The following is a 288,358-nucleotide window of genomic DNA, read 5'->3' on the forward strand; positions in this document are numbered from 1 at the left end:
GACCTAGAGATAGAGCCCTAGGAAGTATATGGACTAAGAACTAGAAAGGGCTTGGTTCCCTGGAGGAAAATCAGAGAACTACTAATAGGGAATGGTAGCTGGGTGGTAAAAACAACAAGGGTCCAAACACCAGGTTTGAAAAAGGATCAATGAAGAATAAAGGCCTGGCACAGAAGGGAGGGATGCAGTCAAGAGATGGATGGAATTGACTTCAAACGAGGAAGCATCTTCATTTCTCTGATGGAAGAGAAGGAGAAGATAATAAAAGATGACACACAAACCATTTGACCATGTAGGTGGAGGTAGTTAAAAATGCATATGTTGGAGACCTTCAATATGGTGGAAGAGTAAGATGTGGAAAGCACCTTCCTCCCCACAAATATATCAGAAATACATCTACATGTGGAACGACTCCTACAGAACACCTACTGAATGCTGGCAGAAGACCTCAGACTTCCCCAAATGCAAGAAACTCCCCACGTACCTGGGTAGGGCAAAAGAAAAAACAGAGACAAAAGAATAGGGACGGGACCTGCACCTCGGGGAGGGAGCTGTGAAGGAGGAAAAGTTTCCATACACTAGGAAGCCCCTTCACTGGTGGAGACGGGGGGGTGGCGGCGGGGGGGGAAGCTTCGGAGCCACGGAGGACGGCGCAGCAACAGGGGTGCGGAGGACAAAGCGGAGAGATTCCCGTACAGACGATCAGTGCCGACCAGCACTCACCAGCCCGAGGGGCTTGTCTGCTCACCCGCTGGGGTGGGCGGGGGCTGGGAGCTGAGGCTCGGGCTTCGGAGGTCAGACCCCAGGGAGAGGACTGGGGTTGGCTGTGTGAACACAGCCTGAAAGGGCTAGTGCACAACAGCTAGCCGGGAGGGAGTACAGGAAAAAGTCTGGAGCTGCCTAAGAGGCAAGAGACCAGTGTGCCTGAGGAGAGGGGATTCAGAGCACCGCTTAAAGGAGCTCCAGAGACGGGTATGAGCCACGGCTATCAGCACAGACCCCAGAGACGGGCATGAGATGCTAAGGCTGCTGCAGCAGCCACCAAGAAGCCTGTGTGCAGCACAGGTCACCATCCACACCTCCCCTCCCAGGAGCCTGTGCAGCCCGCCACTGCCAGGGTCCCGTGATCCAGGGACAACTTCCCTGGGACAACACACGGCGCCTCAGGCTGTTGCAACGTCATGCTGGTCTCTGCTGCCACAGGCTCGCCCCACACTCCGTACCCCTCCCTCCCCCCAGCCTGAGTGAGCCAGAGCCCCTGAATCAGCTGCTCCTTTAACCCCGTCTTGTCTGAGCAAAGAACAGACGCACTCAGGGGACCTACACGCAGAGGCGGGGTCAAATCCAGTGCTGGACCCCAGGAGCTGTGCAAACAGAAGAGAAAGGGAAATCTCTCCCAGCAGCCTCAGGAGCAGCGGATTAAATCTCCACAATCAACGTGATGTACCCTGCATCTCTGGAATATCTGAATAGACAACGAATCATCCCAAATTGATGCAGTGGACTTTGGGAGCAATGATATAGATATATTTTTCCTTTTTCTCTTTTTGTGAGGGTGTATGTGTATGCTTCTTTGTGTGATTTTGCCTGTATAGCTTTGCTTTTACCATTTGTCCTAGGGTTCTGTCTGCCAGTTTTTTGTTTTTCTTTAGTATAGTTTTTAGTGCTTGTTATCATTGGTGGATTTGTTTTTGGTTTGGTTGCTCTCTCTTTCCTTTTTTTCTTCTTTTTTTATTACTTTTTAACTGTTTATTTTTAATAATTATTTTTTCTTTTAATAACTTTATTTTATTTTATTATTTTCTTTCTTTCTTTTTTTCCCCTTTCTTCTGAACCCTGTGGCTGACAGGGTCTTGGTGCTCCAGCCGGGTGTCAGGCCTGTGCCTCTGAGGTGGGAGAGCCGAGTTCAGGACACTGATGCACCAGAGACCTCCCAGTTCCACGTAACATCAAGTGGCGAAAGCTCTCCCAGAGATCTCTATCTCAATGCTAAGACCCAGCTCCACTCAACGACCAGCAAGCTACAGTGTTGGACACCCCATGCCAAATAACTAGCAAGATAGGAACACAACCCCACCTATTAGCAGAGAGGCTGCCTAAAATCATAATAAGGTCACAGGCACCCCAAAACACACCACCAGACATGGACCTGCCAACCAGAAAGACAAGATCCAGCCTCATCCACCAGAACACAGGCACTAGTCCCCTCTACCAGGAAGCCTACACAACCCACTGAAACAACCTTAGCCACTGGGGGCAGACACCAAAAACAAAGGAAATATGAACGTGCAGCCTACCAAAAGGAGACCCCAAACACAGTAAGGTAAGCAAAATGAGAAGACAGAGAAACACACAGCAGATGAAGGAGCAAGGTAAAAACCCACCAGACCAAACAAATGAAGAGGAAATAGGCAGTCTACCTGAAAAAGAATTCAGAGGAATGACAGTAAAGATGATCCATAATCTTGGAAATAGATGGAGACAATACAAGAAACGTTTAACAAGGACCTAGAAGAACTAACGAGCAAACAAACAATGATGAACAACACAATAAATGAAATTAAAAGTTCTCTAGAAGGAATCGATAGCGGAATAACTGAGGCAGAGAACAGACAAGTGACCCGGAGGATAAAATAGTGGAAATAACTACTGCAGAGGAGAATAAAGAAAAAGGAATGAAAAGAATTGAGGACAGTCTCAGAGACCTCTGGGACAACATTAAATGCACCAACATGCAAATTATAGGGATCCCAGAAGAAGAAGAGAAAAAAAAGGGACTGAGAAAATATTTGAAGAGATTTCAGTTCAAAACTTCCCTAATATGGGAAAGGAAATAGTTAATCAAGTCCAGGAAGTGCAGAGAGTCTGATACAGGATAAACCCAAGGAGAAGCACGCCAAGACACGTATTAATCAAACTATCAAAAATTAAATACAAAGAGAAAATATTAAAAGCAGCAAGGGAAAAACAACAAATAACACACAAGGGAATCCCCATAAGGTTAACAGTTGATCTTTCAGCAGAAACTCTGCAAGCCACAAGGGAGTGGCAGGACATATTTAAAGTGATGAAAGGGAAAAGCCTACAACAAGATTACTCTACTCAGCAAGGATCTCATTCAGATTTGACAGAGAAATTAAAACCTTTACAGACAAGCAAAAGCTAAGAGAATTCAGCACCAGCAAACCAGCTTTACAACAAATGCTAAAGGAACTTTACTAGGCAGGAAACACAAGAGAAGGAAAAGACCTACAATAACAAACCCCAAACAATTAAGAAAATGGTAATAGGAACATACATATCGATAACTACCTTAAATGTAAATGGCTTAAATGCTCCAACCAAGAGACATAGACTGGCTGAATGGATGCAAAAACAAGACCCGTATATATGCTGTCTACAAGAGACCCATTTCAGACCTAGGGACACATACAGACTGAAAGTGAGGGGATGGAAAAAGATATTCCATGCAAATGGAAATCAAAAGAAAGCTGGAGTAGCAATTCTCATACCAGAGAAAATAGATTTTAAATAAAGACTATTACAAGAGGTAAAGAAGGACACTACATAATAATCAAGGGATCAATCCAAGAAGAAGATATAACAATGGTAAACATTTATGCACCCAAAAAAGGAGCACCTCAATACATAAGGCAAATGCTAACAGCCATAAAGGGGGAAATCGACAGTGACACAATCATAGTAGGGGACTTTAACACCCCACTTTCACCAATGGACAGATCATCCATAATGAAAATAAATAAGGAAACACAAGCTTTAAATGACAATAAGATGGACTTAATTGATATTTATAGGACATTCCACCTAAAAACAACAGAATACACTTTCTTCTCAAGTGCTCATGGTACATTCTCCAGGATACATCATATCTTGGGTCACAAATCAAGCCTTGGGAAGTTTACAAGAATTGAAGTCATATCAAGTATCTTTTCTGACCACAATGCTATGAGACTAGATATAAATTACAGGAAAAAAATCTGTAAAAATTACAAGCACATGGAGGCTAAACAATATGCTACTGAATAACCAAGAGATCACTGAAGAAATCAAAAATTTCCTAGAAACAAATGACAACGAAAACACAACGACCCAAAACCTATGGGTTGCAGCAAAAGCAGTTCTAAGGGGGAAGTTTACAGCAATACAATCCTACCTTAAGAAACAAGAAACATCTCTAATAAACAACCTAACAATTAGAGAAAGAACAAAAAAACCCCGAAGTTAGCAGAAGGAAAGAAATCATAAAGATCAGATCAGAAATAAATGAAAATGAAATGAAGGAAATGATAACAAAGATCAATAAAAGTAAAATCTGGTTCTTTGAGAAGATAAACAAAATTAATAAACGATTAGCCAGACTCATCAAGAAAAAAAGGGAGAAGACTCAAATCAACAGAATTAGAAATGAAAAAGGAGAAGTAACAACTGACACTGCAGAAATACAAAGGATCATGAGTGATTACTAGAAGCAACTACATGCCAATAAAATGGACAACCTGGAAGAAATGGACAAATTCTCTGCAAAGCACAACCTTCCGAGACTGAACAAGGAAGAAACAGAAAATATAAACAGACCAATCGCACGCACTGAAATTGAGACTGTGATTAAAAATCTTCCAACAAACAAAAGCCCAGGGCCAGATGGCTTCACTGGAGATTTCTATCAAACATTCAGAGAGGAGCTAACACCTATACTTCTCAAACTCTTCCAAAATATAGCAGAAGGAGGAACACTCCCAAACTCATTCTATGAGGCCACCATCACCCTGATACCAAAACCAGACAAACATGTCACAAAGAAAGAAAACTATAGGTCAATATCACTGATGAACATAGATGCAAAAATCCTCAACAAAATACTAGCCAACAGAATCCAACAGCACATTAAAAGGATCATACACCATGATCAAGTGGGGTTTGTCCCAGGAATGCAAGGATTCTTCAATAAATGCATATCAGTCAATGTGATACACCATATTAAGAAACTGAAGGATAAAAGCCATATGATCATCTCAATAGATGCAGAAAAAGCTTCTGACAAAATTCAACACCCATTTATGATAAAACCCTCCAGAAAGTAGGCATAGAGGGAAATTACCTCAACATAATAAAGGCCATATATGACAAACCCACAGCCAACATCATTCTCAATGGTGAAAAACTGAAACCACTTCCACTAAGATCAGCAACAAGACAAGGTTGCCCACTTTCACCATTATTATTCAACATAGTTTTGGAAGTTTTAGCCACAGCAATCAGAGAAGAAAAAGAAATAAAAGGAATCCAAATCGGAAAAGAAGAAGTAAAGCTGTCACTGTTTGCATATGACATGATACTATACATAGAGAATCCTAAAGACGTTACCAGAAAACTACTAGACCTAATCAATGAATTCGGTAAAGTAGCAGGATACGAAATGAATGCACAGAAATCTCTTACATTCCTATACATTAATGATAAAAAATCTGAAAGAGAAATTAAGGAAAAACTCCCATGTACCATTGCAACAAAAAGAATAAAAGACCTAGGAATAAACCTACCTAAGGAGACAAAAGACCTATATGCAAAAATCTATAAGACACTGATGAAAGAAACTAAAGATGATACCAACAGATGGAGAGATATACCATGTTCTTGGATTGGAAGAATCAACATTGTGAAAATGACTATACTACCCAAAGCAATCTACAGATTCAATGCAATCCCTATCAAACTACCAATGGCATTTTTCACAGAACAAGAACAAAAAATTTCACAATTTGTATGGAAACACAAAAGACCCCAAATAGCCAAAGTAATCTTGAGCAAGAAAAATGGAGCTGGAGGAAACAGGCTCCTGACTTCAGACTGTACTACAAAGCTACAGTAATCAAGACGGTATGGTACTGGCACAAAAACAGAAATATAGATCAATGGAACAGGATAGATAGCACAGAGATAACCCACGCACATATCGTCACCTTATCTTTGATAAAGGAGGCAAGAATATACAATGGAAATATGACAGCCTCTTCAATAAGTGGTGCTGGGAAAACTGGACAGCTACATGTAAAAGAATGAAATTAGAACACTCCCTAACACCATACACAAAAGTAAACTCAAAATAGATTAAAGACCTAAATGTAGGGCCAGACACTATAAAACTCTTAGAGGAAAACATATGCAGAACACTCTATGACATAAAACACAGCATGATCCTTTTTGATCCACCTCCTAGAGAAATGGAAATAAAAACAAATGGGACCTAATGAAACTTAAAAGCTTTTGCACAGCAAAGGAAACCATACACAAGATGAAAGGACAATGCTCAGAATGGGAGAAAATATTTGCAAATGAAGCAACTGACAAAGGATTAATCTCCAAAATTTATAAGCAGGTCATGCAGCTCGATATTCAAAAAAACAAACAACCCAATCCAAAAATGGGCAGAAGATCTAAACAGACATTTCTCCAAAGAAGATATACAGATTGCCAAGAAACACATGAAAGAATGCTCAACATCACTAATCATTAGAGAAATGCAAATCAAAACAAAAATGAGGTATCACCTCACACCAGTCAGAATGGCCATCATCAAAAAATCTACAAACAATAAATGCTGGAGAGGGTATGGAGAAAAGGGAAGCCTCTTGCACTGTTGGTGGGAAAGTAAATTGATAGAGCCACTATGGAGAACAGTACGGAGGTTCCTTAAAAAACGAAAAATAGAACTACCATACGACCCAGCAATCCCACTACTGGGCATATACCCTGAGAAAACCATAATTCAAAAAGAGTCATATACCACAATGTTCACTGCAGCTCTATTTACAATAACCAGCACATGGAAACAGCCTAAGTGTCCGTCGACAGATGAATGGATAAAGAAGATGTGGCACATATATACAATGGAATATTACTCAGCCATAAAAAGAAACGAAATTGAGTTATTTGTAGTGAGGTGGATGGATCTAGAGTCTGTCATACAGAGTGAAGTAAGTCAGAAAGAGAATAACAAATACCGTATGCTAACACATATACATGGAATCTAAAAAAAAAAAAAAAGAGAGAGAGAATGGATTTGAGGACACGGGGACGAGAAAGGGTATGCTGGGACAAAGTGAGAGAGTGGCGTGGACTTATATATACTACCAAATGTAAAATAGATAGCTAGTGGGAAGCAGCTGCATAGCACAGGGGGATCAGCTGGGTGCTTTGTGACCACCTAGAAGGGTGGGATAGGGAGGGTGGGAGGGAGATGTAAGAGGGTGGAGATATGGGGATATATGTATATGTATAGTTGATTCACTTTGTTATAAAGCAGAAAATAACACAGCATTGTAAAGCAATTATACTGCAATAAAGTTGTTTAAAAAAAAAGAATGTACACATTAAACGGTTTCAATTTTCAAGTAAAACCTCAAGAGAGGAAATAGGTAGTGTCATTTTTTTGGGGAAAAATTATTTAAATCTATTGCTTTGGGACTTCCATGGTGGCACAGTGGTTAAGAATCCACCTGCCAATGCAGGGGACACGGGTTTGATTCCTGGTCCGGGAAGATGCCACATGCCACGGAGCAATTAAGCCCGTGCGCCACAACTACTGAGACTGCGTTCTAGAGCCCACGAGCCACAACTACTGAGCCCACATGCCACAACTACTGAAGTCCGCGTGCCTAGAGCCCGTGCTCCGCAACAAGAGAAACCACCACGATGAGAGGCCACGCAACGCAACAGAGTAGCCCCCGCTCACTGCAACTAGAGAAAGCCCGCGTGCAGCAACAAAGACCCAACGCAGCCAAAAAAAAATCTATTGCTTCAATTATGTTACAGCAAATACACACAAATAGAAAACGAAGATAAAATTCTACAGCTAGCATATCAAATGCTCTCATTCTCTGTACTGCAGACGTAATCTTTACAAAGTTTAAGTATGAATTTTTTTTACTTTACATATATTCTTCATAACTCTTTTTATTTATTTATTTAATCTTTTAGCTCAATCATTTAAAACAATTAAAAACATTTTTTACAATTTTGAAAGGTTACTTTCCATTTATAATTATTACACAATATTGGCTATATTCCCCATGTTGTACAATACATCCTTGAGCCTGTCACAACCAATAGTTTGTACCTCCCACTCCCCCACCCCTATACTGCTTCCCCCACCACCAGTAGTTTGTTTTCTGTATCTGTGAATCTGCTTCTTTTCTGTCCATAACCCTTTTTAATTGCATACTGTTTCATAGACTAGATGTATCATAAATCACTTAGCCACTCTACTAAAAAAAACATTTACCTTGCTTCCATATTTTGTTAGAAATAATGCTACAATTACTATGCACTTAGCCATTTATTTTTCCATGAGGTATTTCATTAGCAAAAATTCCCAAGAATGGGATAATGTGTGAAAGGGAATGAACAGTTTGTTCGTCTTAAGTGTGTTGCAAAATCACCTTTCAAAAGGTACACACAAGTGTCCGTGCTCCCAGCCATATATGTAATTACTAGTTTCATCACACACCAAGTATTTGAGGCATTCCATTCCATTAATATCTTCGAGGTAATTAACATAACATACTCATGTGTGTCAGGATGGGTCTAAAAAGTTTAGTCATGTTAATTCATTTCATTTTCACTAAGGAGGGGGAAACTTTTTACGATCCATGTTTTTACAGATAGGCAAACTAAGATACCAAGAGGTTATTAAGTGAACTGCTGGGAAGTGGAAGAACTGGCTTTTGAACCAAAGAAATCTGAGCCCAGAACCTGCCTGGTCAACCACTAGGCTATTTAACCTTGTAATAGCTTTTGATTGATGTTTGCCCAAGTGTGAAAAACGTGTATATATTTGTGAGAGAATTTCATCATGCCCCTTGTTATAAGGTTCTTTTTTGATGGTTCTGCCCCAGAGAGGGATAATAGTGGGGTATTTCATATGGATTGGGACACCTCAAATGGTCTGAATGGGGAGATTTATCACAATTCATGCTTTTTTTTTTACCCCTTGCCAATATGTAAAGTTCAGAAACTAAGAATTACATTGCTAAGATTGAAAATAAATACAGTTGTTTCGTCCATCCAGGACACCCCAGGCCTTTTTTTTTTTAAGACTCTGATGGCTCTATAATCTATTTCAATCTGCCAGTTACCATAGAAACATACCTTCTGGGCTTGCTTGAACATCTGAAATGTGGGCATTGCTTTGATGTGATAAATTTGGGCCAACTCCTGGAAAATGAAAGAAGTAGCATGAAGTCACAGTTTTGGTATCCTCTCTCTGGACCAACAGTGGTACTTGGTGACGTCTCAGGAGGCATGTCTGAGAGCCCAGGGACAGCTGATACATTACAGATTCTCTTGCCAAGAACTTTTCTAATATATCCTCAAAGCTTCCAGGAATGTTACAGTAGAAAAAATGACTGTTTCCAGCATTCCTGAGCTTTCTCATTCAAGAGCTCTAGGAGACGGGTGAGAGATGGGGGCCAAAACAGAATGGACTGAAGGATAAAATGAGCTCTATTTAAAAGAGCTTGTGAAAGATGGCAGAAGGGAGTCAGTGGAATCCAATATGGAAAGAGCATATTGTAAAAAATAAGAACGGGTAAAGGTCTCTTTATAACTCACGCTTGAGACATGGGGTGATATAATGTCTTGCATTTTAAGTAAAGCTTGCATATTTCTTTCTTTTAAGCCTTATGCCTCTTCACTGCCCATCTTTGTGAAAGATTTGGAGCCAAGAGACAAGAAAATATGTTAGCACTCCAATTGCTCTAATCCATTACAATCTGATTTCAAATACCACTTTCCGTTTATTTTGTTTGAGTCAAAAGAAAATTAGCCACCCACAGGATCAAAACCTCTCCCCTGCCACCCCCACTACATTATCATTTTCATGACCACAGCAATGACAACAATGAATACCTTACTATTAGAAAAGAAAATTGTGCATTTTGTTTCACCTTAAGAGACAAAGAGCTGTAATCAAAAAAGAAAATAACACATGTTGCTGAGGGTATGGAGAAATCAGAACCCTCATACATCGCTGGTGGGAATGTAAAATAGTGCAGCTGTTTTGAAGACAATTTGTCAGTTCCTCGATAAGTTAAATAGAGAGTTACCATATGACCCAACAATCCATGTCTAGATATATAGCCAAAAGAAACGAAAATGTATACATAAATGTTTATGCCAGTATTACACATAATAGCGAAAAGTTGCAAACAACCCGAATGTCCATCGTAGGATGAATGGATAAAAAAAGGTAATATATTATTCAGCAATAAAAGGGAATGGAGTACTGATACATGCCCCATCATGGATGAACCCTGCAAGCGTATGTTAAGTGAAAGAAGCCCATCACAAAAGAACACATATTCTATAATTCCATGTATATGAAATGGCTAGAATAAGCAAATCTAGAGACAATGTAGACTTATGGTTGCTTAGGGTTGAGGTGCTGGATGGAGGGATCGGGGCAGGGAGGTGACTGCTAAAGGGAACAGTGTTTCTTTCTGGAGTTGTGAACACTTTCTAAAATTGACTGTAGTGACAGGTGCACAACTCTGTGAATATGAAAAAGACAAAGAGATAATAACCCTAGCTGTGTATTCTGAATGCATAGTATATGATTCATCTTAAAGGACAATCACACACTGTCATACTTTAATGGAAGTTGAAGGAGATGGAAACATGGAACTTTTTTTATGTTCTGGGTAGTATGTCATATATTTTGTGCCTTTTATCTTATCATATTCCGTTAATTATTACCTTGTTTTACATACAGAGAAAGTGAAGTTTATAGAGGTTAACTGATAAGAGGTCACAAAACTATTAAAGGGCAGGATGGGTGAATAGTAGATTTTTAAAATTCTAAAGCTCAAATTCAATCCAATGTATGCATAGGCCACTTGTTATCGGTACTTTTCCTCATTATAAGTGAACAAATGTTAGGAAGAAAAATTTTGTAGACACATTGTGTGTATCAGTAAGCACATTTTGATTGAGGACACGGGCTGATTATATTTGCGGGGGGGTGAGGAAGAAAGGCTCTAGGGAGGTAAGGGAAGGATTTCCTGGAATTCCTTGTGGTGTTTAAAAAACCCCACAAAAAGCATAAGCTATAGCAAGGGGAAAGCAAGTTATGTTAAAATGTCTGTAATGCATTGAGTTAGGTTTTAGAAATTGAATAATAATCTATTATAGGGGTGAAAATCAGTTTTCACTCTGAGCTCAACTTCAACCAACTGGTATTGTCTGTCTAGAGCAACTCTACTGAGCAGGATTGTGGGGCAGAGTCCAGAGCAAGTGGTGAAGAATATTAGGCTTGATTAGTGAATTCTGCCATAGTATGGGAAGGCAGGGGGCAGCAGGAGAGCCACATATCTATTGTCTTTTTAAAAAAAATACAAAATATACAAGAACGTTATGAGGGAGTTTACTACAGTTCATCACACTTATATATATATATATTTTTGTTTGTTTGTTTTTGCGGTATGCGGGCCTCTCACTGTTGTGGCCTCTCCCGTTGCGGAGCACAGGCTCCGGACGCGCAGGTTCAGCGGCCATGGCTCACGGGCCCAGCCGCTCCGCGGCATGTGGGATCCTCCCGGACCGGGACACGAACCCGTGTCCCCTGCACCGGCAGGCAGACTCTCAACCACTGCACCACCAGGGAAGCCTGTTCATCACACTTTAAATTGCTTATATAATCACTGAGACAGCACTCTCAATGACATTGCGTTGGATTTTACATATCTACAAGGAAGGATTTAAGATTCTTACCCGAGCATCGTCCACATCCACACTAGCAAACAGGACGTTTCGGTATTGCACAGACATTTCCTTCAAAGTAAAAGAGTAAAAAATTCCTCATTAGCTTAATGTTAATATTAAATCACACACTAGCAATGTCTTTTAGCAAAAACAAAACCGAACAAAAAGGTTGATCAAGAGAGCTAAGCATCATTCTGGCATTGCACTACTGCCTAGAACCTCAAGCATGAAAGTCAAAGTTGGATGCTGCCAAGGTCAAGCAAAGATCAACGGCAGAACCAGAGTCTAAAGTCTGTGTCCTGCTATGTATCAAAACTAGATTTTCCAGAATCCTCTGCCAGCTGTCTTCCTGTTCGGTTCTGCCAGTGGGAAGCATTTGCAGGAAAATGGAAAATGGGAGGAGGGAAAAACAACACTCCTGCTTCTGTTCCAGATGTTCTGGAAGCATCTTTGACAGCGGTGGTGACAGTGGTGTTGGTAATGGTTGCTCTGCAGCATGTGGGATCTTCCCAGACCAGGGCTCGAACCCCTGTCCCCTGCATTGGCAGGTGGATTCTTAACCACTGTGCCACCAGGGAAGCCCCTGAAAATGTCTTGAACTCTTCCCCACCTAGAGTAATGGTATAGCCGGCTCACTTCCATTCCACCTTCCTGCAGAACCTGGAAAAGGGAAAAGGTAAAGTTTCCTTGGATTCCCTTGCAGCTAGAGTTCTGGATGCAAATTGGTTTCACCAGTGAGATACATGAAGGCAAGACTTGGAAGGCAGAAGTGAGACAGGGCTACTTTCTTTTCATCTTTGGATGTCCTGCTGGAAAGCACGACTGGGGTGTGGGAGGGTAATCGTGCTGGAGGCAGCAGCTATGCTGAGGGATCCAGTGCCCCGACATCAGCTTCCGGATTCTGATTCTAATTCCCCGACTGCTGTTTTTCTGTTTGTTTCTTTTCTCCCAGTAGTGGCTTCCCACCTCTTCTCACATCTGATATTGGTAAAGTTAGGATCCCCTCAAGTGGGTCTGTTGTGCTTTTGAGTCATTCATGGGGTTCCCGTCTGGAGCCCATTCATCCAGTCTTGTAATGATTTTATGAGCATTTAACTCCTCGTATTAAAATCCTTTTCAGTCTAATTTGGTTTCTGTTTCTACTTTGATCTCCAACAAAGTGCCCTAGAGTAAGAAAAGCGTTTCCTCCAACTCCATTATGTACAATGAGTTTTTAATAAATGACACATGATGAATACCTTCTCTTGAAAAAGTTCAAACATTACAAGAAAAATAAAGCAAAGCATGGACTTTTCCCATTCTCAATCCTCCCCCAATTTTCACTCCCTCTCACAGAAAAAAAAAACAAACTTGTTTGATATGCATCTTCTGCTCCCTTGTCTACATATAATATATAATGTATATATGTTGATATATACATACACACATATATATGTATATATGTTGATATATACATACACACATATGTGTATGTATCTCTGTTTTACATAAATGGGACCGTACTGTATACATTTTCCTATACTGTTCTCTTTTTACTTAATTCTATTGTTGTCTTGGAGGTAATTCCTTCATTATGTGTGGGTCTACTGGATTCTTTTTTTTCATCTGAATAGTATTTCACAGTGTGGATACACCCAAATTTAAAAACTGTGTGTGCGTTAGTCTGGATCCCAACAGAAAACAGATGGCACATTCAAATTAGGATAACTTAGGGACATTCATCACCAAAGGGCTAACTATAAATAACTGTAAAGTTAGGGATGGGTGTTGAGGAGCTGTGAGAGTCTGCACACAACAGTAGCAGGGCCCTTACCACCCTCAGGGCCCGAAGGTATGAAGGGAGAAAGGGGTTACCAAGCCCAAGATTAAAATGCCTCATGGGCCATTGAAATTTGATCAGCTTTGACTTTGTGGCAGGTGAGGTAGTTATACTCCTGAAGCTAAACTTTGGAGACTCTAAGTTTAAGTGTCTGAATAGAGGGGCCTGCCAGATATGAAAATGTTCCCTGTGGATATTCTAAGAATTTTAGGCAGAGAATAGATGTTGAGATGTCATGTAGCCAATTTCTCTATTTGAATATGTTTCTTTTAAAATTAAATATCAAAGGTTGTGATTGTGGTTAGAATGAATTCAGGTAGATTGAAGAGTGTAAGTCAAAAAAGTTGAAATGTTAGAAATCTTGCTGAAAATAAACCAGAGTATTTTCAGTTGTGTAGAGAAATCCAAATCTTATACTTGAAGGAATAGATTTCATAAAATGGTCCATAAATGTGAAACATCTGTGCAATAAGGAGAAATGAAAAGAAAATGCCCTGAGTTTCTTTCTGCCGCACGTTATACACCTCCCTCCCCATCCTCAATGGTGAAAACTCTTAAATGGGGTAATAGGAAAATTAACTAGATGAAACATTGTATAGACATGAAAATTATAATCTGGAAACTTGATAAAAACATGAACAAATGTGTATATGGAAAAAGATCTGAATATAAGTATATGATTACAACTCAGTGGAATATTTTACTAAGATATTTTATAAAGGAGTTCAGATATGAAAGGAATATGTGAGACAGAGGATTTGTTCTGATAATAGGGTGGAAGGATTGGGAGCAGTTTATTCTTTTATATTATAGTTAAAAACAAGTATCATGTTCATCTGTAATCTATTCCAATATTTGGAAGTTCTGGAACTTAGGTAAAATGTCATTATTATGAATAATCCATTGCTTTGTACAATTGTACTCTTTCGCACCTTTTGATGATCCTTGCAGAATTATCCATAGACAAGTAACATTAATTTTCTGGTGTGTATACTAATGATCTAATTAGATCTCACTATATTATATTCAGGTTAACCAGGATGCTTCAAAAAACTATGATTCTGTGCAAAATATTTTAAGTTTAATTAGGTCCCATTTGTTTATTTTTGTTTTTATTTCCATTACTTTAGGAGACGGATCTAAAAAGATACTGCTGTGATTTATGTCAAAGAGTGTTCTGCCTATGTTTTCCTCTAGAAGTTTTATAATATCCGGTCTTACATTTAGGTCTTTAATCCATTCTGAGTTTATTTTTGTATATGGTGCTAGTGAATGTTCTAATTTCATTCTTTTAAATGTGGCTGTCCAGTTTTCCCAGCACCATTTACTAAAAGGACGGTCTTTTCTCCGTTGTATATTCTTGCCTCCTTTGTCATAGATTAATTGACCATAGGGGCGTGGGTTTATTTCTGGGCTTTCTATCTTGTTCGATTGATCTTCATATGTCTGTTTTTGTGCCAGTACCATACTGCTTTGATTACTGTGGCTTTGTTAGTGAGGTCTGAAATCAGGGAGCCTGATTCCTCCAACTCTGTTTTTCTTTCTCAAGATTGCTATTGGTTAGTTGTGTTTCCTTACAAATGAAAAAAAATTTTTTTTCTGGTTCTGTGAAAAAAGCCATTAGTAATTTGATGAGGATTGCACTGAATCTATAGATTGCCTTGGATAGTACAGTCATTTTAAAACAAACTTATGGTTACTAAAGGGGAAAGGGGGGTAGGGGTAAATTAGGAGGTTGCTATTAACACATACACACTGCTATACATAAAACAGTTAACCAACAAGGACCTACTGTGTAGCATAGGGAACTATACTCAATATTTTGTAACTTGTAAGGGAAAAGAATCTGAAAAAGAATATCTCTATCCCTATCAATCTATCTATCTATCTATCCGTCCAAATCATTGTGCTGTATGCCTGAAACTAACACAACATTGTAAATCAACTATACTTAAATAAAATTGAAAAATTTTAAAAATAATAATAAAAAAAGAAGTAGGCACCAAGTGGGGGGGGGGGGAAGCTGTGATTCCATAATGGCTCATAAAGGCAAAACTTTTAAGATTTATTGGGAAAACTATTTAAGAACTTTAAATTCCTTCTAAAATTGTGAAATAGACACTGATGATACTTACATGAAAAAGAGGATAAATTCTTTTGCAAGGACCACACCATTTTGCTGAAAATTCAATTACTACAAGTTTGTTTTCGGCAGATTTCAAAAGTGCTTTTAATTCATCCTGAGACCAGAGCATAAATGAGGAAATGTGCACAATCACTGAATCTCATAATGTCTTGCAGGGAATAAAATGACAGCTTAGTTATGGTGCCCCACCCCATTGTTCTCCAGGGGATCCAACCTTTCCTAAATGTCCCTGAGGGCATATATATACATTTATCTTTCTAAGTATACATAACTGATGATAAACCCACACAAAAAGGTTAGGATTCTATTTACCAGATGGGTTGGTAATGGTGGTTGATAATGGTTGGATACCTCTGGGGAGAGACTGAGATTGGATAGTGAGAGATGAGGGGTGGAAGGCGGGGATGAATGGGTGTTCAAGGTGGACATCTATATTTGATTTTTTAAACAAGGACCTAAACATGCATTAACAGAGAAATCTAAAGGAGAGCTAACCTAATACCTTGAATCATTTCTTGATTTTGTTTTGTTTGGTTTTGGGAGGGGGTGGGCTGATCATTATTAAAGATATAGTTAAAACCATATATTTAAGGATTAGACATGCTTCTTGCTGAATGTCTTAAGTGAATTTTTTCTACCAACTGTCTGTATCATCTAAGTAAAGTAAGATTTTCCCTCCTGGGACCTCAGATCATGGTATCTATGCTTGATTGCTTTGCGAACAATGTCCTACACTAGTTATTTCATGCACGGCTTGTCTTTCCAACAAGTCCCTGCAGAACTCAATCCTGACTCACTTCTGTGCCTCCATGGCCCCTAACTGGCACCTGGTAAGTGCTCATGGAGCATTTAGTTGATGAATGAATGATCTGCTAATACACAGTGCTCTGTTCAAGATTTACTTTTCCTTTTCTCACTGGAATTCTACCAAGAGTATCTAATTTACTCTGCGCTTGGTATTCTCTTCCTTAATCTCTACAACCACCCTATGCAGTGGATATTATTATTATTATCCCAATTTCACAGATGAAAAAACTAACATTTATTAACTTTCTCATAGTCAACCAGCTGGTGAGTGGTGTAGTTGGGATTGCTAACCTAGTAAGCTTGACCCCAGAGTCCATTTCCTTAACCACTAGACAAAATCGTCTCCTGAGTTCTTTACAGTAACGGGGCTCACTCTTCCTCTCTCTGGCCCAAATGCCATCATGCGCTTATACCTGGACCACTAATTAATACGGAGGGATGGGATCACTAATTGAGTTAAATCAATCAGGGCCTATCACTGGAAATAGGGATGGGGTTAATTCCATACAGATGGCATATACTTCATAATAGGGGAGTCTTGACAATTAACATTGCCATTTGATTTACTTTCAAGAAGTGAAACGGATGACTCAAAGAAGACATGCTCTTCCTTTACCAATATTCCTCCAAGAGAGGGGTGACTAACTTTTCAAAAAGCCACGCCAAGCCTCCACTTCTCAGTTGCTTCTGAAGTTATAAGGTAGATGCCATCCTCAAAAGCATACATGTCTTCTCTTCTCAGTAGTTGTTAGGGTGTAAAATGGACTACCTGGTCCAATGAATTTGACTTGGCTAAGTTCTCTGAAGGTAATATTCCCATGGTATGCATAGTGATCCCACATGTACCTACTGAGGCTGACTCTATGCCAGCTACTGGACACGCTGCTAGGATATAGCATAGACAAAAAACAAAACATTCCACCCACGGCCTTCATGGAGCTTACATTTGGTGGGGAAGCCAATGGTAAGATTAATAAGTAAAATATATAGTAAATTTGTGATCATTGCTAATAAAGAAAAAAGGAGAGGAATAAAACAGGAGGGAAAGATGGGCACTGGATGACAATCACAGTTGGGGTGGCCAAGGTCCACCTCGATGTGACATTTGAATAAAGACATAAAGGAGACAGTAGGCCCTCAGAATAGGTCTCTGAGGAGGAGATGGAGAGGGCTTCTCAGAGGATGACTGAGACTCCAAGCTACTCTATGAGAGTCCCAGAAAACCAAAAAAAGAAGAATTACCAAAATCATTAGCAAGTGTGTGCTATTTCTAAAACATTTTTTTATGTCAAAGGTACATGGCAATGCCTTCTTTCAATCTGGTCGCTCTCATATTTGTGATCTTACATGCAGGCACATTTGGGGAAAGTGTCAAAAGTCTAATTCTGAGGGTGCTAGTGGAGGGAAGACCCAGTCCCTATGTGTCCCTCTTCCCTCCAGCTCCTGGTCCTCCTGTAATGTGGTCACATCAGAATGTCTGGATGCTAAATGCCTGCTCTACCTCTAAATGATGTAGGCCCTTAACCACTCTTTTAGAGGCAATTTTCTTTACATAAAGAATTATCCCTGGCCCATATATGTATTGAGATTTGTTGTGGCAGTACCATTGGACAATGGATAGAAAGTGATTTTATGAAATACCACCTAAACACTTGTTAATGCCCCTGGTCCATTCTATAGGCATGTCTAGGGGTTCTGTTCTCTTTCCTGGGATAAAAGAAATATGTGGACTATTTTACTTCCATAAAATTTTCCAGGTACAACTAAGGTAAAATTGGTGGGATCAGGTACAGGATGGGCTATGTTAGGAGCTGGCCTGGATCCAGCTAGAGTCAGAGCAAGAAATGAGATGGAGGAAGGGATAAAACTCTTTTTGATCAATTTTTCTCTTGGCTACTCTCTAGAGAGTGCCATCCCTCAAGAAACAACATGAAGAACAAGCATTAAAAAAGAAAAATCTCCTCTTGCTACAGAGCAATGAAGGAGTACTGGATGGAGGAAATATTCCTTAAAGTTGATCAAATCTGCTCTCAAGGTGTCTCTTTTGAAATACTCCTTGAAGCCACATAAATACTTGCCATGTCTCTAATATTCTGCACCATGACTTACACCTGGGAATTGCGGACAAAGCTCTCCTGTTGGTTCAGTTGGCTGACTGTAGCTGTCTCCTATCAACTATAGGATCCTAGCTGGAATATAAGGGTGCCTTCTCTATGACATCATTGAACATGATATCTTAGAATCTGGAACTTTGGCAGACATGGAGCTAATTTCATTTGGATGCTATGACTAGTTAGTCAGTGTGTGGTCAGCCAAAAATCAGCCAACTGCTGGCCTTGTGGGCCGAGTCAAAAACGTGTCTGTCTCTTGTTAACCTTCTACTACCTATTTCCATGCACCGCCTCCCTTCCCCAGCCCTGGCAACCACCAAATGAGAAATAAGCAAAGTAATATTAAATAGATGAAAGTTATTTTCATTTAGGATTTTGAAGGGAGTAGTTTGCAGTTGAGAAAGATACTAAAGCCTAATCCTATAATAATGTTTCTTGTACATTTGGTTTTATGAGTCACAGATTCCCTAAACTTTGTTATTTTTGCTCTACTTATTTAGGAAGTAATGAAACTTCACTTTCATGGACTGGTCCAGGGTTTGGCCAACTTTTTCTACCAAGAACCAGATAATATTGGGGGCTTTGTGGACCACATGCAGTCTTTGGTTCATATTCTTTGTTTTTAAATCTTTTAAAAAAGTAAACATTTTTAGCTGCTGGGCCTTACAAAGATAGCAGCAGCTTGCCAAACTCTGCACAGGATGATTTGTTATTTTTCAGAATTTAAGGTCAGAAGAAAACCCAAACATGGCCAGGACCAATGTTCCTCAGACCTTCCTCAGAGCAACAACACCAGCCATCACCACAAAGTAAGAAACTGCAGAATTCTACAATAAAACAAAACCAGCAAAATCATTCTTTCGGTTTTTTCCACTCCTCCATTCAGGTCTCTCAGGAACGAATTATCTGCCTTTCTTTTTAGTGTGTGTTAGATGAAGAGCTATGAATATTTCTTGTACAGCCTCGGCCAAGTTGTTTTTTGTTGCTTCCCAGCACCCATTTCTTCCACTTTCTACCAAAAATACACGGATTTTTCTGTGGGTGAATTTATCCCTCCTCCATTTTACAGCAGCTATGCGGTTTGTATGGGATTCATCTAAGTCCAGGGCTCCACCCTGATGATCTTAATCCAACCAACAATCCTATCTTTAGGCCAAGGGTTAAGCACGAGAGAACGAGAAAGCAAGAGAAAGCAATTCCTAGCCCTTGTGACAGTTACTGAAATTTCCTCTTTCTTCATCTGAATGTAAACGAGATGCTGGCTGGCAGCTGTTATAAAACACACAGGAACCCAGTCTTTAAGACCAATGTTTCAGAAAGCAGTGAGGCGACAGAGAGGAAACCTGGGTTTTTGGTTTGGTCCACTGGATGAAATGTTGCTGGAAGTGCTATCTAAGCCTGACATTTGTTTCCACAGACAGCAAATTCCTTTACAGTTGAAACTGAATTAAGCTGGAATTTCTAAGACTTACCTGGTAAACACTCAGATACAGTATTACAGAAATTTCTCCACTTGGGTCAAACCGCAAGAACTATGACTCAGCATGGTCACTGGTGTTTAAAAATCTCTCAAACAAGGCACACAATAGTAGAGCAAAATCTAACTTCAGGATTGAGGAATCTAATTTCTGGCCTGCAATGTGTCCAGACTCAATAGCCATTAATGCTCTGAAATAACTATTTACCAACTGGCATTCCAGTCATCTAAGTTCCTTTCTGAGCCTCCCTAACTGCTTAATATTTATCAAGGGAGAAGGTGGAAGGAAAATGAGCTTTAGACTCAGACAAATGTTATTATGCCACTTTACGGTATAGGAGAGGCACTAAACTTGGATAAAACAACTTGGTGTCAAACCTGAGTGCTGCTACTGTGAGCTCTTGAGCAAATTACTGCTTATCTAATCTTCTATTTCCTCATCTGTGAAATGGAGATAGCGCTCACCTCTTAGGGATATGATGATAGTTAACAGATATAAAGAAGTCTAGTGAAGTGTGTACAGCTCCTAGCTGAAGCCAGTAAAGGCATGCACCATTCTGGCTTTCCAAGTTTCTACTTCTGAAAGGGTTTTCTTACCTCTTAGCGAACAGAAAGCAAACCGCAACCCAATGTGCTCCCGTCTGAGCTGACAGAGCTCTAAAAAGGAGAAGTGACATAGGTTGTAACCTAATGTCCACAAGCCTCTGATGGCCCACTATGTTGATCATACCATAGGGTTGGCCAACATTGGTTAAATGGAATATTTTAGGAATCAACAGAGCCTCTTACTTATCTTGCAAAGAGTCCTAAGACCTGGCAATGCTGGGCCTTTCATTTTGTGTCACATGATGACTGTCAGGTGGAGAGCAGTGGCTGCCCCTCTGGAGGGGGCATTGCCCTTTCCAGCTGAGTCCCGTCCCCATCATCTTCCATTGCTTCAAGAACCCAAGGTGGAGTGGCAAGAAGCCATTTTTCTTGTGGGTGTGCAGCTATGTGTCTTCTACCACGATAATAGATATTTGAAGCATTTCTATTGTCTTGCCACTGTCTGTTGTATTCTTTTTTCTTTGTCCCTGGGGCGCTTTGCTTATTAATATTACTTGCCCGGCTTCTACTGGCATTTGAGTTTGAGACTGCTGATTTTGATGCTTCTACCATCACAGCCAGGAATTTTATTCATGGTTATCCACTGAAGATCCTATCATTGCCTCTCCTTCTTCTTTTCTGTCTTTTTCATTCAAGAAGGAAAGGCAGATGTTGATGCATATTGAACATCTTCCAAGCCCTAGGTTGAGAACCAGTTTTGAAGTGTGGGCTCCATTCTTGGCATCAATGTCATTTATGTTATTTTGCAAATACCCTGTTAGTTAAGGTGACTGTGTTCACTCTACAGATGAGATAATCGAGGTGCAGCCAGCTTAGATAACTTATCCTAGCCGTAATCAATTTAGAATTCAAGTCTGGGTCATCTGTCAGATAGGGAGGAACACAGGGTCAGCTGGAATCTGCAGGTCCCTTAGAAAGCTACTTAGTACTGGATGAACTGAATGCAGTGCATTCCTTTTTTTCCTCTGCATCAGAAGCTATCCATCATCTCTACTATTCTTTTCCTTATGGAATATAGATCTTCTTGAACTTCTCTCCACTGCATTTGGAAAGGAGATGGTACAGAATTAACTCTCAGGCACAGCTACTTAACCAACAAACTCCTGCCATGTCCCTGGGTTCCCAGAAGTGGAGCAAGCCTGGGCCAGGATTTCTGCCTTCCGACACTAGGGCTTGTAGACTTTTCCACAGAATTAGCTGCTAAGCAGCTTGCCCAGCCCACGGGCAGGGAGGGTACAAGCCGATGGATCACAGAAGTCTGTTTATATCCAACTGGAATCAAGTGCTATTAAAGTCCAGGAAAAGCGTTATTAAAGTCCAGGAAATGACCAAGTTCATAAAAACAGACTTCTTTTTTATGTTTTGCAGAGAAAGTGCTTAGTTGGTAAGCAGGGCAATTTCTAGTCCTGGATAAAAGCTCCTAGTCAAGTATTTTCTAGAAAAGCGCACTCGAGCCTTTCCTTTTACACTTGACTGCTTTCTTTGTTTCCCCGACACGCACTCACACGTAATTTTCCTAGACTCATTTCTGATCTCATTGTTGGAATCATGAAGCTCCAAAACAGTCCGGGTGGAGTCTCTTTTTGAGAAGTCAGGGTTGCATTAAAAAAAACAATTATTCAGGGGTGGAATCCGGAGAGTGGGTTGGGAATTTGAAATCTTGAAGACATTGGCAAGAAAAAAACAGAGAGTGGGAAGAAAAGTAAAGAGAGAAAGGGAGAAAACAAAGCGGGAGAGAGGACGAGCAAAAGAGGCCAAGTGAAAACCATTTTTAAAAGAATAACTAAAAAATAAGAATAAAGAGATAAATCATTCACACACATGACTTGTAATCCACCTCAGAACTTACAGAGACACGCCAAAATGTGAAGGACCATAGAAGCAGCTAGAGAACTATTTAGTACAAAACACAGATCATTATTAGTCTTATCCTAAAGAAAAAAAGCCAGTTTATTCTCTCTTACCAAAGACTCCGGTGGGTGATATCTTCCTCTTCGTGTCACTTTAGGCTTTAGTTGAGTGGTGAGAGGGGGAAGTTCGAGGATTCGTATGAGAGGAAGAAGGGGCTGTTCTGAAGTGCTCTGCAACCGAGGTCTAGAATTACAGCCGCTATGAGGTGTTACTACTTAGTATGCTCACAGACTAACAGTATCAGCACCACCTGTGAATTCGTTAAAAGAAAAAAAATGAAAGAAGCTACAGGAACTACAACAACAGCAAAGAATAAGAAAGGAAAGAAGGAGGTCGAGAAGGGAATTGTATACAGAGAGAATAAAGGATTTATAAGGAAGACTTACATTATGTGGATGAGAAGCACGAATTCCCTTTAGAAGACCTTGTTATTCAAGGTCATAGGTAGTGGAATCACCTGGGGGCTTGAGAGAAAAGCAGAATTTCAGGCTCTATCCCAGAATTTCAGGCTCTATCCCAGATGCACTGAATAAGAATATGTATTACAAGACTCCCCAGGTGATTCTTATGCATACGGGTGTTTGAGAAGTGCTGCTCTAGAGATCGTTTCTATCAGGGAGCTGCCTGTGGAACAGAGGACTGGGCTCTTCAGCTTCAGCCTCGCCTGGGAATTGTGAGAAACGCAAATTCTCAGGCCCCATCCTGGACCTCCTGAATCAGAATCTCTGAGGGCGGGGCCCAGAGGTGCGCGTTTAAACTAGCCCTCCAGGTGATTCTGCTGGGCGTTCACGTTAGAGAACCGCAAGGCAAGAAGTTTTTTGCTAACAAGCGGCTTGATCTACGTCGGATTGATTTATGTCAGTCTGGTGTATCACGCCTTCAACACCATAATGATGCAGGAGGATCAATCAAAATATCTCCCACACTGGGAATTCCCTGGCGGTCCAGTAGTTAGGACTCTGCGCTTTCACTGCTGAGGGCCCTGGTTCAATCCCTGGTCGGGGAACTAACATCCCACAAGCCGTGTGGTGAAAAACCAAAAAACCCAAAACCAACTCACACCCTGAGTGACTTGGGCACTGATCAGTCCAAATGGACAGCAGCTGTGCATCAGCTCAGCGGGGTGCCTGGCCCGGTATTAACCCTTTCAGTTGCTAGATTGGGGGAGATCCAGGGTGTCCAAGGGGAAGGACCGGGACAGCCTCAATGAGGTGGGACATGAGGGCAGAGGCTACGTATCAGCCATTATACATTCCCATAATTTAACAGCTGGTTCAACTGGCCACACCTGCACGTATCGGCTGAAGATCAGCCTTGTGATATTGATGAAAAATGCAAAAACTGCTCTTCCCAGACATCAAGGGCAACTGCAACATTCAGAAGTGAGTCATTTACCAGGAAAAATGCTTATTCAAAATAAACAAGCACATCTGCTTGGCATTTCAGCATTGAGATGGGAATATAACCTTCAGTGATCCCTTTACTAGTAGGAAGCAAAACTCTGCTAGGTCCCTGGGTCGACGGCTAGTCTATGGGACAGAGCAGGAAGGAGCTCTACTATTTGAAAGGCACTTGGCACTGGCTCAAGGTTATGGGGGAGGAGTCACAACGGCGTGTAGTATGAATAGTACACAGCTCAGATAGTGGGGAGAAAAAGAAAGGCAAGAGGCCAAGGACTCACAGAAAGACCAAAAGAGAAAAGGGCCATCCTCAAGCATCACCCAATCCCTACATCGCGCCTTCAGGGAAGTGAATGAAACTGTATGTATCAAAAACTGTGCCAAGGGCAAAGTGTTTACAAAAGGTAAATTATCTAGTATTATGGCAATTATAACCATCATGGGGCAATTTCTGCCAGCCTGGGGCAAACTCATGCCTCTGGCTTTTGTGGGCTGTGGCTGCAGTGAGATACGTATGCACTGGGGTAATAGTAAGGAAAAGTACGTCGCGTTCATCGTTACCCCAAACTTCTTAGATTCGGATCCTAAAAGTCCTTGGATTTTCCTTCAGGCATGGAAAGAGCTGGAACACAGACTGAGGTCAGGGAAATGCCTGTCACTTGGAGTGAGGGAGATGTTACATGTGAGTCAGTTTAGAAAACCATCTGCTTGAATCAGCAAACATTCTGTAAACACAGAAAAAGGACAGGGAAGCACCAAGAATTGACTAAATTCCTACTGAAAGGTCCCTTTGTTTTCTTTATATTAGAAAACACTTGAGTCTTCATTTACTTCTCTCATGGCCACAGGTGGCTTACAGTCCCCCCAAAGCCTCCAAGGCTTCTTGTAAAAAATCTATAGTTAATTGTGTCTTCCTGATTGCTTTTATTATAAAAACATTTCAAAATACTGAGAACAGGAACGTAGAAAAATAATTAACTGAGATACTATTTCCAAGACTGTATTATCACCACTGTTTATATTTTGATGTTATACACACACAGATGTAATTTAGTTTAAGCAAATCACCATTTTATTACTACATGATTTTGCATTTTGCTCCCTCCCTTAATGTTATGCCAGGGGCATTTTCCCATTATCTAATGAACTCAGACCCACGTGATTTGTAATTGTTGCATAGCATTCTATCATTTGGGTGCATTGTGTTTTAACTGGCTTTTTTCTCATGCTCTTTACAAACGTAGTCACAAAACAACATCACAGAAAACTGATGCGTGTCTCTCCAATAAGTAATTGTGGAAACTCTTATTTTCTGAGAGTAACTTCCTAGGAATTTACTCTTTTTAGTGATCTTGATGCAAACTTCCTTCTTGAGTGCTTGTGCCAACTTACAGACACCAGCACATCCTTGAACTTGCTCACCTTGCCATACCATCACCAGCGTTAGCACTGATTTTTATGACTTTAATTATTCTTTGTTAAATTGATAGGAAAGCTGTTATATTATTATAGTTTTAATTTGTATTTCCTTGATTACTAATATGGTTGAACATATTTGTATTTTTTATAAAATTACTTAGTATTTAATTTTTTATTAGGAGGTCTGATTTTCTTTTTTTGCGATACGCGGGCCTCTCACTGCTGTGGTCTCTCCCGTCGCGGAGCACAGGCTCCGGTCGCGCAGGCCCAGCAGTCATGGCCCATGGGCCCAGCTGCTACGCGGCATGTGGGATCCTCCCGGACCGGGGCACGAACCTGCGTCCCCTGCATTGTCAGGCGGACTCTCAACCACTGCGCCACCAGGGAAGCCCAGGAGGTCTGATTTTCAATTTGTGAGAGTCTCTTTATATTTTAAGTTTTTTGGTAATTAATAGTTTTTTAGGCACAGAAATTAATTTTTTAGTCAAATCTGTTGATCATGTCTTTTGTCATTTTTCCATTGATTGCATACTTGAAAAGATCCTCTCCTTTTATGGTTATTAGTGTATAGTCATATGTTTCCTAATAACAAAAAGTAACTTTACTTTTTAAACCTTTTCTGTAATGATCAAAACACATTATAAAAACCTAGGACAATCAAAATACAGAAAGGATAAAGGATGTACGCCCCCCAACAAATAAAATATTATATATATTCCTCCCCCATTGTATCCATGAACATTTTACTCTTTAATATTTTCACTATTTATTTTATTGTTGAGGGAAGAGATGAGGGTATACGTACATTTTCCTCGATTCAGTTTATGGGACATCAATCTATCTCTGTTGCTTTGTGATGTTTCCTATACAACCTGTTGAGATAATATCTGACATGGCAATGTTTAAGCATTTCTGTTTTTCACCCAGTGATTTGTGTTTTTATTCTTGCACCAGACCCACTTTTGTTTATTACACATTTAATTAAAATATAAAAGCTAATATTACTTGTCCACTGGAAACTTTTCTTAGGTATGAAAAAAAGGGGGGGCAGGGATAGATTAGGAATTTGGGATTAACAGATACATACTACTATATATGAAATAGATAAAGGACTTACTGTATAGAACAGGGAACTATATTCAATATCTTATAATAACCTATAATGGAAAAGAATCCGAAAAAGAATATATATACATACATATATACACATATATATCAATGAATCACTTTGCTGTTCACTTGAAACTAACACAACATTGTAAATCAACTATACTTCAATAAGAAAAAGAAAAAAAAGTCTGGAAAAAATCAATGCTGTTAAGTTATATAAAAAACAGCTCCTTAAAAAACTAAAAATAGAGCTACCATATGACCCAGCAATCCCACTCCTGGGCATATATCCAAAGAAAACCATAATTTGAAAGGATACATCCATCCCAATATTCACTGCAGCACTATTTACCACAGCCAAGACATGGAAGCAACCTAAATGTCCATCAACAGATGAATGGATAAAGAAGATGTGGTACATATATATATGATGGAATATTACTCAGCCATAAAAAGAATGAAATAATGCCATCTGTAGCAACATGGATGGATCTAGAGATTATCATACTCATTTTTTTAAGACTTTTAAAAAATAAATTTATAAATTTATTTTTGGCTGCATTGAGTCTTCGTTGCTGCGTGCGGGCTTTCTCTAGTTGCAGTGAGTGGGTGCTACTCTTTGTTATGGTGTGCAGGCTTCTCATTCGGTGGCTTCTCTTGCTGCAGAGCATGGGCTCTAGGCATGTGGTCTTCAGTAGTTGTGGCACGCGGGCTCAGTACTTGTGGCTCATGGGCTCTAGAGTGCAGGCTCAGTAGTTGTGGTGCACGGGCTTTGTTGCTCCGTGGCATGTGGGATCTTTCCAGACCAGGGGTTGAACCTGTGTCCCCTGCACTGGCAGGCGGATTCTTAGCCACTGTGCCCCCAGGGAAGTCCAAGATTATCATACTTAGTGAAGTTACCCAGACAGAGAAAGAGAAATATCATATTGTTATGGAGTACTAGCTCACTCAGCTTGCTGCACGACAGGCCAATAAATTGGAGACGAGGTGTCAAGCAAGGAATACGACTGCATTTGGAAAGCCAGCAGACTGAGAAGAAGGCACACTAAAGTCTCAAAATAACCATCTTATCGGGGTTTGGATGCCAGTTTCTTTTATAGCACAGAGATGGGGAGGAGATGAGGAAGTGAAGTAAAAAGGCCATAAGTTTGGCAAATATCACCTGGAATGGCCAGCCTCGGGGAGGGGATGGGTTAATTTCTTCTTTCTTGTAGCCATCCACAGGTGGACAGCGTCTGGATGTTTCCCTGAACAAAGGCACTCTGGTTTAACATTCAGGCAGAGGGGCAGGGTTCCCCAAGGTAGGCCATTATGTATAGACAGTAGTATCCTCTGAGTGAACAAAAGCAGTGGAAAGCAAACGTTAAAGTAAAAGAAACAGGTCCAACATGTAGTCAGATTTGGCTCTTCCCTGTTACAACACGATATCACTTACATGTGAACTATAAAGCAAAAATGATACAAATGAACTCATATACGAAAGAGAAATAGACCCACAAACATAACAAATTTTGGTTACCAAAGGGGAAAGGGGTGGGGGAGAGATAAATTAGGAGTTCGGGATTAACATAAACACACTACTATATATAAAATAGGTAACAGAGAACCTCAGACCCCAGGGAATATTAATCAGAGTGAGGCTTCCTGGAGGTCCTAATCTCAGCATCAAGACCCGGCTCTATCCAACTGCTTGCAAACTCCAGTGCTGGATGTCAAAGGGCAACAACCAGTAAGACAGGAATACAGCCCAACCCATCAAAAAAAAAAAAAAAAAAAAAAGAAACGACAAAAAAAATGTTAGAGACGAAGAAGCAAGGTACAAACCTAACAGACCAAAATAAATGGAGACGAAATAGGCAAATTACCTGAAAAAGAATTCAGAGTAATGAGAGTAAAGATGACCCAAAATCTCGAAAAAAGAATGGAGAAAACCCAAGAAACATTTAACAAGGATCTAGAAGAACTAAAGAGCAAACAAACAGTGATGAACAACACAATAACTGAAATTAAAAATACTCTAGAAGGAATCAACAGCAGAATAACTGAGGCAGAAGAATGAAGCGAGCTGGAAGATAAAATGGTGGAAATAACTGCTAGGGAGCAGAATAAAGAAAAAAGAATGAAAAGAATTGAGGACAGTCTCAGAAACCTCTGGGACAACATTAAACGCACCAGCATTCGAATTATAGGGGTCCCAGAAGAAGAAGAGAAAAAGAAAGGGATTGAGAAAATATTTGAAGAGATTATAGTTGAAAACTTCCCTAATATGGGAAAGGAAATAGCTAATCAAGTCCAGGAAGCACAGAGTCCCATACAGGATAAATCCAGGGAGAAGCACACCAAGACACATATTAATCAAACTATCAAAAATTAACTACAAAGAAAAAATATCAAAAGCAGCAAGGGAAAAACAACAAATAACATACAAGGGAATCCCCATAAGGTTAACAGCTGATCTTTCAGCAGAAACTCTGCAAGCCAGAAGGGAGTGGCAGGACATATTTAAAGTGATGAAGGAGAAAAACCTACAACCAAGATTACTCTACACAGCAAGGATCTCATTCAGATTTGGCGGAGAAATTAACACCTTTACAGACAAGCAAAAGCTAAGAGAATTCAGTACCACCAAACCAGCTTTACAACAAATGCTAAAGGAACTTCTCTAGGCAGGAAACAGAAGAGCAGGAAAAGACCTACAATAACGACATAAATCACAGCAGGATCCTTTTAGACCCACCTCCTAGAGAAATGGAAATAAAAGCAAAAACAAACAAATGGGACCTAATGAAACTTCAAAGCTTTTGCACAGCAAAGGAGACGATAAACAAGACCAAAAGATACAACCCTCAGAATGGGAGAAAATATTTGCAAATGAAGCAACTGACAAAGGATTAATCTCCAAAATTTATAAGCAGCTCATGCAGCTCAATAACAAAAAAACAAACAACCCAATCCACAAATGGGCGGAAGACCTAAATAGACATTTCTCCAAAGAAGATATACAGATTGCCAACAAACACATGAAAGAATGCTCAACATCAATAATCATTAGAGATATGCAAATCAAAACTACCATGAGGTATCACCTCACACCGGTCAAAATGGCCATCATCAAAATATCTACAAACGATAAATGCTGGAGCGGGTGTGGACAAAAGGGAACACTCTTGCACTGTTGGCGAGAGTGTAAACTGATAGAGCCACTATGGAGAACAGTATGGAGGTTTCTTAAAAACCAAAAATAGAACCACCATATGACGCAGCAATCCCACTACTGGGCATATACCCTGAGAAAACCATAATTCAAAAAGAATCATGTACCACAATGTTCATTGCAGCACTATTTACAATAGCCAGGTCATGGAAACAACCTAAGTGTCCATCGACCGATGAATGGATAAAGAAGATGTGGCACATATATACAATGGAATATTACTCAGCCATAAAAAGAAACGAAATTGAGTTATTTGTAGTGAGGTGGATGGACCTAGAGTCTGTCATACAGAGTGAAGTAAGTCAGAAAGAGAAAAACAAATACCCTATGCTAACACATATATATGGAATCTAAAAAAAAAAAAAAAGTTTCTGATGAACCTAGGGCCAGGACAGGAATAAAGATGCAGACATAGAGAATGGACTTGAGGACACAGGGAGGGGGAAGAGTAAGCTGGGATGAAGTGAGAGAGTGGCATGGACATATATACACTACCAAATGTAAAATAGCTAGTGGGAAGCAGCCGCATAGCACAGCGAGATCAGCTCGGTGCTTTGTGACCACCTAGAGGGTGGGATAGGGAGGGTGGGAGGGAGATGCAAGAGGGAGGGGATATGGGATATATGTATACGTATAGCTGATTCACTTTGTTATACAGCAGAAACTAACAGAACATTGTAAAGCAATTATACTCCAATAAAGATGTCAAAAAAAAATGAAAGAGTAAATGGAAACAAAAAAAGATAACCAACAAGTGTATAGCACAGGGAACTATACTCAATATCTTATAATAACTTATAATGGAAAAGAATGTGAAAAAAAATATAACTGAATCACTTTGTTGTATACCTGAAAGTAACACAATATTGTAAATCAATTTTACTTCAATTAAAAAAAAAAGCAAAAAAAAATAGCCTTTGCACATGGAGGACAATAGAGTGTTAATATATGACATGTGGAAATGTGAGTTGTATGAAAGTTGAATGTTGAACATTGAATCCCCCCTATGTAGAGCAGGTTGGAGACGAGGTGTAAGAAAACTAAGATTGGATAAGTAGACTGTGGTCAGATTATGGAGGGACTTTAAAGAGAGGAGTTTGAGGTCAATAAGCAACTTAGAAGAAACATTAAGGGCTCTTGAGCAGGGACAGTGATGGGGGAAAGACATGCTTTAGGATGGATTGGCAACAAACGCTGTACAGGCTAGTGGCAGACACTGATTCAGAGAAGCATGTTGGGAATTGCAGAAAATCATCCATGATAGAATGAGGAGTTTTACAAGAGTGGCAACAGAGCAGAAGGCAACAGTTTCTCCATATGTAAAATCGACAAGATGGCACTGGCCCAATAGATATTTGTCATTTCTATACACTCTAGGTCTATAAGGGACAAGAAAGAGTAAGAGAATGCTACCGTTGTGAGCCTTATACCAAAAGAAATAGTAATACCACTGATCAAAATGGGAACATTTTCTCGTACTGTGTGGACTGCAGGATAACCTTTTTCCACTCAACTCACCATAACTAACCCCCAAGAGACTCTGTCCTCATCATTTTTCTCTATGATAACTCCCAAGGGGAATCCAAGCATTGTTGTTGTTGTTGTTGTTTTCAGTCCATCAATCCTTGGATGGGGAGTCCAGTTGTGACTATCGTTCACGCGCTCTGACTTACAGGTGGTCTTAGCTTCCTTCCACTCTCCCCGAGTTCCGTGCAGGACAAACTCTAATAGGGGCTCTTCACATGGGAGGTCCCTAAGATCAGTTTATGTAAAAGGAGGAAAAGGGTCAAACCTCCCTTTCCCTTCATCTAGGTCTCAGGGAAGAGCCCTCCAGCGTGATTCAGCCCATCTCATCAGAGTATAAGGTGACTTTGGTTTTGGTTCTCTGTTTGAACATCACGAAACCAACAGGAACCCATGTTTTCATGCCTGTAACTCTGAACCTCTTGCATTGCTTAGCTTAGGTTCCTCATCTTTCTCCTTGAATTTATCCCTAAAAAGCCTTCAGATCACCTTAGTAGAAAAGTCCTTGCTTTTGCCTTCCAGAACCATTCTGCTTCCCCCCACCCCTGCACCTACTCCACCAACAGCCCACATGGCTTCTGCCTGGCCTATAGTCCGACGTTGCTGCCCAGAATCTACAATTAGTTACTATGTAATTTAAAATGTCAGTAGCTCACATGATTCCTCAGAGGGCACCATGACCTCTGATTGTTCCAAACCTACACAAGTTTGAGAACTGCCGATCTCTAAAATGAGGCTAAGACAACTTGGTCTGCCTGCCGTACTGAGTTGTTGTGAGGATCCAATGAGATTATATGTGGAATCTGGCTTTGAAAGCTATGAATTGCTCCACAAATCCATGAGATTGTTATTGCCATACATTTAACACTGAGCAAACATTACTGGGCACCTATACTGGGGCAAAAAGCATGTTTGTTTTGGCTTTCAAACCATGCTTTTGTACCGGGAGTAAAAGGAGTATGTGGGAGGCCTAGAAGAGGTAGATTTCAGTGTACGTGAGTCCATTTTTCTAGAAGCTATTGGATGATCAGGTATATAGTTCAATCACCTGTGACTCCTTAGACCTTTCCCACTGTCATTCTTTTCGTTGATGCTTATTCGACATATGCCCATGATCTAATTTGAGAACTCTACCACAAGGTGCTACACCGTCTGCAGGATTTAGGAAAGGCACATGGTCTGCAATTTCTAGCTTGCCCAAGATGAACAATTCTGGGACAAAAACACCTTGTAAGAGGCTTCCATCGCTACTAAATTTAGGCAGTCACCCAGCCTTGTCACGTGAAAACAGTTTGGTGTTTGAGCCACACCGATTGCCCTATCCCTGGACGCCTTCCTTTCTTCCCTCCATCCTCCTCCCCTGAGAGATAAAGACAAGACACAGAGAAAAGCCAATGCAGCCAGGCCTAGGAGATTATAGTACCAGTTTCAAAAATTTGAAACTAGATAAATTGAAGGTTTCAAAATAGAACACAAGGCTTTATGTAATTGGGCTAATTGGAGGAAGGCTTGGGAGCAGGTTAGGAGTAACTGGGAGTAGAAAGACAGGAGGATTTGGGGGGCAGAGTCTCAGAGAATGGTCCTCTGACCTACCCTGGGGAATTTCGTCACAAAAGAACGGGATTTCACACAGAATTTTCATAAGATGTTGGCAATGTGAGCAGTGCTATCTGGCAATCATCATGTTAGATTATTGCAACAATGGGTGTGTGGGAAAAGGAATCTTTCCTCTTTAGTAGAGTATTATAAGCCAGTGTGATGGGCGCAGGTCAACCTTGGGGGCCATGGATACCTGGTGATGGGAAGGAAAAAGGCAGCAACTTTCCAAAGGAATTTCACAATGTACATTCCAGAGATGTCTCATTTTAAGGAATCAGAGCCCAAGAGAAAAAGAATGACAGATGTTACTAATTTGGAAAAACTGTAAGGTAGTTTCAGGACCCCCAGAAATGGTTGAGAACACATTAGGGAGGGGTGAGCTAGAGGTTTTACAACAGCAATAGATGCTCAGTAGAAAAAACATCTACAATATACAAGTAGAGTGTTTTCATGAGCTTCCAAAAAACAAAAGCTGGACCCAGCACACCCTCAGAGGAGGCTTTCTTGCTGAATGCCACCAGGTTAAATTAGTTCTTTTATGTTGGCTGGATAGAGTGAGATCAGATTTATCAGCTTTTCTCCAAGTCAGTGCTTGGAGAAATTAGGCTTTTAGTCAAGATGTCCTCCTTCCCTACTTGGAAGCTGAAAACTGCTCCTACTGCTATAGCCAGCACTTTCAAAAGATGAAGGAGAAAACAGCTTAGCTGGCGATTGTGAATGTTCACAGTACACATGAAGAGTCTTAGGACTTTACACCTTCTGGAGAAGCGACAGTGTCTGGCAATGGGGACAGAGAGGTGGGACTTCTGGAGGAAAAAAATGATAAAAGGAGAGAAGGGAAGGTTTAGATTGGGCCTCTCTCCACCATGTGAGGGAACATCTAAGAGGGGAGCTCATGAAGGTCTGGGCGGGGAGGCCTCACACTTCTCTAGATAAGGGGACCAGATAGTTAGACTAAGAGACACAAATACCTGATTCTTTTTACCCCTATCTCCTGTCACTAAGTCTGTTAAGTTTTGATTTTATCACCTGTATTTGAGACGAAAGTACTGAATCTTCTTGGATCGCACACGTGCACGCGTGTGTGTGTGTGTGTGTGTGTGTGTGTGTGTGTGTGTGTTCTTGCGTATTTTTGCTCAGGAAGGAATGTAGCCAAGATCTTCAACAGCACGGGGAGGAGAATACATTCCCAAGTTCATGTTATATAATTTTACTGTAATGAAAGAATGTTGATGAACGAATCCAGCCAGGGAAGATCCTCAAATGGCAAAGGCATTTAAGGGGCCAAAGATTAGGGACCTATTGCCTGGTTGAGGTAAGGGTGCCGAGGTGATAGTGTGGGACTTGCTTTAACCCTTTCCACACACCCTCCACTCTTTGATGTGGACAATCGATTCGTTCTTGATCTAACATAAAGTCAAACGCGAGCCAAGCTCCATTTTCCAATCACATTGCTGCATCTATTAAGTCACCACGGTCTGGGTGATAATAGCGATGTCCACTGCATTCTCACACCCTTTTACTGTAATCCAGGAAGATTATGAAGAGGATGACAGCTCTCCAGTTCTGCAATCCACCTGCTCTTCTTAAGACTGCAGTTGGAGCCTCATAGCTCCAGCTAATATTTTTATCTTCAATCTCTGTTTATTTAACAGGTTAAACAAATACTCACCTTGTTGTTTTAATTAACTTTAGTACGGCTAATTTGTTAATTGGCCAGTTGTATTTACTCTTCAGTGAATTTCTCACTGCGTTCACTAGAGTTTTAGGGTTTTCTTATTGATTAGTGTGAACATTTTTATATATCAAGTGTATGAATCCTTTACCATATTACTATAAATATTTTTCTAATTTCACACACACATACACAAAAAGACTGCAGTTGGAGAGGGAATTCCCTGGCTGTCCAGTGGTTAGGACTCTGTTTTCACTGCTGAGGGCCAGGGTTCAATCCCAGGTCGGGGAAGTAAGATCCCTCAAGCTGCATGGCACAGCCAAAAAAACTTCAAAAAAATTAAAAAAAAAAAAAAAAGACTGCAGTTGTAGAGAATCTAAACAGAGGGCAGAAGTACATACTCCCTAGTGGCAGTGGCCAAGATTCTATTCTTCACTCTATTGCCAATGATGACGTCACTCTGGGTAAGTCCCTCAGCCCTGAGCTTCCTCTTTTTTTTTTTTTTTTTTTTTTTTGCGGTACGCGGGCCTCTCACTGTTGTGGCCTCTCCCGTTGCGGAGCACAGGCTCCGGACGCGCAGGCTCAGTGGCCATGGCTCACGGGCCCAGCCGCTCTGCGGCATGTGGGATCTTCCCGGACCGGGGCACGAACCCGTGTCCCCTGCAACGGCAGGCGGACTCCCAACCACTGCGCCACCAGGGAAGCCCTGAGCTTCATTTTTAAAATCTAAAGATAAAGAGATCCCCTAAGGACCTTAAGAACTTCACTAAGGTCCTTATCCCTTCCAGTGACAACAACCTTGTGGGGAGTTGTGCTGTTAAGAGGACAGATTGGTTGTGATTGTTACTGCAGAAGCTGATTTAAGGAAAGGCACTTTTTCTGGGAAAGAGGAATATGAAGTCGAAGGTCAGCACACCAAGAGAAAAGGGGAAAATGATCGTATCAGCAATAGGAAGACCAAGTGTTCCTATTCAGGGTAGAGGGGTGTAGTCCAGGTACTGCTGCCTAACAGACAAGCCCTCCAGTGCATGCTTATGTGAATCACGCAGGAACTTGGTGACCAGGCTGACACTGGGCGGAGAAGGTACTCCAAGTATGTGAAAGGGAATGACTTTGTAAGTGGCATCTTAGGGGGAAAGATGGTGGATTTAGCCAACTAGTTTTCCCCATAGACTCCACTCAGCTGTTGGGAAAACCGACAGAAATTGTTGGGGGAGGGTGCCAGGGCGGGGAGCGGTCAGGACCTAGAGAGACCTTCCACGATGACTCATACAAACAATGGTGCTTAGGAAAGAGCCTCTCTCAAATCAAAGTTCAGGGTTTCAAAGAGCTCACATGTGTTCCTTCTATCCTGATGTTTATTTCTTGTTACAAATACCAGGGTTTAGAGAACACAGAGACTCAATAAGAAATTTCATAGACTCAGAAAATACCTCTAGAGCTTTGGGCAGTAATTCACCTAAGCCTGTAAGTTTCCATATGTCAAACGTTATATTGATACAATGCCAGGAGCTGAAGATTTCATTTGATCATGAATCTAAGATACGATGATGGCAAGGTACACTACTAAACTGCCAACTGTATCATGCAATGCCATTGTTAAGAGGCATTCCTATTTTGGAGATATTAAAAAATATATATTTTGAATGAATGAAGCATGTTTAATATCCTAGCTGTTGAATACTGTGGTTTCTATGTAAGTCTAACTTTAACTGCTACCCAAACACTGTTATCCTATCCGGGGATGTGGTAAGGCAACTCTGGCCAAGAGTTTATTAATTCTCAGGGCCTTGTTATGATACCTGGCTCAGAATCCTGAACACCAAGCTGGTAGAATTAAGTGGGGAGGGTCACTGGTGGTATGTCGGTAGCAGGGGTGCCGGGTGGTAATAGGAAAACTGATTCTCTTGGCAAATTGATAGCATAGCACAAGAGACCAAGGATAACAGTGCTTTTTTTTTTTTTAAGTTTTAAATTTTATTTTATTTATAAGCTTTTCAACTCCACTTCCAAGTGCTGACAGTGCCCTTATCTTAGTATTGTCCCTTCTTTTTTTAAAAAAAATTATTTCACTGAAGTATAGTTGATTTACGTTGTATTAATTTCTGCTGTACAGCAAAGTGATTCAGTTACACACACACATACACACACACACATATATATATACACACATCTACATATATATACATCCTAATATTGTCCTTTCTTTAGTGGGAGAGATTTGGGGCCATCTAGGCATCAAATCCATAAGGTCCACAGCATGTCTCATGCACCTGTCTAAAGCATCAGCAATGTTGCATTGGGGTTAACGTTGCCTGCACTTTCCTCTGAAGGGCCCGGCTTTCAGTATTGTTGTGAGGTTTCCTCTAGTCTAGCCCAGTTGCCTGGAGAGAATATGGGATTAGGAGATAAAAGAGCCTGGATTACAGTCTCACGGACTATAGCGTTGTAATGAAACTCACAAGGAAATGTACTTGATTGAGAAAAATGGACTCAGTAAATTGTGTGAGTACCTACTTGTTGGTGAGACTCAGTCTTCACAACAACTGGAGTAGGTCTTATCCTTTTCATTATGCAGATGAGGACAGGAGGCACCTTGTCCAACTCACGTGGCTCATAAGGGAAGGGACGAGCATTTGAACGTGGGCAGTTGAATTCCAGAGCTTGTGCTTTTCATCACTGCACCCATAAATAAGAACTAAATCTTGCCATTAAGGAGAGTCAGACATAAATTAGCCATGATATAAAGATAAAAGTGCTTTAATAGACATGTTTACAAAGTGCTACACAGCCCAGAGGATGAAGCAATTAAGTTCATGCATCTTACATATTAATAAGGAAACTGAGCCTGAGAATTAGTCAGCTACATTATTTTTTTAAAGAAGGGACACATCTTACTCTATAATTTCAGATCATGGGTTTCTAAAATACCATGCATTTGTTTGTTTGTGGATCGAACAGCAATGCATTTACTACAAGACTCCTGAATATCAAACACAAGATTCGTCAGAGAATAGCCAATAAATGTGATATAAACACATTTTTTGACTGTGGAAAATTTTAAACACACACAAAAGTAGAGAGGAGAGTATAATGAGTATAATGAACTCCCAAGTACCCCTAACTCAGCTTCAGCTATTAGCAACATTCTGCTGTTCTTGCCTTAGCTATACCTACCTCTCCTCCCCCTCCCCACTTTTTTTTTTGTTTTCTGGAGTACTTGAAAGCAAATCCAAGCATGCATATAATTTATTGGTAAATACTTTGGTGGGGCTATATAAACTACCAAGCCTTAAAAAATAATTAAAACGTCATTATGCCAACCAATGAAATTAATAATTCCAAATATTCACCTAATACCTAGTTTATGTCTAATTTTTTCCTGATTAATAAACATGCTTTTAATGGAAGAACTTTTGTCACTATCAAATGTCTTCCGAAACCTCATCAGGACACCAACTGTTCAGGATGCTGGGTCCCTCTCGGCATGCTCTGAATCAGTCCAGCATTCAAGGTAACTATCATCATTTTCACCTTTTAGATTTCTTTTGTCTTTGACTTTGGAAAGGCAGATTATGAAAACAGGATTGAGAAATTTGGTTGTTTGCCTCTGAGGAAAAATTATATATGTGTGTGTATATATGTAGATATATATATATACACACACAGACACATACACACACATTATCTAAAATATTATATCCCCCTAAATACTTTGTTTCTTCCCCACGAGTACTTACTATTGCATTCTTTCCTTAGTATTTATTGAGCACCTACTATATGGCAAATATCACCAAGGATATATTGATAAATAAGATATAACTTCTGTCTTCACAGAGGGAGGGAGGCAGACAAATGATAACTAAGCGCTACGGGCTAACCTCAGAACCACAGTGGGGGGCAACTATTGGTCATGGGAAAAATAAGAAGGGGAATCTACTCCACAGGAGGGAGAAAAAGCGTCAAGTTTAGCAGTATACAGAAAAGGAGCTGAGTTAGTAGATTAAAGTGTGCTCTAGATCAGAGGTGAAATGAGGAGAGAACACACAAGGACTGGTTCTGTTTCTTAGGGACCAGGATGATTGTGACTGTGAGTTGGCTAGATTTGTTTTCCTTCAGTTTACTGTAAAACTAGCCAAATATTCATATAATGATGTACATGAGAGCAAGAATACAGATGAGTGGGTGGGCCTTCCAGTTGCCCCCCTCAATCCACTTGTTGCGGTTATCAGAGTTTGATCATCTCGGCAGCCTGTGCAGTGAGGAATCAACTGGAGCTCAGTGCCTGTTCTATTTTTAGTTTGATAGGAGATACCTTAGCAGGCAAGAGTCTACACTGTTAAAGTGTATGCATGTTCCTGTGACACCATGCTTACAGGCTTCTGGGGTCCATTTCTGAATTTTGGGGTCTACTCAAGGTTCAAGTGTAGCAAGCTGGGCAGTGACTTAAGACCAAGATCATGAACTATTTTGATAGGGATAAAAAGGTCTGTGGGGTGTGTGTATGTGTGTGTGTAATACAGCTTCCAGATATATCTCACCTGTTGCTTCTCCTTCTGAATCTTAACACTTCTTTCACACCCACACCCACAAACACCCTGTCTGTTCTACTCATTGGCATTGCTGACTAGAAGGAATCTTGGAATGAGAAAGGGCAGAGCTCGTTCTCCTCATGTCCTATATAAGTTGACCTTGGGGCGGAGGCAGAGGGGTTTAGAACAAAGTCAACAGCATCTGAGGGCTCAGAACAAGTGGTGATGATGATGGCGGGGTGAGGGGAGAACAAGGAGTAGAGGAAAGTGACTCAGATAAAGGAAATGGCTTGTGCAAAGGCTTCACGATGAGCCCGTGGATATTCAGAGAGCTGAAAGCCATTCGTCATGAGGTCCTCTCAATGTTGCAATTATGACTTATGGAACACAAACACTGCCTGGAGTTACTTGATGGGACACTTACAAAAACAAAGGCTGCTTTGTGATTAGGAACACTTCCTTTTGCAAACCTCAGAAACGTAGGCTGTAATAATAAAGGACCACAGTCAATAAAGCTTACTGAGGGTTGAGAATGCCAGCCATATTCTAGCTAAGGTTTGTTTTCTAGAAAGTGTGCTGTGGTTGGTTACTCTGAACCTTAGCCTTGGACTTAGGTGTTAGGCAGTAATTTCTAGATCTTGTAGGCATTGCTTCCCTACCTCAGTTTTCTTAAGTGTAAAGAGGGAGCTTTGCAGAATCAGCTGAGATGGGCTGCGGAGGGGCTGAGAAGAGGAGGGACCTGATATTTATCCAGCCATTGCTAAATACTAGGCACCCACATGACTTTCAATTCTCACAACTTTATGAGACAATGTAGGAGAAAATACATTTTAAATGACAAAGCACAATACAAACTATAAGGTGTGCAAAAACAGTTTGGAAATATTTCCCCTTTGACTGTATATTTCATAGATTCTCAATAAAGGATTCAGATTCTTTTGAAGAATGTGATGTAACTGAGAAATGCATATGGGTGGTTTTTGCTACTTTTTTTGTGGTCCTCACTTTGCTCTGTTCTTTCAGGTTTTTCTAGTTTGTCAGTTAGTCTTTATTACCCTTGCTGACTGAATACACTTTGACTTAGAGAAGTATAAACAATCTTGAACACTGCTGGGAAAGTAAAAGAGTCAGTGGACATAATGAAAGGAAGAATCTTAATGATTTAGGAGGGCGAGGATCAGGTGTGTAATTAGACCGGTCAGGAATCATGCGGGTGGAGCGAATACACTAGAAAGTGGTTTCTATGAGGAGTGGGTGTAATCAGCATTTCCTCTGAAGAGAAGGGGACAGCAGTCTGTACCTCAACGCTTACAGACATCCCAACGGCCTTGGTCTATGTGTGCGTCTTTTTTTTTTTTTTTTTGCGGTACGCGGGCCTCTCACCGCCGCGGCCCCTCCCGTTGCAGAGCACAGGCTCCGGACGCGCAGGCTCAGCGGCCATGGCTCACGGGCCCAGCCGCTCCACGGCATGCGGGATCCTCCCGGACCGGGGCACGAACCCGTGTCCCCTGCATCGGCAGGCGGACTCTCAACCACTGCGCCACCAGGGAAGCCCTATGTGTGTCTCTTTAAAGCAGCTTGGCTGCGTGCACAAAATTTAACAGCCCAGAAGTATTCCACCAAGGATCATATATCTTAAGTGATTTTGCCTGCTGATTACTGTGGCTGGAATATGTAGCTGTAGACCAGCTGAAGACATGTGGACCTTACAATATGTGTGTGGCTTTTTTATTATTTTCAAAACAGTGCGTTTCTTTCAGGCTCCATCCAACGCGACACTTTGAGCCCAGGTGACCTTTAATGGCTGGTTGGTAAGATAATTAGGGGAAAAAGGTCTGAAGTTACTGTCACTGCTTTTAGGTCAGCGTTAGGAGAGAATCATGAGTAATTAGGTATAATCCCTTCAAACAAAAAATACTGCTGCTGCTAGGTTGGTTGTTAAGGAAGCATAACAAAGTAATTCTGATGTAACCTGGCTGGTAAATTTCAGGTATTCTAAGCGTCCGGCTCTTATGTTCACTGGAGCATAAAGCACAAGGATATACTGTATAAATACACTGAGAGTTTCAATAATTAATTTCGGTTCCTTAATTTGATCATCAGCAAATATTTTCCTTTGGTGTATACAAGTAGCTCATGATTCATATCTCCTCTTGGTAACAGTTTCCACTTTTATGTTAAACTATTAATCATCTTGATCTGAACTCTTCTCTAAAGACTCCTGAAGGAGTGTTTAAACAAAATTATGTGGAGGCACAATCTTTAAACTTATACATGCCAATGCATATGCCAGATTAATTAGGGTAAACGGAAAGATGATATACTCATTCACGTGGGGCTTTCACTTCAACTCATTTTTACAAATTTAAGATTATTTTGTATGAATATGAAAGTATATTTATGAATGTAAAACTAATATATTTTCATTGAAAATTGTCAGAAATAAAGGGAAAATTTGGATGAGATAAAAATCACCCATAGTTCCATGTCTTAGGGAAAATCATTATTAACAAAGTTAGGTTAAATCTCTTTCTATGCATACTGCGTATGCATTTCTAGGCAATTAAGAGCACATTATAAATACATTTTATATACTGTTTTCCACTGAACATTATGCCATGATTTTTTCTGTTATTAAAACTCTGTAAATGTAACATTTAATGGCTTCGTAATATTTAACCCTATGAATTCCATAACCAATACCATGAATTCCATAACGAATTCCAGGATTTTTCATCATATAATTTGTTGCTGATTTTTAATATTAAAAATGCTGTGATGGGCTTCCCTGGTGGTGCAGTGGTTGGGAGTCCGCCTGCCGATGCAGGGGACACGGGTTCGTGCCCGGATCCGGGAGGATCCCACATGCCGCGCAGCGGCTGGGCCCGTGGGCCATGGCCTCTGGGCCTGCGCGTCCGGAGCCTGTTGCTCCGCGACGGGAGAGGCCGCAACAGTGAGAGGCCCGCGTACCACAAAAAACCAAAACCAAAAACAAAAAATGCTGTGATAATTATCTTTGTGCATAAATATTTGTCCCTAGGTTAGATTTTTTTTTTTTTTAATGAGATTGTGTTTCGGGCAAGGAATCACTGAAGTAAAAGGCATGCGTTCACATTAAAAAATTTTTCGATTCAGGTTGCCAGTTGTTTGGAAGAAAGGTTGTACTAGTTTGTACTCCCTACAAATGTTCAAGAAAATGATTTTATCTAGTAGCCAGCTGCATATAGTCATTAAAACAAACACTACCATCACTGCTACCACCACTACCAAAACCCCTGCCAAGTGGGTAGGTGAAAAATTTTCATCATTTCTTTTATCATTAGTGAAACTGCTCATTTTCTACCCATATTTCTTCTCTAGTGAGTTGCCTGTTCGTATCTCTGCCCAAAACAAAATGTTTTCTTATGGCTATCTGTTAAATCATGATATTTTAGAATATTACTATTTTGTCATGCATGTTTCTGCTTGGTTTTACAATGCAGTTTGTGTTAAATTTTTTTAAAAATAAATTTATTTATTTATGGGTCTTTGTTGCTGCACGCGGGCTTTCTCTAGTTGCAGCGAGTGGGGGCTACTCTTCGTTGCGGTGCGCGGGCTTCTCACTGGGTGGCTTTTCTTGTTGTGGAGCACGGGCTCTAGGTGCGCAGGCTTCAGTAGTTGTGGCTTGCAGGCTCTGGAGCATAGGCTCAGTATTTGTGGCGCACGGGCTTAGTTGCTCTGCGGTATGTGGGATCTTCCTGGACCAGCGCTCGAATCGGTGTCCCCTGCATTGGCAGGCAGATCCTTAACACTGTGCCACCACGGAAGCCCTGTGTTAAATTTCAACTTGTGAGAGAAGCTTCCACATTTTTGTAGTTAAATATATTTCTTTTGTGGGTCCTTTAAAATTTTATTTAAAAAATTTAAAGTGTATACGTCAGTGGTTTTTAGCATACTATTTATAAAGTTGTGCAACTATCACCACTAACAAATTGTAGAATACTTCATCAGTCCTGTACCTATTAGCAATTACTCTCCATCCTCTCCTCCCTCCTCTTCTGTCTCTATAGATTTGCCTATTCCGGGCATTTCATATAGATGGAAGCCTATAATACATGGCTTTTTGTGTCTGGCTTCTTTCACTGAGCATAATGTTTTCAAGGTTCCCAAGCTTCATGTCAGTCTTTGTTTTTTTTTGTCTCCTTTTGACCCTGTTTGGTTTTGCTACATCCTTTGTCTTTTTTGAGGAACCACAGGAACTTAAAATCTATTTGGCCATAGTCCACCTTAACCCACTGGCTTTAGTTAATTTGCCATTCAGCTTCTACTGCTTCTTACATCAGAGCATTAAGCGTGATGGGTATTTGTTTGAAAAGGAAAAGCTTTACTACAGTAGAGAAGTATCCTTCTAGTCTGAGTTTTAGAGATTTTATTAAGAATAGATACTAAATTTTTCTGAAAGCTTTTCCTACATCTACTGAAATGATCAAATGGCTTCTAGTACTTGACATTCCTATGATATACAGTAGGAGTAACTTTACTACAGTTGGACAATTTTTTGATTCTTGTGGTAAAAAAACATGGATTGTCATGGATTGTTGAATTTGTTTGTATCTGTTATCATTAACTATTTTATGTTTGCCACGTGGATATTCCAAAGTTGAGAATAAGTGTTTGAATACAGTGAAAACACGGATATTTGGGGCCAGCATATCTGAGTTTTAATTTAAGTTCCAATACTCATAATCCTGTGACCTTGGGCATTTTCCTCCTCATCCTCACTTTGTATAATTTTTGTAGATTTTCAATCATAGGAGTATGGAAAATTTTATATCCTGCTTTTTTCCTCACTTAACTTTACACCACATACATTTTCCATGTTACTGCATTATCTTTTTGAAGGCTGGTATAATATATGATTTAGAAATGTGCTTGAGGTAGCATAGTTTAGAGTTCTTCATTGTTGGGCCTTTCATCCATGTCCACATTTTCAGCAATAATAACGTTGTGATGAAATTTATTATGTCTAAAACTTGTGTATATTAGCTCAAAGCATATAAAAATACTTTTAGGCATATAGATCATCATAGTGCTTCCTAAATTATACCAATTTACACTCTCACGGACGATATATAAAATTTCCTATTTTACTGCACAGTTGCCAGCATTGTTTATTAACATTAAAAAAAGTCACTGCTAATCTGGTAAACAAAATGTTTTCTCCATATTTGTGAGGTTGTACTTTTTCTCACACAAATATGAATATATGGCATTTCTTTGGTGAGTTGTCTGTGTTCTGGAGTTCTGTAAGTTTTTTTTTCCAATTTATATAATAAAGGCATTATAATAAAATGTTCGTACTTGGTCTGTCATAAAAAATTTTCTTTCCATTTTGTTTATCTTTTTTTTTTTTGGCTGCATGGCTTGTGGGATCTTAGCTCCTCATTGATCAAACCCACACTCTTGGCAGTGAAAGTGCAGAGTCCTAACCACTGGTCCACCAGGGAATTCCATCTTTCCATTTTGATTATCATCCTCTGAATGACAGCCCAAACTTTCTATTTATGCTATCAAATCTGTTTATTATTCCTACTGTAATTTTTCTGTAACTTCTAGGTTTCGAAGGTTCTTTTTTAAATTTTTTGATACATTTATTTATTTATTTATTTATGGTTGCATTGGGGTCTTTGTTGCTGCACGCGGGCTTTCCCTAGTTGCGGCGAGCGTGTGCTACTCTTCGTTGAGGTGCGCGGGCCTCTCATTGCAGTGGCCTCTCTTGTTGTGGAGCACGGGCTCTAGGCGGGCGGGCTTCAGCAGTTGTGGCACGTGGGCTCAGCAGTTGTGGCTCACGGGCTCTAGAGCGCAGGCTCAGTAGTTGTGGTGCACAGGCTTAGCTGTTCTGTGGCATGTGGGATCCTCCCAGACCAGGGCTCAAACCCGTGTCCCCTGCATTGGCAGGCAGATTCCCAACCACTGCACCACCAGGGAAGTCCTTAGAAGGTTCTTTTAAGCCTTTAAATTTTTGAGAAAAATTAATTCTAAAAACTATCTTATGGTTTTAATATCAATATTTAACTCCCCAATCCACCTTGAATTTATTTTTATGTGGTGAGAATACAAATTAAAAGATTTTCAAATTTTTACCAATTGTCTAATGCCAGTCACTCTCTTACTTTCTAATATTTTACAACAAAAATTCCACTGGTTGTTGATGTTTTCTTCATGACTTCCGAGTTTTTAAATAGAATATTTAAATTAGTAGGTACAGTTTTTCATATTGATGCTTTCCCGTTTCTTGATCCAGCATGCACTATTTTAATTACTGCAGCTTTTTATTATGCTTTGATTTTTAGTAAAGATGGTCCTTTTCATTATTTTTCTTTAAAATATTTTAATTTTCCATTTTTTTTCTTCTTAATGAACATTAGAGTAAATAATCTGGTCATGTTCCCCCCCCAAATCCAATATATTAAGCGTGATTGGAATTACATTACGACTATAATTTTATTTGGGAAAAATCAACATCTTTCAGACATGTTGTTCTCTCATCCAGGAGATGGCATGCTTCTCATTATTTTAGTATTTATAAATGTTTATAGATACAATTTTATAATATTCTTCCTTGAGGTCACATAGATTTCTTACTTATATATGTATATATATTGTGAATAGGATCTTTCTCACTGTACTTTCTATTTATAAATGACAAGCAGGAAAACTATTTTTCTATTTTGTAACCATCCAGTTTACGGGACTGAGTGTTTCTAACAGATTTTCATGCCTTTGGTTTTTATCTTAGAAGGTATATCTTCGTGTTTTCTGCCAAAACAAAAATTGTGACTCTTAATTTTCTCATTTTCATACCCTTTATTTATAAATTTATGTATTATTACTTTGGCTAGAACTCACAGAATAATGTTCAAGATCAGTGGGGATAGCCTTTCTGCTTTGTTTCTGGTTTAAAGGGAAGCATTTAATGGTTCACTACAGAACTGGTTATAGTTGGTTTGAAACAGATATGCTTTAAGTAATGCTGGACAAACACCCTTATTTCTTCTTTAAGAAATTTAAGAATTCACTATGAATATATTTAGTACTGGAGATTTAAAAAATAATATTGTTCTGTAAATTAGTACAGCCACTATGGAAAACAGTACGGAGGTTCCTCAAAAAACTAAAAACAGAGTTACCGTCTGATCCAGCAATCCCATTCCTGGGCATATATCTGGAAAAAACTACAATTCGAAAAGATACATGCACCCCTATGATCATAGCAGCCTATTTACAATAGCCAAGACCTGGGAACAACCTAAGTGTCCATCGACAGATGAATGGATAAAGAAGATGTGGTATATGTACAATGGAATACTACTCAGCCATAAAAATGAAATAATGCCCTTGCAGCAACATGGATGAACCTAGAGATTATCATACTTATCATACTAATTGAAGTCAGACAAAGAAAGACAAATATCACATATCACTTATATGCAAAATCTAAAATATGACACAAATGAACAGAAACAGACTCACTGACATAGCGAACAGACTTGTGGTTGCCAAAGGGGAGGGGGTGTGGGGGAGGGATGGATTGGGAGTTTGGGGTAACAGATGCAAACTATTATATATAGAATGGATAAACGACAAGGTCCTACTGTATAGCACAGGGAACTATATTCAATATCCTGTAATAACCCATAATGGAAAAGAATATGAAAAAATATATACATATATATGTATATATATATAAAACTGAATCACTTTGCTGTGCAGCAGAAATTTGCACAAGATTGTAAATCAACTATACTTCAATAAAATTAAAAAAAATTCTTCAACTACTTTTAGTATTATTTCCCTGTGAATCACATTTCTAGATATGTAGAACCTCATATCATTTGCAAACCTCACTCGTATGGTGCTTTACTTCCTTATTCTGTCTGCATAATGCAACTAATTTGACTTACTGTGCAGTATAGATCTTTTAATCTATTCAGAGTAACCCAATACAAATTCTACATAGTAGGTACACTTTCAGAACTGTGTTTTGTTTTCAACTGCAGTAGCTCTTCCTAGCTAAAAATTTCTGGTACCATCTTTTTTTATTATTTAGATTTTGAGCTTTATTTTATAGTTTTATGATTATAAATGACAAAAATCAATATAATTTGGAAGTTGATGGGGTATAAATTAAATAAAAGGAATACTCATAAGCATGGAAGATTGGTCAAAAGAGTGAATGCCAGAAGAAAGAAGGAAGCGGACTCAATGGCTGAGGGAAGTGAAGGCGGTGAAGAGAACCACTCGGACAATCAAGATCTTTTTCATTGTTCCTGTGTTTCTTCAGAGTGCTATAGTGTGCCCCCGTGCCCTATGTGGAAGCAGTTCTCCCAGAGGATGGAGGTGAGTTGATTGGGATTTTCCTACTTGAAACAAAATCTAGTATTCTGGCTTTTTTTCCCCCCCAGAAGCCTGAGGAGGTCTTTATCCTGGTAGAAGGATAGTGATGGAGTTAGGGGAAGCAGCGGAGTCTGAGAAGCAGCTCAGCTCTGCCTTGGGCAAACTCAATTCTTTCTTTGCAGGTGGAGCCAGGAGCACAGGTCTGGGAATTTTCCTCATTTGCCTTTTTCCTTCCCTTTCCCTGTTCTTTTATTCCAATCTCCTTTCTCCCAAAGCAGTGATCTTCCAGTACTTGCATTTCTTATTCCAGCTGTGAGAAGGAAGGGGAGCACTTTATCTTGTGAACCATGGTCATTATGCTTTTTTCCCCCATCCACTAAGTTGATGCCTATAGCTTTCCAAATGTTGCTGAAGGAATTAGCCAGGCTGCCCTCAGCACTAGGACAGCGTTTTGTGTGGAGGGTAGTAGGTCCAATAGTTACTTTCCGATTAAATAAAAGGAAACCTTTACTGTTACACATATGGTAGAGAAGATGGAAATAGCATGAAGGGGTCTCCTTTATTGTAATTTCTCAGTACACTGCGTGGAATCCCATAATATGCTAGTGGCATAGATCATGAATCCTCTTCATTATTCCCGGGCCACCTCACAAAATGGCACTATCCAGCAAAACATTATTTAGTAGCAAAATATATTTTAATTGAAAAATCATTTTAAGTAACTGAATAAAAATGTGTATCAGGGACTTTCCCCATAGGCAGGAGAATATGTACATTTTGTGAGAGTGGAGCAGCATCTATTTAATATATTTTTATATAGAAAATACAGGCATATTTAAAAAAAGAAAGTATGTCACAAGAAATAACAAAATATAACACAAAATAAAAAGGTAAACCAAAAGTAACAAGTTGATTAAAACAAGACAAGACCCAGCACCGTGTTGGAATGTCTTTGTGTAAGTTCTGGGATGTCCAGGACTGCCAGGAAGAGATGATCCTGCATTTTAGGAGAGCTGGTTGGTTGTGCAGTGGTTAAAAGCCAGTCCTCCTTTTCCTGGAACAACAACAAAAAAAAGAGATTCAACAGAAAAGACTGAATTGAAGGGGGAACAGCTATTTGGGGGCTGATTAAAACGCAAATGAAAGTCTCAGATACCTGGGCATCATCTGTGATGTTGTTTGGATGGATGGGGGCCATTCCTTGAGAAAACAAAGGGACACGGAGGAAAAGCGCTAACATATGAAAAGATGTGAGAATCAGCACACTGGAGTTTTAGTCCTGGCTCTGTCACTAGTTTCCTGTTTGATAATCTGCTCATCTGTACAATGAGGGGTTTGGACTTGGTGAATCTGAAGGTCTCTTACAGCGTGAACCGTCTGTGGGTGTTATTATTATTTTTTTTTATAAAATTTTAAATTTATTTTTGGTTGCGTTGGGTCTTCATTGCTGTGTGTGGGCTTTCTCTAGTTGTGGCGAGCGAGGTCTACTCTTTGTTGTGGTGCGCGGGCTTCTCATTGTGGTGGCTTCTCTTGTTGCAGAACATGGGCTCTAGGTGCGCGGGCTTCAGTTGTTGTGGTGTGCGGGCTTCAGTAGTTGTGGCACGCGGGCTCAGTAGTTGTGGCTCGTGGGCTCTAGAGCGCAGGCTCAGTAGTTGCGGCGCACGGGCTTAGTTGCTCCGCGGCATGTGGGATCTTCCCGGACCAGGGCTCGAACCCATGTCCCCTGAATTGGCAGGTGGATTCTTAACCACTGCGCGACCAGGGAAGCCCCCGTCTATGGTTTTTATTTATGGCATCTGTTTAGGATTCATTTTCTGCATACAGAGATCAGAGGAAACAGTCTCTTCCTTAAGGATTGAGCTATCTAGGAAGAATACTGGGTCAGTCTTATTCATCATCAGAGAAGGATGCAGGTTGAGGGATTTAATGAATGCCACAGGGTGTTTCTCCACCAGCTGTCACAGATGCCCAGAAACTGCTCTGTCAACCAGCACTGATTGAGCATCAATTTTTGTTCCTATACTAAGTATGAGGGAGACAATCTTTAAGGCACTCAATCTCGTGGGAGAGAAGGAAATAAATATTATTTGTAAACATTTATTATTTTGATTTCTCAGAAAAGCTTTCTCCCCGTCCCATTTCAGGGAATTATACTCCACTTTTCTTTCTTCAGTGACTTGCCAGTCTCTTCTGCCCTTTACCCAAAGGTATGGTAAAAGTTTTAGCAAAATGACTTTTCACGTTAGTATAACATGACCTAACCTAGGATCACCATTGATTGATCGATCTATGGTGGGCCCTTGAATCAATCTGGACTCATGAGTTCTTCTCCTGGATTTTTAAACTGGGTGAGCACACTATTTCTGTAGATGCTGGAGTGTGACAGGTAAAATGTGGGCTCTATAAGCAGTTCTGTCCTTCCATGCAAACTGAACAGCAGAGGAAAGCACTCTGCAGCAAGAGAGTCATGGAGAAGATGCTGGAGAGAGGAGGTGAGACGGGAGGTGAGAGACTTCAGATGGCTTTCAAGAACTCAGTCTGGTCGTCCTGATGCTGAGCCAACCCACGTCTTTGGGTTCCATACACGATCCCATTGTTGTGATAACAGATTCCTTTCTTTGCTTAAGCCAGTTAGAGTTGCAGTAAGAGAGTCCTAGCTAATTCAGGTCTCCTAGAAAAACCCATCACAGCATAAGGAGGGGCAGGGGGGCTACTGAGGCCTCTGGGTTGACCTTTCCTTGAATGTGGGAAATGCCTCTGAGGTGAATTTGCCATCATTTTTTTGGATTCCTTTATCAACCTTTTGCGTAAAAAAATCTAGAAGATTGTGTTATCTTTATTAATAGACAGTATTTTAACATAAGCTGATAACTACCCTTCCCCTGGTCAAGAAAAAGCTCCTTTGACCCTTGAACAATGTCGGGGTTAGGGGCGCTGACCCTGTCAGCAGTCAAAAATTGGTGTACAACTTTACATTTGGTCAGTCCTCTGCTGTTGTGGCTCTGTATCCACAGAGTCAACCAGATCGTGTGCACTGTACTGTGGATATATTGCAAAAAGTCTGCATTCAGGTAAACAAATCCACGTTGTTCAAGGGTCAACTGTATTTTGATATTAGGGAATCACGCAAACTCTGAGTTTCCTTTTCTTATCTGTAAAATGAAGTAGTTGAAACATAAAGTCTAAAATTATAAGAATGTTACAAATACTTCCTGTTCCTTCTTGAGTCACTGTCATTCTTACTCCTTTTATTTTCTCTCTCTCTCTCTCTTCTATTCTTTGCTCTCTTTTTTCCCAGCAATTCTTTCCAGTTTGACTTCCAAGTTCTTTCAACTCTGCTCTCAGGTAAAATGATCATCTTTACCTTGGAAACTTCTAAATATACTTGTACAATCCAAATTTGTCCTTTTGGGTTCAGTTTTTTTTCCTCTCTGCAGAGATGGCATATGTTTGAGGTGATATGAAGAAATTCATGGGCATGAGACAGATTTTTTTGTTAATTAAGTTTGTATTTAGATAGATTTTTGTCTTTGCAAGTTGACTTTGATATTCCAATCGAAATGAAATAAAAGGACATGGAAAAATAAAAGCTCTTTTCAGTTAACTTTTAAAAATCAATATGGAAATACCCATTTGTTTTTAATGATTCCTATAAGATGGAAGTAAATATACAAAATACAAATCTAAGTGATATACAATGATGTCTATTAAAAGTTTTAAAATAGAGCTGGTGATGTTCCAACATTGCAATATTTGTGAGGACAATGTTTTAATATTGAAAATATTTTGTCAATGGTATGATGCAATATGTAATCAGAATGGTACGTTACTGGCATAAAAACAGATGCATAGATCAATGAAACAGAATAGAGAACCCAGAAATAAATCCACACGTATATGGTCAGGTAACTTACAACAAAAGAGCCAAGAATATACAACAGGGAAAGGACAGTCTCTTCGATAAATGGTACTGGGAAAACTGGACAGCCACGTGCAAAAGGATGAAAGTAGACCATTATCTTACACCATACACAAAAGTCAACTCAAAATGAATTAAAGATTTGAATGTAAGACTTGAAACCTTAAAACTCCTAGAAGAAAACATAGGTGGTAGGCTCCTTGACGTCAGCCTTGGCATGATTTTTTTTGGATTTGACACCAAAAACAAAGGCAACAGAAGCAAAAATAAGCAAGTGGGACTACATCCAACTAAAAAGATTTTGCACAGCACAGAAAAGCATCAGCAAAATGAAAAGTCAATCTACTGAACGGGAGAAAATATTTGCCAACCATATGTCTCGTAAGGGGTTAACATCCAAAAAATATAAAGAAGTCATACAACTCAAGAGCAAAAAAATCTCCATCTGATTAAAGAATGGGCAGAGGACCCAAACAGACATTTTTCCATAGAAGACACACAGAAGGCCAACAGGTAAGTACATGAAAAGACGCTCAACATCCCCAATCATTGGGAAACACAAATTAAAACTACAATTAGACATCATCTCACACCTATTAGAATGGCTATTATCAAAAAGACAAGAAATAACAAGCATTGTTGAGGATTTAGAGAAAAGGAAACCCTTGTGCACTACTGGTGGGAATGTAAATTGGTACAGCCACTGTAGAAAACAGTATGGAGGTTCCTCAAAAAAGTTAAAATAAAACTACCATATGATCCTGCAATTCCACTTCTGGGTATTTAACTGAAGAAAACAAAAACACTAACTCTAAAAGATATCTGCACCCCCGTGTTCATTTCAGCATTATTTACAATAGTCAAGACATGGAAACAACCTAAGTGTCCATCAATGGATAAATGGATAAAGAAAATATGTGTGTGTGTACACACACACCTACACACCACAATGGAATATTATTAAGCCATAAAAAGAATGAAATCTTGCCAACTCTGACAACATGGATGGACCTCGAGGGCATTATACTAAGTGAAATGAGTCAAAGAAAGACAAATACCGTATGATCTCGCTTGTATGTACAATTTAAAACCAAAACCCAAACCAAACTTATAGATACACAGAACAGGTGGGTGGTCGCCAGAGGTAGCGGTGGGGGTAGCGGGTGAGCAAAATGGGTGAAAGGAGTCAAAAGGTACAAACTTCCAGTTATAAAATAAATTTCATGGGGATGTAATGTATAACATGGCAATTATAATTAATAATGCTGTATAGCACATTTGATATTGCTAAGACAGTAGATCTTAAAGGTTCTCAGCACAAGAAAAAGATTTTATAACTATGTACATGGACTTACATAGTTAACTAGACTTATTGCGGTGACCACTGTGCAATATATACACACAAATATTGAATCACTATGTTGTACTAATATACTAAACTAATATAATGTATGTCCATTACACCTCAATAAAAAAGTTTAAATTATTATTTTTTAAAAATTATTTCAAACTATTTCTCCTTTGATTTATTTTTGTGATAATCTTTTCTCAACTATATTTATCTGGTTAGCAATGAGAAACCAATTTGCTAGAACATATTTTTACATAAATTTTCTTGTAGTCCATTAAATACTGACTATATATACCATAAAAAGTATGAAACAAAAATTTTGACTTTAAAAATAAACATTCCTTATCATCAATTTCAATTCTATTTTTTATTATAAACAGGAATAGAAATGAACATCAATAAAACATATTGAGTTTGTTATTTATTTGCATCCTTGCATATGAAGGGTGAAATCTTCTGTTCAAGAAGGCAGTTAATTTATTTGTTTAATTAACGCTTTTTCCTTTTTTGGGGGGGGAAATATGGAACACTTCACAAATTTGCAAGTCCTCCTTATGCAGGGGCTATGCTAATCTTCTCTGTGTTGTTCCAATTTTAGTATATGTGTTGTAACACATATGTGTTTTTGAGAAATCATTGTTTTATTTGTCAATCCTTAACTAATACTTCTTCGTTTGGTTTTAGTTCAAATTTAGGGAATATCTCAAAATGGATAGTTTTGGATACAAAATGCTTACATTCAAACTAGAGGTACCTTCTGGCTCTTGAGACAACTTAACTAACTTGAATTTCAGTCTCCTTAATTAAGTTACAGATAAATAGTAGTTTTTGGTTGTCTTACCTGGAACAGTCATGTCCTGTCCAAGCCGAGAGACAATGGCACCGGTTTGGTCTTACGCATTTTCCACCATTTAAGCAGGGAGACTGGCAAACAGCTGGGATGAGAAATTCATGTATTTATTTAATGAATACTGAGCAATTCTGAAGATGCCCATGAAGGCAGGCAGAATAAGATTTGACTCTTTTTGCTCCAGCCGCCACCATTCCTCATGGACTGCATCCTGCTACTTTGCTCAACCTCATGTCATTATGTGGTACCCCCTCCCTTTTTCCTTCCAACCGAGTCCATTTTCATATTTAAGCCCCAGGTTAAGTTCTATCTACATACTGAAACCTTTGCTGATAACTAAGTCGACTGATTTTTCTCTTTAATCTTTTTATTTGTTCAACCAATTTGACACATACTGTTTTGAACTGTAAATTATTCAAATACTCGATGAGACTGTAAGTCTCTGGAGGGAGCCAGCACTGAACTCTATGACCGATGAAGTCATTACATCAGACATCAACTCTTACGACAACAGATCAGGCACGCAGATTGTCTAACATGACAGATGATTCAAAAGCCCTTTGTGTTTGCTAGGAAACGTATTTCATGGCTTTTACCATTGGAATTACAGAACCTGGGGTAGAGTTAAAAATTAGCCACAGGTGAAACCCTGAGTGAACACCCAGAGATTTACTACGCAGACAACTTTCTCACAAGTCCTTAGTCTCAGAGTCAAACACTTCATCTGCATGAATCTATCTGTTGAAAAACCTAAGGACACTAAAAACTGATGAAGACCAGTCAGTTTAACTTATCAAAGAAAAAATAAAATGTCTGTTGGGAGGAAGCTGGAAACGAGACACATTTAAGTCTCATGATTTCAGCCTCATTATAGCTTGGAAAGGGCAGGCTTCCCCAGAGGAAAAACTCATCTTCGGTGAGAGATAAAGAAATGTCACTTCTCTAATCACTCATTCATAAAATACGGGGAAAACGTCAGCAATCCAGGCACTGGACAAGCACAGAGAGAGGACAAGAGGGAAAACACCAATCTTTGCCCTTAGCTTTCTTGACGAGCAAGCTAACAGAATGAGCGTATTTGCAATATAACAAAAAGGAAATTATGAAATAAAGCAGGATTAAAAATAGCAAAAATAAAACCCAATCATCCACAACTAATTCTCCATATCTGCTTGCTAATGTATATTAAAAAATTACTCTTTTTCAAGAGCATGATGATTTAGTGGTACCTGACTGTACTAACAAATTTTTTTATTATTTTCACTTCTCTGTCTAAAAGCCTAACACTTTCCTCCTTCCCTATAACATGGGTGCCCCAACGTTCTATTCTGGGCCACCTTCTCACACTACGTGTCTTCTGCAAAGACTTATTTTTTTCTCCCCCATGAATGTTTTCCAATGATGACTGACATATTTCTATCTTCAATGTAGATGAGTCTTCTGGGAACCTAAACCATCATCCAATTGCCTGTCAGACCTCTCCCTTTTATGTTCCACTGGCCTCTCAAACTCATCATGTCCTTACTTACTTAACTCCTTTTCTGTACCTTCAAACCTGTTCCTCTTGGGTTCTCTATCTCAAGGGTAGAAGTGGCACCGCCTTCCACTCAGGGGCCCAAACTGGAAATATCAGTCTTGACTCCCTTCAGACCTTTCCTCCTACAATACATCTATAACCAAGTAGTGTTGACTCATCTCCCTAACTTCTCTCCAATCCATCCTTTTTGGTCATCCTCATTTCTCTAGACTTCAAAACCTCTTGCCAATTCTGCTTTGATAACTCCCTAACAAGTCTCCCTAATTTAAGTCTTGCTTTCTGCCCTTCTCCATACTGATGCCGAAATCATTTTTCAAAAAGAAAATCTGATCACATGATTTTCCTGCTTAAGACCCTTTAGTGGCTTCTGTGGCTCAGAAGACATAATCCAGCATCTTGAACTTGGCATGCGACACACTTCCTAATCTGGCTCTGCCCATCTTTACAGCTTCATTTCCAGCCACACCCCTCCACTGCCTCGGTGGCTTCAGCTCTATTTTGCTGATCACATTTGTGCTGCACTTCTACGCCTTTGGCTAGAACGAGCTCCTCCTGGTGACTCCTCTTCCTTTGATTCTGTGCTTGGAAAGCCTTTTCTGAATGTCTGCACTTGGGTAGTTTACCCATCTTCACTGTTGTCCTTTTAGAGAATTCAGTTAGCCTCTAGTCACCTACTTATAGGCCACTCTGTATCCCTTCTTATTTTCTACATTGGATTCTGGAGGGCAGGAGCTCCTGTTTTATATACTTTTGTATATTTAATATCAATACTTAGTGGCTATAAGTGGGATATGGGCTGAGGTAGCTGCAGCAAGATTGAAAAAAAAGACTATACAGCTCATGTCATTAAGGTGCTTAATGTCAGTTAGGGAGCTAAGGAGCTAAAAGAAATACAAATAAATCAGATCAACTGAGCTTTAAATGGCATGGTTCTAGCTAATTGTGTAATATCTGTAGACATGGGATGTTAGAAGATAGATTATCGTGGTAGAGACCAAGTTTAGGGACAAGAGGAAACTTAGGCAGGGCTTTGGAGGTTGGGTCAAGTTCCAATAGGTAGAGGAAGCCACACCTGCAGGGGACAGGATGTGACTGGCAGGATGGGAAGTAAGGTGTATCAGGTGTGCTGACGCCAGTCTGAGAGTCAGAAGAATTTGGGCTGGATGTGAAGACAACAGGCAACCATCTTAGGTTCTTAAAAAGGGCAATTCATGCCCAAGGTAGTGTGTAATGGTGTTGTTTTGGAAAAGGAGATGGGAAGGTCAAGTAGCAGACTCTGGTGGTGATCCAAAGGAGAGGTCTTTTACTAGCTGGTGATAGTGGGGATAGAGTAAGATGCAAGAGATACTGTGCAGGAAGGAACAGAAGGAGTGCTGACACTGGTAATCTCAGATGAAGGGGAGGGAGAATGGAGGATGTCTCCATCTGGAAGCATGACGCCACCACCTGCAGACAGAAGATGCCTGGGAAAGGGCAAGGCTGGTTTGCAGGTAGGTTCAATTTTGTATGCATGAGAAATATAGATAAATACCAAGGTTGATTTGTAATAAAGAAATACCAAATAGATTGCTGTAAGAGTTTCAAATAAAAGCTTCAAATTTAGCCTCCGGTATCACATTTTTCCTTTTCTACACTCATGGATGCCTCACTTTTGGCTTTATGTGGGGTGGATAAACATCTGATTTTGCCTTTCACTACCATTTCCCTGGCTTACTTATTAATAGTGCCCCTTTCATTCTCAAAAACGTCCCAGTCTGGAGGCTAAATTATATGGTCACCCCAGCCTCACAGCTCATGACAAGCTCTGGTGTCAGCTAGCCTCTTCTACTTTACAATTAACCTCACTAGCAGGTGGTATACATATTATTTACAGGAGGAATAATGGAGTGTTAAATAAATATAGCAAGTTCTTTGCTTTTAATAGTTGCCTGAAAATTAGGACATTAAAAAGGTAAAAAAATCTATCATTTTAAACTGATTGATTTATTAGACAATTACTGAAAATCCTATCATATGCAGGCACTATGCTAGGTACTGAAGATATAAAGATCACAAAGGAATATCCCTGCCCTCAGGTGGCATATAATCTAGTGAGGGCAGGGAAAGATCAATAACCGAGCAATTAAACAGATATCAAAGTACAATGGGATAAATGCCCGTATTTGAGATAGACAAGGGTTACTAAGGGGACATGTTTGTCACCAACAAATCAACAACAGTTTGTTACTGTCTTCCATGATAAGGAACCATCTCTTGTTGAGTTTTTTCACTTTAACTTAAATTGTATTTATTTAGAGCCTTGTTCTTTCTAGATAGGTACTGCGAATTTAGTGATTTAGCTTCATAGAGATTAAAATAAATATTCTTCCAAACTTCCGCATTATGTTTCCTCTACATTCTGCAAAATAGAGCAAATGACATGGAGAAGGCCGACAACTGAGTCGACTCAGATGCTCTTTTTTGTCACACGACCCCGAGAGGTGTCTCTGAGGCAGCCATAGGTTCAGCATTGAGACCGCCATTCAAGGGACCACCTTGAGGAATGATATATATATATATATATATATATATATATATATATATATTTTTTTTTTTTTGGATCTTTTCAACCAAGATCCCATGTGGCATGCGGGATCTTAGTTCCCCGACCAGGGATTGAACCAAGACCCCTGCATTGGAAGCGTGGAATCTTAACCACTGGACTGCCACGGAAGTCCCTTGAGGAATTCTTGAGAAATTCTGATACCCTTTTGTTTCGCTGCCACCTCTGAATCTAAGTCACACTCATCAGTGTCCTCTAGGGCTTCACGGAGTCAAGTCACCAAGAAAACAAACCATGAGAGGAGGCCTACCTGTGTGACAGCGGGACCCTGTCCAGCCAGATGGACAGTCACACTGATAAGGTGCCACACAGCGACCGCCGTTCAGACAGGGAAGAATGCAGATTGCTAGAAAGGAGATCAAAAAGGATTTGATCAAAACACACACACTCAGATATTTTCAAGTGTTCAAAAAACATTTTCCAGGAGGAGTAAAACCTTGGATGACCCACTAGATAATCTTCTGTATGTGCTCTGTTTATTAATCAGTATCACTGGGAAGACACAATCCAGAAAGTCAGTCTGGACCCTCTACCTGATGTAATGACTCTAGTGCCAAATGCACTCTTTCCGAGAGGACACACCGTAATCGACGCCTGCTAAGTGCTTTGCTTTCTCTTCACAAACTAAGCAGAATGTTCTCCATTTGTTATCGTTTCAAATTTCCATTACAAATTACATAAAATGCTCTAAGAGGGTTTGGCTACCTCGAGATTCTCTTCTTGCCTTTAATTAAATGTGAGAATGGGAGTCAGATAAGCTCTTCCGTGGGCTGGTGTTGGCAACACATTAGTAGTGATGGGACAGCTCAGCCTTTATTTTCTTGGAGCTGAGGCCCGATGGTGACTGAATGAGGCCTCCCCTACACCCTCCACGGCAATCACTTCTCCTACTAGAAATTACTGAGCTCTGTAAAGAGGTGTAGTCTGTTTCAAAACAGTGAGACTGTCTACTGGCTTGGTACTCAAAGCACGGTTCTCAAACCCAAAACGTTGGTATTATGTAGGACTTGGCTAGAAATGCAGAATCTCAGGTCCCAACCCAGATCTACCAAATCAGAATCTGCATTGACCTTCTCCCAGGTGTTTTGTATGCACAGGAAAGCTTGGGAAGGCCTGCTCTAAGGCATTACCAGCGCATGCTCAGTGAACTAAGCCCAGCCTGTTGTTACCCCAGGGTAAATGCTTCCCGAGTCTCTGGATCCTTAGCGTTATAGCAGGCCATGTGTGGGAGCCCTAAGTGGGAAGGCAGGATTGGAGAGAAGGAGAAGGAAAGATGCAATTCTCTTCTTTCTGAATCACTGTGAGAACACTTGCTTTGGTGAGCTGTTAGCAGCCTAAATTGATTTCCATCCTATAGTTTCCTTTCTAGATGAGTTGAAATAGTTACACTTTAGAATCTCTTATAAAATGTCTGGCCTTAAAAAGAACTGATATAGACCAATGGCCACCATGTTAGTGACTCAATGTGATTCACACATTCCCAGTGAAACATGAAATCATTTTATCCATACATATATACTTTTTAAGATATTGAAACAAAGTGTAGTTTAGACATTAAAAGAAATTAAAACTATTCATTTATATTCTTTTGGAAATTCAAATTTAAATGCATTTCCATGAGGATCGAAATTCTATGTTAATTTATCAAGCACTGCATAGATATGAGAGTAGCAACTTTCCTTACTTTCTTAATTGGGAAGAGCTACACTTAATTAATGGTGGGCTCCAAATCTTACCTGAAAAGTACAATGTTATGCAATGCCATGAATTTATACCAGCTGTAGCAATGAGTGGCACAGAACATAAACAGAAGTGAGATAAAGGAAGACCAAGGTTGTGGAACCCTCTATTATAAGCTCCTTCCCAAGAAGATTCTTGGAAATCTGTGCCAGGAGGCAGATGAAGACGGCTTTGGATGGATCTCGATAACTGTATTTTTCAAGATCACTGATATTCTAGATGTTCTGCAACTAAATGACATATGTAAGTCAGCCCTTGGCCCTCTGTCTGGTCTGCTATGGGATTTAAGCCCGTGAATTTCTGCCACTAGTAAAGCCAGCTCCCGGTAACTCCCCTGAGTTGGCAACTTCTAGACCAACCACTGGGACTCAAAGTAAGATTTGAGGGCAGACTCACGCTCTTCACAGAGACGCCCCATCCAGCCGTCTGGACAGGAACAAGCATTTGGGCGTTGGCAGATACCTCCATTCTGACATGGGAACCGACATACAGCTGGAAAACAAGCAGAATGAGTCATAAATCTAGGGAATTATGGAAGGGTGGTTGTCAGAAAATAGCACTGATTATTTACATTTCATGGTATTTCCTTGAATCGAGTTTTAAGGAAGAGAAACAAAACCCAATCTCAAGATTCGGTTGGGGGTGAGCATGAGGGGCTCAGGAGGGGCATAAACAAGCTTGGGTAGTTCTGAGACTGTAACTATCAACGTTTTCATAATTTGAGGATTCAGGGCAGGAGGGAACAAGGCGGTTTATATAAAAAGATAGTCTCTTTTGATCTGGACCAGGGGAAGTGCCCTTCTAGAAGATGCGAAAATTCTCTTCCAAAGGAGGCCTTTGATGGCCGGTAGCTCTTTGGTGATACCACTGTCCCACACTATCTTAAACAAGTGAAGAAACAAACAAACAAGTAAACAAACACACAACTTTCATTTGACTTCTGACTTTAAGTGACACCTGGGCTATTCCTTGAGGATACCACCTCCTCAGCCTCCCTCTGAAGAGGAGTTTGCACACACTCTTACAACCCATGTGTTGGTGATCTCATTTCTCACTGCTGCTTCCAGACAATTAATCTCCTTTCTCTTGCAATAACCCTTGCCTCTTTTGAGGCTCATGCCTTTCACTCACTGATTTCCTCAATTCTCCCTGCCCCCAAAGTCACTGAAGACTTTGGCATTTTTGACTTAAGACATGACACCATAAAACTCCTAGAAGAGAACATTAGCAAAACATTCTCTGACATAAATTGTAGCACTATTTTCTCAGGTCAGTTTCCCAAGGCAAAAGAAATAAAAGCAAAACTAAACAAATGGTACCTAATCAAACCTATAAGCTTTTGCATAGCAAAGGAAACCATAAGCAAAATGAAAAGACAACCTATGGGCTGGGAGAAAATATTTGCAAATGATGCTACCGACAAGGGCTTAATTTCCAAAATATACAAACAGCCCATACAATTCAATATCAAAAAAACCAACAACCTAATTTAAAAATGGGCAGAAGACCTAAATAGACATTTCTCCAAAGAAGACACACAGATGGCCAACAGGCACATGAAAAGATGCTCAACATCACTAGTTATTAGAGAAATGCAAACCAAAACTACAATGAGTTATCAACTCACACTGGTCAGAATGGCCATCATCAAAAAGTCTACAAATAATAAACGCTGGACAGGGTGTGGAGAAATCCCTCCTACACTGTTGGTGGGAATGTAAATTGGTGCAGCCACTAAGGAGAAGAGTATGGAGGTCCCTTAAAAATTTTTTAAAAGTTACCATATTAGTTACCGTATGATCCAGCATTCCTACTCCTGGGCATACATCCAAAAAAGACAAAAACTGTAATACGAAAAGATACACGCACCCCAGTGTTCTTAGCAGACAATGGCCAATAGCTATTAGCAGACAATAGCTGCTAATAGCCAATAGCTAATAGCAGACAACAGACAATAGCCAAGAAGCAACCTAAGTGTCCATCAACCTAAATGTCCATATATATATGCACACGCGCACACACACACACACACACACACACACACACAATGGAATATTACTCAGCCATAAAGAAGAATGAAATATTGCCATTTGCAGCAACATGGATGGACCTAGAGATTATCATACTAAGTGAAGTACGTCAGAGAAAGACAAATATTATATGATATCACTTATATGTGGAAACTAAAAAATAATACAAATGAACTTATTTACAAAACAGAAAAAGACTCACAGATAAAGAAAACAAAATTATGGTTACCAAAGGGGAAAGGAGGAGGAGTATGGGACTAACAGATAAACAATACTATATATAAAATAAATAAAAAGGATTTATTGTATAGCATAGGGAACTATATACAATATCTTTTTTTTTTTTTTTTTGGCAGGGGGCCGCACCATGCGGGCTTGTGGGATCTTAGTTTGCCAACCAGATATTGAACCCAGGCCCTCGGCAGTGAAAGTGCAGAGTCCTAACCACTGGATCGGCAGGGAATTCCCTCAATATCTTGTAATAACCTATAACGGAAAAGAATCTGGAAAAGAATATATATCCGAATCACTTTGCTATACACCTGAAACTAACACAGTATTGTAAATCAACTATAAAATTGAAAAATCAACAATAAAATAATAAAAAAAGACTTTGGCCTTTTTTCACCCCAAATCCAAATCTGACCACTGTCCTCATGGCCATGTGGACAGCCCATCTAACAACCTGATTATTCTTTTAGTTCCTTGGTAATGTCTGTCTTGTTCAGTAGCAGAATTCCTCACTTTTAGTATTTGTAGAATGAATGGAATAATTATAATGATTTGTAAAAAAAGTAGCCTATCTTATTAGAGAAATGTAAGTTTTAGAAGGACATACTAGGATGTCTCATTATCTACCTCATTCCATTTTGCAGAATTTTCAACATAGAAACCTCCCCCCACCGAGAAGATATTATTATTATTTTTTTTTAGTTTTATTTATTTATTTATTTTTGGCTGCGTTGGGTCTTCGTTGCTGCACACAGGCTTTCTCTAGTTGTGGCGAGCGGGGGCTACTCTTCGTTGCGGTGCGCGGGCTTCTTATTGCGGTGGCTTCTCTTGTTGTGGGGCCTGGGGTCTAGGCACGTGCAGGCTCAGTAGTTGTGGCTTGCGGGCTCAGTAGTTGTGGCTCATGGGCTTAGTTGCTCCACGGCATGTGGGATCTTCCTGGACCAGGGCTCGAACCCGTGTCCCCTGCATCAGCAGGCAGATTCTTAACCACTGCACCACCAGGGAAGTCCCCGAGAAGATATTATTGAATGCACTCACAAAGTTCATCCTTAGGTTTGCAAATTCAATCCAGCAAGTAAAGAGACAGCTCGTGTAAACATGGAATGCTCACCACCAGCCCCCGGCATGTCCACGGAGACCAAGTGGTGGGCTCTGCTTCCTTGGGGCCACCCAGTACCTCTTGTCTCATACTCTGCCCTCTGGGTGGGCTGCCTCATCCCTTATGGGGCTCAGGGGTCTGCTCAGGATGGACGAGTAGAACTGGAATCTGTGTTGAAACACCTGAGTGTCCAGGAGGTGCCCTCATTGCCCAGACATGACACAGCTCCCCTTAGTAGCTGGAGAACACTTCCAAGATTTGGAGAGAAGACTTGCGTAAGGAGCCATGATTGACTCAGAAAGGGGCCATGTGCTGGGCCAGAGGTCTGTGTGCAAGCCTTCAAAAATCAAACTCATAAAGTTAAGGAAAATGACACACATGTTAAAAGAAGACTGAAAGCCAAGGAAAGATAAAATAGCGTGCATACCAGTTGTCGGCCATATCAGACTGCCATATACATTTTCCTACAGCTTCAGTAAGAACTAACCATTCAAATATTTCCTTACCTCTGCAGACAGGAGGTGATGTCCAGGTTCCATTCTCTAGGCAAACACTCCTCAGGGAACCCTCCAACACGTATCCACTGTAACACGAGTAGGTGATCATGTCCCCATACTGATAATGTACACCTCGGGCAATGGCATTTTCTACATGAGTTGGTGGACCACATGAGATTTCTATAGGAAAACAAAAATATAATTCAGCTTGTGCTACTAACCCAGCCAGTGGTTGGGAGAGGACACAGTCTCACCTCTAAGACTTAAAGAGGAAAGACAAAATACACAAAGGTAACCTTTTCACTTACATAATATCTAAAAGACACCAGAAACTAAAAGCATCACCTGCTGCTCTCTAGAAAAATTAGATGTACAATCAAAGGTTTTGTCTTCTGATTCATATGTTGAAGCTGAGCTATTTTATACTCAAGGCAGTAAGTCTTGCCTTCTTATATCTCGTCGAAGAGGTATAAGAACTTCAATGCAGCATGCTTATCAAATAAGAAGAGAAGAAGCATGGGGATTATTTATAGTCTATCACTTTAGAGTAAAGATCATGAATTGTAGTACTGCAGATTCCATCATGGCTGTTTTATTAGTGCCTAGAACAGTGCCTGGCGTACAATGGGCTCTCGATACATGTTTGAAAAATGAGTAAATGAATGAATACTGTCTCTAGCCCAAAGATACTCCATTTACACAGCTTGATGAGGTTTATGAAATTCAAGCTTTCCCATCAGTTTCCCTCTTTCCAAGACGGTAAAGCAGTGACTCTCTTCTTTTGGAAAGTGTAAGATTGAAGGAGAATCCTCTCTTTTAAAAGCACATGTACTGAATATTTAAATAAAAATGTTTATAACTCATTTTGCTTTGAGAACTTTACAAGAGAATAAACTAGATAACCAGAGTTTTTCTGTGGTGTCTCACAAGACAAGGACTCGATTGGAGTCAGGACTCTCATTAGTATCCAGTTTGTATGAGGCTAACTTTTAGATGAGTCTTCATGAACTGGCTTCTAAAAGGTCACTTTGTGGTCATAATGCTATTAAAATCTTGCCAGAGGGGATGATCAATTTGTCTGATTCTTCTAAATTTTCTTTTCCTTCTAAGGTAGTTAAAAACATTAATTCAATCAGTCAGATATCCAATATGTATCAATGCATACGGTGTACCAGAAACTGGAAAGAAATAAATGGAGAAAATGCTGTACCTTTGCTCAGACAAATGGGTGAAGACAGACAAAGAAATACTGTCGTACAACTTAAAAAGAGCTATATTAGAGGTCCGGATGCCATACTGCAGAAAAATTGAGGTGAATGTAACTAATTATGCTTACGATTGTCAGGGTACGAATCACAACGACAGTGGCCTTTGGACCAGGCCATAAAGTCTGAGTGGATCAGAGGACTGTTGCTTCCAGGCTGGGGGAACAGCATGTAAAAAGATACCAGTGAGCTTGACGGTTCACAGATGTGGTTGTCAAAGCACGGATTTCAGGCCACCTATGTGGGAATCAGCTTGGGTTCTTATTAAAAATGCAAACTTCTGGGCTTTCTAGCTTTTGAGTCTGCATCTTACATACTCTCCCCAGAGGATTCTCATACACACTAAATTTTAATCACTGGTTTGTAGTGATAAATAGCAGGATGAGGTGAAAAGGATGAGGAAGGTGGCTGCTTTGGTCCCTCAGGAAGGATATTTGTTCTAAGCCAAAGACTTCCTGTCTAACAGAAAATGCAAAAGAGGGATTGAGGACAACAACTGTGGAAACTGTCTCCTCTCCTAGGCAACCCCGGATCTTCTCAAGAATACTGAGGAATAATTAAGCATGCACTGAAGGGACATTTGTAATAAATGCATGTCTCTCCTGGCTCTCGCTTCCAGTGCCCTGAGTGGTAAGTCTCCGGGAGCTAAGGCCAACGTGAGGATATGTGGGCAGAATCGGGCCACTTGGCCTGCTTTAGTTCAGGCTGATGGCTTTAAAGGAGCCTAGACAGTCAAGGCTTATACATACTTAGTTCTTCCCACTTCACAAGGGGTAGATTTCATAAGGAGTTGGGACCCAAATCCCAGCTAAAAGTATAATACACACTTTTCTGGAGTAAAATCAAAATTCTAATGCTGCAGTAGGCTGCTAGCTGAAAATTCAAGGATTTGGGGCTATTTTTCAGCTCTTCCTATCAGGACATATCACAAATATATACCAATTCATTTTTCAAAACAAACCTATAAGATAGGAATTATTGGTGCTATTTACAAATGAGAACTCCAAAGTTCAGAGAAGTTAGGGCACTAGCATAAGTTTAGAATTAGAAAGTTTTGAGGACAGAACTCAAACCCAGGTTTTCTCTGATTTCAGAATCCCCATTGCCTTCATATGCACATTTTTTTTTTTTTTTTTTTTTTTTTTGCGGTACGCGGGCCTCTCACTGTTGTGGCCTCTCCCGTTGCGGAGCACAGGCTCCGGACGTGCAGGCTCAGAGGCCATGGCTCACGGGCATAGCTGCTCTGCGGCCTGTGGGATCTTCCCGGACTGGGGCACGAACCCGTGTCTCCTGCATCGGCAGGCGGACTCTCAACCACTGTGCCACCAGGGAAGCCCCCATATGCACATTTTTAATCTCATTAATTAAAGTGCAAGTGTTCCGAAGATGAAGACCACTGTAGGCATAACATAGTTTTATACTATGTAGCCCATTACCTCGCATCTGGTTAGACTCAATGAATATCTATTAGTTGACTGCTGTAGAGGGAGTAGCCTGGACCACAAAGGAGGGCAGGATATTGGGCAGGAAAGATGCTTTATGTGTGTTAAGAAATGTCAAGAGTTCTATAAAAAGGAATGAAATAATGCTATTTGCAGCACTAGAGATTATCACCCTAAGTGAAGTTAAGCCAGACAGAGAAAGACAAATATCATATGATATCACTTATATGTGGAATCTAAGAAATGACACAAGTGAACTTATTTATAAAACAGAAACAGACCCACAGACATATAAAACAATCTTATGGTTACTAAAGGGAAAGGAGGGGGAGGGATAACTTAGGAATTTGGGATTAACAGATACACACTACTATATATAAAGTAGCACAGGGTACTATATTCAATATCTTGTAATAACCTATATTGGAAAAGAATCTGAAAAAGAATATATATATAGATATTTGTAACTGAATCACTTTGCTGTCCACCCGAAACTAACACAACATTGTATATCTACTATACTTCAATAAAAGAAAAAAATAGCAAATGCTTATGTAAATTAAAATATTTAAAAAAGCAGAATAATGTCAAGAGTTATCACAAGGCAGCAAGAGATGCTGCCAGACTGTGTGTTAGGTATCAGCATGGTGCTAGCCCAGAGGCTTTCCAGTTGTGGTTCCAGCACCAGCAGTATTGCCATCAGCAACACCTGGGAAGCTGTTAAAGATGCAAATTCTCAGGCCTCACTCCAGACCTACTGAATCAGACACTCTAGGATGGGCCCAGCAATCTGCTTTTTAAAAATTTTTTTAAATATTTATTTATTTACATACATATGCATGCATGCTGCACCGGGTCTTAGTTGCAGCATGTGGGATCTAGTTCCCTGACCAGGGATTGAACCCGGACCCCTGCATTGGAAGCATGGAGTCTTAATCACTGGATCACCAGGGAAGTCTCCCAGAAATCTGTTTTTAACAAGCCCTCTAGGTGGTTCTGATATCCGCTCAAGCTGGAGAACCACGGTGAAATAATTTTTCTATTGCAAATCATGCATAGCCCATTAAAGGAGAGTTTAGGGACTCGACAGCGTGGAGAAAAAAAGGTATTTTAGATTTAATATCCTGCTCACTCTTGAAGAGCACGTTTTGAAAACCTGTTCAGTAAATTCTGGTCAGGCAGGTTTTAGTCTAGTTCTGGACTGTTTTTATGTTTGGATTTTAAATTAAAAAAAAAATTTTTTTAAGTAGCAAGACAGAGGTTGATGACCATGATAAGATAGAGTTCTAAATATCTACATGTAAGTTGCCTGATTGAAAATAATCTCCCAAAGATGAGAAAACACTTTCCACTAATGAAATTCACTGGATCCCATATGTTGACTTACTTTCACATCTGGCACTTGTCTGTGTCCACGTCTCATCAGGGTTGCAGGTGATGATGCTTTGGCCCTGGAGCAGGAATCCTTCCCTACACTTGATAGATACGTTCTGATCGACATAAAACTCCTTTTCAGAAAGCACAGCATTCTCAGGGATCACAAAAGGGACAGGGCATGGATTTGCTGTTAAAAATAAAAGAAAATGTGTACTGGTATTTTCCCTCTTTTCTGAGTTTGTTTCTTTGAAGGCAGAGCATTAGCCCTGCTGGAGCTGGGTTCTCAGTAATGATAATATAAGGCTTAAAAATATAGAACTTTACACCATCACCCTGATACCAAAACCGGACAAAGATGTCACAAAAAAAGAAAACTACAGGCCAATATCACTGATGAACATAGATGCCAAAATCCTCAACAAAATACTAGCAAACAGAATCCAACAGCACGTTAAAAGGATCATACACCATGATCAAGTGGGGTTTATCCCAGGAATGCAAGGATCCTTCAATATACGTAAATCAATCAATGTGATACACCACATTAACAAATTGAAGGAGGAAAAGCATGTGATCATCTCAATAGATGCAGAAAAAGCTTTTAACAAAATTCAACACCCATTTATGATAAAAACTCTCCAGAAACTAGGGATACAGGGAACCTACCTCAACATAATAAAGGTCATATATGACACACCCACAGCCAACATCGTTCTCAATGGTGAAAAACTGAAACCATTTCCTCTAATATCAGGAAAAGACAAGGTTGCCCACTCTCACCACTATTATTCAACATAGTTTTGGAAGTTTTAGCCACAGCAATCAGAGAAGAAAAAGAAATAAAAGGAATCCAAATCAGAAAAGAAGTAAAACTGTCACTGTTTGCAGATGACAAGATACTATTCATAGAGAATCCTAAAGATGCTACCAGAAAACTACTAGAGCTAATTAATGAATTTGGTAGAGTAGCAGGGTACAAAATTAATGCACAGAAATCTCTTGCATTCCTATACACTAACAACGAAAAATCTGAAAGAGAAATTAAGGAAACACTCCCATTTACCAATGCAACAAAAAGAATAAAAGACCTAGGAATAAACCTAGCTAAGGAGACAAAAGACCTGTATGCAGAAAACTACAAGACACTGATGAAAGAAATTAAAGATGATACAAACAGATAGAGAGATATACCATGTTCTTGGATTGGAAGAATCAACATTGTGAAAATGAAAAATGACCCAAAGCAATCTACAGATTCAATGCAATCCCTATCAAACTACCAAGGGCCATTTTCACAGAACTAGAACAAAAAATTTCACAATTTGTATGGAAACACAAAAGACCCCGAATAGCCAAAGCAATCTTGAGAAAGAAAAACGGAGCTGGAGGAATCAGGCTCCCAGACTTCAGACTATACTACAAAACTACAGTAATCAAGACAGTATGGTACTGGCACAAAAACAGAAAGACAGATCAATGGAACAGGATAGAAAGCCCAGAGATAAACCCACGCACATATGGTCACCTTATCTTTGATAAAGGAGGCAAGAGTATACAATGGAGGAAAGACAGCTCTTCAATAAGTGGTGCTGGGATAACTGGACAGCTACATGTAAAAGAATGAAATTAGAACACTTTCTAACACCATACACAAAAGTAAACTCAAAATGGATTGAAGACCTAAATGTAAGGCCAGACACTATAAAACTCTTAGAGGAAAACATAGGCAGAACACTCTATGACATAAATCATAGAAAGAGTCTTTTTGATCCACCTCCTAGAGAAATGGAAATAAAAACAAAAAACAAACAAATGGGACCTAATGAAACGTAAAAGCTTTTGCACAGCAAAGGAAACCATATACAAGACGAAAATTCAACCCTCAGAATGGGAGAAAATATTTGCAAATGAAGCAGCTGACAAAGGATTAATCTCTAAAATATACAAGCTGTTCATGCAGCTCAACATCAAAAATCAAACAACCCAATCCAAAAATGGGCAGAAGACCTAAACAGACATTTCTCCAAAGAAGATATACAGATTGCCAACAAACACATGAAAGAATGCTCAACATCACTAATCACTAGAGAAATGCAAATCAAAACTACAATGAGATATCATCTCACACCAGTCAGAATGGCCATCATCAAAAATCTACAAACAATAAATGCTGGAGAGGGTGTGGAGAAAAGGGAACCCTCCTGCACTGTTGGTGGGAATGTAAATTGATACAGCCACTATGGAGAACAGTATGGAGGTTCCTTAAAAAACTAAAAATAGAACTATCATATGACCCAGCAATCCCACTACTGGGCATATACCCTGAGAAAACCATAATTCAAAAAGAGTCAAAAACCACAATGTTCACTGCAGCACTATTTACAGTAGCTAGGACATGGAAGCAACCTAAGTGTCCATCGACAGATGAATGGATAAAGAAGAAGTGGCACATACATACAATGGAATATTACTCAGCCATAAAAAGAAACAAAATTGAGTTATTTGTATTGAGGTGGATGGACCTAGAGTTGGTCACACAGAATGAAGTAAGTCAGAAAGAGAAAAACAAATACCGTATTCTAACACAAGTACATGGAATCTAAAAAAAAAAAAAAAGGTTCTGATGAACATAGGGGCAGGACAGAAATAAAGACACAGATGTAGAGAATGGACTTGAGGACATGGGGAGGGAGAAGGGTAGGCTGGGACGAAGTGAGAGAGTAATATTGACATATATACACTACCAAATATAAAATAGATAGCTAGTGGGAAGCAGCTGCATAGCACAGGGAGATCAGCTCAGTCTCGACCACCTAGAGGGGTGGGACAGGGAGGGTGGGAGGGAGACACAAGAGGGAGGGGATATGGGGATATATGTATGCATATAGCTGATTCACTTTGTTATACAGCAGAAACTAACACATTATAAAGCAATTATATTCCAATAAAGATGTTAAAAAAATACCCCATAATATTTGGTTTGGATATGCACAGATTTCTTTCTCTGGGCCAATCTCACCTATAGGTGAATTTCCCACCATGGTTTAGACATTTGGGAAACTAATTAGAAAACTGAATCTGAGTTAATCCCCTCCTAAGGTCAACACACACGTTTGCAGAGAGGAACTGGGTGGCTCCAAGTCCCATTTTCCGTGCAGGAGGCCTCGGGTGCCCCTTCAAGGCTGTAGCCTCTGTTGCAGGAATACACCACGCTGGGTCCAGCAGTACTGTTTTCAACTTCAGCTTTCCCGTTCAGAAACCCAAGTGGAGCTTCACACTTGGTCTCTAAAAAGAAAAAGAAAAGCTTCATCTTAAGTGATTTTCCCAGTCCTCTTTCCTTCTGCAAAGAACTTTATCACTCATTTAATAATTTAGAAAGAAAAAGAAAAGAAAACCACAGAGTAACACGTTCCATACAGAACATTTTCTTACTATCTTGCATTTCAGAGATAGAAACTATTCAAACCATTATCATTGTAGTTTGAATTAAACCTGCTGCAAAACGGAAACAATCCCCTCACCGACACCATAGCAGTTTCCTATTCCAGACATAGGTGTTTCCTTTTCATTCTCCTCTCCTTTCACCCTGCATGTACATTCACACACTTTTTGATAATGAACAACTGAGATAAAAAAATGGTATTACTGGGAATGCCCAATGATGCCTTTCTGTGACTTGAGATGTTACTCAATGTTTATGTATGTGTTTATGTACACACACACACACGCACACACGGTTCTTTTTTAGAACTAAAAAGTCATATTCCCCATTGAATTTCAGCCATATAATATTGCTTAAAAGACTTAAGATTCCTATTGCATACAAAATCAACTGATTAATCTATACTAGACAGTATGGTTAAAACAACAGTGAACAAAGGTTCAGGTACCCCAGGTCCTAGTGTTAGCTCCGCCACTAACTTCATTTCTGATACTGGGCAGGTCACATCGCCCTCTCCCAGCCCGTTTTCACTCATTGGTCAACTCAAGGGTCTGGACTATATTATTCAAGAGGCCCCTTCTAGTTTGAAAATTTGATGACTCCTCCAGAATTATTAAGAGAAAAACATTTTTAAGCCTGCCGTTTTGATTGGTTTGTAACTATTGTATTTACATACATTGTCTTTCGGCAGAGGAGTAATATGAGCCATATCCTAGGAACAGAGTCACCTGTATTCACCCACATCCTGCTAAATACACTTGACTGTTCTCATACAATGAGTTAATGAAAGTTCCACAGACAGTGTGAATATTCACTTATTGGACGGTGGTACCAACATCATTTTAAGAAGATGTTAGTATTGCCCAGGACTGTTACCAAGGCAACAGCTCTAAGCCTTCTAATTTATCATTATTTTGGGGAAAAACCCATAAAAAGTCAGGTAAACTCAATAATTAACTAGTTTCTAAACAAAATGTTTGCCATTCCAGGGTCAGCAATCTTGTGCTCTATTGCAGTTTAATCATTAATCTCTACCACAGTGTTTCACCCTTCTATTGCTTTGGTGCCCTTGAGCAAAAGCCCGTAAAAGGTTCTCATGCAGTTCACGGAGTCAATTTTTTTTTTTAATTACAAAAATGACTTATAAAGAAAATGTGGCCACATTGTTATTTTGTGTCCTTAGTATCGTTTTGGGGACCAAGTGTCATTTGACTTACTTTTGCACGTTGCCACCCCTCCACTCCACTGTCCGTTCTCCTGACAGACCCGTTCCCTGTTCCCCTGTGAACCAATGAAAACAGGTCATTGACAAGATGGTACCTCTATAATGAAAAACTAAGGGAATGCAAAGTCACCTCAGATGTGAACTTGAAACTCTTGGCACTGGAATGCTAAATAAATTCATTAAGTAAATATAGTTTAAGAGGGAGGTTTAAACTTTCAAAAATGTTTTCATCAAATTACCTCAAAATTCGTATTCTGGCTGATGAGTGTAATTAAGGTGCAGACTTGGTTTCACTTTTTGTTTAAATGATAACTAATTATAACCAATAGCAAAGACTGATGAAGAATGTATCTGAAATGTCAGAGAGGTATATTTGCTTAGGACACTTAAAAATATTTTGACTTAAATTTATTTTTTAATACCTGAGAGGTACAGCAAAGATGGTGAATTAGTTTATTTATACCCTTGGACATGAAACATGTCAAGATATCTTATTGGTATCAGGATTGACTTTTTGACAATGTAACGTATCCATTAAAGATAAACTTACCCTATTAAGGTCCCGAGCAAGTAAAATTTTATATATTTTGAGTAAAAATCTTTCTAAAATTTATTTCCCTGCCTTCAGAAATAGAGTAAAAATAATGTAATTTACTTAAAAAAAATTTATAGTTGTTATTCAATGCACTTTTGGTATATTTTCCAATATCCCATAGCCCTTGGGGGCTATACAGGCTGTCTGCGCCCGCTAGAGTTATTATGGGCTGAGCTAGGCTAAGATTACTGGGTTTTTATTTCTGGATATAATTTTTATGCGACCTTGCTGCCTCTTTCTTTGTTGTTTATCTTTTACTGTAATCATCAGTGTTCCTAATGATAACCTTTTCCCATGTTTTAAATTCCTAATTTACTATGGAATAATAATACAATAAATAAAATTCTCTAACATTATATGTTAAAAAAAAAAATTAGGTTCCAAGTAATGTATTAAGGGGCTTGACCCTAAGTCAAGTATATGAACCTTAGCACATGGACTTTGTCTCATGGCTTTTCAATCCTCAGAGCTCTTTGGATACATATCCTCTTGAAGCTGTGTTCTAAATTAGCAAGATGTCTGAAAAGGAGCAATTGCCTCTACTTTGGTTTTTATCTGATTGACTGATGTCTTTTATCCTTAATCTTCTATTCAAAGGTATTTACTTTGAGCTATCAGTTTAATTACTGACAAATCTTTACGTATAAAAAATCCATTGACTTTGATGGAAGGATACTCTCCTGACTTTCCAAGAAAATAATTGAACCAATAAAATTAAATTTTTAAAAAATATATATTCATTATTTTCTTCTTATTGAAAAAATAATATGTTTTGACTACAGAAAGGTTGGAAAACATGAAAGAAAAGTACAAAGGATTCTAGGATTCTTCATTCAGAGATAAACCCTGTTAACATTTGCTATACTTTTGTTGTGTTTATATACTTATGTATGCACAGGAAAATATACTATTCTAGTTTGTGAATTATTCTTTATTACTTTTTTTTTTTTTGCAGTATGCGGGCCTCTCACTGCTGTGGCCTCTCCCGTTGCGGAGCAAAGGCTCCGGACGCAACAGGCTCAGCGGCCATGGCTCACGCACCCAGCTGCTCCGCGGCATGTGGGATCTTCCCGGACCGGGGCACGAACCCGTGTCCCCTGCATCGGCAGGTGGACTCTCAACCACTGCGCCACCAGGGAAGCCCTCTTTATTACTTTTGAGGAAGTATATGACAAGCCATCAAAGCCAGCTCCCTATTTGGGTACTTCCAGAGTGGACTACACCCAAGTAGCTAATTTTAGTCAATAGGTTAGCATTTTTCCCACTAAGATATTTTCCTTTTTCTTCCAATAATTCACATAATATTCTGTTTCAATTATGTCAATTTTTGTTCCAATAAAAACTCAACTCTATTTTCTGTAATTATTGCTGTAAAAAAAAAACCAAACACCATCTGTTGGTTCCCTCCTTAGTAAGTTGCAAATTTTATCATGCTTTTCCTTCTTTCTTTTTCTCTCTCTATCCCTTTACTTATCTTGCTTTTGTTTTGTTTTTTATCCGGAGTTTTAGATCCAGATTAGCATCAAGTTACTATTTTTGACATAATGTATCTTTAATCAACAATTAAGTTAGATAGTTATAGTAAGTTTTAGAATCATAGATACCACTTTATTGCTCACTACCAGCGATTTTAGAACATGACTATCTCATTTTTGAGTTATTTTGATTTATTCCTCAGTTGCCTGTAGTGATTTTTTTTTTTAAGTTTTTTTTTTTTTTTGCGGTTCGCGGGCCTCTCACTGTTGTGGCCTCTCCCATTGCGGAGCACAGGCTCCGGACGTGCAGGCTCAGAGGCCATGGCTCATGGGCCCAGCCACTCCGCGGCATGTGGGATCTTCCCGGACCAGGGCACGAACCTGTGTCCCCTGCATCGGCAGGCGGACTCTCAACCACTGCGCCACCAGGGAAGCCCGCCTGTAGTGATTTTTGCTTCGAGAAGACTGCATGTGTAGTAAAATTTTTGAGATTTAGATGACTCAAAGAAGTTGTTTACCTTACATAAAAATGATAATTTATTTACCTATTAGAAAATTTTAACATGATTTACATTAGCTGTATTAATTGCTTTGTCTGATTTTGGTAATAATATGCATACTAGGAGTAATGATAATAACTACCCTCTACTGAACTCAGACAATGCATAAAGGGTGGTGCTTGCCACTTCCTTTTATCTCCAGTCCTTGCAGTAACTTTGCAAAGGTGGTTATGGCATTTCTACTACAGATGGGATGAAACAGAGGCTCAGAGAGGTTCAGTCAGTTCCCCAACATCTTTCATCCAGCAAGAGCAGAGAGCCTGTAACAGAGGTCTGCTGGGACCAAGTCCCTATTCTTAACCCCTTTTCCAGCCATTGACCTTTGGTATCTGGGGCACTTGTTAAAAATGCAAAAATTCAAATTCAACAGTTCTGTTTTTGGTAAGACTTTTCCCTAATGGTGTGTTTTTCCATCCAGAGGCATTATAATGTCTGGGTGCCTCTATTCTTTTTTCCCTGACATCAGTAGCCAGGATGATGATAACCTAAATCCATTAATTCATAAAAGTTGCAAATTCTGAGATTTGAATTCTATCATTATTGACTGATTTCATCTACTATTTGGTTACTTAGTCATCCAGTTAGCATTGAAAAGATACTTTTCCTCCTTTCGTTGTGTTTTCAAACTAATGAATTTGCTCATGGGCATCCCCTAAAAGTTACCAGCTAATTTTCTTCTAGTATCATTGTGAGTCTACTGCCATTCATGACGTATTTGATGTGTTTCAGTCCCTTAAAGTTATTACCCCTTATTGATGCTAAAACGCTCTCATCTTGGCCTGTGGAAGCCTCATCCAATTGGCTCCTGACTTTTTTTTTTTAACATGTCACCTTTGATAGGTTCCTTCCTAACTCATATGATAAGTTTTTCTAGGCTAATCTTTTACATTTCATGTTCCAGACCTGGACTTGGTTATTTCTGTAAGTAACTGGACATTAATATTTAGAAAAACTTTCTCAGGTGATGCAAACATGTAGCTTGGAATAAGAACAATTGTTATAGCATCTCTCTCAATTTTGTGGTTAACACTGGGATATTTCCAAAATTTTTAAGGTAAATTATCTACTTCCTCAAATTTAATGACCCATCAGTTTGCTATATATTTGTTTAGATTTTATACCACTTTCCTTCTTAACAAATTGCAAGATTAGTACTCTCACATGAAGAGCAACTGAGTTTCAAAAACAGAAAAACTCTTCAACTGCAATAACCATTACATTACCATCCTTCTTTCCCCCCACCTTTTTTTTTTTTTGCGGTACGCGGGCCCCTCACTGTTGTGGCCTCTCCCGTTGCGGAGCACAGGCTCCGGACATGCAGGCTCAGCGGCCATGGCTCACGGGCCCAGCCGCTCCGCGGCATGTGGGATCTTCCCAGACCGGGGCACGAACCTGTGTCCCCTGCATCGGCAGGCGGACTCTCAACCACTGTGCCACCAGGGAAGCTCCCCACGCCCACCTTTTAAAAAAAAAAAATCCTTGGATGAGGAAATAAAACAAGATCCACCTAAGCCTAGTTCCCACTTTCATGGACCTATCTTATGGAAATTCTCTGGTTCTATGGTCAGTAGAAAAAAAATGGAACATGCTATACACATTTAACAAATCACTGGCAATGCATACTTCTGCAAAGCCTACATTTAATACCATGGTAACAGCAAAACAGGAAAGAAGTTTCCCCAAAAACCAAAGGACAACATTATGTAATATAAAACAGGCCTCTTAAAGTTCAAGTTTGATGATGTGATCATGCTTTTAGCAAAACTGACTGCAGCATTCACACCAAAGTAAATAGGTGCTGCTGATGGGATTTTAATATTACAAACCAGGCAAGCGTGGTCTTGAGACCTATCATGGTATTTGGTTAGAACTGCTCTGGGGATTTTTTCAGGCCACACCTGCCTTGTGGGAACCTGGAATCTCAATCAAAAACCTTCCAAGGTATTTGGGCCCATTGCTTGAGGAAACCCTAGCTTTGTATAACTAAATTCTTATGGTTGCCTCCCCACAGTGACGGATGAACTGTGTAGAATACAATTAATAGGAAGCGAAAACACAGGTTTAAATGACCAACTAAAGTCTCGTGCCTGGTATACAAAGTTCCTCTTTTTTTCATGGCTTTGATTCTTTGAGACTTACTTTGCTTTTTAAAATTGTAAGTCACTTTAAATATTTCTCAGAGAGTGCTAAAATATAAGGCAACAAAGTATAGAAAAGCCTTTTAGGACCCAAATCAGTGAAACAAAATGGCATAACACTAAAAATATTCCTAAGTATATCGGAAAAACAAATTAATGCTAGTTAAACAATTTGTTCGCTTACCTCTAATTCATAACCAGTTTCACAGTGATAAATAATCATGCTTTCAAAGCTGTATTCACTGCCAAACACAAACCCATGTTCTGGACTTTCAGGTTTCCCACAAGAAACTGGACTGCAGGATTCATCAGAAAATGGTGGTTCCCAGGTCCCATCAATCTAAATAACAAGTTATAAGTTACATTTAGAAATTAGTACACATGAATGAAGAAGTCTGCAAATATTGGTTGTAAAACAGAATAATCCGCAAATGATAGTCAGAGGACCTAGAACTTGGTCCTACTTCTGCCACTTATTTTCTTTGGCCTTAAAAAACGCACATTAATTATCTGATGGCTTTAACAGTCATCACTAAACAATTTTAGACATTTCTGAAACTCACAAAACAAGCATTTTCTTCCTCATAGAATCCTTTAAAAAATTAAGAACACCAAGAAGTATGTTTTCATTATGATGCATGAGGACTGGATGGTAGATACAAATATTCCATGACTTATAGTAATACACCCTTATATTTTACATAATTCTGCGTTTTCATCTAAAGTTGATGAGAAACAGCAACTTTCAGGCATACGATCCAAAGTTTAAAAAGATGGCTTCCTTTTCTCCCTTCCCAACATGAATACTTGAAAACACTCTATCATATATTGTGAGCAAGTCACATAGTTAAAGAAAAAAAAAAGACACACATACATTTACTTTATTTCCTCACCACCACCGTTAGAATTAACATTTTCCAGCCTTCTTTTCAGGTATAGTGAGGCGTACACAGATGTTTCCCTTGAAGACTGTTATTCTCTTGCTAATGTTGTTTTGTTTTCTTTGAGGAAATAGCATATGAGTTGAATAGCTGTCTAAAACAAGACTTGAGGCTAAGCCCTTTATTCTACAGATGAGCCAGAAATAATTTTATATATATATATACATATATATATATATGCCTGCCTCATAATTAACCATTCCCCTAATGTCAGAAATATAAATTGTATCTAATTTTTCAATACTGTAAATAATGCTTCAATAAATATATTTTTTGCACAAATGATTCTGGTATTACTATTAACTTTTAAAAGCTACATAGTATTGTTTTCTTTTGATATATCTGGAGTTTATTTTGGTATATACTAATTTTTTCCCTAGTGGTTCCTTCATTGTATCAGAATGATTTGTTATTAATGATTCCTTTCTTCACTGACTTGTGACGATTCCTTTATCAGGATCTACTTTTGACTTATTTCTTCCATTCCATTCATTTCCCCTTCTACCGAATTTTACACTAATACCACACTGATAGGAGTTTGGCAATTCCAAGTAGCTTTATTAAAGTGACACAAGTAGTAAGCAGAGGCAGAATTTGACTCCAATTTTTGTTTCTGCTACCTTTGCTCTTCTACTAAAACTGGAAACGTATTTGGTAACAATTAGGCCTCATTTCTACACATAGAGAGTCTATGTGTAGACCATACACATAGTTCATCTGTCATGAATCTCTTGTTATAGATGTTTAACGTTTTATTTACCTTTGGGACTTTTCACCTGCCCTTGGAACTTTCTTATTTTTAAAACTGGGATCATTGGAAAGAAAGATATATTTTATTATATTTCTACCAAAAAAATTCTCAAATTCTTTGACATGGTTGGAAACGAGACATTTTCTCTTTTCAGGACAGCAAGATACTGCCTGTGTGGATATATGTATATGTATATCTGTATCAACACACTTACATATACATATATCTATATACACACACACATATAGTATAATATACACTTACATATATAACCCCCCCACACACACACATAGTATAATATATAAATGAGTTATACCCTACATGTTCTAATTAAGACAGATAATCTTACCTGACATGTTGATATATTAACCCCCTCATAGGTATACCCTTTTGCACATGACACAGAAACTTGCTTATTCACACTGAAATCATCCCCATGAACAAGTATGTGTGTTATGCTTGCTGGCAAAGGACATTTCTTAGGACTGCAAGAGATTCTCTCAGGGAACCAACGACCATCTTTCTGACAGGTGAATGTGTCTATCTCTGTATCCATCATATAACCTTCTAGACACCTGCAATGCAAAAGTAAAAATGAGTGCCTTAAAGAGAGTGCAATATAGTTGGTGACTTATTCTTGGATTCAAGAAGCTGTTATAAAGCTTAGTAGACATTTTATGTGATGTATTAAAAATGACTCAAATGTCAGGGGGATGGAGCTGCCTTGCAAAAACACCAAGAAAACAATGACAACCAGATGAATCCTTAGTTATCCACATTAAGGATTAGCCAAGTCTAAAGTTGCTTTAAATGTTGGTGACATGATTTACCTTTGTTCTGGATAATATCATTATTAAATTTATTTTTATTATGAAAATATCTAACAGTTCAAGAAACTCTAGACCAAGTCCAAAATAGACTCAGATACTAGTAAGAATATAACACAATTAACATTTTTGGGGAATCTACTTTGTGCCAAATGAAGTCCTCTACATAGGGTGTGTCTTTTAATGCTGTTTAGTAGGTAGGTATCATGGAACAGTAGTATTGGTGTTCAAACTCAAGTCAAGCTGGCTCTAAAACCCTCTATGATTTTTAAAATTTGCATTTTTTCATTCAGCAAATGTTTACAGAGCATTTGTTAAATTCTAGTCACTGTTCTAATTGCTTTACAAATATGAACCAATTCTCATGTCAACCCTATGAATAGGTGTGATTATTTTCTTTACCCCCATTTTTCAGATGATGAAACTGACACCAGAGAGATTAAATAACTTTCCCAGGAAGCAACAGAGCTGAGATTCCTACCTATGGAATCTGGCTCTAGAGTCCATGCCTTAACCACTATACTGTGCTGCTTTTTTAATTAACTAACATTTATTGGGTGGATATATTTTTTAAATTTCGCAAATTACCAGGCTAGGTAGCAGTCACAGGTTTTGCAAACTTGGAATGATCTGTTTACTAATAAGTGAAGATCTGAAGACAATCAACACAAGGAAAAACAAACAGGAGAGTCTTGGGAAGCAGGTCTTATTGTGATTTCTCAAGCTATCTGAGACACCAACGTCCAAATAGAAAATTGAAAATGCATGTCAAAAGCGAGGAATACTTTTTGTTTTTCTTCTTGGTGCATAATCCACTATTCTTTAGGTTTCATTACAGTGACAATCCTCCCTTGGGTCTATTTCTTACTGTAATTAAGAGAAAATGAAGGTAGAGCTAAAATGTCTACAACAGACAAGCTTAAGAACAGTTATTAAATTATTAATAAAATCTAAGAAGCCAATATGTGAAGGCTAATCCACAATTCCTTCAGAGATATCAATAAAATCTAAATTGATTTAGAGGGTTGAGATATATTTACACATTACAGGCATTTATTCCAATAAAAGTCTAATTTATAAATTCATTCCATATTTTCTCATCTTTTTTTAATACTACATTTTAAATAGAGAACTTTTCAGCAAAAATCACTATCTGTGCATTAAATGCTTAGTTTGCTCAGACAGCATAGGTTGGATGTCCCCTCAAGACTATCTCCCTATTAATGTTGACCAATTAAAGTACGCGATTTTGGGGGCTTCCCTGGTGGCGCAGTGGTTGAGGGTCCACCTGCCGATGCAGGGGACACGGGTTTGTGCCCCGGTCCGGGAGCATCCCACATGCCACGGAGTGGCTCGGCCTGTGGGCCATGGCTGCTGAGCCTGCGCGTCCAGAGCCTGTTCTCCGCAGCGGGAGAGGCCACAACAGCGAAAGGCCCATGTACCACAAAAAATAAAAATAAAAATAAAAATAAAGTATGTGACTTTTGACCTGAATTCTTCAGCTTTTGCCTTATTTCTCCAACATCTGCATATATGAATATAATCATTAGGTTATAACAAAGAAATTTATCAGCATAATGTTTAAAAAAAGAGCCTGTGATTTAAGAGATATTAAAGCTAGCTAGAGGATCTTGCTGTTCCATGAAATGCAACAGAATATGATAATTATATTAGGAACTACAGTCTGAAAGTGTAGAAATTTATTCTTACAAGTCAATGGATTTCTGCATAATTGTGGACAGAATAAAGCCAAGTGTTAAAAGCTTCAGCTTTTGGACAGCAGCCCAGAGAGGGTGTTTTCTTCCCAGTTAGCTACATTTTTGACCTATCACTTTTCATTTTACAACCCTCCTGCCTGTGCCCCTTGGAGACGCTAGAGCCAGGTCTTACCTGAGTTTCACTTTACTTCCATAGGTGTGTACCTCTCCAGTTGCCACTGCACTGGAGACAGGTGGTGGGGGTCCACAGGACAGGGGCTCGCAGACAGGATAAGGCTGGCTCCACGTCCCTTTCTCTGTACAAATCAGATCTGAACTGCCTCGGATGACATACCCAGATCTGCAGTTGTAAGTTATCACATTTTCCTCCAAAGAGCCACTCTCACTGGTGAATGCATTTGGTATCGTTGGGGGAGAACCGCAAGAAGTATGTTCACAGCGTGGGAAGCCAGAGCTCCATTGGCCATTGGCTTCGCAGGTGATTTCAGAAAGTCCCAGGAGCTGGAAGCCTTTGAAGCACTGAATCCGAGCTGCCTGCCCGCAACCAAAATCTGTCCTGTTGACGGCTCCATTCTGAATGACTGGTGGGGAACACGTGCAAGGCAGGCAGGAAGGTGGGCTGCCACTCCAGGAACTATTGGAGAGACACTTTCTTGAAGGACTTCCATGGAGCTTATAACCGGGAAAGCACTGATACTGTATATGCCCTCCATGATAAAAGGAGAAGCCATTAGGGAAGCCATGGGCAAGATCTTCAGGAGGGCCACAGCTGACTGGTTTACAGAGAGGAACCTGGGCATCCCAGTTACCATCTGATTGACAGATGAGTTTGGGGGCACCGTGCAACACGTAGCCGTCTTGACAACGGAACACCACTTTCTTCCCAAAGCCATAGTCCAGGCCATCCATCACCCCATTTGCCACCTGTAGTGGGGGAGAACACCTGACAGGCACACAGATGGGAGTCGTCCCACTCCAACTTCCATCAGCAAGACAAACACGACTGCTGGCCCCCTCCAGCAAGAACCCTTCATCGCAAGTGTACTCAACCTCTTTTTGGAATGTATACTCCTCTCCCTTTACCTGGCCATTTGCTGAGACTGGAGGTGAAGCACAGTCCACAGGAATACAAATTGGCTCATTCCTATCCCAATTTTTATTTTCTTGACACGTTCTCCTGTCAGTGCCATTCAACACGTACCCAGGATTACACTCATAGTACAATATGCTCAGGTACGTGTAGTTGCTTCCTTTGATGGAGCCATTCATAACTAGATTCGGTTTGGGGCATGAGATGGCCTCACAGAGTGGGGAAGTACCACTCCATTCTCTATTCTGTAGACAAAGTCTTACGTCGGAGCCCACCAGAGTGTGCCCAGGTTTGCAGCTATACTGTATGGCACTGCCCATGGTAGTCTCTGTAAAATGCAAAAAGCCGTTTTCAGGAGCAACAGGCAGGTCACATTCCACTGAAATGCACGATGGCGCACTGCCATTCCAAGTTCCATCCTCCTGGCAGATCAGCACAGGGTTCCCCAAGAGTTCATATCCTGGATTACAGGTGTACGAAACCAGGGTGTTGTATCGGAATTTTGCTGAATGTGTAGCAGGAGATCCCTTTGTGTTTCCCCAGGTTTTAGCCACTGTTCCCAGATGATGAGGCGGGTGAGGAGTCAGATATGGAACTTCCATCATGTCTTCTTCTTGGTTAAAATATTCCTGACCGTCTCTGACCTTAGTACAGTCTCCAAAATCAATGTGAGGGGGGAGACCACAGTCTATGAGTACACATGTTGGGATGGAGCTTGACCATCCCGACTCTTCACAGGTCTGCATGGCGTGACCAGCTACCTGGAACCCAGGGAAGCAGCTGTAGATGATCATGGCACCATAGCTGTAATCTGCACCTTCTACGAAACCATTCTCAATGGGATGTGGGGGATCACAGTGGATGGCACTGCAAGATGGGACATCCACATCCCAATCACCTGTCTCTAAACAAGTCAAGGCTTTGGGACCTTTGAGCCTGAAGCCCCGGTCACAAGAGTAGGTAATGGTCTGTCCATAGTGTAGGTTTGTGTAAGAGAATTTGCCATTCGAAATCTCCTTGGGCTTGGGGCACTCAATGGGCTTACAGGTTGGTTTTCTTCCAAGCCAGTGACCATTTTCCCCACAAAGAGTGGTAGAATTGCCCACCAACTCAAAGCCTGGCTTGCAGGTATAGAGAGCTGTGCTCAGATAGGCAAGACCTTGCACGTCAATGATGCCATTGAGGATTTCCTCAGGTTGGGGGCATTCTACTGGCACACATTCTGGCAGTGGAGAGCTCCAGGTGCCATCAGCCTGGCAGAAGGTGGTAGGATCTCCTCTTAAGAAAAACCCATCCACACAAGAATACTTGACAGCACTTCCGAAATGAAGAGCAGAAGAAGGAGCAGGGACACCGAAGGGAATCAGCGGAGGAGGGAGGCAAAGAACCATCTTACAAACAGGAAAAGAATCATTCCACTGCTGGGATGGCAAGCATTTCAGGACAGAGGGGCCCTGGAGGGCGTTCCCTTCTTTACAGGAAAATGTCACCACTCCCACCTCGGTGGGCAACTCCTTCAAAACCAGTTGGTTCTCCAAGAGGGGTGGCTCTGGGCACTTGGCGGGCACACACTTTTGGTTTGGCTTCTTATTCCATTTGCCGGATTTCAGGCACGTCCAAGAATGATCACCAATAAGCTCGTAACCCTCATTGCAGAAAAACTGAACCTTGGACCCTACTTCAAAATTTTCTCCTTTCCTGTAGCCATTCTGGATCGGGGGAGGTTTTCCACAGTTGAGAGGGATGCACGACAGAGGGGATTCACTGTGCCAGTGGCGATTGGCTTGGCAGACAAAGACAGGACTTCCGACTGACTTATAGCCTGGGTTACACCGGTATCTCACTTCACTCTCAAAGGTCCTGCCAGCTGTATGCTGCATAACAGGGAGAAAACAATGAAGTACAATTTGTATAACACGGAATATAACTGACAAAATACAGCAAATCACAGTAAAGAAGAACTAAACTAAAATGCCTATGTTAAAATGTATCAATTAAGACATAAGCAAATGAGGACTTGTATTTTTCCAATAGGTCCACTCTATTTTTTTTATTTAAATAAACAAAAAGGATGGCAGAAGGTCAAATTAGGTAATCCCTACAGCAGAAATGTTGGCCACAGCGGTCAGCCCATAATAACTAAAGATCAATAGTCTCTAAAACGATTGATGAGTTGATGGAGCAATACCAAAAATTATAAATTACTTGGTAAATTAAAAAAATCTCACCGACCAAAGCAGTGCTAGAGTGTGTTGTTTTACTCACAGAAAAGGAAACACACACAAACGTACATTTGTTTACACTGTTAGATAATAAGAAAAACAAATGTTTTTATGGATATGGACCTACTGTCAGAGTTTTGTGTTCATCCTTAATATAATTTTAAAATTATTAAATTAAATTAAAATAAAAAGTAACATTTTACCTTTTAAACAAAAAATTCAATATTCATACTCTCAACATTCAACTATATAAGTGAATAACATAATAAGAGGTCATTTTTAGGCAGTCCAAAGATGAATTACTTATGAAAACTTTAAAAAAGATTGCAATGGTTCTTCTGTTAACGGTACGTCTAGCTTCTGTGGTGCAGTGAACTTCTTGGTATTTGGACATGATTATTTGCTTTGTTTATTTATCTATTCCTTGGGCACCCCACATGCATATAAACACCATGGCATCACAGACCTAATCCGTGTTATTAAATACTAGATCTCCAGTACTTACCTGGCACCTAGTAGGAGCTCCAGAAATATCTGTTAAATGAATAAATGAAGAAAGCCCCCTTACATATCCTAGACACCTTCTTCCAATGGAAAGCTAATACACCTGAGCAAAAGTCTTAAATAAAAGGCATTCACTGTTGTTTTAGAATATAAAGGAGAAAAGGTACTATGTAGGCGTGGGTTTTAAAAAAGTGTTTAATTAGAATACTGTCTCTTTAAAGTGACCCTTGATTTGGGGGAATAGATTGTTATTCCTGTTTTCTTGATAGATTTAATGAGAAGACACATAGTAACGAGAAAGGAGGATATGCGTGGATCTGACAAAACCCTTTGTCCTGATGAAATTACCTTTAGGTTCCCTAAAAGAAAACTGCAAAAACCACCTTACGGTGAATGGATGGTTTACCCCCATCTTTTGTCTAAAAATAAGAAATGGTAACAGACTTCTCTAGGTTCCATTTAGACCTTGATTTCTATAAAAATAAACAATACATCCATCTTGGAGTAACTTTTTATAAATCAAAATAGTATCTCTTAAAACTATTTTATTCTAACGTCATAGCTGGGCTAAAATATTGCTATAAAGTGTTTCAAGTGCCTATATGCTAGTAGAAGGTAGAAAGCTATAGATTAAAAGGATTCATGACCTCTATCAAATTCTCTCCAATATTTACCACCAATAGATTTAGCAGCTTCTGTTATTCACCTATTAGTCTATTCATGTCCCTGCTTCTGAATAAGCTACAATGGGCTGGCCCTGTAAACGATGAAAGCCATGGACACTTGTGAATCAGTCTCTTACCTCCAGAAAGCCATTCTCAACCTTTGGTGGTTCATTGCAAGATACAGGGTGGCATGTGGGTATGGGGCTACTCCACTGTCCCGTGGCTTCGCAGGCGCTCTTCTTCTCCCCTTTGATGTAGAAGCCCCTGTTGCAGCTATAAGCCACCACGGCTCCAAAACTGTAGTTTGATCCAATCGCATAGCCGTTCATGATGCGGGGCGGCTCTCCGCAGCGCACGGGGATGCACTGGATGGACATGGGGGAAGGGTTCCACTGCCCACCTCTCAGACATTCAATCTTTGCTGAGGTGTTCAGTACGAAACCCTCCGTGCATTTGAAGCTCACAACTGAGCCTGCGGCAAATTTTGCTTTGCTCACAGATTCCAAGATGCTGTAGGAAACAGCAGGGGGTTTTTCACAAAAATGAGCTATACAACGGGGCACGGCCTGACCTTCTGGGGGAACCCACTTGCCCTGGGCATTGCAGAGGAGCTGGGAGTTGTCTGCCAGGCTGTAACCATCTGAACAATAGTAGAATGCAATGTCTCCAAATAACCGATGGGCAGTCTCTGGAGAGGCATGTTCCACACTGGGGGGCTCATCACAGGAGACAGCCAGACACTGCTGGTCACTTCTGCTCCACTTGCCATTGGCCAGGCACTCAATGGTGTCAGGACCGGCAAGGGTGTAGCTATGAGATTAGGGAGAAAGGAACAGTAACTAAGCACATTATTTGAGAAAAGGTGTTTGCATCTTCTTATTCTGCTTTTATTTTTTAAATCTTTCCACCAATAACTTTACTTTTATCCTTTATCCTTTAAAACAATATTTACTATTTGAATTTGAGCTTATTGATCAAATGACCCTCATTTAAGATATACATCTTGTTATTAATATTAGGGCTTGTTCAGAAAGGGAAATGGATTTTGCTACTTATACTACCAAATGTAAAATAGACAGCTAGTGGGAAGCAGCCGCATAGCACAGGGAGATCAGCTCGGTGCTGTGTGACCACCTAGAGGGGTGGGATAGGGAGGGTGGGAGGGAGACGCAAGAGGGAGGGGATATGGGGATATATGTATACGTATAGCTGATTCACTTTGTTATAAAGCAGAAACTAACACACCATTGTAAAGCAATTATACTCCAATAAAGATGTTTAAAAAAACCTCTAAAAATTGTTACACATTTCTTTAAAAATAAAAATGAGGACTAAGCTACGGTCCTGTCTGACTCAATTCAAAGTTGGAACTTCATCTAGCTATAGATGATTTCCGTTGCTTAATTTGATCACTAGTCTTTGAAACAAAAGCTCTGATGAACCACAGGTAGCCTGCATATAACTCCTAGGTATCCACTTGCTTATAATCAATGAACTTTAAAGGAGGGATTATAATTTCAGTCTCCATTGTTTCCTAAACCCTTAACCATGTGGTTAGCATTAAAAGCTGTGTCTGCATACGGCTCTGCTATTCAACCAGCACGAATAAATTTTGCTTTGTTTATGCACAGGTATTTCCCCATATATGATGATAGATTGATGACTTACAAAAATCTTAATTATGCTCAAGTGCGCTCTCAATGAAGCAGAACAAAACACTAGGATACGCGGTATTAGAATAATTACATTTGAGTCATTCTGATTTTCATTCTCACTTTTGTACTAAAGAGAAAGAGGACAGGGAGTTTGAAAGGACTGTCTAACATCCGATCAGTCCGTCGTCTTAATAATGAAGCATAAGGGGACTAAAATAATTTGGCACCAACTGAACCCTGTTTAGAAATATTAATTTCTTCATTTTGCAGATGAGTGAATGGTTGTTCAGACAGGCTAGGAAATCTGCTGAGAGTCACACGGGTGCAAGCAGCAGAGGTAGGATCGGAATTTGGTTTACTGGATTCCAACCCTTCTATCTTTCCCATGATGTTGCTCTCTCTCTCTTCCTTTTTTTTTTTTTTTTAGGAGATGACTCTCCCTTTGTATGTATGTATGTATGTATGTATTTATTTTTAACATCTTTATTGGAGTATAATTGCTTTACAATGGTGTGTTAGTTTCTGCTATACGACAAAGTGAATCAGCTATATGTATACATATATCCCCATATCCACTCCCTCTTGCATCTCCCTTCCACCCTCCCTATCCCACCCATCTAGGTGGTCACAAAGCACCGAGCTGATCTCCCTGTGCCATGCAACTGCTTCCCACTATCTATCTTACATTTAATAGTGTATACATGTCAATGCTACTCTCACTTCGTCCCAGCTTACTCTTCCCCCTCCCTGTGTCCTCAAGTCCATTCTCTACGTCTGCATCTTTATTCCTGTCCTGTCCCTAGGTTCATCAGAACCATTTTTTTTTTTTAGATTCCATATATATGTGTTAGCATACGGTATTTGTTTTTCTTTTTCTGACTTACTTCACTCTGTATGACAGACTCTAGGTCCATCCACCTCATTACAAATAACTCAATTTTGTTTCTTTTTGTGGCTAAGTAATATTCCATTGTATATATGTGCCACATCTTCTTTATCCATTCATCTGTCAATGGACACTTAAGCTGCTTCCATGTTCTGGCTATTGTAAATAGTGCTGCAATGTCCTCTCTCTTTTTAAAAGGAGGTCGGTTAGATCGCAATTGGTGGGTGTTCTGTGGAAACTGTATGGCAGTGTCATTAGTACAACTTATCTGACCTGCCCTTCAGCAAAGATTCTTAAGTCATTAGCTAGCAAAAATTTCTACTGAGGTCCCTTTTCGTTTTACAAGGAATCGGCTCTTATAGAGAGATTAGAATTCCTTCACCCACTCTGGCAAGATTTAGGAAATCTATAGGAAACAGAAAGATCAAGGAAAAAATGATAGAGCATCATCAGAGATATGTGTTCCTACCCTATCTACAGTCATATATCGTGCTATGGATAGAAGTGGTCTCAAAGCGAATACTCATAGCCTTCCCCAATAGCTGAGCACAGTCTCCAGTTAGGGTCTGCTGCAGTTCCTTGTTGTGGAAAAGCTCAGTTCTTTGTATAAGAATATATAATAAATTTTTGGATGGCTTCTGTCTTAAAGGATCCAGGAAGATATACAAAGACAGTATGTTACAAGCATAATTTTACTATTAAAAATACATTGCCCTAGGTCTGAGTGCCTAGACTCTGCTATTCCTGTGTAGAATGTGCTCCATTTACAGAGGCTCGTTTTTTTGGGTCCCCTTCAACTTATTTTATCAATGTTTTGTAGTTTCAGTGTACAGATTTTTCACATCCTTGGTTTAATCTTTTTTTTACACAGCAGGTTTTTATGAGTTATCTATTTTATACATATTAGTGTATATATGTCAATCCCAATCCCCAATTCATCCCCCTCCCCCCGCCAGCTTTCTCCCCTTGGTGTCCATACGTTTGTTCTCTACATCTGTGTCTCTATTTCTGCCCTGCAAAACGGTTCATCTGTACCATTTTTCTAGATTGCACATATATGTGTTAATATACGATATTTGTTTTTCCCTTTCTGACTTACTTCACTCTGTATGACAGATTCTAGGTCCATCCACCTCACTGCAAATAACTCAGTTTCATTCCTTTTTATGGCCGAGTAATATTCCATTGCATATATGTACCACATCTTCTTTATCCATTCGTCTGTCGATGGGCATTTAGGATGCTTCCTATAGAGGCTCTTGATGTTTTATATTTTTATAGCACAGTTTACATCCTTTGCACACTTTGAACCATGCATCATTATTTTCATGGGGTCCTTTGATGTTGCTACCGTATTTCATTGGCTGAAGTTTATAGACATCACCTGAGACATCCCTGATTTATTAGGATCCATCGTGCCATCTATAGAGTGCTTCCTTTAGGTAATGGGACGGACTGCTTTGAGGCAGAAGCCTCTGCCTCCAGAACCTTCCTGATTCCTCAAAGCCTCTTGAGGACCCAGGAACAGAGTTTTGTAATCTGGCAGCACTTCGTTAGGCCTCTGACCCCTGATCTGCTGGACAATCTCCACCAATGACTCTTCCCTAACGGAAAATCACAGCAAAAAGCTCTTCTGTAATATAATGGAAGATTACCACTAAATACATGTATTTTGATTAAATGAATTTAAAGACTGCGTTTTCAATACTATCCATACTTTCCTAGAATTGACACCATCCCTTTCTCTGACTTAAGAACTTGACTTTTCTTTATGATTCTCAATCAACATTTAGTTCTTCATTAGGCAATTGGGCCATGCTGTGTGCAAGAATCCCTTCCCTAGTGTACAAGGCAATGGCAGTGCATGTACTTTGTGTCCCAGATGAAATAGCTTCTGAGGGGAGTCATGAAAGAAGCAGGAAAGGAAGAAAAGTAACAGGAGCAAAGAAATGGGAGTGTGACATAGCTGGGGGCTTGTGGGGACTTACAAGTAGTTAGGAATGGCCTGTGAACATCTGGAAAAGGAAGCAGTGGTCACTAGGATCTTGTGTGTTTTTGACAGTTGTGATGGTTAATGGGTGAAGATGTGGCAGGCACAGAGTAACTGGAAATGGTTTTTGACAGTTCCTTTGACAAGGATTCTCATAAGATTTTAGCAGAAGAAATGCTGCTAGAACAGAAAGATATTTAAGTGGTTTATTAACTGGATGACCCAAAGAGTATTATTGGTTAATAGAAGTAAGCTAGTTGGGCGTTTCGTATCTTCTAATGTCACAAAACTCTGTCCTTAGCCCATCAGTTTGTAAGCAACACATAACTGTAGGGTGAAGGATAAGGGTTTTAACAGGGCAGTTCAATGTTTCTAATCTTACTAGGTAATATTTAACAAAGATAAAATGGGAGGTCCTGTATATAGATAATAAAGAAAAACTGCACAAAGGGAAACCTGGCTTAGTGGCAGCCAATGTGAAAGACTTTAGTTTCCTTGAATGAGTCAATGGTGACATCCTTAAAAGGGTTACTGCATCTTTAGAAACTCATTTATCCGGAAAGAGAAGAAGAGAAATGAAATAAATTGTCATGTTTTAAGTACCACGTGTCAGTCCCTAGGCTTGGTGTTTTTATCTCTCTTGCAGTTACATTCTAATTTGCACATTCAGCTCTGGGTATCACAATTCAAAAAGGGCTATAGACCTATTGGAATAGGCTCAGAGGACAGTGACTCTGAGAGTGAACAGACTTGGAATCATGTCCATTGATGAGAAAGAGAAAGGCAGATTTGAGGTTGAGCTGGCTGAAACGTCTGTCTAAACGTCTGTCTCCCTACACCTCTACTTCCAAAGCTGCAAGCTTGGCATCTTAACCAGAATGTAGGATCATTTTTTAGTCATGGAAATGTTATGAAGGGGCTGGGATCCCTTACTGAAACCTCTCAATTAGCTCTAATGATCCATTTGTAGAACCTTGGGGCCAAGCTATCAATACTTGAATGGCTGGCATTTCAGAGGAGCAGAGGAATTTACACTGAGTGGCTTCAAAAATAAATAAATAAAGCCAGTGCTTTAGACTAGACAGCATATTCAGTGAAGATGGGGACAGAGGCTATCAAAAATAACTGTCTCCTGAAACATATATATCAGTTAGTCTTTTAAGATGCTAAAGAAGGATATATTCTCTGAATGGCAAAAAAAAAAGAGGAATTAATTTGTAGTTATTGCCTAGATAGAACTATAACTGGTCTCTGATCAAACAGCCACACCATTTCATTATGTTAGAAATCTAAACGAGTGCTAAGATTTCTGGAAGACATATTCCACCTGCTTATGTAAAAGAATCACTTAAAAATGATAAAGTTTTGTACAGATGATAAGATACATCCTATATACGTTGGCTACTAAAACAGGAAAAATTGGAATTGGTACAAATCTAAAACATTGAAATATTTAATTTTACTCTGTGTGACCTTTTGTATTCTCATTCAAGAGACACTGGGGACACCCTTGCAGTCTGTTATTAAAAATCAGGCCATATGGGGCTTCCCTGGTGGTGCAGTGGTTGGGAGTCTGCCTGCCGATGCAGGGGACATGGGTTCGTGCCCCGGTCCGGGAAGATCCCACATGCCGCGGAGCGGCTAGGCCCGTGAGCCATGGACGCTGAGCCTGCGCATCCGGAGCCTGTGCTCCGCAACGGGAGAGGCCACAACAGTGAGAGGCCCGCGTACCGCAACAAAAAAAAAAAAAAAAAAGAAAAAAAATCAGGCCATATGTATTATAAAACAAGTTGTTTTCCTCCATAATTCCAAGGAAAGTTGTCCCATCGATATTACAGTGATGTCATAGAATGACACATTTTAGGATACACTGGCTGTAATACATTATCATACTTCTGGAATGATAACAAAAATCCTTTGAAAATGGGCAGAGTAATCTCCAGATGCAATTTTCAGTGATTTGATTCACGGAGTGAACGCCTACTAAGAGGCATGGGCCTGGGAAGCTTTGTGAGAAGGCTCCCCAGTGGGTTATTAGCTCTTCTCTTCTGCGAAAAAGAACCTTAAAAGAGTCTTAAAAGAGCAGCATACTAGATATTTAAAGGGCTGCAATTTAATAAGAGCAATAGAAAGTATAAATCTGTATCAGTAATTAGTTCTGTTTTCAATTGAAAAAGATTACAAAAATGTTATCGTAGTATATTCACTAATTGCATTTAAAAGTCTATATTTGAAAAGACTCAAAAGGGAAACATTCTATCAGGATGTTCGGATGTCAATGACCCTTCCTTCCTACTGAGTTTCTCACCAAGAGAGTATACATGAGGATGAAAAGGAAAATGGGAAACAAGTGAACATTTTATTAATTGAGGCAAAAAGCTGAAAACCAGTGTAATGTTTTGAAAAAAGGTGAATTTGGAAGGCCAATTTCAGGGCAGGAGACAGAAATCAGACTTATTCCTTTTCTTCTCTGGCATTCATCTTACTACTCCAGTCTCCTAAAGTCTCTACTCTTCTATCCTAATCTTGAGAGAGTGTCTTCTTTTCTTAACCCAAGGAAAGGCCCATGCAAAGCACACCACCAATAAGAGAAGACAAAAATACTGAGACCAAAACAAGAATGTGTGTATGTGCACCCAATAAACAGAAGTGGGTAGCTTAAATGGTGTGTAGGTCAGTGGTCTGTGTTAGGCAGCCCCAAGGGAGAAGAGGGAATTGAAAGGGCTAGGGAGGGAAATAGGCCCTAACATTCTTATCAGGCCAACAGCATCTTAGGAAGTGGAAGGAGACAGCAGGATGCCAAAGCCATTACACAAAAGCCATGACATGAACACAGTGATTCCATCCTGGAATAGAACAGACATTAATGCATGTTGACCTATGCTAATCAATCCCTTGGTGGGGAGAGATAGAAAAGGAGTGAAGAGAGAGAGGACACGCACTGACTTCTAGTTCTGGCTATAATATTGTCTGAACACCCTCCCTATATAACACTTGATGAAATACAACAGAAATTATTTTAAATGCATAGCTTAGCTGACCAGAAAGGAAATCTCCATGTGCCAGAAATGAAGAGGAAATTAAAAACAGAAAAGTAAGCCTGTGAATGAATGCTATGGCTGCCCCTGGATTGGACAGGAAAGGGGAAATAGAGAGTAATAGCTGAGTCTCTGGCAAGAATCTATGTCCTAGAAGGACATACACTGAAAGGATATTCACCAGAAAAATTCCACCTAGAGGCCTAGTGAGATGACAAGTGAGATCTCTGTATTTGCTGGGAATCTGGCTGGAAAAACAAAGTCCTGGCTAAGGCAGCAGAACCCAGGACTGCACGTCATGTGGACTTGAGGGTAGGGTTTATACCACTCATTTTGTATGGAAAGACTTTGAACTGATAAATAAATGTGAAATTAGGTTTTTGGATGGTGATACTCCTGGGGCACCTAGAAGAAAAAATAATCCTTATACTCAGACCATTAAAGGACTGTCACAGATCAAACAAGTCCCAAACACTATAAGGACAGAATCTGAAATTACAAAACACACATGCACGCTTTCCATCATGAATGGGTCAGTAGACAGAACAAACAGCAAGATGAGGGCACCAATAAATTGAGATGATAGAAAAAGTGGTCTAAAATCTAAAACAAAAAATGAAATAAATATGTTCAAATAATTAAGGACAAAACCCCTTAAAATCCTATTTAAAAAGAAGAGACTGTAAAAAGAAATAGTTGAAAAATAAAGAGAAATTCTAAAAATAAAAATATAGAAAATAAAAATTCAAAAAAAGGGGACACGTTTCAAAAGCAGATTACAGATAGTAGAAATGAAAATTAGTGAACTGGAAGATATATGTGAGGAAATTATCCAAATGCAACCCAAGTTTTTAAAGAGATGGAAAATGTGACAGGTTAATAAACATGTAAAGTAGAAATAAAAGCTCCAATATTTATCTAATAAAACTTACAGAAATAGAGAAAAGTGAAAGTTAGGAAGAATATTTAAAGTGAAACTAGCTTATTCTAAAATTGGTGAAAGATACAAATTCTCAGATGTAAGAAGTACAATGAGCCCTGAACAAGATGAATGGCAATTAGTACAACTTTAGTCATACCATAGAGAAACGCCAAAACAATGAAGACAAATTAAAAAAATAAATAAAGGGAAGACACATTACTTATAAAGGAACAACAATTCAACCAGTTTCTCAACCTCAGCACTACTGACATATCGGACCAGACAATTCTTTGTTGTGGGGGTCTGTCCTATGCATTGTAGGATGTTTTAGCAGCATCCCCAGACTCTGTTCACTAGTTCCTATAGCACCTTCCCTCAACGGGGACAAGCAAAAACGTCTCCAGACATTGTCAAATGTTCCTGGAGGGCAATATTGCCCCTGGTTGAGGGCTACTAAATTAGACTGATGGAATCCTCAATAGAAACACTAGAAGTCATAGGGCAATGGAAATATCTTTCAAAAATGTTTATGGAAGCAAACTATTAATGTAGACTTGTATACCCAGCTAAACTATAATTCAAGAACAAGGGTAAAATACTATTATTTTCAGACAAAGATTGTGTAACATACTGACTCTTGCCAAAAGAAAGATATAAAGGATGTACTTTAGGAAGTAGAAGCATTAAACCCAAAGGAAGGAGTGGGATGGAAAAAGCAATTCATAAAAATGAATGCTTTTTATGGAAGATTCATAAAAATGTTAGTAAATCTAAATAAGCATTGAGTATATTAAAAAAATGACTAATTTGGAAAGTTGTAAAATAAGAGGGAAGTAAAATGTAGATAGTGATAAGACATTTAAGATGAGAGGGGTGACAGAAACAAATATTTTCTAAGATCTTTGAGTTGTTCAGCAGAAAGGCAAAGAAACTGAGTATGATCTCAGAGTAGGAAAAACTTCTTAAATTTGACACATACAAAAAACAAACTCTAAAGGAAACAACTGATAAATATTAAGGACTATCTAGTATAAAGTTAAAAATATGCATGCCTCATGACCCAACAATTCTTACTTTTGGTGTCTAGGCCAGAGGTATTCTTCCTTCTATGGACTGGGAGATGTGCAAGGATGTTTACTTCAGCACTGCTGTATCATCAAATAAAGTGGAAAGCAATTAACCCTCTACCAGCAGGGAAATGGGTAACTTAGAGATTGCTCATTCTGACAAGGAAGCACTATAGAGCAGTTAAAATGAATTCTGTTGATTTACCTTTATCAACAAAGGCAAAAAACACGACGTTAAACGAAAATCAAGCTTCAAAAGGATACTCAGAGTATGAACAACGTACATGAAAATGAAAACATTTAAATCAACAGAATATTTGTTTATGAGTACATATGTAACACAGAAAAAAATGCACATTTACTTTGAGAAGAGTGAGAAAGTGATGAGAATGGCTTCTAGTTATTTTTGTAATATTGTATTTCTTTTATAAAGAGAGATCTACAATAACTATGGCAAAAATTTAACATGTACTTTTATCTCAGCAGTGGATACACAGGTAATTTTAAATAGAGATTAATTTGGTTTTGTGCTCTTTTGTATATTTAAATGTTTCATTAGGCATTTGTCCAGAAAAAAGGAATAAGACAGAGCTCTCCGGTCTGGCCACTCTCATAACACTCTAAGAGTAAGTGTATGTAAAGGGGCAAAGTGTTCTTCCTCTCACCATAATTGTTACTTTCAGAAAAATGAAACTATGTCCTGATAGCTATTGATATTTTTCTTTTAGGAAAAAAACATGAGTGGTAGTGATTTGTGACCATGTGTACTTTCCATTAATTTGATTAACTACTTAAGATAGTTTCCCCTATATTATTAAAATGTCATCACTTTACATAACAATAATGATGACACAGAAAATATTAATAAAGCCATATTTATATAGTACCTTCACGCACATGTAAAGCACTTTTATAAAAATGGCCTCATACCCTTTAACAGCTATATGACTGAGATGACAGATTGGGTTTCCATCTTTTCAATGAGAAGAAAGCTCCCACAGAGTGTCTATTTGCTTAGAGCAGAAGGGATCTGTACGATAACGTGGCCCAACACCTTTATGTTTTAACTATAAAGTGGGAATAATATATCTTCTTCAAAATCCCCCTCTTTGTTGAAGGGAGCACATGAGATAATTCACAAGAATGTCCTTTGAAGAATGTAAAACCCTCTACGAATGCAGGGATTTGTTGTGATTTTCATTATTGTCTTTATTGCTTCTTTTAACAAACCCTTTTTGTATGATACGTAGACTTAGCATTAGGCAGATATAGAACTCTTATGATATAAGTGAATGATTTATAGCGAAAAAAAGAAAAATGGGAATTTTTATAAGAGCATGATCTTTAAAAGTATATGCAAAGACAAAATTCTAGTAGGAGATATAGTAAAGTATCATTTATCTTCGGGCAACTTAAAAAAATATATGTTTATTTTCTAGTTTTATATGGTGATAATACATTACTTCTTAATCAGAAAAAAACCCAGAAGTTATCAATATGTAGCTATTATTTGGAACATTTATATCGATAAGGTTTCACAAACATTTAAATGACTAATCTTAAATAGTACTATGTAGTTCGCTAGGAAGCAATTTTTAAATGAGTCAATCCACAGGGGAGAGATGGGGCCATCAAAAGCTAATTCCCACAAATTGATACAACATTGTAAAGCAACTATACTTCAACAAAATAAATTTTAAAAAGCCAATTCTTACACTGACATTTTAATATTCAAGATTTCTTTTCTCACTTAAGAAGGTGTTAAGATCCGGGATTTCTGTCAGTTATTTACGTGAGTATTTGACTCTCAAGAGCTTTTTGCAAGAAAATATGGTTGCCACCTGCTGGTGGCCTGTATTAGTGGAACGGTCTTCTATCTAGGTGAAAACAACTTCAACTTTCATGTTACTTTCATGAAACTGTGTCCTCTCTTCTGTCCTAACATCATAGTAGTGGCACAGCTTGTTGAGTTATTATTTTCTGGCTAGTCCAAGCAGTATATCATTTTACTGCTCACAATATCCATAAGGAGTATCAACCTTTAATGACTCATAGAAGCAGAGAGAGGTTATACCATTTTCCCCGGGCTGCACAGTGAGTGAAAGATAGAGCTGAGACACAAATGCAGAAAATGGCAGCCCCTCTGCTGTCACTCGTTCCAACTGCATGAAAAGCATCTGTGGTAAATCTGGAGTGTGAAAGTTATAAACTATTACTGGTGAAAACATTTATTGAGGAAGCACGGAAAAAAATGAGCAATGAAATGCCAGTCAGATGATCTGGGATTTAATCACCCCTCAATTCTTTACTGCCTGCCTGAGACCCTAAGCAGATCACCATCCCAGAGGGAGCCTCTCCTTTCTCTGTGTCTTACACGGTTTTTGTGAGGATAAAATGAGACAATGAGTATGAAAGCACTTTGTAATCTGTTCCTGTTTTTTTACATTTTATCTCTGAATTAAATGAGATCATTAAAAATTTAAAAATCTGAACTTTTTAATATTTTTTCATGCAGATGTGGCATCTTTATGTTGTGACCTACATCTTGCATTTGATTTGGCAGAGGATAAATACACAAATGCCTATTTAAATACGCTTTTTTCAGCTTTAATTAAAGTATAGAGATATTTTCCACTGCATTGCCCAATGTCCATTATTCAAGGCCTAATTTGATAAATTACTCTAATTCCAGGAAAACATTGTTCCCACAGGGGAATATGCTCCCTTTCTGTTGTAAGAAAAGAACATAAAGCTCTCTTTGGCTTTGGCCGCCAGGAAATTTAATTTAGTATTCAATGGAGCCCATCTGCGGTTGGGCCCATCCTCTCCCAAAATTCCTTTCCTTCATCGGGTTTACTCACCCTTCTTTGCAAGTGTAAGTGACAGTGTTCCCAAAAGTGAAGTTACTCCCGGTGGTGACAGCATCTTTGATGGCCGGTGGCTCTCCACAGGAGACGAGATGGCAGGTAGGTGGCGCTCTATCCCAGCTGCCTGAGGCCGAGCATTCGATGACCAAAGGGCCCTGCAAGCTACAGGAAAGAATGGTGCCACCTCTTTTGCTGGCTATTTACTTACTGCTCTGGAGGTGAACAAGGAAGGACTTAGGAGAGAATAGGGGACACTTGAGGAATTTTAATACATAAAAATAAAGTTTCTTCCCATTTTATTGCTTTATATAAAAACAAGGGAAATCTGGGACTTCCCTGGCGGTCCAGTGGTTAAGATCCTGTGCTTCCACTGCAGGGGGCACAGGTTCAATCCCTGGTTGGGGAACTAAGATCCCACATGGCGTGTGGCAATCAATGTCAATCAATCACTTTTTTTTTTTTAAATGGAAATCTCAGCTGGCTATAGATTCATTTAAAACTATGAGTAGGCTAAAACAACATAACTGGGGTGCAAAATAAAATGGTTCAATGTGCTCATTGGTGGTGCTGTGATTAGCAGATTACTTGGATGAGAAAGGGTAACATGCTGGTTAGGATCCAACGATAAGGAAGACAGACACCCAGGAAGTCAGTGTAACTGAGGTCAGAGGGAACTGCCCTTGCCATTAGCCTGGGCATCTGAACAGTGTTGCTCATCACTCTGACCTCTGGTCTTCCTTTGAATTTAAAAACCTCCCAGGCCTACGGCATGGCTTATCCACCTTCACTTGCCAATCAGCTTTTGATTGTACAACTCACTCCATTTTCTGTTCATTTGATCTGTTTCATGTCAGATCCTGTTGGCCAAGTTTTTGATCACAGCCCGACTCTCTATTGTCCCTTCTTTTTGTTTTGATTTGTTTTTATTTATTTTATTTTTGGCTGTGTTGGGTCTTTGTTGCTGTGTGTGGGCTTTCTCTAGCTGCGGCGAGCGGGGGCTACTCTACGTTGTGGTGTGTGGGCTTCTCATTGCAGTGGCTTCTCTTGTTGCAGAGCACAGGCTCTAGGTGCGTGGGCTTCTGTAGTTGTGGCACACAGGCTTAGTTGTCCTGCGCCATGTGGGATCTTCCCAGACTAGGGCTTGAACCTGTGTCCCCTGCATTGGTAGGTGGATTCTTCATCACTGCGCCACCAGGGAAGCCCCCCCCCTTTTTTTTAAGATTTTTTTGATGTGGACCATTTTTTAAATCTTTATTGAATTTGTTACAATATTAACAAATTCCTTAGTTCCTTGACCAGGGATTGAACCCGCACCCGCGGCATTGGAAGGTGAAGTCTTAACTACAGGACCACCAGAGATATTGTCCCTTCTTTTTGAACACACACACACACCCCATTAATCAAATTAACCTCTTAACAGTATTAAAGACCCTGGTCCTTATCTTGACATGATTTTTATGACATCCTATGCAATATTTCGTTTGCCAAAATATCCATCACTAAAGCATTTTATTAGGTGTTGTGTTATGCTTCATAAACATTTTTTGCTTTCCTGTTTAATGTCTGAATGTTTATAACATTGAATTAGAGGTCCCAGAGACAAAATTAGATGGCATATTTCCCTGGGCATTTACTATAGGCTGAGCACACACATTTGAGAATATCTTTTACATTTAAAAACTTGTATTTCAAGCTGGCCAGTCACATGCAAGTGAAACCCACTGAGTAAATAATGAGGAACAGGGTATTGTAGGAAGCTTGGCTGGTGTCTAGGACTGTACCTGTATCCATTGTCACACGAATACGATGCAGTAGAAAGATAGGTAAGCCCACTCAAAATATATTTCCCATTATTTATGTCTTCGGGGCTGGAACACTTGACCAGTTCACAGAAGGGAGGAGAATGACTCCAAGAACTGCTAGCAAGACAGGTTGATTCTTTTTCACCCTCCAGAGTATATCCTTTATTACACCTGATGAAGATAAAAGAAAATGACAGAACAGAATGCCTTATTTTGCATAAGTTTATCTGCGCCAAAACTTCCAAAAAGATCAAGAATTTACACATATTGTTAGAGCACTTTTTCTTCCTACTGAAATAATGCTTTGAAAAAATTTTTTCAAGGTTGAATACTATGCATCTTGCTCTCAGGGATCCTGCTGGGTGATAAATAGAAGGACGGATTTAGGGTTTGGCTTGTCTCCAGTTTGTGTCATGGATTAGAAGTTGCAAACAGAAAATTCTTTTTTTAGAATTTATTTTATTGTAGTTGATTTACAATGTTGTGTCCATTTCTGCTGTACAGCACAGTGATTTAGTTATACATATGTATATACATACCCTTTTTCCTATTCTTTTCCATCATGGTTTATCATAGGATATTGAATATAGATCTCTGTACTATACAGTAGGACCTTGTTGTTTATCCATTCTCTATATAATAGTTTGCATCTACTATCCCAAACTCCCAATCCATCCCTCCCCCACCCACCTTCCCCTTGGCAACCACAAGTCTGTTTTCTATGTCTGTGAGTCTGTGTCTGACAAACAGAAAATTCTTGGTTTGAGAGTGGTGCTGTCTAGAATAAGTCCCTAGGATGCCATGGAAGAAGACCCTGCAAGTTAATGAATATTTTTGGCTATAAGCTGGAGCTCCGGATCCAAACCCAAACATGTCATTCAATTAATTCCATATTAATTTGAAAACATCCTCTGGGATTACTCTTTGTCTTTTCTTCCAGTATTCTATCACTACCAGCACGTCATCAACAAACTCTACAATGTAGTGTTAATCTTAGACACTCACCTATATATTACTTTACTGCCGTAGGTAAATGCTGATCCGTCAATGCCACCATTCTCCGGGATAGCTGGTGCACCGCAGGAAACGGCTTAAGGGAGGAAAACCAAAAGGCATTGCTTTTCTTAGCCACTGTGTGTAAAAATCTCTAAAAGCTCAAGGGCAGCTCTAGGTTTTTGCTCACGTTTAAATAAAAGCCCAATACTGGGCTTTAAATACAAAGAATACTGAGACAACATAACACTTGGCATTTCTCCACCTTGACTTTCTAGAATGGCCAAACACCATAAACATGGGGGAATTTACTCAACATACGTTCACAATATGGTATTAGATGACTCCATTCTCCAGACTCCAAACACGTTATCTTGGCCGCTCCCATCAGCTGGTGCCCTTCATCACACGAAAATGTAACTTCAGAACCCACAGTATAAATCTCCCCGGAAGAGCGGCCCTTTTCTGGATTTCCTGGAGCCTTGCATTTTATAGGTTCTTGAAAGAGAGAAACGGTTTTTGTGGGTCAATAGGTGGCTTTCACACAACCATGCAAGGTCTCATAGCAAAAGAATTCCACTACAGTTAAGGTACCAGTTAAATCCTGAGGAGAAAAAAAAGCTTTTGAAGGGAAAGGCATGAAGTCCAGGGACACACTAGCTGATTAGACCAGAACATACATTTAATAGGCATTTTAAAAACGGTATTTTGAAACAGCAATGTATAAGAAAAAGAAACGAAATTTATCAGCCCCAAAAGGAAGCTGTTTATCGAGGAAGCAGTGGTGGTGCCTGGGCATGGCTCATAAGGGCTTCAGCTCTTCTTCCTTCTCCCAACGTCATACCCACTTTTTAAGAGCAATGGACCTTCTCTCAAGCTGATGTGAAGGCTGTCCCAAAGCACATTTAGGAGAAGTTCCCAGCCGCCCCTTCCAAACAGCCTACAGATCCTAAGCCTCCTGTGTGTAGATCTGGGGTGAGTCACTACTTCTAGGAAAGGAAAAAAGTTAAAGGGAGATTTAGGGCTGAACAATAGGCGTGAATAAATACTTAAATTCTCAAAAAGGGAAGATATACTGATTTAATCTTTCTGAAGATCCTTTTGGCTTATAAGCCAAGGACCTTAACTGAAACCCTTGCAAAAAGTAAAAGCAATTATAAGATTGATTTTGAGAATTCCTCATTAATTTCTGTCTAATTGTTTTCTGGTAGTTGCTTTCTCATAACTCATGTAGAAAGATATATATGGGTTATCACAAAACACAGAGATGTGTAAGGCAGGATTGTCTGTGTTTTTTCAATGATATAATTCTGTGTGCCTGAGGCAGAGGAAAGATACTGAAGGTGAAGAGGTGGTGAAGCATCCTATTTGCTCTGACTGAGGCAGTAGAGGCCATTGCTTATATGTCTAAATCCACTCTATTATTCTTCTATTATGTAGGTATTTCTTCAACAGTCTGGTGATAAAGTTGGCTCTCAGTTTTGTTTTTCAGAAATTGGGAAGTTAGCAAAAGCACAATGCTAGTTTAAAGCACCTTTAACCGTTGCTTATGTACCATTAAAAATTTTTTTTATTGAAGTATAGTTGATTTACAATGCTGTGTTAGTTTGAGACGTACAGCAAAGTGATTCACTTATACATATATATATATATCCATTCTTTTTCAGATTTTTTTCCATTATAGGTTATTACAAGATATTGAATATAGTTCCCTGTGCTGTACAGTAGGTCCTTGTTACTTATCTATTTTATATACAGCAGTGTGTATCTGTTAATCCCAAACTCCCAATTTATCCCTCCCCGTTTTCCCCTTTGGTAACCATAACTTTGTTTTCTATGTCTGTGAGTCTATTTCTGTTTTGTAAATAAGTTCATTTGTAACGTTTTTTTAGATTCCACATATAAGTAATGTCATATAATATTTGTCTTTCTCTGCGTATGCATCCTTTTAAAGGTGGCTTTACTTTTCCATCTCCCCTTTGAAGTTAAAAATTTGTCTTACTGTACATTTACAATATATACTTGAATTAAAAAATTGAACTAGACTTCCCAATTACACATAGCCTAGTTACCTGCACAGTTTTTACCATCTCCTGTGTAGGGTGGGATACACGAGCAGATGTAGGATCCATTTGTATTCAGGCAGGAAGCGTGCTCACTACAATCTGACCCAACTGCACATTCATCAACATCTAAAATGAAGACAGTTTACAGATAGTACAGTTGATGGATCTGTCTTATGTAGCAAACATTTGTTTTTACTTTTAAATAATTACATATCATTTAATGCATCACACTATATATTGATATATATTGTTATGAAATTTAGATATGATAGTCATAATCACACTGCAGATCTACAATAAAAGCTATTAGTTCCCCAGTTTATAGGTGAATAAGTAGAAGAACAGAAATAAATATTCTTAATATCGAGCCTGGTAAAAATTTAAAACACGTTTGGCATGTCTATGGATAGCTGCTTTGTCACTATGGCTTGCCCAGAGCTCACTAGGATGAGATGAAATTAACAAAGGCATGCCATAAAAGCCTCAGGAATTTGGGATAATTGTCTCCCACAGAGTTAGAGTAAATGCACACAGTAATTAAATGCATGCCGTAATTAAATGCACACAGTAATTGCCAAGATTCATCTCACCAAGACACGATGGTGAAATGCCATTCCAGCTCCCATTATCCGTACAGAACATCCTTGAATCACCCAACAAATAGTAGCCATTGTTGCACTGGTAGGTCACTGTGCTGCCAGCATGGAAGTCCTCGGCTGAATAAAAGCCATTCTCCAAAGGGGGTGGCACCCCACAGCTAATGCCTGTAATGTGACAACTGCATTAGGAGCAACATACTCAATGAACATTTTACTTATATTTATTTTTTTATAAATTTATTTATTTATTTTATTTTTGGCTGCACTGGGTCTTCATTGCTGCGTGCGGGCTTTCTCTAGTTGAGGCGAGCGGGGGTTGCTCTTCGTTGTGGTGCGCGGGCTTCTCGTTGAGGTGGCTTCTCTTGTTGTGGAGCACGGGCTCTAGGCACGCGGGCTCAGTAGTTGTGGCACGTGGCCTCAGTAGTTGTGGCTCGTGGGCTCTAGAGCGCAGGCTCAGTAGTTGTGGCGCAAGGGCTTAGTTGCTCTGCGGTATGTGGGATCTTCCCGGACCAGGGCTCAAACCCGCGTCCCCCTGCACTGACAGGCGGATTCTCCACCACTGCGCCCCGAGGGAAGTCCCATTTTACTTACATTAAACTTGTAGTTGAGTTAAGCATGCACTTTTCATTGCACACAAACATTAGACTGAGAACGCTTAGGTAGCCTTACAGCCATACCTGTGCCCAGAGTCTGGCTCACAGTAGGCATGCAATTCATTCATTTAAAAATATATTTATGGAGAGCCTGCTACCTGCTACACACTGTCCTGATGCTGAGGTTGCAGTAATGAACCAAACAGACAAAATCCCTGCCTTATAAAGTGTACTATCTAGTCAGAGAAGAGACACAAGAAACAGATAAATATATGATATATCAGGTAGAAAAAGATGCACTGGAGGAACCTCTCTGATCACCCTATCTACTTCAGCAGTCCTGCTTCCACTCAACCCTCTCACTTTATATCTCCCTACCCTGCTTTAGTTTTCTTCAGAGCCTTTACTTTTGGCCCTTGCTGTTCTTATTTACTATAAATAAATAATATTATATTTACTTGTTACTTTCTGTCTCTCCTACTACAATGTAAACTCCAAAAGAAGAGAGACTTTTTTCCCCAACTGCTGCATCTCCAGAACTTAGCTCAGTGTCCAGCACACACTCACACCAGGTACTTTCAAAATTGTTGAATAAATGAATAACTGGGTGTATCCAACTTAAGGGATCTATTCCAGTTTTCCCACCCAGCAGTGACCCATCTCCCTTTGGGCTCCAGCCCTCACACCTGTCTTTCCCTCCATCCAGTTCCTTGGGTCACCCGGGTGCCTTCACAGGTGGTGGGCTCTTTGGATCCTCATCTCCCACCTCCCTCATGGTGCCCAGCACACTTCATTATACAAGGGAAGTATTCAATGAATATCTGCTATATTGGCTACTATGCATATGCAGTATTTCACTTTTATCTAGCATTCCTGAAAAGTGTTCTTAGGGTTCCAGCATTTTTCAAGAGCTACTGAAACGCCTTCAATGAAGGCAGCTCACGTTCACAGAGAGGCAGTGGCTGTGTCCACTGTCCTTGATTCAGGCAATACTGCACGGCGTTTCCGACCATCTGGAAGCCCGGATCACAGAACAGACTGACTCTGGAGCCTGGCTTTACGTCTCCTGATGCAGTTCGCAGATGAGGCACGGATCCTTCTAAAGGTGGGCAATCTGAGGGCAGAGAATGCAGGTTCAGAGCTTGTCAGTAACACAGTGGCAGCATCACCAGGTTAAGGGTTTCAAATCATATGTTGTACCAGCGTTCGAGCGCCACTCTATTGACATTAAAACAAGATAAAATGTAACCAGATCACTGGCAGGCAAAATTTCTGGAAAAAAAACTATTGGAGTCAACAAACAACTTTCCCTCTTCCAGCAGAAGTCTGCTGAATATTTTTTAAGGAAAAAATAGTATTTTAGAGTTAATAAAATGTTCTTATGAGTTATCCAAAAACATGAATTCTAGGATACCTTCAGAAACTTGTTTAAACACACGGAATTTTAGGAGGCATTTTTGATCATTCAGAGTTTGACTATTCAGTATGTGGATCCTAACATCCATTTCTTTTCTCTCTGTGCCACCTGCCCCTAGATGACAGCTAGGAAGTACAGAGCCGAGAGAGTACCCCATCTCAAACAGGAGGATGGGACTTCGGGGGGGGGGCATTTAAAAAATTAACTATATCCCTCCTCTCATCCTATTTTCCTTATCTTATTTTACCTTTGTTTAAGTTTCCTGCACAATTATTTTGTACCCTGTTAATCAGAATGTATTTAACTATTAAAAAATAATAGATCCTTCGGATGAAGGTAGGGTAAAATGAATTACTAGGTAAACAATAAACTGGCAGACATATACTACTTGACCAATAGAGAATCAAATGTCTTCTTTTGCTAGAAAATCCCAGAGTAGTCAAGAGACAGCAGAGTCTATGGAAGAAGGAAACTAACCAGAACAGAATAAGCTCTTGGAATCGATCTTCACTCTCCCCACAATTCCTGACAGGAAATCAGGCCAGGCGAGCACATTTCCTTTCCTGAGTTCCTCTGGGCATGAGGAAGCCAGCGATTTCACCTGAAAGTTTAAAAACACACCTTTAGATAAACCTCACTTTTTTTCAGGAAGACAGAGTTATTATATCTCCTACTGAAAACCTTCACAGAAGTGTGGAGGGCAGTGGTGGGAAGCAGACTTCGGGATGTAGAGTGTGATTTCAGGGGCAAAGGAAAATTCTCTTCCTTCCCTCTCTCTCCTCCACCCCCATCATTCCTTTTCCCAAATATTTCATTGTAACTGGAATTCTCAAATTCTACCTATAGAATTTCTTGTCTAAAACTTTGCAGTGTATTCAGGTGTTATAGGGGCTCTCCCTTTCCAGTCTCCTGTCTTCTATCTCTCATCTGGAGTTGAGAAAGCTGAGGTTTAGGCAAGTTCTGCCACTATAATGATAAGAGCAGACATGTGCCAAACAGTGTCTCAATCTTACATGCAGGATTTTGTTCCATCCTGCCAAAACTCCACAGGCAGTTCTATTTATCCTTCATAGATTAGAAAACTGAAGCTCACAGAGATGGGGTAACACGTTCAAAATCATCAGAGTGAGTTCGTGGTAAAACTCGTATTTGAACCCAGGCCACTGGACGGCAGACTGGTTTTAACCACTAGCCCAGCTGTTACTCTCTGTGTGTAATCTTGTGCCAGCCCTAAATTTCTCCTACTTTAGTCAGAGGGATTGGAAGTAGTCTTCTCTATGATTCTTTCTAGCTCTGAAACCACAAGATTTTATGAAACAATCATGTCCAATAAAATTGTAAAACATCACCAAGAGATTGAAAAGGAGATTCACTGAAAGTTACTGTAGATAATCTCTGCCTGGCTTAGTCTACGACCATAACGTCAAATGATACCGGTGGTAAGTTCCGGAAACTCAGAGGTGTCAATAAGATATGGCATCGTTAGGCTGTGCACATTTGTACTAGGTTTGTACCTTTGCATCTCATTACTGTCATACACTGAAAATGGAATTGACCTGCTGTGGAGACAGGACATAGTCCCAGAGGTTGAGCTGGCTTATGGAACCCACAAAAGACTCAGCTGGGTTGAATCCCTCTCCTTTTTTGTCTTGTTCTTGCCCAAGAACTAATGCACCACCACCTAAAGAGAAAGGAGAGAAAAAAGGAGGAAAACTGGCCTGATCGTTATTTCTAAAATACTAACTTAATGAAGGCACAGCCTATATAAATGTATCAGGGAAAGTTATTGACAAGCTAAATTATCTACATTTGCTGCATGATTTATCAGTAAGACGAATTCAATATTTTATATACCAACTTAAGAAATGGTCAAAGAGGATTTTGAGTATTATATTGGATTTATATATACTTAACTATAAAACTAGATATATACATATATAAGCATATAATATTTTATGTCAACAAAATAGCTAAGTCCTATTTCGCCTCCTTTGTTCTAGGAAGTTACCCTCCATGACAGATTACCAGGAGCTGCTCTTCATCTTTTTATTCTTCAGTTTACAATGATTAAAGTTCTATCATCGATTCCAAGGAAAATTCCAGTGGCCACCTAATTGCAAAATCCAATGGAAACTCTTCAATATTCACCTATTAACCATTTCATTCTATTAAACTGCCCTTCCTGGCATACTTGATGGTCTGTTTGCCCCTCCAGAACCACCCTTCCCCCTTCTCCACTCTGCTTTGTGTCCCCAAGGTTGACACCTATGGACTACACCACCTGGTTTCCTCAGCCCTCTGGCTTCTGTTTGGCCAATGGAAAGACCAATTAGAGGTAAGAAAGTGGGATGAGAGAGAAGTTTAACTTCCTGGATACCTTTCTCCCAGGCAACAGATGGTAGGGGTTGCTTTCCTCTCTCTCACATCATCGCTCCCGCTGGGTGATTTCTCCCCATCACTGCAGGTTTGCCTGCTTTCTGGCGACAACTCCCCATCCTTGTCAATTCATGTTCATCTCTTGTGATTTTCCATTGTTGCTATTCATGGTGTGTTTTACTACCACATCTTGGTTCTCAAGCATGCCCACACCTTTGAAAACAATCTCTTCATGAAACTCTTCAGTTACCCTCCTTGTGTGTTTCCTGCCAGGAGCCCGACTGATTCTACTTGGTTTCCATGACAGCATCCTCTCCTGGTTCTCCTTGAACCTTTCTGCTCATTCCCAGTCTCCCTTCCCTGCCTGCCTCTTAGACTCTGATGCACCCAGCATTCCACCCTAGCCTCCTTTCTTCTTCCTTCAGCTATTCCCCCTATCTGACCTCACTCCTGCCAATCCATGTCTATAGAGCCCTCATTCATGATTTCCCAACCTACGCCTCTTTCTTACAAAATTAATCATTAAAATTAATACATACACATAGAAGGAAATTTGAAAAAAAAAGTATAAAGAATTCCTTCTACCCAGAAACAATCATTTAACAGTTTTGTGTATTTCTTTCTAGGTTCTATATTCTTTTAATTATTTTTTTTAGTATGTGTGTGTGAGAGAGATTTTGAAACACACAACACAGGAGTCTACTACATATGACGTTGGAAGCTTGCTTTTCTTCTTGAACATGTTCTCATTTCATGAGTTTTAACAGCTATTTTATCATGTGAATGTACAACGATCCATAATTTTCTTCATTAACTAACTTAACAACCACTCCTTATTGGATATTGGGGTTGTCTCCAGGTTTGGTACTAAGATAACACTGAGATAAATATATTGATACGTAGATATTTGTTCAGATCATTGATTCTTTCTTTTCGATTGATTCCTGGTAGTGAATTGTTGGTTGCGTGCAAAGGGTTTCTCTAAGGCTGTTGATGAAAGTTTCTGAATTGTTTCCCAGAAAGTCTGGATCAGTTTTCACACCCTCCAGGGCTCTGTAAGAACATTCACCATGCTGAATCCTTGCCAAGCATGTCTTACCACTAAAAAGCAACTCTCAATTTGATATAAAGTGGTATCAACCTATGTTTGTAGCTGCACATATTCCTGGGATTAAATTCAAACTCAATATGCCTAAAACCAAATACAGAATCTTCCCCTACCCCTGATTCCTGCTCCGATAATTGTCCTTTCCCGAGAGAATTCCTATCTCAGCTAACAGACCTTCCAATAAATCTGGTCACCCAAACTGCAGTCAGTCATTCACTAGGGTCTGTCAGTTGGAGCTCTGCAGTATTTATGGACAGTAATTCATTCTTATTGCTATGGTCAGACAACCATCTCCTTGGGTGGCTACTATTATAGTTCCCTTGTTTTATTTTCCTATGCCTTTAGCTTACTTTCACTCTTCTATTAGGATGTAATTTTCTTTTGAGATAGAAATATTCCTTTTTTTTTTGAGATAGAAATATTCTTTTTTTTTTTTTACCATCAGTGAAATAAATGCTCATTATGAAAATATCAGAAAAGAATAAGGAAGAAAAATAAAAGCCACCTGCAATCCCACCACCCAGAGAAGGGAGGGTTAGAAACAAGAATACTCTAAATTAAACACACCACCCCACTTCCCAGGACGATGCCACTTCCTGCAGAAACGCTTTTAATGTTTCCTTATTTACTACAGAGAACCTCCAGCCATTCCTCCTCATATGACATGTGTCACGGAAGGACCTAGATAGTGCAGGCTTATTGCCAGGTACAATGCTGAGAACACTGGAACATTGAATACTTTTGCATTCCTTCAAACAAAACTCTCTAAATATTTGTTTAAAAGTATTTTTAGAAGAGAGTTTGAGTTCTATCAGAGAAACGGCCTAAAAGATGGATAGCTATTAGCAGTGCCCCAGCTTGAATTCTGGATCTACGTGTATACTGATCACGAACCAAACCTAAAATAAAAACAACAAACAAAACCAACCAACAAAAAACACCAGCAATTAATCTCCTCGTTGGAAGACAGTTTAGTAACCACCCACTGTTACTTCAGCACGCATCTTGGTAGTCTTAATATACAACCCAAAGGCATTTCTTACAGAGTCACACAGCTCACCTAGGAAAAGCTTCTAATAATTCACAGTCAGGATAATCAGGGGGTGGTACATGGGAGAGAGAACTTAGCAAACTTGATGTTCATCAAAGCACCACCGCCTCTAGCATCAGATGGAATTATATTCCTTTTGCTAAGACATACCAGGGATGGGCGAACCAACAGAGAGGCCCACACCACCGTCAGATAATTTCCCATCGATATAGACTTTCCAGGCTCCATCAGCACTCGTCCAAGTGATTGCAATATGATGCCAACTGCCGTCATTCACCGAGGGACAGTCTGTTATTTTTTCCTTGCCATTCACATAAAGAACCCAGCTGCAGAAAGATTCCAGGGGATACAGTCATCAGTCATATGTCGTAATCCCATCTGTGGGGCATGTTACTATCTTTCCTTTTTTCCTTCTTTTCCTTTTTTGTGGGTAAAGCACTTCGGGTAAAACCGCTACTTCTTTTTCGCCATTTCAGCCACGTTTCATAGAAGCAGATTTGATTACTAATTACTCTTTATTGTAGCTCACGGAAAACTGGTTTGTGTTTCTGAAACACTGAGGGGTAGGAAAAAGTCTCAGGATGAGCTGAAAGAAGTCAGTCCAACTTGAGATAATTCACCAACTGTCTATCCTGGAGAGACTGAGTCAAGAACGGAAGGAATGAGAGCTATGTAAATGTCAGTCTGGTTTCCTTCCTCTAGGATGTATGTTCCTACACCTCAGAACAGACTTCAGAGATCTCATAGGAAGTCAATCCTACCTCTCTGTTGCCAAAACAGTCACGTGGCAGACGAAGTATATCGATCCAAAGAAAAGAATAATTGGAACTAAACAGAGGTGACCAAACACAAGAGGGTTCCAACAACCATGTCGCTTAGAGGAATGTCAAAGTTAACCAGCAGTTAAAAGTAAAATATTTTCAAAAGCACATGGAGAAAAAGAAGAGACTAGGGAAAAACTGATAAAGAAGGTAAGAATTCATTGACTGACTCTCCCAGCCTCTTCTGAGCCCCTATTCAAAGATGTGTATGAAAAAATATTTTTATTGATAAAACATGAATTGTCTCCCCTCTGTGTTTTCCCATTTTCCTCCCCCAATTCAAGCAGGCAACAGGTTTTCTCTTTCTATACATTCTGCCTCAGGGGAGGATTCTGCAAATTTCTTGGGATTTTGTTTCTGAACGTTCAAGTCCATTAAGAAGAATGGGGTTTGAGGATGGGAAGATTCCCACCAGAATAGTGAGACTCTCACGGATTGATGAGAGGAAAGAGAGCTCAGTGGGTCCCTGAAGCCTGCAACCTGCTCACTAGCAAAAGGCCACACATTTGGGAGGATCTGGGAGGAAAAGGCCATGTGGTGCATCACAGAATCTCTCTAGACCGAAGGCGTAAACTCTCAGCCATGAGAAGGACTCCACATGCGGCGAAGAGCAGTAGTTCTGAAAGCACCACGGAGGCTGAGGCAGTGGATAGCTCACTGATCAGCAGGGTCGACAGATGACCAATGACGGGAGTCCTGCCTGAGTCTGTGACTCCTTAGCAAAACTCTGTGGGTTTTAGATGATCTGTGAGCATCTAAGACAGGAGAAGCAGTCAGCAGAAAGAAATCAGAGAAACAACCGGGGCTGACTTGCCCAGAGGGATGGGGTTCTGCATTTGGAATGAACTGATCCAAAAAGACACAGAGGAACGTCACCTTGCACACCTGAGATTACAGACGGATTCTATTCAATACAAGTGTCTCCCAGGGGTCAACAGTGCCACTGAAATCTCTTGACTCTTGGCCGCTCTGATATGTAAATAAAGGAGCACTGGTCTGAAAAGTCAGTTTGACACTTAACTCTGCCACTCCCAGGGTGTGAGATCTGGGGGCAAAGCGTTTAGTTTCTCTGAAACTTCATTTTACCTTTTAAGGGGCATCAGTTCCTCAAGTCATTGTGAAGCTCAAATGAAATAATACATACGAAAACACTTACCAAATAGCAAAAGACAATACACGTATAAGGCGTTACCACTGAAACTCTGCCTCCTTATAGGACTTGTCCAGATGCTCTGATTACTGTCACCCTGCTGTTCTGCTGGCACACCTGACCCCGCCCCCCCACCACCACTCCAACCCCCTTGTCAGTTCTAACTTGGTGCCAGGATAAGTCCTAGCACAGCCTTCCTGACACCTCTGCTTACCCATTATAATCGGTTAGAAGGAAGGTATTGTCACTGCCATTCTCGAGTGCATAGGAGATTGGCGTCCCATAGTTGGTGGTGTCAGAGGATTTCATCCAGAACGTGCAGGTTACAGCACGGAGGGATGGAAGCACACCATCCAGCAGGACGTAACCATAGATGCCGGAAACTTCAAAATCCAGGTTAAAACCTGCAGACTGTTCTGCAACAAATAAGAAAGTATGAGCACACATACAGATGGTCAACAGACACGTGAAAGGATATTCAACATCGCTGACTATTAGAGAAATGTTAATCAAAACTACCATGTGGTATCACCTCACACCAGTTAGAAGAGCCATCATTAAAAAGTCTACAAATAATAAATGTTGGAGAGGGTGTGGAGAAAAGGGAACCCTCCTGTACTGTTGGGAATGTAAATTGGTGCAGTTACTATGGAAAACAGTACGGAGGTTCCTCAAAAAAGTAAAAATAGAGTTACCATATGATCCAGCAATCTCACTCCTGGGCATATATCTGGAGAAAACTCTAATTCTAAAAGATAGACGCACCCCGATGTTCACAGCAGCACTATTTACAATAGCCAAGACATGGAAGCAGCCTCAATATGCATCAGCAGATGAATGGATGAAGAAGATGTGGCATGTATACATATATATGGACCACTTTAAAATGTGGACCATTTTTAAAGTCTCTATTGAATCTGTTACAATATTGTTTCTGTTTTCTGTTTTGTTTTGGCCACCAGGCATGTGGGATCTTAGCTCCCCAACCAGGGGTCGAACCCACACCCCCTGCGTTGGAGGACGAAGTCTTAACCACTGGACAGCCAGTCCCTAACAAATTCTTTTAAATAAAATCATCCATGAGTATCTAAGACAGGAAATGCACTCAGCAGTGAAAGGAAGCTGAGAAACAGGGAATAGTTGGAAGGACAGGTGGGGTTGGGGAGTCATTAAAGATGAGAGACTCTAAGCACATGTGTGGAGCGATTGATACTGCAGGAGAGAAGGATGGGGTCGCTGCAAGGGCAACTCTCCAGCCCTGTTCAGGGCTCGGGCTCCTCTCCATTTTATGAGCCCCAATCCTGCATATCCCACTCAATAGAACAAAAGTCCTACAGCTAAAAGACTCCAGTGCTCTGAGAAAGCAGTTTAGCATTGACTCTCAAACATATCCATGGATTCTGACCTTCTAAATCAAGTGACCTTTCAAAGCATCCTTTCTAAACACGCAGAATGTGAAGAGTTCTGCTAAATTAGATTTCCTCCATTTCTCCCTTACATCTCTAAGCTTCGCCTCCTGTGCTACTGGAGATAACATGAACCAGTCTAGTGGGTGGCTGTGAAGAATGAGTACAAAATGCTTCGCATAGTTTTTGGTATATAGGTGGTGCTCAGTGCAGGTAAAAATTGACACTGTTATTATATCATTATGGTTAGTATCGTTATTAATAACATTAAGTTCATATATACCTGTTTCACACCTGCTGCCTGAAAATCCTGGCTGACATTTACAACTGTATGAGTTTAATTCATCCACACAGGTGGCCTGATTTCTACAGGGGTTAGACTGACATTCGTTGATGTTCAAATCACAGTATGGCCCTGTGAAGCCCACTGCACACTGGCACCTGAAAGAAAACAAACTATTGTAACAGAATAGTTGCAGAAAGGGCATTAGAAGCAGTCCCCAATGACAACATTGTCTCAAAAGACTCTGAGAAGCTGAAGTGCTATTATGATCTCTCTTATATGTGGAATCTAAATATATGTACACACACACACACACACACACACACACACACACACACACACACACACACACACACCCCAAGCTTATAGAACATAAGCCAGAGACACGGAGTGGGAGGTGGGAAAAATAGGTGAATCCTTTTTTTTTCTTTTTTTTCAATTTAACTAAATTGAATTTTTAAAAAAAAACCCTGAAATGCTGAAACATATTTTCCCCATTAAAACAGTGCTTTAACTGTTATTTTTTTAATTCATTCAAAGAAACCTATTTAAGACAACATATATTTGAGATATTGTAGTAGCAAAAATAGAGTATAAAGCAGTTCTGGTCAAGGTGAAGTATTATTCATACATTGGGAATTTCTCTCCCCACAGAAGTGCTACAAAAAACAAAAATTCACATATGTTAATCCAATCTCTATAACAAAGAGGTACTTTACAGATGAGTAAACTGTGGCTCAGAGAGGCTAATTTGCCTGAGCCCTCTTTTTACTAAGTGCTGGAGGAGGACTTTGATCTCAGTCTAGTGGCTTATTCTTAATCAGTATGCCATAGAGTCTCTGTGGTATGCAACAAACGCTTTAAACCCCTCAGAATGGAGAACACATCTAATGATATCAAATGTTGACAAAGGTGTCATGAAATGGGAAATCTCAGTGAGTACAACTACCACTTGGCAATGTCAAGGGAAGTGGAGAGTTTGTATTCCCAGAGCCCTGTATGTCCATTTCTAGTATGAACTCTAGGAGATTACTGCCCAGGTGCACAAGGACGCATATAACAAGTGTTCACAACAGTATCATTCTACACGTTCATGGAGAAGTGAATGGGAAAATAAACCATGGTATAATCTTTCAGTGGAATACTAATCAGCAGTTGAAATGAGCAGACTAGAGCCAAATGTATCAGTCTTGAAAATACATAGTATTGAGTGAAAAAACAAAACCCAAAATACAAAGGGATATATATATATATACACATATAACATGATACCACTTAATGTAACATGTCAAACTATACTATATGCTGTTTATGAAGTCATATACATAGTAAAACATAAAGTCTGAATGAGAAAGATATAAACCAACTTCAGGACAGTGATCACTATTGGGGAAGAAGAGACATATGTGTGGGTGATGTGCATGTGTGTGTGTATGTATGCATACTTGGAGGGACTCCAAATCTATCTTTAGAATTTGCTTTTTTAAACACGAAAGATATAAATCAAATAAGGCAAAAGGCTAAGGTTTGATAATTACTGTGATGAGTGTATGACTTTTGTTATTCTTTGTAATTTTCTGTATGTCTGAAATATTTTTAATTAAAAAGGAACTGCCCAATAAATGTAGTGAATATTGTTAACCAGCATGTTTATATGGGGACCTCTTTGATATTGGCAATAATATGAATAAATGGTATTTGGGGGTTTAAAAGAAAATCTCCGTTGGAATTGGCGTGCATCTTTATGGAGTTCTGTGTAGTTGAGGGTAAATCTATTTTGGCTAGAATTTCACTCATCTTTATATGTACATGTGTGATATCATTATGGCAGTTCAATATCTTTGTCTATGAAACAGATTCACTTTGGTGGCAACTAACATTCCTTTTGAATTAGGAGGGTTTACCTTCACTTTTCCTCTAGTTAGGATTTAGACAAATTTGGTATTCATCAATTGTTTTGGACCCTGGGGAGAGTTTGGAACTCTTGCTGTTCATTTGGAAATTCTCATTGCCTATGGTTAGGGGCTGTATGCCAGAAGATATAAAAAAGCCCACGAAAAGATGATGCTACCCTGCTAAGACCTCACTTCCATATTAAGAGTGAAAGTCTCACTAGCAGAACTGGCTTCCTATTTCTTCCAGAGAGTATCCTAGCTCTGTTAGGGGACGGTAATGGAAGGGGGCTGAACCGGAAAAGTACTGGGAAATGTTGCAACTGGGGTAGAATTCTTTTTTTTTTTTTGCTTTTAACTTTTGAAAACTTACAGAACCAGTTGCTTGTTGAGGGCAATAAAGTTTCCTAAAATTTTGCAAGCAAGACCAGTCTGTCTTTTGCACTGCAGAAGCCACAGATCCTGCAAGAGGAAGGGGATGGAATAGGGCAGACTTGATAGTAATAAAAAAAAAAAAGTGTTGGTTTTCAAACTGTTTTCTACTGGCACCCTAAGAGCTGCCTCAGGAAGACAGAGTCTTTCTCCCCACAAACACTACTATTTTCAACCCCAAAAGCTTAGCTTTTATTGTTTTATTTGTTTACACTCAGATTTCTCCTGAAACAAGGGTTACTAAACTAAAAAAAAAAGTTTGAAAACCATGGTTACAGAATGTAGAATGGCGCTGTGACAGTAGAATTGCACAATTCCTATTTTAGCTAGTGGGAAAACTCCAGCTAAAATATAAAACATTTAAAACTGGGTTTTGTACAGTGCCTCTGCATTTGCTTCCGAATAAATGTGCTTTCTTTCATCTTTTATGACTTCCCAAGTATAGAACAGTGGTTTCCAAGTCTGGCTGTGCATCAGACTCACTGGGGAACTTAAAACATACAGGTTGTCTATTTTAAAATTATAGACTTTACCCAAGACTTAGGAAATCAGAACATCAGGTGGTAGGCTGATTCTACCATAGCTTATCCTTGGGCTAGGATTTGGGAAGGGCTGACTTGGAATTCAAAGTAATACTCTGGAAAGACTGCAGAATGACTGAACAGTTAAGATAATAAAAATAGTGAAAGGAGCCAGACTTAGTCTTTTACCTGAAGCTATTGGCACCATCCTTGCAGGTAGCTCCATTTTTGCACGGTTGGCTGAAACACTCATCCACGTTGATTTCACACCGGTTGCCCAAAAATCCAGGTGGGCACTTGCACAAGAAGCCCCCAAGCTGATCTTCACAGACTGCATTATTTAAGCATGGGCTTGACTGGCATTCATTGACTTCCATTTCACAGTGTAGGCCTGGGGATGGATGAGGACGAGAAGGAGCCCGCATGTTAACCCCTTGGGAAAACTGGGGTCAAGGTGCTGCCTCCTTAGGGCATGCTGCTTCTAAAGGACAGGAATGGAGGCTGCGGAGCCACTGGCCTACCAAACTGGTTTCACAGCCATCCTTCAACAAGCTCTGGCTTTTCTACATCATTTTAGGACTGCGTTTTTGAAAATCTGCTCTTTCAATCTTACCTCTTTCTGAAATGAACATTAGCAATGAATATCTAATTGAGATAATGTTAAAAAATGGAATAGCAAATTTAGTTCAAAATGTTCCTCTGTTTCTTTGAACTTGCCTCTTTCCTTCACTGATCATTTTCTGTTTTGGACTTCTTTATCAGTTAAGTGTAGATAGATAGATATTTTAACTCTATTATTTAGCATCCATTCACAATATGATTTTATATAATTTAACTCCAGTTCCTTCTTGAGTGCTTGTCTTAGCATATAAACTCACGTCTTCTTTCTCTCTTTCTGTCTCTATATACACATATATATATACACACATGTACAGGAACATATTATTTTTCTGAACTGTTTGAGAGTAAATTGTAGAAATGATGCCCTTTTACCCCTAAATACTTCAGTGTGAATTTCCTCAAAAATAAGGACTCTCTCTTATGAAATCACAGCACAGTTGTAAAATCAGAAAATTAATATTAACTTACATAATATTACATATATATATATATGGAATGTTCGTAAATGTAATGATTTCTGGGGCTTTACAGAACTCTGTGACAACTAGGAAGAATGGAAACATCTTACCCGTGTATCCTTTCACACACGTGCAGCGATAACCAGCTAAGCCATCAACGCAAGTTCCTTTATTTGAACAAGGACTGGAGCTACACTCATTTATGTTTTCTTCACAGAGTTGACCTGCAAAGAATCATAGAATATCTGAGCTGGAGAAAACTGAAAGGAATTTAAGACTAATCGGTTTTCAAGCAAGTTGTTCAGGCGTAAGAGCAAAACGATTGGAAACCATGGCTAACATGTTTGTGAAAAATTTTGCTCTTTGCCAAATACAATTATTTGCTGAATAATATTCCAATATATGTTATATATATGATATCTATCTATCTATGTATCTATATGTATGTATGTATGTATCTACCTACCTACCTACCTATCACACATTTTCTTTATCCATTCATCCCTTGATTTATACTTAGCTTGTTTCCATATCTTGGCCATTGGCTACTGTGAATACTGTTGCCATGAACGTGAAAATACAGATATCTCTTTGAGATAGTGATTTCATTTCCTTTGGATGCATACCCAGATGGGGGATTGCTGGATTGTATGGTAATTCTACTTTTAATTTTTTGAGGAACCTCCATGCTGTTTTCCATAATGGCTGCACCAATTTACATTCCCACCAACAGTTCACAATGGTCCCCTTTTCTCCATGTCCTTGCCAGCACTGTTATCTTTCATCTCTCTTAATTTTTAATTAATTTTTATTGGAGTATAGTCGATTTACAATGTTGTGTGAGTTTCTACTGTACAGCAAAGTGAATCAGTTACACATATAGCCACTCTTTTTAGATTCTATTCCCATATAGATCATTACAGAGTATTGAGTAGAGTTCCCTGTGCTATACAGTAGGTCCTTATTAGTTATCTATTTTAAATATAGTAGTGTTTATATGTCAATCCCAATCTCCCAATTTATCCCTCCCCCTCCTTTTCCCTTTGGTAACCGTTTGCTTTCTACATCTGTGATTCTATTTCTGTTTTGTAAATAGGTTCATTTGTACCGTATTTTTTAGATCCCACATATAAGCAATATCCTATGATATCTGTCTTTCTCTTTCTGACTTACTTCACTTAGTACAATAATCTCTAGGTCTATCCATGTCGCTGCAAATAACATTACTTCATTCTTTTTCATGGCTGAGTAATATTCCATTGTGTGTGTGTGTGTGTGTGTGTGTGTGTGTGTGTGTGTGTACACACCCACACACACACATCTTCTTTATCCATTCCTCCATCGATGGACATTTATCTTTTGATAATAGTCATTCTAACAGGTGTGAAGTGGTAACTCATTATTTTAAGGATTCCAGGATTAATAATCTAAGAACGAGAAACTTTCCCCTTACCTGTGTAACCAGATGGGCATTCACAAATGAACTCCCCAACTTGGTCTTTACAAATTCCATTGTTGTAGCATGGCAGTGAGCTGCATTCATCAATGTCTGTTTCACATTTTAAGCCTAAAATGCAAACCAGACACTGAAGGTCAATCAAAGAGCGGATTAACAGAAACAGAACCATGATCATTTAAAGATAATTATCCCGATAATCTGAATTTATACGGAGTGGTGGTGGTGAAGGAAAGGGCAATATTTGTTAAGAGCTACCATCTAGTTAAGTATTTAATGAAGGTATTACCTCTCTCTAAACAGCTTTAAGATATCCTTATAAGGATACATAAAAGATAGCAAAAGATCCTAAGTTAGAAGTAGAGGGGGAAAAAGGGAAATCTGGAAGCATAAAATAGAGCCAGGAATTAGTTTAATTCCAAAGTGAAAAATACAGAGTCATATATACTTGCTACCAAGGCCACTTGGCGGAGGAGGGGTGGCGGGACTAAATCCTGCCAGACCTCAGCTCATATGTCAGGTATCCTAGAATGGGGTGCATCTTCCCATAGGGTGCACACGGGCTTTCTATGGGCTAGCTCTGCCGAAACCCAGGTTCTTCTGCACCAGGGGGTCTCAAAGTGTGGTCCCTGGACCAACAATATCAGTAATCCCCTGGGAATGTGACAGAAATGCAAATTCTCACAACTTCCCTAGACCTACTGAATCAGAAATTCTGGGATTGGGCTCCAGCAATCTGTGTTTTAAGAAGTCCTCCAGATCGTTCTGATGCACGTCAAAATTTGAGAATCATTGTCCTACATTATGCTTTTCTCAACCACCTCTCACTTATAAAATTCTAGGACAAGTTCATTATTTCTTGTGGAATGTTGGGACAGAAATTTTTATAAGAATTGAAACCCACACACATGCACATATGCACATGGTGAAATAAGTGGAATGACAACATTCTGTATTTTGTTTTCCAACTTCTCTTTTGCTTATCTTGCGGTGAATTATTTAAATACCACTTTCTCATTAAAAACACTTCATGTTGGCGGCATAAAACTCGAAAAAAAATGTAAAAACTGCATTTCTGGAAGAAAACAGGAAATTATTTTAAATAAACTGCAATTTTTAAGATATAGTTCATTTCGCCTCAAAAATTATATTTCTGGACTGAGCTGGAATTTGAACCAAACTGCAAGAAAACATAATTCTTACATAATTCCTATGTAATCAAGTTCAAAGCCACGCTGTGTTTCTAAGCACAGCTTCCAGAAAGAAAGCAAGCAACAAATCATGGCCATTCATGAGAACTTCCATTCATGTGAAGCAAATGAGAGAAACTGGAGTTTGTTTAAAAATGTTTATGCTGGACAATCTGTTCTATGTTGAGTGTCATGCATTTAATTTGTGTTAGAATGCAACCTTGGACACGGCCTCTGGAACCGTATCCCAATTTAAATCGTGAGTTATGATGTGACTTTTCATAGAGAAGATGATTCTTTATTCTTCCCCCAAAACGTGCAAAGAAAACTGTCATTCGTAAGATATGTATGCTTTTTTCACTTATTGGTTTGTCTTGTTCAACCAAACTTCTGTGCAATTATACAGTCTAATGTATCTTATGGCGTTTATTTTTAATGTTTCAAAGTTTGATACTGCGAGTCACAATGATACTGTATGAAAAACACATGAAAATTTGCATTCCTCTGTGTTACCTGTATATCCAGTTGGACAGAGACACACATAACCACGCCCAAGTTGTTGGCAGGTTCCACCATTGTGGCAGGGGTTTAAGAAACATTCATGGAAAACCTACCAGTGGCAGAAAAGAAATTTATCAGAGACAAAACACTATTTGTTTCAAAGCAATTCTGAGTAGGGAGTTAGAAGGTTTACATCAGGTTTTGGTTTCCAGGTGAGTCCAGCTGGACGGCTGCCTGCATAACGCTGGTACCTGCCATATATGGGCACATATGCTATATATTATTCTTGAGAGATGTTCTGATAAACCCAGGCAGTGTTGCTAAGTGCTGGCTCCATTTAAGGCATTTTAAAAAGTATACTAAGGACAGGCCCCAACCCAGACCAGCTAAATCAGGAATCTGTGGAAGTGGTATCTGTGCATCGTTTTTAAAAGTAAGCCAGTGGATTCTAATGTGTCTGTGTCCATTACGTGCAGTTTCAAATATGACTTATGAAGCCGTTATAAGTGAGTATGTTTGGATGTAGGAAGTTAAAATAAGAAATATAACTTCATTATCCTCCTTAAAAATACTTAAAGCCAAGGAATTTATTATGACATTGGGCAAGGTGCGTTCAGAGTAATGGCTGAATCACCCAAAATAATTATTCTTAACTAGTCTTCAAAAAAATAAATGGAAAAGTTTTATGAGTTATGTTTCTTATTTTTTAAAAAACCCACAACTTACTCCAATAAATGATTTTTATTTTTGCTGGCAAAAAATTTACATAACTTTCATGAAAGTTGAGTAACTCTTCCTGCTAATCGGAAAAGGCCTTTGGTTAATCCAAACGCCCTTACTCAAATGATGGGTTATGCTCACGGTACATGGTACATGTAAATTATTAGCAAATCAAAAGACTCCCCACATCTACAATTCTCTGTGCCAGACATTGCTGGGAAAAATTCCCATTTCTGGTACTTAGAACTTCTAATGCTGCATTTTTGGAAAGTTCATTTTATAAGTCATAAGCAAATGTAATTATTCATTGATAATATTCATGAGTCTTGATTACTTGAAGTTTCAACTCTGGTAGTTTTTCCTCTGTGGGACACGTATAATGACAAGTTGTTTTCCAAGAATTCCATTAGAGAAAATTTTATAAATATAAAATGGACTTGCCTGACTGCTGACTTCATACTTCTTTTTGATATGTCCAGGAGAAGCAACGGGCACTACACTTTCCTCTGCTGCTGAGAAAGTTGAACTAAAACCTAATAAAATTATGGGAAAACAACTGAAAAACATATTTGTGTGTAGTAGATATTACCAATAAATAGACTCTATTTTTTTTTCTTTTTTAAAAATTGAAGTATAGTTGTTTTACTGCTAATTTCTGCTGTACAGCAAAGTGATTCAGTTATACAAATACATACATTCTTTTTAAAAATTCTTTTCCATTATGGTTTATCATAGGATATTGAATACAGTTCCCTGTGCTATACAGTAGGGCCTTGTTTATCCATTCTATATATAACAGCTTACATCTGTTAATCCCAGCCTCCCACTCCACCCCTCCTCCAAAAGCCCCTCCCCCTTGGCAACCACAAGTCTGTTCTCTAGGAGCAGACTCTATTTAAATCCCATAGTCAAGATTCTGATTCTCAGAGTGGGCAAAGCCACATATATTTTGTTTCAGTAATATAAAGAGAGCACAGAGATGGATGGAATTATGTCATTAAATTCTAGACTTTCAGAAATTTGGAATTTATCAAGTTCGACATTCCCAGAATAAGAATCTCTGAGTCACTGTCATCAAAAAGACCTTCAGAAGGATAGTTTAACACATCCGGACACCCAAAGGCACTGAAAATAGTAATATTCAGAATTGAAGCTACCGCAGAGATAAACAAAAGTCTCCAACACAGGGTTACATGAGAAATGAAGGATATCATCTTACTGGAACAATCTGTGATGGATCTGGCACCAGTGATGGTTGTAGTTCCATAAAAGGGACAAGATAAGCAGAAGGACTTCCCTGGATTGGGCTGGTAGTAGTCTCGAGGACATGGATAACAGGGCATTAACCCAGAACGAGAGAACTCTCCTACTGGACAAGGCACTGCAAAAGTAAGAACAAATCATTTGTGCTTCCTAGTAGTATACCCTACCTCTAAAAGAAGCTTTGGTTATAAGAAAGCTATCGCATTGCTAATATTTTCCCTTGCACATACTTAATACCCAGACCATTTTATCACCTAGATAAATGTATTGTTGTTTCCTTCCCATCTTTAACAACACACAGCAACTCAGGAAAAATCAGAATTGGCCGTATAATATTGTGTTATGATTTTTCCACTTAACTTTATATCATAAGCAAATCATTCCCCAAATCATTAAGTAACATGGTGTTTAACAAATGAATAATGTTACATCTCATTGGCAGACCATAACTGATCTCACGTTTCCTCTCCTGTTGAACACTTAGCTCATTTCTACTAGTTTGCTATTATAAATAATGCTGACATGAAATTTTCTCTATAAATTTTTTAATATAGCTCTGATTATTTCCTTGGGATAACACTTGACTTTGAGTAGTTGAGTAGTTAGAGCTAAAGATATGACAATTTAAAGCCATAAATGTGTCATGCCCAAATGTTTAAATAATGTAATTTACAGTCCCATTGGCAGCGTATGAAATTGCCCTTCTCACTGCATGCTCAGCCTTCAAAATGATTATTTACTTTTTTCCTACTTGAAGGTAAAAATGGAATCACGCTGTTATTTTAATTTGCATTTTGATGATAAATGAAGTTGCATTTTTTACGTTTCCCAGAAATTTTTATTTCCCCTCTAGAGTTGTCTATCATTTACTGGGGGTCTTTTATTTTTAAAACTTTTAATGTCATTTTGGGTTAGACATGCTTTTCGTAAACAACATGCAGTTGAATATTATCTTTTAACCAAATTGGAAATTCTCTTGCCAAGATTTGGTGGAATATAAGAAAACAGCCCCAAACATAAATTTTGGTTACATCTGGTAGAGGGAGAGTGGGGTAGAGCACCCATGATTAAATCCTTGGGTTGGGGTTTTAGACTGTGACCCATAGACAAATTCAGGTGGAGTGTGTGAACTGGAGTCATTTGGGTGAGCCCTGAAACCATTATAAACTGAGAAAACTACTAAAACTATTAAGACTTGTCTGCATAAAATTAAGTATAGAAGACAGGACACAGGGAAACAGCTACTCAGGATATCAGCATACTTATCATTTAGGTTTTGGATTCTTGATAATAAAAATTAGTATAGCAGAAATAATTACCAATATGGTTGAAAAATTTAGAGATACACTTGAGGCTCAAGGGAGCATGATACTCCAAGTGATGGCATCTCTTTTTTATTGGTATGACAATAAACATGAAGTAAATGACAACACATCTGTCGTAATCTCAAGACGCTTTGATCAAATTTCTTAAGCAAAAAGAGCCAGGCGAATCTCTTGTAAAAGAGTTCTTTTACGTACCCAACTGACAAAAAGTAGAGAGTTGAATCAAGAGATGGCAGAAGATAACATAGATATTAATGCATATTTAGAAAAAAAAATTTCTGGTGGCTACACTTGCTATATTCAAGAAGAGTTTTAAACTACAAGTATCTTTGTTTCACCAAGAATAAAATAATCTACTGTTACTAGATGTAGACAGGGCTTTGCACAAACATATTATAAACCTATAGGAATTTAAAATGGGTTTTCTGATTCCCAAGTTTCCAAAAATGATTGTCTATTTGGAAAAGGTACCTTCCAAATAGCTAATTAGTTAATTGGAAGCATAGATCTTCCACTGATAAAAGTATAAATTTTCTGTTTGAGAGGGTATCTATGAGTGTGCATCATATGCTAGAAATATAAATGCTGCCACTTAAACCCAAGATGCTATAATGAATGAAACTGTTTTTTTCCATATAACTTTTTTCAGTACAATCTTAAAAAGAAGAAAAAGAAATCTTAAAAAGAAAAAAAGACTGTGCCCCTAAAAACTGACAGAATTATACTGTCAGTTGTAGCACATAATTATACTATAATTGTCAAAAATTATATTAAGATATAATAAAATCTTAAGATTAAAAATAAGCCAATTAGCATCTCAAAATAGCAAACATGGTGTTGTGATGTCTGTACTTTGCTTTTTGACCTGGAAAGTGTAAAATAAACTTTCATGTGGAAATTAGTTTAAATTACATTCCAAGGGCAGACAGTTGTCATCACAAATATACTTTCCAAGAGTGAATAATCAGCATTTAATATATAACTTATATATGCAGTACCTATATATATATATATACACACACACACACACATATACATACACACACATATAATATATGAATGTATAAACATATACATAATAATAGCACTATCTAGTACACAGGACAGTATTAAATACACATGCATACACACATGACACAGTTCCTAATGGACTAACGTCATAAGAAAAGATGTGAGAAAGTTTCCTTTTGAACCTTGGCCAGAGAAACTGTGGTTTCTAAGTCAAGACAAATGCAACAAAACTCTTCTCACCTCTTCTACTGTAGAGAAAGAGGAAAAAAGTATTCAAATATGCCAAAAGTGCTAAAATAGAATTAAAAATAAAGCACTGAAATGACCAGGGAAAAATGTAACCTCACATGTCTGTCCCCTGATAGTGTAAAGGAATAAATACAGCCTTGGAGCCATTGGTTTCCTAGGACAAAGCCAAAAGTCAAAGCCTCTTGTTCTGAGCCTCCTTTTAACTCCATCCTACAGGGCTGGGCTAAGAAGTGTTATCCTCCTGTGCCACAAATAATCTTTCCTTCTATTGGGACCATGTGTAAACAACACCATCACCAAAAACTCATTTGTGGGATTAATGATTTTGATAAAAATCATTTTTAAAAAATGGAACATTTCAGGCTCTTTTGTAACCAAGGACTCAAGACTATTTAATATCCTAATAAGTGACAATCGGTGAAATGTATAAAGAATGTTACATTGTGCTAACATAGCAATATACTTAAAGATAACTGCTATATTTAGTAATGATAGTTTCAGTTCAACAGGCCAAAGGAGGCAAAAAGTGATATGTCAGCAAAAAATAAGATAAACTGTACAACATGCCCATAAAACATAAATCAGTACAGAAAGAGAAAAGAGGAGAAGGAGAGAAAGAAAGAAGGGGAGGGGGAGAGAGGGACAGAAAAGGGAAAACTAAGGAAAATATATAAGGGACTGTTTTAGAACTCACACACATTTAAATTTAAAGTAAAAGTAAAATGGTGTTTACCCAGCACCGTAGGGGAAAGTGTCATTACCAAATATTACCAGTTCCTACTCAGGACTGTGGTTAAACATATGCTAGAAATATTAGGAGAAATGGAACAGTTACCAGAAATTTAGAGATTTCCTGGGAATTATAATTACTTAATTAGAGTAATTTGCTATTAGAAAACCTCAAGGATTATTTGGAAAGTTAAAGGATAAAAATTTGTCAACTATGAACTTGTTTCACTGTAAAAATCCTAGTTGCTTTTGTGGTTGGAAGGAAGGAAGGAAGGAAGGAGAGAGGGAGGGAGGGAGAGAGGGAGACAGAGAGAGAGAGAGAGAGAGGATTTTTTCCTGCAGACTTTCTTCCATAGTTAGCTTGTATACTGACAAAATAATAGAGTCTTTGGCAGATCTCTTTCAACCATAATGTGAGGTTTTGTTTGACTTTTAATTAAAAAAAAAATCCACAGCTGGTATTACACAACACACATGGTTTCTGAGTTTCAAATAGGTCCTAGTTAAATTCTCTTCTCATCAGTGAAACATTAGGTTGATGAACACTGCTCTCCCAATTCCTCTGGTCTAAGAGGCTTTCATCTACTGTGAAATTCTGAGAGTCAACCCGATGGAGCATATAAAACCTATAACTCACAGTATGTATTTCCTGTAGCACTTAAGTTATGAGGACTACGACTCCCAGGAAGCAATGCTGGACACGCTCCATCCCCTCCCTACCACCACACTCAAACATCCTAAGCCATCTGTTTTCTAGGACTCTCAGCCTCTAAGTGGATGCAGATGTATATATGATTGGGGTGCAATGAGGATGGGATGTGTGTGTGTAGCTTGAGGGAATGGGGAACCAGCAGACTGGCTTCTTAAAAACATCACTCAGTAAGGGAAGAGTTTAAACTTTCAGATTGCCATAGACCTTAGGTTTTTCAGTAAGGGTATAAAGAATGGGGAGGACTCACAATTTTTTAAAAAGTCATCTTTTAGCCAGGCATGCTTGTTCTGTTCCCAGTGATGTAGCAGAGAGAGGCCAACAAATTTTTATTTTTTGCAAAGTTCCACTGAAATTGCAAAGTCATTGCAGTTTATGGGAGTTTCTGGCAATAGGTTGACCTTGACTGTCAGACCTAGTTTCACTGTCATTCTAAGTTTTCATCTTTTGCTTTTGTTTATGGCTTCCAGTTTTTTCACTGCTGGAAAACTGTACTTGGTAGGGATGTTAGAACTATTTGAAAAATAGAACTCTAATCTTTATATTTCTATTTAAACCAGTGGTTCTCAATGTGTGGTCCCTGGACCAAGCAGAATCAGCATCACTTGAGAACTAGTTAGAAATGCAAATTCTCAGGCCCCACACCTGACCTGCTGAATTAAAAACTCTGGGGCTGGGGCCCAGCAATCTATGTTTTAACAAACCCTCCATGGTGACATTTGAGAACCAAAATTAGTCATACTTTAGAATCACCTGGGGGAACTTCAGAAGAAAACCAGAAAACTTAAATCAGAATATCCGGCGGGGGGGGCAGAGACTGGGTTTCAGTATTTTAAAAATACTGATGTAAATGTGCCATGATTCTAGTATGCAGCCAGAGTGGATAATCACTCATGAAGATCTTCAAACTGTAGGGAATGAACGTTACAATTCAGAGGTTGTATTTTTAGAGTTTCAAGGAACGTTAGATAAGACCTCATTTTAACCCGAAGAATCTAAGTTCCTAGTTGAGATGTATTTCTATCATATCATGTGGCCACATGGTTACAAATGTTGAGGGCTGGGACCAAGTCTTGTGCTTCTTGTGTGTTCCTAACGGTACCAGCACGGTGTTTATATTATGGGTGTTTACACTTAAGTACTGACTGGCCGAATAGAAGGAAACTCTCTATGAAGAGACAGTTATTTACATTCTTTGCATGCAGCAGACATATGGTTTTGCTAAAAAGATTCCACTCCTCCATGCGTAGAACCTAGGAGGCTTGGGAAAAAAAAGCGATGTCTAAGACTTAACCTCCACAAGCAGAAATGTCCACGGCTCCTCTCTTCACTGTTGAAGTATTTTCTGGACATACGAGGCAACCCCGGGAACCAAACGCTGGCTGATAGCTGCCCAGTGGACAAGATTCGCAGGTCTCAAGCCCATTTGATGAGTAGGTGCCTTGCTTACACTGAGCTAAAACGAAAAATGGAACATGGTTAATAACGATGACATCAGCTATACAAAATTAGCACTGTGTACAATAGGATTTTCCACATTTTAATTTACTTAGGATAGAATGAGGGTCACGAAGAACTCCAAGCATACATGTCATATTTTAGACTACCCGTACTTCCGTATACTAAGTCTTGGGCTCATTTCCAGTTACTTGTATTATGACCTAGCACAGTGTTTGACACATAGAAAATGTCGACAAAGAGTTTTTGGGTGAAGTTAGAAACCTGCACCTCAGAAAGGCACACTCATAAGATCAAGCTGTCACAGGGAAGCTTGTTTTTGTACAAGTTCTCAGCTTGTACACTGTTCCCTTGAGTGACTGAAACAAAACCCCCGAATGAGCTAGAGTCTCATGACTATACCGGCACCTTTTTCCACTCTAAATAAGAACAGGCCCTCTTACCTCCTCCTGCCTGCAGACACCATTTCATTTGAGGGTTGGCAGAGAGGAAGTAAAAGTAGTCTTAGCATCAGGCCCAGAGAGGTTAATTAAGCAACTCTCCCAAACTCATAGCAATGGTTTTGTAGTAGAGCGGGCTTAGGGCCAGATTCCCCAATTCCCGGTGCACTGTCCTTTCCTCCTGCCCTTCTCCTCCGGATGACTCTCATTTTCAGCGCTGCTAACATTTTTAGTGCATTTGCAATCACCTAGCAATGCTCTCAAGTTTACGTGTCATGAGGTACCCACACCTGCATTGGCAACAATAGGCAAGGAGTAACAATTCTGCAATTCCTTCTTTTAGGTGTGTCTTATTGTAACTTTAAATGTGAAAGAAAATGTTTCTATCAGGAATGTTCATTGAGAATAACAGTAACAATATTTTGAAAGGGCTGGATATTTTAGTAGCAAGAATAGGTGCATATGGGCCTGTAGTTATTCATTTCCAAGTAAATGGAGAGTGAATCTCATCACATCAAATATTATTCTAACAAAAAGCAGCCTAATGCTTGTTAAGAGCCATGAAAGTCCTTTCCACCAATTAAAGTGAGATTCACTAAAACACCAGGTTCATTGACGAATGTGGATTAGAGTTCTTGACAGTGGAGTTTGACTTAGAGCAATGGACTGTTGCAAAAGGAAAGATAAATGGACTTCTCTAAAGTGAGGGAAACATTCAGGTAACAGTTTGCAATTAAAAGAAAGAAAAAAATCAATTAATGAAATTGCTTTTGGTAATGCTCATACTTCATCCTATTTGCCATTGAGATTTTATAACTGGAAACAAAATTTAGGCTTCTGGTCAAAATGAGCACTAAGCCCCTACCTTTACATTCCGAGCTACTTCTTGAATGGAGATATTCAGTGTAAGTTCCAGTTGGACAGGGTTTGCACTCAAGCTGCCCTTCTTCATCTTGATAGGAGCCCATCAAGCAGCTTTCACAGACAGAATTCTCCAGAGAATAGTAGGTTCCCAAAGGGCAATTGACTGAAGAGAAAACAAGCAGGAAACACTGAATATAGTATGGAATGTGCTTTTTCCCTAAGGCATGAGAGTAAAAAAGCCTGCTTCCAGATACTATTGTTTATGGGTTAAATTTTACTGCCAGAGGCTTACTCACATGATAAACCTTCCAGAAATGTATTCCTCTAAACCAACGGTAGATTCTTTTTTTTTTTTTTTGAGAAAATGCAAATTCTTGTTGACCAAGCTTAGTGTTTATATGATGGCGGCTTTGAAGTGTGGGTTAAAGTTCTAATAAACCAGATTATTCTGGAAACACACAGTTCATGGAAGAAGAGGATAAAACAATGAATGTTTAGGTTAATTTGGGGCTTCGTGATATGAAAAATGATTTCATAGCTGTTCTTCTGAATGGTTTCCCTTATGAAATTGAGTGTCCATTATAGCATTATTTCTAGAAATAAAAACAGGCAAAGGTGGTGAGCCTAAAAAAAGGGAGTTAAGTCGACCCTTGTCTCTGATTGCAGGAATTACTGCCCACTGAAGGCAAGTCTGAGGCATCCTCAGACTCAAAGCCTCCGAGGAAACAGGCCAATTTTAGAACCTTCCTTCCTTGAAGATTTGCTCTACTATTTGGACGCCTGGAGTGCAGAGTTTCTGAGACCAAAGTGGGATGTTAAATTCACTGAAAGACTGCTATCGAAGTTAGTATTTTTAGAGAGAGGACACTTGAAAGAATCACTTGGGTGATTCTGAGGTGTTAAGGTATGTAAGAATTACCTGGCAACTTATTACATTTCAGATTCCAATGCCCTAACCCCAAGGGGTCAGATGCATCCGTTTTGGGATGGGGCCTTAATCGAGCTGCATTTTGAAAGCACTTCAGGGTACGCTGACACAGGTAGTCTGAAGACCACACGGAGAAATGCTAAATGCTGGCCAAGGCAATTCCTGATTTTCACTCACAGGTTGAGAAAGAAACAAGAGGAGGCTCGGAAAGACGACGTTCATGTGCTTTGGATGGACTGTGTTTATCACACTGTGAAAAACTCAGCGGAGCTCTGGGAACAGCAATAAGAACTGTGGAGGAAGGTTTTCCGACCAGAACACAAGAGCCCCAACCTACAGAGGGGTTAACAGAAGACTCACGTCAGTTGGTTCCACTGAGTGTACAGAGTTTAGTCAGAGGAGATCCCGCCATCTATAAATGATGACTTGTTGGGGAAAGAGACTTGAACTGATCCAGACTGTGACAATCTAAATTAGGGGTAAAAGCTAAGGGACTCGGGGGAGGGAGAATGGGGAAGGGAAGTTTAATGGGTCGGGGTCTCCTTTGGGGGTGATGAAAATGTTCTGGAATTGTGATAGAGGTGACGGTTGAATGACATTGCGATTGTACTAAATACCACTGAATTGTATACTTTTAAAAATAAATTTATTTATTTTATTTATTTATTTTTGGCTGTGCTGGGTCTTCGTTGCTGTGCACGGGCTTCCTCTAGTTGCGGCGAGCGGGGGCTACTCTTCTTTGCGATGCGCGGGCTTCTCAAGGCGGTGGCTTCTCTTGTTGCGGAGCACAGGCTTTAGGCGCGCAGGCTTCAGTAGTTGTGGCACGTGGGTTCAGTAGTGGTGGCTTGCGGGGTCTAGAGCACAGGCTCAGTAGTTGTGGCACATGGGCTTAGTTGATCCGCAGCATGTGGGATCTTCCCAGACCAGGAATCGAACCCGTGTCCCCTGCATTGGCAGGCGGATTCTTAACCATTGCACCACCAGGGAAGTCTCTGAATTGTATACTTTAAAATGGTTCACTTTATGCTATATGAATTTCATGTTGGCTGCCTGGGTGGGAATCTCGGCTACACCACTTACTGTCTTAAATGGTAAGACTTACTGGGTAAGTTCTTAGCCTCCCTGGCTTCAGTTTTCTCATGTATAAAATGTACTTAATAAGAATGGTACCGCATACAGTAGCTAAACAGGATTAAACACATGAGACGGGCTCAGCCAGCACACATGAGTGGTCAGAAAGTATGAGTTTCTGTTATTGGAGTTGCTGCTGAAAGCTGTGAGGTCTAAAGATCTATAAATAAAACGAAGATTTGAGTCGCTCACCTAAAATAATTTTCTTGTTGTGACCAATAGTGGTTATCTAGATTTTTGAGACACTAAGCATGTAACAATAAGAAAATGTAGCTTTCATCACAATATCCCTTTAGAGTTGTAAAACGACTCTATCCGTGTCATTTGACCCAATAGGCACCAAATACTTTTGATTACAGGGAGAAGTCTTACCACACATACGCCCTCTCAGCATGGAGCCTGGTCTGCAGAAGAGGAAAGCCTTTTCGGTTTCTAAGGAATTGCTGTCAGCTACAAGCATTTCAGATGCAAGATGAAAGGAATACATGGGCTCCTTAGTAAGGGTCCTTTTCAGTCGATTTGTGATAGTTTCCAATGTCTTAATGAGTCGTTGCTGATTTTCCAATTCAAGGGTATCATTTCTTTCATCAGGTAAGGGCACACTAGCTGAGATAAAAACGAAACAAGAGAAAACATAACACACACACATGGCGTTGCAGGAAGCCACCTGTACTGAGTTTTTACCAAAGAGAAATAGCATATTAAAAATCTTCCAGGAAAAATAAACTGAAACTTAAACACCACTTACTGAGCAACGAGAATATTAAAAACAACACGATTTGTTTTAACCTTTCTCTCCTATGCTAGATCTACATCACCCTTTTGTGGAGTTCTTCATGATTACATATTAAATTCCTGCAAACTCTGGCTTTTTAAAAACACACCGTAGTTCATCATGTCAAGATGAGCACAAAGCAGGGGGCTTGTTGCTATGGCAACTATAAAATACATCTGTGATAGTAAGAAAAAAATGACAAAACTTGGTTGATCGTGCTTGCCCTAATTTTCAGTTCCAGGGTCATTTCCTAATAATGATAACTAACAGAAAATTTGAAAAACAGGTCTCCAATCAAGAATTTCTCTCTATATTTACCTTTTCAAATAGATAGTCTATCCTTACCTGTGATGTTAAAAATTAACTTAATTTTGTGGTCAGATAACGGGGCACTTCTTTTAATCCGTGAAGATCTGGCTTTGCCAGCGCCCGTGGGTGTTTCTCGCACAGTGTCCAGGAAGTCATCATAAGAGTAATCCAGCCTGTTAGCTGCACCCCAGCCGACAGGTCCTGGACAATTGGGGCAGAGAGACAAAAGATGTTACAGTTGCACCTTTATCAGCGTTTAGGTTCTAATGTGAGTCCACAAATCAAACTGTCCTTGATCATTGCTTAAACTGCCCATAATAATATACCATATACAAGGTTTCGTCTGTAGTATCATACTGTAGCTTTAGGCGCTTCATATTAAGTTTAGATTACCAATGAATTCCATTAAAAGTATAAAGCAAAGTCTCTGTAGAGCTATACAGGCATTTAAAACATTCTATCCTTGACCTAATAATAAATTACCTTAACTTTAGAGGAAATGGGAGGAGGTACAGGTTTTAATCAATTCCTATTTCCCTTCAGGGTTTGCTCCATTCTTGCTTTTTTAAATCAGCGTTATAAACTTAACGCATGTAAACAGATTTCCTTTTGTGAAGATTGTTCAAGTATCTGCATATCTGCATTATATTTCAAAGGTGGGGGTAGTTTCTGAGGGCAGCACGTAAGTTACATGATTACGTAGTTAGGAAACTATGCTGGAGGCAGCACGGCTGCACGTGCTTCTTCGGATGCCCTCCATTTCACTGTGATCAGGGATTCAGACTGTGGCTTCTCATATACGGTGTACGGCTGCACAATCTTAGTCAGGCTCCTTTCATCTCTCTGAATCTCAGTTTCTTTGTGTCTAAACTGAGATAACTGTGCTTACCTCATAGGTTTGTCTGTGGAATAACTGAGCTAATTTATGCAAACTGGCTCATATTTGACTCATTCTAAAACCTCAGTGATAGTAAATGATATTAATATTGGTCTAGCCATACTGCTGTTGTTGCTTAGCTAGGTGCGTTAAACATCAAATTCTATTTATACAGACTTGTCCACTTAAGTAAGTTGGTTTTTGAGTAAGTTGGTTTTTTTTTTTTTAGCTTAATTCATGTTTTGGGCCATTAAAAAGAACTGGGATCAATATTTTTGTTTTTCACTTAAACATTTGTCCCACAAGTGTCATGTAGCCATTATGTTGATAGAAAAAAAAAAACAGATTAGCAAAGAAAAATATAAAAGATTACTTATAATTCCATCACATGGAAATAACGACCATAACATTTTAGGCAAGAATTTTTTCTATGAATATATAAATACACACATACACATTTATGCATAGATACATATATATATATATATATATATATATAGCTAGAATAAAAATAAACATACTGCACTTTTAACAAAACGAGATCATACTATATGTATATTATTTGGTAATAGCTTTTCAAATTTTTTCAAAAATAAAATATTTCTGTGTCAAATGGTTTCATAATATTCTCTTCTACAGCTATACTACAAACTAAGCAGGTTTCTATCTTCAAACTTTTAGGTTATTTCAAAATTTTAGAACATCCTTGTACATACACTATTTCATAAAGTATAAGACACCATCAATGAGAAGACACATCCCAATTTCAGAGATGCCCAAATGAAAAGTGTACATCTTAGAATTTATAAAAAGTGGTACATGTTTGTACATTAGCATGACTTTTATCTTGAGAAATATCCTTAGAAGTGGAATTTCTGGGTCTGAGCATTTTTAATCCTTTAGGTACATATCGTCAAATGCCCTTCAATGTCTCCTCTACACACAATATACGAATACGATTTTTTTCCCCTGACACCCTTGCCAACTCTGGGTGTTATGATTCTTATTCAAATTTGTTAATCTGACAGGTCAAAAATGGCATCTCATTTTAGTTTTCATTTGAATTACATGATTATTATAAGATCAAACAATTTTAATATATTTATTGGCCCTTTATTTTCCATACATTATGACTTGCCAAGGTGTTATAACCATTACGCTGATCTTGTGACTCTGTTGTGAGGACACTCAAGAAGGAAGGGTTGTCTCTTAGGATCACTTGTACCACATGCCATCTGGATCCTTCTAGAATGACAAACATCACCCATCTCAAAGCCTCATGATGACAACTGACTCCCTCTGTGTGTATCCCTGCACCCCTGCAACCTACCTCAACAATCTGGGGGTTGAGGGAAACCTGGGTCATGTGTGACAGAAGAGGCATTGTTATTCTAGATGTGCCATTGCCAGCTCCCCTGCCAATGCCACCTTGTGTTTTTCTATCTAAAACTTTAACGTCAAATATGTTCACTGAGAAGTTGTACATAATAGTTAAAATTGGAAAACAACTTAAGCCTACCAATAGGAAACTGTTTATATAAATTATGGCAAACTGACTCATAAAATAATATGCAGATATTAAAATTGTATTGAAGTATAATATTTATGACATAAAAATGTCCTGAATAAAATCTTACCTAAAAACTCACGTTTACAAAATAGTATGGGTCAGCATACATATGCATGTACAGTTACATATTCATTAATATATTAACAGAATTATTTCTGGGATTGCAGGTTATCTCAATATCGTTCGTTAGCATTTTTCAAATTTTTGCAGTAAACACATATGCACAAATAATATTTTTAAATTTAAAAATCTAAAGCAACATTCAACATCACTCAGTGCTGCATCACTAAAAACACGACTAGTGTCAGAAACAAAAAGGATGTCTGCTGTCATGTGAATTAATACTGTCTCAAATAACCTTCTAAGCACTTTATTTATACTTGTACTTCCTCCTTTAATCCTTACAATGGCTCTCTGAGTTCAGTACTCTTATATACCCAATTTATACGTGAGAAAATGGAAGCACAGAGTGGTTTGAGAACTTGGGCTCAAGACCACACACCTAGTTGGTGGGGAAGCCAGGATTCAGACCTTACTAGTTGCTTGTAGAGTTCATGTGCTTTAAACACGACACTATTTTGTTATCACTATTATATTTTAAAACATTACTCTGCAAGTTCTGGACAGTTTTCTAAGAATGAAATAAAAATAATTACTGGAAAGGAGAAGTTTGCTAATTGAGGGACACAACTGAAATCTAGAAATCTGAAGACAGTAAGCTAAATGGTCAGTTGGACCAGCCAAAAAACTCACATAGCACACTTTGGAGTAGCTTTAATAAAAGTTATACGTCAATTATATCTCAAAAAAACAAGAAAAAAGTGTTCAGACTCTACATGAAGAAAACATCAGAATTCCACTTGAAGGTATATTAGACTTGAATAAATGGCTTACTTGCAATTTAAGTTAAATGCCATATAAAAATTGTTGTTAGTACTTTATAGTTATTACTATTCTCTTCTAAGATCTCATATGAATATTTGAATTTTACAATCATAATGTGACTTAGTTTTCTTAGTTTTTATCATCGTGAGGCATTTTGGCTAATATTTTGAAAGAATTTATTTGATACCCCAAATGTAATGTATTTATAAAGATCATTAAGCACAGTACCAAGTTATCCAGTCATCTTAAAATACTTGATGAATAAATGAATGAAAGATCATTTTTCCAGTTTGCCCCACTCTTCTGGAATGATTTTCTTAGTCTGCAGATCAGTTTTGCCAACTACCCACACTAAATAATTTCATTACCAATTGCAAAGCCATTTTCATACTCATAATTATATTCGAGGCAGTATTTTTTGGTCAGGTCCTCCAGTCTGCAGTCAATGTCATCAGCGTCACTACAAAATGATGGGACCTGCAAATAAAAAATGAAGAGGACAAAATGTACTTCACATCTGGGTGTGCCTTGGATAAGCCCTTTGCTCCTCTGGCCTTCACCTCTCCATCAGCAGGAGGGAAGAGAGGGCCCTAGAGCTCTGTCTGCCCTTAAAAAGGCTCCTGACCTCCTCCATGCCCTCCCCTACCTCCTCTAAGTGCCTGTGGACCACCAGGATTAGCCTCATGCCTTTTCTTTCGGTTTATATCACTTACCACAAGAGAACCAGGACTCTTGGGATATCTCTTGTCTCTTAACTTTCACCCCATTTGGCTTTTTAAAAATTGAAGTGCAGTTGATTTACAACATTTTATTAATGGCTCTTTAGCTCCCTTTTCTCTGACCCTATCTCCCACCCTTCTCCAAGTCCTCAAAATCTTCCTCGATGCCCTCTGAAACACACAGTCAGTAATCAGCCAATCTCCTATTATTATTATTATTTTTTTAACCTCCTCTCTTTATGTTCTCTTCATTTTTGCTCTCAATGAAACCTGACTTCCTAGTTTTCTTAGGTGGTGGGCATGGAGGAAGTGTCCTCCTCACTCTTTATTGCTGTTTCCAGATCATGCTCCCATGAACCTCCTTGAAGCCTCACAGTTTTGAAGCTCCTGCAATCAACTATACCACACACTGACCCTCCTTGTGGCCATCACCTACAGCCCTCCCCCACTCTGAGTCACCCTCTCATTCTGAGAGCGCTTGGTAACCGTCCTTGTTAGAGCCCTCGGTGATTTCTGCATCCACCCAGCTGATCCTTCTATCACCTTGGAGTCTCACTTTCTCTTCCTCTTCTGTCTTCCAGCTCTACTTTTTTTTTTTTTTAAAGAAGATGTTGGGGGTAGGAGTTTATTAATTAATTAATTTATTTTTGCTGTGTTGGGTCTTCGTTTCTGTGCGAGGGCTATCTCTAGTTGTGGCAAGCGGGGGCCACTCTTCATCGCGGTGCGCGGGCCTCTCACTATTGCGGCCTCTCTTGTTGCGGAGCACAGGCTCAGTAGTTGTGGCTCTGTTGTGGCAACAGGCCTAGTTGCTCCACGGCATGTGGGATCCTCCCAGACCAGGGCTCGAACCTGTGTCCCCTGCATTAGCAGGCAGGTTCTCAACCACTGCACCACCAGGGAAGCCCCCAGCTCTACTTTGTCACTTGACATACATGAGACATACACTTGAGGGTATGTCTCATGATCATACCCTCAGACCTCGTTGTTACCAGTAACTGCACCTTCTCCTACTCCCAAGAATCCAACAATTCTTTGACTTCGTCAGAATCTATAATCCACTGATGCTACCCACCTCCTCACTGTCTCTCAGCTCCTGATGTCTTCACTTCCTTATTTGCCCATCTTGGATCCCATGGTCTACCACCATGAATTACTCCCGTGCATGCACCCTCCTCAATATGTTTGCCTGGAGGACCTTTAACCCTGGTTAAATTCATTGCTCTGCTTTCTCCACATTTGCGCCCACATGCTCAACCATAGCTTAGGAGAAAACACAATGCTGCTTACTGCCAAGCCTACTACATTTCCCTAGAATATTCATTTATGCTCTCCTAGAAAATTATTTTATACCATGTTCTGTGTTCTCAAACCTCCAGCAACTCCTCCCCATCCACACTCCAGGCTGATCATTCCGCATCTTTTTTCACAGATCAAATAGTCACAAAAGATCCTTCCTTCACACACTTACATCACCATGTGGACTCACTCCTGTATCTATGCTCCTGTACACTCCGCCTCCTTGATGCCTTGCTTTCTCTCACACTCTGTATCAAATCTACTACTACTACTACATCTACTTTCAGAATCTATCCAAAATCTAAGCCACTCAACTCTGTTACGGATACAAATATATATATATATATATATATATATGTCATCATTTCCTGCCTTCAAGACATTCAATACAGTTAAATACATCGTTTTGCTTTCTTGGAATCACTGAAAGAGTCCTAAACGAAAACACATGAAAAAGAAAATCCTTTAAATGTTCAATGATCTCCTCATCATAAAAGAAATACAGCCTACAATGGCATTTTTGTCATACTTTAAATAACAAAGCAGACATTCTCAAACCACATGGACCCTAAGCTTCCCTTTCTGACTTGGAGTGTTTTAAAAAATTCAAAGTGCTTTAACACAGATTTACATATAATTCACTCCAGAAGTCCAAAATCCTACGAATAATTCTAAATACGAGGAGCAAGTTTGGGTCACAAAGAAGAAGGGAATCATCGGGACAAAGAATTTTTGTGGCAGGTGACCCAGAGAGGTTACAAAAAACTCAACAGCGAGCGTCCTTTCAAATACGGCAAACAACACAGGAATGCTACTGACATACCATTTTCCCCAAGGTGGTCTCAAATGCTTCAGAAAACTTCTTCAACAGCTCCGTGTCATCACAACGAGTTGCTTTGTACAGCATCTCAAAGGACTTGAACCCATGATTTGCAAAACGTTTTACTGGAAAATGTTGGAAAAAAACAGCTCCAGTTGGTTAGTGTTTTCAAAACAACGATTTAATTTTCTGTGGAATAACTGTAACTTGGTATTTTAATCCTGACATGATTTTTGGAATTGTTATAAAAACAAAAGATGACAGTTAAGGAACGTTTCCAGGCATTAATTGATCATAATAAACCATGAGCCAAGCAGCTCTGTACCCAGTTACCCGGTGATGAGTTTGCTTTGATATATTATTCTTTGCCTTCCAATCATATTAAAAAATGAGTATTTAAGAGAAAAAGAGATATAAAAATTCTCCTCATTATATTCCTGGGAATCTTTGAAAAATACTAGCTGCATCAAAGATATTATAATTTGGGCTTCCCTGGTGGCGCAGTGGTTGAGAGTCCGCCTGCCGATGCAGGGGACACGGGTTCGTGCCCCGGTCCGGGAAGATCCCACATGCCGCGGAGCGGCTGGGCCCGTGAGCCATGGCCGCTGGGCCTGCGCGTGCGGAGCCTGTGCTCCGCAACGGGAGAGGCCACAACAGTGAGAGGCCCGCGTACCGCAAAAAAAAAAAAAAAAAAGATATTATAATTTATATTTATGTAAACTTATAACTTATACGTTTATATTATATTTGCAAACAATAGACATTGAAAATTTTCTGAATATTATGTGAAATTCTATTTCTTGAAAGTGTAATTTTACAAAGATAAATTTTTCCTTGGATCAGAAGCTTAGAATTTAGACTCAGCAAGATGTCTCGGAATATTCAGAGACGATGTCTCCTAATAGCATCAGCATTAAAATCCTATTGTCTAGGGTTTCCCTGGTGGCGCAGTGGTTGAGAGTCCGCCTGCCAGTGCAGGGGACACGGGTTCGTGTCCCGGTCCGGGAAGATCCCACATGCCGCGGAGCGGCTGGGCCCGTGAGCCATGGCCTCTGAGCCTGGGTGTCCGGAGCCTGTGCTCCGCAACGGGAGAAGCCACAACAGTGAGAGGCCTGCATACCGCAAAAAAAAAAAAAAAAAAAAAAAAAAAAAAAAAATCCTACTGTCTAAATCTTTGATAGAGGTGAGTGATATCACTTTTATTTGCTTCCCAAATTTGGGGAAAAAAATAGCTCAAGTAAGTGGGCTTTACTGTTTTTCTAAGACATTGGCATTTAAACTTCATCTACAGTACTAGATCAAAGATTCACTCCAGAAAATATTATTTACACTAGACAAAGATATTGGGTTATTTTTATAATAATATATAAGATTACAGAATAGCTCTAAATCTGAATCACTTCTAAAGAGAACGTGACTGATCTCTCACTGCATCACGTATATCGGCTCTTACTTTAAACATAAGCTCTTCTAAAGACTGTAAGACTATACTTTATAAGTTGAAGTTTACAAGTCAAGAATGACATGCTGACAAGTCTCTTTGGATAATTCTGGTAAATGAAAATGAGAGCGCCAAGATGGTTTTGCCATAAACTGAATCTTATCCTATAGCAATCCGATAAGTAGCAAGACTCTGGGGGGCTAATATCTTAAGTCAAGGGACAAGCATTTCTCTTAGCTGCAAACACTTCAAATTCACGGCACCGTTTTCCACTCACCAAACCTAATCCCTATATTAAAGCAATTTTTCCCTTTAATGTTTAGAAAGTTATACACATAGGCAGACAAATACATACTCACACATATGAAAGGAGTCCAGAAAATAATTAGAACTTACTAGCACAGTCTGGCCATTCAGTGGAATATGGTGGCTTCCAGATACCATCTTCATAAGCACAATAATACTTGTCAGTAGACCCTTCTGTGAAATCATAGCCCTCTAAGCAACTTAAGGTGCAGTTAACTCCAGCACTATCTTGAGTACATAGAAAATCCCCATTTACAGGTGTAAATGGAACTTCACAGGGGGAACCTGTGTAAAAAAAAATTGTATTCCTCATATACAGTGGTATAAGAAATACAAATTAAAATCCAGGAGTCTAAGCTGAATTTTGAAGAGGATTCCTCCTGTCCACCACTACTCCCAGAAGAACTCTCACAGTAAATCCTTAGTGTGGGATTGTTGCAAAGTCTGCTTTTTGATTCCTAGGTGGGTACAGTTAAAAAACTGTACCTATGTGTAATTATGGGTAATTAATTACCTATGTGTAACTGTGCATATTTTATGAAAAGATAAAGTACTTCTGATTTGCAAGTTATTTTTGGCATTCCTTTAAGAAAAATGAAAACCAGACAACATTACATAGGAAATACATTTTCTGAATCTGTCTTCTCAAGCATTCAAAATAGGATCATGACAACAATACTTTACAACTTTGGAGAAAATGTTAATAAGTCGTTAATTAAAGACTACCCCAGAAGAAAATATTTCTATTTACCATGAAGTGAAGGAATAATGATCAGAAATCTCAGTAAAATCTGTCAGTATTCTAACTTTAAACATCTACTGCTCATGGACTATTTTCTTTCACAAAATAGAGCGCAACAGCGATTACATATATCAAGTTCAACTAGATTTTTGGAGGCTTATGCAGAGTATACCTTTTATGATAATGTGGATGTCACATGTTCTGTTATTGCCTGAGGGGTCAGTGGCTGTGTACCGCACTACCGTCTCCCCGTGAGGGAAAAGGTCTCCTGGTGTATGACTTCTGGTGATGGCCAACACAGCCCCTAGAAAGGAAAGAAGCGGAAAGAAGGAATCCAATTTGAGGGTTATTGTGTGCAGTCGCTTTATTTGATTTGAATTTTCATTTTCTGTTTATACAAACCAGCTGGGCATTCTATTTGTACTGATTTGGCCGCTAGTAGAAAATAAAAGATATAATTTTACGCTATAACACAGAAATTGTTGACTCAAAAACCTATTAAATTAAGGCATTCTTACTAAATAAAGTATTTCCCTTGAATAGGTCAGTCACTGTGAATACTGGAAATTTAATTAAGAAATCTATTTAACTTGCATTCTTATTGCTTTTGGGGTTTTGGTCAAAGCTTTAAAGTGAATTTCAGCTATATTAGCCCATTTTTTTCTGTTTTCCCATGAATTTTTATAACTTTTTTGACAAATGTTTAAGAACTGAGTATGAAAACATAGAACTGCGTTAGATTTACCAAAAGGATGCATAGTTTATGTCTTTAGGACAATGGAAGCTTAGAGACTCAATGAATTTATTAGAACACTTTCAAATAAAACACCTTGTACACGTTTAATAATGTCCACTGAATACTGAATGAAAGGAAACGCCATGAATAGGTAAGATTAATAATGTTAAATTATATATACTTATCCTAGCATTAAAACTTATTACCTTATATAATTATTCATTCTATTTAGATGTAATTTGCTTTTCATTTCTCTTTTACCTTTTTAAAAGCTTTTTAAAATAAAGTATCATTTGGTGGTAACATACTGACAACACGATCTCTGCGTTCTCACCTGAGTTGTCCGAGAACTGAGGCTCATCCCAGGTGGCAGCATGTTCCTTCTCGGAGACCTGGACTGGAGGTGGGGATCTGCACCAGTCTATGCTAGGCGGTTCTACATCTAAAGAACATGAGATCAGAGAATGAAGTCACAACTGATGTTCAAAACTGATGAGGAGGGTTGCAAGAGAGAACCAAAGTCTACTTGTGCTGGCAGAGAACCCTGACCTTGTTAGACATAAGGCTGGCCCTGGGGTCCCTTTGATGAGGAGGTATGTTTCATCCCTGACCTCAACATCAAAAGAAAAAGCTGATTCTTGCTATACTTCCCTCTGCCTGTTGAAGAAGGAATACCAGATTGCTAAAATCACCATGAGCATAGCAGTATGAAAGGCAAATTCAGGATACGGTGAGCATTTAATTTGTGAGTTTCGCCACTGGTAGTTGAGCTGGCCCACCTAGAAGTGTAGAAAACCTTCCCAGATAATGGGAAGGCATGCAATGACCAAGGCAGTCATTTCACTGGGATCATTCCCACGATCCTCCTCTTAACGGAAGGGCTGACAGATGCTAAATGGAAGGACCAATGGGCAGAGATCCGAGTCATGCTGTAGAATACGTAAGATGTAAGTGAGGATGTTGTATTGTTGGAAGGCCAGGAGGTTATGTCCATAGATGGGACACTGGAGTCTCAGATTCCTAAGGCTGATAAATTCCAGGTAAAGACAAAGAACAGGGTGTGGACATGGGAATGGGGGGCTACAGTGGAGAGGGGGTGAAAGCCATGGTAGAAATGAAAGAACTGTGAGTCTGTTGCTGGGCACTGTAATCTACACTGAAGGAGGGGTTTGAGGTGGCGGCACGGATAAGCCAGGTTTCAAAGCTCTGACGGAATGTGGTGGAATTTTTAGGATGTCAGTAAAGGACAACAAAGAAGGTGTAAAGGAGGAAATTTTAACATAACTATTAATGTTTACACTTTTGAAATGTCCTTCTATTTGTAACAACATGCCTTTGAGGGACGAATACTACTTTTCTAATTATATAGGTAAGGAATCTGAAACCAGGCAAATTTAAGAGACTTGCCTTAGGTCATTAAGCTGGTAAATTGTAGTCATAGACCTCAAGACTAGGATGATATACTATCAATGACACACGGAAACATATAATTCTGAAATTAAACGAGCTCTACCTCTGGAGAATATATAGATTTTTGTTTTAAGCTAAGTCTTATGAATAAATGTTCAGTTTTTCTCTTTTCCTCACGTTTGTCATTTCCTTAGTACAGGATCTTTGGTTTACTACTTTCCTAGGCTGTAAACTCTGTCAACCAGCAGTGGAGCCTCCTTTGCTCACAGTTAGGTCTCCATGGCCTAGCAGGGCACCTGGCCCATAACAGATGCTCAGAAAAAGTTGCTGAATAAGGAAAAGAATGAAGGAACGCTCGTAGGAGGTCAGTGCACTTTGAGAATTCTGAATCAAGCCAATTCACAGTTAAATTTACAAATCCGACAGTATTTACTATTTTCCCAAAAGAAACTGCAGATGAAATAGTTCCAAGATTTTCTAAATTTATCTGATTTTAGCCAAACAGTTTAAAGTTGAAGTTCAGGGACAGGAGAGCAGTAAGACGAGGCCAATGACTGTCAAAGAATTGGAGGGACCAGCCAGATGCATTGTCTCCACGAGGGAGAGAAAGTCCATTCAAAGCAAGTGAGGCAGCACTCTGTGGAATGTTAAGCAAAAGCGTTCCTATTTCCTCTCATTTATCATCAAGACACCAACACCCCCCCTCATCTGAGGAAAACAAGAAAATGCAGGCTTTGGAATATTTTCTGTGTCTCTCTCTCCCCCTCCATTTCTCTCCCACTCTCTCTTTCCCCCTCCTTCTCCTGTCCCCTCCTCCCTCCCATTTCCTCTCTTTCATAATTTGAAAATTCAGCTAGTGTCTAGCTAGACACTCGAGTACACTTTTGACATTTCATCATGCTGACTCTTCATTGTGAAAAACGAAAACTTGGCAAACTCTTGAATCACATTTTCATGTTTAAAATCACAGCGCCATAAAAACACACCCAACATATTTTTCATGTGACTGATAAAGTTCTTGCTTAAAACAACCTTGAAAAAGCAATTAAAAACAACTAAGCACTATGACATGAACTAGACTGACTTTCACATGAGTCTTTTTACCTACTTTCACCAAAACCTATCACTTCTAGGGTAAGAAGCCAGTTTGATACACATTGGTTATTTCAAGAGGTTATGTAAAAGTCTTAAAATGAAATGAATTTAATGTACTGAATTTTAAAATAAACATTAAAAATACATCTGAGACCAAAATACAAAAATGTTAGTATATTTACACACAGCTTAATGTGTCAGGCACTACCTTGAGCAGTTTGTATATCTTAACTAATCAAAAATCTCACAATAACCCTATAAGGTAATATATTTATTAATTCTATTTCTGGATGAAGAAACTGAGGCACAGAGAGTGACTGGTTATGCTGCCTTAAGTGGGAGAGCTGGCTATGGAGTCAAGCAGTTTGGGTTCAGAGTCTGTGCTCTTGAGTGCTACAGACCACTTCATATATTCTCCACGTATTAAGTCTTGCTGGTGGGTATCTGGTATCTACTGAATTGATTGAAAGCACAAACACCAATTGGGAGATGATGGAGTAAACCAAACCAAAACAATAAAGTAAAATTAAAAAGAAGGAGTGATGTATAGCAGTGGGATGTGAGGATGGAGAGACTGGGACAGATTTCAGAGATACTAAGGAGATGAAACCAGTAGAACCTGATGAGGTATTAGATGTTGGTGATGGAGGGAGAGGAATCAAGAATGACTTCCAGATTTCTGCATGGTAGCTAGGTCTTCACTCCATTTTCTGAGCTAAGAAATATTTTAGGTTTGGGTGAGTTTGAAGTACCTGTGGGGCATCCACGTGGGAAAGTCGGTAGGCAGTATTATACACTGCTCTGAATTTCAGAAGAGAAATTTGAGCTGGAGATAGAAATCTGGGAGCTGTCAGTTAACAAAATTACCAGGAAAACCAGAGAGAGAGAAAGAGAAGAAGGCCAAGGCCGGAATCCTGGGGACGATCCACATTTGAGAGTTGGTCTGAGGAAGAGAAGCCTAAAAAAGCAATCAAGGAGGAAAAATGAGAATAATGGGGGAAAAAACCCAGAAAGACTGGTGTCAGAGAAGCTATGGAAGGAGGCAGTTTTGATAAAGAGAGCATGGTTAATAATGTAAAATCTATGGAAACATGTCAAATAAGGACTAAAAAGTGTGCAGTAGGATTAGCTCTAGAGATCACCGTAACCTTGATGAAAGTAGTTTCTATGAGTGAAGGAGACAGAAGCCAGACTTGAGTGACTTTGAGAATAAATGGCAGTTAAGTCAAAAGATGATGGCAACCATTGGGAACTTTTCAAAAGGCTCATATAGGAAGGGGTCAAAGAGACAGAGTGATAATTAAAGGGTACGTAGGTTTCAAAGAGGAAGTGGCTTCAATGACAGAAGGAAGAATCAGTGAGAAAGGAGTTGTTGAAGATAAAGGAGAAGGAAAGTCTTTGGGGGCACTGGATTATTTTCACAAACCTACCCAAGTAATTTGAAGACTTACCAATAACCTTGATATGGAAAGTGCAGCTGGCTTGGTTGCTGGATAGGTCAGTTGCTGTGTACGTGATAGCAACATCTCCAATTGGGAAAAGATAAGGTGGGGTAAAAGCTGGATGAACGTGGATTGACACCTATTGGAGAGAAATATCAGGAAAGTTAAAGTTAAGATTAATAGTACTTTTATTATTTTTTGGTTTATATATTATTAGCAAAGAAGTAAAAAAGACACAATATTTTATGTATAGCAAAAAGGAAAAAAAAATCAGACATAGCCTTTGGTATACTTCTTTCTAGACTATTTATCTATATAGTTTATAGAGCTGGGATACATATGAAATGTTGCATTTTAATGTTGTAAGCAGCACTACGATAACAGTTTTGTACAGATAATTTTAAAATATTTTTATTATGTCCTTATAATAAATTTCCAGAAACAGAATTATTAACCTCAAAGTCATTAGCATTTTATTGATAGATAATACAAAATTTATTTCCCAGATCACGGTAAAAATCTGCATTCCCATTGTTAGTATTTGCATTCCCATTGTTAGTATTCCCATTGTTAGTATTCCCATTGTTAGTATTAGTTAGTATTTGCATTCCAATTGATAGTATCATTGTCAAAGTTCCCTTTCAAAGTTCTCTGATCTATATTAAACATCATTACCTTTTGGTAAATCAAAAATATGGCATGAGGTCATTGTTTTAATTTGCAGTTTCTTAATGTCTTATGGTAAGATTAAATTCTCATATGATTGCATGATATAGATATATTCTTCCCTTTTTGAACCATATGTTTGCCTTCTTAGTCCGTTTGAAAATTATAATGTGATAAAGATAAATTTATATTAATATGTGATGTAATAAACATTCTAACATTTGACATATTTGAAGCATTTTTCTCTAGTTTGCTAGAGAACTATTAAAAATACAAATTGAGGCACTTCCCTGGTGGCGCAGTAGTTAAGAATCCACCTGCCAATGCAGGGGATATGGGTTCGATCCCTGGTGTGGGAAGATCCCACATGCCGCGGATCAACTAAGCCCATGTGCCACAACTATGGAGGCTGCACTCTAGAGCCCACGAGCCACAACGACTGAGCCCAGGCACCACAACTACTGAAGCCCGTGCACCTAGAACCCATGCTCCGCAACAAGAGGAGCCACCATAAGGAGAAGCCCGCCAGCAACGGAGAGTAGCCCCCACTCGCCGCAACTAGAGAAAGCCCACGCACAGCAACGAAGACCCAACGCAGCCAAAAATAAATAATTAAAAAAATAAGTTTATTTAAAAAAATTGAGAAATACTTTTGAGGTCAGATCCATTGGTTTTTTCCACTGTATTCTGAAAAAGTATTTCAACACACAGGTGCTACATTTTGTCTAAATTCTCATGGATCCTGAAGTATGTCCCTGCACTCTTCTTAGTATTTGATGACAATGACCAGGATGATGATGACAGTGCATGTTTTCACGGGCCTCTTAATAGAATGTGGAAACTACACACGAGGGAGCACTCAACGCACACATCACCGACAGTATAGTAAGTACTATAATTTACATTTACACTTTTAAAATCAGATTTAAAAGTTACCTTGTCTTTGGTTACCTGAAGATAAATACCATATGATCTCGCTAATAAGTGGCAGGAAAAACAAAAAAGATCACAGATACGGAGAACAGTTTGGTGGTTGCCAGAAGAGGGGTATGGGGGTGCTCAAAAGGGGTGAAGGTGGACAAAAGGTACAAACTTCCACTTATAAGATAAATAAATCCTGGAGATGTAATATACAGAGTGATGACTATATTTAATAATACACTTTAAAAAAGTTATCTTGATTTTTTAAAGTATATTGTGTTTATTCAACACAATTATCAGAACATATTGTGTGTGTGTCCTTGAATGGCACATGTCCTTGAATGACACAACTTACATATTTACATGCAAGTGTAAAAACTATATACTATTTAAGGGCATCTTCATGTATGTGAACAGTAAAAGTATAGATTTAAGAGGGTGTTAAATTCCTAATTCCTTTCCTAGCATCTGATGGATAATTACCTCAAGCTACTGTATATACTAGACTAAAATACTGCGTTCTGAATAATGCTGGTTTTAAAAAAGCTGAGTAAGAAACACTGACGTTATCTTCTTCAGACTGGCCAATATGCAATCATTTCAGGATCATATTTTAAAACATATGCTTAAAAATAGAAACTAAGATTGATTCCCCATCTTTCTTTTTCTTAAAAGATCTTCAGAGCCTAGGAAGGGGCAAAGAAATCTCAGCCAACGAATCCGCAGAATGAAGGGTTTCCGTTTTGAGATTTTCATCTGAAATTTCTAATGAAAAATTCAAGGCTGATCATTCTTCTATCAGATGGGGCATTAACATTTATGAGTACAGCTAGAGAGGGCACTATCATTAATTAGTAAGTTTTCAATAGCACACATATTTGCAGTGTATTTAGAATCCATCTGACAAAGGATGCAAATATTTGCTCAAACCTTACCTTTTCCCCAGAGTTGTCTTTAGCTGTTGGGATTTGCCAAGTGATATTAGCAGAGTCTTGCTGTTCCTGAGTCTCAGCCTCTATGTCCGCAGGACAGTTGATTTGAGGAGCTTCCACATCTGATTCAGAAAATACACAAATCAGTTAACATATCAATGTGTAATTCTAAGTCGTTTAAGAGAGAGGTAAAAAGACATTAATACTCTGTGACTCGCTTTTTACATCCCAATTCCTGACTGATTTGGAATTTACAACTGCCTTCAGGATAATGTATCTCAGGATGACTTATGAAGCCCTTCCTGAACTGGCACCTGCTCCCCTAAGAGGGGACAAATCCCCTCCTCTCTGACAAATCCCCTACCAGAACTCAGTCTCCACATCGAATACTCTCAGTCCCACGAGAGCACCATGGTTCTTCTTATACCTGGGTCTTTGCCCACGTCCTTTTATTTGCCTGAATCAATGCTCTCTTCCCCCTTTACCCAGGAAACCCCTACTTGTCCTTTAATTCTCAGCTTAGACACAAGCTCCTCAGGAAGCTTCTCTGACCCCACTGGTCCATTTTAGGTGCTCACTCCACAAGTTCCCATGGCCCTCTGTCCTTCCTAACCATAACTCGTTTTGCCATTTTGAAATTAAATTTTCTCCTCCCAAAGAATTTAAGTTCTTTGAATGCCAGGATATCTCTTGTCCCATTGTATTATATAGTTCCTGGCATATAACAGGAGTTTGATAAATATTTTTGGAATGAAATAAAGAGACAGAAAAAAGGAATGTTGACTGGCAGGAAGGAACTGCACTGGAAATGCTGTCAAATGGAATTAATTAGTGTGCTAAAATGTACTGGCAAAACAAACAACAAATTAAAGCCAATGATATTTTTTGCAGTGTGAAACTTTGCAGTACAGATACTGAATTAGATGTGGTAACATTCCACATAGCCACATCAGTCACTGTACAGCTAAGTTCTCATTACATGGTATAATAAATCCTCTTAAGTTACGTTAAATTAGGTCTTCTGTAACTTGCAGCTGAATATATCCGAATTGATCTAATTTGTGTCTCACATTCTTGTTCCTTTAAAATTTTATTCAATTTATATTTTCCTTTTCTCAGAGGGGCTAATACTTAGACAATTTTCCCCCACAAAGATGCATTAGCATATTAACTCTTAAAATCTAAAGCAGTATTTTATTTTTCCTTTACACTTGAATATTAGCTTGAATAGATTTGGAATTTAAAGTTTATATCTATTTTCCCTCTGTATTCTTAGAACACTGCTACATTTCCTTCTGGCATTTAGAGTTATAAATGAGAAGTGTAGTGTGAGTCTGATCCTTATTTCCTTTGTGAAATTTCTCTTTTCTCTCTGGAAACTTCAGATTTTCTCCTTAACTTTGGACCTTGGAAATTTCACAGGGAGTAGTGAAAGTATGCCTGCCCAACATTCAGAGGCTATTTTTTTTAAATTAATTTATTTATTTTTGACTGAGTTGGGTCTTTGTTGCTACGCATGGGCTTTCTCTAGTTGTGGCAAGCGGGGGCTACTCTTCGTTGCGGTGCACGGACCTTTCATTGCGGTGGCCTCTCCTGTTGTGGAGCACAGGCTCTAGGCACGCAGGCTTCAGTATTGCAGTACACGGGCTCCAGAGCACAGGCTCAGTAGTTGTGGCGCACTGGCCTAGCTGCTCAGCGGCATGTGGGATCCTCCTGGGCCAGGGCTTGAACCCGTGTGCCCTGCATTGGCAGGCGGACTCCTAACACCTGAGCCACCAGGGAAGCCCCTATTTTTTTTTGGAGTCACATTACTCACTGTTTTCTTGAACATGGATCAATAAACTCTATTTCTCTGGCAATGGTACTTTATTTTTTATTGAAGTATAGTTGATTTACAATGTTGTGTTAGTTTCAGGTGTACAGCAAAGTGATTCAGTTATACATACATACATACATATATACACACATATATATACACATATATATGTATATATATTTTTTCAGATTCTTTTCCATTATAGGTTATTACAAGATATTGAATATAGTTCCCTGAGCTACTTGGTAGGACCTTGTTGTTGGGGAGAAGGGACAAATTAAGAGCTTGGGGTTAACAGATATATACTACTTTATATAAAAGAGATAAACAAGGTCTGAGGCTATTTTGATCAAAAAAATTCAAGGCTTTCTGAAGCTCAGGGGGACCTTCTTCTACTGGGAGGAAATTCTTCTCCTCCATCCCTTATCCTCTCTCTGCTTCTGGAACTCTTTATTGGGGTTTCTCAATTTATCACAGGTATCTCTTAACTTCCATCTTTGGGGCTTGATCCATTGGGATATTCAAGTTCCCTGTTTATCAGTTCTCCATTCTGAAGGAATTCTCAGTTTGCTTTGTCAAATCACTAATATTGTTTTCAACAACACCCACTCCACTTTTCGACCCTTCTCTTAGAGACATTTATATTTTTACTTCTAAGAACTCTTTCTTGCTCTCAATAGCTCCTTTTCACTGCAGTCGGCTCTTGTTGCTAGGAAGATGGCAATGTTCTCTTGTGAAAGTACTGAGATGCAGGTTTCATAGGGCTGATGACTTGCTTTTTTTAAAAAAAATTAACTTAATCTCACCTGCTTTATAGGAGCCAGAAATTCCCCAAAGATCTTCAACTCCCAATGGAAAACTTAACCTGATTTCCAGCTCTAATATCATCCTTAGTTTTCTATTTCTTCTATTGTTGCCTGGTACATTGTAATTGGATTTTGTGAGTCCATGATTTTGTAACAGACATCTTCATAGCATTTTCTGGGGTTACATCTATCCTTTTACCATAGATTTGCAGCAAAAGTAGCAAAGAGGGACAGTCCCACACTGCACCAATGTGTCATTATATAGAATTTGGTTTTTAACTTGACCATTGTACGGACCTACCTTCACAAGCAGCTGTCTGAACTTTGGCACTCCATTTTCCGGAGGTGGTGCACCTCACTTCTTCTCTGCCTCCTGATAAAATGAATCCTTGGTGGCAACTTAGCTGACAAATCGTCCCAGGTTTGGCTGGATGCTTGCCACAGGTGGGGGGTGACACGATGACACCTCTGGGCTTCTGAAAGGTGGAGCAGTGGCGCTCTATTGTAGGAGAGCAAGAAAATGTTATTTGCGTTCCCACAGATTGCAAATGTCACAGATTCGCTTTACTCGAGAAAAATACAATTGGTCTGCTGTGGGACTGACATAAGTCACTAAATGAGGTCTGTATGTGACACTAAACAAATGCTGTATTGTAAATAATGCTCAACCATCTCTCTTGAGTTACCTCATGCTATGTTGCCGGTGCATCAAAATCTTGAAAGATTTCTAACTAGCACTTAAATCAATGCCGACTGTGACTTTTATCATTTGCTTAGAGCACCTTCATTCAGTTTGCAGAATGTTACCTTATGGCTACAAAGTATAAAATAGTGAATTAGGTTCTATCTTTTATACTCTCCCTAGAATCACTATGTCATAATTAGGGCCTTGACTCTTAATGATGTTATTTTCAGCACAGATGAAGAATAGCAGATGAATTAGGTAGAATTAGGTAGACTGGAGATAGAATGGAAAATCAGACTAGGACTTAATGCAGGGCACGTGTCTCTGTGTGTGTCACACACACACACACACACACACGACCCCATACACACATTTGTTTGTCGTTGTAGTAGTGATTCTACTGGGAGCACTGCTGGCGTCTTTAGTCTGTATTTCCCATGTGATATGCCAGGCATTATTCTAAGGGCTTTACAAGGATAGACCCATTTAAACATATGCAGTAAGGGCTGTTGTTATTATTCCCACTTACAAACAAGAGTGCTGGAACATAATAGTAACTCTCATAGTTAACTTTCCTGAGGCTACCCAGTTGGTAAGTAGCAGAACCTGTGTGCTCCTAAAATATTCCACAACCATGCCTCCTCCCTGAAATGACTGCTTTCAAACCTCTCGGTCAGCAAAAGCAAATTTTCCCGAGAAATTGATATGTTTCCTTGTTTTTGCACAGTATATACCACGTGGTTGCCCAGACTTCCTATTTTGCTTTGACCAAGAGGAAAATCAGGGCCAAATCTGTGGTTCAAATATAACAACTATATGGGACTTTAAATCATTTATTCAGGTATGTTATTTATAAATTAAGAAAATTATTCTTTTAGCTGTCATAATTGTTGAAGATTTTATTCCCTGTTAATATTCTCTTTCTTACTATTTATGACCTTTTGAATGATGTCTTTAGTTTTTATATAGTCTAATCTAATCTTTTCTAATCTAATGGTAAATCTTTTCCCATTGCTTTTATGCCTAATACATGGGTTAATAGTACGCGGGCCTCTCACCGCCGCAGCCCCTCCCACCGCGGAGCACAGGCCCCGGACGCGCAGGCCCAGCGGCCACGGCTCACGGGCCCAGCCGCTCCGCGGCACGCAGGATCCTCCCGGACCGGGGCACGAACCCGCGTCCCCGCATCGGCAGGCGGACTCCGAACCACCGCGCCACCAGGGAAGCCCTAATTTATATTTTTAAAACTATGAAGAATTTATGTGTCTGGTGTGTATTCAAAACATATGAAAATTTCATTTTGTTTTTCCCAAGGAGCTAGCCAATTTTCCTTTATTATCAGTTGAATAAATCTTATCTTCTCAACTGAGCTATGATGCTTCCCTAATGATACGTGAAACTCGTAAGTTTTGGAATCTATTCAGTCCCATTGATCTGATGCAATTCTTGCATACTCTTCATTTTTGCAGTTTTAGTATATATTTTAAAACCCAGTAGAGCTACTTTCTTTTTACTACTCTTTATTACTCTTCCCTTTCAATCTTATTTCAGTGAGTTTTGCCTACACATTCTTCCAGATGAATCCTGGAGTCAATCCCCAATTCCAAAAAGGGGGCAAAAAAGAAAAACCCTTTTGGGCTATTGGATGATATTGCATTTTACGTATACATATATTTGGAGAGAACTTACATTTTGATAAAATTTTATAAAAACATTAAGGTGTTCTTTTTGTCTTTCAGTAATATTTTGTAGTTTGTGTAACACAGGTTCCACACATTTCTCTTTAAGGTTATTCTTCCATATTTTATATTTTCTATAGATCTTTTGAATGTGATTTTTCTCTATATATTCTGTTTATCATTTATATAGAAGAGTTGTTTATTCGATATTCTTATGACTTTAATGAACTCTCAGTCTTTAAGTAGGTTCATTCTTTTTTGGAGGTAGACACGTAGTTTACAAATGATGATTCTGAATCCTCTAAGCTCTAACCTTATGATTTATTACAAGAGCTAAAGCTTAGAGAACAATGCTAAATAATACGGATGAATCTGGAATCCTTTTCTTTTTCCAGATTTAATAAGACTGTCTACATTGTTTCCATAACTGGATGCAGATTTAAGATGGACTTTTTTATTATGTCAGTAATCAATATGAGTTTCTTAGAGTTCTATTAAAAATGTGTTTTAAATGATAATAATACATTTTTATCTTATACTGAGCAACCATATGAATTTTTCCTATTTTTTATAATGAAGTAATTTATTATGTTGATAGAGTACCTAATTTTAAACCCTCCTTACATTCCTAGGATAAACCTCTACTCGTTTTGGCAGACCATTCTTTTGAATGTGGATTGCTAGTGTATTTTCTATATATATGTATTTCTTTCTTGGTAAAAGTTGTCAGGTTGGCAATAGAATAATAATAGTTTGATAGTATGAACTGATTAACTTTCCACTAACTGGGCCAAATTACATGGTATGAGAATTACTGCCTTTTAAAAGTTTGAAAGAGTTTCACTGATCCCTCAGTCATTTTGGGAGTAGTAATTAAACTCTGATAACATTTCCATTTTTTTGTAAATTACCCATAGGTAACTATATACTTGCTTTTCTACTTTTTTTCTTGATTCATTTAATAATTTTCATTTTCTTAGAAAATCATGCATAATAAATGTATTGTACGGTATTTTATTATTCTTTTAAAAACCTCAGACCTCTGGGACTTCCGTGGTGACGCAGTGGTTAAGAATCCGCCTGCCAATGCAGGGGACACGGGTTCGATCCCTGGTCCAGGAAGACCCCACATGCTGTGGAGCAGCTAAGCCCATGCGCCACAATTATTGAGCCTGTGCTCTAGAGCCTGTGAGCCACAACTACTGAGCCCACGTGCCACAGCTACTGAAACACGCGCGCCTAGAGCCCGTGCTCCGCAACGAGAGAAGCCACAGCAATGAGAAGCCCGTGCACCGCAATGAAGAGTAGCCCCCTAAGCTGTGACAAAGTGAGAGAGTGGCATGGACATATATACACTACCAAACGTAAAACAGATAGCTAGTGGGAAGCAGCCGCATAGCACAGGGAGATCAGCTAGGTGGTTTGTGATCACCTAGAGGGGTGGGATAGGGAGGGTGGGAGGGAGGGAGACGCAAGAGGGAAGAGATATGGGAACATATGTATATGTATAACTGATTCACTTTGTTATAAAGCAGAAACTTACACACCATTGTAAAGCAACTATACTCCAATAAAGATGTTAAAAATAAAAATTTTAAAAAAATAGAGTAGCCCCCGCTCACCAAAACTAGAGAAAGCCCATGCGCACCAACGAAGACCCAATGCAGCCAAAAATAATAAATATATTTTAAAAAAATAAAATAAAAACCTCAGACCTCATGTATTCCTTTGTGATAGCTTCCTGGAAAAATTCTAGTTTTGCATTTTTCTTTCTTTTTAAAATTTATTTTATTACTTTATTCAAAGATTTTCCTCTTATCCACTCTACTGCATTCCATCTCCTTTTATAATTCATCTTCATTATTATTATGTACTTCTTTCAACTTCTCTTGCAATCATTATTTTCGTAGCTTTTGAATTTAATGTTATTTTCATTCTTCCTGTTTAATAATGAAAATATTTATATCTAAGAAATTTTATCAGTGTATAATTTAACCCATATCTCATAACTTTGGTTCTAGAATTTTCTCAATTTGTTTATTTTTTAATTGTATTTTTAAAACGTCTCCTTTGTTCATTTAATTCATTTCCTTTATCTCTTTTTGTATTGGAGTCTTCACATTTTTGTGTTTTGGTCTAGTTTCATACGTCAGAAAATGTTAAGGACATTGACTTTTTTTTTATGTGTTTCAAATAACTTTTTCTTGTTTGCATTTTAATAATGCAGAGAGTTCATTTGAAGTACAGAAATTTACATCTTTATGTATTCAAATCTAGTGTCCTTTTTATTTATATGAAGTTCTTCTCCATTAAAATCTGTATTTTCTCCATATTATTTCTTATACTTCACTCCTTAATTTGCCTCATTTAATTAATTAGTTAAATTAACTTAGTGATTTTTAAAAATGAGGTGAGTCAAAACTGACTAATTTTTAGATAAGCTTCTTTCCCCCATGGATATCTAAAATTTCCCTTACTGAATATTATATTCTTCTACAAAAAATAATGTTTGTTTCTGAGCCATGTTTGCTTCCATTGTTCTGTGCATCTTTGTACCATTAATGTACTATTTTAATCACTGTGGGTTCATAATCTGTCTTATGATGGTGAGAATAAGTTCTCCCTCATTGTACCTCATGTTCAAAATTTTCCAGTTTTGCAACTATCTATCCTTCAATACGCTTTCTATTCATGTCTATCAATTTTTTAAGTGGAAAATTTCATAGTAATTATCGTTATTGTCAGAATTTGGGGGCTACGGTGAGTTGTTCCCCAATAAATTGTAAATAAGGATATAATTTCCTTTTGATGGTTAGACTTCAAATCTACCAAGATTGACATACACTTTAAATCATTACAGGGATGTACGCAATAATTTTAAAGAGAATTCTTAAAGTTTAAAGAATTTTAAAATTTTAAGTTAAACTTAATAATTAAATTTAAATTCTTTAAAGAATAACTCCAGAGTAACCTTATTAAATGTATTACATTTTTAATAAAAGACTGGGTCCCTCACAAGAAAAGCTACTCATCCATGGAGCCAGTGAAATAGATGATTCTCAGGAGTAAACATTAATATCTAGATACAAATTCTAATCTTGGGAGACAACGTTCCAACTAAAGGGATTTATTGAGATTTTTTGTTCCATTGCCAAAGCAGCCTTTTTATGGTGGACAGATCCATCATCTTCATTTAATTCTGTGAACTATCTGGAGAAGCTAACTCCCTTTGTCTTGGTTTTATGCCAACTAAGTCTGTTTGTGGTTTGGGAATCCTTGTAGCTTCTGCCTCCAGGGAAATATTATGCCTGTCAGGCCTATGTCTTTCAGTAGTCATGACAAGTATCTCATTGTTAATAAACTTTACTTGTTATTTTTATTATTAAATTATTATTTAAATATATAATACCCCCGTATAAGTTTTCTGAGCCTGCACCATGAGGGTCAACTCTAGGACTGTTACTGAACCCCTCAGTAAAGCCCAATATCCTTTCTGGTGACACCTTCCCTTATTATCAGCCCTGGATCCAATACTAGATTATACTAGAATAAACCTGTAAATCAATTTATAAAGAATAGAGATAGTTATAGTACCTAGTTTTCCCATCTAGGGTCCTGGAATACCTCAATTTATTCCCTACATATAGTTCTTCTTCCTATTTTGGAAGTTGGTTATTTAATGACTTACCTGTTAGCACTCCCAGGTATACTGTATCTGACACATCGTAAGGGTTCACTAATGGTAGTTATTATCATTTCATCATCATCATTACCATCGTTAATGTTTCAACAGTGTATAAGATGCAGCAAACTGGAAGAGCTACTGAGTTTATTCATTCTGGACCCAATTTCAGGTATGAGATGTCACAACTCTTAGTGAAGGACAAGGCAGAAAATCTTCTGATGAAAGAGAATTTTACGGCCCATCTTAACATTCACTGGTTCATAATTTTGTCCTTTCATCAACAAGGTAAAGGTAAATTGTGTTTTAAAAATTGAGGGAATTACACAGCATTTGCTGTTTAAAAATCCATCCAAATTTGCCCCAATTAAAACAAAAATCATTACCATTTGAAGCTGTAATCTTTAGGGATTCGGAAAACTGGATTGTGGTGAGAAGTCTTTTTACCAGTGGAGGGGAATAAAACTACATATGTGTTCATGTGTCTACAGCGCCATATACCTATACATATGGATGTGTATTTATACCCATAATGAGTCAGTTTTTAGTTCTAGGTCTTCACAGAAAAGAGGAGAAACCAGAGAGCAAGAGAAATGACCCATCCAAGGCACCATGCCTTCTAAGAACTTACCCACACACCGAGGTTCTAGACCATCCCACTGGGCGTTTACTTGGCAGGTAAGCCTAGCACTTCCTTCTAGTCTGTACCCTTCATCACAGGTGACCAAACACACTGTCCTATAGGACAGTTCTCCGGTAGAACAGCTGAGGCGGCCATGTTTGGGTTGGCGGAGACGAGGGCATGTTCTCGCTATGTGAAATGAAAACAATTAGATCATATTCTACTCAATGAGGACAAAGATAATAATTATAAATTTAATAAGGCCTACACATTACAAACAGTAAATAACACACCATTATATTTTGAGTTAGTATGGGATAATTAAAAGCCTATGTTTTATCAAATGCATGGCCTAAACAACATCCCTGTGTTCCACCTCTGTCTACAGGTGGGAAACTTAAGCTGTTTAAAGAGTCTGGCCCTAAATGGACAATGATGGCTGGAGACTGGGGATGGTTTACAAAGGGAGGTCCCTGCAGCCCTCAGCTGGGCATTTGCTGTGATTCTCCAGGCTACGTTCTAACAAAAGGAAGGGGTCTTTCCCAGGACAGAGATCAGGTTCACTTCCGTTTTCAGACCTCATGGGCATATCCTGGGATTTTTAATGATCCCAGACTCTTGACAGCTGCTCAGCCTCTGCAATCTTGAACTCCAGCATTCTACTCTAGCCACAATTCTGGTCCTTTTAGCTTTTTCACCCCTTTCTTCCCAGACGCTTCCTGCAAATCCTAGCTCATGATGATAATATTGACTTATGCATTACCATTGTTTTGTTTGTTTTTGCTGCTGCAGCAGAGACTGCTAGTTGCCCACCCAATAACCACTCCTCCCAGTTTTATTCAGCATAGTAACAGGCACAGCTAGAAGATAACAATTCTCCACCTCCGTCGCAACAAATGAGAGCCAGTGACATATACGCTAAGGTTGTATGGGACTTCTGGAAAAGCTTTTGAGTGGGGACTATCTCAGTTGAGAGAGTACCTTTTTTGCCTTCCCCTCTTCCTCCTTTTGTCCTGAAATACAGACATGAAGGATAGGGCCCCAGCATATTACAGGGTAAGTCTCATGCACTAAGATGGTACAGCAAAAAAATAAAAGAAGCCTGGGTCTCTGATGACAATGAGCTATCATAGCAGTTTTGGATTACCTACTTCTGTCCTTTCAGGTGAGAGAAAAACAAACCCTTAATTGTCTTATGACCTAGTTATTTGGGTCACTGATACCAGTAGGTATATGCAAACCCTAATTCCCTCTGCCCAGCATCCATTCATTTTCCCTTTGTTAATTTTCCAAGGGAAGCTCTTTCGCCTCTTTCAGCTCATGGGATTTGTATGTGTTCCAACCTTGCTCAGGGGTAGAGCCTGTGAGCCCAGATCATGTTCCCCTGGTCTGAGAAGTGACCAGGTTGCAACTGGTGATACACTTCCTTTCTCTATGGACTTTGAAACCACCATGAAAAAGGAGCTAGAAGAGTATTTACTAAGCTCTGGAGGCTGGAGAGGGCCCTGTGCCTCTGCACCACCAGCAGCAGAAGTGCCATGGGCTGTCCAGAGAACTGTGCGTTTCCCCAGCGCTGCCACTCCTGCCTCAACGCTGCATCAGAGAAGCTACAAGAAGGTACTCGGACTGCTCCTGCAGGTTCCCAAGTGACATCTGTGCTCTGAGTTCCGGCAAGAGTCTACCACCGCCTAGCCCACCCAAATCCCATAGAGCGCCTTAGAGCACATCTCAGTCAATTCCAGCAGGCCCTATATTCTTGTTCAGGACAATCGCTTCATCTACCAGGGTCATCCCCACACAGCTCTGATCCAACCCTAACACACAAACTCATGCACCTGCCCTCTGGAATACATCATCAGTCCTCAATAAATCCCGTCCTATCCTAAACTTCTCTTATGAACTTTTCCTTCCTTTCTCATCCTAGTAAAAACTCTTATTGTCTCTTATAGACAGGACCTGCTCTTTAATGCCTTCCCAGATCATTCTCTTCCTTCTTCCTAAACACCTCCAGCTCCCTGGAGGGAGGAAAAACATCCCTTCCCCCCCCCCCCACTCCCCAGTTACCTGTTGACCTTTTGGCCACTTCTCATTCTTTAATGATTTTATATTTCTCTCTCTCTCTCTCTCTCTCTCTGGTACACACGTGCGCACACACACCCACACACAAGCTGGTGATTTCATGATCTATGTAGATGATCATTCCAATACCCCAGAGTCATATTCCTTACCTCTTCTTCACCAATAACCACATCCTTCACCTTATTTCAGCCTCCCCTCCACTGCCTTATCCTCTAGACCTTGCCAGCACCAATCCACGCACCCTCCTCTGACAACGACCTCCTATCTTCCTAGATTATTCCCTCAAGAGCTTCAACTCCATCAAATTCTATACCCTACTGGAGCCTCCAATCTATTATGTGTTCTTCTTTAGGTAAAATTATCTCTAAAGAGTTTATGCTCTTTCTACACTTCTTTTCCTCCAGTTCTAGCTTAGACCCACTCAAATCAGGATTTCAAATCAGGAGAAGGAGGAAGGAGGAAGGACAGTAAAGGAGGAAAGAAAGGGGGAGAATAAGGAGAGGGGAGAAGAAAGAGAAGAGAAGGGGAGGAGAAAGGCAGGTGACAGAGAGGAAGAGGAGGGGAGCGGGAGACATGGAAGAGGATGGGGAAAGGAGAGTGCAGGGAAGGGAGAGGGAGAGGTGGGGGGCTGCAGAGACCCACGGCCGTGCACCCTTTCAGTCAGATGGCATGTACATCCTGGTCATAAACAGAGATACGGAGAGCACAAGTCAGTGGATTCTTGTTGAATATGCCAACAGATGGGCGCGGATACTCATTTTAATAGCTTACAGATATAATCCAATAAGCATCAGGCATTGTACGAAAAGCAAAAACCCCTGCAAAGAACAAATCTCACTTTTCTCTCAGATAACACTCCTACAACACTAAAGGCCACAAGACAACAGAGAGATCTCTAAATATTTTTGAACAAAATCACTTGGGACTCAAGAACTTTGTTGAGACTCTGGGTAAGATGTCTTTTTCCTTCTTTTATGCATTTGCCAATTTTTCATATGAAGCATGCAGTTACTTATGATGAAAGCTTAACTTTAAAATAATAGGAAAGGAAGTTGGGGTAAAATATTCAGTGCATATTCAACTGAAGTCACGGTTTCACAGAATCTACTCTGAAGGAACCCATTCAAATTATATTAGTTGGCAGAACATAAATATTGGGTGCATGAAATATTCATTTAGGATTGATTACTCCTGAGAGAAAATTCAAGAATTAGATTAGAAGTTAAACCATAAGCCCTCGCCTTTCAATCACTGGGATGGTTTGGACCAAAGTCAACTATTAATGACAAATTAGCAGAATTATTTTGCCTTCCACGTTTTGATTTTTATTGAGTGTGTCCACCATGTAAGTAGAATCTTTATTGAGTGTATCCATCAAGGGTGTAGAAATATTTTGCCTCCCATATTTTGACTTTTCTTGAGGGCACTCATCAGGTGTAGCACAATACCAAGAGCCAGGTAGGATTAAAAGTGAATGAGACAAATTACTATGATCAAGATATAGAAAATCTAGAAAACCATATTAAACAACTGCTTTTGATCCAGTAAACTGCTGAAATGACTCCATCTTTCCAACTTGAGAGGAAATGAACTTGCAACATCTCTCAAGAGAACTGATAGTAAATTAGAGCTGGTGTTTCATACATATGCAAATTACATTGCTTCTCAAGTGTTGGTTTTAATAAACTTTCACTGCTCCTCAGGGAAAACAAAGCATATGTAATAATTCCTATTTAGTTCTTAAACATTTTATACTCCTTTTCAACCAAGAATGACCATTTTTATCATTTTTGATAGGAACATGCTTATTTATGAGTTTCAACTTCAAAAATATTTTTATTTCCATAAGCTGAAAACTTCTGCAATAAACGTTTGACTGACATTCATGTTAAAGCAATCCTTAAATATTTATTTAGTCTTTTTAGAAAACAGCAATTTAGTCTTTCAAGAGAATGGTCTGCTAGGTAGCAGACAATGTGAGAACTTGATCTGGTTCTCAGTGGAAAGACTCGTTAGATTTTTTTCTCAGATTTCCACTTCCTGTCACTCTCCCAATTTTGACAGCTTCTATACTGAAAAGAAAATAAATCTGATGTGAAATGCAGGGTTCTCACTGTTGCCTGAACGTTTTTCTCAGGAAAAACACTATCACAAAATTGACTTTACTTTCATGTTGTGGTTTAGCTAGTTATCACTGAGAAACCACAAAGGAATCCTTACTAGTTTAGAAAGGAATGTGTAATTCAGATAAAATTCAGAGCGTAAGTGTTTTAATGAAGAATGTATAGGAGGAATACGAATCAAGACTATTAGTTATTATTTAACCCTACAAAACATTTAGGATGTAACATGAAATTTGTAAAAGGCTTTACATTTTACACTGGTCTTTCATTTCTGCCTCACTTTTAGAAAGATTTTCAAGAAAAAAAAATAAACTTATCCTCTGTCTTTATAATTAGATTTAAATTAGACCTGTAAAATGCTTCTTTCTCCACACTACCCCTCCTGAAACAGAAGTGAATTCCCACATAACTGCCATATTGCACCGAATCCCAGACGCCCCAATTGTAAGGCACAACATTATTTTATAAGCTGCTAATAAAGAAACAGTAATGTCTGTGAAAGGATTTAACGCCACGGTTGTTGAGGTACATCTCAGTTTTAGGATGTTAAGATGTGGGGGGAAAAGTGTTTTTGAATTAATGAATTATGGTATATGTTTCACAGAACAATACCTCAAGTACAGGCAGACCTCAGAGATATTGCAGGCTCAGTTCCAGACCACCAAATACAGTGACTATTGCAGTAAAGCAAGTCCCACGATTTTTTTGGTTTCCCAGTGCATATAAAAGTTATGTTTAGGGCTTCCCTGGTGGCGCACTGGTTGAGAGTCCGCCTGCCGATGCAGCGGACACGGGTTCGTGCCCCGGTCCGGGAAGATCCCACATGCTGTGGAGCAGCTGGGCCCGTGAGCCATGGCCACTGGGCCTGCGCATCCAGAGCCTGTGCTCCGCAACGGGAGAGGCCACAACAGTGAGAGGACCGCGTACCACCAAAAAAAAAAAAAAAAAAAGTTATGTTTACACTATACTGTAGTCTATTAAGTGTGCAAATTAGCATTATTCTAAAAACCAATATATGCCCATTACTCAAAAACAGTTTATTGCTAAAAAATGCTAACCATCATCTGACAACGTGGGGTTGTTATCAGTACAAACCTTCAATTTGTAAAAACTGCAACATCAGCAAAGCAAAATAAAGCAAAGCTCAGTAAAACGAAGTATGTCTATAACTAAATCCTTTAATGAGGAGCCAGAGGAAGAGCCTGACTTAGTACCTTCATTCAGGACAACTTCGTTCACTGGTAAGTTAGGGAGTAGCTTTTTGGAGGTGAAGTTAAAGGGAGCTCAGAAAAGTTCACATCCTGGAGCATCGCTCTTATTTTGATTAAAGTTATTTTACTTATACGGGGACATCAATGCAAACTGCATAAAAGACAACAAGCCTGCTTTTTAAAAATGGGACTGCATAATGGGAAGTGACACAAGCAGACTGTCAGTGTATCTATTTGTCAATGTACCTATCCATATCATTTACCAGAAGTATAACCAAGGATTAGCTGGGGTGGGGGAAGATACGTTCTGTGCTCATAATGAGCTCACAGACCAGCAGAGGTGATCGACGAGTTAATTAATTAAAGTAAGTAGGGTGGTTTGTATTGTAACAAGTTGGTTAAGCTGGGAAACACTGTCAGAATCCCCTTATTGTGGGCCAGTTTAGGGTTGATCAAAAGAAGAACATGCACTTGATCTTGGAAGGCGAAGAGAGGCAGTGACCACTGCAGGCAGAATCAGCAATGGACAAGTGCACACGTGCATAGTAGGTTGTCTTTGGTCACCTCCACTCCACATCCCAATTGCTGACCCTGTTGACCCAAGGTGGCCCCAAGCTCACTGCTGGGTTCTTGGATGTAGAGCATCAGGGCATGGTTACAGCGAGATAAAGCTTCTCTTAGACTTCCCAACGTACTTCTCCCTTGTGGTTCCACTTCAGCAGCTGGGTGGGCTTGGATTCTCAGACTGAACTGGTAGTAACTCCTCTGATCCTCCAATTTCTCTTCTGGACCTTCCACTTCCCAGCTCCTTCCAAAATCGTGTAAGGTCTGATTCTTAAAATAAGTTCCTTATTCTATAGCACAGATGGTGTATTTCCTGGGCTTCCCTGACTGACCCTCACACACAAAGCGCAAGGGCTAGAATGCGGGTAGGACAGGTTTGTGGATGCACATACAGAGGTTAGGGGTCATCCCATCCCAGATGAGAAGGTCAGCGACAGGGAGGGCTTATATACAGGGACCAAAGGAATGACTGGACAATCAAGGCTGTTGAAACAACTTGCAAACGGATGGCTTCCTGAGAGGGCATGGCCATTTCTTAAGGCTTTAGTGTAGGATTCGAGGCTCAGGATGGAGACTGTAGAGGATTAAAGAGGCAAGGGCCAGACCTTATCCTAAAGGGGTTGTCTGCCTGATTTTCTCACTCTTCTTTGGAAGGTCAGTAAGTGGAAAGTTAAAATGTCATGTTTTCTACCTTCTGCCATGAGGTATTTGGAAGAAGGGGTAGAGGTTTTACAAAGAACTTAATAACTATGTAACTTTACAGGAATATTTCTAAGAGGTTCCTATGATCAACCTTTTCAGTAATAGGCTTTTTACCCTTTGAGACTGTACGACTAAGAATGTCTTTGCTTTGCTTTCCCACATAAACAATAGCTTGTCGGAGTTTAGAAATCTAGGGTCTAATTCTTTTCTTTCAGAATTCAGGAAACATACTCTTATCTTCTAACATTTAGAATGGCTAATAACGGGCTCAAGGCAAGTCTGATTCCCTTTCCTTTATAGGTAATATTATTTCTAACTGTGAAACAGGCCCAATTTTCTAATTTTTCCAGGGCTTTCAGAAGTTTCAATAAGATTATTTCCAGACATGGATCTGTTTTCTATAATTTGTTTTCTGGCACCCAGTAAGTGATTTTAAGTTGACTATCAAAGATTTCAGTCATGTGTATTTTCAAGATTTCAGCTTGCGGTTATATTCTTTGATCTTCTATTAGTGCTTCTCCTCCACTCCATTCTCTCTCTGGATTCCTAATCTGTGAAGAGTCTATTTCCTGTGACTATTCTTGTGTCATTTTATTCTTTCATCTTTTTTCTAATCTTTCAAATGTTGCTCTACTTTCAGAAGGATTTCTTGCGTTGATTTTCTAACTTATTAATTTGGCTTTTGACTATGTCTGTTTATTGTGCCAGCAACCTTTTGCTTCTCCCTAAGATACCTTCCTCCTCTCAGATTTCTCCCATTTCTTGGAATCCTAATCTTATTTTACCAATGTAATTGCCTTTGAATCTCTGTGATTCCATTTTTCTCCCCTCTTCTTTCAGATCTCCCTTGTTCAATTTGCTGATTCCTTCTCTTTTTGTTAAGTAGAGATAAGGGTCTGGACTGGGACCTGATTTAAGCAAATTCATATTCATAGATGAGTTCAGTATTGGTAGCCGATTAATACAAACAGTGAAATGTCTCCTGGGGTTCACAAATGACCGTGAAGTTGTGAGTAGGTTGGCTTCCCTTATGGGTGTGGGAGCTAAGAGAAGACTAGAAGACAGAACTTCTTACCCTACTCCAGTGAGCTGGGTGATACAGGGTCTTGGAACAGTCAAAGCCTCAGCAAACTATATTGCCAAAGGATGCCTAGGGGATGTGTTGGGGGTCATGTTGCCAGATTTAGCATAAAAACAAACAAATGAGGATATCCAGTTAAATTTGAATTTCAGAAAAGCAACAAATAATTCTTTGTATAAGAAGGTCTCCAGTCTTGTATGGGACTTACTTATACTAAAAAGTTATTTGTTGTTTATCTAAAATTTGAATCTAAACGGGTGTCCTGTATTTCACCTGGCAACCCGAGGTGACGGGGGGAATACTGTATTCAGAAGCTTCACGGGCAGGGATTCTCAAGTCCTTTGGCTTGTCCCCCTCTCTTCTTAGAGAGCCTTCTCTTTCAACCCAATTTGTGGAACCCTAGGAAGTTGGCCATGCAGTGGTCGTAAGAAGTAGGAAAGTAGGTCTTGGAGACGGCAAGAGTGGAAGCGAATTAAGGTACTCTCAATTTTGCTTGTCGTTCCTCTGTATCTGATGTGGGAGCCTCAGGTTCTATCTATGGTACTGCCCCCTTTTCTGTTGGCCTGATGAGGCTCTTTGGGATGTCACTTTAGCAAACTCCCACTTTCTGTGGCATGCTGTCTATTCAAAGTGAAGGCTGGGGATGTATACGTTGGCTAACTACTCTTGTCACAGGATACTGGTGTGGTCGTTGGAGCCCTACAATCAAAGTAGACATCAAAGCCGCACACTGACCATCCCCAAACTCTCCCTGGACCCTGTCTTGGCTGCTTGAAATCTGAGGTTTAAGGTAACCTGTCCATTTCTTTCCCAGGCAGGCCTTTGCTTGTTCATAAAAGAAACACAAAGGGCATAGTTTATGATGATGTGGTCAACTGAACTTAGTAGTTCTGACTTCAAACCTCCTGTAATTTTTTCTCTTTCTGTGGTCTATGGTCTATGAAATCAAAAGAAACAAAGAATCTAGTAGTCCATTAGAGTTTAAGTTGAGGGCGTCGAGCAAGACAATCAATAAACAACGTGAATTGGCAGCCTGCATACCTCTGCAGGAGCTCTCAGAGCCGGACCACAAACCATCGGGCAGACACAAGAAGATGCTGCTTCCCACGAGGTCGAACCCGGGGTGACATCGGACCCCACAGGCTGCATTGAAGTGGCTGTTGCAAGTGTTCTGGATAAAGTAACCATTTTCAGGAGGCTTCAGGGCAGGGCAGCGGACAACTAACATTTACAGGGAGAAGAGTAAAAAGCAAAGTGAGTCTCTGTCTATAAAGCATCCTCCCCCCCACCCCCGCTTCTTCTTTTCCGGTCAAGAGGACATTGTATACACAGAGCTAAATTATCAACAGCATTCCCATTTACTGCATATGAATTCCTAAGAGCGCATTTGGAAGAAGAACACTTACGGCTCATGCTTACTAGGTATTTGCTTCCAGTTAAGTTTAAAAACAGACTAAATATTATGGTTTAAGCTTAGAAATTTTAAAATCTTGATATCTATGTGGATACGAAATTTTCTAGTTCTTGACCCTCATATGTCATTAGCTATTTTCCTTCTCAGTTAGAGTGGCATAAAATAAAGAACAAATAAGTCCAGCAAAGCATGTCTGCCACAAATCCCAAGAGCCACAGCTTTGACTAATTAAATACTTTTCATTTTTGATATGAATAATATCAAAGTACTTTACTTATAAAAATATTTTCTTTAAATGGATGTAACCATCACCAGAGCCCAAACTAGCTCATTTGTTATTCAAATTTGCTGTTAAATTTGTGACTTCTCTCTCTTAGATTCATTTTAGATCTTTTCCGATACTAAATCTGTTTTCATAGTCACATTACTTGTGGAGTCTCAGATCTCCTTTCTCTGGAGCAAGATGTGGATATGTTCAGTGATAAGGAATGCTAGATGATAAAAACAAAGAATTCCCCCCAAATAAGATTAGAGGAAGGAATATTAAAGACCATGCCCAATTAATTGGATGAAAACACCGGCATTACTTCCCTAAAAGAGATCAGCTTTTATATTTCCTATCTGCCAGTGGTGGGATCCGTACCTTTGCAGGTCTGGCCAGATGCCCGGTACCCCTCCTTGCAGACACAGTCTTCAGGGGAAGTACTTCCAGGTGGAGAAGTGTGATTTTCATCAGGACATGGAAGGCACGTGCTGATTCCTCCTGGTGAACCTTCTGGTTTGTATGTCCCGGATGGGCAAGCTGTGGGTAAGCCAGGGAAACCCATTTTATGTGGGGTACATCAATGGACAGTTAACAACATTTTGGAAACTGATTAGGGGGGTAAAGTCCCAAACAATAATCGTATAATTCAAGCAAGGAGAGAAACCAAGATTTTTTTAAAAGATTGATATAGTTGGCTATTTGCAGGTAATGAAGTGGCCTCTTTGATGTCCCACAATTAGTTACAATCACAACACATCATGGCATGCTACGGCTGGGCTTATTTGTGGGAAAATTCAAAACAGCAATGTACGTAAATGGACTAAAAGGCATCAATGATACTCAACGCGTAAAAACATCGTGCTAAAGACAGTATACCCCATATTCCATCAACCCCCCCAACCTGTGCAGCTGCACCTCCCCCATTGTGTCCCCCAACACTCACTCCTAGCAGAACAGAACAGTTGTAGATATGCAAAAAGCACTGGGCCCCTTGTTTCGGTTCAAAGCACTGGACAAAGGGTGAGGAGAAAGTAAAGGGCTTGAGGGAAATGATCCTACTGATGGGAAATAAGCCTTTTGAAGAAAAAAAGAATCACAGACCCTGCTTTTCCCAGGCTCAAGGAAAAAAAAAAAAAAAGATGAAAAGCGGGATCTGATTGACCTTGCTTCATATCTTCCCTCTGCACTGACAATGCGGCATTGAATCTGTACTTACTCTCCCTGGAGTTACACATCTGTAAAGTAACTCACAATTAAGAATTCAACAACAGAGAAACTGTGGAATAAAGAGACTTGCAATACTTAATAAAGCCAAACAAATGTAGTGTAGTCAAGTATGCATTAGATTATTTAAAAAAATAGTAGCAACCAAGGAATGTGCACTTATGTGGTGATACTTGATATAAATTATCTCCTTTAATCCTCACAGTATTAATAAGTAGTATTAATAATTACTAATATTTTTATTGATAAGTACATTACTTTTATTAGGATTGTGTCTATTTTAAAGAGAGAATGGAGGCTTAGAGTAATTTGATGATTTGACTAAAGTTACTCAGTTAACAGGTGATAGCGCTAGGAGATTTTTTTAGCATTTAACATTGGTTTATTACATTTTTATGCTGAAATTCAAAATCACATTTATCTTGTTTGTAATTAGTAAGTCAAATATTTTTAAATGGTAGTACACTCCTTTCTTCTTCCTACTGTCATTTGTTTAAGGCCTGTTTCCAGGTAGACAAGCTCTGGCTTGTTTATCTTTTTCAAAGACTTTTTTTTAGGTTTACAACAAAATTGAGATAAAGATTAGAGCTAGAATTTTAAAGCAGATATTTACATAGCATTCACTATGTCCCAGGGACTGTTCTATATATTTTATAAATATTATCTGTTTATCCATTTAAGAACCTATGAAGTAATAAATATTATTAACCTCATTTTACAGATGAGAAAACTAAGGAACTAAGAGGTGTTCTAACTTGCCAAAGTTACACAGTAAGTGACAAAGCTGGGGTTTAAACCAAGAGAACTGGGATCCAGAGGCCATGTTCTTTACTACTACATGTTCTATGTCTCAAACCCAGGTCTCCTGGATGCAAAAGTCCTTGTTTTAACAACTAAACTATGCTAAAAACAGAAGAAATCATTATTGAGAGAGAAGACTCGTAATATAATGTAATTTTTAGAAAAAAATCATGCTTCTAACATTCTTGATTATATTTAAAAACAGAAGAGAACATTTTCCCATGTATATAGTAGAAAATTCCAGAATTGATAAAGCTGTAGCTATTTAAGAATGAGAGAAACATTTGTAGGAAAGTTATAATGATGTGTGACTTACAAAAAATACTTCAGCAGAAAAAAAGGGAACATTACTTCAAAGCATCATAGCATTAAATACTGAATTATTATTGAATTATTCATATTTCTGAATATTCCTTTTTATAAAAAGTTCAGTAAATATTGGCACAGATCTTCAGGAAGATGCAGGACAACACTGTATCCTTTGAACAGAAGGCAGCAGCTATAGGAGAAAATGATTAAGATAAACACACAAATGGAAAAGAAAACATAAACTGTAACAGCAAGATTAAAACTGTTGTTGGAGGCAGTAAAAAGAAGCCAGAAAATACCAGAACAACACAAGTAAAAGCTGTGATATTAATGCAAGAAAATATTCCTTACTTGAAGTTTCAGGGCAATAAAAACTCATCAAGTTCCCAGCAAAATTAATAAAAAGTGATTAACACCCAAAACAAAGGGAAAGTATGACAAGTGTTTAGGAAAGAAAAACAAAATAAATGGGGAAATCAAACTGACATTTCATTTCTCCTGTGCAAAAACAAATGCCATGAAAAAAGAATGAAATAAGATATACAGCTATGTGGAAAAAATATTATGAACCCAAAACTCTATATCTGGGCAAGCTACTGGTAAATATGAGGGAAGAGAAAGACATTTGAGAATGTGCATGACTTCTGGAAATCAAGATGTATTTCACTGATTGAAAAGAAATCAACATAAAGAACTCAAGTATGAGGAAAAAAATGGTATTCAATAAATCACTTGAGATTAAGAAAGTAGTGGGACATACCATATATTGCTAAATATCTTGCTAAAATAATTGTAAAAATTATGAAATAGCAAATAAAGCCCCTTAAAAAGAAAAACATATGATCTAAGGGAAAAAAATAATAATCTTTACATATTATAAAGAAAAAACGTTTAAAGTCTGAGGGAAACGGGGGATGGTTGGGAAGAGGAAAAGATAAAGTTCTCATTTCCTTTCATATATATCAATATGAAAAAACTGAAAGAAAAACACAGGTTCAATTTGTACACAAAAAATTCACATAACTATGAATAGAAAAAGAATGCATAACCTCCAAATCAGTGGAAGAGAAAAAAACCCAAATAACAAAGGTAGAAAAACATAGCTACTAAACAACCAATGGATTACTGAAGAAATCCAAGAGGAAATCAAAATATACCTAGAGACAAATGAAAACAAAATCACAATGATCCAAAACCTATGGGATGCAGCAAAAGCAGTTCAAAGAGGCAAGTCCATAGCAATACAATCTTACCTCAGGAAACAAGAAAAATCACAAATAAACAACCTAACCTTACATCTAAAGCAACTAGAGAAAGAAGAGCAAACAAAACCCAAAGTTAGCAGAGGGAAAGAAATTATAAAGATCAGAGCAGAAATAAATGGATTAGAGAACAAGAAAACAGTAGAAATGATCAATGAAACTAAAAGCTGGTTCTTTGAAAAGATAAACAAAATGGATAAACCTTTAGCAAGACTCATCAAGAAAAAAAAAGGAGAGGGCTCAAATCAATAAAATTAGGAATGAAAAAGGAGAAGTTACAATGGACAACACAGAAATACAAAGGATCATAAGAGACTACTACAAGGAACTGTGTGCCAATAAAATGGACAACTTAGAAGAAATGGACAAATTCTTAGAAACGTACAATCTCCCAAGACTGAACCAGGAAGCAACAGAAAATATGAACAGACCAACCACAAGTACTGAAATTGAAACCGTGATTAAAAACTCTCAACAAGCAAAAGTCTAGGACCAGATGGCTTCACAGGCGAATTCTATCAAACATTTAGAGAAGAGTTAACACCTCTCCTTCTGAAACTATTCCAAAAAATTGCAGAGGAAGGAACACTCCTGAACTCATTCTATGAGGCCACCATCACCCTGATACCAAAACTAGATAAAGATACCACAAAAAAAGAAAATTATAGGCCAATATCACTGATGAACATAGATGCCAAAATCCTCAACAAAATACCAGCAACCCAAATCCAACAATACATTGAAAGGATCATACACCATGAGCAAGTGGGATTTATCCCAGGGATGCAAGGATTTTTCGATATCCACAAGTCAAACAATGTGCTATACCACATCAACAAATTGAAGAATAAAAACCATATGATCATCTCAACAGATGCAGAAAAAGCTTTTAACAAAATTCAACAGCAATTTGTGATAAAAACTCTCCAGAAAATGGGCACAGAGGGAACATACCTCAACATAATAAAGGCCATATATGACAAACCTACAGCTAACATCATACTCAGTGGTGAAAAGCTGAAAGCATTTCCTCTAAGATCAGGAACAAGACAAGGATGTCCACTCTCACCACTTTTATTCAACATAGTTTTGGAAGTCCTAGCCACGCAATCAGAGAAGAAAAAGAAATAAAAGGAATCCAAATTGGAAAAGAAGACATAAAACTGTCACTGTTTGCAGATGACATGATACTATACATAGAAAATCCTAAAAATGCTACCAGAAAATTACTAGAGCTCATCAATGAATTTGGTAAAGTTGCACGATACAAAATTAATATACAGAAATCTGTTGCATTTCTACACACTAACAACAAAAGATCAGAAAGAGAAATTTTAAAAAAATCCTATTTACCATTGCATCAAAAAGAATAAAATACCTAGATAAACCTACCTAAGGAGACAAAAGACCTGTACTCTGAAAGCTATACGATGCTGATGAAAGAAACTGCAGACGACACAAACAGATGGAAACATATACCATGTTCTTGGATTGGAAGAATCAATATTGTTAAAATGACTATACTACCCAAGGCAATCTACAGATTCAATGCAATCCCTATCAAATTACCAATGGCATTTTTCACAGAACTAGATCAAAAAATCTTAAAATTTGTATAGAGACACAAAAGACCCCCAAATAGCCAAAGCAATCTTGACAAAGAAAAACAGAGCTGGAGGAATCAGGCTCCCTGACTTCAGATTATACTACAAAGCCACAGTCATCAAAACAGCATGGTACTGGCACAAAAACAGAAATATAGACCAATGGAACAGGACAGAAAGCCAGAAATAAACCCACGCACCCATGGTCATTTAATCTATGACAAAGGAGGCAAGAGTACAATGGAGAAAAGACAGTCTCTTCAATAAACGGTGTTGGGAAAATTGAACAACTACATGTAAAAAAACAAAACTAGAACATTCTTTAACACTATACATAAAAATAAACTCAAAAGCCCTAAATGTAAGACCAGATAGTATAAAACTCTTAGAGAAAAACATAGGCAGAACATTATTTGACATAAATCACAGCAATATCTTTTTTGATCTGTCTCCCAGAGTAATGGAAGTAAAAACAAAAATAAACAAATGGGACCAAATTAAACTTGAAAGCTTTTGCACAGCAAAGGAAACCACAACAAAATAAAAAGACAACCCACAGAATGGGAGAAAATATTCGCAAATGATGTGACTGACAAGGGATTAGTCTCCAAAATTTACAAACAGCTCAAGTGGCTCAATATCCAAAAAACAAACAACCCAATCAAAAAATGGGCAGAAGACCTAAATAGACATTTCTCCTAAGAAGATATATAGATGGCCAAGAGGGACAAGAAAAGATGCTCAACATCACTAATTATTAGAGAAATGCAAATCAAAACTACAATGAGATTACCTCACACCAGTCAGAACGGCCATCATCAAATGGACAGTAAATGCTGGAGAGGGTGTGGAGAAAAGGGAACCGTCCTACACTGTTGGTGGGAATATAAATTGGTACAGCCGCTATGGAGAACAGTATGGCGGTTTCTTAAAAAACTAAAAATAGAGTTACCATATGATCCAGCAATCCCACTCCTGGCATTTATCTGGAGAAAAACATGGTTTGGGGCTTCCCTGGTGGTGCAGTGGTTGAGAGTCTGCCTGCCGATGTAGGGAACACGGGTTTGTGCCCCGGTCCGGGGAGATCCCACATGCTGTGGAGCGGCTGGGCCCGTGAGCCATGGCCTCTGAGCCTGTGCATCCGGAGCCTGTGCTCCGCAATGGGAGAAGCCACACTGGTGAGAGGCCCACGTACCGCAAAAAAAAAAAAAAGAAAGAAAAAAACATGGTTCAAAAGGATACATGCACCCCAGTGTTCACTGCAGCACTGTTTACAATAGCCAAGACATGGATGCAACCTAAATGTCCATCGACAGATGAATGGATAAGGAAGACGTGGTACATATGTACAATGGAATATTACTCAGCCATTAAAAAGAATGAAATAATGCCATTTATAGCAACATGGATGGACCTGGAGATTATCATACTAAGTGAAATAAGTCAGACAGAAAAAGACAAATATCATATGATATCGCTTATATGCGGAATCTAACAAAATGATACAAATGAACTTATTTACATAACAGACTCACAGACTTAGAGAATGAACTTATGGTTACCGGGGGGAAAGGTAGGGGGAAGGGATAGACTGGGAGTTTGGGACTGTCATGTACACACTGCTGTATTTAAAACAGATAACCAACAAGGACCTACCGTAAAAAAAAAAAAGTTAAAAAATTTTTAAAAATTAAAAAAAAGAAAAACAGAACAAGAAGATAAATAGCAGAAAGAATTTATAACAAAATGTCATTAACTAAGGTAATGGAAGTAAAACCAAATATATCAGTTATCATCAATAATAGTAATGGGTTAATTTAACCCTGCTGATAAGGTATAAACTTAAAAACAAGCCAGAGATACAGGTTAAAAATAGTTGGATGTTAAAATATATGTTAAATATTTCAAAAAATTTTCAGGAAGCAAACAAATTAGTACCTTAAGGAGAAATAAAAGCTTAACACATAAAGAGCTTTTTCTAATATATGAAAAAGATAGGAATACTTCAATAGAAAAGTTGACAAAGAACAAAAGCTGGAAATTTACTAAAGAAGAAATGAAAATGACCTATAATAGTAGGATACACTGTCTAACCTCACTTATAATGAAAAATGCAAATTGATGACTACTTTTTAATTTGGAAAAATTTTTAATGGATGTTAGTACCCACTGCTGGCAGGCATGTGGGCAAACAGGCTCTCTCAAACTCTGTAGGGCAACCTGAGGGTAGACACCAAAAGCCTCAAGTGGAGCTTTCCCTTTGATATAGCATTTCATTTCTAATAATTTGTCCGAGTGAAAGTAAACATTTTTTACCTACACATATAAGTATGTATAATTATTGTCTGTCATTACACAGCACTGGAAACCAAGAAAAATGTCAAGAGATGGGGGGTTTCTTAAATTCTTATGACAAATCCATCAAATGGTATATTAGCCATAAAAACAGAATTCTTGACATGGAAGGTCAATCAAATTGTGTAGCTGAGTGTAAAAAAAACACATGTTTCAAACACCATATGTATTGTATGATCTTCTGGCTAATGAATGCATAAAATTCTATAATGTTATGAATACATGACATATATTCATGGTAGAATTATGAGCCTTCCCAGTTTGTTTATTTTTGCTGATTTACATTTTCTTGTTTTGTTATACTGAATAGGTATTGTGCAAAAACATTAAAAGTAAATAAAAATTATGCATAAAAGAAAGTCATTGTCTCAAATGCTGTATTTCATTTCACAGTTATTGGTTCTCTGACCTCAGAGATCACTTTGATTCCTACTTCTCCCTCCATCTCCTTCAATATCCAAATTGAAATCATGTTGTTTGGGTTTTACTCCTTAAAAACCCTCAGCATTTCGCCTATCCCTCCATCTGCATCGCTCCTATCTTAGACAGGAACTCCTTACCTCTCTTCCAGGTTTTTACAAAGCCCTTTCACTGGTTCCCTCAACCTTCATCTCTACTCTTTAATCCATCTTAGATGTTGCTGCCTGAACATCTTTCTAAAATATAAATGTGATCAAAGCATTTTCTATCAAAAACTGCACCAACAGGATGAGGCCCTCTCTCTTTACTCTGATCTATTGGGTTGGCCAAAAAGTTCTTTTGGGTTTTTCTGTAATTCTTTGATCCATCTATAACTTTCCCCTGTCTGCTACAATGAACCAGTGAACTCCATATCCTGATCAGAAGCTGCTTCAGAATCAAGCAGAGACTAGTTTTGCAGCACACCTCCCCGACCTCAGTTTACTGGACTTGGGAGTTTGACCAATTTACTTAATTTTTCTGAGACTTTGTTTCTTCGCGTGTAATATTAGTAGTACTTGCCTTATAAATCTGTTGTTAGGATTAATTGAAATAATGTGAGTAAAGCAACAATGCCGGGCATGTAGTTGGCATTCAGTAAATGTTAGAATAATGTCCCCAACTCTTAATTTTCTCAACTATAAAAGAGACAGTTATACTTTTTTTATGGCTTGCTGTGCCCAGTAGATGCTCTGGTGCTTGGTAAATATTATCTCCCTCTCTTTCCCTTTCCTATCTTCCACTTAGCTTCTGCCTTGGCATATGCTTTCCTTTCTCTAAATGAACCTCCAGTATCCTTCAAGACTAACTTGTTCTTCAAAGCTTCTCTAACTTTTTCAGACCGATATTGTTACCTTCATTTCTGTGCCTCAGAGCACATTACCCCCACCTCTGTTCTGGCACATATCACACTGTGGGTAACATACGCACTTGTCTCTTTCTCTCCATGGGGAACACACTCTTGTAAGTTCAGGGAGTCTTCCAGTCATCTGACCCAGCCATTGCCCATCCCATTGCCCGAACCGGCAGTCACTCAGTCAAAGGAGGGCAGGAGAAAACAAGCTCTATTGGAAGTGAAGGATGGGTTAGTGTGGAGGAAGGACCAAAGTCAGAGGGAGTAACAACAGGGTGGAGTGAAAGGACGTTAGACTAGGAGTCAAGACAACTGAGTTGCTATCCTGGCTGCTCCACTAACAAGCTACGGGGTCACTGGCAAGTGATTTTTTAAAAAGTTTTCCTACAAAATACAGAGGTTACATTTAATGATGGCTATGACCTTTCCAATGCTAACATTTGATGATTCTATAAATAGAATAATACTAAAAAGTTTAATAAACTTTTCATATGAACAGATTTTACCTACAGATTTTATAATTTATTTAAAAAATAATATTACATAAAAAGGAGCTAATTTTACACCATTACTCTCCAAAACCTTTTGAGTAATCAAGAATTTACAACACTGGAGAACAGTACTTTGGATAAAAATATCCAAAAATACATTTGGAAACATATTGTGAAATTCATAATGGTAATGGAAAACAGATTTTAGGAGAACTATTTAAAGGCATTGCACAACTCTAGTGGGAGAGGTGTAATCAACTTCTTTGATTCCCAACGGGGGGAAATTCCTCATCTAAAACCAAGCAAAAGTTGAAAAGATGAAATTAACTGTGGTTTGAAAAAGTTCCACAAGTGATGGTAAAGGGCTAGGGTACAATTTTTTTCTTTATCATATGAAATGATTCCCTTCCTGGAAATGTACCAAATAATGTTTCTTAATTGCTCTTCTTGTTGTTGTTAAAATAAGCACTTTCTCTTTTCAGAAACATCTTAGCAGTTATCAGCTACTATTATTGGAACTGTGATTCTTGAAATTATCATGTGCTAACATTAGATTTTTCTTCAACTGTCAACACAATTTTTTGACTCAAGTAAATAAAAATATCAACCAGTTTGGAATTTGTAGAATATAAAGAACTCTCTGTTCTCTAAATATCAATCCTTTAGATGACTATTTTAGTTAATAATATTTATTATACAGTAACTTATACTTTACAAAATTCCTTCTTATACATAATCTAAGATTAATGTTTTAAAAATCTCTATAAATACTAAGAGCCTCTGTTCTTTGCACAATTCACCTTTAAAGGTTAATGAAACTCTTTAAAGAATATAGTTTTAGGGAAGTTGCATCAGCTGCATTCAGGCTGTGAAGTACACAACTCCAAGTGTGCCCATTCATGTAGATGATAATGGGACCCAGGAGTTGTGCAAATCAAAAGCCCTCGTTGCTGCTGTATCTAGGTAGGACATCAAGCAAGTTATCTGGGCCCCCCCCCCAAAAAAGGCTCTTCATTATTACAATATCATGCTTCTTCTCAACTTTATGGATTCATTCTGAATAAGGAATCTGTTCCTACAAACAGTTGTGTTAGGATTTTGAGCACAGGGGTCCACTGCACTAGAAAAGAACCAGCTTTCCCCGAGGCTAAGTCAATCCTTGTCACAAGTACAGGACAAGGACCTAGGTATACATATGAGGGACTTTCTTTTTAGTAGACAGCCAAGATCCTTTCTATTTTCAAGGAATTAGAAGAGGAGACTTTTTTAACTGACCTGGATTCTGCACATCTGAATCTATGTAAAATGAATTAGCATCCTGCCAACCTCCCTGTGATTGGTTAGCTCCTCTGGCTGGAATACTATTTGGGCAAAATTGTGAATGTAGGCAACTGTGTGGTGCCAGAGCAGCAAATGGCACCCAAGCTGCAGGACACCATGTGGCAAATGTAAACATCTGCTCCAACTAGAAAGGAAATTACGATGGATTAGGACGAGTCTATCAAAAAAGAAAAGACAAAACTCTCAAAAGACTGTGTCCGAAAGAAGATGCATCAGCGAAGTAAGCGTCATGTGTTAAGAATATATGTGTACACACATACGTACACATAGAGACATAAATACATATATCACACATAAACACATACATTACACACAAATATAACCTGGCTGAGTATAGAACACTTAGGCAAAGTCTTTGTAGTTGAAAACTCTGTGTTCTCTTTTTTTTTTTTTTTGGCTGTGCCACGCGGCTTGTGGGATCTTAGTTCCCCGACCAGGGATCAAACCCGGGTCCCTGGACCACCAGGGAATTCCCTGAAAACTCTTAATTGTCTTAAGGTGTTTACTGTCTGGGTGAGAAATGTGAGATCATCCTGAGTTTTACAATTAAAACTTCACGGGCAAGCACTTTTAGGAAAGGCCTCTGGAGATTTTAGAATTATCTTCAACTTATTTATTCCTTCTAAAATAGCTGATAGCTAAGAATTGTATAAAGAAGAAAAATAAAATTTACCATAAGCTTGACTACTCTGGTTTAACTATTCTTTTAATGTTTAATATTTAGGTTGATTCCAATGTTTTACAATTAAAAACAACGTTCCTATAACCATCTATTTCCCTTATATCATTCACCCATTAACATTTTTTTTCCTTAGGCAAAATAATATTAACTCTTCATTAGTCTACTGTCAAGTTATTGTATATTCCCATTATCAGGAATAAAAGTACATATCTTACTGTACTCTCATGAGTTTTTTAAATTACCAATTAATCATTATTTAAATGTGAAGTCCCATGAATTCCAATGCAGCAGGTTTTCAACTTGAATCTAGGGTGAATCTATCTCTGAGATTCAGACATGTGTAGGCCCAACAGAAGTCTATTTTCTTACGGAACTTGAGAACCTTCTGGGAGAAAACTCTATCCCTGGTAGGGGTAATATTTAAAATGTTACCAGAGGGACTTCCCTGGTGGTCCAGTGGTAAAGAATCAGCCTTATAATGCAGGGGTCACGGGTTCGATCCCTGGTCAGGGAACTAAGATTCCACATGCCGCGGGGCAACTAAGCCTGTGTGCCGCAACTACTGAGCTCGCGTGCCTCAACTAGAGAGCCTGCATGCCACAAACTACAGAGCCCTGGAGCCTGTGCGCCACAACTAGAGAGAGAAAACCCACACGCCACGACTAGAGAGAAGCCTGCACGCTGCAACAAAAGATCCTGCCTGCCTCAATGAAGATCCCACGTGCCGCAACTAAGACCCGACACAGCCAAAGGTAAATAAAAATAAATAAATAAAGAGTACTAGAAATAAGTAAATAAATAAAATGTTGCCATAATGGCATGATCACTGATCCATAAGAGCAGACATGAGCTGTAGCATCAAGCAGAGTTCTGCATGCCCACTAATCTGCCAGATGTTACCTCTGTAGGTGCTGGATTGTGGGATAGACCAGTGAGGCTGGAGAGAGGGTGAGATCAGTAAGGGGACACTTAGGGACTTGGGGGCAGCAGCTGTTTACCAACCAATACATTTGTATTTCAAAATTTTCACAACTTTTACAACCGTACTGATGCATATCTGATGAATTAGCCTGGCCTAAGGAACAAGAGAAATGGCACACGCTGGATCTGGTAACACTTGACTTTAGCAGTCAGAAAGGAGAAAGATTCTGAGTATAGTTTGGTGTTTGTTGTCAAATTTGTTTCCCTTTGGGTCATATAAAGAGTGGTAAGTTTTGAGTAAGGTCTCAGGCCATAGTTGCCTTTGATATTTTTCTTTCCTCATCTCTTCTACCTCAGTTCAATAAGACTTTAAGGTCTTTGAGGGCTTAGAAATATGGATAATATCAGTTTCTATGCCCATTGGTTGCTGTGCTAATTGAGGACCTTATTATTTTATGACTTGATCGATCTGTAACCTCTATACATACATCTCTTGTTCTAGGTTACTTCAGATTCCGTGATTTCTGCCACAGATGCTGAATTAATATTCCTGTAACATGCCTTTCATCATGCCACTTTCCTGCTCAAAAATCTTCAATGGCTTACCGTTGCCAATTGACCAAAGGCCATCTCCAGAGCCTGGAATTCAAGTCCCAGTACAATCTAGTACACTGCTCCTTACCATTCTTTCCATGAATCCCACTTTCTCCCATAGATTTAGGCTACTTACCCACCCATGCAAGCTAACTTCAGTCCCCATCACAAGCCTGTACTTTTCGTTGTCCACAACAGTACCCCTATTTCTAACTGTCCTCATTCTATCTTTCAAACCCATTCCAAATCCCATCATCTCCATAACTAACAGTAAATATTTTTTGAACAGCCATAGCATTTTGCATATGACATATGTCACATCATTTTTATTTTTATTCAATCTCAGTTGCTTAGAACTGGATTAACCGTAATTCTTGGTTCATGGCACACATTCTGACTTGTTTGCAGTAATTACGGCTCTACTTCATATTAAGCTACTTTAAGGCAAGTACTGTGCAAGAATCGTATATTCTGAAGTACCTAAAAGATAATTCGATAAATATTTAAAGGAGTCAATGGACAGATTTAAATGATTTCCTCCTGTAGTTTCCATAAAACCCGGTTCAGAGTGACCCATTCTGCCTGGCATTCATTCATTCTGATGATCTGTGTGGTCTCCTCTACTGCACCTTGAAATACTCCACCCATCTAGTCAATTTTCCCCCTTCCATATTCCCATATTCAAATGTTTGGATTATTTTCTGAATAATCTGTGTGTAAATAAAATTGCAAGTATTTTACTTTGGCAATTACAATGCTTTCAACACGTGAAATTTCACCACCTCACCCCCTTTCTCCCAGCTCATCCCTTAAAGGAGGGTGTGGTGCAAAGCATCAAGGGAGAATCCTCGGATGAGAATTCTACTAATTACTTCGGGCTGTGACACTGTCTGACCGTCTCTACTTGATGTAACCAATTGGAGAACTGTTTTTTCCATCACAATGCATGGGTGATCAAGTTTATAGCCAAGTAGCTGTGAAACTAAAATGTCATCACCCTCTGTAGGGATGAAAAGGATATGACAGGTGATGGGGTACTTGGGATAGACAGAAGGATAAGACAGAACTTTGCCTGTGGTCTTCAACAGAGGATTAAAAAGGGGCAAAGTACCATGCTACGTGACAACACATGAGAGAGATGTTATCCAGACTTGAGGCAGGGGTGGGGTGGTCAGGAAAGCTCTGTTGGTCAAAGTGATTTCAGAGGTGGGACCAAGACCAAGCATAGAAGTGAGGAGAGGGGTGTAGAAACAGGGTGATAGCATTCCGGACAGAGGGAATAACATGTGCAGACCCAGAGGTAAGAGAGGGCAATCCTGAAAATATAAGAGTTCACACTGGCTGGAGGACAGAGGGGTGAGGCTTAGAAAGGTGAGTGCCAGACCCATTGGGGCTGGATAGGTCACTTTCAAAAGCTAGGAGTTTATTCTTAAGACAATGAGAACAATGACAACATGTTAAGTTAGGGTGTGTGAAAAGATCACTTTGGATGCCTTTTGGAGAAGGATTTTGAATGTGAATAACACTTCATACTCAAACACATGGAAAGATTCACTCACCCCCATCTACTTCTATACATAAGGATGATTTAAGAACTTTGAGCTATAGTTAATTAATGCTTTTTTTTTTTTGCTTAATTGCTTTAATGTCTTTTTCTCCATAATTCTTGCTAAAATTGTTATCCTTTATTGATTGGCCATTAACCATTTTTTTCCATTGTCTTTTTGGTTTTCCAGAAATAAAAGTCATCATCAGGCATAAGATATGAGAAAAACTGACATCACCACTTCTACGAAGAGTGACCCTAAAGACATAACACATAAAGAACAATATCACTGTTGGACTGATACAACCATCATGGAAAAACCTGTCAACAGAGAAGAAATGATGCACACAAAAAGCAGAGGAACATTTTTCTGGGAAGATGGAGTAGATGTATTTTTCCTTAGTCCTTCTGCTAAAGTACAACTAAAACCCCCAGACGTTATATATAAAATAAACAAGAAATGACACTGACAAGAAGGCAGACCAACTAGGGACCTTGAGATTCAAAGAACAACATGGTAGTCAGTTCCTTGGGCTTCCTTTTTCCTCACGTATCCTAGACATAGAGCTGAAGAAGCTGGCATCCCCCAAAACACCAATGGGGATGGACAAAAACCCCCAAAACAACAAAATACAGTTCTCTCAGCCGAAGGATGAAGAAAAGGGCAGCCTAGCAAGATGGAACACTTGTGGACAGTAAACAACTGACTCCTCTCTTCTAGCCAAAGTCCACAGAAAAAGACCTGTGACCCAAGCCCAGCCATACCAGGCAGAGGCCAAGTGGAGAGCCTAGACTTCCACTCCTGCAAAGCTCTAGAAAAGCACTCCCACACCTCTGCCAGAGTTGGTATGGGAGAAGGCCAAGCAGAGAGATGGGTCTTTCATGCCAATGAAGAACACAGAGGTGAGGATGGTGTCTCTCTTCCATACTCACCCAGAAGTACCAAGAGGTCCCTCCCCACCCCACTGGAGTGGTGTCTCAGGGTAGGTTCAGTGGAGAGCGAGGACTTGCACCACCACCAAGCAGTAAAGAGGTTCCTTCCTTGCAGTGTCAGTGGAGGCCACATGGGGAGCAATCATCAGGCATCCCTACCCCTTCCACCCAGGGTGGTGTCAGTGAAGGCTTAACAAAGGGCATGGACTTCCACCCACATGCAGCAGTAATGAGGATCCCCTCACCACACACATACTTATCAGTGTCAATCAACAGAGCAAAATGAGGAACCTGGGTTTCTATGTTCACCTGGCAGTGCCCCTCAACCCTCTTCCTCTGCTGGAGGAATGTTTACCTAACACTCGTGAAATGACAACATTGGAGAAATGGAGGACAGACTAGAGGTTTCAAGAGGTTAAAGTAGGGGCAGCCAAGGGTAGGAGGGAAGTGGTTGTTGTTCTAAAAAAGCATGTTATAGAATCTCCTGGTGGTAGAGCTGTTCTATATCTTGTCTGTATCAATGTCAATATCCTGATTGTGATATTATACTGTAGTTTTGCAAAATGATACCATTGAGAAAAACTAGGAAAATGACATAGGGGATCTCTCTGTATTAGTTCTTAAAACTGCACGTGACAATATTATCTCAAAAGAAAACATGTAATAAAAATTAAAAAAGCAAAAGGCAGAGAAGCAAAATTTCAAGGTGTATCCAGAAACATGCAATGTAGAGAAACTGTATCTTGGAGCCTGGGGTATCCACGTCACTACAGAGGTGCAGCTGGTTGGAGGTCAGGGATATTTCTTCATACCTAACCATTGCGTTATACGTGGAACAGAATATGATGAAGAGTATGTGTGAGTACTGGCAAGACCGGAGAGGGTATTCCTCCTGCAGAAATTCACAAATTGACCCTCTTATTCATATATCAGTTTCTCTGAAATTTTACAGTTCCTAATGAGGGTCACACATTTCTCTTTCAAATTAATCTTAGGAAACACATTTTTTCCTTATTATTGTAAATGGGATTTCATCACATTTTTAAAACTTAATGTTTCATTGATTTGAAGTCTTTATCTTGCTACCTTACAAGTCTATTAATTCTACTCATTTTCCATGGATTTCTTTGGATTTTCTAGGTTAACAATAACATCATATGAAAATAGTAAAACGGCTCTTTTTTTGTTTAACATATTAAATATTGATGGTGAAAAAGTGTAACCTTGCCCTATTAATCTTTATGGTTATATCTTTACATAGTTCACGTTTCACATATAATGTGTATTTGATTACTTTTTTCTCATAACTTATTCTATAGTTCATGACTTATTTTAATACAACTGCTTCCATATTTTGACAAAATCTATACATTTCAAGGTTTTATGAAAAATTTCCCAACCACTAACACTATGCTGCATATAGTGATAATGGTTTGTTTTATATTTGTTAAATGATTGTTTAAATGATAAAAACCCACAATATCCTGGAATGCTGTCTTGACTGTGATATGAATTAAGACACTGCCCCAAACCATCAATCATCAATACATGTAAATAGCTTTACACATACATACAAACACATACATACATACACACACACAAAATACCATGGTTTTAGAACAAAATTTGGAAACTAATCTCAGTAACTAGATAACATGAAAGAGATAAATGTGTGATTAGCCACTTCCTACTGTTGATCTCGGCCTTCCAGATGGCTGACTTTGATTCTAAGCCAGTGCTTCTAAGGGTCAGTAGACTTGTTCACCTTCATTTCTCTAAAAAAGGAATGGAAAATTCTCAGGAAGTTGGGAACCAAGCAGAGTTTCCATATGCTGTATTCTAACATCTAAACATGGAATTTGCTTTATTTATTTACTCGTTCATTCATTCACTCAAAGTTTATTAATGCTTACTCCAAGTTCATGGCCATGTAGCAGAGGCGATGAAAAAAGAGAAAGGGAGAGAGAGAGAGACATAGACATAATCCTGCCCTAAAGGGATTCATAGGATACCAGAGGAGGACAAAACCTAACAAAAATGATGATGCTGTGTGGTAAATGTTAACAGAAAAAAAAGATATTTATGAGAACCAAAAAATCTAGATCTATCTGTGCCAGGGCAAGAAGGAATGAAAGGGAAAGTTTCATAAGAGAAGTGAGTTTGTTATGAATCCTGATGGATAGGTAAGAACTGAACAGACAGACAAAATGTGGAATATTCTAAGCAAAGGAGGACAAAAATGCACAAGTGTAGAGCCGTGAAAGAGCCTGCAGTGTCTGAGCGGCCACCAGCACCCTGGCGTGGCCGGAGCATCAGATGCTGCAATGTTCATACCCAAGAGATCATTTAAGTCTAGCAGGATCTCATGGCTTTGATGTTTATTCTCAAACTTTAAAAAGAGACACAGTAATGTTTTCTGAATCTTACGTTAAAGCATTAATTCAGTTTGTCAATATAGAGCAGGTGTCTCAACCTCAGTAGAGGGTGACATTTGGAACTTGTCACAGCTGTTTGGTGTATCGTAGGCTATTTAGCAGCATCCCTGGCCTTGAGCCACTAGATGACAATAGCTCCTTCCACTGTGACAACCAATAACATCTTCAGACATTGCTAAATGTCCCCAAGGGGGCAAAATCTCTCCTTGTTAAGAACCACCACTGGTAGAGCGTAACAATTTAAATTCATCAAGGACTTAACTATATGCCAAGCACCATAGCAAGCTTTTCACACGTATTATCTCACTGCCTTTTTATAACAATCCTACTGGTATTAACCCCATTTCATAGACTAAGAAACTAAGGCCCACAGAGGTCAAAGAACTTGCCCAGAAAAACACAGTGAGGAAGTGACAGAACTAGGATTCATCACTAGCATTCATGCCACTAACCATTAATCCATAACTATTTATTTATAGATTTATTTATGGATTTACAAGGTTGTATAAGGATCGAATCATGTATCTCGGCATTACCAGCATTTAGCACACTCACAGCGCCCATCATTTTACTGAGCCTGATTTTTTTCTAGCTTGGGCTATCATTTGCAAATTGCTAACCTTGGCTACCATCCAAACTTGGCCAATCATCTCATATTTAGTAAGCACCATCTCCATGCAGAGCCCATGGAGCCAAACACTTGAGATGCTAAGCTACAGCTGAGAAGCAACTGTTTATTTTAAATGTAGTCCGGAAAGAGCAGCAAAATATTTCTGGATCATTTCCTTGATGCATAAGGACGGTGCGATGAGTGCCATGGAATCACTGTAGGCAATAAAATGGCACAGAGACAGCGTGGATTCTGGGCTCCGAGAGAGCTGGGTCTGCTCACTAACTTCTTTAGAGATGAATGCCATTAGGAAAACTTAAAATTCTTTCACACTGTTTCCTCTTCTGCCAAAGAGGCACATAAGCGGGCAAAGACTTTGCAAGAGGCATGTGGATGTGGCATGAATCATTTTAGAAAGCCAATTTCCAGGACCTCGACATTCCTTTGTCCTCTTAGCTAAAGTGATGTGCCAGAGAAAGCATCTACGGCACCTTTACACAACTGCCCTTTGTTCATTTTTCAAAAGAAATGTGTACTTTTCATCCCTTCTAAATCTTGATGCATTGCCCCAAGGCAATAAATCTCCGGTATCTGGAGACCCTTCAGATCAAGGCACAATAAGCAGGTCCTCTAAGAAACTCTTCTAGTCTTTCACATATTTCAGTTAAGTATCTTTCAATATTTCTTGACATTGGAAATGGAGTATTTTGGCTCATTTCTGCGATGTTTTGAATTCAGATACATGGTAGCGTGGGGACGGGGGAGGGAAGGCATCGTTCATTTAACCCCTTTCCTTTTCAACCCCCTGACTACCGTCGAAGCACACGCCACTTCTTTAGAAGAGTTGCATGAGGGCAAAGCAAGGAAGAAAATGTCCATAAGAAATACTGAAGGTGGCAGCAGCTTATTTCGCCCAGATGACAAGTTCAGGGCAGGCTCTCTGCCTCGTTTATCAACTGTAGAATTCTAAAGTAATGTGATTGCCACTGGAATGTGCACTGGCTTATTTAGGCCTTTTTCTCTCAGAAAATAAATCTGATTTGGAGGATAGGTTTGACTGTGAGAAACATTTTCACAGATAGGTGATATGGTAGATGTTTGTCCAGAAACTAAATAAGCTAAATCTATGGCTCCAAGATTTTGATAAGAAGATATTAATGCACATTTTAGGGTAAAATAATTTTATCAAAGACTATTGAATTGTTGAAAGTTTATTAAAATTCAGGGACTTCCCTGGTGGTGCAGTGGTTAAGAATCCGCCTGCCAATGCAGGGGACACAGGTTTGAGCCCTGGTCCGGGAAGATCCCACATACCGCGGAGCAACTAAGCCTGTGCGCCACAACTACTGAGCCTGCGTTCTACAGCCCACGAGCCACAACTACTGAGCTTGTGTGCCACAACTACTGAGCTTGTGTGCCACAACTACTGAAGACTGCATGCCTAGAGCCTGCGCTCCGCAACAAGAGAAGCCACCGTAATGAGAAGCCCGAACACTGCAACGAAGAGTAGCCCCCGCAAACCGCAACTAGAGAAAGCCCGCGTGCAGCAACAAAGGCCCAATGCAGCCAAAAATATATAAATTAAAAAAATAAATTTATTTTTTTAAAAAGTTTATTAAAATTCATACTATTTTGTTTTTCCCAAGATCAACGTTAAACAAAATGCTTCCAAATGAAATAGTAACAGGTAGTCTTTTAATAAGTCCTGGTAAAGTTCTAGTCTTTGGGGGGGGGCTTCCCAGAAATTTGAGAAAATGAATGATTGGAATGATGGGTTTTTAACCCCTTTTGCTGGTGAAAAGTTTTCCAGTTCCTTAGTTTCAATAAAATTGAAAGAGGACCTAAGGGAATTGTCAGCTGAGAGATCATTTACAATCCTTTTTTGACAATAGGTAACTCATGTTATTTTTGGCATGTAACTCAGGAGGAACTCCAAGAACTGAGTGACATCAATTTAACACAACTCTTTCAAATGCCATCTACATATTTGTATGAAGAAGGTTTTCAGCACTAAAACCTATAAAAATGAAAAACAGCATTGAAATGAATGCTGTATGCTCTTATTCTAATAGTGAACAACAGAAATCCATGGGTCCATGAATTAATGAACAACCCGTCTGATTAAGAGATGAATCTCCAATAGTATCTTATTTTTTATATGTAACAAGTATCAAAATGTGTAATAATGTTTGACAAATTATATACAAGTAACAACTGCAATAATAACTCAATCTGTTAGCAATTTTGGTCACAGAAAATGTAAAAATTTCAATAGATATCAACAATTTTTGTAGCAGAGAAGTAGAATTCTGCAATCAATAAAAGCCTTTAGGACATAAAAATATGTTGCATTAGAAGAGAATTATGTGGGGACTTCCCCCTGGTGGTACAGTGGTTAAGACTCCACTCTCCCAATGCAGGGGGCCTGGGTTCGATCCCTGGTCAAGGAACTAGATCCCACATGCATGCCGCAACTAAAAGTTTGCATGCCACAACTAAGGAGCCGGCGAGCCACAACTAGGGAGACTGCCTGCTGCAACTAAGACCCAGTGCAACAAATAAATAAACAAATATTTTTTATAAAAGAACTATAAAAAAAGAATAGAATTATGTGGTAGAAGTGGAGTAAAGAGATCTAAGAAAACATGCAAAGTTTCGGCATTAAAAAAAATTGCTTGCAGACACAGAAAACAAACTTATGTTTACCAAAGTGGAAAGGGGGGGAGGAGGGATAAATTAGGAGTTTGGGATTAACATATGCACATTACTATATATAAAATAGATAACCAACAAGGACCTACTCTATAGCACAGGGAACTACACTCAATATTTTGTGATAACCTATACGGGAAACAGAATCTGAAAAAGAAAAATATATATATATATATAAACCGAATCACTTTGCTGTACACCTGAAACTAACAAAACATTGTATCAACTATACTTCAATAAAACATTTTTTAAAAAGGTGCTTGTTCATCAATGGATACCACTAGAAGGAATCAGATTTGCTGTAGCACTTAGATTTCGGTGGGTACATTTAATAGTGCTGCAACAGTTTTATTTTAAAACATCAATACAGTACTATAGAAATGCCATCTTTACAAACCCCACTGAAAAGTTTAGGGGGCCTCTTAAAAATCAATGAGGGGCACGTGGGTTTTCAGTCTTTCTTTAGGGATTACGTGAGCAAACACATTTGAAGATTACTGATTTCGCAGATGTTAATTGTTTTCCCTTTGTCTCCTTTTCATTGTTATTGGAAAGAGTTACTTATAATGGGGCTGGGGAAAAGAAGAAGGGAGAGAGGAAGATTTTACAGTGAGAAGCAGAAATTGGTCATAATCCTTCTTTTGACTATTTTCAAATATTGGGTATATTTATGAGTAGCTCTAAAGGAAACAACATTCTGACTTTGAGAGGTTCTGTTCAAGATGGTGACGGAGGATCCTGGGCTCACCACCTCCCCCGACACACTGAATCTGCAGCTACATATGGGACAACTTCCTCTGAAAAAAAACTAAAAGCTCTCTGAGCGACCCCTACACATTGGGCAAATGACAGAAGGCCCACATCAAAACAGGCAGGAGGGGCTGGGACACAACCTAGCCATAAACCCCATAACAGCATGGCCACCCACAATGCAGAGAAAACTCAAAGCCCGAAGCTGCTCCTTGAGGCGGGAGGAGTTTGAATGCCACGTGAGTACCCAACTTGTAAGACCTGCATCTGAGAGAAGAGACCCCAAAACCTCTAGCTTTGAAAATCAACAGGGCTCGAGTCCACGACACCCATAGACCATAAGGAACTGAGAAACGCCTCTTAATGGGCTCTTTCATGACTCACCTGCCCCAGGGTTCAGCGCAGAGGCAGTGGGTCCAGGGGCATCCGGACTTGCTGTGATTGAAGCCATTTGCTCATCTTAAAGCATCTGAGATTAGCACACACCTAGGGGCCTGCTGACTGGCGGACACCATCTTCACCCCCTTCCTCTTCTTCACTCTAGCCAGTGGGTAGCATCTTTTTTTCTTCTTCTTTTTCCAGCAGATGCCATCTATACTCTCTCCCTCCGCTGTGCTCTAGAGCCATAGTATCTCCCGAAGGGGAGCTTTCACACATGGCTGGTGCCCTGGCTTTTGCGGCTGCTGAGTAGGGGATACCCCTTGATTGCCTGACTCTGGAGGCCGGCAGGGCTTATGCTCGTGGGTCCCACAGGACTGTAACCAATGGAGAAAGAGCTCTTAAACAGCTTCCGCCCCCAAGAGACAGGAAGAGGCAACAGACACAGGAGCTCAGACTTTCTGTGAAAGTGGCCTATTAGCAAATCATCACAGCTGCAGCCCGAGGTGGGGCAGGTTTCTAATTAAACACACACGTAAGTGCTAACCGTGATCCTTTCCAGAGATCTCCAAGAGGAGGTGCTATCTTCACGCTCTCCCTGGCCGCGCTCCAAAATGCCAATATCTCCCAGAGGGGGGCTTTCACACATGTCTGGTGCCCTGGTTTTTGCGACTGCCTCCCAGGAGATGTCCCTGGATTTCCTGTCTCTGGAGGCCGGGGCTGGGGGGCGGCCAGTGTTCTTGGGTCCCCTGGAACGATCGGAGAGACAGTTCCAGGCAGGCTACTCCCCACCGGGGCACTGCACAGACGATAGACTGAAACCAACCACCGCCCCTCTGCTTCTGTGAAAGAGGCCTATCTTCTTCTTCTGGAGGCTTCTGGAGGGGTGGCTTCAGCTTTGCCAAGCAAACAGAGGCCTGCAGAGGTGTCCTCAGGGAACCCAGGCAGTGGCATGCATGCTCTGCCACGCCGCACCTTCCTGATACCTCCTGGAAAGTTTATACACGCGTCTGGAGCCCCAGTTCTTGTGACTGCCACCCAGGGGACACCTCCAGATCACCCGGCTCTGGCGGCCAGCAGGTCTTTTACACTTGGGGTCCCAGAGGACTGCATATATCGCATACTTGAAATATCTGCATACTTTAGAAGCTGCTGCCCGAAGGTGTGAATTCCAAACAGCCTGAATCTAGGTGCTGACTGAGATCCTCGCCTTTGGGACACTGACAGGTCCTGGCACAGCCTCAACTAAAATAAATTAGAAGTAAAATAGGCTGCGTGGACAGTCACAAAGGTTCAAGAGACAACCAAGAGCTAGGGGAGGGGTGGACGATAAGGGCCATCTCCTACACGGGCTGCTCGTTCAAGACTGAGAGAGGTGTCTGTTTTATCTAATGCACAGAAAGCAACGCAGAGAGTCAAGGAAAATGAAGAAACGGCTGTTCCAAACAAAAGAACAAGACAAAACCTCAGGAAAAAACCTTAATTAAATAGAGATAAGTAATTCACCTGATAAAGAGTTCAAAGTCCTGGTCATAAAGACGCTCACCAAACTTGGGAGAAGACTGAATACAGTGAGAACTTCAACAAAGAAACAGAAAATATAGTCAAGTACCAAATAGAAGGTATAGAGCTGAAGAATACAATAACTGAACTGAAATACAATATTCTGACTTTGGAGTTTGGTGATGTTTCACACCTATGGTCTAATGATATGCATTTTCCTGTTATAAAAATTATGATAGGGCTTCCCTGGTGGCGCAGTGGTTGACAGTCCGCCTGCCGATGCAGGGGACACAGGTTCGTGCCCCGGTCTGGGAAGATCCCACATGCTGCGGAGCGGCTGGGCCCGTGAGCCATGGCCGCTGAGCCTGCGTGTCCGGAGCCTGGGCTCCGCAACGGGAGAGGCCACAACAGTGAGAGGCCTCCGTACCAAAAAAAAAAAAAAAAAAAATTATGATAGACTGGAAAATGCACCATCAGGACTGAATACCTACCACATTCAGTGGCAAACTGAACAAACTAACCCAGTGCCGGCAGCAGTGACCCATCCTCCTCAAGCTGATGGGAACCACTGTCAACATGCCAACAATATTCCCTCATAAAAAAGCGAATAGGGATACATTGTACAAATTCCTTACACCTTACAAATCCATTATTAGGCACCACTGGGGAGGTTTTTTGGAGAAAAAAACCCAGCTACGCTCTGCTCAGAGAACAAGATTTCCAAATGTTCTGGTTTCTATTCAAGAATTTCTAGAGCTCTCTGTCCTTTCTCTTTCCAAAGAAATGTTAGGAAAATGTGTGTGTGTGTGTGTGTGTGTGTGTGTGTGTGTGTATGCAGGTGTGTGCCGGGTGGGGGTGGGGAATTGTGTGTATATATTTACATGTGGAATAAGATATTCCCACATAAATATTCCATTGTTACCATTTCTATTGTGTAGCCTCCTTTTATGAAAAATAATATAACCGGGGCTCTGGCTCATTATCTGGTCCTCAGCCTTGACCCCCATCCAGCTATAATTTTAAATCTGCTCATCATTCCAAACTCACTGAAATGGAGTCGATGCCTGCAAAGCAGTGTCTCAAGATGCCTATGGTCTCTGTGTCTCTCAAATCCCTTCTGGCGAAGTTCAGAACAGCTGCAGCTGCCTGGATTTACAACAGGAGTTCACTAGCTATTCACAACTGATTATGATGATCGAGCCATGTAAAAGTGACTCATCTAGTGAATTAACCATACTCTGTATTTGATTTATTGCTGACAAAATTTAACCAAATGTAAATATTTGCATTCAAACAAATTCAGTACATTCTTAAAAATGTCTTAGCACATGCCTTTGTGCTAAGGACCCTGTGGTGTCCAAGGCAGAGGTGGAAACCAGGCAATTGCTTAAGATTTCAATAATGAGTTCTTGTCCATTTAAGATTCTGGTATTAAACCTGGCCTCTTACCTACATCCATTTTCTTTTCCTTTTTTTTAAAATAAATTTATTTGTTTGTTTGTTTGTTTATGGCTGCGTTGGGTCTTCGTTGCTGCTTTCTCAAGTTGCGGCGAGGGGGGCTACTCTTCGTTGTGGTGCGTGGGCTTCTCACTGTGGTGGCTTCTCTTGTTGCGGAGCATGGGCTCTAGATGTGCGGGCTTCAGTAGTTGTGGCTTGAGGGCTCCAGAGCGCAGGCTCAGTCGTTGTGGCGCACGGGCTTAGTTGCTCCGTGGCATGTGGGATCTTCCCGGACCAGGGCTTGAACCCGTGTCCCCTGCACTGGCAGGCGGATTCTCAACCACTGTGCCACCAGGGAAGCCCACATCCTTTTCCTTGATGGGCTCTGAAGGCAGGCAGTGAGGATACAGAACGAACTAGAAAATCACTGCCCATTAAATCACTAGTCTGATGAAGCAGGAACAAAGCAAATGGTTGGACCAAATGTTAAATAGATAGCTAGTGGGAAGCAGCCGCATAGCACAGGGAGATCAGCTCTGTGCTTTGTGTCCACCTGGAGGGGTGGGATAGGGAGGGTGGGAGGGAGGGAGATGCAAGAGGGAAGAGGTATGGGGACATATGTATATGTATAGCTGATTCACTTTGTTATAGAGCAGAAACTAACACATCATTGTAAAGCAATTATACTCCAATAAAAATGTTTTTTAAAAAAAGCGAATAGTTGGGTGTGGTGGGAAAGGGAACCTGCAGAAGCAGGAAGAAATGTCTGAGAAATGAAACAGAGTGGTATTTGGGGGAAACTATAACTAGCTCCAGCTTTTAGGTCAAAGGGTAAAGAGGTCAAATAACACAACCTTAATGCTCTGCTAAAGAGCTTGAAGTTTATTGAACAAATGAGTCATAATTAAAAAACAGTAAGCAGGTGTGTGGCATGATTGGGTTTGTCTTTATATAACTCATTCTCTTCTCTTCCTGCCTAATATCACGTTGAGCTGCATGAAGCTGCTACCTTGTGGGTTGAAAGTGATCCAATATTGATGATCTCATAAGGATCAAACTGATACTTAACAGAATTTGAAATTATATTTTCAATTGTGTTTATTTGTTGAATGTCTATCTCTATGGCTAGATGGTAGACTCCAGAGCCAGACAACTTGGGTTCATAAATCAGCTCTATTAGCTGTGTGACCCTGGACCAGTTACTTTACCTCTCAGACTTTGTTTCCTTGTCTCACAATACTCCAGAGAGTTACTGTGACCATTACATGAGTTTATATACATCGAGGATTGAAATGGTGTCTGGGATGTAGTAAGTGCTACTCAAATAGTAGCTTTCATTATTATTATCACCATCATCAGTCATTTACTGCTGTCATCAGTAGCATCACCACTTCCAAATGTCTATGTTAAATGTGAAGAATGAGGAAAGTAATCCTAGAGCTAGAAATTGGAAGCGACTCCCTTTCATTAGGTTTGACAGTTTTTTAGTCCTCTTCCCTTAAGTTCAATAACTAATCCTAGAAGGATGTTTTCTCAGCCCTTGAAACCTGCTCATGTAGTATTAAAGTCCCATACCTGAATTTCTGAATTATACAAAATATCTGCAGTAAATGAAAGCGAGTTATGTAGGTTTTTTTAAAAAACAAAAACAAAATATCAACAGCCTTTCATAAAGCATTGATTTACAACCAAAAAAAAAAAAAAAACAACTTCCTATATGGGATGCAGTTTCGTCATCTCCCAAGTGAACTGTGAGAAAAACCCTTACAGCTAGCTCTAGTATTCTACTTTTCTACGAAACTAACAAATACAATTTGCCTCAGCATATAACTCTTCCCTAATCAAGCAAACAACCTCTACTTCAAAATCCAATGGCACATTATCCCACTGCCCTTTCTCACACAGGATTCTTGATTTTCACTGGATACTCGTCATGTCAATATGGTCATCTTTAGTAGCAGCAAAGCTTCCCGATGCTTCACCTGCATGCAGGAACCCTCCTTATCCTCCCCATAGCACAATTCCTCAGGTTAGGGCCACTAGTCTAGCCCAGAAGAGCGGAATTTACAAAATAGATGGGATCCCCTGTCTTCAATATCTCATTCTTGAGATAATTATTTTAATGTTCATTCATTAGCTTTCTCATAACATTTATATTATCTCACAATGATTAACAATAAAAGCTACCATTGATCAAGAATTGATGTGCCAGATACTGTCCTAAGCATTCTAAGTATATTCTCTCAATTACCCAACCATCTATCCACACATATACACATGACTGTATACACACACACATATCTATAGGTATACTTCTATATACATATATGTGTATATATATACATAAAACTATACCAAAAATATATATATATACATAAAACTATACATACATATATACACATAAAACTATACCATTATTAAGCCCACTTTACAGAAGAAACTGAGAATCAGGAAGAATCACCCAAAGCCACATAGTTTATGTCAGAGGCTGAATTGGAGCTTGATCCTTCTGCATTTTTAACCACTTTCAGTAACCACTTTCAGTTCAGTGTTTATGGTCTCCAAAAAGCAATGTACCCAAGAAGCTTTTTTCAAAAGTGCAAAATAAGCAGTTTGATAACTTGAAAACAGGATTTAGAGAAGAGTGTCCCGGGTCCCTTCCCGGTCCTGCTGATTGATGGCGGGATATGCCATCTTGAGCAAAATACTCGTCTTTCCCTGAGACCTCAATTTCCTCTTGTAGAATGAAGGGTTTAGAGCAGATAATCCCTAAGGTTTCTTCTGGCTCTAAAGAGAAATGATTTGCTTCGGAAAGGCATTGTTTCTACAATGAGGATAAATACCCAGAATGCCAACTCTTCTTAATGAAAGGTAACATCCTCTCCTGAAGCAATAAAATAACTATCTTCTAGTCATCCTGCAGATCTCGGTTTAGAGAGTACAATATTAGTCTAAACTTCTCGGCAGTCCCTTCTTCATACTGCACTTCACAGTTTGTGATTACAAATTGATTTGTGTAGTCAGATTGTGAGTTCTAAGAAGGTAGGCACCATGTCTGTCTGTTCACCACTGAACACCTACCTGCACATTGAACTACTGAACCACTGGCACAGAGAAAGTGCTCAGGAACATTTGTCAGCTAAATGGATTTGAAAAGGGGCTCACAGCTGCTAGGTTTTCAGTATTGGATGATTTAGAGCAAATATTTCTTTCTGCCTTTCCAAAAGATAAGAGTCTAGTAATGAGTCTTTCATGTCATCAGAAGGCTATAATTTATTTATTTTCTCTTAGCTGGTACCATGAAGGAGAAGCCAGTGATGAACACTGCCTCCCGAAAGTGTGAAAATCACAGCTCAGAGTTCCAATACCACTTTCTCTAACCCCTGAGAAACAAATATTGAAGATGACAATATCAACATTTATATCAGGGACTTTCTGGCAGTCCAGTGGTTAAGACTCTGTGCTTCCACTGCAGGGAGTGCGGGTTGGATCCCTGCTCGGGGAACTAAGATCCCACAAGCTGCGTGGCACAGCCAAAAAAAAAAAAACAAACCAAAAAACAGTTATATAAATGAACTGGATCTAACTGCAATCCTGCACGTAAGGAAGGCTTACTAATTTAAGAGAAGGGATGGAAAAACGATTCCTTTTGTGCTTGGTGTTCTTGCCTGGAACCAGCAGCCAAAGTGCTGTTGTCCCCTCTACTGCAGCTCCACTGACAGGCCCACCCAACTGTGTACATTTTACAGATGGATGGCTGTGCCTCTCTGCCTGCAATGCACGACTGGCAGCAGCCACAGCGACTTGGGTAACTGGGGGCAGTGGGTTTGCGAACTGCCCCCCTCTCTTCCTGCAGCTTATCCCCGGGGATGCAAGATTACAGTGCCCGGGAGCGGCGGAGGCCGGGTACAGCATGGCTGAGCTGTTGGGCAGCCACACGGCAGTGGCTTGTTGGCAGCGAGCTCAGTCTAGGACCACACGGAAAGCAGACATGCTGACTACAGCATGCAGCAAAGAAAACGAGAGCTTCTGCCTGTGTTCGGTGGGCTTGGACGGGAGAGGGAAGGAGGGGGCGTCGGGGAGAGTGCCAAGCTGGGCTGTTCATGAAAGTGTGGGAAGATTCAAGGGGAGGCATCTTGCCAACTCAGAGGCAGTTGGGCAGATCCCACCCTCCCTTTTTTCTGCTTAAATGAGAAATCCTGCTTGATGGAGTGGGAGCAGGGCCAAGAAAGGAATGATTCTGCTGGGCGAGCATGGACGCTCGGACCCGGGAAGGATGTCCGCCAGCTGGGATCAGGGCCAGTGGTGGGGGGCGGAGAAATCGAGGGAAGAGAGATGAGGGAGCAACACGAATGAAAGCAAGTGTCAGAGGCTGGGACTAGCAGACGCCAACGATTATATACAGCATGGACCAACAAGGTCCTACCGTAGGGCACAGGAAACTATAGTCAATATCCTGGGATAAACCACAGTGGAAAAGAACATAAAAAAAAAGAATGTATATATATTATAACTGAATCACTCTGCTGTACAGCAGAAACGAACTCAACACCATAAATCAACTATACTTCAATTTAAAAAACAAAATAAAAGTGAGTAAAAGAAGAACCTGAGAAGAAATGTCCCACTAGGAGAAGAAAAGAGAGAAAGCAGGTCAGGTCAAAGACCTGGAAGGTTCACCCCTGGGAGAACCACGTTTCTGTGTTATAGAGCAGACCCACCTACCTTCCCAACAGCAGAATGAGATAATGTTCACGTGAAACGAGCAGTGAAAGACCACACCGGCCAGTATAAAGTAAACCTACTGCCCCCAAATTCTCCTGGTGGGTATTAATTTCCATGGGAATACATTTTTCCCAAACAGCAAACCGTGGAAGAGTTGTAAGTTCTAAAAACCGTGTTACCTTTTAAGTAAAACAGAGCAAACCAAATGCTATCACAGCAAAACCATACAGTACTTCTGTATATCTGATATTTCCTAAAACATAATTTATTTTTGTATCACAGCTAAAATATAATTTAGAACCCAAGAATCCCAAGTTGTTCTTCTTGTCTTTCTAATATAGTATTAAAAACATGAAGACCCTGTGGTAAGAAAACCTAGAGGAGATAAAATTATAAGTGTCGAAGAAGTGAATTCCATTTTGAAGTGATGTCCCTTTTAGAGCTTTCTAATGTCCCTTCGTGGAGACTTATGAAGAGCTAAAAGACCATCAGTTACATTTTTTGGTGACAATCCTACAAGTTACATGTGGCCTGAGGACCAGAATCCCACGGGCTGCAATCTCTCACAGAGGCTGAGGTAGATTTTGGCGATTTGGCTATTGACGGATTACAAATAAAAGTTCCCAAATCTTCTCCCTTTCCGGATCTGAATCTAGGCTTCAAGAGGCCATTCTTCCTCTTGGAGCTCTGCCCCTACCATGTAAACAAGCCTGGGTTGACTTCATGGGGTCTGAGAGGCCATATAAAGGACAGCCTAGTAGTCCTAGACAAGCCCTTTTAGACCAGCCTCCAGCTAGCTGATCCCCAAACAGGTGAGAGAACTCAAGTAAGATCAGCGGGGCAGCCAACCCTACTCACAGCCAACGACAAATGCTTGAGCCAACACAGCTGAGACCAAAAGTGCTGCCCAACCGATCCACAGACTCATGAGCAGTACCAAATACTTAGTGTTTACCCATGGAGTATGTGGACAGATTCCTACACAGGAAAAGCCAACTGACACAGTTACACACAGACTGGGCACTCACCTGTGCATTCGTACTGTAGACCCTTCCCGTAATACCCCTTCTCACAGATGCACTCAAAATGACCCGTGTGTGTCCCACACTTGCAGCTTGCCATCTGGTCACAGCAGTCTTTGCCGGCTTCACACAGATACGAGCAATGGGACATATCCTCTTGAATAAAACTCCCAGAAGGCAGATCTACCAAGCACATATGACAGGGCGGTCATAAAAAAAAAAAATGAATGAGCAGTTGCATGTTACATTCTCTCGTTACCACAACTGAAGCTCAAGACAGAGAAAATATCTTTTCATTTCCATCAAATTCCCAACTGCTCCCCCACTCCCATCCAAATATGAAGGTGTGTGATTTGCAGGACCACAGACTGGGAATTTGATTCAGCTGGTTAAGCTATTTCAGTCTTGGACCTCATCCTAAGTTCTCAAGGCCACGCAGGGTCAGGCAGAAATTAAGTAGTTTCAGCGAGGAACCTCCAGATGCAGCAGGAAGTAATGCAGTTGGTTCTCCAGGTCAGTCCCCAGGCTTCCACACCAGCATGAGGTCAGGCAGCAGTAACCAGATTTCCAGAATCCTTGTTCAGATAAATAAATAAAGCTGCAATCCTGACTGCTGTCAAAGGGTGCTGATGGTGATTACTGATTTAAGAATAAATACCATTACTTCTATAATTATTGGATTAAAAACTGAAACAATGGTACCACACAAGTTGAAGAATAGAACGAGGATCTGGTTTCTCTCTCAATTTTAAATAAATGTTCACTTGTTGTGTAAAAGGAGACCATACGGATTATTTGAGCCATGCTCTGACGTGAGCTATGCTGGGAATTCAACAACACAGGCAGAGCTGTCCTGTTCTGAAAGTGACTTAACGGGGCAGGGTAAGGTTGACTATGACTTATCAGGAATGGATGGCCTACAATCAGGCACACAGTAAGTTCCATTTACCTGCTGAGAAAGTTCAAAAGTCTTAGCCTAAATTCCAGCACTAGGTCCACAGTGCTAGGCAGATACAGTGATAGGTCCACAGTAGAAACTCAAATGAGTGAGTTTCAGCAAGACACATGAACTGCCATTGAATACCCAGAAAGGAGATTGGTGATGGCCTCAGTTATGGAACATCTGTCTCTATGCATTAAGACCCTGAACAATAGACAGGGACAACATAAAGGGAAGACCCCTGCCCTAAGAGAAAGAGACTTGTACAACCAAGTACCCTAAAGCCCCATCTAATAGACTATGGTGTGGGTACAAGGTCTGCAACATGGGCATCTTGGACTTAGCTCTGAGACACAGGTTTATTTGGCAGTCGAGGGAGCAAGAAAAACGTAGCTTTAAGACTGGTGCACTGGCATTTAGGTCGGGGAGAGAGATAAGTGAACAAGCTGCATATGTGGAAAGCTATTATTCTGGAACCTACATCTATTGAGACTGGCCACAAACATGGACAGCCTTGACACCAAAAGTGGATCCATCCAAATTGAAAGTAGTTTCAGCAGACCACAGATAGAGAGAACAAACTAGTGGTTACCAGTGAGGGGAGGGGCAGTGTGGTGGTGGGGGAGTGGAAGGTACAAACTCTTGGGTATAAGATGGGCTCAAGGATGTATTGTACAACACAGGGAACATAGGCAATATTTTGTAATAACTGTAAATTGGAAGTAACTTTAAAAATTGTATAAAAATAAAAAACTATATATATAAAAAAGAAAGTTGCTTCAGAGAACATGGAGGCAGGAGAAATGAGGTTCACTTCCTTTGCCCCCATCGTTTCTTTTCAGTAAAAACAGAATTTTTTCTTATGGAACCTAAACTTGATTAGAGTATTACACATTTTAGATTTTAGTATTGTGTAATAAAAGTGATGCCTTTCAAAACTCTGTTGTGATAGGGTAACCAAAATCCTTTCCTTGAAGACTCTGTCCCATCCAGTTTCTGACTCAACTTGCATTGGGCAGAAGGCCCCCATCCTACAAAACAGAAGGTTGGTAGGACTGGAAATGAGTCCTCTATGACACAGCCAATAACACCCACAATTTCATAATCCCATCTAGTGCAACAGCCACTCTGTCTTCCTACTCAGCATATATATCACTTTTCCCAGAGAAAAGGAGAAACAAAAAAAGCCCCAGTTACTGAACTTCTGTCATATGCCAAACACTGTGCTGGTGAAATTTAAATATTTTATTTAATTCTCCTGACAAAGCTATTCGGTACATGTTATAATATCTCTATTTTAAAAGTAGAGGAAACTGAAGCTCATAGATGTTAGATAAATTGGCTAAGGTAATAGCCAATGGACAGTTATTGAGAGCTTAGTATAATAAGCCCTCAGTGACTTTTCTAATCACTTTATATGTATTAATCCATTTAATCCTTGGAATAAGCCTATGAAGTAGGTACTATTCTTGTACCCTACTCTATTAACAAGAAATCTAGGGAGTGCAAAAGTTAAATAATTTTCCCAAAGCCACCCAGTTAGTAGGTGACCAATTGGGAATTTTTCCTGTATCCATAGGTAGCCTGAGATGCTGCTCTAAATTCTTCTGTTGGAACTACGGTAAGGCTGACCCACTTATTTTGAACATCACTAATTGTGAGGAAACCTCATGTTGCCATGATTTGCCCATCAAACTGAATCTTTCATGTGGACACCTGCAAAGATCAAGCCTAATTTGCTCCATGGCGCTGGTCTGAGGCTAGATCCCCATCTCCTCCTCCCAATCTACACTTTCTCTCCTGGATCACTGCAAGATACATGCCCATACTACACTTGGAAGTTCATCTGACTTAAGTCACCCAACTAAACATCCTTATAAATGGTGTACAAAGAACTCTAATGAATGGATTTACTGATGCTACTCCCTGTCGCTGTCACTGCTCTTCAGTTTATCCATAAGCATATCTATATTCAAACTGTCAGGTCAAGAAGTATGTGTTGAGTATTTATTGTCCCTAGAATCTTCATGTATATTTCTGGAAACACTCTGGTTAGATTCACTAAGCATGTCTCTGAATGTTTACTTCATCCTTCCAGATAACTGAAGATGAGATGTAAGTCAAGGCTTCCGACTCCGTGTGTGGCCTCAAAACACACCTCGTTCATTCCACTGATTCTAATGGTTCCAGGTGGGAGCATATGGATGTTTTAGTGAAAATGTATCACAGTTATTAAAAAACAAAACAAAACAAATACTTCTGTTGCAAGGCCAGAATGTCATCTCTACTCATGAAGTTCAACGCAGCTCATAATACACGAAGAACACATGGGCATCACGCTCAGCGAAGACCTCATAGGGCTTGGTATTATCCCCACAGTGGGTTTCAAGAAATAAGCAGGAAGCAAACCCTGTTTAAAGGCACTGCGTGATGCCAGTAGGTTTCCATTACCTTCATGCAACGCTCGGCGGGCTAAAGCCTCAAATTCTTCAAAACTGTGGAGCAGGTAGCAGTGCTCCTCCTTTGGGGTGGAAGCCATGTCATTCAGTTCTCGAATGTTTCCTTGCCATATGCCAAAAGTGAAGATTTCCACTCCAAAATCTCGCAGTGATGCTGCAATGGGTCTTGGATCTCCCCCGTTGGAATATCCATCCGTAATGAGAAATATAACTTTTGTTGAGTTTTCTCTAGAATGACGAAGAATTTGCTGTAATGAAATAGGGCAAGTTAGTATGAGTACGTATTGTGTTGGCCTACTCTGAGCCTCCCTTATTAGGTAAGGGAGTGCTGGTGAAGATCATTAACATTTCACAAGAGCGAGGAATGGAACACTGATCAGTGAAGGGAAAACACAAACGGGCACAGATGAGAGCCTACAATGGTCTTCTCAAAGAACCACAATAAACCTCAAAAGCGTTTAAAATGTATCATCATCATCATTGCCATAGAGCTTGCTAACTGAGAGGAACAAATGTTTACGGGGACTTCCCTGGCGGTCTAGTGTAAAGAATCCACCTTCCAATGCAGGGGATGCAGGTTCAATCCCTGGTCAGGGAACGAAGATCCCACATGCTGCGAGGCAACTAAGCCCGCACACCACAACTAGAGAAGCCTGCGCACCGCAGTGAAGAGCCCACGCGCCGCAACGAAGACCCAGCACAGCCACACACACAAAAAAGTTTATGGAATGAATTTGTATTCATATTATCAATTATTGTTAAACTATTTCTATTGATTTTCAGGCTCAAAATATGGACCAAATCTGAGTCTTACGTACCTACTTCCTATCATATTTAGCTGGCTACCCACTTACCTACCTAGCTGAACCACTTCATGATCATACACTAAAAGCTGGACGAGAAGAAAATTTAACAGAACATGTCTTTTCCAGAGTTAATAATGACTCACTTGCCTCCTCTATTTGTTTTTCCACTGCTCCTCCAAAATTGGAGAATTGATTCAACACTTCATCTTTTTTGGACCACCCAGTATTAGCACCAAATCAGCTGTTTTTTTGGTGGTGTCCTATCTTCATGAGAAAATACTGATTCATTCAATGTGACAACTGGGCTTTACTGTTTTAGGACAAGCGAGTTATCCTTTACAATGTTATATGCTGTTCCTTCTCTATAGGTAAAAGGAAAAAGGTGAAACCTTTTTTTTTAAAAAAAGTGTATATTCATTGCCACTGATGCTTTGTAACGTCATACTGTAAAGGCACAAGAGATCCAATGGTGAGTCTGGCTTATAAATAAATTTGCCGTTGTTGCTTTTCATTAGAAATGGTTAGGAAAGGTAAAGCGGCACCAGGGTATATTTTCTGGCAAGTTCTTAGAAGGAATCCAATGTTTCTTAAGCAATGATTCAAGAAATACTACATTCAGAAGAAGAGCAACATTATAACCTACATTCTGTTAGAGTTAAAAGGAGATATTATGATTTTAAAAATAACTGTGCCTCAATTCATGTTAGGGGACAGGCTCAGCTATAAGACCCAGATTCTCTCATAAGATTCATGTCTGTAGAAAGCATATTTCATTAGTATATAATTAATAGGTATTTATTCTAATTCAATAATTCCTGCCAATTAGTTTCAGAGTTCGTGAGCTAAAGATAAAGCTGTTAAATCCGAATTTAAAGACAATTAAATTAAACTAAAATTTACTCTGGAAAACATCTGGAAAGCCAGCAATTTGAGAAAAGGTATTCAAACACTTCATTCCACTTCTTCTCGAAAACCAAGTGAAATAAAGGAAAACAAACAGTGTGGAAGGACCGTACTGAAGACAGGAAGAGGGCAGGTGTATGTGGCAGAATAACGTGAGATACTAATGGCTCTTAAAGCTTAAAAAGCCGCCCTCTTGATGAATGACAAGAAGATCTGGGGTGAATACTTGGTACGTGTAAGATATTTCCTCACTCCAGACAAGAAAAGAACCTCTGAATGGCTATCGTCAAAAAGAACAGAAGTAACTAATGCTGGTGATGATGTGGAGAAAAGGGAACCGTTTGTACACTGTTGGTGGGAATATAAATTGGTGCGGCCACTGTGGAGAACAGTACGGAGGTTGCTCAAAAATCTAAAAATAGCATTACCCTATGACCCAGCAATCCCACTCCTGGGTATATATCTGAAGAAAACAAGAACACTAATTTGAAAAGATACCTGAACCCCAACGTTCACAGCAGCATTATTTACACATGCCAAGATATGGAAGCAACCTAAGTGTCCATCAAAAGATGAATGGATAAAGAGGATGTGGTATATATACACAATGGAATACTACTCGTCCATAAAAAAGAACGAAATTTTGCCATTTGCGGTAACATGGGTGGATTCGCAGGGCATTATGCTAAGTGAAATACGTCAGACAGAGAAAGACAAATACTGTACGGTATCACTTATTATGCGGAATCTAAAACGTACAACAAATTAGTGAATATAACAAAAAACAAGCAGACTCATAAATACAGAGAACAAACCAGTGGTTACCAGTGGGGAGAGAGAGGGGAGGGACAATATACGGGTGAGGGAGTGGGAAGTACAAACTACTGGGTATAAGAATAGGCTACAAGGATGTATTGTACAACATGGGGAATATAGCCAATATTTTGTAATAACTGTAGATGGAGTGTAACCTTTAAAAATTGTATAAAAAATAATTTAAAAAAAGAACCTCTGAGGAGAGGGAGAGAAAGAGGAGTTAGGGGAGGAGATTTAGATGTTGCTGTGAGGCGCTGTGCTCTATACCAATCCCTCCACACACCCCAACTCAGTCACCGTAGGAGCTATGACTGACATTCCTTTCTAGGGATGGGTATAGGGATCCATGAGTCCTCTTTCCATGTGGATATTTGGGATAATGGTAAGTCCCACAGAAGTGCTGCTGGTCACAGTGACATGGGGCAATAGAATATAACTATGTGGGATGTTGAAGGGGAGAAGACCTGATGAGTCTTGTGTATTCCTGGAGAGGCTTAGGAGAGAGAGTTGGTGCAATATCAAGACTCCTAGGGAGTTTTGCAATATTAAGGATGTGGGAGTGGCTGACAGCATGGACCATGAGAGCTATGTCTCTCTCAGGCAATAGCAACATGAAGAAATCCTGGAATCCCCAGGAGATTACTGCACCAAGGGTGGCAAGGCTGACAGACCCATATGCAGATGACCAAGGATGATCATCATGACCACTGATGAGAGAACTGAGACAATTCCAGATGATGGACATGCAGGGAGTGTCGGAGCTGAGAGGTGGACATCCACTCCTTTGCTGCAGTTTTGCAGAAGCTCCAAAGTTTAGACTCAACTAGAGGGAGAAATGGAAGAGGGAAACATTCCTGAATGTGGCTCCATTTTCAAAAGTGAAGCCCTTGAGAAATTTCTGATTTTGAATTTGCTTGGAAGTACCTGGATGGAGTTTTCTCTCATCAGGTGGACTGGAGTCTCAAAATAGAAATGACAACGAGAAAAATATATTAGAAAAATAAAGAATTTTTAAAAAATCTTAATCAGCAGAGAGTGAAATATGTTCTTTTTTACAAACACAGCTTCTCTTACTGATGGAACCTTGTGATATCTTGGAAAACAGGTAGAATAAAGTCTTTTGGAACTCCGACAACCCCACCTTATTTAGAGGGAGAGGCAAAGGCTAGAGACGAAGGGCAGGGGGAGAGAGAAGGAGGTCACTTGATTCAAGCTCTTTGCAGCACAGCTCAAAGATATTCCGAGGTGACAAAGGCAAGGACAACTTCAGACAAAAACCTAGTCTCCTCCCCACATGTAACTTCCTTGAAGGCAGATATTTTTGTCTAGTTCTTCAATTCTTAATTCTCAAAGTTTAGCACAGCACTTGGGAAATAGTACACACTCAATAAATATTAGTCAATAAACAGCAGCCCATAATGCAGCCAGTGCTCAGGCCAAAAACCTTGGAGTCACCCTTATCTCTCTCTCCTTGTATACTGCTTTAGAAAGCTTCCCCTCCCCAAGTCTATTAAAATATTCTCATAGTCTTTTCTCTAACACTTCTGTTTTTTAAAAATTATTAAATCCATACATTTTTCTTTGATGTGAAATAGATACTCCCTTTACTTTTATCCAACTTCATAAGCAATTTTCTTCCCTGGTTAAAGTCTCTTCATTCTGTTTTATTGACTTACTTGCTGATTCATGGCCAATGCCACATAGTTTGGTTACTATACTGTCATAGGATTTTTTTTTTCATATCTGGTAGGGAAACTCTAACATCCTTTTATTTTCTCTTTTAAAATGTTTGTAGTTAACCTTGAACATTCTCCTTTCCAATTGAGCTTGAGAGTCAGCTTATCAAATTCTTCATTAATTTTTTTTCTATCCAACCATTTGATCCAGCAATTCTACATCTAGAAATCTAGAGATGATAAACTCTAGGATACACTGGAGAGAGTTGCTTGAGTACATTGGTCTTAAGTGAGCAGTGGGAATATACAGAATGTGTGTGTGTGCTGTATGTTGTAGAGTTTTGCACAAAAAAAGATAAAGTTTTCTTTTTGTGCCTTTATTGTCCTTTAGACATAAACAAATACCATCTTGGAATATTAATCTTCACTCCTGTCAATAACATTCCTTGACATCCAGGTTAGGATTTGCAGAGATTTCTGGTTGTACTACTCATTAGGTACAAAACACTTTAAGCTGTCATTCTATTTTTCTTCTCTTCTTGCAGAGAACTACTGAGTATTTACAGGAACCATTATATCTGTTGGCAAGACAATATATTAAGCTTAAAATAGTAAGAAGAATAGCAGGACTAGTAGTCCAAGCAAAGAATTACACAAGATCTGGGTTTGGAATGCACTTTAAGGATAGAGCGGGGAATGGATGATTTACTGAAAATAACCTACCCCCCTCCCCCAATCTCTGTGCTTCATCATACTTGAATAAGAACATAATTCAATAAAAACAATTTTTTCATCCCACAGATCTAAGAAGTAAATAGAGCTGTGGTAATGTTGGTGGAATGTGGTAGAGGACCAACTCTTGATTCTCCTCTTACAGTTCCTGAAATAGTTTACATCATCTGCAATCCTTTGAAAGGTATTTAAGAAATAGAATTTTTTGGTCCAGAATACTGAATGAGGCAAACCCTTTGTGGCCAACAAAAAACTTGACATGAACTTTGTATAGCAAGAGGTTATCACCATCTGTATTGTATCAAGCCTCTGATTAGCTTGTATAAATATCTGGCAGAGAAGTAAGCTCCCCTTGTCCAGTAAGAGTCATTAGAATGATAAAAATGCAGGGTTGTGTAACATTGTTCTAACACCCGAGATCCATCACCATTACACAAGACTGCAATCCCCCTCCCCACACCCTCCAAGTCAGGCCACAAGGGAACTGTTTTGAAAAACGATCTTGAAAGAAAAACAGAGGTTACAAGAAAGCTGACATGGGGACAATATTTGCCCTTGGGCTCCATTAATTAAACTACATGTAGATATAATACCAACCTCAGCACAACCTTAGCTGCAATTACCCACTGTGGTCAACTTTGACTGAGGATAGTAACTAGAGAAACTCATAAGTCATCTTTAAAAAAATATGATTTTGTGAACTGATACCTATTGTGACTCTATCAGAGCCACTTTCCTCCAGGAGGCAGAAAACTAGTGAATTATGCCAGTGTTTCAACTTGTTTTCCACATATGTTTTTTTCCATGTTAGGGAACATTAAGTACAAAGAATACACCACAGGGAATGTAAGTTGGTACAGTCACTATGGAAAACAGTATGGATATTCCTCAAAAAACTAAAAGTAGAGTTGCCATATGATTAAGCAATCCCACTCCTGGGCATATTTCCAGACAAAACTATAATTCAAAAAGATACATGCGTCTGTATCTTCATAGCAGCACTATCTACAATAGCCAAGACATGGAAACAATCTAAATGTCCATTGATAGATGAATGGACAAAGAAGATGTGGTGTGTATATATACACACATACAATGGAATACTACTCAGCCATAAAAAAGAATTAAATAATGCCATTTGTAGCAACATGGATGGACCTAGAGATTATCATACTAAGCAAAGTAAGTCAGAAAGAGAAAGACAAATACCACAGGATATCACGTATATGTGGAATCTAAAATACAACACAAGTGAACTTACCTATGAAACAGAAACAGACTCACAGACATAGAGAACAGACTTGTGGTCGCCAAGGGGGATGAGGGGTGGGGGACGGATGGATTGGAAGTTTGGGGTTAGCAGATGCAAGCCTTTATATATAGAATGGATAAACAACAAGGTCCTACTGAATAGCACAGGGAAGTATATTCAATATCCTGTGATAAACCATAACGGAAAAGAATTTTTAAAAGAATATGTATATATATATGTATAACTGAATAACTTTGCTGCACAGCAGAAATTAATACAACATTGTAAATCAACTATACTTCAATTTAAAAAAATACACCATAAGCTACTTGTAATATTTTCCTCATTCTTCAAATTCCAAAATTTCATCAAGCTTCATCTGCTATTTAGTTAATACTTTTAATTTGAATACTCAAATATTCTTCAATTCAAGGAATGTTTATTGCTTTACATCTATGAATAGTATATCTGGGAAAAGGATATATTCATATTCTTATATATTCATATTCATCTGTTGGTTCATCATTTTCTGGACATATTCTATTCTTTTTTCATTTTTATCTCATTCTACTTCCTTCCGAATTGGGTGGAAATGTCTCAAGCTTTTCTTCCATATCACTGGTTTTACACAGTGTTTCTCTTCCCTTCTACTTCCAATTAAGAATTAATCCTGGGGGCTTCCCTGGTGGCGCAGTGGTTGAGAGTCCGCCTGCAGTTGCAGGGGATGCAGGTTCATGCCCCGGTCCAGGAGGATGTCATATGCCGCAGAGCAGCTGGGCCCGTGAGCCGTGGCCGCTGAGCCTGTGCTCTGCAACGGGAGAGGTCACAACAGTGAGAGGCCCACATACCGCAAAAAAAAAAAAAAAAAAAAAAAGAATTAATCCTGGACCTAGAGATTATGATACTAAGTGAAGTAAGGAGACAGAGAAAGACAAATACCATATGATATCAGTTATATGTGGAATCTAAAAACATGATACAAATATATTTATTTACAAAACAGAAACTGACATAGAAAACAAACTTATGGTTACCAAAGGGGAGGGGGGAAGGGATAAATTAGGAGTTGGGATTAAAATATACACACTACTATATATAAAACAGACAAACAACAAGGACCTACTGTATAGCACAGGGAACTATATTCAACAACTTGTAATGACCTATAATGGAAGAGAATCTGAAAAAGAATAGATATATATATAATAGAATCACTTTGTTGTATACCAGAAACTAACACAACATTGTAAATCGACTATACTTCCTATTTAAAAAAAGTACCTTAAAAATCGCCTAAAAATTGTCACCTTAAGAAAAAAAAGAATTAATCCTGGCATTGCATTTATTTTTCTTCTTACAATACTTCTTTGTCTCATACAGTTTTCTCTTTATTCCCTTTAGCTTCTCAGCCAGTTTTGTCTTCCTTTCAGTCCTCTGTTTACTTCATTTCTCATCACCATTTCAGTGTTTTATTTACCTATGGTAAGTGCACATAATAAATGCTTTCTAGGATTTAGTTCTGTTTTTCACAGTGAATTCCTAAACTTTATCTGTACCTTACATTCTATCTTTATTTAGCAAAAAAATTTCAAAGAAGCCAGATAGGAGTTTTGTGTCCTCCTTCTTCCTCAACCATGAATGAAATGGTATATCCGGTGAAAGTGTTTGCAGCACACAATCAACAAGTGCGTAAAATCAGTGTTGGAATACATGGCTATAACATCTGCTATTATTATTATTGATAAAACAAATCGAAAACCTACCCAAGTGATCAGTGAAGAGGGTTAAAAATAAGCCACACACTGCATCTGGAAACAGAGGGTCTAAATAAGCACTGTCCAACAGAACTTTCTGTGATAATTGACATGTTATTTGCTCTGTTCAATAGAGTAGCCTCTAGGCACATGTAGCTACTGACCACTTGAAAGGAAGCTACTGCAACTAAGGAAGTGAATTCATAACTGTGTGTAATTTTAATTAATTTAAATTTAAATAGCCACATCTAGCTAGTGTCTACCATACTGGACCATGCAGGTCAAACTAGATATAGCCTTGTCCCTGGAGGGAAAAACACAGAAAGTCTAAGCAGGCCCATAAAAATATTCTGTCAACTCAAGAACTGCAAAATCAACTTGAAGATTTGGAAGAATACAGAATTTAATACTGAAATAAGAAGAAAGCAATGCAATAGAATGGTACTTGCATCACTAGGATTTAGAAAGCCATAGCGTCTATGAAAACAGGAACTGAAAGCCGCAGAAAGAGAACAGGCTAAGAAGAAAACAGAGATGTGCAGGAGGCGAGGGACTGGAAAAGAAAAAAAAATGCCGAGAAACCAAAAAGGCAATGAAAGACAGAAATACACCTTGGTGGTAGTGAGATAAAATGTCAGAAATCCAAACTAAAAAAGTTTATTAGTACAAATTTAGAGTAAAAAGCTGCTGACTAACCTCATTTATAAACATAAATGCACAATTCCAAATAAACACTCCCAAACTGAATTCAAATGATATTCAAAACAGAGAAAGACAAATATCATACGATATCACTTACATATGAAATCTAAAAAAATGATACAAATGAACTTATTTACAAAACAGAAATAGACTCACAGACATAGAAAACAAACTTATGGTTACCAAAGTGGAAAGGGGAGAAGAATAAATTACGAGTTTGGGACTAGCAGATACAAACGACTATATACAAAATCGGTGAACAGGGCTTCCCTTGTGGCACAGTGGTTAAGAATCTGCCTGCCAACGCGGGGGACACGGGTTCGAGCCCTGGTCCAGGAAGATCCCACATGCCGCGGAGCGGCTGGGCCCGTGAGCCATGGCTGCTGAGGCTGTGCGTCCGGAGCCTGTGCTCCGCAACGGGAGAGGCCACAACAGTGAGAGGCCCGCGTACCGCAAAAAAAAAAAAAATCGGTGAACAACAAGGTCCTACTGTATAGCACAGGGAACTATATTCAATATCGTGTAATAAACTATAATGGAAAAGAATCTGAAAAAGAATATATATATATATATAACTGAATCACTTTGCTGTACACCTGAAACATTGTAAATCAACCATATTTCAATAAAAAATAAAAATAAAGTGAATCTAAATAAAAAAATAAGATTCAAAAGATCTTTCTCCTTTATTCAATAAGGTTCATTCCTCAAATGCAAAAGTAGATTAAAATTGTCTTTTGCTATAACACAACATAATCGTGCCAATTAAAAGAAAATAATAATACAAGATATAAAAAGGCATTCAATAAAATTAAGTTTTTTATTTTTATGAATGAAAATTAGAAATAAAAAGATACTCAGTAATATGACAGAGTATCTATCTCAAAGCAACACTGTAAAATTATGCTTAACTGTGAAGACTCAGCATATTTCCCAATTAGATAAGGAGCAAATCAGCAATTCTAAGTATTTTCACTCTTACTTAAAATCCTTTTGCAACTTCTAGCCAAGGCAGTAAGACAAAACCATAATTAGTACTGCATTCCTTAAAGTTTCTGCTCTGTCTCAAAAAATCAAAATTAGAAAGCAAGGGATAAACTGGAAAATATATTCATCATGCTTGTCAAATAGAGTATTAAGGTCCTTAAAATATAAAGAACTTTTATATATCTCTACAGGAAAAGAATGAGAAAAATAACAGAAACATAGATGTTTGAACAAAACAAAGACAAAAAAAAGGAATTCTATTTGTCAGAAAATATGAAAAACATTTAACTTCACTAACAACCAAAATAATGAAAGTTCAATAATCGAAATACTATGTTTTCACTTCTCAAATGGTCAAAGTTTTTTTTTTTTAAGGTAAAAGTTGTAAAATATGTGGGGAAACAGTTACTTCTACTGGAAACGCCACCTAGACTGTTAATATTTGGGAGTACAGTGAGACAAAGTGATCATAGCCCCCAAAATTTCATGTGATTTGAACTACAATTCTACATCTAAGAATATCTTAAGGAAATAACCATGGATACACATAAAAAGTGATCAAAAGGATGAATATCCTAGAATAATTTGCAAAATAGAAAATGGAAACAATATAAAATTGCAACAATAGGTTACTGGTTAAATAAATTACAGGGCAATCATGAAATATCCTTATAATAATAATACTGAATAATATTAAATGTAAAAAGTAGGTAACCAAAAACAATGATTTTTTTACGTTAGTGTGCATGTGTGTGTAAATGTATTCAATACTACATGTATGTGCATGTATGTATGAGTATGACTAACAGCATGTACCTCAAAATGTTGACTATCTCTTGGTAGTACATTTACAGGGTTTTATTTACCTCTATTTTGTCCTTTTATATCATTTCTGAATTTTCTCTTTCTCCTTCCTCTATTCTTCCCCTACGAAACGTCACGTGAACTCAGAACTTTGAGTCTCACCTATAGACTAATGACTGCTAAATGTATGCCATATAAACTCAAACTCCCAATATGAAGTTCCAGCAGTCCAGTGGACACCTCTGCCTGAATGTGCCACATGCCCCTCAAACTCAATTTATCCTCACGATGCACAAATAAGGTTTCCTTCCTTCTGTTCTTAAAATAGGTCAACGACGGCACCATAATCTATCCCACTTTATAAATCTGCAATCTCGGAGTAATCTATGATGCCTCCTTTCTAATCTATCACCTTCAGTAACCGATCCAGACCTATACATTTCACCTCTGAACTATCTAGGAGTCTCACGATTGTATTGCCCCAGCCTTGGTTTAGGTACAGGATATTGGTTCTGTCTGGATTATTGAAAAACACCAGTTGTTTTAAGCATCTCTAGCTGAAGCTGCTCTTCTTTCAAATCCATTGTCTGACCTGCCATCCAACTTACCTTTCTGAAATACTGATCTAATCATGTTTAAAATTTCCACGATTTTCCCTCCATCTACAAAATAAAGCATAAATTTCTTTACAAGCCCTTTTATCACCTAGTCCTAAGTAACGCTTCCAGTCACATCCCTTATCCCATCCCTATCGCCTATTTCCCCAACCTACTTCTTACACCATATGCTCCCTACACCATTCTATTCAGAGGTTTTGAAACACACCATGCTTTCCTTCTGTTTGCTCCACCTGGAAATTAACAACTCTTTCTTATCTCCCACTATGTCTACCTCCACTTTTACCAGTTCTTCAAAATCCAGATCAAAGTTCATCTCCTCATTGAAACTTTCCCAAGTATGAAATCCACCTCAATGCCCCCCACTACACACCAACCCCATCAGAGTTGACACTTATATCTGGCCATATCCCAGGCTAGCAAGATACTCAATGGCAAGGTTGACTCATATTTTTATTCCAGTGAAGATCAAAAAATAACTATGAAATAAGTGGATGAAAGAATAAACAAGTAAATGCCTTAGTTTTCATTAGATATGTGTCCAACATGCAGAATAAACTAATAAATTCTAGGCCAAAACTTTTGTGGCAGTAGTCTCGTTATGCAATTGTGAAATGAAAAACATCTTACAAATGCTATATTTAAACTTATTTCACCAAACCTGTATCGAGCTTCTATTATATACCAAGCATTGTGCTAGGGATTTTTAATCGTACTACTTGATGATACAACAGAAACATTCACTAAAAACAAACAAGCAAAAAGTAAAACAATGACAAAAGTACAGCTGGAAAGAGTATTCTGCAGTAACTGAGCTTTCCTATTTATATTGTGATATCAAATCAATTACATTTAATATGTCTTATTTAAGCATTTACTCAGGCTTTCTAGACTGAAATTCTAGAATGAAAAAACAATGTTGGCTTGAGTAACATTTGGGCTATTTTTTACAGTCTAGCCAAATCAGAAAAGAACCAGAGGGTCAGAAAAGAACTTAATCTCAGATTTATGGCCACAGAATTTCTCCACCCACGTACATGCTTTAGTTATTAAACACAGACACAAAACATTCTGAAGTGGACCCACTGGAACAGTACATCAAATTGGGAAATGGTGTGCACGGGAGTTGATGAGTAGCAGACTTAATCCAGACTGTAAAAAAAAACAACAGAATAAACATGCAAAAGACCAAACAGTCTTCCAATAATGCCAAATTCCACCATCCATTCTAGAAACATGCCAGGAATAAAGAAAATCTGGAGAGCAAAAAGTGAAGTCATGGGAATCCAAATGACAATGAAAGAGGGCTAAATGACATGTCACTCAAACTGCTAATTGACAACAAAATAAAAATTCAAATTTATGATTAATATTGTTATCAATCAATTTATAAAATGATTTCAGCTAACATGTTAAATGTCTATACAGTATGACCGAGTAGCAGCCCATAAAGTCAAAGGTATTAGGGAGTCTGTTCATGTGCTTCACATCAAGTGGTCAAAGGAGAAAGTAACCTCAAATGATACTTGGGTATCAGTTTATGGTTTTACAAATGACTTAGGCAAAGAATACAGGGGCACTTACTTAATATGACAGAAAGAGCTACTGTAAACCAATGGGCAAAAACATGCTTGAAACAGTCTCATTAAATTTAATAACAAAGCTAGACTGTCCCATCACTTCTATGTGGAAAGTCTAGCTAATATGATGAGGCAAGGAATGGAAATGAATAATCCAAAAATTTCAGATGAAACAGAATTAAATAAAAAGGAAATATTGAGAGATGTTGAGAAAGAGGTGTGCACGAGGGTAAATGTTTTAATTGCAAAGTTCTGTAGCGACAACTGACTGGTAATATTTAAAAGTTCAATTGGATAAACTTGAAGGGTAATTTCAGAATTTTATTGTATGGGGAAATTCTCAATATGAAGCTTTAAAAATAAAACTTAAAAACATACTTTTACTACATATTTATACATAATTATATATGTACGCACACATAGAAAAAAAGAGTACGAAACAAAAACTAAAATAGTTATATTTTTCTGTTTCACCTAAAACTATGAATTGGTCTCTTATTTACATAACAAGGAAAAGAAGCAAAAATTATTTTTAGAGAAACGCATGCAAATCCCTCCTCACACTGATGGGATTCCTCTGGTTACCTGTGTATAGTCCTACCTCTATTCGCTACACACTGGGAAAAAAATTCTCCTCTCTCAGAGCTCTTTGTGCCTGAGTCCAAATTTCCAGGAGACAGAATATAAATGATCCATCTCAACTACTGGATCACCACCCTCAGTCCATCCAGAATGGGACAACCTCTATAGGTGGGCAAAGGATTGAGGAGGACGATGGGTATGGTTCTTGGGGAAAATGGTTGTTGATTGACATGGACCACAGAAGAAATGAGCTACAATAGAAAGGAAGAATTTAATGCTATGCCTAGACTTATCCAGCAGAAAAACTGGTTTGGACACTTATCAGGTCAAACTGTTCTTCAAAAAAAGCACCAAATGTTAGGAAACATGGTGTATAGACTAGAAGAATTCAAGTGTAAAAATATAACTGAGAAAGTAGAAACACATTATTTTTTTTCCTTTGTATTTATTATTATTATTTTTTAACATCTTTATTGGAGTATAATTGCTTTACAATGGTGTGTTAGTTTCCGCTTTATAACAAAGTGAATCAGTTATACATATACATATGTTCCCATATCTCTTCCCTCTTGCGTCTCCCTCCCTCCCACCCTCCCTATCCCACCCCTCCAGGCAGTCACAAAGCACCGAGCTGATCTCCCTGTGCTATGCGGCTGCTTCCCACTAGCTATCTGTTTGACATTTGGTAGAGAAACACATTATTGATGATTCAAAGCTGTCAGGAAAGAAACTATGTCTTCTTACCAGGTATTTCAATAGTAACTATGAAGGAAAAGTTTAGCTGGAGTTTAGAATATACAAGACACAGAGAATCTAACCATTATATTGTAAATATTTGGGATTCAGGAACACAATTTTTCAAAAAGCCAGATGTATTTCAAATCAAGTGTACTGATACATGGGAGATTCAAAGAGGGTGGAGGTTGAGTGGAGGTTCTCAGTTCATGAACTTATTGCGTATGTTATAATTATCCTAAATTTATCAAAAACCACATTTAATTGTGACATTTATTAGCATTCCAAATGAATGACATTTGGAAGTTCATTTTGTTTTCCTTTTGTTTCCTTTGTTTTGTTTTGTATTTTAGTTTCTATGAATGACTATATTAATTCCATTATAGGGCAACAGATTCTGTGTATCATGTTTTTTAAAAAAACTGAAATTAGACCCCAAACAATTTAGGGTTGAGTTTGCATAGATTAGAAGACTTATTATATGTATATACTTAAATTATCAATCAATGACTGTAGTAATATTTACATCCATCATCATTCAAACATGCTGACTTTTAAAATTACTATAATACAGTCTCTAGTGAATTAAACAATTCTTATCATTTAAATACATGCTTACACCTAGAACAGTGACAGTGTTCCTTAAATATGCACTGGATATATAAATGAATCTAGTTCATTACCTAAGGTACTTGAAGAAAGATGTTTCTAAGCATTGGGGATCACGGAGCCGATTGCTAAAGTGAGATTTTCTTATCTGAAGAAAACACTAAAATATTCATAATGGAGATATTTTTCTTTTGTGAAATGGAATGGCATATAAAAAAATGGGAATGTTATGATGCAGGGGAACACTGAGTATCCCAGATCAGGATAAACTGAATTTAGTTGGAAGACCAAGTTTTATACTGAGGTTTGGCATGTACATTTATAAACTTAAGTTTACACTGTATGACATTTTGAGACATGGACAAGAAGTACCTGGGACTAAAAAATAGTAACTTTGCTTGAGTCACATTTTCATTTCAATAAAAGATGTGAGGCTGAGTGCTGACCTTGGATTAGAGGAACTGAAAAGCTCAGAAAAGTAGATAAATAAAGAGGACAGAGGCAGATGTGTTGCAAACAGGAGATACAATCTCCCACTGCTTCAGTGGCTCGGTCTCTGCAAGGATTGGTGGAGACATCTGTTAAGATACACGAGGTGGGAGACGCTGGCCAGTGTAATTATATTGTATAAAAATGGCATAAACAACAAGGTCCTACTGTATAGCACAGGGAACTGTATTCCATGTCCTGTAATAAACCATAATGGAAAAGAATATGAAAAGAAGGTATATATATCTATAACTGAATCACTTCGCTGTACAGCAGAAATTAATACAACATTGTAAATCAACTACACTTCAATAAAATAGATTTTTAAAAAATGGCATCTGAGAGGCAATTCCCTGTACTGAGTGGGGGTGAAGGGGATGGGGGCTAAAGATCATCACTTGGGATTATCAGATGCTTCAGAGAGCGTCCACTCAAATGACATTCCGCAAATGTTCACTCCTCTTAGCCCTGTGCCTGTTCTACTTGGTCTTCTGCGTGGGCATCCACATACTCAAGTCCTCCTCACGGCTGCCCTCTCTGCCTCAAGTCTCTGCAATGAACTTCATTGCTGAGCATGTATCAGTGCGTCTTGCACTTACTGGATCCTCTAATAGAGGCAGTATTACATGGTGGTTAAAAGTTTAGACTTTGGCCCAGACTGCCTGGATCTGAAATCCAGTACACCTTGACTTAACAGCAGTGTCACTCTGGTCAAGTTACTTACGTTCTCTGTGCCTCAGTTTCCTCATCTGTACTCGGGAAATAATAAGAACAACCTGAGGACACTTTTCTGTTGCAAGGGTTTAATGAATTCATATAGGGGGAGTGCTTAGCGTGGGACCTGACAAGTAGCAATTACTCTCTACCATTATTCGTAAAAGAAACTTTTAACGTGTTGCTAGGATACATCCATCAAGTAGGTAAACCAATGACAGTGAAACCACTATTTCATTTGAAGCGGTGAATGAAAATAAGTCATCATATTTGTGAAGCCTGACAAGATACATCAGGGGATTAGGGAAAATTATGACTCTATAACCAAAACCCGTACAACTCCACCTGAGCCGAGAAGGGGGTGATGATGCCCCAGGTAGAGGGAAAAAAAAGAACCACTTGAACCTGTCCTGTTATGAGGATGCCATTACAGAAGCGGTTAAAGGGCAGTGCTGACAGTGATGTGGAGAGAAGACATGAATTTAAAACCTCAGATGCCTGCACGTTCTCTTTTGAACTCATTGGATGTTCTCTTCTAGAGGTGCTGTGGGGTTTGCCTCCTGGACCAGATTTAGGGAAAAAAGGTAAGAATTCACGCCTAAGATGCTACTCAGCACTTTCTATTTCTCCCCTGGGAAAGTGGTCTAAAGGGTGAATTTGCTAAAATTATTATAACTTCTCATTTAAGAAGCCAAGCATTCACTGGATATTCCTTTAAGAAGATGTCATAGCCATCCTTGCTTTAGTTAGAAATCATAGAAGCATAATACTATCTCTGATATACTAAAGTTAAAAATACTGAATACTAAGGTTATAATAAATATCATTTTCTAGGTCCTTCAGAAGATATAAAGTCAAATAAGATGTGGTCTCTGTCCTTAACAAGCAGAGGGTAGACAGACATCACCCAGACAACAAGTGCTACCAAAGAGTATGTACCATGTTTCCCTGTAATTTCCCAATCTAATTAGATAACTCCCTCCAGTATTTCCCCACATTTGGGAAAATATCAAATAGGTGAACACAGATGACTCTGCAAAATGTCTGAAAAGAACTGTACTGCTGGGACTTCAGCTACCTCTGCCTCCTAGGTTCCGATACTGGGCCTCATACCTTGAAACCACAGGAGAAACAGGAAATTTCAAAAGAGGAAAAAGTGAAAGGTGATAGAGAAAAAGTCATTGGTACTTCCTGTGTTTGTGGACTAACGATCCCTGGCCCATGTTCAGATCCCACTTCCGGTAGTACACCCAGTAACTTCTCCCTATGCCAGTTGTCTGCTTAGCAGGCAATAAAGTGACGCAAGCCCAGTTATTTTCCTTGTTCTCCTTCCCCTATGGAAAAGTCACGCACCCTTGCTTTGCCAAACGTTGGCAGGGCAGGCTGTTCCTCTGAGGCCTCTTTCTGCCTGCAACACCCGCCCCGTCCCATATCCCAGCATCTGTATCTCTTTGTCTGAGGGCTTCCTTTGGAGACCACTCTATTCACTGGCAGGGGAGGTGAGAGCGGCAGAGAATTAATGCTCTCCAGAGAGAGGCCCTCAACAGTGACTGATGAGAGTAGGTCTATAAATGCCCCCAGATCCCTCTCTGCTGTGTTCACTCAAAGGCTTGAATTCCACCCCGGCTCCTACTGGGATTAAGCACAAATTACCTTTCCTGTAACTGCTGGTTCCCTTCCTGGCTCACATCCTGACTCTCCTAGCAATGTTTACTAGGTTTGTTTACCTCCCAAACAAGCTACTTGCACTCGAATCCTCATCTCAGTTCCGCTTCAGGCAGAACCCCAACGGAGACACTGGCTCTGTCTCTGGCTTGCACTGTCTCCATTCAATCGGCACAGGAGCAAATCAAGGCTTCTGCCCAAGTAAATTTCCAACCAGTACAGAGAATGCTGGTCTCCCCTTCACTTAGCTGCTGGAAGGGGAAAGTCCTCTATGAGGGCCAGGAGAGATTAGCCTTCCAGTAGGAACTCTGCTCTCCCCAAAGGCAAAGATCCCCAATGCCTGCTCTGTTTCTGGGTCTCAGTTTTTCCCTCGCTTCTCCGCCCTCTGACGGTATAAACGAGACCAGGGTGCTAGGCGGAGGCTGAGGGAAATGGCTGATCGTGTAGGGCCTGCTCTGCGCAGCATCCAACCATTTCCTCTGAGGGAACGCATCAAAGTTGTTGGTGGCGCTCTTTAAAATGTGGAATATTCAGCGCTCATTAGTTTAAGCCACAGGTCCCAGTGCCAAATCTGAGACCACAGTGAAAGTCCTACATCACGCCCTGCTGCCGATGAGTACTTAAAATGCAGATTTTTACTACCGATTAGCTACAAATAGCCTAAACTTTGGTATCTTTATTGCTAGAAACTTCCAACAATAACTGCCTGAAATCACCACTTTGGGAGCAACATTTAAAAGCCAAGCATGCATATTTTGAAGGAAATTGTGACTAAAAAGAGAGAAGTCTTGGCTAGAAACAGTACTGTGAAAAACACAAACAAGCAAATAAAAATTGCTTAACTTCTTTCTAAGTCCACTGCAGATTCATCTGGAAAGGTAACGCCTATAAAATAGGATCAAGACAATGAGGCCTTATTTGCAGATACAACTTGATTGGTGTAAGTCAAAATGAGTGAGCCAAGTTGACAGAGGTACCATTATCAAAATACACTATCAAACAACACAGCTGACTGTGCCTGAACCCTCTCCACCAACAACAGCAGGCAAATAGGCTGCCTGTTTCCGCCCAGGACAAAAACCACACACACAAAACAAAGTGAACCCTGAGAGCTAGAGAAGAATGGATTGTGGAAAATGGGTCCTTTGAGGCAATTTTTTCATTTACATGTGATGATATTAATGGGTTAGAGAATACCTTTCTGCTATGAGAATGTCTTTGATCAGTGAGAGTAAGAGGGATTGACAGGGCAGTGGGTCAGCATCCCTCCTCCAGGTGCGAGAAGCCAAAGGAAGGCCACGTTCCCTAGCCTCTCAGCAAGGTGATGGAGTCAGTTGTTTCCACCATCTGCAGCCTCAACGCTCTACTCTGTGTCACACTGTGGCCAGCCATCAGGTCTCCTCTCCTGAGTGAATACCCACAGGGAGCTTGCCAAGTGGTGAAACAACCACTGTCATCTGCGCGCAGATTTTTATGTGAGTTTGGATCCTGAAGACGCAAGGTGACACTAGGAGGGAGGAAAGGGACAGCTGGAGGGCATAACGGGATCTGTAGGGTCAGTGCTTTCAACCCAGGACAATTCTCCAGTCCTGATGGACTCCGTACAATAGCATTTGGCATTCGGGAAAAAAAAAAAAAGATTGGAATTGTTTCACTTCGATTTCCTGATCATCAGCTAAAGCATTATTTTATTTCTTAAAGCAGAGCTGTTTCGTGGGATAGTATACAAAGTTTGCATGACAATTTAGATAAAAGCTGAGATTCAAAAGGATTTTATACTTGAGACCGACCGCTTCAGGCTATGCCTCCAGATGCCCCAAAGGCATGTCTTCAATCATCTGTACCCAGGTGAGCAATGATATTTCACTTCCTAGTAAGTAATACATGTTCGTTATAGTTTTTCAAAAGCAGAAGAAATGGATTTAAACAGGTAAATATACTGCCTATAGACAACTACTGTTAATATTTTGACATTTTTCTTCTCAGTTGTTTTCCTGAGTGCATAATTTTATGAAATTGGACTTTTATATATACAGTTTTATACAGTGATGGTAAACACACAGAGAGTTTTGGCTCATTTCATATGATATTTGGCCAATCTACGATGTCATTAAATAATCTTTAAAGACACGATTTTACTGAATATATTTCACTGTGGATGTGTTTTTATTCTGTTAACCTTGGAAGTTGGTTGCTGCTGCCTCTAGTTTCTGGGTGGAGTGTCAGCCATCAGAGTTACCCTCTGGTCCCCTGACACCCCCATTCTCACCCTGCCCCTGGGGAGGAAGGCTTCCTCATCTCCTCCCTCTCCCCTTTTCTTTGGCCTTGGGCTGCCAGTCTGTAGTTTACAGAGGTAGGCTCCATGTGCCCAGCACTGCCTGTTCCAGGGGATGCAAGTCAATCTAATTTAGAGATTCAGTATTAGGTTGCTGTGCACCTAAGCCTGCATTAAGCAGGAGATGTGGGCATGCTTGATTCTCCACCTGACTTCTCTGTCGTATTATAATTCAACTGATTTAGAACTCAGGAGAGGTGAAGAAAGGTGTCATTTATTAAGCCCTCCCAAACCATAGCCAATTGTTTCTAAAGTCCTATTCCAAGGAATGCTGGGATGAACATCCTTTTACAGGAATCTTTGTGTGTTTCTTGAATTATTTCTTATGAGACGCTCCTTGGTGGGTAATTTAGTTTTACGATTTATACTTTTAAGACTGCAAACATACTGACAACTTACCACATTGCTCTGGAAACATGCTACCAATTTTAAATACACAGATGTATTGTTAATGTTCTACATTACGAGAAAGGAGGCTATTAAGAGGAAGACCTTGAAGACAGAAGAAAGAAGGAGAAATATTCAGTAGAAGGTATTCCTGGGCTGAGGGAAGAGCCCATTACTCTAATAAAGGTGAGGAAGTATGGTTAAATAGAGATGCATACAAGTTTAGAGGTGGAACTAGTGGAAATTTGAGAGAGTTCATATCTGAGAAAATTAGAAGTGTATGTATTTTAACCATATACACATATATACATTTTAAATATCACCTTTGAAATTTTATAAAACTCTACTTTACATTAGCAACCAGTATATCCTATAACTAGGTGCAGTAGGATGGGCATTAAACGACGACGGCTACCAGGAGCGTTTCAGAGGGAATTACGAAAAGAGTGCATCGAACTCACGTACCTCAAAATATATTTTATACACTCTAGCGATAACTTACAACTGGAAAAATATCCAACTTGGACTCTACTTAGTAAATAACTAAGTAAATTTACTAAGCAAACGAATTTTACTCTGTAAATGATTCAATCTTGTAATAAGCCCTGCTAAGAACTTAAAATTTTTTTTCTCTATTACTCTTGTAGGAAGTTTTGTCCTTAATTTTGAATGACATCTATTCACACAAAACAAGGTAGCCATCACGATTTCAACATATGTAGCAACTAGACTCAGCTCCTCAAGTTTATAGTTTTCGGGTTCACTGCAACTAGGAAAGAAAGAATGCTCTGAATTTGAAACATTGTTATTGCTTGACACTTTACACAAATAAAACGCAACTGGTTGAATGACCTAATGACAAAGGCAGACAGCAAAGAAGATGAATATTTAAAAAATCTTTTCATCAAGATGGATAAGAAAATGCACCTACTAATGCACTGCGTATTTCAGTTCCTTCTCACTATCATTCATTTCAAATGAAGTGCTGTAACAACATTCATGGGCTACAACATCTCCCAGAACGTTTCCTATCCACAATTGGCCTCCAAACCAAAGCAGGTTACTGTACGTAAGCAGATTCTATGCCAGAAATACATTCTTCATATGGCCGGGGGGGATTTAGAGAACAGTGTTAAAAACCTACGGGAAAGGCAGAGATAATACAGAACAGGAAATTCCTTTTAATGTAGAAGTCTCTTAACCTGACAGCTTCCTCTGAAAAGCCAAAGAAGAACCATGTTTTCCTGAGAAAGGTTCATGTGGATTTACTAACTGACAACAAAATATTGATTATATTTTGTGGGATGCATTTTTCCCCCCATCTCTCTCAGTATAATCTTTTATTTGGGAGTGAATGCCATATTATTGAGAAGCTTCTAGGAAACTAACATAGGAAGTTTCTGTTGCCAAAATTTAAATAGACTGCTCAGGAACTTTGAGAGTTTTTCTAAAACAAAAAGCATGATCAGGCACAAGGACAAAGGTATTTTTTAGTTAGGCAAGGCCTGACTCTTCCATCTTGAGCTGGGCCATTTGAGGAAGAAACGAAATGGGATTTCCAGATATTTCTCTGGTTAGACATACACTCTTCCTGACACACTGGTTTGGTAAAGACCACTCATCACTTCCTCAGTATCCACACTCTCCTTCCTCTTCAGTAACAAAACTCTGTAAAGCTAAGGATGGGATTGAGACCAAGTCCCCCTCAGTGAGATCTACGTGGAATTATTGTGTGAATTGCTACAGAGTCTTCTTAAATAGCAATATGACTGTCTTTATCTTTTCTTGCCTCCTGGAATGAGCCCCTGATGGTAGGAGCTCCAACAGCTATCTTGGACCATGAGGTGACCTGAAGATGATAGAACAGAGGTCTGAAAGAGAGGACTCTGGGTCCCTGAAGACATCAGACAGCTGCCATATTAGCTCTGACTTTTCTATTCAAGACTTAATTTGAGAGAGATACAACTGTTTATCATGTTTAAGCTAGTGGTACTTTAGATTTTGCTACTACATCCAGCTAAATTTAATCTCAGCTAATATTGGGTTAAAAAGGAAGCTCAGAGGACAAACTAGAAGGGATTATACCATCTCAGGCTCTGCCAGTGATTGGTCCCTGTTAGAGTGTGGAACACAATCAAGGATCACAAAATGGAATTCTAAGTGCCAGGTGGGGATGCTGAGGAGAGAAATCACACCCAGAATTGTTACACACCCCAATCTGTCAAGAGTAAGCCCCACATGGACATATACACACTACCAAATGGTAAAATAGATAGCTAGTGGGAAGCAGCCACAAAGCACAGAGAGATCAGCTCGGTCTCTCTAGACCACCTAGAGGGGTGGGATAGGGAGGGTGGGAGGAAGATGCAAGAGGGAGGAGATATGGGGATATATGTATATGTATAGCTGATTCACTTTGTTGTAGGGTAGAAACTGGCACACCACTGTAAAGCAATTACACTCCAATAAAGATGTTAAAAAAAAAAAAAAGAGTAAGCCCCAAACTCAGATTTTTAAAAAATCCTATCTCCTGATTTTAAAATGCTTGCCAAAATTAAAACATACATTAAATATACATATGTATTTTAAAATATACAAATACGTACACACACACACACACACATATATATATATATGCACCTGCACACACACAGATAGGCCATATATATATCACACACATTAAGGGCCAATTGAAAAGCACCCACAGAATGACTATGGCCTTAAAGCCATGGTTTTTGTCTTCTGGGTTAAATTGGCATTATATCTTATGTAACACTTTAGAAGCTCTGGAGATGGGATTTCCTTCTTCTCCCTGGCTTTTGATACAACTCAACAAATGGAGGTAATACGTAAGATGTGGGTGGGGTGAGGGGTGGTGGGGAGGAGAAAGACCAGATGACAAAACGGACACTGGATTGACTCTACCTTCGGCATTTATTCAGCCCTGTGAGTACCATTTAGTTACCTAACCTCTCCTAGTATCCAGGTCTTTTCTGTAAAACTGATTCTGTAAAATCATAACATGAAAGCGCTTCATAAATTACAGATCACTTTACAAATGAAAGGTGTATCTGGTCAAGAATGAATACATTTAATAATTCTACTTCATGGTCACTGTTAAGAGAAATCCTCTCTAGCACACTGTACCAAGAGGACACTGGGGAAGGCTTTCCTATCCTCTGACCACAGAAGTGAAGTAGGACAGAGCAGTCTGCCCTTCCTCTGTGTTTAAGCATTCAGTCTTTGACCAAGTACCCTCATCATGCATTCCAACCAAACACCATATAATACTGACAGCCAACAGTGATAAGTGTCTTTAACAGTAGCATACGTGCACCCTCTTAATACATATCACAGTGTCCTGTATGCTGGACATAACAAAACTAATAAATAAAATACACAGATACCAGACTAAGAAGAAATTAGAATTCAATATCTGACAATTATTTGCTCTCTCTCCAAATAAATTTCAGTACCATCTTTGCCTGGGAAATATACGAGAGGTCTGGATCTATTTTATGCACTGAGGATTCATTCATTCCTTCATTCCTCATTCACACTTCTAAAGTATAGATGGGATTACAAAAGAAGTTCCTACAGAAGACCAAGGCAACAGGAGAATTGTTTTAAAGTTTAAGAAGCACAAAAGAGAGAACACTTCCAGAGCTGTATTTAGCAAGATGATCTTTCCAGCATCAAAAAAGAACTTAGCTCCTTCAACGGTGAGTAATTCTTGACATCTAAATCATGCTCTGAGTTTGGAACAGCTGAATCCACTGCAGATTGTATGACTCCCCTCTACCTCTTCCAATAGGGAAGGAGAACCCAAACTTTGCTTATTCCTTCAGCATCTGGGCCATCAGAAAGACTGCTTCATAGGCTATTATGGGTTCATTGTATAGAAATAAAATAGCCTTAATTTTATTCATCAGGGTTTTAATCTGGTGGCATCTCACACAACTCCAGGTTTTATCAGAACACTTAAAAGGTAAAGGTGTGAACGTGTAGCAGCGTGGACACATAATGACGATGCCCTTCCCTGGAAGCTAGGAAGAGTCTCCGCCTGTCTATTCCCAGTCTTCGGGCCACACCTAAAGCTCAGATTTTTGGCAAGGCAGCACGTTCCCCACCATCAGATCATATTTCTGGAACTCTGGAACAATAAAGAAAGCAGCAGTTTTTTCCAACGGAAGCTCCATGCTATGTTTGTGTAAGAGCTATTTAGCAAAAGTGAAGTGGGATGAGGGGCTCTGATTTTATTATGATGTGAAATGCTTAGGAGTTGAAGAGTTTTGCATTCATAGAGGGGCCAGTCCAAAATATGCACTTCAGGAAAGGCAATTTATAAATACATGTCAGGGAGAAAAACCAAAAGAAAGGTCACTGTGAAACAGTCATCTCTTGGAAAGGAAAAGCTGAAGAGCTTTTCGTTTGTTTTGTCAAAGGCTTTCATGTAATTAAGTTCAAGGTGCTAAATCTTTCCCCCAATCTATTGATTGTGTCTCTGGAGGGAACTGTACTAACTACAGATTTCACTGCTTTTGCCCTATACTCTTTGATGACAGTCGGGGATGGTGCCCCAAAAGAAAACATCTACATTGAAGTTCATCCATTCAAATAAAGTGTGTCTGTGCATACACTCCCCCCATCAAGTGGTACAATTCTGACACCCTATAAAAAATGAAGCAACACTGTTACCCTTTTTGTTTAGTCAATCGTATGTGCTGAGTAGATAACAGCAAATTTCATGTTGGTAAAGGAAATTCTCTATCTTGAAATTTTACATAAGAGGAGACGATGTCTGAATTGGGAGGGGTAGCCATGTACTTGCAAGTGTGTATCTATGTGTTTGCATATTTGTCTGCCTGTGTTTGTGGCTGCGGACAGCTGTGAGGTCATTCAGTGTCAAATGGAAAAGGTTTGAAAAACTCATTTTTCTGGGGAAAATAATGAATAACCTCAAAAATGTCCCCATGATTTTCAATTTCACGTAAAGGCCAGATCACAATCAGTTCCAATATTACCATTCTATGCACACATGGGAATCTGATGAACTGTTTCATCTCCCTGAAGAAATGTCTAAATTTCCAAACAGAACCACACAGTTTATCATTTTCAAACTAATCCTGTGATAAAACAGGCTTGCTTGATCTCTTTGCCAAAATTCACATTCAAACTTCTACTAATACCATTTCTAAACACCAGTCATCTTCTATCAATTTTCTCCATAAATATCATATTCTAATTATACCTAAGCATACTCATCAGAGGCTTGGCAATGTTACAATAAAGACATGTAGGTTTCCAGGTTAGACAGGAACTGAGTCCAGCTGACCCTCTGCTGTACCTTCTCGTAACCCAACCAAAATGAGAAAAGGAAAATAAAGTCAAGGGAAAGTTCAGTTAAAACAAACTTTTGAGAAATTTCTGCTTGTTAGATTACAAACGGATCCAGACTGAAGAAAGGCACTGGGACCCCTATTGGCAATTCCACTTTCCAAGACAGGATGTAGTATTTGGAAGGAGAAAGCTGAAGACAGAGCAGGTCTTGAGGAAAGCAGTTCATACTCAACTCATTACCCATTGAACTGATTTGGATCAACAGTACTGAGAGGCCCTGGGCAGACCTGGCCAAGCCAAACAGAGGAGCTGGTCTATGGCAAGTTTTTCCCTGATGCAGAGGGGTTCTTCCCTGATGGAGTGGGCAGTGACATGAGGAATAAGGCCAGCCTTTGGGACTTCATGAGAACTCAGAGTGGAGGCCAACAGAGGACTGAGTCTACAAAGCTGAACCCTGCCTGGCGTAACTACTTCAATCAAGAGAGGACATCTTTACGGAGTTCTTTTGTGTCTTAAAGGCAAAAGCCTTTCAAACTTCATAGGAAAGGGGAAAAAAAAGCACAAATTAAAAGTAGATTCAACAGATTGATAAAATGGTAGATGCCAGCATCATAAACAAAATTCAAAGGCAAGTGGAACACAGAGAAAAGATACTTGCCGCAGACTTGGCAGCAGGAGGGTTAATATCATTAAGATTTAAAATGCATTTACAAATCACTAAGAAAAAGAAGCACCCTCAAATGAAAGATGGATAATAATCCCCAAATATTTTAAGAGGTATTCAAAAAAAGAGCTATATATGGCCAACAGTACATGAAAAAAGTGTTCAGCCTCACTAATGAGGAAAAACAATATAAAATGGGATTCTAGGGACTTCCCTGGTGGCACAGTGGTTAAGAATCCTCCTGCCAATGCAGGGGACACAGGTTCGATCCTGGTCTAGGAAGATCCCACATGCTGCAGAGCAACTAAGCCCCTGCGCCACAACTAGTGAGCCTGCACTCTAGAGCCCACGAGCCACAACTACTGAGTCCGTGTGACACAATTACTGAAGCCCGCGTGCCTAGAGCCCACGCTCTGCAACAAGAGAAGCCACTGCAACAAGAAGCCCGCGCACAGCAATGAAGAGTAGCCCCTGCTCACCGCAACTACAGAAAAGCTCACACGCAGCAACGAAGACCCAACGCAGCAAAAAAAAAAAAAAAAAGGGATTCTACTTTTCACATATAAATTAGGGGTGTCATGTTCAAATGATACTAACCTGTGTTGGCTGTGTCCTATATACAGACGCAGGCACTACATGTAGGAGTGCAATTTGGTACCCATTTTCTACAAAGCCACTTGGCACACGTAACAAAGGCCTTAAAAAATAGGCATCCTCTTTGAAGGAATAACACCTACCACTTCAGAAATTTGTATTAGGGAAATTATTAGAAATATGATAGTATTGTTTGTAACAGCCTAAATATACAATAATAGGTAATTACATGATAAAAGTAAAAGCACATCCTGTAATGGAATACTGTGTGACCATGAAAAATGACAAAGTAGAAGTGTGTTTCTTATTATGAAAAGAAGACTGCAAAATATGATGGAAAAGTCAAGTTAAAAAAGAGAACATACAATACAATCCTTTTTTGAGTAAACATTATTTATGCACGATATATGTACACATATGAAAACACACCTACTACCTTGACAACTGCAAAAAGAAGGATATGTACCAAAATATTACAGTGTATTTACAGAAATTTTTTCTGATTATTTTATCTTCTACAATAAACACTATCAGTAAAATAAAATGTATTCTTAAAAAACGAATCAAAGAGACTTGGACAAGAATTCAGATACAGAAGTCATGTTTAAAAAAACCAACGTTTCTCTACATCAAGAATAATTGTCTAACAGCTCATACTACTCAATAACAAAAAAACAAACAACCCAATCGAAAAATGGGAATAAGACCTAAATACATGGACTATTACTCAGCCATAAAAAAGAATGAAATAATGCCATTTGCAGCAACATGGATGGACCTAGAGATTATCATGCTAAGCGAAGTAAGTCACAAAGAGAAAGACAAATACCGTGTGACATCACTTATATGTGGAATCTAAAATACAACACAAATGAACATATCTATGAAACAGAAACAGTCTCACAGACATAGAGAACAGACTGCGGTTGCCAAGGGGGAGGGGGAGTGGGGAAGGGAAGGATTGGGAGTTTGCAATTAGCAAATGCAAACTAGTATATACAGGATGGATAAACAACAAGGTCCTACTGTATAGCACAGGGAACTATATTCAATATCTTGTGATAAACCATAATGCAAAAAATATGAAAAAGGATATATATGTATAACTAAGTCACTTTGCTGTACAGCAGAAATTAACACAACACTGTAAATTGACTATACTTCAATAAAATTTTTTAAATTTTTAAAAAGTAAAAGAGGAATAATTGTTTGAAATTTAATTTGAAAAGATGCTATTCATGATAGCAGTATTGAATAGAATACATTTAGGTCTAAATTTGAAAAATATATGCAGGACTTAATTACTAGAAATCTATGACTTTACTGAAGGATGCAAAAAGAACTGGTTATAAATGGACATACCATATTTTTGACTTGGAAGGACTATTATTATAAAATGTAAATAATCCCCAATTTAATTCTATATTTTCTATATTGAAATCAAAATCCTGGCTGGTTTCATTTCGAATATGTGAAAGTGAATTAAAAATTCATATTAAGTAATAAATATATAAGAACCAATTTAAAGAGAAAAGGTAAGAAAAAGGAGAATTTGCACTACCAGATATTTAAATATATTGTAAGGTTATAATAATTAAATCACTTTTTGAAAGCTTAAAAATAATAGATACATAATAGGATAGACTATCCTATCATCCAGGATAATAAAAAATTCATAGAAAGCCAGGAGGAGATCAAATACCCATAAGCTTTTAGTGTATGATAAAAGTGGCATTCAATTAAATTGGAAAAGGATGAATGGCTAGTAAACAAATGATGCTGGGACGATTGGTTAACTATTTATTAAAAAATAAAGTTAGACATCTTTGTCATACCATACACTAAAACAAGCTCCTGACAGATTAAACTGTTAGATGGGAAAATACTTCTCTGATTTGGGAAATGAGAAAGCCATTCTAAGAACATAAGCAAATGTAGGATCTTAAAGACAAAGTTTGATGGATTTGGCTATATACAAATTTAAATCATCCATCTAACAACACTGTGATAAAGAAAAGTAAAAGGCAGTGAACTGGAGAAACATTTGCAGCATGTATAAAAAAGAGTTACCAGTCTTACTATGTAAAGAGCTTTTACAAATCATTAAAATAAACTAACAAACACGTACCATAATTGCAAAATGGGCAAAAATTATGACCCGGTAATTATCAAAGGAAAAATACAAATGCCCAGTAAATGTATCAGAAAATGTTCATTCCCCAGTAAAACTAAAACAACTGAATTTGCTAAAATGATACCTCTATTCACCTACCAAATTGGCAAAGACATTAAAAATATGAGCACATGTTATTGGTGACCATGTGGCAAACTTACTGCTGTGATAACTCTGCTGGTGGGAATGTTAATCTATACAAGCCTCCAAGGGAGAACTGGAAATATGTATCAAGTAGTTTACAAATGTCCGTATCTTTAATTCAGCAACTTTACAGAAATTCTTCCTACAGAAGTAATCAAAGGGGTCCATAAATATTTGTGTTTACCATGACAACAAAAACCTAAGTGTCCAACAACTGGTGACAGGTAAAATAGATCATAGTATATGCACCCATTAGACTAGTATGCAACTTAGGTAGGTATATAATAACTATATTATATTACATATATAATGATGTAGATCATTTCATGATATAACAAATGAAAAATGTAGACTACAAAAGAGCAAGACACCAGTTTGGTTTAAAGTATGTGCAGATGTGCATACTGGGCAAATGTTCAACAACATGTAAACAGTGGCTTTATAAGGGTGATGGGATTAGAGGCTTCGTTCCCCCACCCCGTTTTCCTCCTCTGATTTCATTCATTTCACAAAAATTGGCTTGCTATCATGTGTCTGACATTTCTGTATGCTCCAAATTTTCTTCAACTGAATATGTGTCACGTTGTAATTAGAAAAAGTTAAATTTTGGAAAAGTAAAAGTCCAGCATCTTAAACTGACTTCCTCTACCAGGTGCTAAAAATCTTGTAGAAGACTCAGAGCAACGAAATTCATATTGAAAGCATAAAATCACGTACCAGAGAATTGGCGAAATGTTCAGGTCACTTCACCTCTTACCTTTAGAGACACTTCATAAAACATACTCACCTGTTCCAGTTTGGCCACGGTTTGTCCCTACGAGCGTGAATTGTGAAGGGCATCTCAAGGACCTCTTCCTAAGAGGGTCCTCAAAGACCATTTAATAAGGAGCCTGACATCTTCCTAAGCCTTTAAAATCCATCATCCCAAGGGACCCCACCCACCAACAACAGAAGGGTAGGTATGATTCTGACTTTGGGGATGGGGACGCTTGACTCAGGGTGCTGTGGCTTGCCCTAGGCTGAGCCCGGCTTCGAGCCGGAGAGGCAGCGGTGGGTGGGCAGGGCCGGGGCGCGGGCTGGGGCCGGGGCCGGGAGGGGCGGGCACCTTACCGCGGCTTGCTGGAAGGCGCCCTTGGTGTAGGTGCCGCCACCGCGGTAGGTGATGGCCGGGATCTCGCGGCTGAGCAGCGCGCACTTGTGCTGGTGCGCGCGGCGGGAGGAGATGTAATCGACGCGCGGCACCACGTTGTTCTTGGACGAGAAGGTCACGATGGCCACGCGCGTGGCCGTGGGCACCACGGGGAAGTCGGACAGCAGCTTACGGACGAACTTGAGCTCGCTGAGGAAGTTGGCTTGGCCCACGCTGGACGACTCGTCCACCAGGAAGACGAGCTCCAGGCGCTCGCTGAGCTCCCGCAGCCGCCGCACGCGTCGCCGGAAAGCCTGGCCCAGCCGCTCCACTTTGCTCTCCTCCGCCGCCGCGTCCTCGCCGGGCGCGGGCGGAGCGGGCAGCCGCCCCGGGGTCTCGGGCGCGGCCTCGGGGAAGAGGCGGAAGCTGAAATTGCGCGACGGGGACAGCTGCTGAAAGGTCGCCCAGCCCGAAACGAGCGCCAGACCCCAGCAACAAAAGGCCAGGCGCGCCCACATTGCGCTGGAGACGGAGCGGCCGCCCGGGGCGCAGGCGTCGGCCCGGCGCGGAGAGATGCTCAGCCGCCCGGCTCGCTGAGGGGCGTGCGCGGCGCGGGGCTCGGGGCACGGGACGGCGGCCGCGAGCCTCAGCGCCCTCTCATCTGACACTGGGGACACAGTCCAACCTCCTCCGGCCGCCCGGGGACAAGGGATGGAACGGCGCGCGCTCGCTACCCCTCTCGCTCTCGTCTTTTCTCTCCCCTCTCTCCTCCTCCTCGCTCCCCCTGAAGCCTATAAAATGTTTGAAGGAAAGGGGGCAGTCAAGAAAAATCTCCCGCTTCCCTCCTTCTCTCCCTCCTATCTCTGTCTCTCCCTCTCCCCTCTCCTTCCTCTATCTCTGCCTCTATCTCTCTCCTCCCCCTTCTCATTCTCCTCCCGAGTTCAAGCCAAAGACTCTCGGAGATTCCATGACACCAGAACCCCGCGTCTGTCAGGCTGTCAACATTCCCGCAGCAAGCGCACTAGCGCCGAAGCCCTGATTGATCCCATATGTCTGGCAGGAGCTGCAGAGGAATTCACTGGAGATGGATCCAGATACCGAGAGTGCCACAGTAATTGGAAACACTTCGTAGAGGAAACACACACGGACTGGCCAGGGAGTTGAAAGCATCCTTTGAAAATTGCTTGCTCACCTTTTGTGTCTCTTTTTCCCTCTCCGGTTCCTCAAAGCCCTCACCAAGTGGATGTTTATTTGACTTTCCTGGTGGGGCTTTCTGGTTGTGTGAGTGTGTCCTCTTGAGGGTCGCCTCAGATCACACCATATAAGGGTTGCATCTACCCCTATGCAGCCCATAGGGATGATTTGTCATGGTGCTGCATTCATGCATTTATTTATTCATCCACTTGGTCACTCCTTCATTCAGTCAACAAATAGTTTTGAGCACCTATTGTGTGCCAGGACACCTGGAATATAAGGAGGAACACAAATTGACATAGATCTTGTCCCCAAGGAACTTATAGGGTAACAAGTGACGTGACCATTAACCAGATATTTCACAAATAATGTATATAATTACAGCTGACCATGCTAAGGCTATGAAGGAGATCTTAGGCAGATAGATTTGACCTTAGAAGACCAGGGAAGCATTTGCGGAGGACATAAAGTTTGAGCTGAAATCTGATGATGAGCAAGGGTCCCTTTTCCCCAGTCCTCTTTCACGTGCCCGGTGGTCTGTTTCAACAGGTGAGACCCATAGAGGGCTATTTCCTTGGCTTTGAATGGTACCTGGCACATAGCTACTTTGAAACACAAGTTGCCACCTGGGGGTAGTTTTTCCAAAACAAAATCCCGAAAGGGATGGTGCAAGTGCAAAGAAGGAGTAAACTTTGCGTAAGAGGTGGAGTAAACTTTGTAAAAATGATTCTAGCTAGGAGTCAGGAGCCTGGTGTAGATATGCCTCTGCAATTATATAAATCCTCTGAACCAAGACACTTCCAACGCTTGGCTTCAATTTCCACATCTGTTTCATGATGGAATTCAATGATCTCAGAGTTTCCTTTGTCTCTAATATTAGATGATTTAATTCCATCTACATTTAATGAAATACCTTCACAGTATATTGGTTGAAATGTTAGGGCTCTTGGAGTCTGTTTGCCCAGAATGAAGTCTTGGCTCTGCCATTCAGTAGTGGTATGACCTTGACATTAGTTTGCTCATCTGTAAAATGGAGTAATAATAATAGCATATTAAAGGTTATTGTGAGGATATAATCATAAAAACAAAGTTCTTAGGCTAGTGCTTAGACTATAGCATGTACTCTACAAATGCTGGTTGCTATTATTGCCACATTTAGCCATAAATACTCTTCAAATCCTCATTTTTCTAGGATTTTTCTATTTGACCATCTACCGTGCTAGAATATTAGATACTGAGGATTTAAAGCTGAATAAGACTCAGTTCCAGTCTTCCAGAGTTCACAGGATATCAGAAGAGAACACAGACTTGCAAACAATTACAGAGCAGTAGGATGATTGCAAGGATGGAGAGAGCAAGGAGAGAAAGTTCTCGATCTTCCCCGGGAATAAGCAAGACCTCATTTGAGCTGAGACTTTAAAAAAAGAGAAAGTCTGTCCAAATTTCACCTACTCGGTGTTATTTCGACTACATCATTAAGAGCTAACATTTTAGGACCTTTATGTGCCAGGCACTGTGGCAGCTACTATGCGTATTTGCTCATATGCTCCCAAAGAAACCCAGGGATGTAGACGATTGCTTTAGGACTTTCTGGTTGCAAGCAATAGGCACCCAACTTCTCCTTGCTGTAAACAAGAAAGGATTGCTTTGCTCAGTAACTAAACTGGACAAAAGGTAGTGGTGGACTGGTCTCAAAAAGCCTTGGAAAAGGAAATCAAGAACTACGTAAGTCTTCCATTTTTCTCTCTCTTCTGCTTCTCTTTGCATGTTGGATTAAGTTTCTGTCTTTGGATTTATGACCTGAGAAGGAACGACTCTTCCCCCTAAGCTCAAGTTAAAAAAAAAAATCAAGAAAAACCACCACCCCCATGACCCTAAAGAAAGACTCCACTGAAGCAAGCATGGGTTATATGCCCATTCCTTAGCCCAGCACTGTGATGAAGGGGATGGGCCATTATAATTGTCCTAACTTAGGTCATATGCTCACTGTGGCAGAGACTCCTAGTCACCTACCTACCATATCTGGTCTCCCCTTCTTGAATAGCTATAGAGCTCTTGAGTTTTAGCTGGGCACAAAGGTACCCAAAATAAAGATTACATATCCCAGCCTCCCTTACAGATGAATGCGGCCATGATACTAGAATCTGGGTAATGACATATAAATCCTGGTTCTGTGTGGCAGCTTCGAGAAAACCTCTTTAAAAGACAGCTGCTTCTTTTGTTGGTTGTCTCCTTTCTTCCCTTATTCCATTTTCTGCCTGGAACATGAATATGGTGTCAGACCTCTAGCAGCCATCTTGGATCATGAGAATAATGGTCACATTATAGCAACAGCTGAGTAGTAATCTAGAACGAGCCTGGGTTCCTGCAGACTTCACAGAGGAAAACCACCACAGTCATCTCAGATTGCCTATCTACCCCTTTTAATTGAGTTTTCCTGTTACATTCAGCTGAACTTGATCCTGTATAATAAACTCAAACCTGTAGCCGTGGAAGCTATCCTCTCAATATATGCTTGCATAAATGCTATGGCAGAGAAAAGAGGACATACATAGTGAGTTACTCACTACCCCCAAAAGTGACACACATCACTTCTGCTTCATTTCATTGTCCAAAAAAAGATGCATGGCCATGTCCAATTCCAAAGGTTGGGAAGTACAATCCTACCATAGTCCTAGAGAGCAGAAAGTAGAAATATTTAGTGAACAGAGCAAATAATGACCATATTGAGTCACCTGAATTGGGAAGACAGTTGAGTTCAAAAAGCAAAGTGGAGACAAAACCCTGGGAAGCTTAGTCTGCCCTAAAATTGAGGAGGTTCCTATAGGAAAGTTATAAATCAATTTCTGCAGGGACTTCCTGATCTTTAGTTTGGGATAGTAAATTCACCTGATGCCTGCTGTATTACATATAACTGTGATGAATTACGTAGCAGTGGTTGACTCTAGCAGGAGTTTGTAATTGAGAAGCTGTGGACATTTGATTAAATTCTTCTTTTCTACATTTTTCATCCCATGAAAAATGTTCCAGAAGCAACCTAAAGGTACTGAAATAACATGGAGCCAGACTGAGAAAAAACTACCTGGGATTCATCTCATGACATAAAGACTTACGTGGAAAAAAAAAAAAAAAAAACGTGTGTTGGTGGTGTAAGGGATGGGGCATGCCTTATATTTTTCTCACCACCTGCACCCTGATCAACAAGAAAGTGAACCTCAATCCCTGTCTATCCAATGGGACTTGTGTAAAGGACACCCACCTTCACCCCACCCTTCACTGCAACCACCTTCCTACATTAAAGCAGGTGCTGTAAAAAGACAGGACAGATTGTAGGGGGGAGAGCTAGAAGGGGAAGTGAGGAAGAAAGAAGAGAGTGGTGCCGGCAAAGGTCCTTCTGAGATGTCAAGAATCAAGTCCCGTAAATGGAAGCAGAGGCAGGAAAAGTTTCAGTTTCCATGCATGTTGGGCATAGTATCTTGTTTTGTTTTAAAATCTATCGCACAGTGTTAGTGAATCACAGCGACAGGCAGTAGGGACAGTAGGAAGATGCCACCTTGTGACTGTATTTTATAAGACTATCAGTTGTGAATTTAACAAAGATATTCTCCCGTGCACAGATTGTTTCTTTAAGTAGAAGTATCTGAAGATGGAGTTCATGATGGAAAAGTCTTAGCAGTGGACACTGTAAACAATTAAAAAGCAGTAAACATAAGAAAATGTTATAACGCTAGATACAGATAAAAAATTTTAAATACATATCATTTTATGTGTCTTATTTCATTTAATCCTGCCATAAATCCTGAAATATAGTGGGTACTCCATTTTTATGGGTGAAGAAATAAAGCTATATGAGGTAGCCATAAAGCCTGGAAATAAAAATGGTTTATTGCTATTACATTTCAAGGCATGGTGTGTTTAACGTGTTGTCCCTTGCTAGCAGCGCAAGCTTGCAGTGAAGGTGGCAATTAACACATCATGTGTGTCCATCCCTGCATTTGTATGTACAGTGCACTGCCTCAGATAATTTTGGTCTCTGATTTCTGTGGACAAAACCTGAGCCTTTAACAAGCCCCAGAGGAAGGAATCAAGGGAGTTCAGAGCTGGCAGCTTCCTTCACACAACCATGTCAGCCAAACCAGTTTTGGAAATTATCCAACCAGTCCCTCACCTTCTGGCTTAATGGGTGGTGAGTGTGCCAGCCTGTTGGAACCACTCCTGGTACCCTTCCCCTAGCCTGTCATATGCTGGCATTAACTGGTTACATGATAAAATACATCTTTTCAGACACGTTACTTCCAAGAAAAATGGTCCCGAGACACGTGCTTTCCACAGGTCACACCACACCATCACCTCTGCCTTGTGTTTGGGTGGCTGAAGTTCAGTGTGGGTTGTCTTGATGACCTGTGGACCCAGCATTGCATCTACTGTTTGCCTCCCCTTTTACATAAAAAGTAGCTTGGTCTCAGTCTTTGGCATTCTTATCCAGGAGATCTGAGCTCCTTGAGCACATTTCCAAACAACAATTGGGATTATCCTCAGCTAAAGTTTGTAGGATTTAACATCTTGAACTGGTGAAAGGCACGTGGATTGAGAATTTTTCATGTGGTACTGAGAAGTACCCCCAGTTTCTAGAATGCTCTTTGAGCTGCCTATTATGTCCGCAGTGACCATTTCCTTTACCTCTTCAGAAACAGTCATCCACAAAACAGTGTGCCCAAAACATTGCCTGTGTTCTTGAATTTATGAACCAGCCTTCCAAAGGTGCTCTCTTCCAGGACACGCACTGAAGGACTCTTAGATTCACTGACAGGACCAGCCCTCATGTCCACTTAGAAGTACAGCATAGTGTGTTCATCTTTCATCATCTTCAACCTGTAAAAAATAAAATAGCATCATTTATGTTTCTAGATATTATATCCAAGGTCAAGGCTTGAACCAAACTCCATTTGTGATTTTCACCGTAATTCTTGAGGTTGCTCTGCTAAAAACAAATAATAATAATGATAAAAGTTTTTAAAAGGCATATTCTTTTTATCTTTTCTTTCTCCCACCAGTGTGTGGAATACAAAGAGATCAGTAAAGATAATTTCCTGTTGACAAATTATGACACCACCACTCCCATCCGGAGGCAGCTATAACTATAGTTACTTTATAAAGTTTATTTTTAAATTATCATGCAGTAAAATTAACTTTTTGTGGGTGTACAGCTCCATGAATTCAAACACATATACAGATTCATGTAACCACACCCACAATCAGGCGACAGAACAGTTCCATCACTCCAAAAAACTCCCTTTGCAGTTACACCCTCCCCTCACTCCTAATCCCTGGCAACCCACTGATCTGTTCTCCATCACTATGTTTTGTCTTTGCAAGAATCATATAAACGGAATCATACAGTGTGTAATTTTCTGAGACTAGCTTTTTTCACTCAGCAAAAGAACTCTGAAATTCATCTAAGTTTGTGTACAGGTGTTTATATGAAGTTAAATTTTTACTGACTTAGACTAAATACCCAGGGATAGGATTACTAAATCATATGGTAAAGTATGTTTAATGTTTTAAGAAACTGCACAAATGTTTTTCAGAGTGGTACATGTACCATTGCTCATTCACAATAGAAATGTATCAGTTCTAGTGGTTCTGCATCCCATCCAGCACCCGGTACTGCGTGTGTGTGTGTACGTACGCATATAATTGTATGGGTACATATATATAATATATATATAATATATATAATTCTAGATTGATAGCCCTCTTTCTCTGTCATCTTGAGTCCACTATTGAGCCCATTCAGCAAATTTTAAATTTCAGTTATTATATTTTTCAGTTCTACAATTTTAATTTGATTCTTCTTTATATCTTCTATTTGTTGGAAGAACATTTCTATTTTTCCATTTGTTCAAGGGAGTTTATAATTGCTTGCTGAAGCATTTGTATGATAGCTGCTTTGTGATATAATTCCAATATCTGTCAGCTGGCATTGTCTTTTCCCATAAAAGTTGTGATTTCTTTTATTTTTGGATAGCAAATTGAATTGTTTCCAGAGTATCTTGAATATCATGTTATGAAATTCTGAGTCTTATTTAAGTCCTATAGAAAGAACTGATTTTTTTTTTTTTTTTTGAGCTGGCAGTTCTGTGGGATCTGGCTCCAGTGTTAGTTCAGATTTCAAAGTTTTTGCAATGCTATTAAGATTTTTCCTGTGTGTGAGGCCCCAGCGGTCAATCTGGGATCTGGGGGGTGTTCTCTTTTATAGTTCAGCGGCTAACTGAGCTCAGATGCCTGCATGGGCAGCTCAGAAGCTCCAAAGCCATCTGTTCCTCCTGATCTCCCCCATTACACGCCACTTTTCTGGGGGTTCCCCTTTTCAGTCCTTTGCCCCGAAAAACTGAGACTTTAGTTGCCTCACTCTCCTGCTTACTTCTGTGACTATGTTTTGCATTTGGGCCAAATGGTAGGAGGACAGTGAGGTTCTGCCCCATCCTCCTGAGTTTACAAATCCACTGATAAGAGAGGAAGCTTCTTCCTCCAAGTTTTGGGTCCTGATGTTGCTTTGCAGCCTCTGCCATCACTGCTGCTGCCAAGACATTGCCTGAGATTCGGGAAATATTGTACAAAAACAGGGAGGGGAAAAACAAACACATATACTCTCTCTTTCCCACTCTTCTGCACCTATGCCTACCTATGGGCTTCAGACTCTTGCATGGAGTCCCAGAGGATCCTAGAAGGGGAAGAAAATGGTAAACTCACTGCTGGTTCAGTGGTACTTTAAATTCTGGTCTTCTTCCCCAAGCTACCTGCTACTGTTAACTTTCTGAATCCTCAAATAGTGGCTCCACGCACCCTATAGATTTTATAGTTGTCATTAGACAGGGTGGAATGTATTTACACCTTCTTACTTAGAACTAGTACCATCACTTTATATTTGAATAGCGATTTTATTTTCCTTCACTACTCTTCCAAGGTTATCTGTTCATTTAAATTTTTATACTTCTTAAGAAAGTCTTAGTAATTTAAATTCTGTTAGGAAATTGTCCTTAATTTAAATGTAGACTTAAAATTTATCAACGTAAAGGTTTAAGTAGCATACATTGTCAATTATTATATTCTCCTCCATATGTATGGTATTAGTTTCTTTCCAATGTTATATATTGGTAATTTGACTTTTTTTTCTCTTGATTACTCTCACAAACATTTAATCTATTTTGTGGTGCCTTTTACAGAACACTTGGACTCTTTGCTTTTTGATACATTAATTTATGCTTTTATCTTCAATAATTTTTTTTGTAGTTCCAAAACTTGAGTCCTTTCTTTATTTGTTTTCATTTATTGTTTTTTTGTTTGTTTGTTTGTTTTTTGCGGTACGCGGGCCTCTCACTGTTGTGGCCTCTCCCGTTGCGGACCACAGGCTCCGGACGCGCAGGCTCAGCGGCCATGGCCCACGGGCCCAGCCGCTCCGCGGCATGTGGGATCCTCCCAGACCGGGGCACGAACGCGTGTCCCCTGCATCGGCAGGCGGACTCAACCACTGCGCCACCAGGGAAGCCCTATTCTGTTTTTTAAATAGAGTTCTTGCAGATATCATTTCCACTGAGCATAACTTTAGCTCAATCTCATGTGTAGTGTCATTATTGTTCTCTAAACAACATGTAATTAGACTTTTATTGCCTCTTTGGCCCATAAATTATTGAAGTGGGGAATTTATTTTATTTTAATGTTATTATTTTAACTCAGTGTTTTTACGTTTTGTTAAACTATTTTTAAGTTAATTTTCAGGTTTATTTCATTGAGGTCTGAGAACAGGACTGCACATTTTTTGTTCTTATTGAAATTTCTTAGGATACATTAAAACATACCATTAGATTTTGGGAAAAAAAATAAGCATTTTTGGTTGTAAGATATAAATTCATCTATCTTATAAATCAACTTTATTGTATACATTACTCAAATACTCCATATCCGCATTCACTTTAATCTGTTCCATCTGTTCAAGACTGTAAGCACGTTAAAATCTGGTACAGTCATTTTTTGACACTTTTTACTTATGTTTTGGGGGTTTGCTTTATATTTTTGTGATATATTAAATTTTATGCATAAATGTTTGTAATAGTTATATTCTGTGAATAACATCATTAACAAGCTAACTTCATAACTTCAACAACATAAAATCAGCTTTATTCATTTAATATATTTACCTTGAATTTTACTATGTCTGGATGGCACCTCAGCTTTACTACAACTATATTATCATGATCATTATCAATATCACTGTTTTCAATTCGCTTGATATTTCCTTACTCAGTCTTTTTATCTCCTTCTCTGTCTCTCTTTGAAATGTCTTAGGAGGAGGAGATTAGATTTCTGATGGATTAAAGAGACAAATATGAATTAAATCATAAAGAAACCAGAAGAATACACAGATAAACATTTATAAGATTGTAGCGTGTGGAAGGTTTTAATCATGTAAACGAAGGAAGAAATCACAAAGCGAAACATTAATTTGACCACGTAGCAATGAACACTCTTATCATCATAAAATATCATAAACAAATTAAAAGGACAATGACAAACTGGAAAATGGCAGAAAAAATTTTTTCATCCTTATGTATAAAAAGCATTCTTTTTAAGTCTACATTAGCAAGACAACTGAAAATATAGACAAAGGGTAATGGAAAGGCGATTCTGAGAAGAATAAATTCAGATGGACACCAAGCATATGAATAACTACTGAACCACATTTATAATTATGGAAATATGCATTATAACAGAAACAAGAAACTTTTTTTTTCTGCATTTCATGTTGGCAAAAATTAATGAATATATATTCAACCCTGGAAGTGGCTAAGCCTGGGTTGGCAGAAACAAAGCACATGTGCTTTCATTCTCCAATCCCTCGTTGAGGTTAAACACCACTAATTTATCTCAGCATTCTCTGCTGCCCAGATGTGGTCTTGCAGTCCTTCCCATCAAGGAGTACCAAGTCACCACTACTAACTAACTGATGCTAGTACTCCAATGGAATGTATTTGCCATTCCTAAAGTTTAATGAAAGTGGAGCTATTCTACATGGCTAGCCCTTGGCAGCCTAATTCAATAATATGATTTTTTTTAAAGGTATGATAATGATCATATCCTTTAGCTAGGAATCCTTTCTAAGGAGAAAATCAGAGCCGAGTACACACCTTTATGTACAAGGCTGGAATTTACGGTACTAATTATAAAAGTAAAATGCTAGGAACATTGGAAATAATCTTAACGTATAATAATAAGAGAATGGGGACTTCCCTGCTGGCGCAATGGTTAAGAATCCACCTGCCAATGCAGGGAACAAGGGTTCGAGCCCTGGTCCGGGAAGATCCCACATGCTGCAGAGCAACTAAGCCCCTGCGCCACAACTACTGAGCCTGTGCTCTAGAGCCCACGAGCCACAACTACTGAGCCTGCATGCCACAACTACTGAAGCCCACGCACCTAGAGCCCATGCTTTGCAACAAGAGAAGCCACCGCAATGAGAAGCCCGCAACGAAGAGTAGCCTCTGCTCACCGCAGCTAGAGAAAGCCTACCTGCAGCAATGAAGACCCAACGCGGCCAAAAATAAATTAATTAATTAAAAAAAATAAGAGAATGGTTAGATGAAGCATATTAAATACATAAAAAGAAAATTTAGTCATTATACTTATAGTTTCAAAAAAATTTAATGCTATAAAAATACTCAGTACATCCTGTTAAATTGGGATGGGGGAGGCAAAAAACCCACTGGTGTCATGTGAATTGTCTTAAAAAATATGCACATAGAAAACCATGATAAAAGGAAACATACAAATATGTAATAATGTTTATCTTAGGTAGAACAATAACTATCAATTCTTATTTCATTCATTATATGTAGAGAGGGTAGAGAAACAGACTCTACCTCTTGATAGGGGAGCAGCGAGATCACGTGGCAGAAGATCATGTGGAAGAAAAATACTATTGTGGACCTCTTTGGAAAATACATTCTACCACTCAATATTAGAAGCAAATCTGTCACTTTTGGGAATCTCCTACCTGCTCTTCAACTTGCCAGTCTCATACTTGAGAATTCTAACTCTTCCGAGAGCTTTAATATATTCAGTGGGTCTTCAGCTGAGGTAGGTCTAAAAAATAGGAACTTCCCTCTTGTTTCACTACTTTATAAAGAAACAATTTGCAGTGGCATAATTTATCCCTTGTGGAATGTGATTTGATCTCAGACTTACAATGTTTGCAAACTGATACAGTTTAAAATGAAGCAACATACTCCACTAATTTCTGTTTATCCTGTTAATTTGTGCATTGTTTTCCTCCAGCCAGATGTTTCTTGTACTTAATTTGCCTAACAATATTCAGACTAGAAAACCATTCTAGCATTAAAAGGATGCACCAAACATACCCACATTCATTTTCCATATCCTTGGCTCTTTCTAGATCTGCCTTGCATTTTTCAACATCCTTAATTTCTATTGAACTCAGATGGAATCTATGTTTGCCAGGAAAGAAAGAAAACAAAACATGTGACAGCACTTTATATTTTTCCATGCCATATGGAAAAAGCTCAAAGACATAATATAGTCTTAAAAATCATGCTGGTGTGCATGATTTTTAAGAGTATATTGTATCTTCAGACTTGAAACCATAATACTCCTAGAAGAAAACATAGGAAGTACACTCAGTGACGTAGGTCTTAGAAACATATTTTTGGGTATGTCTCCTTAGGGAAGAGAAACAAAAGCAAAAATAAGCAAATGGGACCTCCGCAAACTTAAAAACTTTTGCACAGTGGAGGAAACCATCAACAAAACAAAAAGGCAACCTACTGAATAAGAGAAGACATTTGCAAACAACGTATCTGATAAGGGGTTAATACCCAAAATGTATAAAGAACTCATACAACTCCATATAAAAAAACTAACAACCCAATTAAAAAATGGGCAGAAGAGCTGAATAGGCATTTTCCCAAAGACATATACAGATGGCCAACAGGCATATGAAAAGATGCCCAACATCACTAATCATCAGGGAGATGCAAATTAAAACTACAATGAGATATCATCTCACACCTGTCAGAATGGCTATCATCAAAAAGTCCAGAAATAACAAGTGGTGGTTATGATGTGGGGAAAAGGGAGGGAACCCTCATACACTGTTGGTGGGAATGTAAACTGTTACAGCAACTATGGAAAACAGTATGGAGGTTCCTCAAAATGTTAAAGATAGAACTACCAGATGACCCAGAAATTCCACACCTAGGTATGTATCTGAAGAAAATGAAAACACTAATACAGAAAGATATATGTGCCCCAATGTTCACAGCAACATTATTTACAATAGACAAGATATGGAAGCAACCTAAGTATCTATCAACAGATGAATGGATGTAATACACACACACACACACACACACACACACACACGCACGCATGCACACACACACAATGGAATACTACTCAGCCATACAAAAGAATGAATTTCTGCCACTTGCAATAACATGGATGGACCTGGAGGGTATTATGCTTCGTGAAATAAGTCAGACAGAAAAAGACAAATACTGTATGTTTTCACTTATATGCAGAATCTAAAAAATAAAATGAATGAATAGAATAAAACAGATTCACAGATATAGAAAACAAACCAGAGGGGAGAGGGGTCGGGGAGAAGCAGGATAGGTGAAGGGGATTAAGAGATATAGACAAATAGATATAAAATAAATAAGTTATAAGGATATAATATATACATGGGAATACAGCCAATATTTTATAATAACTTTACATGGAGTATAATCTATAAAAATATTGAGTCACTATGCTATACACCTGAAACTAATGGTGTAAGTCAATTATACTGCAATTTAAAAATATCATGCACACCGGGCATTTAAGAAAGTGTGGTAGACAACCTTTGAAACGGCCTCTAATGACACCTGCCTCCTGATATGCATGTCTTTGTAATTCTTTCCCCTTGAATGTGGGTTGTCCTTAATGACCGACTTCCAACAATAAAATATGGCAGAAGTGTTGGGATGTCACCTTCAAGATTAAGTTACAAAAGACTCTGTTTTCCATTTTGCTCACTCTCCCCCTCCCTTGCTCTGAGGAAAGCCAGTTGCCATGTCGTGAGATGCCTGATGGAGAGGCCCACAGGGCAGGGAACTGATGTCTCTGGCCAAGAGCCAACAAGGGCCTGCAGTCTGTCAACAGCCAGGTAGTAAGCTTCGAAGTGGGGCTTCTGAAGCCTTTCAACAGCCGTACGAGTGAGCGTGGAAGCAGAGCCGCCACTGTCAAGCCCTAAGATGACCGTAGCCCTGGGCAACATCGTGGCTGTAGTTTTTTGCAAGACACTTTGAGCCAGATAACCCAGCCTAGCAACACCTGGAAATGTCAGATATGAAATGTCAGATATGAAATGTCAGATATGAATAAAAAATGTCAGATATGAAATGTTTGTTGTGTTAAGCCACTGCATTTTAGGGTAATTTACCATGGCAGCAGCAATGTGGGCACCTAAAGCCCATAAGAAAACTCATGTCTCTGACTAGAGGAACAAATAAAAGGGCCCCTGTGGTTCAAAGAGTTTGGAGGGAATCACCATTATTTTCCCTCCATGTTTTCTCTTGCTACTTCATCCTGATGGCCCTCTCAGTAGCATGGACTGTACAACTTGAAAGAAACTCTGGCTTTCTGGTCCAAAAACCAGGGAAAGGAACCATAAGGGACAGAGTGTGTAGGGGAAATTCTAGGGAGAAGAGATCTGGAGAAAGAGATCCTCCAATTCTGTGTATGAACTGAGACAAGTCCTCAGTCATGAGCTGCAAATTCAGTGACAGACACAAAGAACCATAGTTTTGAGAACTAGACTACAATATAAACCTGTATCCATTATTCTAGACTCACCCATATGAGGTGTGTGTGTGGAGCAGACCTAAACAGCACAGAAAGGGCTTTGAAAATTGAACTTATCTTAGACTTGCCACAGAAGGAGAGACATAATGTGTGGTCTAAACCTAACTGGGTTTATTCACTGTTAAAACAAAACAGAAGACAAGAAATTGGTGTCCTGTTAAAATCCTCTGGATTTTAGAGGACCTAGAATCTCACAATATAATATTCAAAATGTCCAGGATACATCTCAAAATTACTTCAAAAAACAAAAAAGGAAAAAAGAAGAATCTGATCACTTTTTATCAGGAAGAGACAATCAACAAATGCAAACCCCCAGACTGTTTAGATATTTGAATTATCAGACAAAGATATTAAAACAGCTATTATAAACATGTCCCATAAGGTAAAGGTGAACACTCTAAAAATGTATAAAAAAAAAGTTTTGAGCAGAGAAACTAAAAATAAACCAAATAGAAATTTAAAAACTGAAAAATGCAATATCTGAAATTTTTTTAAAAATTACTGGATGGGCTCAATGGCAGAAGGGGATGACAATGACAAAGGAAATATTCAGTGAACTTGAAAATAGATAAATAGAAATTAGCCAATCTGAAGAACAAAGAGTCAAAAACAGATTAGGGGGGAAAAAAGAACAAAATCTCTGATACCTGTGGGACAGTATCAAAGTTCTAACTTTGTATCATTAGAGTCCCAGAAGAGAGAAAAAATAGATTGGTACAAATATATATATATATATATATTTTTAAGAAATAACAGGTGAACACTCCTTAAATATAGTGAAAGACATAAATGTACAGATTCAAGAAGTTCTGAGACCCATCACAGGACAAACTAAAAAAAAAAATGCCTAGACACATCATAATCAAACTATCAAAAACCAAAGATTAAATTATATGTATTTTTAAATCTATATCTATCTCTATATATACACACATATATAAATTATACATATAGTAGTCAGAGACAAATGACATATTACATACAGGGAAACAACAGTTTGAGTAACTAAGGATTTCTCATCAAAAATCATGGAGGCCAAAGTAGTTAAATAACATTCAAGCACTGAAGGAGAGGAATTGTCAACCTCAAATTCAATAGCCAACGAAATGTCCTTCAGGAATAATAGCAAAATAAAGACATTTTCAGCTGATGGAAAATTAGAAGAATTAGAAACCACCAGACCTGCTCTAAAAAACTGCTGAAGGAAGCTCTTAAAAGATGGAGAAAAATGATACAAGGGGTAAAATGTAACTACAGAAATAAAGGAAGCGCAACAGAAATGGTAAATATCAAGGTAAATAGACTATTTTTCTCCTTTTACACATTCTCTTCAAATCAGTATAACTATCAAATGCAAAATTTACAACACTGTCTGATGGTATTTTTAATGTGAGTATATGAATATGTATTACAACTATAACATAAAGAAAGTGATGTAAGGAACGTATGTGGATGTAAGGCTTCTAAATTTCCACATGTTTCAATAAGAAGACAGAGACTTTTAGGTTAGATTTTCAAAAGGACTCAATTATATGTTAACCCATTTTAAATGTAAATATAGTAGATTGATAAAAGTGAAAGGAAGGTAAGAGATACACTGTGAAATCAATCACCAATCAAAAGGATACCTCAGTGGCTATATTATCACAGTCAGAGTAGACTTTAGAACAGGGAAATATTATCAGGGACAGCAAAGGACATTAAACACTGACAAAGGGGCGAATTCTAGAAGAAGCTATAATAATCCTAAATGTGTATGCTCCTAACAACAGACATCAAACTACATGAAGCAAAAACTGACGGAACTGAAAGAAGAAATAGAGAAATTAACAAATATAGTGGGAGATCTCTCTAGTCAGTAATTAATAGAAGAACTTGATAGAAAATCAGCAAGGACACAGAAGACTTCAGCAACAGTAATTGCCATTAATAGAACACTTTGTACAATTATAGCAGAATATATCTTCTTTTCAAGTGTTCATAGAACACTCACCAAGATAGATGCTATCCTGAGCCATAAAATGAGCCTTAATCAATTTACAAGAATTGAAACCATATGAAGTATGTGCTCACTATAATGGAATTAAACTAGAAATCAGAAATTAAACAGAGAAACATCTGGAAAAACCCCAAACATCTGGAAATGAAACAACCCATGGACCAAAGAAAAAAGTCTCAAGGGAAATTAGAAAATATTCTTAACTGAATGAAAATGAAAATACACCATATCATAAATTTATGGAATGCGGTTAAAGCAGTATTTAGAGAGAAATTTATAGCATCAAATGCCTGTATTTTAAAAGAAGGATGGTCTCAAGTTGATTTTCTAACCTCATTTTAAGAAACTAGTAAAGAACAAATTAAACCCAAAACACATAGAAGGAAGGAAATAATGAATGCATTATTAGGGGAGTATACTCCCTAAATAAAGGAACAGAAATAAATGAAGTGGAAAACAGAAAAACAGTAGGGAAAATCAATGAAACCAAGGAATGGTTCTCTGATTAAAACTAGCCAGACAGAGCATGGGGGAAAAAAGATGCAAATTACCAATATCAGGACTAAAAGGGGAGATATCACTACAAACCGCACACACATTACAAGGACAACAAAGGAATACTACAAACAACTCTATCACACAAATTCAACAACTTTTATGAGATGGACCAATTCCTTGAAAACTACAAACTACCAAAAGTCACCCAAACTAAATTTGGGGGGAATAGAGGGTATCTATCTCAGGAGGCTCTCCGGGCTTTATTCAGGACCACTGCCTGCTCCCAGTATGCTGTTTCTCCAGCCTCAGGCTGAGTTCTCATCTCCATAACTCCAGTTACCATCAAAGCTTAGTCCTGAATCTTGATCATTGTTTCATTAGTCCATCCTTTTTGCTATAAACCTCTAATTCCATCCCTCTCCCCTTCCCAGAATATCTATATTGAGAGGAGAATTAATACAATCTTTAGGAACCTTGGATAGCTTAGGTTTTGCAGAAAAATTTGAAGAATCTGATTAGCCTCTCTTAGGAGCCCCTGTCCCCACCGCCCTCTGCCAAAACTTTCTCAGCAGCATGTGTGTACTCTGTATTAGTGCACATTCAGGAAGGTTCAAAGCACTTGCCTGCTACTCTCTACATGGCCAAGCCCTCTGTCAAGGGGCTGTCTTCATCCAGCAACACTCCTCAAATCAACTAGTTTTCAGTAGTATGTGGCTTTTCTCATGAGCTTTATTTCTTTTAAGGACCAACAGAGTCCTCAGAGGAACTAACTGTTATTTGTTCCAATAACTGTTGCAAGGTTAGGACCCTAAAAGTACATCTGCTCCAGCTCTTCACTGTAATTTAAGGGAGAACTCAATGTGTTTCTGTATAGCTTATGTCTGTAGATTTATGGTTTAGGAATTAACATCTAGGGCCCTTCCTCTCTTGTCAGCTTTCCAGTTAGTTTTTGTTCGTTTATAAAATGGAAAACACACACATCCAAAGCATAGTTCTCAACTCTGTCTGAAAGTGATGAAGTCGTTTTTACCCATTTCTTACAGTTTTGGAGCTGGTGTTCCCAAACTAACATTGCCTGTGAGGGACAAATATATACTTCCAGGCAGCGTCTGCCAGCATCTTGACAGGTGTGACAAGGTGCATTCCTGGCAAAATTTTGAGAGAATACAAAAGCAATGGAGTGTGCAATAGATTCAACAGTTAGGCCCAAAAGTTATAATGTTTGAACTTCCCAAGAGCCACCCCCCATAATTAATGTGGATTTCTTTAAACCACCAGAGCTGGGCCTCGTTCCTCTCGCACACTCCCTGGGAACGTTAACTCTCATCCAAGACCTTCCCTTAAGACCAGCAGGTCATGGTGTTTATGGTCTCAGCAAAACTGGACTTTTCCTCCTAGTTACATGTTGACCAATTTCTCATTGAAGTGATTCCCCACCTTTGCAGAAACACCCGAATGCTGCCACCAACGCCTCTCTGAGCTGAGCCCTTGCCCCATCTTTGTTTCTGTTTGTTTTTCAGAACCAGAATCGGCAAGGACTCATCTTGCTTTCTAAGCAAATATGTAACTCCTACCCACCTCTTCCCTTTTGGCAGCAGCAGGCCCTGCTTACCATCCCCTCTTTCACATAATTACCTCTTTCTTTATGCTCTGCCCCTTCTCTAAACAGGCAGTTTTCTTTTTGTTCTCTTGTTTCCCTTAAGTAGCTAGGAGTATAAAAGCTAGGGCTTGATTTTCACTTTGAAATGTTTCCCACACTTGTAGCATGACTGTCACTAGAGGATTTATATTAGATTAAGTGAAGAAAAAAAATGGAGTGTGAGAGGAATGAAGAATGAAAAAAACTCTCCTGTGACAGATCAATTATTTTCAGATAAAACGTAATGTCATCCCATAGCTTAAAGTAACTCTGAGAACTGCAGCCAGTTGGAGTAACCAATAACACGAATGTGCTTAGTTCTTCTCCTTTGGAACACCGATTTTCAAATTTGAGCAGCCATTGGAATCACCTGAGAAATTTTTTAAACTACTGATACATAGATCCCATCCACAAAGACTCTGATTTAACTTGTATGAGTTGCAGCCTGGGCATCAAGATTTTTAAAATTTCCCCAGGTGACTGTACTGTGCACCAAAGGGACTCTATCGTGTAGGAAATTTCCGCAGGATCAGAATCACCAGGAGAGTTTGATAAAATATCGATGGCTAGTGTTTCTGATTCAGTTGGATTGGATGCGGGCCTGAGAATTTCCATGTCTAATGAATTCCCAGCTGAAGCTGATGCTGTGGTCCTGGAGGCCTTACTTTGAGAACCGCTGCTTCGGAGCACTTTCCTTTGCATCAGAGTCACTTTTCTGTGCCTGGGATTCTGTGAAAAGGCAGGCCTGCTTTAGTAGGTGTGGGATTGGACCTAAGATTCTGCATTTCTAATATGCTCTCAGATGATACCAATGTTGCTGATCCCTGGACCATACTTTTACAGCAAAAGATTAGAGTACAGGAAGTCAACTATTAAGAGTATTCATTAAATAAATATGATGCTGTGAAAAGAGGAAAAAATTTAGTACCAAAGCACCGATTTGAAGGAAGTTTTCAATAGTAATTTCAATATCATTATACAGATACATGATAAAAATTTCATGATCTTTGAGAAATTACCCCCGAAATGGATAATGTCATATAATGAGAAATTCAAAATTACCCTGAGTATTTTTAAGGCAAAAGTGTCTAATGTTCAAGAATGCCCCCTCCAGAAAAAACAGCATTGAATGAATATTTGTTTCTAACAGCTTCATTGAGATATAATTTACTCACCATAAAGCTCATCTATTTAAAGTGTACAATTCAATGGTTTTTAGTATATTTACAGAGTTGTGCAACCATCATCCTAATCTAATTTTAGTACATTTTCATCATTCCAAATACAAACCCCATACCCATGGGTAGTCTCTCGCCATCTCCCTTACTCTCCCAGCTCTAAGCAATACTCATTGACTTCCTATCTCTATAACTTGCCTACTCTGAACATTTCAGACAAATGGGATCACGCAATACGTGGTCTTTTGTGCTTGGCTTCTTTCATTTAGCATCATGTCTGTCCTCTATTATAGAATCCTATCAGCATTATATCAATACATATATAGTTATTTTTCTGGTGATATTTAAAAATTAATGTTCAGCTTTTACGTCTTTTTTTTTTTTTTTTTTGCGAGTGCAAACGATCAGTCCTAACCAAGAATGTAAAAGTAAACTACTAACTCACGTTTCTGCTTTTAAGTATATAATAAACAGTCTCAGATTTGACTCTGTTCTGAAAAGTAAGAAGAACACATAAAGATTCTGGGGCTTCCCTGGTGGCGCAGTGGTTGAGAGTCCGCCTGCCGATGCAGGGGACACGGGTTCGTGCCCCGGTCCGGGAAGATCCCACATACCGCAGAGCAGCTGGGCCCGTGAGCCATGGCCGCTGAGCCTGCGCGTCCGGAGCCTGTGCTCCGCAACGGGAGAGGCCACAACAGTGAGAGGGCCGCGCACCGCAAAAAAAAAAAAAAAAAAAAGATTCTGTTTGTGATGGAACTGGTTTGCTACCATACTGGTGGAGCTTCCCAATTTTCTTACCTGGGGTGACAAGGTTACGTGACTGTAAGTGCCTTTTGTTGAACTCGAAAATACAACTAGCCCCTCTAAAATACAACGCGATCTCTATTAAGGTCTGACGGTTTTCTGATGATCCACAATTAAGTGAGGTCATTTGGAAGGGAAAACCAAATGCCAAGAATCTTGAAATAATAATATAACTTTTATGGCAGTTTGTAAAAAAAAAAAACAATCAGTGTCTGAAAATTGCCTGTTAGAGTAAGAATTGGAAACACCAGGGTCATGAATAATTGTTTTGGGGGTAATTTCCACAAAAGAGTTCTAATATAACAATTTTGTGTCTGCTCACCACCTTATATTTTTTAACTTCTAGGCTTAAACTTAGGGTTAATAATTTTTATACTCTTTTTACTCTGCAAGTGCTTATCCGTTTTTACACAAATGACAAATCAGTTTCTGAAGTTTGTTTAGTACTTTCTTTCTATGCCTTGGGTGATGAGGGTCTTACGATAAGGTGGAGAGAGAACATTTGGTTCCCATCAAGTACTCATACACACATTAAAGCAATGGCTTCAGTTTCAGGAACTCCTGAATTTTTTGAAACATCAGAATGTGACATTTCCAAATTCTAAGACAACATGCAAATACCCAAACAAAATGGCATTTTAGTGTGAGAGCTAAATCCTAGATTTAAGATGCTAGGTTTTAAAGGAAGTGACAGATATGAAAAGTGACAAGAGAGAGGAAATATGAGAAAATATTAAAGAATTTGATAAGGTCATCTTTCAAAATTAGGAATAAGCTATTTAGCAGATTTTAGTAAAAAATAACAAAATCAGTAATATGTACATTTGTTTCTTCCAAATTAGAATGATTCTCACCAATCTGAGAGCTCATATCTGAAGGCATAAGAAGCTATGGGTGGTGACTAACACAAGTGAACATGGCATGATGTGGTGACAGCCCATTTGGGCTCTTTAAAACGAGAAGTTTTTACTAGACTGTTTCTTAGTCTGTTTGGGGTGAGGGGGGAGCACAAAATGCTTTGAGAAGCTTATGAAAGCTATGGATCCTCTCTCCAGAAAAATTCAGAATTTTGCATACAATTTCCATAGATTCCAGATCCTTGAGGATGACTAATGGGTAAGGATCCCTAGAGCCCACAGAGTACTTGGCATGTCGTAAGTTATAAATGATGGTGATGATGATAATAGCTTTGTGTCCTGAGTTGAAGAATGAGGAAAAAAAGACACTTTAAAAATGGAGTTTCAGGGCTTCCCTGGTGGCACAGTGGTTAAGAATCCGCCTGCCAATGCACGGGACACAGGTTCGAGCCGTGCACCACAACTACTGAGCCTGCGCTCTAGAGCTCGCAAGCCACAACTACTGAGCCCACGCGCCGCATCTACTGAAGCCCATGCACTCTAGAGCCCGTGCTCTGCAACAAGAGAAGCCACAGCAAAGAGAAGCCCACACACCGCAAACGAAGAGTAGCCCGCCCTCGCCGCAACCAGAGAAAGCCCGCGTGCAGCAACGAAGACCCAACACAGCCAAAAATCATAAACAAAAATACATAAATGTTTAAAAAACTGGACTTTCATTCAGGTTAGTGACTAGTGAAAATTCCTCCCAGATTCTGGCAACAGGCTGTCTATCAATATTCATTAACAGTTTTTGTTATCTGGAATGTTCATTCTTTTTTGTTTTAATCAGTATTTTTTGCCAACTTGGGAGAGGAGCCATTTTGGAACTACTATTTATGAATTGTTTTGTACCAAGCACTCTGATAAGCAATTAGTCTGCATTAGCTCATTTCATCCTAACAAATCCCAATAAAAAGATTTTACTAATGAAAAAGCTGAGACTTCAGGTAGCTCCCAAGAGCCACCCCCAAAGGCTGTTCCCAGCAAGGAACAGATTTGTTTCATGCAGTGAAGAACATGTAGAACACAAACCATTTTTTAAAAACAAATTTACCTTCATTGGCCCAATAATTACTAGAAATTTCTTCCAGATTCTAGCAACATTCTGTTAATATTAATTTTTACTGTTTGTTATTTTGGATTGTCACTATTGTCTGGATTTTGTCAATATTTTAATGGGAACCCTGGACAGGGTAAACTAGGGGCGGCTAGCCAGAGGCCACGTTAGCCTTCTACCAGCCATTCTGACCAGAACTGTCATCTCCCTGACATAGCTCCAACATTGCCATTTGGCTTCCTTCTTATCTTTGGGTTTTGCCAAGAACCTGCTACGTGGCTTATGAACTGAACCTTATTTTATGTTCTAGACCTGTGTACTTTGTTTTCTTTTCCATTCATCCTGGTTTCATGCTGAATATGAAACTAGCTAGAAAATTACCACTTCAAAATGTTCATTGCAAGGTTGTGAAGAAAAGAACACCATTTTGGTAAAGACCGACACGTCCAAACTTATTTGGTAAATGTTTGTCATGAATGTCAATGGGTAACGAAAAATTGTCAATAGGTCGTGGAAACTGCTCACACTGTGATCATCTGCTTTCTCTTTTTAGTTTTCTAGGCTTCTGCCTTCTCCTTCCATCATTTTTTAAAAGCTTCTTTTATGCATATTCCTGGTTTTGGCCACATACTGTCATCTCTACACATTCTCCTTGGTGACCTCACCCACTCTCAAGTATTCATGCCATGCGAATCTCCATTTCCAGTCCAGACCTCCCTCCAAACTCAACTTGTTCAATCACGTACAACCTGGATCCATCCATCCAGGTTTCCATGGGCATTTCAAACTCAACACGTCCAAATGAAGTTATCATCCTCGACAATCCTTCGATCTCTCATCCTATCCATTTCTCTCCCATCATTCACCTCCCCAAAACATTACCTTCCGATGTTTCTCACCACCCCATAATAATCACTGGTATTAATTTATCCATGTGAAATTCAGAAGTGCCTACATTCTTTGATCCATGTGGTCTTTTTACTCATTAATCACCATCTTCTGCATATATGAGTAGGAAGAATAACATCTACTTATCCCAGCAGTGGTTTTGTAATTATTTTAAGGCCTTTTCAAATATATTTTTGTGAATTTAAAATGATGGACTATTTTTTAATGTATTTACATATACAATGCAAAATGTTTCACCTTTGTAAGTTTGTAACTTTTGGCTTAGAAAGCATTAATATTTTTACTCAAGCCATCTGGGTCTTGGAGATGTCGTGTGTTTTTGATAATTATATGTGGAAACTGATTTTGATCTTTAAAAATTACTTTAGGAATGCTATTTGCTAAATTTCTTTTCCTTTCTGTTTTTCTGAGTGTATTACAACTAATTTGCAATTCAAAAGAAAAATTTGGAAAGGCTTATATTTAAGCAATTTCAAGTGAACATCACAGATATCAAATGATCAAACTAAAACATTAATAGCTGTAGATGACTCAAATGTTTCTTTGACTTAACTGTCTTGTTTTATGTAATTTTTCCTCCACATTAAAAAAAAAATCCTTTAGCGCCGTCTGCTTCTATAATACTTTGTCATGCTTTAAAAATTTCATTCCCAGACTCTGCAGTCTTGAAATACCTCCATGAAAGTTTCGTAAAGGAAATAAATCGGAAAAAGAATTTCCATTCCTCCTAGCTTGTTTCTTAACAAACAGCAGACAAATTACTCAAGAAACATAGAGCTGCATAATTTTTGTCACAATCAGAAACTTCCCTTCTGATTTTCCCTCTGACCTTATGACCATGCTGTGCCTGAGGAAACAGTATTTTATGTGCTATGTACACAACTTGTGCAATAATTTTTCTTTAAAATATGCAGATCTGGTTTTATAATCTGTACCATTAAATATGATGAATTTCCATATAGTCTCATTCATTTTATAGATAAACATTTAACAGATGACTAGATTACCAAAATAAATTCTCCAAGGGACATTGATGGACTCAAGCAATAATACCAGTAAAAGAAATCCGATAAAGTAAATAGACTCTTCCTCGATGAACTTAAAGCACACGTTTAGATAAAAATCAGACTTTTCCAGTTTGGGACAGCAGTAATGGAAGATTAAGTGGCTCACTTTTGCACTGTGTACAACTCAAGTCTGATATTGATTTAGAAACAGAAATAAGTGGTATTAAAATAGTGATGCTGAAATTGTGGTAGAAGAAATAGCAATAGGCCAACAGTCTCCTCGGAGAAGTCTAAATATGGATGTTCAATTGCTTACAAATATATTCAACCTTTCAACCATTATTCAATATACATCAAACACCTGCTGTGTCTAGATTCTCTACAAGTTTCTGTAATGAATCAATAATTTTCTAAATAATTTTAAATGAAATTGATTCATCATCTTATAGATAGAACTGGACTCCCTTCCTCCTGTATTTTCTTCTCTGGTCCATTTTCCACATACTAACCAGAATTAACTTTGTGAAGTTAAAATTATATAATAAAGTTCAAACTCCTTAATGGGGTTTACAGAAACCTGATGGTTTCACGCTTGCTACCTCTCTGGCCTTGCGCTCGCCCTTGCCCTCCAGCCACACTGAACGACTAAGCGTTCACAGAAGTCAGGCCTTTGCATGCATTTCCACTGCCCAGGTAATTTTCTTCCTCTCCTTTTCTGACTCTTTTTCCTTGCTTTTTAGTTTCTGGCCTAAATATCTCCTTGGCTAAAACTTCTCTAAGGAATAAAGCCTGGTCGGGTGAGCCTCTTATGCAGTCAAATACTCTACACCTGAGCTCTCTCCATCAGGTGTGTCTCTTATGAACCACGTTTAACATGCTATGCCTTCCACCTCTTAGCACCTAACCCAGCAAGTTATTCACTTGTCTGCCTCTTCTACTGGACTGGCTACCCCTCAAGGACAATTGTTTGCTCTGGAAATCTCGTTACGTGAAATAGGGCCTTGGTGATAATTGGCTGAATGAGTAAACAGAAAATTGAAATACATTTTTTCCATTTATTTTGGTGAGGCCATTTTACAGTGGCATGTGTGTGAAGTAAGGGAAATTATCCTTGGTCCCACTACTTGACTACGTGGATTGAAATATTTGATGGTAAATGCACACACTTAAGCACACTCTCCTTTTTCACACATTTTAATGTTAATTTATTATTAAATGTTTTGTACTGAAATCAGTAATGCTCCCGTCCTTCCTACTGAGAAGATTAAGTGGCTTAGTCTTGCTTTGATGTATTATGATGAGTCAAAATACAAGGCAACTCCAAAATCAACTTAAATTTGTTTTCTTTTCTTTTTTTTTAAAGCAGGGTAAGAAGGAGTTGCACTAACAATAGTTATTTCTGGTTGACTTTTACTTTCATTTTTTACTCTCCCATGTTGTCCTAAACATTGACAATGAGCAGGTCAAAAAAGGAAACCAATAAATATTTTACACACAGGAAAGAACAGGAAGATAATTACATTGTACCAAAGACAGATTAGTAATATGGGTGATCTGTGACTTTCTTGCTACCTTTAAAATTCTATAATTTTATGGCTTCTCAATTGTACTATGCAAAAACATGTAGATTTTAATCCATACTAGATACAGTAGGGATTCAACTAGAAATGTCTGTGAAATGTTCTATCACGATAGAAATAATTAATTAAAAAGTTTACATATGACTTTAGTCATAATAAACGGTAAATGCCTTGCACATAGTGAGCACTCATTAACTGTTAAACGAATAAATCTATGAATTGGTCAATGAATGTTAAATGAAGTTTGTGTATTAAAATCCTGTCTCTGCTGCCCTCCAGTGGCTCAAAGGTTAAACTCTGAAAGACTTCATTTTCTGCATTTCATTTTCAGATCCTTATTTGAGAGGAGTATGAATGTCCAGGTTTGGGGGCTTGGTATTTTTCGTGGACAGTTTTGTATTTGTTCTCTGAAATATTACCTTAGCGGATCCAGACTAAATCTCCAAGATCAAATGCATTATCCATCTCTTCCCATTTGCAGGCTAAACTTCAGCAGTAGTAATAGGTGATGTCAATAAACACTAACATTTGTCTGTTCACAGTTTACAGAGATTCTTCATTTGTGTCATCACATAAAACTTCTTGTAAGAAATAGTGTGTCAATGATGACACCAACTGCAACTGTTTTATTAGAAATAGCTCTGGCCTCTTGTTACTATAAAAAGTAGGTGATAGTCTTGCCATGTGCTATTAGGCATGAGGGTTCACATAAATGACATACCCTATGAGCAGCCTGGGACTCTAAATTTACATGTACTCTAAAAGTAGTACGATAGAAAAATGTTAACTTTGCAGCAAATACCATTACAAATATCAGTTCTGCCATCGGGTGAACTACAGAACTGTATTTTTGTATTGCCCTGGTCTGTGAGAGTGATATCCTGAATCCAACCGGTTACTAGAGTAGATGCAGGAGAAAACTTTTGTTTCCAACAATATGGTGTTTTTGACATTGGCTAGGAGCTAACTGCCAGATCTCCTGTGCTTCAGGCCTCGTCCTGGGGCTTTAGATAATGATCTCCAACTGATTTATCTCCTAGATGACTTCTCTAAATGTTTACCTTCCCTTGTTATTATAGTTCTTCTGGAATTTCCTTTCAGTCATAGCCAAGGAAGTCTCTAAATTCCTTCCTAGTCTGCCACCATACCTCTAGGTGGTGTGATTGTTTCCATTCCACCTTGCTCACCTACGATCCATTCCATTTTGCTCACCTACGATCTATCGTCTTGAATCATAGTCTCTTACTTTATGCCTCTTACTTAAACATTATTTCTTCCTTTTCTGTAATATGTATGTCCCATTTATCTGTCATAATACTACTTGTGTTTTTCTTATTATCAATTAGATTAGAATTTTGTGTATTTTATTGATGTTTTCATAAGCTCGGGTTTATTTAACAATTGTGTAATTTTTCTACTTTTTACTTCACTGTACTTTTGCAACTTGTTTTCAGTTAATATATTGGGAATATTATAAAAGAAAAATTATTTTTAGAACTAATCCTAAGAATATTTTCTCACCAAAGCATTTTTATAACAGTGAAGCGTTTAAAAAGAATAAGTAAACTGAAATAAATGTCCATTAAGAGATGTGTTATATAAATTCAGTGACATCATAAAATGCAATAATATTCACTAATTAAAATTATGTTTTCTTTAAATATTTATTTGTTACAAGTCCATAAAATAGCAAGTTAAAATTACAGGACATTTTGTGAGTTAAAATATAAAAAAGTATTTTTTTCCATTTTTAGAAATGGATGTGCATGGATGTATTGTGTGTGTGTGTGTTTATGTGTTATATGCACACATGTCTGAAAGAATATACTCTAAGCTACTAACAGTGATTTTATCTGTGGTGTGGTTGTTATAAGAATCTATAACCAAAAATGTCCCAACTCTCATTATTCTTCATGAGGCCTTTAACCTAATGTGCCTTAAACTTCAACATATACTTTAATATAATTTTCTAAACACTTCCAAAAATTTTATGGAGATACAGGCACAAAAACAAAAGAAAACAGCCAAACTGGGATGCTTTCCATTCTTGTTCCAAGAAAAGCAAACCAAGAACATAGTGAGAAATTGTTTCAAGACAGGTTTGTGGTACTTTGTTATGGCAGTCCTAGGAAACTAATACAATTTCCTTAGGAAATTATCCATTTTATCAAGGTTTTAAATTTTTATTTGTATAGAAGTCTATAAAGCAGTCTCTTAGGATTTGTAATTGCTTCTGCTTCATTTTGTTTTCACTCAATTCTTCATTTTTTACTTTCTCTCTTAAGTTAGGGGTACTTTGTCTATTGTTTTATTTCACCTCAAAATAAGCACTTTATTTGTGAATTAGATTTATTGTTTTCTATTCTGAACCTCAACAATTCCTGCTTTTACCCTTACTATATCTTTGATTATTTATTTCTTTGGTTTATTTTGTTGTTTACCTTTATTTTTTCTTTGTTTTTATTTTTGGTTTGTTTTTGCATTTTTGAGCTGGGCATTTAATTCATTTATCTTCATTCTTTCATTTTTATTCATGAAAGTGTTTAAGGCTTTGAGTTTTCCTCTCACCAGTACTTTAAATATCTTCAAAAGATTCTGAAATATAGTGTTTTGTCACTGGTTTTCAATAATTCTGTAATTTGTATTTTCCCTTTCACCCATGAAGCAGAAATTGTTTAATGGAAGGCTTTTAAATTGCCAGTTGGACATACATTTATTTATTGTTAATAATTTTTCATTTTTTGGCCTTGTGATAAATGTATAATATTTCTTATTCACGGTACTTATTGATCTTTTCTTTGTGACATTATATATGATCAATTCTCATGACTTCCATGTGCCCTTAAGTAGGTACACTCTATTATCAGAGTCTGAAGCTTTATATATCCTTAAGATCTGTCTTACTATAAGTCTGATATTTGTGGTCTCAAGTCTATCATATTATTTTATTTTATAATTATTATTGTTATATTTGCTGAGTTTTTTCTACACACTATAGATATGTTTTGCTCTTCTACCTTTTAAACTTTGCTATTTACAAAGTGATTAACTTTATCCTTATGTATATTTTAACGCCCTTAGTCCTGTTTCCTTATTTAAACTTCTACTCAATACTCTGTTGTTTTATTCTGGTATCACTAATTCTCACCTGTTCACTATATGTATAAAAAAATTAGTAAAATTATTCTACTTTCCTCTTTTGTTCTCCATTCTCCTCTGATATGTTGGTTGTGTTATTTATACTTGTAAAAGATACAACACATAACTGACATTGTGTATAACATTATTTTACCACCATTGTCCTCATTTTTGTAGTACTGTAGTCTTACTTAGATCTATATACAACTGAATGTATGAAATGTATACCAATAGTCTTTTTTTCTGGTTTCAGCAGTCAGATCTTGGTTAGAAGAGGCTCATTCTCTAGTGAATTCCTCAAGAAAGGCTACCTACTGAGTACAGAATGTCCTGATCTCTTGCATATTTAAAGCATTGCTATCAAAGACAACTTGGCTTTATAAAATTCTTGGTTTGCACATCCTTTCCTGAAAGGATTTGAAAATTCTGCTTCATTGATGCCTTGCTTTATGTATGTTTTTCTAAGAAATTTGATGCTAGTCTAATTCTGTCCTTGTAACTTTTTTTTTTTAACCTGATGGCCCTGAGAATTTTTTTCTTCATCTTCAAAGTCTAATAGTTCTACTAGAATATGTCACAGCATTGATCATTGTAGGTCAATTTTCCCTGGTACCTGGTAGATCATTTCAATATGTAAATATGGGTTTTGTTTATTTCTAGAAACTTTACTTAGATTATACATTTTAGTATTAGTTCTGTTTAATTTTTCTCCTTCTGAAACTCCAATAATACATAAATTAGTTCTTTTTTGCTTGAATACCATCTAAATCACTTTTCTTTGGTGATTAAAGAAAAAACAATTTAAAAACTATTTTTTCATTCCCATGGTTGTTGTCTTACTTTTATTCATTGCACTTTATTAATTTTTCACTCGTATCTTTTCTTCCATGATTCCCTCCTCCCCCACTGAATTCAATCAACTCCTATTTCATTTCTTATTATTCTTGACTTTTGAATTGTTTTTTTTTCGGTACGCGGGCCTCTCACTGCTGTGGCCTCTCCCGTTGCGGAGCACAGGCTCCGGACGCGCAGGCTCAGCGGCCTACGGACCCAGCTGCTCCGCGGCATGTGGGATCTTCCCCGACCAGGGCACAAACCCGTGTCTCCTGCATCGGCAGGCGGACTCTCAACCACTGCGCCACCAGGGAAGCCCCAACTTTTGAATTTTTGATGCAAAGTGCTGTTTTAAAAATTCCCAAGGGACTTCCCTGGTGGTCCAGTGGTAAAGAATCTGCCTTACAATGCAGGGGATGTGGGTTCGGTTCCTGGTTGGGGAACTAGGATCCCACATGCTGCGGGGCAACTAAGCCCACGTGCCATAACTTCTGAGCTTGCATGCCTCAACTAGAGAGCCTGCGTGCTGCAAACTACAGAGCTCATGCACCCTGGAGCCTTCACGCCACACCAGAGAGAAGCCTGGGCACCACAATGAAGATCCTGCATGCCTCAACGAAGATCCCACGTGCTGCAACTAAGACCTGACGCAGCCAAAAATAAATAAATAAATAGTAAGTAAATCTTAAAAAAAAATAATCCCAAATACTTGTTTGACAATACTTAATTCAGTTTGGAACATTGTGTGCTAGTTTCCTTTTCCTTTGCTTTTCTTCTGTTTAAGGGAAAGTTCATTAGAAAACTGTTTTGATTTTCATTTGTTTTATTTTAATAGTAATCTATACAGACAAAGACTGTATCCCTGCTTGGGGTAGATTACCAGATTCTTAGTTCAAAAGTATCTTCTTCAGTCTGTATAGCAAAATATAACTTCTCTCTAGACGGCTTTCATTTTTCTGTAGGGGATAAGGAGAATGATTATGTGCTCTTTGATATTTTAATTTCCTTTTGTTTTCTAGGATCTCAAATTTCCCTCTCTTGCTTCTTTTTCTCATTCACTCTGAATTTTCCAAGTTGTGTTTGCTTCTTTTTCTCATTCACTCTGAATTTTCCAAGTTGTGTCTCTCCCATCTGTTTAACCCCTACATCCCCGCAAACTTACTCTTTTCTAATTGCCTCCTTGCATCCGCTGTACATTTCTCAGTCCCTTCCATGAGATCAGTACTCTTTTCCAATATTTTTACACTTATGTTTGGTTTTCTTTCTCTGGAAGTAATTTCTAGATTAACCTTAGGCCCACTGCCAGTTTCCCTCTTCTTTCATGCAGCTTTTAATAGACTGCTTTTGCTCTCCATGGACACTTCTGTCAGGAATGTGAGTAGTTCACTGGTATTTTGTTTTTATTTTTCCAGTTTTACAAGTAATTGGAAGTCTGGATGTTCTCTACTACTAGAATTTTGCATACTTTTATTTGTTCTTGTTGTTCTGACTTTTTTTAAGAGGATATGTTGGGAGATTTGAATTTACTGAATGCCTCAACGAAAATCCCGCGTGCCGCAACTAAGACCTGACGCAGACAAAAATAAATAAATAAATCTTAAAAACAAAATTCCCAAATGCTTGTTTGAGAATACTTAATTCAGTTTGGAACACTGTGTGATAGCTTCCTTTGCTTTAGCTTCCCTGCCATTGCTTTAGCTTCCCTAAGTTCCCCCAATTTTATTTTAAGTGGTAGATTTTAATATATTATTGTCAATTAAAAGTAACTTTGAAAATGAGTATTTTTTAAAGCAAAAAAAAAAAAAAAATCCTACAAAGTTGCATGAGTCGCTTCACAGGAAAGACACATCTAACTCTTCAAGCCTGTGCTCCAAAAAGAATTGCTATTGAGATACTGGAATCACTACTAATGATCTTTGAGATACCAAAGAGACATAGAACAGTTGCGAGGATATTGCAAATGGGTGAATCCTGTTGAAATTTTCACAATGTGAAAGATGAATTATGTAAGATAACTATAGCAATTTTGACTTTGAGCCCAAATAGTGTTCTAGGATGGTTATTTAAGAGGTCGTTTGGGGTTACTCAGATGAAGCTCAGGTTGAACATGGGTTCCTTGTGAAGAAGTACTAGCAGGTTAGCTAGACTCCTTTTTTTTTGAAAGTATGGGTAGATTTGGGAATTATGTGACTATAATGTATCTGGAATTAAGAAGACATTTGACAAATCTTTTATTATATCCTTTTGGGCAAAATGGAAAAATATAAGCTATATTATAATATCATCTTTTTCTTGCTTCCTCTAAGCTATTAGACCTATCTTTGTGTCAGGTGCTCACTCCACCATATAAAAGAGGTCCAAGAACACATTCGTTTTACTACCATATTGTAAACAATTTTCCCTTGCTTGTTTCATGTTTATTTTACCCCAACTTCTGACCTGATTCATTTTCCCATTTACGACTTTAACTTGAGCCTTGGAACTATTGCTCATTACAAGTTGCTGGCTAGCAGTTACGCTTGGCTGGAATTCATATTCTCTCTTTGATTACTTCTATGAAAAGGGATGACTATAAATTAAAGATGATAAAACTATAAATAAAATGAAGGGATAAAAGAATGATAAAGTTCATAATTCAGATTCTGAAAACTGTCTTAACGGTACCATATATATACTACACTAAGGAAATTCCGCAAGATTTTTCCTTATATATCCCTCTTTTTCTTAACATTTTATAATGTTTAATTTTGATAACTACCGCCTTCCCTAAGTTCTAAACATTTTGCTGGTGGTGTTGTTCTGAAGAAACACTCCCAAGACGATCAGCAGATGGCACTGCTAACTTGAGGAACCAATTCCAGATGAACTAAAATTTGGAGATGTGACTTTTTAAAACTATTAACAGTCACTATTTTTTCATTACACAAGTGTATTGAAGAATAATGAGAAAATAAAGTTAAGCAGATGGAAGAAATTTTAAAATCAGATAAATAACAGGTAAATTCACTATGAATATTTTAATGCATCGCCAGTTTTTATGGTCACATGGAAACAAAAATGGAATATATCCCACAAGAGCTTAGTGACTAGGTTTTTTAAATGAATAATGTATTATAAACAAATCACTATGTCATCTTTCTCAGCACCATGATTTTTTATGCTTATAAAACTATATCATAATTTGGTTAACTAATAACATGTTGTCTGAAATCTAGGCTATTTCCAATTTCTTATTCTCATAAATAACACTGTCGTGAACATCCCTGTGCCTCATTCCTTAATTATAAGCGTCACATACTTAATTGTCTCCCGACAGGATAAATTTTTAGAAGTACAACTTCTGTTTCAAAATATATCTATATTTTCAAAGTACTGTTTTCAAATTGGTCACAAGAAAGGCTATACTAATTTACACACTCCTTTTTGCTTTGATTTACATACACTGAATATTATATTAAAAAGCATTTGCTTCAAAATAGGAACAAAAGTTAACTTTAAAGCAAATGTTGTCTTTTATTAAATATTTTTAACTTTTAATAGGTTTATGATCTGCTTGATTTTTATGAAATTCGTATTCAGGTCTTTTACCCCTTTTTAAAAATAGAGCAAGTCATAATTTCTCTGCTTATTCTGTAAGCACTCTGTATACATTAAGGTTATCATTGCCACTAAATAGCCCAATACCATTAACCCAAGAGTTATTTAAGAGAGTATTATTTTATTTTAGAAAGAATATTTCTTCTTTGTAAAGTTTATTAACTTTTTTGAGTATTATTTTATAATTAATTTTAATAAATGTCCCCAGGGGTTATGAAAGGGTTAGTCTATATCTGTATGCTCTAGAATTCAAATTTTACAATCCTGTTATATTTCTCTAATTCTCTATGTTATTTATCTTTGACCACTTGATTTCTCATGGAGAAGAGATGCTAAAATTTTCAACAATTATGTTTCTCTTTACTCACATTTGTTTTTTCTTTTTATGTTTTATCATTATATTATTTGATGCATTAAAGCTTATAACTCATATTTTTAGTGTGGATTTTGCATTTTAGCTTAAAGAAAGCCCTCTACCCTATTTCAGTTGTCTCTTTAAAAAAAATCAAATTATACTTGGTATACTCCCTAATTAATATATCAATTGTATATTATATCAGTTAAGAGATGCTTCTAAAGTGGTTGAAAAGTTTGATCTTTTCAGTAGCTTTAAACATTTTACTCATAATGTTTCCTGTTTTTTCAATGGCTTCCTTCAAACTGTCCCACAGGTCTATGTCATTCCATATTATAAATTAATAGAATTTGAATTCCATAATATAAATGCTATAAAAGAGGATGTGACTGTCTCTTATGCACTTAATGTTTAGGGAGCTGCCTAACTGGAATAGAGTATTTCTCATGTAAATCAATGGATTTTTAAAAATAATGGCATTCACTCTGACAGGGTTTTCAGGATAGGTGTATTTACTCAACAAAACATCTACATGGTGGGCTTCCCTGGTGGTGCAGTGGTTGAGAATCTGCCTGCTAATGCAGGCAACACGGGTTCGAGCCCTGGTCTGGGAAGATCCCACATGCCGCGGAGCAACTGGGCCCGTGAGCCACAATTACTGAGCCTGCGCGCCTGGAGCTTGTGCTCCACAACAAGACAGGCCACGATAGTGAGAGGCCCGCGCACCGTGATGAAGAGTGGCCCCCACTTGCCACAACTAGAGAAAGCCCTCACACAGAAACGAAACCCAACACAGACATAAATAAATAAATAAATAAAAACATCTACATGAAGTAGATATTATTATTATCATTATTGTATTATTACTGTAACTTTTTAGAAATGAGGAACAGAGAGATTGTTATTTGCCCAAGGTAAGATAACCAGGATCCAAACCCACACAACAAAAACATCTGAGTTTGTGGTTTTATTTCCACAACCAAGCCAGAGAGAGAGAGGCCTGCAAGCAAAACCTGAAAGTGATGATTTTATTTACGACTTTGTAGGATGATGGTGTACGGCACAATACTGCTGGTGCCTGGTGGCAGCACCTCGGCAACCACAGTGGAGGTTGTTTCGACAGCTTAAGGAGTATTAGAAGACAGTCCCTTTGGCAGGCCTGGCGACAGTATTATGGTGAGCAATAGAAAGACAGTGATGAAGCGCACTTACAACAGGCTTGACAAGATGCCAATGGAAGGGGCTGGCGCAAAAGAGCAAGACCGAAGCAGAGATGGCGCAGGTCAAGACTCAGTTGTGAATTCAAGTGCACCCCCCCACCCCCTGGGGACTTGCAATGAATATGACAGAGTCCAGAAAAGACCTGATTCTACAGGAGGGGACGAAGTTGAAAGCAGAAAATTTTGCTTATTTCTTGACAAATTGCCGTACTTCTACCTGTCTGCTAGTATGGCCTAGGAAATACAGGATCCTTCTATGGGCTGGGGGTGGGAGGGGCAGCAATACTGACAGAGCAAAGGCAGTGTAACCCACTTGGCAGGAATTACATTTGCAAAATCAAAAGATTGGTTTGCACAGCCATGGTTCACACCTGGCCCACAATGCTTTGTGATGCCTTAGATCCTATTATCCTGATCCTGAGTCTAGAAGTCTTTTCACTAAAGCATCTGCATATGATTAAGAGCAGCTAACATAGGATTTAAAAAGAAGCACCCATGGTTTACACATGGTAGTTTTTTATGAATGATTATTAAACAAGTCAGAGTGAACATCTACCATTTCAGCTGCAGAGTTGAAGCCCTAGTTCTGTCAACTGCCCTGAGATTTGTGTGATCTTAGGGAAAGCATACCTCTGAGAGCCTTGGTACATCCACCAAGGATGTACCAAACTTCCCATATTCCAAGTGACACTGACCCTCAAATTAAAACAAGCCTCTCTCTTAGGGGTAAAATTAGTGACCAACGGACCCAAAGGCTTCTGAATTTTGATGATACTTAAATGAAATTCTGTTAGACTAACTAGGCAAAAACAAAATAAAACAAAACAGGTAACTTTGAATGACATAAAAATTAGATTTACCTCAAACTTCTATGTGATATTGGATGTCAGACAACACTGAAGAAAAGTCTACAGTGAAATCCATTGCCTTTTACCAGGAGAGCCTTCAGTAGATATTCTTTGATTATACAAGGCCTCAGCAAACACACCTCCTATGTACCCTTCTCGAAAAGAAGAAAAATATTTTACTCAATCGAAAAATGAATCAAAATTCACAAGATGATTCTGAGACACATAGAACTGATAAGCTCATGAATAATATATTGAATTATCTAAAGAGTGTTGCAAGTATAGCTACAAAAATGGGTACAAATATGAAAATTGTTTATTTATGAATTTGTCATACATACGTATATTTAAAAGTAATACAGCATTGTAAATAAACTATACTTCAATAAAATAAATTTTAAAAAAGGTAATACAAAATTATGGTGGGTAATTTAAGGAGTCAAAAAAGTATGGAGAAATAATCATTTGTAATTGTGCCTATGAAAAAGAAAATCTTAGCATTTCAGTGTATTTCCTCCTGCTACATATATGCATGTTGCAAGCCAACTATAAACGGCAAATTTTATTCTTACATTTTAAAACTTAATATCGAACAAAATCTAATAGCCTGAATTTCTGAAAACATGATTTTTAATATTTTTGCATAATATTATATTCTACAAAAATCCTATAATTTCAAAAGATTTCCTTTTGGGGGCCATTAGGTCATTTCTACTTTTTGGGGCTATTGTGTATAACATAGATGTAAATGTCTTTTAATCTCTGCATTGGATAGAGTCCTGAACATGAAATTACTGAGTCAAAATGTATTATCTTTATAAAGCTCTTGATAAAAATTTCCCATTAATTTATACAACCACCATCTGTGTAGGAGAATATTGGTCTATGTCATCAATAGCAACGATCATCCTTAGAAAGTATAACTTCCCAATGTGAAAGGCAAGCAATGACGTATTTTATTCTATTTAGGTCCTAATGTTTTTCGCAGACATTCAAATCGGGGTATTTTCCCTGGGTAAATGCGACTGGCCAAGCAGTCAAGGAATCATGTTCTGTCTGATACGTTATCTTAACAAACTGTGTCTATATCCTGACTGCACACACCCCTCAGCCACACCAGCCCCACTTACTACCATCCCATCCACTCCTCTCCCACTACACTGTCTGTCCTTCTAGCCCTGAGCTAATGTCCTATCATTGCACCACCCATCATACAGATGGAAGCAAAGCAAGTTAGGGCTGGAGGTAGGAGCATGGTGTATTACATGCTGCCCATTGACTAACATTCTCCTACAACTTGCTATTTAGAAATGGGGAACCAATTCTTACTGGTGCATTTGATTTAACTCTTTGATAAGATAGACCTTAATAACATCAGGAATTAAATCATTCTTGCAGTCACCAGTGGCTGATTGGTACAAGGCCGTTGCTTGTACTTCATTATCACGATGCCAGTTGCACAGAAGCTAATGGACCCTGCTTTTCTCTCCAAGGTGGAATGACAACTCTAAGAAATCTCATTTACACATTAACGTTTACTATGTTACTTCGTTGAATACTGATTAGTTTGAGAATTTTTATGCTGTTAGGTTTTCGTAATTCTCTGACTTGTCCTTTGTTGAATTTTAGGTTGGAATTTTTTTCTTATTAGTTTATATGAGCTCTTTGCCCACTATAGTTAGTAATCAATGCAATTCCTGTAAGAAATATTTACCCTTAATTTGTCTTACGTAGAGAATGGTCCTACCTCTTTCCTGATGTCTATGTTTGAATTCTATGTGCATGAGATTCCTGGACATATTCTGACCTTGTTATCACTTCTTTTCGAGGGAGAAGCAGCATCATGACCCAATTGATGAGTTTGGGAGCAAAATCTGTGCATACACAGCTCAGCACCCTTTTCAAGTGTTTTCTAATTTGAGAGCAAACTTCCCCCTAGTGAGACAAAAGGGACAAGTTCTATTCTGTTTTCTCATGTCGTAAGTTCAACAGGCGCAGACCCCTAATGTGAACGCTTGGGTTGCTCCAAGGCTGCCTGTGAGTTGACGGGTACATAAGCCTAACTCAGGGGCTCTATGGTAGCAAACTCACCCGTTTGTCACTGTTCGGCAACATTCTCCAACATGAGCTTGATAATAATAAAGGTGATATTTTGGCCTCTGTCTATTGACTTATCTCTTTTATATTTCAATTGGTTCAGAAGTTGGATGGGGGAGACAGATACTATTCACTGAATCTTTGAATTCCAGTAATTTGTTTCTTAATGATGTGGTTTTTTAAATAATACAAACTAATTTTTGTAAAGTCAAATTTATTGCTGCTTTCCTTTATTCCTTACATTGCTTTTATTCTTAGAAAATCTATCCCCATGCTAATAAGATCATTCAGATTTATCTATATTTTCATCCAGCTCTTACGTACTTTGGCTTTTTGTTATTTAAATCTATTTGAAATTAGCTTATGAACATGATGTAAAGTGAAGATTTCTTTTCCAAATAATTAAGAAAACACCTTGGCACACCTTTTTTGAATAATCCTTATTACGCACAAAATTGTAATAACCTTCTCATTTACTACCAAATATGTACACGTGGCTTCACCGACAGCACCGTCAGGATCTGGGAGCTGCAGGACCAGGGCGTGCTCAGGGCCCTGCCGGGTCACCCTAACGGAACCAAGACCATCATTGTCAAAGACCAGAACATCCAGACCTGACAGTCTGGACTCCTGCCAGCGGTGCTGAGACCCAGGGACAGCCGGGGAGCCCCAGGAATACCAATTCATGTCTCAGATAATGAGCCTGTACCCCCGCCTCCAAGAGGACCGGGTACTGGTGGGCACAGCCAATAGCCAGCAGTAGCTGCAGCACATCTGTGGGAGCCCGAAGTACCCGGTGGGGTGTAAGGATAGCACCATCCTCTGTCTCAACTTCTCTTCCCTCTGCCGGGGTGGGTGAGTGTTGGGATGGACCACCTCGTTAGCATCTACTGCATGCCCATGGTGACCAAGGTGTCACAGGCACCCGAGACCTCCTCCATTGTGTGCTGGGATGTGTCCCCCACAGCTGCCTGATGGTTACTGGGGTCCAGGGGCTGCTCCTGATGTACCAGATCACGTACTGAGGGGCTTGCCCCTGTTGTCCCGACTCCGGGTCCTTTTCTTTGGTCTTTTTTTTCCCCCAGGGATGGGGGGCAGGTGGTAGTGGTGATGTGTGGTGTGGGGATGCTGAGTTTCTTTGGCATTACAAGACTGGACCGGTGATCTTTGCCACATGCAGTAAAGCAACTGAGGGAAACAATAACCCCCCCACACCACATAGAGATATTACATATATATGCATATATACATGTATCTGTGTGTTTACATACATATTACATATACACACAATCATGTCTCTGGACTGTCAATTATATACCACTGATTCTTTTGCCAAAGTTCTATTTTTCAATTACGATAGCTTCTTTTTTTTTTTAATCAGGTAAGGGAGGTTCTACCTTGCACAGTCCATCGTATGAATACATGTTATAATAAAATACCATTTTTAGCTATCAAGTTTTGCAAGCAAACATTAATTAATTTTCTGCAATAAACTTTTACTATTTTGTAAGTGTGATCTCTACACATTGTTCATGCCTCTGAGTCAGGCACGGACTGGACTGTGGCTTGGGCTCCCAGCTGGCCTGCTGCACGACCGAGAATGGTCTCCACCAGTCACAAATTACATCTGTTTGTGCCTCTATTTGTTAGACAATCTGGCACCAGGAACAGCTGAGAGGAAAGATTTGAAAACAGCTTGCTTGACTGATGTGTCTAGAGTTATCTCTAAATCCAAATAAAATGTTAAGTGCTATCAAGAAATCATAAATCAGGCATGTCTCCCTTTGAGCCATGAGAAGATCTTGCTAAAGCTTTTATGACACCCATTTGTGAGAGACTGGCTTGCATTCAAAGACAGAATTTAGATCTGCTTGTTCTACACAATTAATTAGGTCACATTTTTAACCTGATTGAGCTGTGGGGTGTAGCACAGGGCCTAGCATTTAAGTCATGGTGAGGAAAACTACTGGAACTAGGATTTCAGCCAGATAAGAGGAATATAGCACCTACTAAGAATGCAGAAGCTGGTTGATACCAAAGAATATGTTGGGAGAGCAGCTATGATCCAGGAGATGTGTTTGTGGGTAGTGAGACATCGATCAGGATGGGCATGAACAATACAGGGTAGCTGAGCAAAAAACCAGTAGGACATCACCTTGGGGGAGATCCCAGTACTGAACTCTGTGGGTTATAACAAGAAGTTTTCAAGGGAACCCTCCTACACTGTTGTCCGGAATATAAACTGGCGCAGCCACTACGGAAAACAGTAAGGTGGTCCCTCAAAAAACTAAAAATAGAGTTGCCATGTGATCCAGCAATCCTACTCCTGGGCAAATATCCAGACAAAACTCTAATTCGAAAAGATACGTGCACCCGTATGTTCATAGCAGCACTACTTACAATAGTTGAGACGTGGAAACAACCTGGATGCCCATCAACAGATGAATGGATAAAGAAGATGGAATACTATGGAATACTACTCAGCCATAGCATACAATGGAATACTACAACGGAATACTACTCAGCCACAAAAAAGAACTGACATAATGCCATTTGCGGTTACATGGTTGGACCGAGAGATTATCATATTAAGTAAAGTAAGTCAGAAAGAGAAAGACAAATACCATATGATATCACTTATATGTGGAATCTAAAATATGACACAAATGAACTTATCTACGAAACAAACAGAATCACAGATGTAAAGAACAGACTTGCAGTTGCCAAGGCGGGGGCAGGGAGGGGAGGGATGGATTGGGAGTTTGGGACTAGCAGATGCAAAATATTATATATAGAATGGATAAACAACAAGGTCCTACTGTATAGCACAGGGAATTATATTCAGTATGCTGTAATAAACCATAATACAAAAGAATATGAAAAAGAATATAAATATATAACTGAATCACCTCACTGTACACCAGAAACTAACACAACATCGTAAATCAACTATAGTTCAATAAAAAAAAAGGAAGTTTTCACATTTTTGTATTTGTGAAAACCCTAAAGGCCACGTGAGGGTGCAAATGGACCTCTTCTTCAGGCAAAGCTTTTTAAAAAAAAAAAAATTTTCCTAACTGTTGTATTAGATGCCATCAGTTAACACCAGCTCAGCCTAATTTAGGCAGAAAAGAAATTACTGGAAGAATATTGTGAAGCTCAGAGAATCAACGGAAAGGCTAGTGAATCGAACTTGAGAAACGGGTAAAAACCAAGGAAAGTTAGGCAGGAGGCACTACGTTAAGGCCGTGCCCCAGGAGCAGTTGGGCTCTGGTGACGTCTTGGCACCAGCACCTCTACCCTCTGCCGTGGCTGCCCTGCGCCATGTCAGTGAATTCTCACATGACTTTGGCTTTTGCTGACTCAAGACTGGAAGTAGTGGTCAGGAACATCTGATTGGCTGATCCTGGTCATGTGCCCACCCGGGTCTGGAGGCAAGCGGGGGGAGGATCTGGAAACTTGGGCTTCTTTATGTAAGGCTGGGCCTTGACTCCTTAGCAAGACTGTTGAGAGTGGGAGGGGAGGGAGTCTGGGTGTTGGGTAGTGAAACAAAACAACAACAAAAAAACCCACAAACACAAATATATCAGCAATGGATTTCTATACCTGAAATTTCAACATTTGGAATATTTGTTACTTACAAAAATCTGTTTCTGTTTTCTGCAATAATTTGTTTTTAAAAGTCTAATGCTTGGGCTTCCCTGGTGGCGCAGTGGTTGAGAGTCTGCCTGCCGATGCAGGGGACACGGGTTCGTGCCCCGGTCTGGGAAGATCCCACATGCCGCCGAGCGGCTGGGCCCGTGAGCCATGGCCGCTAAGCCTGCGCGTCCGGTACCGCAAAAAAAAAAAAAAAAAAAAAAAAAAAGTCTAATGCTTAAGGTCTGTTTTTCTCCCACTTTTGTGAAAGGAATATTTTTTCTTTATTCTTTCTTTTGATAGGGTCCTGGTATATCTCCCCAGTAATAGGGTGCTTACAGCGCCCCCTGGATTTCCCTAAACATCACTTGGGTCTTCATAAGGAAGGCTGGTCTCCAGCTCCTTGATCCAGTAGCCCAAACCGAGGGACCTAGGGCATTGGGCAGCCTTGGCAGGTAACTCTCATTTCTGAAGTAAATCTCATCTCTCTCTCTCAAAACTTACATGCCAGATACCACATCTTTCCTGGCGCAGCATAAGCTATGGAAACCTGATGTAACTGTGCCACCTACAGAGGACTGTTCCCCACCTCCACCTACCCTCATTTTAGCACTCTGAACAGTTGGCGGCCTGGGCTTAGGCAAAAGTTTTCCAATATCACTTTTGCCAGCAGCCGGTGGCTTGACAAAGCCATCCAGGGCTCAGACGTCTCAGGTTAACTACTCTCAAATCTGGCTGGATTCCCCCAAGGCACTTATACCACTGAATCTGGGGACGAGCTGCTGCCCAAGACCCTCGAGGAGGAGGGTTTTCTTATGATCTGATGGTTCATTTCCAACTCAAGCCCTAGACCATATAAACTAATGTATATTTATGGCATTCAGAATTTCTTCTTAATTTTTGAAAGCCTCTAATTTCTAAGGCAAGAGTTTGCAAGTCAATCCTGATTAAGCTTCTTTAAGCAGATCCCATGTGCCCTGTAACTAAAAGAAATTCTAGCATTTGGATGGTACCTTTCCCTGGTTTCCTATATGAATGGAGCTGTTTCTCCATTTCTTGGCTGATTTCACTAGCCACTGGGAAGAGAAATATTAAACACCTGTTGTCAAGTAGCTACCTTCCCACAGATGGCAAAGAGATCTGTGTTTGTTCTTTTTATATTTTATTTCACCTCTTCCTTTGAGTTCCTGTCTCATTGCTTTCTCTTGGCATTCATAAAAAGGTACGAGGCAAAGATGAATTAGGCGAGAAAAGAAGTAGCACATTTCTCTCATACCCCATACATCGTGGACAGGTGGTTTCCCATGAGCTCTACTCCTCTCCCTGCTCTCACATTTTACCTAGTTAACAACTGCTCAGCTCAAATGCTCTCCTCTCTGGCGGTCATCCCAGACCAGCCTCACCATTGCGGGACCCACATCAGCACCCAGAGTGCCCCCCCCCCACCACAGGGCTCTAAACATGCCTCTCTCACACCTATTGTACTCTCCCAGCATTGTCCATGCACTCACAGCATCTCCCTAGCCAGACTGTGAACTCCCAGATAGAGTTAACTGTCACTGGATCCCCAAGGTCAAGTGGAGTTTGTGAAATGAATGAACAGGTTTGGGAAAGAGATAGAAAAGACAAGACGAAAAGTTTTCTTAGAACCTCTAGATTGTTCCTAAATTGGTAGCATCTAAGATCTCTCACACTTTATTCAACCAATTTGGGAGGACAAATGTGAAGAAAGAGCTAGATTATGGGGCTGATAACCATTTCTGTTTATTCTGCTAAAAGCATAGTGCTTGTGTTAGAGGCTAACATTGTAAATAATTACTAACAGCAAATAAAGTATATAAACAAAGCTTTGGATAATAGTTTCTACACAATTCCCACTTCTTTACAATAAATGCCCTATTCTGCATTTATTATTAGAAAAACGAATTGTCCACTGTGGAAGAGCTACCCAGCAGCCTCAAAGCTCCTAAACAATATACAATCTCATCGTTTATGGCTCTCAGCTGCACGCTGCCTGGAAGATGCTTTAGACGTGAGCCAACTTTTGACGTCTAACAAATGCCCAGTAAAAGACACTTCGAATTCCAGTTGGGCTGAACTTGCCCTTGCTCCAGAGGGCACATAAATGAATAAATACATCGTGCACACACATATGCGCGCACGCAATCCTCAGAGCAGCTGTGTTATATTATAAGTTGGAGGCCTTTTGTTAGTTCAGATGTTTCAGGTCTGTAAAAGCACTCTGGAGAAGAAATAAATATTATGAGTAAGTCTCGTTTCCAGGCTTATAGTGGAGAAACACTTACTAGCACGGTTTACTACAGCTTTATACTCAAACAATCTCGTAAAAGAATACCAGCATTACTCACTCAGCACATGACTGCTAAGACAAGATGGTGTTTGTTTTATTCCCTAAATATTCAAAACATGATTTCATTCAGACCATTTCCCAGATGGATTTTCTTTTCAGTAAAACTAATCAGGATAATCATGGATCATGGACCCACTTTCGTCTGTTTTTTTCTTAAAGCATTCATCTTTCTTTTACTTTACCAAATATTGAATATTAATAAAACTTCACAATGAGAGAGACAAGATGTATACATTTGAATTGTCAAAGGAGAGGCAGGAAGCTGGGCAGCAACTCAACGTGGACTCTAGATCATTCCATTTGAGGTTTTGGGCTTTTGCTGTGAAGGCTCAGGGTCTGGGGCTGACAAATTAGGCAACAAGAGGAGAATGTACTGAAGACTGATATAAACGTGAATTTATTAATTTACAAGGAGAAAGGACTCTCATAATAACCAAAATACTATAAGTCTGCCTATCAGTGCACTCTCTTATCATTAAACTCTACGTGAAGCAAAATTATAACAAGATTGTTTAGTGAACATAAAGTCAGAACAAAGGGACAGGGAGAAGTTGATTTTTAATGGCACTGAGAGCCTGATGTGTCCATATCCCTATGAGGTCTTGTTAAGGGGATTAGAAACACTTTGCCACGCTCTTCCCAAAGCCTGGTACATTCTTCCCCCCTTCTTCACTAACTTTTACTAATCCATCTAATCTTAGCTTAATTATCACTTACTTAGAGAGACCTTTTCTGGTCTTCTTATCTATGAAAGGGTCCCCACTGCACACTCCAGAGCACCCTGTAATTTTTCTTTATAGCACTTGCCTCGATTTGTACTTATATACTTACTTGTTGCTCCAAGTCCTGTCTACCTGCAGACTGTAAGTTCCAGGAGAGCGGGCATCATGTTTGTTTTGAGTCCCACCAGGTTTTCAGTACCAACCACAGTGCCCGGCACCTCTGCAAGCATTCAGTAGATATTTGTTAAATGAATGTTCATCCAGAAGCTGCCTGGAGTAGTGGCTAAGAGCACAGGTGCTGGATTCAGGCTCCCCAGATTGAAATTCTGGCTCTGCCTCTTAATAACTATGGGAGCCTGAGCAAATTACAGAATAAGATCCCTTATCTTACGATAAGGGAGGACACTGAGAGTGCCTGCCTCATAGCATTCTAACGAGGATTAAATAAGATAATAGGGCTTCCCCGGGCGGCACAATGGTTGGGAGTCCGCCTGCCGATGCAGGGGACGCGGGTTCGTGCCCCAGTCCGGGAGGATCCCGCATGCCGCGGAGCAGCTGGGCCCGTGAGCCATGGCCGCTGAGCCTGCACGTCTGGAGCCTGTTGTCCACAACGGGAGAGGCCACAGCGGTGAGAGGCCCGCGTACCACAAAAAATAAAAAAACAAGATAATAGATGTAAAATACTTGAAACACTGACTAGCACAGTAAGCACTCAAGCAGAGTTAGCTCTTAATAGTTTCTTTCAAAGCATAATTCTAAGAAAAATTGAAAGCCTGATTGCTAAAACTCAATCTCCCTGGGAATTATTAGGATGAGTACCATCAATACTAATCTCTGAAGATATTTATTTATGTTCCCATGGTTTAGCAGACCATCTTTTTGATTAAAAAATCCTTTAAATTAAATATGTGGATATATTGAAACAAGTCATCCTCAAGCCCTTCCAGCCTGGAATTCACTTTATCTTATGATGTTTTGTGTCTATGTACTGATCCACTGTGCATGGGCGACAGAGCTTAACTCTAATGGCAGCTGTATCATCCTCATTTCTGAGTTTTTGGGAGGGCCACCTCTGTAACAATCAGTTACGGACAATACTCAAGGAGGATATTTTATAAAATTTAGTAAGGAAAGAAGAAGAACATAATAAATACACAAAATTCTGTAAGAACAGAGGTAATCACTATTGTATTCATTTGTTTTTTTGTGTTTGTTTTTGTTTTTTTTTGCGGTACGCGGGCCTCTCACTGTTGTGGCCTCTCCCGTTGCGGAGCACAGGCTCCGGACGCGCAGGCTCAGCGGCCATGGCTCACGGGCCCAGCCACTCCGCGGCATGTGGGATCTTCCCGGACCGGGGCACGAACCCATGTTCCCCGCATCGGCAGGCAGAGTCTCAACCACTGCGCCACCAGGGAAGCCCAGTATCCATTTGTTTTAAACGCTTTACCTGACAAACACTATGGGGCATGCACCATATTTGTAATAAATTAGCATTGCAGTTTTTGCCCCCCTGCCACCCCCCGTGGGTTTCACTTGGGTGCTTATGGGTAAGCGCCTGGACATGAGGAGAAAAGTTACATAACCTCAAGCTGTCAATCAACTTATCAGTCAAATGACACAGGACACAGGGAGGGGCCACCACTCTAAAAAAAAAAAAAACCCCAACCCTACCCTACTGCAGGGCTGCTTCTGGTTTCCAAACAGCCCGCTCTCATGCTTTCTCGGGACTGTACTTTTGCTCTGCTTAATAAAACTCTGGCTGCTTAAAAAATGCTCTATGCCTCTCAACTGAATTCTTTCCCTCAAGAGTGCAAGAACTGAGGAAATGGCCGATCCACTGGTGACAGATAAGAAATAAGTCCATATACATATAGTCAACTATAATTTGTGAGAAAGGAGACATGAAAACACAATGAGGGAAGGATAGTTTCTTCAATAAATGGTGTTGGGAAAACTGGATATTCCCATGCAAAAGAATGAAATTAGACATCTGTCTTACAACATACACAAAAATCAACCCAAAGTAGAGTGAGACTTAAATGAATGACCTGAAACGGTAAAACTCTGAGGAAAACATGGGGGGAAATCTCCTTGACATCCATCTTGACAATGATTTTTTAGATTTGACACCAAAAGTAAAGGCAATAAAAGCAAAAATAAATAAGTGGGACTACATCAAACTAAAAAGCTTCTGCACAGCAAAGGAAACCAATAACAAAATGAGAAGGCAACCTACTGAATGGGAGAAAATATTTGCAAATCATATATCTGATAAGGGGTTAATATCCAAAATATATCAAGAACTCAGACAACTCAGTAAAAACAAACAAATGGGGCTTCCCTGGTGGCGCAGTGGTTAAGAATCTGCCTGCCAACGTAGGGGACACGGGTTCAAGCCCTGGTCTGGGAAGATCCCACATGCCGCGGAGCAACTAAGCCCATGCGCCACAACTACTGAGCCTGCACTCTAGAGCTCATGCGCCACAACTACTGAGGCCGCATGCCACAACGACTGAAGCCCATGCGCCTAGAGCCCATGCTCGGCAACAAGAGAAGCCACCGCAATGAGAAGCCCATGCACCCCAACAAAGAGTAGCCCCCGCTCACGGCAACTAGAGAAAGCCTGTGCGCGGCAACAAAGACCCAACACAGCCAAAGATAAATAAAATAAATTAAAAAAACAACAACAACAAGTTGAAAAATTGGAGGAGGAACTGAGTAGACACTTTTCCAAAGAAGACATACAAATGGCTAACAGGTACATAAAAATGTGCTCAATATCACTAGTCATCTGGGAAATGCAAATCAAAACCACAATGAGATACCACCTCACACCTGTTAAAATGGCTATCAGCCAAAACCAAGCAATAGCAAGTTCTGACAAGGACGTGGAGAAAACAGAACCATTTTTCACCGTTGGTAAGAATATAAATTGGTGCAGCCACTGTGGAGGTTCCTCAAAAAATGCAAAATAGAACTACCTTATGATCCAGCAGTCCCACCTCTGGGTATTTATCCAAAAGAAATGAAATCATAATCTCAGAGAGATATCTGTACTCCCATGTTCATCACAGCATTATTCAAAATAGTCAACATATGGAAACAATTTAAATATCCATCAACGGGTGAATCGATAAAGAAAATGTGGTATACACATACAATGGAACATTATTCAGCCTTAAAAGAAGAAGGAATCCTTGCCAGCGTTTGGTGCTGTCAATGTCCAGGACTTTGGACATTTTAATAGGTGTGTAGTGGCATCTCACTGTTGTTTTAAGTTGCACTTCTCTGAAAACATATTATGTAAAACAGATTTTTCATATGCTTAATTTGCCATCTGTGTATCCTCTTTGCTGAGGTGTCTGTTAGGGTCTTTGGCCCACTTTTGGATTGGGTTGTTTGTTTTCTTGTCATTGAGTTTTAGGAGCTCTTTGTGTATTTTGGGTAGCAGTCCTTCGTCAGATATGTCCTTCGCAAATATTTTCTAACACTTTGTGGCTTGTCTTCTCATTATCTTGACATTGTCTTTTTTTTTTTTAGGTAGTGAAATTAGAGGAAGCTTTATTATTTATAGTATTCTTCCATTAATCTATTTTATACCATGCTAATTGTAAAATAATTTGCACTCATTTTTCGAAATATGTGAACATTAATGTTCATCATTTATACATTTCATTATACCTGGAATATAGAATTAGTAAACTAGAAAAGAGAACTGGTACAATGCTTGTTCATCCTATTTGGAGAATAAAGCTGGGGAAAGGAATTAACAATTATGAATGCTAGTTTATTATGAGCTAGATATTGCCCTTGTTCACAAAATACATCATCCCCTTTTAACTTCATCACTCCATGAGAAAGTTTTATTACCATCTTTTTTTTAAGACTGTTTTTTAGAGCAGTTTGTGGTTTACATCAAAATTGAGAAGAAGGTAAAGAGATTTTCCAAATACCTTCTGTCCCTACATGTGCATAACTTCCCCCATTATCAACATGACTCACCAGAATGATACATTCTTTAACAAGGATGAATCGATATTGATGAATCACGATCACCCAAAGTCCGCAGTTTACCTTAGGGTTCACTCTTGGTGCTGTGGACCAAGGAATTGGACAAATGTATAATGACATGTATCCATCATTATAATATAATACATAATACTTTCACTGCCCTAAAAAACATTGTCTTTTGCAGAGCAGGCTTTAATTTTAATAAATTCCAGCTTGTCAATTAAAAAAAAAAAAAGAAGGAAATACAGCCATTTTTGACAACCTGGATGAACCTGGAGGACATTCCGGTAAGCAAAGTAAGTGAGACAGAGAAAGACAAACACTGTATTTGTGGGGGTGGAAAAAATGGGGAGAGGTTGGTAAAACAGTACAAACTTTTAGTTATAAGATGAGTAAGTTCTGAGGATCTAATGTACAGCATGATGACCATAGTTAACAATGCTGTACTGCATACTTGAAATGTACTAACAGAGTAAATCTTACGCTTTCTCATTGGAAAAAAAAAAGGTAACTATGAGAAGTGATGGATATGTTAATTACCTTGGTAGTGGAAATCATTTCACAATGTATACACATATCAAATCATCACATTATACACTTTAAATATATTACAATGTCAATTATATCTCAATAAAACTGGAAAAAACCTACAATTTTTCCACTTGAATTATCAATTACAAAGAGGTGTGTTAAAATCTTCCACAGTGGTTGAAATGGTTCTATAATAGCTGTGGATTTGCCAATTTCTCATAGTAATTCTATAATTTTTATTATAAATTATAATTATATTTCTATAATTTTATATAAATTATAATTCTATAATTTTTTGCTATATATATTCTTTATATATATATATTAGGTACATGAAGCTACATATATGATAGTGGGTGAAGAATAGATAGACATCAATGAAACACAATGTACAAATATAAAGCATCTTTCCTGTTACCCTCTCACATATGTGCTCATGGGAGTCCTTAGTAATCAATCACGGCACTCCATTCTGATCCTAAAATTGTTCCAGAATATGTTTAACATAGTGCTCCGTGCAATCATCTTTGTCACCCTTCAAGGTAATTCCTTTTTGCCTTTCCCTTCCTTACCATCTTATTGTCCTCAAGAATTTAATACACTAAAAAGATGAGATCTCAGGTAAATGGGATAAATAAGAGATTACTTTTTAATAAATGGAGATTATTATTTATTATTTAATCAATTATTAAATTTAATTTAATAAATGGAGATTATTTAATAAATGGATTACTTAATAAAGAGATTATTTAATAATTGATACTTTAAAAAATGTCATATTTCTACTTTCCATGATGCTAAGGAAAATTCTGGATTGATTGAAAAATTTAATATAAAGATAATAAACTCTTAGTTGGTCTAGAAAAGAATGTACGTTGTTATTATCTTTTCTTGGAATCCAGAGAGCTTTTATGAACATAAAAGCAGGGCCTGGGTAGCGGGCACAAGGAAAAAGTCTGATAGATTAAGTTTTATAAAAATTAAAAACATTTTTTTCAGTCATAAAAGGCAAACTGAATAAATGAGGAATAGATCGACAATGCATATAATACTTTAGGTTCTTAATATATACAGATCTGATAAATTAAACAAGAAAAAGACAAACATCTTAGAGGAAAAACAGACTAAGAACAAGCTCACATAATTTACAATAGAAGTATTAACAGCCAATACACATACTGCAAAAGGTTACATTTCACACCTAAAACAGCACAAGATACCTATTTTACCCATCAAATTATCATAGACAGAAAGCCAAAGATTATATGATTTCACTTACATGTGGAATCTAAAAAACAAATGAACAAACATAACAAAACGGAAACAGAGTCATAGATACAGAGAACAAACAGATGGTTGCCAGAGGGGAGGGGAGTGGGGGGATGAGAAAAATAGGTGAGGGAGATTAAGAGGTACAAACTTCCAGTTACAAAATACATGAGTCATGGGTATGAAATGTACAGTGTGGGGAATACAGTCAACAATAATGTAATATCTTTGTACGGTGACAGATGCTAACTAGAATTAGCTTCATGATCATCTTGCAATGTATAGAGATAGCGAATCACTTTGCTGTGCACCAGGAACTAATGTAGTGTTGTAGGTCAATTATTCTTCAAAAACAAACAAGCAAACAAAAAAAACTTATAGAAAAGAAGAACAGATTTGTGCTTACCAGAGGCAGGGGTGGGGGAGAGGGAATTGGATCAAGGTGGTCAAAAGGTACAAACTTCCAGTTATAACATAAATAAGTACTAGGGATGAAATGTACAGCATGATTAATATAATTAATACTGCTGTATGTTCTATACGCATGTTGTTAAGACAGTAAATCTTAAGAGTTCTCATCATAAGGAAAAAAAAATTTCCTTTCCTTTTGTATGAGATGATGAATGTTCACTAAACTTACTGTGATAATCATTTCATGGTGTACGTAAGTCAAAGCATTATGCTGTACACCTTAAACTGACACAGTGCTGTAGGTAAACTGTATCTCAACAAAAACGGAAGAAAAAAATTATCATAGATAAGTTCAAAATGATGTCATGATAGAGTGAAAATTGGTGACACTGGTAAAAATATCTGGAAGGAAATTTGGAAACATATATCAAGGGCTTCATAAACATTCACATACTTAGACTCAGTAATTCCATTCCTATATTTATCTGAAGGTCAGAGGATCACATGAACAAGGATGGATGAGAGCTGACATTTTACTTCTAAGGTTAGGAACTGGAAATAACTAAAATGCGTGAATGATTGCACAGATGGTATTAATAATACATCTGTATGTTAGAATAAAATCCGTAATAATCAATGTTGGTAGAAACGTACACAAAACAATGTGCAGTGTTCTTCAAACTTTAACATATAGTCTATGTGTATGGCAATAACATGGCAAACATGGCAATAATGTTGGTTTGCTAAGTCTGGGCACTACTATTAAATGACTGACTACTGTTTTTATTGTTCTTAATGTTTTATGATTGCTTTCTTTTTCTTATTTATTTTTTTTTACTATGAATGGCTAGAGACAGAAAAAGATTTTTAAAAAGAAAAAGTCAGCAAACAAAGAGTACCTAAAAATCACATCAGACTATTGCAGTCTTCAAATATTTCCTAATCCAGAGAAGTACAACTAACAACGGTTTTATTAGACCACTGACAAAGAAACATCTCAAAAATATTACTTCACTCGCAAAGCTAGAAAATCACAGAAAATGTCTCCTTGAGTATGTACTGTAATCATTTCTAAAGCCCTATGTAAACCGCTACTCAAAATCTCCAGAACTTTCCCTAGTCTGCACAGTTCAGTCTGGCCCTTGCCCTGGGCTAACCAAAAGCAACCTGTCCTCTGGCCCATAGGCCACACACATCCAGGCTTTGCAAAAGGGCCAGAGGTATGGCTGGTCTGGCAACCCTAATCCTAGTGATTACCAGGATGTTACAAAATAAGACTTATCTGTGGATTTATGTTTTTATTAAATTAAATCTCCTGAGGCTGTCAGGGTTATGCAAAAACCGCATTTACTAATCCTTGCAACAGCTCAAAGAGACCACTGCAAAATCAGACTGTGAATACACCGACCACGTCATACTGATTCAGTGTGCAGCGTAATCTTCTGAGGGTTATTTGGTGCTAAGCTGTTGAGGAGCTAAATGAAGCCTTCTCTGTCCCTGAGATGGTATGTCTTTCAAAACTGGAAAATCCTTTCCAGGCCATTTGGACATTAGTATACACTTCCTGAGCCATTATTTATCCAGCAAGTCACTATAAGGGTACTGTGCTGTTTATAGAAAATGCTAGAAGATGTATCTAGTGCCTTGTCCAATTTGTTTAAGATGACTGAATTCAACCATATAAAGAAGCACTGTCATAGTCTGTGTGTGCATCTAGCAACTATTGCCAGGCAAGGAGAAGGGAGTGCTGACTAGATTCGTTTTCTCATTGTTTAGTCACCTGGCAAAAATGAAAGCTAGCAATTTTGGCAAGCAAATGCCAAAGCTACCTTCAATATGGTGTCAACAGTTCAAATATCTTCTGCTTTCGTTTTTGGAAATGAGGATTTCATAAATCAAATTAAATCAAACTGAAATTTAATCAACACAGAGATCTAAGAATTCAGCATGTGAATTGTTGTCTGCGATTTTCTTCCGTGCTCATGTTAGCCCTTAACCGTGCATGTTTGAAATACTCCTGACAAGGTCACCACCAACCACCATGTGGCGAAATCAGATGGACACTTCGCATCCCTAAACTCCCTCACCCCTCAGCAGCATTTGACCGAATTAACCATTTCCTCCTGCTTAGGAGCTTCCTTCTTCCCACAAGAATGCACACACCTGCTTTTCCAACTTGTCTGGCAATTGTGTCTCACTCTCTTCTGCCTTATTAACTTTCTCTTCTCAGTACAGCCTCTAAAAGTTGATATTCCTAAGAGCTCAGTCCTGGGGTCTCAAATTTGCTCCAGCTACACTTTTCCATGACAATCTCTGCTGTCTTATGATTAAACAACATCAACATGCTGAAAACTCCCGAATTTACATGGAAGCCCAAACTTTTCTTCTGAGCTTCAAGCCCTAAATCTAACCTGTTTAGCAGACATTTTTATTTGTGTGTCACACAGACTTCTCAAACGTCACATCCAGAACCAAAATCATGGTTAAGAACAGCTTCCTTCTTAAGCTGTTTTTTTCCCTTTCTAAAAAAATCCAGTCTTCAGCATCTTAGTAAATGACACCCCGTCCATCCAGGTATTCAATCTAAAACCCTGAACATCATTTTTGTTCCTCCTTCTACCTCACCAAGGCCTGTAGTTCTAATATCCCAGATGAAGGAGCAGTCTTTTTATAACCTAATATCGGAGGTGACATACCATTGCTTCTGCTGTGTTTTATTCATTAGAAGTGAGTCATTAAATCCAGACCACACTCAAGGAAAGGGGATTACAAAAGGGCACTCCACGTTTGGGGACTATCTAAGAGGCTGTCAAAACACTCCCCCACTGTTCGGGCAGTGCTCCCAGCCCTGCCAAGAGCTTCTCTCCTTACATTGCCACATGGCCTAGTGGAAGCAGTTGTCGATGTTTCTTTTGGATTCCAGTGCCTGGGATGAGGCCTCGTAATGACGTGTTGAACTGAATAGAATTGTACGTCTCTAAGGCACGGTCAGAATATGTAAACAGTGCTGATGGCTGGAACTAAATTGAGGAATAAAGCTTTTAAAATGGGATGTTTCCTTTGGAGGTGGTCTAGTTCAGTGTTCTCCAATCTTTTCCACAGTCCCCTGAAAATAGACCTAATGTTTTTGAGGAATATGTGGTAGGAATCTGGAACACACCAGTTATGATGATGAGGAAGAAGGAAGGAGACAGGTGGTGAGAAACAGGGATGACTCTGTCATCCTTGTAAGGGGCTTAAATGATGGTTTATGGTCTTCTCTGCGCCTCTCTGTCTCGGGAAACTCTGGATGAAGTTTAAGATTGAGGAAAGCAGAAGAGATGACAATACAGAGGGGCAGCTTACAGGGCACTCAGGTACTAGTTTTATTATAAGAGGAACTGAAGGAGGACATTTGCTTACCACTACCCTCAGGTTCCCAAATGATAAGGGCCAGAGAACGCCCAAATCAGATTCACTCTTTTCCTGTACACAGGATATGCCCAGAATTCCTGCCTGCCATTTTTTTCCCTAATGATCTGGGTAAATACAGTAACATAGATTATCTTTCTTCTCTACCAAAAGCATAGACTTCAAGCATACAGCCCTATGACTCCAGTCCTGTTTTCTCTCCAGTGTTGAGTATGCCTTCAAACCATCATTTCCCCAAGCTGCAAAATGCAATTCTGCATGACCTAACACTCCAAATGCTCCTCTGGAGGAAAGGAAAAAAAAATACAGCCTATGAAAGTAAGCCAAGGAAATCCCTTTTAATGCTTCACTCCCGTGTCAAAAGAATCCACCACCAAGGCCTAAAATTCCTAGGGGGAAAGGAGGATATTGTTTCATTGATTCCTCTCTCATCATAAAATAGGTACCAGGGGTACAATACGTCAGGAACTCTGCTAGGCACAGGCATCACAAAGATAAAAGATACAAAAATCAGCCTTCGATAAGCTCACATTCAAGAGCAGGTAAGAATCTATTGTACAGTGTGTTGTGATATAGAGAGAGTGGGGCGCACAGGGTCAGAGCACTGATGAGAACAGAGAAGAGGGCATCCTACCTGGGTCGAGTCATCAAACGAGACTTCTTAGGGAGGTAAGAACCAGGTGGAATCTTGATGGGCAAGCCGTGACTGGCTAGAAAAAAAAGCAGAAGAGTTACATTTCAGCGGAAAGGAAGCCATGTTAAAAGGCAGAGAGGGGGGCTTCCCTGGTGGCGCAGTGGTTGAGAGTCCGCCTGCCGATGCGGGGGACGCGGGTTCGTGCCCCGGTCCGGGAGGATCCCACGTGCCGCGGAGCGGCTGGGCCCGTGAGCCATGGCCGCTGAGCCTGCGCGTCCGGAGCCTGTGCTCCGCAACGGGAGAGGCCACAACAGTGAGAGGCCCGCATACCGCAAAAAAAAAAAAAGGCAGAGAGGCCAGAAAGAATGTGGTGATTTCAAGGCACTACAGTTACTCCTCAAAGAGTGTGAGGAAGGGAGGATGAGAGAAGAGGGGGGAGAGGTGAACAGAGGTTTGCCATGCTAGGGAGTGTAGAGTTTACCCCCCAAAACAGTGGGAAGCCATAAAACATTCTGGGCAGGAGAACAAAGTGGCCAAATTTGTATACTAGAAGGAACTCTGACATTGGTGGAGAGCAATGATTGGCAGACCCATTAGGGGGCTGCTGTAGTGAACAGACAATCAATTAAAGAGGGCTTAAAGTAAGGCAGTGAGGGCACTGAGAAAGGGACAAACTAGAAAGGCCTTCAGAATGTAAATCTGATAAGATTCACATTCAATTTAAGGTTCAGGGGAAAAAAAGGGTGTCAGGGATGATTCACAGCTTAATAGCTTGAGAAGCTGAGTAGAAGATGGTGATATTGACTGAAGCAAGAGATAAAGGAATTCCCACATTTCAGGGAAGATGATGAGTTTAGTATTGGACATACTGATGCTGTAGGGCCTTAGGACCAATTTCCTCTGTTACTAGGATCTTGGATTCATTTAAATGAAGACAGATCTTTTGGTCGGTAGAAATTTAGACTCCAGGTCTTGAGAGCTTTGCGAAAAGGTTTTGTATCAGATTTAATCAGCTCTGAAATCATAACACCTTCCCAAGCTGTCTCCCACAACTCCCCAAAATAACTTCCCACTACCATACAGGGATTGGGGCATATAGGGGACAAACAACCAAGACTGTCTCACTTAAAGATACAGACAGCTGTACAGGACTAGCTCTTGGTCTGTTACTAACTTACTCTAAGGAAACTTTAACATTGAAAATCACGTTTTACAGGCAATTTAGAGCCACATCAACTTGAAAAAGTTATTAATTTATGTTCAACTCTTATTTATTAAACACATTCCATACGCCAGTCATTATTCTAAAGTACTTGCCTTCATAGAACTCACCAATAAGAGGAAACACGTATCCTCCAACTTTCCCACTGGCACCTTCATTTATGAGTTTGGAACTAGGTCTAGTTTCTGGAGATATGTGGGTTTCCAGAACTATTTTAGCTCAGATGAGAACCGTAGAGAGCCATTATGGAGATATGGTCTGTAAATGACATTTTCGTCTTAAAGAGCCCCTTGCAGTGATGTGGAGAAAAAGCAAAGTTTGAAGGTTTTCTGTCCTCTCTGATCTCACTGCTAATTCTAGTTGAATATTAAATGGTTTTAAGATTTAAAATATTGTATCTCAACTGTCAAGTTTCAGTTGCCGTGGGGCAGCCAGGTAGGTGACCACATATGCAGATGTCTCCAAAAGAGAGATTTAATTCAAAGATACAGGTGTAGGAGTCATACATGTATAGATGTTGTCTAATACTGTAAAATGGCTAAAGCCACTCTTAGAATATGTGTGCCAACGAGGAATGC

General features: G+C 39.1%; 2 protein-coding genes, 1 long non-coding RNA gene and 1 pseudogene across 6 annotated transcripts in view; all 4 read right to left on the reverse strand.

Moving 5' to 3' along the window:
• LOC101275752 (thioredoxin domain-containing protein 8) overlaps positions 1-18,712 on the reverse strand; it is a 709,525-nt gene extending 690,813 nt beyond the window's left edge. For all 4 annotated transcript variants that reach the window (XR_007477866.1, XM_049711002.1, XM_049711001.1 and 1 more), the window contains exons 1-3: positions 18,629-18,712; positions 11,788-11,847; positions 9,169-9,234 (exon numbers count right to left, since the gene is read on the reverse strand). Coding sequence is in view for 3 of the 4 variants with exons in the window: in XM_049711002.1 (XP_049566959.1) it covers positions 9,169-9,234; positions 11,788-11,847; positions 18,629-18,652 (150 nt within the window). In the remaining variant the exon portion in view is untranslated. The remainder of the gene's footprint in view (positions 1-9,168; positions 9,235-11,787; positions 11,848-18,628) is intronic.
• Positions 18,713-23,940: 5,228 nt separating this feature from the next.
• Positions 23,941-26,514, reverse strand: LOC125964668 (uncharacterized). The gene is made up of 3 exons (XR_007477904.1): positions 26,280-26,514; positions 24,617-24,713; positions 23,941-24,022 (listed from the first exon to the last, which is right to left on the reverse strand). It is a non-coding gene; the product is annotated as an uncharacterized LOC125964668 (long non-coding RNA).
• Positions 26,515-48,284: 21,770 nt separating this feature from the next.
• On the reverse strand, positions 48,285-232,557 carry SVEP1 (sushi, von Willebrand factor type A, EGF and pentraxin domain containing 1). Its single transcript, XM_004269347.4, has 48 exons — positions 231,773-232,557; positions 201,595-201,850; positions 198,210-198,386; positions 167,635-167,793; positions 166,619-166,798; positions 157,827-158,006; positions 151,451-151,648; positions 148,531-148,649; positions 146,018-146,147; positions 142,396-142,503; positions 141,498-141,629; positions 140,674-140,868; positions 138,840-138,961; positions 136,370-136,478; positions 132,706-132,870; positions 131,958-132,191; positions 129,528-129,689; positions 128,059-128,220; positions 122,698-122,859; positions 121,920-122,011; positions 120,771-120,867; positions 119,065-119,178; positions 117,722-117,835; positions 116,722-116,923; positions 113,688-113,845; positions 112,213-112,414; positions 110,178-110,353; positions 107,049-107,173; positions 105,970-106,093; positions 105,019-105,189; positions 103,474-103,647; positions 102,890-103,009; positions 101,139-101,315; positions 100,830-100,914; positions 99,804-99,995; positions 98,017-98,184; positions 85,735-86,407; positions 81,289-84,080; positions 78,921-79,146; positions 77,064-77,219; positions 72,104-72,167; positions 70,556-70,729; positions 67,455-67,631; positions 63,370-63,540; positions 59,900-59,995; positions 58,014-58,109; positions 53,616-53,709; positions 48,285-48,558 (listed from the first exon to the last, which is right to left on the reverse strand). The coding sequence occupies exons 1-48, from the start codon at positions 232,307-232,309 to the stop codon at positions 48,537-48,539; spliced, it is 10,719 nt and encodes a 3,572-aa protein (XP_004269395.1). The 5' UTR covers positions 232,310-232,557; the 3' UTR covers positions 48,285-48,536.
• Positions 53,290-53,389, reverse strand: LOC117201112 (uncharacterized; annotated as a pseudogene).
• Positions 232,558-288,358: the final 55,801 nt, after the last annotated feature.

This window comes from Orcinus orca, chromosome 6 (genome assembly GCF_937001465.1).
Source record: "Orcinus orca chromosome 6, mOrcOrc1.1, whole genome shotgun sequence".
Classification (NCBI taxonomy): Eukaryota; Metazoa; Chordata; class Mammalia; order Artiodactyla; family Delphinidae; genus Orcinus; species Orcinus orca.

Excerpts from the sequence above, each read along its gene's own strand:
- SVEP1 (XM_004269347.4), bottom strand. The coding sequence starts at position 232,309 with ATGTGGGCGCGCCTGGCCTTTTGTTGCTGGGGTCTGGCGCTCGTTTCG. Across the intron at positions 138,962-140,673 it reads TGAATGGCCAGACTGTGCTA|TAAAACGTTTTGCAAATCAT; the intron begins GTAAGTTCTAAT and ends AACATTTTCCAG. Across the intron at positions 58,110-59,899 it reads GGGGCGTCTCTGTGAAGAGC|CAATCTGCATTCTTCCCTGT; the intron begins GTGAGTCTGCCC and ends TCTCCTTTCTAG.